The sequence below is a fragment of the Lampetra fluviatilis genome, chromosome 15 (assembly GCF_964198595.1).
Source record: "Lampetra fluviatilis chromosome 15, kcLamFluv1.1, whole genome shotgun sequence".
Classification (NCBI taxonomy): domain Eukaryota; kingdom Metazoa; phylum Chordata; class Hyperoartia; order Petromyzontiformes; family Petromyzontidae; genus Lampetra; species Lampetra fluviatilis.
The window spans coordinates 14,444,007-14,703,995 of record NC_136289.1 but is presented as its reverse complement, the minus strand read 5'-3'; the positions used below and the strand labels follow the sequence as shown (position 1 = coordinate 14,703,995).

Below are 259,989 nucleotides of genomic sequence, written 5' to 3'. Positions count from 1 at the left end.
GGTGGCGGTGCCTGGGGGGAGGGGGGGTGGTGACGTCGCGGCCTCGCTCTGCAGTGTCCTCCCCCCTCTTCCTCGCAGCTCAAACCAACCCCCAGCTCAGCCAAGCCGACGATCTCAGCACCCAACCCTAACCTCGCGCTACTAGACTACGCGCGTGCAGAGAGAGAGAGAATATCTACTCTGGCGACGACTAACGCTTAAATACTTGAGTGTATACACACACGCGCGCGTGGTCGCAACGTGCATACATTCATTCATGCATCCACCCACACGCGCGATATCTCACGAACACAAAAGGAAAATGTGAATGCGTCACGGTGGTTTTGAAGAACTTCTTGTTTCTGGCATTTGCCTCCTCTGATCTGGGCCATGCAGCCGGCCAGCTGGGTCATTATTTAAAGCCGCGGTTTGTACCCAATTCCACATCTTCCTCGCGACTTCCATCACCCCGCACCGCCGCCGCTTCTCCCACGCATCCCTCTGAGTCGTCCCGCACGACGCGTGATCACACGGAGGAGAGAATTCAACGTCGTCGCTTTCCCACTCCTCGTGCCGGTGAACCCGTCCTCGTGAACCATGTTGGGTGCACGCACGAGACCTAAACAAACGAAGTGAAAGAACCTCAAAGGCACCTCGGATTTTCATGGACAATTTGGATGTTCCAAAAAAATCTGCACGAAATCCGATCCTGCTAAACATACAATTCCAATCAACATAACAAGTCGAACTGAAATCATCTCTGCCATGTCGACATCTCCCTGCTCTTGTCTTACTACGCATCTTTCTTTTGCCGACATCTCACATTCCCCTAACACTTACTCCTCTATCGTCTGTGCACATTTTTCTCATTTCGCTTCATCTATATCCCTTACCCATATCTCCTTCATCACATTTTGGCATCTCACTATGAGTTCATTAATTGAATGCGCAGGGGGTGAGGGGTTTGTGACGGTGGGCACAACAAATTCTGAATGAAGGCGCCCCCTCAATGGGGGCCACCACCACCACCACTGCTGCTGAACGGTGCAGTGGCGACTCTTCACCTTGCGACCAGGACCCACCGTGACGCTGATCTGCCCACTGACCATCGCCGTTGCTGCGTCTCAGATGCGGCTGTCATTCTTCCACTGGGGTGGTGGTGGTGGGCGTGCACCTAGCACCCCATTCAAACACAGCTGTTGGAAGTTGCAAGCGAGAATTTATTTTAATCGCTCGAAGCCGGGGTTGGCACCATCCACACCTCCTCCTGATACCGAGGGGAAATGCGTGAGGTTCATCACTGCAGCTCGCACAGCCGCTGGGAACCCAGTCCACACATCCCCAGAAGCCCTGGCTCACTGCAGGAGATCCAGCGACATGAGACAAAGCAGCTGGCCTATTCTCACAATTCACAATTTTTCATCGAACAATTTAACCTGGAAACACCTTTGTAATAACATATTGCGAATACTATTAACAATTATTAAGTTATCCAGTAAAGCCATGCTATGTTCTCTCGGAATATTTATTCAAGAGAGCCCTACCTTGGTTTGTTTTATATTAAGACTAGTTCAGCTAATACACGATGAGTGTTTAGCATTGGGAAGAAACCCACGCCTTGTGCGAGGGGGCAACACTCCATCCCCGTACAGATTGAAACAGACGGCGATGAGTCCACTTGCTGCACCACCCTCTCCTGGGGATCCAGCAGTGTGGTACCTCCTCAACGTCCACGACGACGGAGTTTCACAACATCTGTGTGTGCCGTGACGCACCAACCGTCGCTGCGGCCCCCACGGGGCTGGGCCGCACAGGCCGCCACGAGCGTGGTCACTGCCACCCGGCCATGTGGCTGATCGTCTCCACGGCTATCCAGGGTGCCAGTTGACGCACCCATCGGCAACGCGTCGTGGCACCAATATAACACAAGCACAAATTCCGAGGTCTGAGAATGAGAACGCTAATGGCAGCCTTCGTTCAGAGGTTCGGAGAGCCGAGTGGCGCGGACAAGTGGAGATGAAAACCGCCCTCGACAGCTCGCCGCCACAAGCCACTCGTTCATCGCATCGCCACCCCAATCACCGGCTTCAAGGATCTCTGGTGTCCGCACCTCCAAGTCACAACGAACAAACACTACTGAACACATCCCTCTATAACACCGTGTGTGGCCTTAAAAGGGATCATAATAATATATTATCGACGAACGTATTTTTGGGTCACGTAGATAGGTTTCTTTGAACCTATCTACGTGACTTTACCGAACGACCCAATAATATGAATTCCTGCAGTCACGAAAGCTTTAAGTCAAGATTTCTCGACGAACGTGTTGAGTTTATTGTGTGTGATCGTGCCCCACTGCCAACTCAGTCGCAGCGCCTCCGATCAGCACAGTTGGCTACGCACGGTGCGAAAGAAGTTCAACATACACACATAACATCACCAAATCAATTGTTTCATTTTCAGAACCCCAAGATAATATCCGCAGGTTTGCGGAGCCCTTGTGTGAGGTTTGGGGGGAGGAGTGACACCTCAGTCCACACACCGCCCGTGTGTGCGTCGGGGTGAGCAGGTGAGGAGCGGTGGCGCAGTGGTTTGTGATCCCGTCTCCTGATAGAGCCCTGATCCAGTAGTGGAAATTCCACATTCACGTTCTCTCTCCAAAGCACGCCCACTGTTGACTTCCCCACAAAGTGGTGGTTAGTTTAATTGCCCGGCAGGGATGATGGGCTAATTCTCAACCCTTGCCAGCCGCTCGCTCTACCACTGAACCACCTGGGCGGAGTGCACCTAGCCTGGCACAAGCGCCGGGGTGACGTCACGGGGTTTTACGCGCGCATGGCCGATGCATAGCAGGAGAAATCAAATTTGCGAGGGCATAATCAATGCACGTTAATTATTAAGGGGGCCGCTGCTCGCAGTGGGTTGAGCGCTGCCGTGTAAGTGCAGGTACATAGGGAGAACATGCACTCTCATTACACGCAAAGACAAATACAAAGATCCCCCGTATAGCCTTAACAGATTATTGGAGCAAGTGCTGCCAGCAAACACTTATGAATGTTGGCACGGTACACGATGGGGTGTGTGGCCAACACCAACCCCAGCCGCCTTTGTCTCCCAGAATGGTGATGTTTACACACCATACACGGTACTCATTTAAGGCTGAGTCGACCTAGGGGAGGCCCAGGACCGGTTCAGATAATTGTCACCGGTGTTGTATTGTGAGCGGGAATCGATCTCGGGTCGCCGGGTTAGCTGCGCAGCGCTCCAACCACTGCACCACCGCTCCCCACACGCTCACTTACGCACTCACATGTACACACTCACACGTACATACATACAAACATACACACGTACTACCACACTCACACAATTACACATACTTACTAATCGGCAGGAATTGATGTACTTATGCAATTTGCACTTACATCATTGCTTAGCTTCCCTATACTTTGCACTTTGATCGTGTTTGATACTTTCTGTTGGTGTCACTTTGTGACCCGCCCCTACTGGACATCTGTGAAAAAGAGCTTCATAGCTCATCAGATTCTTCCGGTCTAAACAAAGATTCTGATTCACAACGCCACACTCGTACACGAAAGCAGTCATCAAGCACCCGCACTCACTCATTGATCGCGTAGACCACGCTCTGCGGGCACTGCTGAATCATAATAATAATGGTAACCATGACCATTAACATCATAACCACCGGCAAATCAAGAGCGGAAAGTGATTTTTGTTGCTATGCTCCCTGATTTTCAGTAACTTGTGGCTTGAAAAACGAGTGGGTGAGTGAGCTGATGAGTGGGTGAGTTTGTGAGTGAGTGGATGAATGAGCGGTTGAGTGGTTGTGTGGGTGAGTGGATGAATGAGTGCGAGTGGGTTGGTGGGTGAGTGGGTGAGTGTATAGGTTGTAGTCATATCAAGAATGCAGCAAGCAGAGTGGAATCTTACGAGTCAACATGTAAACAACACGTGCTCGCACCCGCTGACCCTGGAGCTGGACTGATTGGCCCAAGGGTCTCATTGTTATTATCGGAGCCTTCGTTGTGAATCGCTCTGAACAGCGAGCACCGTGTGTACAGGCAAACTGTTTCGTATGAGGCGTCAACCGCAATGCCAGTAACAACAACAATAACCACGATAACGACGACGACAACAACAATACTCGTGCAAACCTCCCCCTTTGATCGCGTTTCCCCACCTTTCCTCGTCACCTCCCCGCCCCCCACTACCCCCCACCCGCCCCTCCGATCGGTGTGCATTACGTGGTTGCTCAGCCTCTGCGACAACTGCGATCGTGCTCTTTGTTGCTGGCCGCTTGGCGTGTTGGGCCTATGGGCACTGCGCGCAGCCATCCTGCATACACTCAACGATGTCCTCCCTCCTCCTCCTCGTGTGCTGCTCGCTGCAAGCAGCACACGTGCCACCATTCCTGGGGAGGGACGGGGGAGGGGGCTTCGCAGAACTTCACGGAGGAAATAACTTGGATTGGAGCTGCCTCGCACTGCGGATGGACCCCACAAAAGCGGTCGACTTTGCAATCTCAGCAGCGGTGCAGCAATCACTATCAGCAGCGGCAGCAGCAGCAACGCCATCAGCAGCTGCAGCAGCATCAACATAAGCATCGTCGTCATCAACAACAGCAGCTGCTGCTTTATCATAACGATCTATAGAAGCGTCAAACATGCATCGTCGTCATGAAGCGACGGAAGGAACGTAGTCACCATGATCAGCAGCAGTAGCAGCAGCATCATCAGCAGCATCATCAGCAGCGGCACCAGCAGCGGCACCAGCACAAGCGGTTGCACGATCATACTCGTTGTCATCGTCAACAGCGACAACAATCAGAGCATCATCATCATCAGCAGCATCATCAGCAGCAGCAGGATCAGCAGCTTGCCCACGACGATATTTTTAGCGACAAGCGGAAACTACTCCGCTCTTCACTTAATTAAACATACGTGTTCCATATGAACATACGTGTTCCACATGAACATACGTGTTCCATATGAACATACGTGTTCCATATGAACATACGTGTTCGTTATAAAAACTAATTCGATGATGCTACTCCTGCGTTGGCAGTGGTGCTACAGCTAAGAACAGCAAACTCAAACATGCAATAGGATATATATATATAAAATAAATAAATATGTGTTTATTAAATTATCAATCTAATTTTGACATTTCCCCCCTTTTTAAGGCCACGGTGTTGTTTTTTTGACGATTGCGTCGATGTTCTAAATAAAATAAAATAAACCTTCGCGTTCCATAATTGTCCAGGAAGAGCATCAGCGATGCCCCAGAGAGGACGTGGTCCCTCCCAGACCGGAGGGGCTCTGGGCGATTCCCTCTGGCGGAGAAGGCTGATGAGGCTGATGAGGCTGATGAGGCTGATGACACCGCAGCAGGAACCAGAGCGCGCCGGGGAAACTCGCGCACTGCCATAGCCGTGAACAAATCGGCACGGATGGACCAGGGTCCAACTTGCTGTGCTGCCACCTCGTGACCACCCTCTCTAGCAGAGCGGGGAATCTCACAGCACGTGGTGGTGGTGATCTCTGCGTGATCCAACAACTCCGGCTACGGAGTGAACACGTGCGCGCACTCGATCTGTTGCTGTGTGGTTGACCCAGTGGTGAGCGAGCACATTTCACAACATCGACGCATCGTCAATCACACTGTGGCCTTAAACGATAATAAAACAATTTTGATATGATAATAAAACACATATATAATGGATGACGTTTTGGACAAGAGTCTCTTTTCATCGCATTGGTGCCAAGGGCCATTTCCCGAAAGGTCGCCTATTGTATATGTGTATGTGTGTATGTGTGTGTATATGTGTGTGTGTGTGTGTTTTATATTTTAGTTTGGGGTTCACCCCGGTAGGGAGGAAGTAGCCACCCCCTGTGATTGCGTGGCTGACGTGCCATCTGCCGAGGAGGTGTACGGAGAGCGATCCTGAGCCTGAGACCGAGTTAAAGCGCCCGGGCAGAGATGACCTCAAAAGCGAACTGCTGAGTGGAGGTGGGACAATTGTGTGTGTGTGTGCAGGCTATTTTGTATGATATCATTCAAACTGTCTGCAGGTTCCACAGGATTGGAAGGATGTCCTTCCATGGTCTCATTGATGCCAACCCCCCCTCCCACCCCTCCCCCCTCTACCCCCTTACCCCCTCGCAGTGGCATCCGTCGCTGCCACTGTATTCACACGAATTTCATGGAAGCCAAAGAGGACGTCTCGTTGGCATCAGCCAGCCAGCGGCATTTGCCGCTCAACATGATCTCACTCCACGGCCACTCGTGCAAATCGATACGTCATGGATTCACCGTCGGCGCGATCCGCTCTCACGCTGCCGACCCGCGGGGAGAAAAAAAACACGCGAGGCCACGGACTCTGAGAGGACGAGGAGAGATGGAGGGGGCCTGGCAGAGCGCCAGGGGTTAGGGGGGTGAGGGCTGAGGTTAGAGTCGTGCCAGGCCGAGTAATCGTGGCTGGTTGGCTCGAGCTAAATGCTGGTTATGATAAATAGGAGTGTGTATTATTGAACGGTTGGCTGGTTAGTTATGGTGAGTGAATCAGACTGAGTATCTTTATATATCCTGGAGAAATCCGATGAGCTCTGAAGCTCAGATGTGAAATGGTTGGTACTGGTGGCTGTTTGGCTGGTTAGTTATGGTGAGTGGGATGGTGAGTGGGGTGGTGAGGACACGTGACTGGTGAGTCATGGTGAGCGGGGTGGTGAGTGGGTTGATGAGTGCTCGTGACTGGTGGGCCATGGTGAGTGGGGTGGTGAGTGTGGTGATGAGTGGGGTGGTGAGTGGGGTGGTGAGTGCTCGTGACTGGTGAGTCATGGTGAGCGGGGTGGTGAGTGGGGTGGTGAGTGCTCGTGACTGGTGGGTCATGGTGAGTGGCGTGGTGAGTGGGGTGGTGAGTGGGGTGGTGAGTGCTCGTGACTGGTGGGTCATGGTGAGTGGGGTGGTGAGAACACGTGACTGGTCGGTAATGGTGAGTGGGGTGGTGAGTGGGGTGGTGAGAACACGTGACTGGTGGGTAATGGTGAGTGGGGTGGTGAGTGGGGTGGTGAGTGGGGTGGTGAGTGGGGTGGTGATAACACGTGACTGGTGGGTAATGGTGAGTAGGGTGGTGAGTGGGGTGGTGAGTGGGGTGGTGAGTGAGGTGGTGAGTGGGGTGGTGAGTGGGGTGGTGAGTGGGGTGGTGAGAACACGTGACTGGTGGGTCATGGTGAGTGGGGTGGTGAGTGGGGTGGTGAGTACACGTGATTGGTGGGTCGTGGTGAGTGGGGTGGTGAGTGGGGTGGTGAGTGGGGTGGTTAGTGGGGTGGTGAGAACACGTGACTGGTGGGTCATGGTGAGTAGGGTGGTGAGGGACACGTGACTGGTGGATAATGGTGAGTGGGGTGGTGAGTGGGGTGGTGAGTGGGGTGGTGAGTACACGTGACTGGTGGGTAATTGTGAGTGGGGTGGTGAGTGGGGTGGTGAGTACACGTGACTGGTGGGTAATGGTGAGTGGGGTGGTGAGTGGGGTGGTGAGAACACGTGACTGGTGGGTCATGGTGAGTGGGGTGGTGAGCAGTCGCTCGTCCCGTGTGCCGGGCGCTCCGAGAGCGGCTCAGTGTTTGTTATCATTCGCCCGCACCTCCGATGAGCGCGGTTGGCTACGTACGGTGCGAAAGAAGTTCAACATCCATAGAATGGGGAGACGACTGTGCCGGGCCCGGACACACTGAGTCAGCAGCACAGAGGGAGTCGTATCGGTCGTGGTCGCAGCTGCGAGCTTTCCTGCCCCACTGACCAGCGCTCTGTTATCAGTGCGCGCACTCCTCCCGCAGACGGGCATCTCCTAAAGACGCGCAGCGCTTGCACACACACACTCACACCGACACACACACACCGACACACACACACACACCGACACACACTCACTCACACACTCACACACTCACACACTCACACCGACACCGACACACACACACTCACTCACTCACACACTCACACCGACACACACACACACTCACACACTCACACACACCGACACACACTCACCGACACACACACACTCACACCGACACACACACTCAAACCGACACACACCCTCTCACACACTCACACACACTCACACACTCACACACTCACACACTCACCTACACACACACTCACTCACACCGACATACACACACTCACACACTCACACCGACACACACACCCTCACCTACACACACACTCACTCACTCACTCACACCGACACACACACACTCACACCGACACACACTCACTCACCCACACACCCACACACGCACACACTCACAACAACACACACTCACACACACTCACACACGCACACACACCGACACTCACACACTCACACCGACACACACACACACTCACACCGACACACAAAAGACAAAGATCCCCCGTATAGCCTTAACAGACTGTAGGGGCAAGTGCTGTTAGCGAGCACCTATGAAGGCCGGAACGGTACACGAGGGGGTGGGTGGCCAGCACCACGCCCGACCGCCTTTGTCTCCCCAGTGGCGATGTTTACACACCACACCAGGTACTCATTTCAGGCTGAGTCGACCTAGGGGAGGCCCAGGACCGGTTCAGATAATCGTCACTGGTGTTGGCCGTGAGCGGGAATCGAACCCGGGTCGCTAGGTTCATAGCTCAGCGCACTAACCGCTACACTACCGCTCCCCACACACACACTCACACACCCACACTCACACACTCACACCGACACACACGCACTCACCACACGCACTCACCACACGCACTCACCACACGCACATGCCTCTGGGCACCGGGAGAGGCGAGGCAGCGCTGCCTGTGATCAGGGTGGTAAGAGAGTTGGTGGATGACGCCGTCGAGATATCATCACGCGCCGTGACACTCTGAGCGTGGCCAGGGGATAGCAGGAGAGCCGGTGGGCTCGTCAAGTCGCGTGTGTCAACCTGTCACTCAGGGCTCGTCAAGCCGCGTGTGTCAACCTGTCACTCAGGGCTCGTCAAGTTGCGTGTGTCAACCTGTCACTCAGGGCTCGTCAAGTCGCGTGTGTCAACCTGTCACTCAGGACTCGTCAAGCCGCGTGTGTCAACCTGTCACTCAGGGCTCGTCAAGCCGCGTGTGTCAACCTGTCACTCAGGGCTCGTCAAGTCGCGTGTGTCAACCTGTCACTCAGGACTCGTCAAGTCGCGTGTGTCAACCTGTCACTCAGGGCTCGTCAAGCCGCGTGTGTCAACCTGTCACTCAGGACTCGTCAAGCCGCGTGTGTCAACCTGTCACTCAGGGCTCGTCAAGTCGCGTGTGTCAACCTGTCACTCAGGACTCGTCAAGTCGCGTGTGTCAACCTGTCACTCAGGGCTCGTCAAGTCGCGTGTGTCAACCTGTCACTCAGGACTCGTCAAGCCGCGTGTGTCAACCTGTCACTCAGGGCTCGTCAAGCCGCGTGTGTCAACCTGTCACTCAGGGCTCGTCAAGTCGCGTGTGTCAACCTGTCCCTCAGGACTCGTCAAGTCGCGTGTGTCAACCTGTCACTCAGGGCTCGTCAAGCCGCGTGTGTCAACCTGTCACTCAGGACTCGTCAAGCCGCGTGTGTCAACCTGTCACTCAGGGCTCGTCAAGCCGCGTGTGTCAACCTGTCACTCAGGACTCGTCAAGCCGCGTGTGTCAACCTGTCACTCAGGGCTCGTCAGGCCGCGTGTGTCAACCTGTCACTCAGGACTCGTCAAGCCGCGTGTGTCAACCTGTCACTCAGGGCTCGTCAAGCCGCGTGTGTCGACCTGTCACTCTGGAATCGTCAGGCCGCGTGTGTCAACCTGTCACTCTGGACTCGTCAAGCCGCGTGTGTCGACCTGTCACTCAGGACTCGTCAAGCCGCGTGTGACGACCTGTCACTCTGGGCTCGTCAAGCCGCGTGTGTCGACCTGTCACTCAGGACTCGTCAAGTCGCGTGTGTCGACCTGTCACTCTGGGCTCGTCAAGCCGCGTGTGACGACCTGTTACTCAGGACTCGTCAAGCCGTGTGTGTCGACCTGTCACTCAGGACTCGTCACGCCGCGTGTGTCGACCTGTCACTCAGGACTCGTCAAGCCGTGTGTGTCGACCTGTCACTCAGGACTCGTCACGCCGCGTGTGTCGACCTGTCACTCAGGACTCGTCAAGTCGCGTGTGTCGACCTGTCACTCAGGACTCGTCGACGCGCCGAGTTGGCGGGAGAGGAGGCGGAGAGAGGGTTGAGACTCCCGGGCGAGTGACGCAACGCGGCAGTCAGTGACCGCGTCGCGAAACGCAAAGTTCAATATCAAAAGATTTCCCAGTAGACGAAGCCGGGAGCTCCGTGCCCATATAAGGGACTCCTGTCGTTTGTGTGGCGACGCGGCGGTGACTGAAATCCCCTCGGCCGCCCCGATCTGTCCCGCGAAGTCGCGTGAGACGAAGCCGGGACACGTGCCGCATGGGTGAGCCACTCGCCAATGCGGCCAAGCAGGTCGCTCTGACGAATGACACTCAACCTGGTCTCTTGAGTTCTCGCTTGGTTAAACAAAATCGACCTGAAACTTGAAGCGAACAGAGACAACCCTGCAGCGCCCTGGCACGAGCTCGCAGTGTGACGGCGCGATGGAAGCTGGCATTGTTATTGTAGCGAGTAGGGGGCAGAGACGGACAACCCTACCGACGGAGAGCCGATGAGACGTTCGGGTATCGGTGACCACTGAGGTACACGTGGAGACCCGAGACGAGGAAGAATGGGTTAGTGCGTGGGTTCGCTAACCAGTCGACGTAGACCTACTCACCGATCCGCTAACTCACCCACCGGCTAACCCACCCACACACGAATCCATGCACCCGGGGATTCATGCATTCACGAACCAACCCACCCCCAGCTGATAATCCATCCACTCACTCACCCACTCAATAGCTTACACACCTAGCAACGCACCCATCCACCAACCTATACCCATTAACTCACTCACTCACCCACCAACTCATCCACTCACCCGCTAACCCACCCACTCGCCAAATCACTCACCCACTACCCCATCCGTTCACTCACCCATCCACTCAGGAAGTAATTTACCCACCCGGCAGCCCATCCACCCACTCGCCAACCATCCCTCGCAACTCCAGTCCACCCCCACGCCACCCACCATCACCCCGGGGACACCGCACTCTGCCAAATGTATCTTAATTGCTCCGAGTGAACGAGCACGTCTCCATAATTCTCTAATTGGCGGATGAGAGGGGCGTTTGGGATAGCAGGGACCACGGGGTGTAGACAGCGTGGGGGAGGTGGATAGGGAGGGGGAGGGAGTTGGGGGGTGGGGGAGGAATGGGCTAGGGGGTGAGAGGGATCGGAGCGAGATTCTCGGATTAATGTGAGCACTCCTCCTCCGCGGCAAGTGCCTCCTCCTCTTCCTCCTCATCAGACGATGGCTCCTCGGGGCTCAAAGGGCTGACTCGGCTCAATCGCGCAGCTCCGGGCAAATTGACTATGAAGGGAGGAGACGTAGCGAGGTGATGATGGACGGGTGGAGGGGCCACGGGGGACACGAGTGGTGATGCGTGCTGCCGCGTCAACACTCGCACTGCCGGGCTCACAGAGCACCACAGCGCTCGCCCAGCTCACCACCACAGCCACTACACACCTCAGCTACCACCACCATCCCACAGTCACCACCACCACCACCACAAACTCCACCTAAACACCCACCAACTCCCACCACTACCCCATACCCATTCCATCACAAACCCGCCTCAACAAATACCCACTCCACACCCCTTAATCACCGCACACACAATGTCATGTTACGTGTTATGAAGAACGGCAATTGTGCGAAACGTCGCCAACTACATTTGTGTTTCTTCTAAGGCGATGTTGTTGATGAGTGTGTTGAGTTGTTGTGGCTGTTGTTGTTTGTGCAGCACTACAGATGACCAGCAGCATTACATCATTTGTTTACTCGAGTCATGAATGAAGTCTGCGACTCAAAATCTCGGGCCCTGACCCCCGCCGCCCGCCCCCTGATCTCGCTTCCCTTCCCGGCAGAGAGCAGCAGCAGCAGGAGCAGCAGCAGCAGGAGCAGCAGCAGCAGGAGCAGCAGCAGCAGGAGCAGCAGCAGCAGGAGCAGCAGCAGCAGGAGCAGCAGCAGCAGGAGCAGCAGCAGCAGGAGCAGCAGCAGCAGGAGCAGCAGGAGTAGGAGGTGAGTCAGGACTGAGAACCAAATCGCAAGAAGCAGCCGGGCCGGCCAGGGCGCCCCGGGCCGCGATAGCGACACCGCAACTGGGCGCCTCGACCACCCCGCCAAAGGCGACGCTCCACGTCTCACGCGTCACGTGTCACGGCTCACGACGTGTCACGCGTCACGTGTCACGGCTCACGACGTGTCACGTGTCACGGCTCACTGCTTACGGCTCACGGCTCACGAAGTGTCACGTGTCACGCGTCACGTGTCACGGCTCACGACGTGTCACGTGTCACGGCTCACTGCTTACGGCTCACGGCTCACGAAGTGTCACGTGTCACGTCTCACGTGTCACGGCTCACGCGTCACGTGTCACGGCTCACGACGTGTCACGTGGCCGGGCGCCGCTACTGCGGGGCGCCCTGCAGAGCGGGCAGGTGGTGGGGGCTGAGGGGGGGGGCCGAGTGACCGCCGTGCCAGGTGCGGCTTTGCGGTGCGACGAGCGGAGACTGCGGCCGCGCCTGCAGAGCTGCCGTGGCGCGGGGAGACGAGGCCTCGCCATCGTGAGCCATGGTCTCTCCACTGCTGCATGAAGGCCGGCTCTCTCCATCATCGCCATCGTGAGCCATGGTCTCTCCACTGCTGGATGAAGGCCGGCTCTTTCCATCATCGCCATCGTGAGCCATGGTCTCTCCACTGCTGCATGAAGGCCGGCTCTCTCCATCATCGCCATCGTGAGCCATGGTCTCTCCACTGCTGCATGAAGGCCGGCTCTCTCCATCATCGCCATCGTGAGCCATGGTCTCTCCACTGCTGCATGAAGGCCGGCTCTCTCCATCATCGCCATCGTGAGCCATGGTCTCTCCACTGCTGCATGAAGGCCGGCTCTCTCCATCATCGCCATCGTGAGCCATGGTCTCTCCACTGCTGCATGAAGGCCGGCTCTCTCCATCATCGCCATCGTGAGCCATGGTCTCTCCACTGCTGGATGAAGGCCGGCTCTCTCCATCATCGCCATCGTGAGCCATGGTCTCTCCACTGCTGGATGAAGGCCGGCTCTTTCCATCATCGTCATCGTGAGCCGTGGTCTATGCACTGCTGCATGAAGGCCGGCTCTTTCCATCATCGTCATCGTGAGCCATGGTCTCTCCACTGCTGCATGAAGGCCGGCTCTCTCCATCATCGCTATCGTGAGACATGGTCTATGCACTGCTGCATGAAGGCCAGCTCTCTCCATCATCGTCATCGTGAGACATGGTCTATGCACTGCTGCATGAAGGCCGGCTCTTTCCATCATCGTCATCGTGAGCCATGGTCTCTCCACTGCTGCATGAAGGCCGGCTCTCTCCATCATCGCTATCGTGAGACATGGTCTATGCACTGCTGCATGAAGGCCAGCTCTCTCCATCATCATCATCGTGAGACATGGTCTATGCACTGCTGGATGAAGGCCGGCTCTTTCCATCATCGCCATCGTGAGACATGGTGTATGCACTGCTAGATGAAGGCCGGCTCTTTCCATCATCGTCATCGTGAGCCATGGTCTATGCACTGCTGCATGAAGGCCGGCTCTTTCCATCATCGTCATCGTGAGACATGGTCTCTGCACTGCTGCATGAAGGCCAGCTCTTTCCATCATCGTCATCGTGAGCCATGGTCTATGCACTGCTGGATGAAGGCCACCTTCCTCCGTCAGCATCATCAACCGTGCTTTATCCACTGTTGGATGAAGGCCTCTCTACACTGTCGACCACCCCACCCGAACCTGGCATGCCAAAAATCAATCTCGCCCCCGCACGTGAACTTATTGCTCCGTCTCCGCGGTGGTCGTCCTCGCGTGCGCGTGTCGCCCTTTGACTGCCGATCCGTGCTTAGTCTCGACCACGCCCACTCGCTTGTGGGCGTTTTCTAACCCGAGTGCTCCTCCGTCTCTCTCCATCTCTTTGCACAATACTCGTATTCAGATGTAGTTCCTTTTTCCTTATACATGGGTATGTTTCTCAAGCCATTTCGTAACAGGTCATGTACACATATCTGGTGAACGGTATTACTCAGGCGAGTTGCTGCGTGGGTGGTTAGTATACGGAGAACTGTGGCAATTGCGCCCCCCAATGGAGCTGTTGCAACAGCGGATAGGGCGACGTCTCGTGGCCGTGAGTGGTAACTGTTACACGTGAGTGAGTGGTAACTGTTACACGTGAGTGGTAACTGTTACACGTGAGTGGTAACTGTTAAACGCGCGCAGCGTGCGAGGTGGCACGCGAAGAAGGCAGCTGGCTGCCGACCGTGGTGAAGTATGATGTATGAAGTATGATGGCCAAACAAGCCCGATGGCCGACACGGTATGGGGTTACCTTCATCCAGCAGTCGATTGAAAATGTACTATAATTAATTACTGTATTACCATAAGGATGTCTATTTGGCGCCTAAAATAAAACCTTTTTCCTATTTTGTTCTGGTAAATATGATACTCATGACACAGTCCGTGAATGATAATCAATACAATAGCGACACGGCGTGATTCCAGATTCACGTGGTGGCTGAGTGGTGAGTGCAAAGGGTCACACGTTGTAGAGTTCTGAAGTTCAAATCCACCTTAAATTATTATTAAGTTCATAATAATAAATGGAGATTCGCAAACTAGGGGGGCGTTAATTTTTCGTGTGTTTTTTTACATTCAATGTACCAACGACAGATTGAATAACGAGAACATCGCTGCAGTCCGCCAGCCCCTTGTGGGGTTGTGGAAAAGACGGCTGCTTTCACAGTGAACGAGCCGAGTTTAAATTCCAGGCTAAACTTTTACAAATAGTTTAACGATGCTGCTGCTGCTGCTGCAGTGGTACACAAGCACAAATAACACATATAATTGATGTATACTCTTTGGTTCTTTCGGTAAAGTCACGTAGGTATAAAATAAAATAACATTTATACCCACGTGACTTTATCGAAATAACCAACGAGTATGGATTCCTGCAGTCACGAAAGCTTCAAATCAATAATAGATGTATCAATAACAACAGTGTCCTTAAAATGTATACAATTTAAACGTTTTTGGGCAATGGCCCCTTCTCGGAAGCGAGTGGATTCTCAGAGTTGGGGACTTCAAGTCATACAACGGGACCTGGTGATAATTACATTTTTTTACTGTTTTCTGAGTGGCGATGTGAATGTTCGTGTGTCTGTGTGAATGAGATTAATGGGGAGCGGTGGCGTAGCGGTTAGCGCGCTGCCCTACGAATCTGGCGACCCGGGTTCGATTCCCTCTCACGGCCAACACCAGTGACGATTATCTGAACCGGTCCTGGGCCTCCCCTATGTCGACTCATCCTTAAATGAGCACCTGGTGCGGTGTGTAAACATTGCTACTAGGGAGACAAAGGCGGTCTGGTGTGGTGTTGGACACCAACCCCTTCGTATGCTGTGCCGGCCTTTATAGGTGCTCGCTAACAGAACTTGACCCCTACAGTCTGTTAAGGCTATGCAGGAGATATTTCTCTTTGATGAGATTACGGTACAAGCTTACATTTGAACTTGACAAATTTGCAAGTGTGTGTGTGTGTACCAGTATATATACTGGTGCAATTTATATGTCCATGCTACATCTCTATTTATTCATCTTGATTCGTTTAACTTGTCTCTATCTTACTCTCGTATATCATTCATTGTATTGTGTGTTCATGTATCTTGCTGACCCGGCCCCTACTGGACATCTGTGAAGAAGAAGGGGCTGCATAGTTCCATAAGGTTCCTCCTCCAGGATGAGGAACGATTCCGAGGGTGCTGTAGTACCCTGTGGCGCCCTGTGGCACCCTGTGGCCCACTCGCGGGTGGCACGTGCAGGCGAGGAGGGAGGACGTCACCCTCCTCCAAGTGAAACCCAGCGACCTCCCACCCGGCAGGAAGGGCTCTGTCCCTCCCTGGGCTCAGCGGTGGTGGCCAGAAAAGTCACATCAGAGGCACTCACTCAGAGCGAGTATCGATTAATTGCATTAATGGAAACAGACAACTCTAGCCAATTACGACTTAATCAACTGATCGTTTATTGTAATTGTGTAACAACAGCAATATATTTCATCAAGCAGGTTCACTAATTCCTCATCGTGCTAATCTCCACCATTGTAAATAATTAACCCCATTAACAAATCAACGCTTAACTCGAATCACAATGCTATGAAAACGTCCGCTTCATTAGCATCACAATACGCCGTAATATAATCAAGGCCGGCCGATTCTCACCAACCACTCAATAGATTCACATTGAACCAATCTGACCCGCCAATCACAGACAATCATCAACCCGCAATGAGCGTTAATTAAATCTTGACTTAAAGCTTTCGTCACTGCAGGAATTAATATTCTTTGGGTCTTTCGGTAAAGTGAACCTATCTACGTGACTTTACCGAAATACCCTAACAATACAGCGTTAATTCGTAAATTGTTTCACGCGCATGGGTGTGGTGACGTCAGAGCATCTACTGAAGGACCCGGATGAGGAAGCGCTGGGAGCGCGGCGCTGCTGGGACCCCTGGCGGTGCCTCCTCCCCCGGAACGTCACGGACATCGCCGGTGGTGTCGCGCTACTTGTTAACGCCTCGGTTTCCTGACAAGCCAAATCAACTTCATTTCGTTGGCTCTGACGGATGGCGGTGGGTGATCGAGGAGGAACTTTGCATGGTGCCCTGCGCGATACAACCCTCAACTCATTCCAAGTGGAGCTGTGTGAGTCTGTTCCCGGGGCTGTCGTTGGCGGTGCTCGTTCTGCTCCAGCAGCGGCTGCTCTTGCTCCAGCAGCGGCTGCTTCTCCTGGAGCTGCAGATTGTGTCGATGGAACGGCTGAAGCTGCTGCCAAGCAGCTCCCCCAACGCCTGCTGTTGCCACTGCAGCAGCAGCTGCTCTTGCTGCGGACTTGCATGCTGCTGTTGCTGCTGCTGCTCCACGTGCTTCTCTTGACGCTGTAGCAGTCGCTCCCTATGAGCTGCTGCTGCTGCTGCTTCTGTGGTTTCGTGGAGCTGTTTCGCCGCCTCGGACAGATGCTGGGCCGCTTCACAGCCGCAACACCACCGCGTCCTGGAAGTGGTGATGGCCCGTGCCATGGTGGTCACCGCGCCACCTTGTTCCCATGGCTCCCTTTCTCTTGAACATCCCTTCGGCTCCTCCACCGTTAAGGTGTGCCCATAAAATGGTCGCGTCACTACCAACGTCTGAGTAAGTCTGCTTGTTGAGTGGCCCAGATGCCTTGTGACCCCCCCGCCCCCCATTTAATTCTCTAAAACAATATTTGTTTTAAAGTAACTTTTATTTAAAACAGAAATTAACGTGTAAAGGGCAAACAACTGTTAAGAGCAAATTAATCGGGGGTCACAAGACATCTGGACCGCGCTGTACAATGGACGCAACCTCCGGAGGGGCTGCTCTTGGTGCAGTCGCTTCCACTCGGGGGCACGAAGCGGCGATGGTCTCGGTGGTGTCCCCGACAGCCCCGACAGCCCCGGGCCGTGTCTGTGGGTAAACACACCCAGAGCTGTAGTTATCTGACTGCACCTCCTGGAACCGGCCCAATATGATTAGCTCGATATCACTTCTACCAAGCACGATACAGTCCCGTTAGCTGGCTGGAGGTTTGCCCTCTGGATCTCCGGCCACTGGGAGCCACTCCAATGTGCGTCTCCGTAGCCTGCCCTCGACCACCGGTGCCACCTACCGTTACCTCCTCGCCGATTACATTTACAACACCTGCTCGCTTCGATACGGCCAAATAAATAAAAGCAATTGCGCGACTTCTACATTTGAATAACAGCGCCGAAAACTTGGTTAACATGAGCCACATCACCGCTTCCGTGGCTCGTGAAATTATAAATCTGCGGGACCTCGCTCCGTCCCCGCTGCATCTCACACGGCCTCTTGCCCTGCCTCGCCCGTGCTCCAGCTGTTCGTGCTGCCGTGCATACTACGGTGCGACATGGTGCTGTGTGCTTCCTAACACGAGCGTTGGCACCGCTGCATATGCCGCACTGTAGCGACCTTGGCGGTGCAGGCTGTCACCCAGGCTGCGCGATGCATGTGGAGGGTTGGGGGGAGGGGGATGCTTCTCCATCTTTGTGGTTTGGTTGACGCTTCTCATGTTACCGTTCCTTAACTTTGATTCTCTTGCGGAATTATTGCAGTGGTTGGAACCGTCGCGCGTTTGTGGTGTTGGTTGTGCGTTTGCTCTTTAATTCGGTGCGTGGTTACGGGGCCTGCCGGATCGGGACGAGTCGCGGGGTTGTGTTTTTGTTGTTGTCGAGGGCACGGCGAGAGGTGGGCAAATTTCGCGGTTGTCAGCGGTTCCGCAGCTGCTTGATGGAGCCTTTCCAGAGGAAGAATTGGGCTGTGCCATTTCAAAGGGGGCGACAAGCGCCACCTCGTGGTCGTGACGAAGATTGCTGCATTTGCTCAGATTTTCTCGCCGTTCGTGTTACGATCCCCGCACGTGACCTTTGTTTTTGCTATCCATTGGATATTTAACTTGATGCGGTCAAAGGTGACCGGATTTGAGGGCGAAGCGTGTCGAGGCTTCCGGCCACTCGAGGAAAGTTTGTAACGATTTTCCGTGGATTGGCCGCTAAATCTGCATCATGCCCTCGCCCCGTGGTCATGATTATTGTTGTGCGTGTTCACCCGGGACCGTCCGAGTCTAAACTCTCTTCCGAAGGGCTTGATGCCAATTTTCCGCAACACGGAGCGATGTTGGTGCTGCTGCTGTGTGTGATGCCAATGCGGATATATGCAGGGATTCTGTCAGCATTGAGATGTTTGGCCAATATCGGTTACATTTTGTGATTTTGTTGCTAAAATCGAAGCACCTGGTGGAAACCCATGCAAGACAGAACATCCATACTCCACACGGAAAGGCGCCTGGGTCGGGAATCGAACGTCGACGTTTATGGCTGAGGCACGAGTGTCCCCAGCGCACCCCCCACTGCCCCTGTGTTCGTCTTCGTAAGTCACTGACAACATTGTATTGCGAGCGAAAAACAAAAATCGCGAAAATTCTTGCAAACCTAACATTTAATCTGTCAATTATGAGACGTAACAGCAACAGTGCAACCCACGACACGCACACCGTGTTAAAACACAGCACACAGCCCTATGTATCATGGAAAAAAACATCGACAGTTCCAGAATTATATTGTGGTCCCTCTTGTCTGTGGTCACCATAAACATGACTTTGAGCAAATGTGAGGCAGCAGCAGTGATGCAAAGATGGCTAACTGGAGTGGTTTCCTCAATTAGGACTCGTCAGTACAGTAACTGTTTTGACAACAGTACTACTCTGCTAATGAGTCCTAATTGATGAAATGGTCCACGGTTGTCTATCTCTTGTGTATCACATCTGCGCAGAATGTAATTGGTGATGATCTAAAAGGGCACCACAAAACAGTTTTTCATGGAACTGCTAATGGATGTTTACATACATCACGTGGCCGCGTCATGTGTACACATGTGCACGTCTCGTTTGGAAATTCTCGCAACAAACTCGCCGCGTTGACAATGCAGGGTGAGGGAGTCAACTCCAACATCAGCCGGTTTTATTGCTTAATGCTGCGGGTACCAGGAGCTCGGCCTCGCGGCGCGGGGGAGGCAGGGAGGAGGGGGAGCAGAGGGACGCTGTCATTGCACGCGCGAGAGCCATTAGAAAAATACCATTGCAGGGCCCCAAGGTCGCGCCCGGAGCGGGCTCCTGGTCTGGCCGAGCTGCTGCTGCTCCGGGGTGACGGCGTGGGGGGGTTGCCCCGTGACTCGCCCTGCGCATCGCCATTCATCCGCGTGGGGCTCTGCCCATCCAGCTCGATTAGTGGTGGGGTACATTTAAGCTTGCCGTCCAGTCACTGTTGAGAGAACGAGTACCACTGCACTCCCAAAACCAAGGGCGTCCATCGTTGTATGGAGGCGTCGCAGCCATGTGAACGTGGAACCCGACCAGGAGCTCGGGGTGGCGAGGGTCCGGTAGAGGAATGGAGGTGGCGCCTGAGCTGTAGGGAGCGTGCGGGGCCACTCTGCGTGTTTCGTCCGATTTGTGGAAAAAACTCGGTGATGTCTCCATTACCACCAATGGAGCGACTCGGCCCCCAGGGAGGGTGGGAATTCATGATGGCCACTTGGCCAGGGAGCAAACCTGGACGCTTCGGCCTCGCAACTTCACACGCGGGAGGGGGAGTGTTCACTAAACGCGCTCCGTGCTGCACGTACCAACCCAGCAACTTGCTCAAACAACCAAATGTATGAACGTAAACAGATAAACACACATAGGTAAACAAATCAGCTCATTGGATTCCCAGTAGTTCCTAGGTTTGGACGATTCACTCTGGCCCAAGATAAACACGGACACGCAACAGTTAACCACCCAGCAAAGCACTCGCCAGAGTGTGGGGCAGGGCGCAGGGCATTGGAAGGGGGTGGGGGCTTGGTTCTTTCTTTCCAAGGCAGCGGCGTCGGGTCCCCTGGTGGGCACTCAGTCAAGAGTTCATCACGGACAATGCTGCCGAGGTCGCCACAACGCGGCGCTCGCCATCGCGTCCTTCTGCAAGAGCTTGGCGACTTGGGAGTCGTGGCACGAGGCACCACCACACCAGGCACCACCACCTGGCCTCCGTGTCTGCTCGTCTCGTGGCACCAAGGGGAGTCTTAGGCTGGGGGTCTGGAAATGTGCGTTAGTGCCCCCTGTCGACTGGGTCCTTGCATCACCACGCAGAGAAGGGGAGGGAGAGATCCGGCCACGTTGCTAAGTTTTCAGTCACAGTGGACATTGTCCACACACACGCGGCAACGGCGTGCAATTGCATCTTCAATAATAGTTAAAGTCATTATCACGAACAGCAGCATCCTCAATCTCATTTCACGGCCATGGGCAAGTATTTTCACTATCACAAGCATCAACATCCTCTAAGATTCTATCACCAGTGAACAGCATTATCACACCCATCCACAATCTCCTTTCATTGCAACAATCATCAATAATTAATGTGATTTTATCAAACGCCATCAGTAACCTCGATTTGATTCAATAATCCTCAGCATCATCGTGGTACATGACCACAATGGTATTATCACATAGTCGTCACCCTCAATCGCATCATAACCAGCATGATCAACAAATACGTATCAAGAGGAATGTCAATCTCCTTGCATCCCAACCACCACTCGAACATCATCATCATCACCGGCGCTCGTCATCATCACTGGCGCTCGTCATCTGGCCGAGTTGTGTGCATCCACTTGCTCCAGGGGGTGGGGGGAGCAGCAGTTGTGGCCGCTCTTGGGCCCCCCAGAGAGGGGCGAGGAGGTGACATCTCCCCCCCCGCCTCCTCCGCCCCCACCACCTCCGCCCCCCCCTCCCATGTTCACGTTGGTGGGTCCCAGCAGGTGCGCCCCTCCGGCGCCCCCCAGGCCCCCCCCACCTCCCCCGCACGCGCCCCCCTTGGTGAACTCCTCGCTGGACTCCCTCCACAGGACGTCGACGGTGGCCTTGTGGGCGTGCACGAGGCGCCGCGGCCTCGCCACCTGGCTGGACATGGCGCTGATGCGGCGGCTGGGCGACGAGGCGATCTTGATCTTCATGGCCGCGTCCACGTTGTCCACCACCGTGTAGGCGCCCACGCTGCCGTCCTCGAAGCCGATGACGATGTTGAGGTGGCGCTTGGAGATGACGAAGCACGACGGCGCCTTGTAGAGCGTGCACGCGCCGATGCACTTGCCGTCGGCCAGGCGCACCACCTTGAGGCACGCGGTCACGGCCTGCGCATTGGCTGGGTCCTCGACGAGCAGCGCGCACAGCTCGTCGCGCCGCCGCTTGTAGCACACGTAGACGACGTAGCGGCCGTCCGTCGACAGCTTCTGCTGCCACACGGCGCCGCCCGCGTTCAGCACACGCAGCTTGCCGTTGTGCAGGTCCAGCACGTTGACGCTCTCGTCGCCCGTCGACAGCACGGCCAGCTTGCCGCTGGGCGAGATCTGGAAGTCCTCGAGGCGCTTGTGGAACTGCGCGGGCAGCTGCACGCGTCGGCGCACTGCCTCGTCCGCCAGGCTCCAGGTGAAGATGGTGCCCGCCGTGGTGACGATGGCCACGTAGTCCGGGCAGTCGGGCAGCAGGCGGTAGGCGAGGATGCGCGTGCCGTCCTCGCACGCAAACTTCTTGGAGACGCTGCCCGTCCACAGGTTGACGGCGAGCAGCGAGTTCTGGTTGAGGCCCACGAGGAAGGTGTTGGCCGCCGTGATGGCCGCGTTCTCCAGGCCAACGAGGATGTTGCACACCTTGTTGCCCGTGGCCAGGCGCCACACGCGCGACGCCTTCTTCTCGCACAGCGACACCACGAAGAGGTCGTTGTGCGTGACCAGCAGCTGCGACGCGCGCTGGCCCGTGATACGGAAGAGGCACTCGCCGCTGCCCGTGATCCACACGAACTGGTTCCCCGTCGCGTCCGCAGACACCATCACCTCGGCGGACGAGGTGAGCACGCACTGCTCCACGGCGCCCTCGTGCTTGTACAGCGACTCGATGAAGCCCGAGTGGATGTTCCACCTGTAGATGGTGTCCGTGCCGTCCGTCGTGAACACGCACTCGCCGCGTGACGGCAGCAGCACGCAGCGGATGGCCTTGCCCGTCTTGTCGACGGCCGAGATGGCGTCGATCGCCTCCATGTCCCACACGGAGAGCACGCCCTTGGAGGTGACGGCCAGCAGCGTGTCGTTCACCGCCGACTTGATGAGCTTCGTCACGATGCCCGAGTTGCCGGGCAGCGTGGCCAGGCACTGGCCCGTGTCGCGCCTCCAGATGAAGATGGACGCCATCATCTCGATGGCCGCCACGATGGACTCGCAGTTGCGCGACAGGACGGCGCACAGGAACTTCTCGTTGCGCCGAGCTTTGAACTTGTCGGTCATGGCCCAGGAGAAGGTGTCCCACACCTCCATGCTGAAGCGCTTGCAGATGAGCAGAGCGTTCTGCTGCTTGGAGAGCTCCACGCTCGCCACGTCGCCCGCTTCCCCGCCGCGACAGTCGAACTCCTCCACCAGCTGCGGGTTGGTGATCTCCTCCAGGTCCCACACGGCGAGGCTGCCACCGTTGTCCACCGCGTACAGCTCCTGCGCCTGCGCCGCTAACAGGATGGCGTGCACGTAGCCCGCCGAGCACTCGGACGTGACAGTGGCGAGGCGCTCGCCGCTCTCCAGGCGGAAGATGGAGGTGGTGTTGAGCTGCTGGCCGCAGAAGGCGTACATGCCGTCCTCCGAGCACTGCGCGCACGTCACCTCGTACCAGCAGTGGCACACGCACAGCGGCCAGCCGTAGTTGAGGTCGATCACGTGCACCTCCGTGCTCCTCTCGAGCCAGGCGAGCGCGTGGTTCGTCGACAGCCGGAAGCCGCCCATCGCCTGCTGCACCGGCTCCGGCGGTGCAGCAGGCTGCTGCTGGTGGTGCTGATGGTGGTGCTGCTGGTGGTGGTGCTGGTGGTGGTTCTGCGCGGCGAGCTTGGGCGCCTTCACCTCCACCTCGTAGAGGAGCGTTGACGAGCAGTGGTCGAACACGAGCAGCGTGTTGTTGAGTGTGGACGCGACGAGGTACTTCTCGTCGCCGTTGAGCTGCGCGCTCAGCAGCGGCACGCCGTGCGTCGTGATGTGCTTGACGGGCTGCCCGCGCGCCAGGTCCCACGTGCTCACCGTGCCGTTGTCCAGCGCCGCCACGATCACGCCGGGCTTGGACGTGGGCAGCACGTCAGTGATGCGCACCGCGTTGGTCGTGAGCGGCACGCGCTTGGGCTCGCCCAGGCGGTCCATGGGCGAGAGGAGCGTGACGATGGAGCAGTAGCGCAGGCCCTCACGGTCGCACACCTGCAGGATGTGGCGGATCTTGGGGTAGACGCGCACAAAGGGCAGCATGCGCTGCTGCAGCTCGGTGGAGAGGGAGTTGGGGTCCTCCATGAGCGCCGGGGAGACGCCGCGCAGCGTGTCCGCCAGAAAGCGCACGTCCTTGTCCTGCGTGAGCGCATGCGCTGCCTCCATCTCGAGCACGAGCGCGTGCAGGCGGCCCGACTGCACCATGGCGTGCATGTAGCCAAAGTCGAGGATCACGTTGAAGAGGAGGTCGTCCACGCGACCGCTCTTGGTCAGGTGGTACGGCAGCTCCTTGAGCTTCCGGAGGTTCACGAACAGCTGGCTGATCTCCAGCAGGCGACACTGGAAGTTCCAGGGCTGCGACACGGCCTGGCGGTCGTAGAACTCGCCGGCGCCGTGGTGGTGGTTCTTCTTGTCGTGGTTCGGGTGACGTCCCCCCACGGCCACCGCCGAGGACGACGAGGAAGACACCGCGGCGCCCCCCGCGGCGTTGCCCCTGCGCGGAGCGAGCGTCTCGCGCGGGCCCTGCAGGGGCTTGGGCCTTCCGGCCGACCACTGGCCGGAAAAGTAGTCGGCCAGCACGCCATGCATCTCCGTCACGGCGTCCGCGTCGCTCAGGTACAGCTTGTTGGCCACGAACACCAGGTGGCGGTTGGCCCAGACGAGCAGGTGGGTGGCGTGCACGTCGCGCTCCACCAGGTAGCCCTGAAGCTCCAAGCGCAGCGTGGCCACCTTGAAGTAGGGCACGCGCGCGAACGTGGCGGCCGCCGCTACGGCACCGTCGCCGCAGGCCGCGGAGGCGGCCGCGTTCCAGTGCGCCGCGGCGAGCGTCTCCTGCACGACGTAGTCGTCGAGGGAGAGGACGTCCTCCAGCTCGGCCTCGCACAGCCCGTGCTTGGCCAGGGTGACGTAGCCGAGGGCGCGTGACACGAAGCGGGGGCCGCACTTGAGCTCCAGGTTGGCGAAGAGGTTCTCGATGCTCTCGTGCACGGTGCGGCACAGCGTGGAGTCGTCCACGTCCTTGTGTGAGCGCCAGCGTGACACCTCGACCAGCAGCAGGTTCAGGTACATGGGCAGCGTGCAGCGCAGCAGCGCCTCGTTGATGTAGATCTGCTGGCCCGAGGTCACCTTGCGCTTGGCCTGCAACAGCCGCGCCTTCAGCATCTGGTTGCAGGTCTTCTTGTCGCGCGCCACCATCTCCACGTAGTTGTGCTCGTCCGGGATCTTCTTCTTCAGCGACTGCAGGACCCCGAACTTGTTGGGCAGCGTGGACACGATGACCCGCACCGATGAGGGCAACGTCGGGGGCAGCCACCACGCGGAGCGCGCGTCGTCGTCCTCCGCCAGCTGATCCAGCGCATCCAGGATGATGACGAGCGGCTGGTCGTTGCTCGACGCCGTGAGCAGCGAGAGCCACAGTGCCTGCAGCTCGCGCACCCCCTCCGGGAAGGGCCCCAGCGGCTTGCCGTAGACCCAGGCCACCTGCTGGCACAGGCTGCGCAGGAGGCCGCGGAGGGTGCTGCTGTCGTCTGTGGAGCCCAGGAAGCGCACGAGCACCGTGGGGAAATACTCGGGACCCTTCCGCTCCTTGAGCCATTGGTAGGCCTGGGGGGGGCGGAGGAGAGAAGGGGCGAATGGTTAGAGGCACGGTCTGAAACGTGCATAAAGTTGCACTCATTACACGCAAAGTGCTTGCCACAATTTAACCACAATTACTTCGTCAAGAAGCATAAACCATCACGTGAACTCCAGTCATCCTCGCAGCAGTGACTTTTGGCTGGCCATCAAAAAAAGATGGTCACCGCTTTCAGATGCGCTTCTGCGGCTGTCTGGAATGCTAGGAAACCACTGGGGCTACGCACTTTTTCATCTAGATTGATAATTAATTTATTTTGAACTTAGTTTGTCTGTCTACCACACCTCCGATTAGTATGGTTGGCTAGGTACGGTGCGAAATAAGTTCTACCTACATACGTGAAACTTCACGTGCCATGAAGAAGGGCCATTGCCCGAAACGTTGCCCATTACAGATTTTCCCTTTTAAGGGGAGCTGTGCAGCAACAAAGCAAACAAATTTGAACAAGAACCACAAACACAACACCCCACGGCGAGTTGACCGTGCGCCAGGTCTGAGCACGGATGACGCGCGTAATCAGGGGGGGTTGGGGAGGGGCGAACTCTCCGCACGACGCACGCTCCCCGCCCGCTCTCACCCGCGCGGCCGCCTCGGCCATGAGCAGTGTCTTGCCGCTGCAGGGCCCGCCGAAGACAACGAGCGGGAAGACGCGGGAGCGCCGGCCGGCTACGTACTGCCCGAGCACGGCGAGCGCGTCGCACGCGTAGGCGTACAGCGCGCGGTACGTCGTGCACAGCGACACGTGCTGCAGCACCTCCTCGTAGGCGCGCTCCGTCTCCGCGTCGCACGCGCGCGGCACCGTCGTCTCCATGATGTCTATCATGTCCTCGTAGAACTGGCGGCAGAGGCCCTCCACGTACTGGCGCTCGAACTGCTCTGTGTAGCCCAGCCGCGCGTCGCACAGCGTCACGGAGGAGTAGACGCGCAGCTTTGAGTCGCTCACGCACGCCGGCACGAAAGAGTCGCGCAGCCGCTGCAGCTTCTGCAGGGCCCTGGGGTCGCGCGCCACCTTGGCCATGCCGGCCGCGTCGGGCGACGAGAGGTCGAGGTAGCGGGCCATGCGCGGCACGCAGGCAAAGCGCTCCGCATCCTGGATGCTGCGGATGTAGCAGACGCAGCGGCGCACCTGGCTCAGCGGCTGCTTGTCCAGCGCGCACATGAACTCCTCCTCCACGCCTGCGCGGAATAGGGGAGGTGGGGGGGCGTCGCAATTGTGTCACCGGCGCCGCAGCTCATTCATTCTGCTGTACACGCGTGTTTTGGAGGCTGCATAACTGGGCGTGGTGGTGATGGCGCGATGACATCATTTGCGACTAGAGACACCTCACGTGAACCCTCTGTTCAGGGGGTGGCTCCCAGTCCCCTGCATTCATCCCCGGGGCTCACACTGCCGCTCTCCACCCCCACCGCTTCACACCCACGGCACCCCTCCGGCTCACGGCTCGTTAGAGGCGTGAAGCCGCTCAAGGCTTCCTCGCGTCAACTGCGTCCTCCATCCACTTCGAGGGCGGCCGTGTTCTTAGCGACGGCTCGCCTCTGGCTGGCTGAAGAAAGCACGGCTCTGAGACGGCTTTTCTGAGCCAGAGACAACGACGACAATGATGGCAATGATGATGAGGATGATGATGTACCTGAAGTGAAGTACTTTTGTGCCTGGCCACTGGTGATGAGGCCGCGTGACTGGCACAGCGTCACCGCCGCCTTGAGCACGGCGCGCATCTCGGCCGCGAGCGACATCCAGGCCTCCCGCTCCTCGGCACGGCTCTGCCCATCCCCCTGCTGCCGCCACGTGCACCGCCGCGGTCAGTGAACAGTTGTGCATCTTTGGGTTGCTCATAACGTCTGTTCTGACGTTTCGCTCCATGTTCCTGTGGCTTCTTCAGGAAAAAATTAACTCTTTGTATTTTACCAGTTAAGGCCCACTGAGCTATATAGCTCGTTTTCAGAAGCGACTGGCCACAAATGATAGCTCAGCGAAGTGGCTTATCATGTGGAAATTGAGAGCAAAATACTCTAAACGTATGTTTCTAAACGTGGAGGCAAAAACCAGAAGACCTGGAGAAAAATCCACACGACCACCAGAAGAACATGCAAATATACATGTGTCAGGGTGGGGATCAAACCCATGACCTCCTATATACCAGGCGAGGTAGTTAACGTCTCATCACCGAGGCGCCCCGGTGCCAAGACGACGGAGTGAAAACGTCAGACATTGTTCCAAATCTATACACGGCGCAAACAATCCGTAAACAACATCGGAGTCTTGATGATGGTAACTGGTATGGGGTGGTAGGGGCTCCTCACCGCGTCCCCCCGGGCCCCCCGGGGCAGGAGGTAGTACGCGGGCGGCACGGCGTTCTCGTCTCGCCGGTACCATTCCTCCAGGGCGCGAGTGCTCAGGCCGGCGCCGAGGGCGCTCTCCAGGATCCGCTCGAACTCCGCCGCCTCGATCTGTCCCGGGAGGCACGCGTCCCCATAGCGCTCCCCAAGCAGCCCCTGCAGGGTCGTGGCAGGTGGGGGGGGGGGGGGGGGGACATCTCAGGTTAGCACGGTTGGCTCCACACGGTGGGACTCAAGTTCATCATGGTACATGTGTAGTGACATAGAATCGGTCAGGTAGCAGCATAGCGCTGGCTGCTGGCAGGGAAGGGGATCTGCAGCGTGCAGCAGCCCTGACTGACAGCAGGCCATGTGGTAGACCAGAGAGGGATGTAGGAGAAAGGTCATGGAAGGGGCACGTCGAGAACCCGCTGGTAGGTTCCAGAAGGGGGCGTGGCTGGGGGCGGAGCCAGGCCACGCCGACAGTATAAGCGGGGCCCCGGGAGAGGAGCTCGGGGCTGTCGTGTGGAGTGGGGGGGTCCCCGTCGTGCTGCTGCTGGAGTCTTCACCATCTCGGCTAAGTGTTACTGTCAGGCCGTGTTAATAAACAGAGTGCCTCCTACTCTTAGTGTCTCTGAGTCAGTCACTCCGCATGCATAGCGGCACGGTCCAATCATGACCAAGCTCGCGCGCTGTGAAGGAGGAGGGCCATCGGGCGATCATCCCATATCACAGACGCCCCCTTCCCCGGAGAGATGGACAGCACAACCTGGGCGGTACGATGACCCTTGTAGCAGAGGGGGGTGGGGGGAGGATAGGAAGCTGGGGGGGGGCAGTTTCACTCTTGCCAAGGGGCCCCCCTCCATCCTTTCAGCCCCCCCTCCCCCTCGAATTCTACAAAGAGCACTCCCGGGCGGGTGGGGTGTTGCAGAGTGAGTTGTCCCGAGTTGAAGAGTCGAAAGTTACAGCAGCAGCAGCAACAACAGCAGCAGTAGTAGCAACAGCAGCAGCAACAACAGCAGCAACAACAGCATCAGCAACAGTAGTAACAACAACAGCATCAGCCGCATCAGCAAAAACAGCAGCAGCTGAAGCCTCATCATCAGCAATATAAAAAAAGCTGCATCAGCAACACTCAACAGCATCAGAAACAAGAGCTTCAACAGCAGACCGCATCTGTGGCATTCACCGTGGCATCAGCAACAGAGGCATCAGCTGCAGCAGTAGCATCAGCACCAACAGAAGCAGCAACAGAAGCAGCAACATCAGCAGCAGTGACGCGGGGAGTGGGAATGCGCCAGGAGCACACAGTGGGGGTTACTGGGGCCGTGTGTGCATCGGGTCTGCTGCCAGGGCTGGCGTGTTACCAGCAGGGCTAGTATTAGTATCAGGCCTATAGCATTAGTATCAGGACTAGTGTACCAGGGCTAGTGCTATCAGCAGTGCAAGCGGTATCATTAGGGCTATTTCCATGGCTCGTGCTAGCAGCTTTGCTATCAGCAGGGCTAACTCCAGGGCTAGTGGTATCGGCGGTGATATCAGCATCACTAGTGGCAGGGCTGGTGCCGGTGGGCGTGCGGCGGTGGGGGGGGTGACGCACCACGAAGCAGGGCCCCACCGAGGTGCGCATGCACTCGAGCAGCAGGCGTGTGCGCAGCTCCCGCACCTCGTGCTCGTGCCACTCGCCCGGCTCCATCCCCCAGAACACGTCCACCGCCTGGGGGGGGCGGCGGGGGGGGTAGAGGAAGGCACCACGAAACGGGGAGGGGAGGGGTTGGGGTCACGTGCGCCTGTCATACAACCCTTTATCGCACATCGGATTTCATCCAGTTTCAATAATTATTCTGATTGGTGGATCACACAGGGATTGGTCCCTGCTGTTGTCGAACAGGAATGCCCCTTCAATGTTCAAAAAGTACAATGACTAAACAGTGCCTACTAAATAAACCAATTTATGTAAGATAACTATTCAAATGACAATTTCAAAACTGGGCATCAGATAACGTTTAAAATGTACTTCTCATCAGGTCCCATTGTGTAAACAAGTGCAGTCATCGACTTGTATCATCTACGATCTCTACTGGCCTCGCCACGTGCTATGAAGAAGGTCCATTGCCCAAAACGTTGCCTATTACATATTTTTCCTTTTTAGGCCTCACACACAGCCTTCTTGACAAACGTTTACATCTGTTGATTGTGCACCACTGCCAACGCATCCACAGCAGCAGCAACATCACCGGATAATCTGCGAAACATTTCGTGGGACTGCCTGCACAGAATGCCTGGACATTCAGGCAGTAGCCGCTGTCTGGCGGTTCAAGACGTCTGCCTGGATGATCCGTCCCTGAGAGTCAATCGCTTTAGCGGGGTGCGGTTGCAGGCTACGCGTGCTGTGGTGCAGCGTGTGTGTTGTGTGTGCAATGCCAATGCCCTGGCCTCGCCTCTTCCTCTCGTGTTAACCCCATCACCTCTATACAGCGCCATCACCTCGGTAGCCCCACCACCTGTGCCACACCATCTCACAGCACTGCGATTCGCAGGGGGGAGTCTCGGTAGGACATGCGACTGAGGAGTCTCTGTGTCGATGTCATTGCCTCGAACCGAACCGGTGCTGCTCGGTTATTCAGCACATGATGGGTGTGGAGCCAACCCATGGGGTGTGATGGTGTGGTGTGATGTCTGCAGTGATGGTGTGGTGTCAGATGGTGGAGCGGTGGTTTTGATTGAGAGTGGAGAGATGGTGTGTTGGCGCTGATGTGGTATTTGTATGGTGGCGGGTGGTGTGCGTGTTATGCGTGGTGTGGGAGTAATGTATGCGGTGTGTGTGGCATAGCGGTGCGTGTTGAGTCTCCGTACTATGTATGTATGTTCGCAGTGTGTGTGTGTGTTGCGGTGTGGGCTGGATGTCTGGAGTCTGAGTGGCGTTGGTGTATTTTCAATGTGGAGTGTGGTGTTTGTGGTTTGTGTGATGGTGTAGATGTAGTGGCGTCGTTGGTATGGACTCTGCATGTGGTGTGCAGTGTGGTGCTTGGTGTGGTGTTTGGTGTGGGTGTAGCGTGGTGTGGTGTTTGGTGTGGGTGTAGCGTGGCCACCAGAGATCGATTCCCACTCACGACCAACAGCAGAGGCGGGTCTCTGGCCGGGTTCTGGGCCCTTCCGAGGTCGACGCGGTCTCCACCGAGTACCTGGCGCGGCTGTGCAAAGCGTCGCCACTATGGAGACAAAGGCGGCCGGGCGTGGTGCGCCGTGCCGGCTCGCTCACAGCACCGTCGCCCAGCGTCTGTTCGAGGCGGAGATGGGGGGCGCACACGGGGGGCGGCTTCGTCTGTCGTCGCCTCACCTGGAAGTCGAGACCATAGTTGTCTCGGCAGAACTCGCGCAGCTTGGGGAAGACGTGCTCCCGCAGCGCCTGCCTCTCCGCCTCCGTGTCTGCAAAGAACGCCTCGATGAGACCCCATCCGCCATCTCCCCCCCGGGATCCTGACCCCCCCCCCCCCCCAGGGTCCTGATCTCAGCCGCCAGGTGCCCTGGTCCCCTCCCTTATCCCTCCCCTCCTCTCCTCCATCTGCGCCCGCGTCACCCTCAATGCTGGAGGCTGCCGACTTCTCTGCAGTGCCGCGTGGGAACGGCAGGCGGCACGGCGATTGTATATGAATCCATCTGTGCGGAACTTGTGAGTGCTTACCCCCATTCGTATGAGGGGTGGGTTTCCTCTGAGTTATCGGGTTGTCGCCCACGGGGTAGCCACACTCATCATGGACCAACCATCCCAGCGTTGGTCGCGCCCTCCTGCGGAACGAGTCCTGAGACTCGCTAAAGCTTCGCGTGGAGGAATGCAGGGAGGGGGGGTGAGCGGACCGTGCTACGAATCCGGCGATTGCCACAGCCACGGCTGACATCAGTGGCTAGTGAGTGAGAGCCGAACCCTCCTCGGGTAGCCACCACAGGGTGTTGTTATGATTGTCCGCTGTTCGTGTCTCGCCGCTCTCCCCGCCTACCGCACGTGCTTCGCGCCACGCTGTGTACGCTGCGCATGGCCGTGTGCGACTCGGAGTGTACCATCGCGTGGAGGGGGTGAGTGGAGGTTCTATAACCGGTTACGGTAACCGGTATCACGGGGATGGTCGTACGATTCATCCCACTTGCTATTCATGTAACTGTCGCGATTCCAGAACATTGTGTTGAATTAATGTAACGGCCTGGAGAGGCTGGAGAGGTCACGTGAACCAACGACGTACAAAAGGTAGGCAAACAGAAAGACATCGATCCTTAATCCAAGCGCGATTCGCTGCACGTGCCGTGAACTTAAGCATCAATATGAATCGATCGCATAGCTCCATCGCTAATTGGCGAGCAGAGGAGTGAGCTGGTCACGAGACGCAACGAGCGAAGGACGCGACACAGACGCAAAGATTCCACATTTAACCTCGTGAAATGTGCGGGGCAAGTGCGCTTAGCGAGCACTGGTGAAGCCGGCACGGCGCACGTGGAGGTGGCATGGACGGGGACGACCACCGCGGAGATGGAGCGATGGGATCGGGCTGGAGTGCAAGGAGTGAGACGGATCGGAGCCAGCCCCGTGGCTCTCGAGGGATGCTGACGACGTGGCGCGAGGAAGCCTTCATCCAGCAGTGCGTAGACCACGACTACTCGTGATGATTAAGATATCCGAGTGCTATGTTTTTTTGAAGGCTGAGTCGATCTACAGGGAATCCCAGATAATGTCGAGGTTCTACTTGCCACCGATTGTTTTCCGTGGTGGTGGTGGTGGTGTACTAAACACAAGTAATGTAGCAGCGTTCGTAGCGCAGTGCCCGAATCACAGCGCCACCGCTCTCCCCGCACGCGGCAAATAGGTGTGGTCAGCACCACGCCCGGCATTCATTTAAGGCTGAGTTGACCTACGCGAGCCCCACACATCCCGATACCACTTGCCATTAATCTAATACAAGGCGATGGTGACTGATTCTAATTCTAGTTGTGCTCTAGAAGGGGAAAGAGACTGTAATTTGGCATAATAATAAAAAAGTGTGCTTATTTTAGTTGTACAGATAGCGGCGTTATTTATGCAAGTGTCGTCTCTCGCAATCGCTCACAGATGCGAGCTGGAAGGCAGCAGCAAGCAAGTGTTTACCCAATCTCTGCAGTTCGCTACATGTAAGGATGTGTCCAGCCAAAGGATGAGAGTTATACACGTGGGAGGAAAGCGGAGCACCCGGAGAATACCCACACGCGCGAGGCGTCGACACTCGATCGTCCATCTCGTGCAGGTGGAACAGATAGTGTCCACATCTATTGCTCTGCCGCCTTCTCCTGGCGAGCCAGGATCTACGGCTCCTTCTCGCGGCCCACGGGAAGGGAGGATCGCAACACCTCCGTGTGATCCGACAACCAAAACACTTTGGGATTTCCGCTCATCGCTAAAGCAATCCGACTGCCGAAATGTTCGATTTTGATAGACCAGAAATCACGGCCCAGAGGTTTAAATGTCACTGAAAGGGCATGGCCTGCCTAAAGTTCTGCGTTGCTTACAATGCCGTGCTAAACACCAACAATACCGTGCTAAACACCAACAATACCGTGCTAAACACCAACAATACCGTGCTAAACACCGTGCTAAACACCAACAATACCGTGCTAAACACCTTGCTAAACACCAAAACGTCATTAGCCCCTACGTAGACATGTGAAGACATAGCCAACAAATAGCGATAATTGAGTATATCTGTACTATGTATATACTGTACAGCACATACACGAAGATCCCTTGTATAGCCTACAGAGGCTGTTGTGGCACGTGTTGTTCGCGAGCACCTATTAATGCCAGCACCACGCCCACTCACCACCGTGCCCGAGTGGCGGCGTTCGCACGCAGCTTCACTCGTGCTCGAACTCATCAGCCCTTTACGGTCGAGTCGGCCTCGAGGAAGCCAGGACTCGGGTTGCCGGGTATCGAGCTCTCTGTGCTGCGCCACCACTCGTAGATGGCACGAGGCTATTGTGACAATCACCCGGAACGCCTCCCACCTCGGAATCTAAGCAAACTCGAGCCTGGATGGGAGACCACCATGCACAGCAGGTGTTGTATGCGGCGGGGCTACGTTGTATGGTAGTGATTCTATGCCCCCTCCCACTCGTCGATGTTAAATTTCCTCCCCAACCCGCAAATGACCTCCACGACAAGCCGCACGGCGTGGGGAGGCCCTCATCCAGCAGTGGATCAACACGTGACACACGTGACACACACGGATCGGCGTGACGTGGCGTGCGTCTCACGTGGGGCGCGCCATGCCGCCTCTTCCCGCATTATTCCGAGGTGTCTCGGCACCCTCACCAGGGGGGGGTCTCCGTGTCTCACCGGATTTGCTAATTGAGCTTAAAGACCCCACAGACGGGTAGAGGTGTAAGGGAGTCTCCCTCTCTCTGTAAGGGGGAATCGGCGGGGCTAGCGATCAGGGGTCGTCGTTCCTGCCCAGTGTCTTTAACGCGTAGCGAAGGCCGCGGTTTTACGCATTTTTTTCCTGCGCGATCCATTCCGGGATTTGCGTACTGCAGGCGGTGTTTAAACGGCTGCTGCCGATGTCAGCTCGCGTTCGCAGCGAAACCCGGCGCGGAATCCTCCCCGCCCCCTCCCGGGTGGAGCTCGGAGCGCGCGGTCGCGTGCGCTTGGCGTGGTGAGTTTCTAGCGCCGCGACAGCGCGCCCCTGTCGCGACGGAACGCGTTACATCACTTCGACATTCATCAGATCAATCGTCGTCGTGTCTTATCCACTGCTGGATCGGGGCGCTTTCACACAGCTGTCGCATACCACGCACGATTCTGCAGCGAGATCACGAACGCATCGTCCCCGCGCGTGAACCGTTCCGTGTGGTGGGTTCACGCGCGGGGAGATCTCTCAGTCGCGCGCGCGCGCTCACAGCACTCGGGCAACCAATGTCGTGGGGCGCGCGCAGAGACTGGGATGATGATGATGACAATGAGCAGCGCGCCTTCATCCATTATCGCGTGGTCCCGCGCTGGCCCAGGTGAGGGAGTGGAGTGAGGTGGGTGGGTGAGGGGCAAGGTGAGCGTAAGGTCGAGCCCCGGGGGAAGGGGGGGGATAGGAGGGGAGGGGGGCGTCACCTTCAGGATTGGCGCTGATGAAGACGCGCACGCATCGCGCCGCCGACGCGGGAGGGATGGCGGCGAGGTGGCCCCTGAGCACGGCGTGTCGAGACGCCGGGTCGCGCAGTCCCGACATGACTCCGCCTGCACGCGGGGCCCTGCCCGGGCCCTGCCCTTCGTCCCTGGCCGGGCCCTGCCCTTTGTCGCGCGCCCCCTCTCCGCTCGCCTCTGCCCCGACGTTCAGAATCCTTCAGCGCGCGCCGCCGCCGCAGCGGTTCCCATTGACCGATGACCCCACGCAGCTTCCTCCTCGTGTCTTGATAACGACACAAATACAATGATCACGATATGCCAGCAGCAGCAACGGTGGCGGTGCTAATGTCACCAACTCGGCGCTTCGTCCGCCATGCTCCTAGACTCCCCGGTGGCCGGCGCGGCTGGGAGACGCGGAGCGCCGCATTGCGTCCCCCTGGCAGAGGCGGCGGAGCGCGCGGGAGGAGCCCACGGACCTCGCGCCCGCCAGCCCGGACGGGAGTCGCCACTCGACTCCCTCGCTCCCTCGCTCGCTCGCTCCCCGCGCTCGCTCGCGGGAGCCGGGAGAGCGCTGCGCGGTTCACGCGGTTGCGTCAGGGTCCACGCTGGATGGCGAAGCGAGGCGGAGAGGTCTCGCGTCCCTTCTTCTCCAGCGGTGTCTTCAGCTCGCCATCACCCCCCCCTCCCCCGCCTGTCGCCCCCCCCTCTCCCCCCTCGCGCTCTTTAATTTCGCTAAAAGCCCACGGAGCGCGTGCTGTCAGCGAGCAGCGCCCCCCCCCCCTCGTAAAGGAGGCCACGGCGAGTCTCGATCCAGCGGAGACCACACTTTTACCACGGGGACACACACACACACAAAGACACTCGCACACGCAAGCACAACACACACGCACGCACACTCGCACGTACGCACGCACGCGCAACCGCTGCAAGCACCCCGCGACTCCCGTCTCCGAAGATTCGTCCCACAAAGATGTACCGCAAATATTGTTCGAATTACTGTTCAGATGATGACGGCGAAGTCAATGAAGGACGGTGACGGTAGCGAGGATGTCGGAGCTGAGATTCCCTCCGCGGGAGAGTCGCGGGCGCCGTGTGAACGAGAGGAGAGCTCGCGCCGCGCCTCCTCCTCCTCCTCCACTCGTCTCGCCCCGGCCCGTTCCCGTTTGGTTCCCGCGCGCCGCCCGCCGCTAGGGGGCGGCACGCGTGGGCGTCCCGCTCAGGGCGGCCCTTCGCCGCGGGGGCTGGCCCCGCCCTTAGCGCGTGCACAAAGACAAACATCCCCCGGGTAGCCTTGAGCAGACTTTTGGGGCAAGTGCTGTTAGCGCGCACCTATGAAGGAAGGCACACGGCGCACGAGGGAGTGGGTGGTCAGCGCTACGCCCGCCCGCTTTTGTCTCCCCGGTGGCGATGTTCACACATCGCACCAGGTACTCAACCGAGGCTGAACCAACCTAGGGGAGGCCCATGACCGGTTCAGATAATTATCGTCACCGGCCGGTGTTGACCATGAGCGGGACTCGAACTCGTGTCGCCGGGTTCGTAGCCAGGCTATTAGCGCACGCACACGCGTACACACACGTGTACACACACGCGTACACACACGCGCACGCGCGAATGCATAAGTGCACGCGCATGGGACAAACCTAGACACACGACAAAGAGGCATAGACACGCGAGAGAATAGACACGCACGACGGTAACCCCACGGGTGAGCAGGCGCATATACACCGACACGCACACGCACACAATGCACGTACAAACGCAATCACGCGTTCACATACGCGTGCGCACACGCACGGGAACACACGTACGCCGTCAACGTGCACACATGTACGCACGTGTGTGCACGCACACAGATACACGTGGCCATCTGTTTTATATACACATGCATATTATTTTCACGCACGTACACAGAGACACGAATACACCCACGCGTAGTGTATACACACACACACATGCAGTCCTACAGACCGAATCACGCGCACGCACGGGCACACGCACGGGCACGGGTACACACACGGACACACGTCCAGTTGCAAGCGCGCGCACACACACGTGCATGCGCAAACGTACACATTTACACTTACGTTCACATACACACGGACACGCATGCCTACGCACACAAGCAAACGCACCGTACCGATACACAAGCACACAAAGTACATGTACTGACAGGATTACGCATCTATAATATCGTTATTTTTTGGGTTAGATCGCGTAAATATAAAAAATTCTACGTGTTAAACAGAATTACGCATACGCGCGTACGGCCACACGAGATACGCGTGTCGGATGGCTGGGTCCAGAGCGCAGCGCGCTAACCGCGACACGACCGCTCCCCACTTGTGTACACATCTCTCCAGCATCGCCTTCACGGACTGCTGCGGCAAGTGCCGTTCGCGAGCACTTGTCAAGGCCGGAACGGTACACGAGGGGGTGGGGTGGCCAGCACCAGTCCCGTATCACTCGCACCGGTGTCAGCCAGCGGGTTCATAGCGCAGCGAGACAACCGTTACACGACCGCTCCCCAAACTCGGAGCAAAAAAACAAAGATCCCCCGTACAGCCTTAACAGACTGTTGGGGCAAGTGCTGTTAGCGAGCAAACTCGGAGCACACACACACGTACACAGACGTAGACCCACGAGCGCTCGCAAGAATCTCGCTCCACCACAACCGTGAACCCCTCCTCTCAAGGCGGAGGGGAAGGGGGGGGTCTTGTCGTGGGGCCCCGACCCCCGCGGGGCCGCGTTCACCTCGCAATCCAGCTCATGAATAGCGGGGCGTTAGAGCCGGGATTTCAGACCGAGAAGATCGATGGGCGGCGCGCGCTGCAGCAATCGGAGGGAGAGTGGGAGGGGGACATCCCGCGGGCGGGGGTCTGTGTGGGGGAGGGGTGTTTGGAGGGTGCGGGGGGAGGGGGGTGCGGGGGGAGTTGGGATGGAGGGGGTGGGGAGACGAGATGGGAAGAGATGAGATGTGATGGGGAGTGGGGAGATGAGATCCGGGGTGGGCGGTGATGGAACTGGGGGGCGGGGTGGTGGGGAATGGGATGGGGGGTGGGGAGGTGGGGGATGAGATGGGGCGTGGGGAGATGGGGGATGGGATGGGGGACGGGATGGGGGGTGGGGAGATGGGATGGGGGGTGGGGAGATGGGGGGTGGGGAGATGGAATTGCGGGGGGGGGGGTCTCACGCCGCCGCGGCTGCGCGCGCTGATAACGGCCGCGCCGTGCGAATCAAAAAGGAAAATTTTGAGCGACCGGGACATTGCCCCCACCCCTCCACTCCCACCCCCCAATCCGCAACCCCCCTCCCTGCAATCCACCAATCCCCTCGCCCCCCCTACGGGGTAGAACTGCACGTCCGCCCCCCCCCCCGTCTCTCACGAGCAGCTCTTATCTCGTAGCTACACGCCTGGGCTATGGGTCCCGGGCTATGCGTCCCGGGCTATGCGTCCCGGGCTATGCGTCCCGGGCTATGCGTCCCGGGCTATGCGTCCCGGGCTATGCGTCCCGGGCTATGCGTCCCGGGCTATGCGTCCCGGGCTATGCGTCCCGGGCTATGCGTCCCGGGCTATGCGTCCCGGGCTATGCGTCCCGGGCTATGCGTCCCGGGCTGCTCGACTTGGAGTGCCACCGAAATTCCAACTAACACATTAATTGGCGTTCCGGCGCCTCTTGCGGACTCCAGTGACGTCAACCGTAACGCTCCACCCATGCCCTATGACGTCGGTGCGGTGACGTCATTAACGACGCTTCGCTCAAAGAATTCACGGCTGGTGGCCGAGACTGACGACGGAGCGGCAGCCAAAGGAGGGAAACGCGCCCCTTGGGGGGACCCCGCCCCCCGCCCGCCGCGGAGATGGAGCAATGAACTGAGCGTCGTGTGCAGGTGCCTCGAGATGTGGATTCTTGCAAGACGGCGAGGAATGGCGACGGGGGAGGGGCGGCTTTTGAGAGCCTTCAGCAGAGGATAGATGGGGTGGCTTGTGACGAGCGAAGCTTGCAACTCAGCCCCGCGCGTGTGCAGCTGCAAGACGAGAGCTGCATGAGTTGTGACTGGGAGCCACATTGCTGGTGGGGGGGGGAAGTCCGGTGCGATCTGACAGCTCGCCAGCATTGATTCAAGAAGCAAGCCTGGCTCTGCTGGTGAGACACTGACGTGTCGAAACCGGTGCAGAGGCTTGCTTTGTCTTGAATCAATGCCGCCAGAAATGACGCACTTCCCACAAGGCCGTGCAGCTGCTGGTGGTCTGTGTCATCAAGGGTCGTCTGCTTCACTCGCACCGCCCCCGCGCATTTCCGCGTGACGAAAGTGAAATGTAAGCGATTTGGATGTTCGCATGAACCCCTGTAATGTCTTGACGTTATTGTCTACACGGCTGTACGATTTGAAGTAACGTATAGGCCTTTGGCTTTTGCAGGATCCGGTTTGAGCAGGGAAGTGCCAGGCGCATTCCAGTGGTCATGGACACGTGGCGGGAAATTTGGATGTTCCAGCGAGGTTGGTCGCATTTTTGGCGAGAAAATGTTGGAAATCGAGACAATTTCGCGGGAATGTCTACGGCGATAGGAACATCCTCGGTTGTATTCACGTCTTTCTCCGACGTCACGGTTTGGGAGATACAGAGCGTGACGGATGGATGGACCGACACTTGTGAATTATATATAGAGTATATATATAGATGTGGAGAGACGGGTATGAGGAGGAGACATTGCTTGCTTATTTATTTTGTATGTGCTGTGGGGTCGCGTCTCTTTGTAAGCTGCCAAGGAAACTAAAGCGAAGGTGAGATTTGTTGGAAACTTATTTATTTATTTCCCCCCAACCGCGACGGCTCCTTGTGGGCACGTGGATCAAAATGGACATCCCTATGGACGTGAAGAAGCATTCCCTCCCTGTCAGTGTGGCCGTGGAGAGTCACAGTCGCCGACATGGCAGAACAGGAGAGCACGTGCTTTTGAATCGCACTGTGTGCCACGTGTTTAATGGTTATACAGAGTAATCGATTAGGTACACAGGATCATTTTCGGCCCTTTGTCAACCCACTGCTGGTGGGTTAACAGTTCACTTGGCTGCCAAAGGGAGTGATATTTTAAAATGTACACCAACTTTCTCCCGAAGGGGTTCTTACAAATGTGAATTTTGCAATAATCGATCAACAGTTTTGCTGTAATCGATGCTCCCACCGCTTGCCATGTCATCTCTCTTCATAAACGATTCAAATAATGACGTCAGTCATCCATGTCAAAACAATCATCCAGGCCTTGACCCAGCAATGGATCGATCGCGGCTGACGATATTAGACGTGTACAGGAATTTTATTGCAATTTGGCACAATTGTAACGGGTTTTCTTTATATCATCTTCAGTCATGGTCTATCCACCGCTGGGTGAAGGCCTCCCCAAGCCGTCGCCATCTCTCAGTCTCGCAATGCAAGGGATCCATCAAGCACTCGCACGCGAGCTAATTCCATCGCTCCGTCTCATCGTTGGACCACCTCTCGGACGCGTTTCCCCCGCCGCTTTTTGCTGCCACTCTGTCGTCAGCCTCGACCATCACCCATCACCCATCACCCATCCTCCCTGCTGGCAACGACGCGCCCTGGCCAAGCCCCGTTTACTCTTCGTGACAGTTTCAATGGCGTCATTAACCTGCTGCGTCCGTTCTCCGACCCGTGTTCCCCTTCCCCACCTGGGCTCGCATCAGCACGGAGCAGCCCTTCCGTCAACGCACCACTGCTAGATGAGGGCCGCCCCCTGCTGTACCTGTCGCGGGGGCTGTTTGACCGAACTTCACCACGCTTCGGCGGTGTGGAACGGTGGAAACGGGCAGCATGGGCCGCGGATTTGCTCATCTCTCGGATCACAAGCCTCAGCCAGTGGATGAAATTCCACGTTCCTATGACGAAGGCGAGTCTCTGACTATCACAACCACTGGTGACTTCCCCACGAGGTGCTAGTCATTTGCATCACCCTCGGAGGGATGATGGGCAAATTCCCCATGAACGCGATGCGAGTGGACGCGTGTTCGACGCTGCGAAGAGAAATGTACAATTTATTTGCCTTTTAGCGCAACAACCACAACCGTCACGGAGCTTATTGAATCAGAAATCGAAAGGACGGGACTCGAACCGTTACTCGTCCTCTTGGCTGCTGGGTTAGCTTCAAATTAACGACACCCCCCCCCCCCCACCATCACCATCACCCCACAGGAGCCAGGGAGGAGGAGATGGAGCGCAGGAGCTGTGTGCGAGCACGTGTCACCAGCGGGCAGAGTTCCCGTTATTGATAACGCTTCGGTGTCCTCTCTGCTTGAACCCGCGTGTTGTCTGGTATGATTGTCCGACGTTTCGGTCCACGGCGGTGGGATTGGCAGCTTCTTCAGGAACCGGAGCGAAACGTCGGACACTGATGCCGAAGAACGCGCGAGTACAACGCACAAACGCAGCCGGAGAGCTGCTGGACAGCACAAACACGGAAACGGCGATGAACGTTGACTGCACCGAATGCCCAGTGGCAATGATCGCACACTTTGGGCAGGTCACCACCACCACTCAACATTCGTTCATAACACCACGGCATTACAAGGAACAACATCTCTAACAGGCGACGTTTCAGTTTACGACCGTTTTTTATACAACTCAGGGTCATTGCACGAAACGTCACCTATGATGATGTTTTCTTTAAAGGCCAAGCACAGCGTTAATGAGCGTGTCCATTGTTAACTTGCTGTGTTCACCACTGCCAAGACAAAAGCAGCAGCATCACCAAATGCTTTAACGCACGGATATACAAAGACCCCCCACCCCCCCATAGCCTTAACAGACTGTTGGGACAAGTGCTGTTAGCGAGCACCCATGATGGCCGGGGGGGTGGCCAGCACCACGTCCGGCCGCATTTGTCTCCCTGGTGCTGATGTTCACCTCACCAGGTACTCACTTAAAGACTGAGTCTACCTAGAGGAGACCCAGGACCGGTTCAGATCATCGTCACCGATGTTGGCCACGAACGGGAATTGAACTCGGATCGCCGGGTTCGTAGCGCAGCACGCTAACCACTGCGCCGCCACTCTACACCCAGACACACACAGACACACACACACAGACCACAGACACACACACAGACACATACACCTCGGGTCACTTGCACATCTTAAATTGTCGCTAGGTCGGGAATATTCCCCGCCCGGCACCCGATGAGTGTGGCTAGGAGACGTGCAGCGAAGGCTCAATAGTAGAATGCGGGCCGCCGTTTTGGAAGCGGTACGAGGCGGCATCGTGTGCTCGCGGCGCGTGTGAAACCAAGTCGCGGGTCGGGTTGGGTCCACGGGGTTACGGGGTCGTGGGTTTCCCCCCGCCCCCCACTTCTGCGTCACGCAGTGCGGGTGGACGGACACGCCGATTAACATCGATTAATATCGTCTACGGAGGGCACGATTCGCGCATAGAGTCGGCGGCAACAATCGATTCGCTTCAATCCACGTGGGCGTCTGTGAATCGAGTTCGTTGCAACGGCAGCACAAGTGATGGCACATCGACGACGAGGAGCTGAATCGCAGGGGGTGAAGGAGGGCTGGGGAGGCGCCGAACAGAAAGTCCTCATGGTACCGCGCTCACCACCGCGGCTTCCATCGTCATCGCGCCGCCATGGTCTCTCCACTGCTGGACAAAGGCAATGATACCCACCCGGCTCCGGAAACGCGAGCTGACCTCATCGCTCCGTCTCCACGGGGGGGGGGGGCGTCTTCTTTTGACTGCCACACTCCAGTCGCACGTATTGACCGCTGGCCATCGTCCCACACAATTAACAATATAGACGGCAGCGAAACCGACGTTTCGGACGAGGACCCTTCTCTTCATGGCCCTGAAGAAGGAACGTCACCTACATCGTCTCACTGAAGATTCCCCAGGCCGGAACGTGGCTCGCAGTCGCCACAGAGCGAGGCGCATACTCGACGTGGTGTGCCGGATGCTGGGAAATAGATTCAGGGTTGGCCGACCCCTTTCACCAAACTCGCACGGACCAGCGTGGTGAAGTATGGTAAAACAACCCCGATGATTGACCCGAACGGTGTGGGGAAGCCTCCATCCAGCAGTGGACTAACGCGAACTCGAACTCGTTGTGACTATTGTCCTATTGCTGTACTCCCTGGATTGCAAGACGCTCCAGCGAGGCGCATCCCGGACTTGTGCCGGTGTCAATAGTCACACAAATTTGGCCACGGACAAAGATTCCCCATATAGTCTCTGTCAGGCTGTTGGGGCAAGTGCTGTTAGGGAGCTCCCTTGGAGAGCCTCCAGGGTGGGGGTGGCCAGCACCACACATGCCTGGCAGCCTTTGTCTTCCCAGTGCTGATGTTTTTTTGTTTAACACCGCTCCAGGTAACATTTTTTACACGGAGTCGACCTAGGGGAGTGCCCAGGACCCTTTCGAGATATTCGTAAAAATTAAACCGTGAGGAGGAACACAACCGGTGGTGGCCGGGTTCGTAGGGCGAGTGTGCCAACCACTGCGCCACCGCTCCCCACACCCACACACAAAGACACATACTTAATAGACTTTTGGAGTAAGTGCTGTAAGCGAGCACCGCCACACACGCCCCACGCCCACCGGGTTACACGAGGGACCCCCCAACGTTTTCTTGAAAATCCAGAGACGATGGGGCGAGGTTGCGTCGCACCATGCGGAGAACGCGGCACAAGGCACGGTGAGCGACGTGGTGGGTGTCGCCGCACGGTGCCTGCTCACCACCGTCAACACTCGCTGCGTTTGGCGCAGCCATCTCGATGGTAGCGGTGGTGGTGGCTGAGGTTGTGGTTAGGGTGGGGGAGCGTGCGGTGGGGGGCTGTCGTAGGTGCCATGCGCTACGAACTTGGCAAAACCCGAGTTCGATCCCATTCCTCACGGCCAACACCAGGGATGAATATCTAAACTGGTGCAGGGCCTCCCCCAAGTCGACTCAGCCTTAAATGATTAGCTGGTGCGGTGTGTAAACATCGGCACTGGTGGACAATAAGGCAGCCGGGCGTGGTGCTGGCCACCTACCCCAAAAGCTTTCTGCGTCTCTTCGTCCTCAAAAGGTGTTCGCCAACAGCACATGCCCAGCCAGTTTGTTGAAGCCTATATAGGGGATCTTTGTCTGTTCGTTTGGGGTTGGGGTTACCCATATCCCCCCCCATGGTCCCAACTTCCTTCGGTTATGAATTGAGGTGGGAGGAAGAGGATGTGGAATTAGTAGGGGAGAGAGGATGAAGAGGGAAGCGGGGGGCTTGCTTGGGTGGGGGGGGGGCTTGCTTGGGCGGGGGGGGTAGGGGGGCTGCTCACTGGCGAGCGGCCAAGGCGGCGAGAGCCGAGTTCGAGCCACCACTCAGATCTGCCGTGCCACCTGCTCGCTCTAAATGCCACTTCCCACCGGCCTCAAATGCCACGGCATATTTTTTACGGTGGCAGAGGCTGGCTGGGGAACCGAGGGTCGGGGGGAGGTGGAGGGGGGGCGAGATGGGGGAAGCACAGCTTGGCTTCTGGCGGGGGGGGGGGGGGCTACCCCTGGGTGCCCCCCTCCCCCCCCCCCTTTGGCAGTTGGCAGAATTTTGCGGGTGGAGGGGGGGGGCTAGGTATGAGCCACCGACGCGCCGATAACAGTAATCATATAACAATAATTATTATAATAACAATATATTACACTTGCTATGAGAGCACAGACAACAAAGCCTCAGCGAGAGGGCACGCAGAGGGGCGGACAGCGACTCCGGGCCTCGCGGGCGGCTCTGGCGTCCGACCGGTGGGGAGTTCATCCACACGGCTCTGGGTGTGGGGGTCACCCCCTCCCCAACCCCCCGCACCCCACCGACCCGGGCAACCACAGGAAGATTGGGGGGCGGGGCAGGGGGGCTCTGGGGCCCCCCCAGCGAGACCCCTGCGTGGGACACTTCTCCCGGCCAGCGGGCGAGGGGGGAGAGCAGGGACGATTGACACTTTGACCCCGAAATGGGGTCGGCGAGGTCACACCAGCGTGACCTCTAAGCCTTCGTCCTGCAGGGCGGCGGCCTTCTTTGTTGGGGGCGGGGGAGCTGCCCTCACCTGCGGGACAAAATATGGTCATCAAGGTCACCACGGTCTTCATGGCCATCATCATTGTGGTCAACACCATGTGTGCATCCGTGCATGCGTACGTGTGTGTATACATCTTTGTGCGTGCGTGCGTGCAGGTTCACGCGGAGCGGCAGGTGCGTCGTACCGGCCGCAGCGAGGGTCTCTGTATGGGCGGGAGCCGGAATGCGCCTCCTATGTCTCCGTTGGCACATCCGCTAGATCCAGCTGAGATTCACACAACAAAGACAAAGATCCCCCGCGTAGCTTCAACACCTGCCCACATTTCACATCACCGTTACACACTGGCAATGTGCACACTACAACAATGGGCACACATTTAAGACTGCGTCGACCTAGGGCAGGGCCCAGGACCGGTTCAGATATTCCTCACCGATATTGGTCCCGAGCGGGAATTGAACCCAGATGTCCGAGTTCGTAGCGAGGTTAGATTTGGGGAAACCTCCTCGGAGTGGGGGGGGGGGCGCCCCCTATATGGACAACAACTGAAATGTGTTTTTCCAGTCAATATCCAGAAAATAGCAATTTGCGTGGTCATACAACGCGGAGAACACGGCACAAAGCACGGTGAGCGACGTGGTGAGTGTCGCCGCACGGTGCCTGCTCTCCACCATCAACACTCGCTGCGTTTGGCGCAGCCATCTCGATGGTAGCGGTGGTGGTGGCTGAGGTTGTGGTTAGGGTGGGGGAGCGTGCGGTGGGGCTGTCGTAGGTGCCATGCGCTACGAACTCGGAAAAACCCGAGTTCGATCCCATTCCTCACGGCCAACCCCAGGGATGAATGTCTACGCCGGTGCAGGGCCTCCCCATGATCATCTCCACGTGCGAGGGGGGGGGCGTGGAGGTGATCACCACTGAGTTTTTGATATTTCTTCAAAACTTGAACACGAACACCTCTGCTCGGCTAACCCGAGTAGCTGGGGGGGATGGTGGAGGAGGGAAACCGTGGACTGTAGGGGGGCCGCTCCATGGAGGGGTGTGGGTATGCGGGCGCGGATTCCTTGAGCCTGCTCCTGGCACGGCAGGCATGGAGGTGTTGCGTGCGGACGGGACTCGCGCTCGGAGCACGCAACGTCGGTCGCGTCTTAGACCATCCGAGGAGGGGTGGTGGATTGTGGGTGGGGGGTTGCCCAGTGGACGTGATTAATCAGCAGGCAGCATCTCGTTAATGAGCTTCCAATAGCGCCGGCCTGGCTCCAGCCCCGGCGAGATCTCATTAGAGTTGCACTCAATGACGAAGGCACCAAATAGCAATAACAATAACAACAAACAACAGGAGGGGGAGGAAGAAGGGGAGGGGGGGAACTGGAATCGATAATAAGTTTGAGTCAATTAAAAAATCTCGCGAAGCTGTGGGTGGCGAGGCAACTGCACGATGGGGCGTGTGGACATGGAGAGCCGCCCACACACGCCGGAGTCTGCCGAGTCTGCCCATCTCACGGAATATTGCGCCAGATCCTCCAAGAGTCGGCGTTCGAGCCCCGGGTCACCCCCCTGCATGTACGGCTCTGTAGTTATCCACTGCTGGATGAAGGCCTCCCCATGCTGTATCGCTCGTGGGGGTTGTTTGACTCTACTTCGTCATGCTGGACGGTGCGGGTGGGGGGGTTGTTGAAGCACGTTGTGGACATCACTTGCCACTGATGTTAGCCGTGGCCCAGAATCGAACTGGAGTTCGATGGGGCAAAAGTCGTGTCACAGTCTCCGTTGTTCTCATGAGCAGAGGGAGCGAATCACCTCCAGTCGTGGCTCAGAGCCAGTGGAGAGAAATTCCACATCCCTGTGGCAGACGTGAGGACAGGATGCTACCAAGACCGTTTGTCTCCGCGAGGCCGTCACCCGAACTGGATTGTAAGAGCGAAAGGCGAACGGAGCAGAGGCGCCCAGTAATCGTTGAACTTCAGCCAACGTTGGGCCAACGGTTCCCACCACATGGACGCTAAGTACGATGTGCCAGCAACGTCGGTGGTATAGTGGGTGGGCGCGTTTACCGGGCATCGTCTACCCTGGAGTGACCGTGACATCGACAATCGCCCGACGGGTGTCGCAGGCAGCACGCCGGAAACTTTACGAAACCAATCGCATCGCCAAACAATAAATATATTTAAGTAAAAAAACGCGTACGGTTTCACGTTAAATTTAATCCCAGCGGGAAAACTCGCGTCTGAGCGAGCGCGAAATCGCCGTCCCGTGCTTGGTTCACATTATTCAGCGACGAGCGAAGGTGTTTTTTTATATTTGCTCCGGGGCGATTCGTGGCGTTCGTGACGAAGAACGCGGCTGAAACAAATCTGAACCGGGCGGCGCGCGACTCTCCTCCAGCGCAAGCGCGGGGGGAGAGACGCCCGCTCGTACCGTCTCTCGTGCCAGGCGCGGCGCTCATCGCCACGGCGAGCAACGGGAAATGAAATCCTGACAAATGTCACCGCCTCCGCCCTCTCCCAAGCGACGCTCGCCTCGTGGGCCCCCCCCCCCGCCTCCTTAACCCTCCCACCCTTCCCCTCCTCCCTCCCTCACGCCTCTCCCCCTACCTTTCTCCATTCAACTCCTTGCCTCTCCTCCATCCGAGCCAGCTCTGTAATATCCGCTTCCGTGGGCCGTTGCGCTGCTCTACGAGAGTTGCGCGAGGGGTCTCACGACGAGCCGCCAATAGCGACGTCGGGGAAACGACAAAACGACGTTGCAGGTGACCCCCGCCCCCCCCCCACCCACTCTGCAGGGCCACCGATTAGTCTTCGTTTTCATCCCTTCCAACCCATCGCCATCACTCCCCTCTGTATGCCCATCTCCCTCTCTCCCTCCCCCATCTCTCTCTCATCTCCCTCCCCCATCTCTCTCTCTCCCCCAGTACCCTGTCCTCTCTACACATCTCAGAGGCTGGCACGGGGTGGGGTGGGGGTGGCGGTTCATGAGGAGCGGAGGGGGGGCTCTGCGGGGGCAATGAAAGCGACGATGAGGTGCCCAGAGCGCGGGAGCCTCAAGCCCCACGCACTCGGAGCTGTCGGGGCGGGGTTCGCTAACAACAGCCATCGTCGTCGTCATCGTCGTCGTCAGCTCTGCCTTCGTCACGTACAAACCCACCACCATCATCATCATCACTGTGTTCTTCAAACGTCGGGTCAAAGTCATAGCGTCTCAGTCCACAAAGATGCATTATGACTCGGAGCCAGTTTTGCAAACTCGACATTCATATGACAGAGACCAGTACATCCAGGGAATAAAATGTTTGGATCCGTGGAGACCCCAGATGGCGCATGCGGTGTGCGATTGGCCTGCTGCAAGATCAGCGTGTTGGGTGCACCGCACGATTCATGCGCTGCTGCTGCTGCAGCGGCAGGAGCACTCACCGATGATGGCGGAGGCTGGCCGCGGGGGCCGGGCCGGCCGGGGCACCTCGGGGCTCGGGGGGGCCGCTGTGCGCCAGTGAAACCGGCCTCAACAAGCGGGACAGGCCGGCGGCGGGCGACTACGGGACACGCGCACACACGCACACACGCACACACGCACATGCGCACACACGCACACACAGTGGGCGTCATTGGCAGTTCAACAATTCCCCACTGGTACCCGACCGGTACCCGACCAGTACGACGGCGCTAGTCCCGCAGTCACAGTAAGGGGGTGGGGCGGGGGGGGGGGGGGCAGCACGCACCAGCGGGGACGGCCGGCGCTCCTCGTCGGGGCTCCTGCTGCCCCCGCTGCTGCCCTCGGCGCCGGCGCCGGAGCTCATCTCCTCGACGACGAGCGAGGGGAAGAGGCCGACACGGCCGTTGAGCTCGCCCTTCCAGAAGCCGTCGTCCACGTCGCCCTCCTCCACCTCTTCATCGGCTCCGCCGCGGTGCAGGATGCGGATGATGGCGCCCTCGGGGAAAGAGAGCTCGTCCTCCGTCTGCGCCTCGTAGTCGTACAGCGCCCGTGCCAGCCACACTGCGGGAAGGGGGGTCGCGCGCAGACGGACGGGGGTCACGGCCCGGCGCTAGGGGGTTCAGCCGACGGGGCTGCGGCGGGAAGGGGAAGGGCAGGAACCTGGGAGGGGGAGCGGTGGCGCCGCCGTTGCGCTTGCGCCCGCGAGTTTAGACCGCGTTGACGCGGCAGCTGTGCTCGTCCGTCCGTGCGTAACGTGGGGGTCACGATAACCCAATACGAATTAAACTGTGCCCATGATGACAGGGTCAAAGGGCCGCCACCCTTTGAAGGCGTCAATACTCGCGACGTATTCGACTCGGGGAAAAGATACCGAAGTGTGAAGAAGCGCACACGAACAACGACCGTGGCAGTAGCTGTAAGAAAGCTACGAGGAGGTGGCTGAACGGTGACAGCGAGGGCGACTGGCGTCGAATCGCGGGATCGTCCGTCAGCGCAACAGCTCTGCGTGGAGCAGCGGTGCGGTGAGCACCGCGCCCGCCTGGCTGAGAATAAAAAATAGCCGGCGCGACGGCGGGCTCCACGCGGTGGCATCCACCGGAGCCCGGCGACGGCGTTTTCAGTTTTGACCGAAATTCAAACTCCCAACGCGGTGGGGGGGGGGACAGGCAAGGAGACCTCTTCTGTTTCCCCCCAGCCCCCACTCCTCCCCCCACCCTCCACTCCGCTCTGCACGGCCCCCACCCTCCACCCCTCCATCACCCCCGCACCGGCCCTCCCCCCCCCCCCGCGTCTCTCTGCGTCCGTAAGACTCGGAAAGTCCTCGCAACAAAGCGACGTCGTAAATATTTAAAGAGCGCTAAATACTTCATTGGGTGCAAATCCCCACGCCGCCCAGCACAATGCACGCGGCTCAGCCCGGCGGCGGATTAAACAGCGAGTCGGCAATACACGGAGAGCGCAGCCCCCCACCCCCCAAACCGCCGAGCGGAAGGGAAGGTGGGGGCGACGAGTGGAGCAGCGCCAAGGCGATCGCAGCCGAGGGGCTGTACGCGCACGTGACAATAACAAAGGTCCCCCGTGTAGCCTCGAACAGGCTTTTGGGCCAAGTGCTGCTAGCGAGCGGCTATGACGGCCGGCACGGCACTCCAGGGGGGGAAGTGTGGCCAGCACCACGCCCGGCTGCTTTTGTCTCCCGAGTAGCGGTGATTACGTATTGCTCCAGATACCGATTTGAAGCTGCGTCGGGTAAGCCCAGGACCGGTTCAGATAATTGTCACCGGTGTTGGCCGTGAGCGGGAATTGAATTCGCTGGGTTCGTAGCGCAGCGCGCTGTCCACGACACTACTGTTCCCCACACACACTCATACTCCACACACTCTCCACACACACACACCCTCCACACACACACACCCTCCACACGTACAATCCACACCCTCCACACACACTCACTCTCCACACTCCTACACGTACACGCTCGCACGCACTCTCACACACGCATCAGTGCGCACCACTGCGGAGGGAGTAAGGGCGGGGTGGCGGGGGGGAAGCGGAGAAGCGGAGAAGCGTGGTTCTCTGCGGGGAATGTGCCTCGGCGCTCGGGAGCTGCATTAGCGCAGCGACATCACGCGTCGCCACGTACACGCGCACGCATGCGCACGTAGGTACACGCGCCCCACTTAGTGCGTCAATGCCGTCTCTGGCCGTGGCTGCGATCTCCGCCACGGCTGCCCACAGATCAATAGCCGCCACTGCAGCAGCAGCAGCAGCAGGGCCTGGGCGCTCTCCGTGGTGCTGAGCACAGCCAACTGCTCGCTCCTGCAGTCCCTCTGTATGTATGTTTGTAGAACTTCTCTCCCACAGTACGTAGCCAATCTGTCCCCTCGCCGTCCAGAAATTCCTCCCTCCCCTTGGCTCCCTCTGCCAGCTACCCCTACATCTCCGTGCTCCAGGAGTGTCCACCCTCCCGCTCCAGCCAATGTCTTGCGTGTGCGCATGTCTGCGCGTGTGCGCATGTCTGCGCGTGTGTGTTGTACGCCCGGGGAAGCGGCAGGGTCGCGCTCGGCGAGCTGCGCTACCAACCCCGGCGAGCCGAGTTCGATTCCCGCTCACGGCCGACATCGGTGACGAATATCTCCGAACCTGGTCCCCGGCTTCACGCCTGACGTCCACTTAGCCTTGAAATCAGTACCTGATGCAGTGCGTAGGAGGCATCAGCCCCACTTAGTGCGTCAATGCCGTGTTGGCCTGGACAGGTGCTCGCAAACAGCACCTGCAGTGTGTTCAGGCTATCGAGGGTGGATCGCTGTCTTTCGTCTCGTCGACCTTCAGGAAAGAGTGAAGTTTTATATTTGGCAAGTTCATTTGGTTGAAGCCCGGCGACAAGTCGAGTGACGAGGACGGGTTGGACGGTGAAGAGGGTCCCAGGACGAGTGCAAGCGATCGACCTGGCTCTCTACAACGCTCAGGCTATCGAGGGGCGGGGGGGGCAGTCGGGGTGGAGGGGGTGGGGGGGGGACCGGCGTCTCCGTACGGTCGCTCACCCCCGAGCGAGGCTTCGGTGGGCAGCTCGGGCTCGATGGAGTTGCCCGACGTGTAGGAGATGACGTCCGCCGACGTGCTGCCACGCAGACCGCTGGCCCCGCCGCCACCCCCGAACCCCCCCCCGGGCCCCCCGCCCCCCCCGCCGGGCTCCAGCGGCTGGAGGTATTTCTCCGGCACGTAGCCAACTTTGCCCGCCGCGTTCCGGCCCTGCGCTCACACAGACACCACGCACCCCATATAGAGCACACATAGCACACAGAGCACACCATGCGCACCACACACACACCGCACATAACATCCACAGACAATACACACACCGCACATAGAACACCACACATAGCACACCATACGCACCACACACTGCACATAACATCCACACACACAACACACACACCGCACATAGAACTCCACACACACACCACACATAGAACACCATACGCACCACACACACACTGTACATAACATCCACAGACACACCACACATAGCACACCATACGCACCACACACGCACGGACACAGGACAAAGGGCAATGAGCTCAAGTGTGGTGGTGGCGGTGGCACCTGTGATGATGTGATGTGGGACGGTGTGATGTAAGGATGGGCGCTCATGAGACTTGTAGATCGTGTAACATGTTCAGGAAGTCTCGGTGAACCTCAAGCCTCTTTTTCAGGAGGGTCCTGTCAAGCTTTTGGCAGTCGGGGGGGGGGGGTGGTGGGGGGTGACGCTGCTGCTGCTGCTGCAGTGAAATCCTAGTGGAGTGATTTGCAGGTTGTCAGTTTGGTCAATGCCAGCTACAATGTGTGGGGGATTTGATATTCAGCTCGCACGGATGGCAGAACGTCGGGGCCACGGGACACGTGGATCGTGGGACGTCCTCACCTTGACCCAGTCCTCCATGTCCCCGTCCTCGATGATCTCCAGCATCTCATCCTTGTCAATTGTCAACTCATCCGGCATGTTCGCCTGCACAGACAAAGACAAAAGCACCCCGTGTCGCCTACCTACACGGACGCACACGTACGCGATCGCTACGCACGAAGACAGTCGCCCTGCAGCAACAACGGAGGGCAGGGGAGCGACGCTCACAACAACGAGCGGAGCGCCGGGCGGCTAAAACGCAGCGAGGAGGCACAGTGGGCAGCACAGCCGCTGTTGCATCTGCCGGTCATCTTGGCACCCGGGTCCGTTCCGTGATCTCCTGTCAGCAAGCTTTCGACACTTCAAGTGACCTCAGGGTGCACTTACCCTGGCACACGCGCCGTGGTGAAATCACGGCTACTAAGTGGCGAACGCCCGACGTTACTGCTGCGTGCGTGTGAGCGTGTACGCGTGCGGGGGCTTCTGTTCTTCATCACCGTGGGCTGCGCGCGTGCCACGATGCACGGGGATGCGCATCCCTGTTGCTCATCCCTTCTGACAACCGCCAGCTAATGAGCGACTGGCACACTCCCGCCCAGACACACTCCAGCTCTGACACACTCCTAACCCTGACACACTCCTAACCCTGACACACTCCCGCCCAGACACACTCCTAACCCTGACACACTCCTAACCCTGACACACTCCTAACCCTGACACACTCCCGCCCAGACACACTCCAGCCCTGACACACTCCTAACCCTGACACACTCCCGCCCAGACACACTCCTAACCCTGACACACTCCTAACCCTGACACCCTCCTAACCCTGACACCCTCCTAACCCTGACACCCTCCCACCTCGACAAACAACACACTCATCCACAACGTACGCTCACCATACCCACTCTATGGCCCAACAAACACTGCCAGGCACATACCACCCATAACACCCTCACCCTACACCCACACCACACACACCCCACATACTACACCTGCGCCGTGTATCCTCTCTACCCCCACGCACACCGCACCCATCGTACACCCATCACAAACAACACAGACTGCAACACACGCTGGCACCCACTCACACACACCACGCGCACACACACCACACACACACACCACACACACGCACCACACACACGCACCACACAGACACGCACCACACACACGCACCACACAGACACGCACCACACACACACGCCGCACATAACCCCACCATGTGGCATAAATAACGAGGAGCGGGGCGGCATGGCGCGGCTGCCGCTGGCGCCAGCTCCGGCCTGGCAGTGCAGCTCGCGCTGCCAGACGCCCGGGCCCGTCGGGCGCAGGCCCAGGATTTATTTCCCCACGCAGACACCGCCCTGCCGGGAACAGGCCTCGCTCTCTCTCCCTGCTTCTCTCCCTGCTTCTCTCGCTCTCTATCCCTGCTTCTCTCCCTGCTTATCTCGCTCTCTCTCCCTGCTTCTCTCCCTGCTTCTCTCTCTCCCTGCTTCTCTCTCTCCCTGCTTATCTCGCTCTCTATCCCTGCTTCTCTCCCTGCTTCTCTCGCTCTCTATCCCTGCTTCTCTCTCTCCCTGCTTCTCTCGCTCTCTATCCCTGCTTCTCTCCCTGCTTCTCTCGCTCTCTCTCCCTGCTTCTCTCTCTCCCTGCTTCTCTCGCTCTCTCTCCCTGCTTCTCTCCCTGCTTCTCTCGCTCTCTCTCCCTGCTTCTCTCTCTCCCTGCTTCTCTCGCTCTCTCTCCCTGATTCTCTCCCTGCTTCTCTCGCTCTCTATCCCTGCTTCTCTCTCTCCCTGCTTCTCTCGCTCTCTCTCCCTGCTTCTCTCTCTCCCTGCTTCTCTCGCTCTCTCTCCCTGCTTCTCTCGCTCTCTCTCCCTGCTTCTCTCTCTCCCTGCTTCTCTCGCTCTCTATCCCTGCTTCTCTCCCTGCTTCTCTCCCTGCTTCTCTCCCTGCTTCTCTCGCTCTCTCTCCCTGCTTCTCTCACTCTCTCTCCCTGCTTCTCTCGCCCTGCTTCTCTCGCTCTCTTCCTCTCTCTCGCTCTGGCTCTCTGGCTCCTTCCATCTTTCCCTCTCTGGTTTTCTCTCCCTCTCGCACCCTAATTCTCCAACTCCCTCTCTCTCCCTCCCACTCTCGCTTTCTCCTCTTTAACTCTTTCTCTCTCTCGCCCTGTGCCCTGTCGTGCTCTCTGGCTCTCCTTGTCTTTTTCTCGCCCCGTCTTGGTACATCTGTAGCTTACTTCACACCAGATGTTTCAATCGGGTTGATACAGCACCACTGCTCCTCCATTGTCAACTATCAGAGCTTGCCTTTAACTCTCCCTCCCTCTCCCCGTGTTCCTCTCTCTCATTGTTCTTGCCTCTCTATTTCCCATTGCCACTCCCATTTCTTTCATTCCAGTATATGCTCCTCCAGTCGCACGCACGCACGTACGCACGTACTTACGCACGCACGTCCTGCACACACAAATGCACACGTACGCAAACACATGTGTACACACGAGGACAAATAAACACACGAACACATACAACTCCGCAAATACACACAAAGACAAAGATTCACAGTATAACCTTTAACAGACTGTTGGGCAAGTGCTGTTAGCGAGCGCCTACGAAGGCCGGCACAGCACACACCTTTGTCTCCCCGGTGCTGATGTTTACACACCGCACCAGTTACTCATGAGGACGAGTCGACCTAGGGGAGGCCCCCCTAGGTCGAATCGAACTCGGGTCTCGGCGTCCGTTGCGCAGCGTGCTAGCGCCGCCATGCCAGCGCTCCGTAGCTCGCCAGGCCGGGTGCGGCCACTCGAGCGATGTGCGCCCAGCGGCTGTGGCACCCGGATTTACGACTCGACGCTGCCCGAGCAAGCAGAGGGTTGGCACAGAAATAAATAACACGCACACGGACACACACGCGGACACACACTCGCATACACGCGGACACACACTCGCATACACGCGCGCACACACACGCGACGGTGGCTACGCTGCTGCACGTGGCTGCCTGTAATCGTCCATCGCTGTGGAGGAAGCAGCGAGGGTTGGTGGATCACCGCACAGATGTTGCGAATCTCCCTTGCTGCTGTGGGCGTTGAGGAAGTGCCATACCCTGGGTTGCCAGGAGAAAGCGGTACAACAGAGCGTGGACTCCTCCTGTTCCATCTGCACGTGCGTGTGTGCCCGAGTGCGCGTATGTGTGTGGATGTGTAAGTGCATGCTCGTGTATGTGTGTGTGCGCTCGAGTATGTGTGTGTGCACACGTGTGCATACTTGTGTATATGTGCATGTGTGTATGTGCATAAGTGTGCATGTCTATGTGTGTACATGTCTGTGCGTGTGCGTGTCTGTGCGTGTGCGAGTCTGTGCGTGTGCGAGTCTGTGCGTGTGCGTGTCTATGAGTGTGCGTGTCTATGTGTGTACGTGTCTGTGCGTGTGCGTGTCTGTGCGTGTGCGTGTCTGTGCGTGTCTGTGCGTGTGTGTCTGTGCGTGTCTGTGCGTGTGTGTCTGTGCGTGTGTGTCTGTGCGTGTGCGTGTCTGTGCGTGTGCGTGTCCATGTGTGTTCGTGTCTATGTGTGTGTGCGTGGATGTTTGACGCACCTGATAGGAGTAGAGGACGCGGCACGTCTGTGGGTACTGCCGCCAGGTCCCCGAGGGCGAGGAGCCACTCTCATCCAGAGTGTCCGACTCAAACTCCTCGCCGTCGTAGTATCCTCCCAGCGACAGCTCCTCCTGGTGGGGGAGGGGCAGGGAGCCAGCGGGTATCAGTACCTGGGCACGGTGAAGTATGGACGTTACATATCGATGGAAACCGCGGTCTTGAGACGCTGTAGACGGGGCGAGAGGCAGGGGAGATATTCGGGATTTAGAATTCCCTCCCAATGTCGCTTTTCCCAAGCTCTTGCCCGATTCACGTAATGCGTTACACTCGAATCCATTAGAACTGTGATGAGTGCTGTTTGTTGCGAACCGTTTGTGGTTTTGGCCCTTTGGGTCCTTGTGTTTGGCACCTGTGTTAAAAAAATTGCACATTTACAGACTCAAGAGATGGACACAAGACAAAGATCCCCCCGTATAGCCTTTAACAGACTGATGGGGCAAGTGCTGTTAGCAAGCAGCACCTATGAAGACTGGCACCACGCTCGGCCACCTTTGTCTCCCGAGTGGCGATGTTTACACAGCACACCGGGTACTGAATTTGAGGTCGAGTCGACCTAGGAGAGGCCCAGGACCGGTTCAGATAATCGTCACCGGTGTTGGTGGCCGTTAGCGGGAATCAAACTTGGGTCGCCGGGTTCGTAGCGCAGCTCAATAACCGCTACGCCACCGCTCCCCACACACAGACGCACACAGACACTCCCAGACACACCCAGACGCACACAGACACATAGATGCGCACGCACACCCTTATGCACGCATCACTGCAGGAAGCGTGATTATATTCAGGTCAGCGCACAAACTGCCCGTGCCGAGGGAGTGCGGGAGGGAGGGGAGGAAGGTGGAGGGGAGGGAGGGAGGGAGGGGAGGGAGGGGAGGATCTCCTCGGGGCTGAGCCACCTCGAGCCGTCACGGCGACCAAGCGACGTCACAAACCCCAACTCGCCATCCCCCTCCTCCCACTGCTTCCCTCCCTTCCTGCCTCTTCCTCCACTGCCATCACCTCCACCCTCTCTCCCTCCCGCCTTCCAACCCAGCCAAGCGATCGATGGCTGGAAGACATCACGGCTTACATCAATGATTTACTCTCCCTCCTCCCCCCGCCCCAGGTCCTCCCAGGGCCACCAGGCAGCTGGACGGGCCGAGTGGCCTCCACCGGAGAGAAGCCTGAGCTCAGCTCAGAAAGTTCATCCAGAGAGTACTTTTGTTCCCATATGCAATCCCATTTCCGGGTAATTTCACAGCATTGGGACGTTCGGCAAATACCAGCACCACTGCATTATTATTTATAGCCGTGGAAGTAAACCGGAGAAACGGGAGAATACCGCAGGCACAGCAGGGGGAGAACACACTGAGAGACGCCCTCCCCGTCAGTAATTGGGCATAACCACTGCGCCACCCTTCCGGTATTTCAATTGCACGTAATTTAAATAAGTAATTTCATTACATTTGTAATTGCCATAAAAATTACATGGCTCAAAGTAATTGCTCATTTTGTCTCACAACAACAGCACAACACATGGGCAACACGCGCACACACACTACGCACTACCCACACCGCCGCACATCCGCCCCCCTCCGTGCCCCTACGCACATCTTCCCATCGCTCGGTTTTTCTGTTGACCCCCCCCACCCGCCGAGCCCCCTGCACCCCCCCTGCCCACCCCCTCCCCACAACGTCTGGCAGAGCAGCGGCGGCAGCAGCAGCGCTCGTCAATAATTGAGTGGCCGAGCGCGAGGGCCTGCAGTGCGGCTCCCGTTAATGGGGGAAGCGCGCAGGAAGCGGCTTCGCTCGGCACCATCCTCCCACTTTGTTATCGTCGTCGTCATGATCATCGCAATGCCTGCTTGCCCAGCAAGGCATCACCGAGTCTCGCGACTCGTCCAGCAGGAGGGTCCTGCCAAGTTTTCGCAGTTGGGGGAGGGTGGGGGTGATGATTGTTGTGTATATTTTTTTTAACCATCAGCTGTGATCAATCTACTGCTGGAAGAAGGCATCCCCCAGGCCACGAGCCGATCTTGTTGTCGGCGGTGGACGTCCGCTTGGGCGCCGGCGGTGCCCCCCCGATCGGAAACCAGGGGGGGGGGGCTTTTTTATATATATATATAAAAGCATGGGGAGGCAGGAGTTGGTGGTGCAATGGTTGGCGCACTGCCTTGTGAACTGGCCATCCGAGTTTGATTCCCAACGACGGCAAACATCAGTGGCGAGTGGCATCAGAACCCATCCTGGGTTGCCTGCTTTGTCATATGCCACTGCCACGGCGAGCCACTCCGTGCCACTCCGTGTCACACAGGAAGTTAAGCTGAGCACGAGAAGCCATTTGCTATGCCGCTCACTCGTCCATTAATTAACGTAAGCAGACAGTGGGCGAGAGCCGATGGGAGGGGTGGGGGTAGTGTGTGGGGGTGGCGAGTCAGTGTCACGCGAGTGTGGGGATGGGTGGGATGAGTGGCGGCGCGCTGAAGGGAAGGACAGGCTGCGATTGTGAAGTCGCTGCTAGGGAGGAGGAGGAGGCCTCCGACTGATTCAACGCTCTCGCGGTCCGGGCACACTCTCACCGGGCGCGCTCTCACCGGGCACGCTCTCACCGGGCACACTCTCACCGGGCGCACTCTCGCCGGGCGCGCTCTCGCCGGGCGCGCTCTCGCCGGGCGCGCTCTCGCCGGGCGCGCTCTCGCCGGGCACGCTCTCGCCGGGCACGCTCTCACCGGGCACGCTCTCACCGGGCACACTCTCACCGGGCACGCTCTCGCGGTCCGGGCACACTCTCGCCGGGCACGCTCTCGCCGGGCACGCTCTCACCGGGCACGCTCTGTCCGGGCACGCTCTCACCGGGCACGCTCTCGCCGGGCGCGCTCTCGCCGGGCGCGCTCTCGCCGGGCGCGCTCTCGCCGGGCGCGCTCTCGCCGGGCGCGCTCTCGCCGGGCGCGCTCTCGCCGGGCACGCTCTCGCCGGGCACGCTCTCACCGGGCACGCTCTCACCGGGCACACTCTCACCGGGCACGCTCTCGCGGTCCGGGCACACTCTCGCCGGGCACGCTCTCGCCGGGCACGCTCTCACCGGGCACGCTCTGTCCGGGCACACTCTCGCCGGGCACGCTCTCACCGGGCACGCTCTCGCCGGGCACGCTCTCGCCGGGCACGCTCTCGCCGGGCACACTCTCGCCGGGCACGCTCTCACCGGGCACGCTCTGTCCGGGCACACTCTCGCCGGGCACGCTCTCGCCGGGCACGCTCTCACCGGGCACACTCTCGCCGGGCACGCTCTCGCCGGGCACGCTCTCGCCGGGCACGCTCTCGCCGGGCACGCTCTCGCCGGGCACGCTCTCACCGGGCACGCTCTCCCCGGGCACGCTCTCGCCGGGCACGCTCTCGCCGGGCACGCTCTCGCGGTCCGGGCACGCTCTCGCCGGGCACGCTCTCACAGGGCACACTCTCCCCGGGCACGCTCTCGCCGGGCACGCTCTCGCCGGGCACACTCTCACCGGGCACGCACTCGCCGGGCACGCTCTCACCGGGCGCGCTCTCCCCGGGCACGCTCTCGCCGGGCACGCTCTCGCCGGGCACACTCTCACCGGGCACGCTCTCGCGGTCCGGGCACGCTCTCGCCGGGCACGCTCTCACCGGGCACACTCTCCCCGGGCACGCTCTCGCCGGGCACGCTCTCGCCGGGCACACTCTCACCGGGCACGCTCTCGCCGGGCACGCTCTCACCGGGCACGCTCTCACCGGGCACACTCTCCCCGGGCACGCTCTCGCCGGGCACGCTCTCGCCGGGCACACTCTCCCCGGGCACGCTCTCCCCGGGCACGCTCTCGCCGGGCACGCTCTCGCCGGGCACACTCTCCCCGGGCACACTCTCGCCGGGCACACTCTCGCCGGGCGCGCTCTCGCCGGGCACACTCTCGCCGGGCGCGCTCTCGCCGGGCGCGCTCTCGCCGGGCACGCTCTCACCGGGCACACTCTCACCGGGCACGCTCTCGCCGGGCACGCTCTCGCCGGGCACGCTCTCGCCGGGCACGCTCTCACCGGGCACGCTCTCACCGGGCACGCTCTCGCCGGGCACGCTCTCGCCGGGCGCGCTCTCGCCGGGCACGCTCTCGCCGGGCACGCTCTCGCCGGGCGCGCTCTCGCCGGGCGCGCTCTCGCCGGGCGCGCTCTCGCCGGGCACGGCCATTTCCCGTGGCCACACAGGGACTCGTAGACTCGCACGGGGACTCGTAGACTCGCACGGGGACTCGTAGACTCGCACGGGGACTCGCGTCCCTCCGACTCGGGGAGACCTGCGACTGCATCCCTGCTGCCGCTGGGTAAGCCCACGGTGCGCCGCGTTGAGATTCCCAGCCCTCCAGCCGCGGCACGAAGCCCAGGGCGGCCGTGGGCGGCAGCATCATCATTAGCATCATATCTGAACCGGTCTGGGGCCTCCCCCTGAGTCGACTCGGCCTTAAGTGCGCGAGAACCACCGTGCACGTGTCACGACAAGCACTCGCACAGGAGCACACCTGCAGACTTGCGTGCACGCTCACCTTCACCGCCGTGCGGTCCCCAGATCCCCCCTCCCCCCACCCACCGGCCCAGCTGTACCGGGGTCACGCGGCCCCCCACCCTCATTCATATTCCAGCCGAGATTCGGCATTTGGGCCGCATCCCCCCCCGGGCAGCAGCGAGCGGCCCCACGTAATTAGAATGGATCCAGCACCCCGCTCACTCCTCCTGCTCCTCCCCCCATGTCTCCCTCCTGCTCCTCCTCATCCCTGCGTCTCCCTCCTTCTCTCCCTCTCCCTCCTCCTCCTGCTGTGTGCCATCGCTGGTATGCGTGAACATCATGCCACATCGTCGCCACATCGTCGCCACAATCGTCATCACCACCACAATCACAATCATCTACCCACCAGAGACTAAAGCCTGGCTGACTGTGATGAGATCAGAGTCTGAAGATGCAGGCTGGGATCGTTCAGTGACGTCACCAGAGACCGTGGCGCTCCGAGCAAGACCAGGCATGGTAATTGGCTACGGACGTCAAAGAAAACGAATCGCGGAGTTCGCTAATTGGCTGACCTCTTAATGATGGTTTGGGAGAACCGAAGGCGCCCCTTTAACATTGACATTTAAAAACACAGAGTGGAGTCAAGAGTTTGACTGCTAACGTCGAGTAGACTGGCACGCAAATCCCCCTCGCAATCGCCCCTCACCACACGGGAACACAGGAAGGAGGTTACGCGGTAAGGAGGGAACGCAGGAAGGAGGGAACACAGGAACAGCGCAGTCCTCACCGTGGGCGAGAGTTCCCCGTTGTTGCGCCGCGCCTCGCTCGCGCGCCGCTCGCTCTCCAGCTCGGCTGTCGCTTTGGTCATGGCGCCGTCGAGCCAGAGGTCGGCGTCGACGCCGACGCGCCGCAGCAGCGAGAGGCACGCGGCGGCCTTGAGCCGGTCCGTCTGCGGGCGCAACCACACGCAGCGGCCACGTGGTGAACAATGGCAGTCGCAATCGCGATCGATCGCGTTCGCACGCGGCGCTGTCCTTCAGTAAAATCGCTCAACCTCACACCCGCCGGGGAACCACAGACGAGCGGGGAAGGCGGCCGCAGCAGTCGCAGCAGCCAGGCGGTGAGCCGGTACTACAAACGATTGCCCAGGCTCTGCAGTCCTCTATGTAGCAAGATTTTTTTCAGCCAATTAAATGAGTACTTATCAGTGTGGGAGTCGTACCGGCGAGCCGAGGTCTAACACCTCCTCGACGCCCACGGGAAGGGGTTTCACAACATTTGCGCGTTCCACCAACCCTCGCTGTGTCCAGAGTGCTGGATTACAGGCCACGTGCATAGCCACGACCGCCAGTCGAGCCTTTCATAGACCACTGATACAAGTGCTGTTAGCGTGCACACCTATCAAGGTCTGCTCGCACACACGCAAGCGTGAGAGCACTTGCACATGAAAAGAAGCTTTTGTGAAAGCAGGCACGTACACACACAAACACACGCAAAGCACAGATGTCCACCAAGGAATGGACACGCGACGAACACAAGTACGCACACACGAATAAACGCATGTGTGCAGCCACTACACAACACACAGACAAACACCCCCCATATGGCCTTCAACAGACTGTTGGGGCAAGTGTTGTTCGCGAGCACATATAAAGGCCGGCACGGTACACGAGGGGGTAGGTGGCCAACACCAAGCCCAACCGCCTTTGTCTCCCTGTTTACACATCGCACCAGGTACTCATTTGAGGCTCAGTCGATCTAGAGGAGGCCTAGACTGATTCAGATAATCATCACCGGTGTTGACCGCGAGAGGGAATTGAACTCGGGTCGCTGGGTTCGTAGCGCAGCGCGCTAACCGTTACACTACTGCACGCTACACGACACACACGTGCACACGCACGTGCACATGCATGCATAGGTGCTTGCACACACTGGCAGACGATGCACACACAACACGCACGCAGGAACGCTGCGGTCATTAGGCTGATTTGTTGAGCAGATGCTCGTGCTGAGTGGAGCCGAGTGAACGTCTCTCTCTCTCTGCCATCATGGGGAGTCGGCGCCACTCGCGACTCCGCAGGTGATGGCATCGGTGCGGGGAAGCGCGGTGCGGGTCGCGGCGTTGCGGGGGTCACGGGGATGCTGAGCGGGGGAGCGGAGATGACAGGGTCTCACTCCGTCAGAGACACACGGCCGACTTGGCACCGTGTCCCCATGTCCTCGTCTCCCTGGATTCCCATGATTCCGTGTTCCCTAGTTCCCTGGTTCGTGTTCTCATCTTCCTGCATTCCTATGTTCCCATATTCCCTCCTCCTATGTTCCCACGATCGCGTGTCATCACGTCCACACATCCTATCTTCCCACGTCCCCGTGTTCTCATCTTCCCGTGTCCCTGTGTCCGTGTCCCACATTGCTACGTCCCCGTGTTCCCGATAGTGCCACCTCAACCATTCCCATTCATAGTCACTCCCACTCGAAGCGTCACCACGAACACAACGCACTTCCCCCCCACTAATGGTGTGGGTTGAGTGGTGGGTGGGTGGGTGAGGGAGAGGTGGGGAGGGGGCCCCATGTCTCTCTGTCTGGCAGCTGTAATTGGCAGTGGTACGCTTGAACGGCAAGGCACGTATGCACTCACGCGCACAGATGCAAGCACGCGTGTGCTAGCGTATAAGTATGCTCATGCACGTAGGCGCACACATGCACGCACGTATGCGCACGCTCACACATGTACGCGCACACACATGCGCCGCACATGCACAAAGACATGCACTCATCTGTGCACGCTCGCATGCACATGCACGCTCGCACACCCCGCATCGCACCATGCACACAAACCAGCCGCACGCCGCATTTCTCACGAGGGTAGGAGTGGGGGGGCGGCCGTGACAGAGAGGCAATAAACACTGGAGACCTCCCTGGCTAGGTAAACCGCCAGCCACGTGCCGACTGCTCCAGTCGGACCAGCGACTCGGTGTGAACACAGCTCAGAACGCCGCAATGAAGGGGGGCGGTGGGGGGCACTGCCACCTTCTTGGCGATTGGCCGAGGAGGTCGATTAGGTTTCGCCAAACTCCGTTCCCGTGGGCATCGACGCGGTGCCCTGGCTGGCCAGGAGGTGGCGGTGCGGCAAAGTGCGGACTAATCTCCGTCGGTGCCATCTGTACGGCATCGACGTGCCGCGCCTCTCACGTGCGTGGGGTTTTCTCGGGGTGCTACGGTTTCCTCAAATATGTGTAGACACTCATTAATTGGCTGGAAACATCTTCATATGTAAAGCACTGCAGAGCTTGCACAACGGCTGGTAGCGCCAGCTCGCCGCCCGGCTCCTGACCCTCCACTCGTCTGTGGTTCCTCGGCTCCTGTGAGATGCAATTTGTGTGAACGTTGCTGGATAAAAGGAAACATTATTATTATTATTCCCAATAGGCGCAATAATATGGCCCCGCGGCATTCACAGCCTGCTGTAGAGGTCACAGGTGTAACCTGGCAGGTCGCCCGGGTTGCCACTGCTATTGGTCTTGAGTGGGACTCAAACTCGGGTCACCTGGTTCGTAGTGCAGCGTATCAACCACTGCTGCTCACAACTACGCACACACATAGCACACGTCGTGACACATATACACACACACACATTCTTCTAACTCGTATAGCAGACACTCATACAATTAATATTGTACTCATCTCTACCCACAACCCCACCGCTTCTCCCACAATCCCCTGCATTCCCCAATACCCCCCACCCCGCACGGCCAAACCACCCCTCCCCTCCGCTCACTTTATTCATTATTACTCTCAGCCAGAGCAATTTACAGCCACAATTCTGTAATTTAGGGCAAATTAAAAACGCAAATATTGCACATCCAGCGTAAATCAAATCACGTTGCCCTTCATGAATGTGCAGTGCAAGGCAAGCGTTGCTGGGAGCAGAGAGAGGGGGGAGAGAATCAAATGAGGGAGGGAGGGAAGGGACACGGTATTGGGAAAGCCGAAGGGAGCGAGGGAAGCACGAGAAATCGCAGAATGGAGCTATGCGGCAGCAAGGAAATAAATGAGCAATGAGGCGGAGTGAGGGGGAGTGAGGGGGAGTGAGGGGGAGTGAGGGGGAGTGAGGGGGAGTGAGGGGGAGTGAGGGGGAGTGAGGGAGACACGGAGAGACGGGGAGGGGAGAGATGTGGCGGCGGCAAGGAGGGGGGGAGGGGGCAGTGAATAGAGATTTCTCCGAGCCGGAAGTCACGCGTGCGTGTCGTGCATACGGGCAGTCTTGCCACACACACGCATGCACACACACGCGTGCATGTAGACACGGACGAGTGCACGCACACAACAACACCGTCACAACCAACCGCAAGAACGGGGAGACCCCAAATCAGATATTCACGATGGCGGCCATAGAAGTGCCGGTGGTGGCCGACTGCACCGCCTGACACCCCCACCACCCTCCTATGAGGGGGGCCCACACGGTCTCCCTGGGGGGGCCACTGGACAGCCCCCCCCCCCGCCGCATTGCGATGGCGACGCGTGCCTAGAAGCGATGGCGATGCGTGCGAGTGGGAGCGTGTGTACGTGCGAGTGGGAGCGGGAGCGTGTGTAAGTGCGAGTGGGAGCGTGTGTACGTGCGAGTCAGGGCGTGTGTACGTGCGAGTGGGAGTGTGTGTACGTGCGAGTGGGAGCGTGTGTACGTGCGAGTGGGAGCGGGAGCGTGTGTAAGTGCGAGTGGGAGTGTGTACGTGCGAGTCAGGGCGTGTGTACGTGCGAGTGGGAGTGTGTGTACGTGCGAGTGGGAGCGTGTGTACGTGCGAGTGGGAGCGGGAGCGTGTGTAAGTGCGAGTGGGAGTGTGTACGTGCGAGTCAGGGCGTGTGTACGTGCGAGTGGGAGTGTGTGTACGTGCGGGTGGGAGCGGGAGCGTGTGTACGTGCGGGTGGGAGCGTGTGTACGTGCGAGTCAGGGCGTGTGTACGTGCGAGTGGGAGCGTGTGTACGTGCGAGTGGGAGCGTGTGTACGTGCGAGTGGGAGCGTGTGTACGTGCGAGTGGGAGCGGGAGCGTGTGTAAGTGCGAGTGGGAGTGTGTACGTGCGAGTGGGAGCGTGTGTACGTGCGAGTGGGAGCGTGTGTACGTGCGAGTGGGAGCGGGAGCGTGTGTAAGTGCGAGTGGGAGTGTGTACGTGCGAGTCAGGGCGTGTGTACGTGCGAGTGGGAGTGTGTGTACGTGCGGGTGGGAGCGGGAGCGTGTGTACGTGCGAGTGGGAGTGTGTGTACGTGCGGGTGGGAGCGTGTGTACGTGCGAGTGGGAGCGTGTGTACGTGCGAGTCAGGGCGTGTGTACGTGCGAGTGAGAGCGTGTGTACGTGCGAGTCAGGGCGTGTGTATGTGCGAGTCAGGGCGTGTGTATGTGCGAGTCAGGGCGTGTGTACGTGCGAGTGGGAGCGTGTGTACGTGCCAGTCAGGGCGTGTGTACGAGCGAGTCGAGTGCCTGGTGCCAGCGCGGAGGCCCAGGGAGCGAGGGGATGACGACCGTACGAAGGAGCCTCATTGCACATTCGCGAGCAGCGACGCAAATGGGGAGTTGTGCGTTATCGACAAGCGGCTCTGAGAAATTAAATCGCTACGCCGAGTCGTGACCAATCACAAAATCGCTGCGAGTTGGAAGAGGGGGGGGGGGCAGATGAATCACTGGACTGGGGATCGGTGTGCATCTGAGCCCCGGGGCGAGGGGTGGACGGATGGAGGAGGGGCGGAGGTGGTGTCAGGTGGGACGGGGATGGTGATGGTCCAAGATGAGGAGGGGAGATGCGTGGTGGTGGTGGTGGTGGTGGTGTGGTTTGGGTGTCGAGGTGGAGGATTGCAGAGGAGAGGGAGGTGGTGGTGCTTGGCGAGGAAGGGAGGAGGGCGAGGAAGGGAGGAGGGCGAGGGGAGCGGTGGGCAGCAGCGACAACCCGAGCCAGAGCCAGGGGCCGCATTCCAATTCAGAACGCGGGTAGCATGGGGGGGGGGGGGTAACGTGCGGGGAGGGGCCTCCCACGTTGGTATTCCTGCCGTGTCACGCCGCCTCCGTCACGGTGGCGAGGCGGAGGTTCCCTTCCTCGCGTCGCCTCCGAGGCGAGCGAGGCGAGGCGGCGATCGTCACCGGCGCGGGGCGCCGTGTGGGTGACGAGACTCGCAGAGCGTCCCTCTCGTACGCGGCCGCAGCTCCGCGTGTCACCGCCGTCGTGATCATCGTCGTCGTCACGAGACATCGTCTGTCCACTGCTGGATACCTTCCCCTACATCATCATGTGACACGGGCTATGCACTGCGAGACAAAAAACCTCCCATGACACGTGGTCTATCCACTGCTGAGGGCCTCAGAGCGCACCTAGCCTGGCACAAGCGCTGCCGAGGTGTCCGCGGGTATACAAGAGCGGAGTCTTGTGTGAATGTCCCCCCCGTGCGTGCGTGTGGCTCCACCACCCCCTCTTGGTGCTACTCGCTAACAGCACTTGTCCCAAAAGTCTGTAAAGGCTATAGGGGGAGCTTTGTCTTTGTGTGTGGGGGGGGTCACAGGTGGCTCCAGATTACCCACAATCACTCCCCTCCCCCACGCCTCCTCACATCTCCTCCCAGCACGGCGCTTACCAATCAGTGAGTAACGATTTGAAAAGCGAGGGACCTAATTAAATGTCTTCGTTATTTATTTAAGCCAACATCCGACGATTATATATTTATATTTCACTTGGCGACATTCTCCCGATTGGGCGCTCAGAGAACACGGCGGATTCCATTGGTGGCAGCGTGAACCGGTGTTCACCTCACCACTCCACCTCATCGCTCCACCTCACCGCTCCACCTCACCGCTCCACCTCAACGCTCCACCTCACCGCTCCACCTCACCGCTCCACCTCACCGCTCCACCTCACCGCTCCACCACTCCACTCCACCTCACCGCTCCACCACTCTGCTCCACCTCACCGCTCCACCTCACCGCTCCACCTCACCGCTCCACCACTCCGCTCCACCTCACCGCTCCACCTCACCGCTCCACCACTCCGCTCCACCACTCCACTCCACCTCACCGCTCCACCTCACCGCTCCACCTCACCGCTCCACCTCACCGCTCCACCACTCCGCTCCACCTCACCGCTCCACCTCACCGCTCCACCTCACCGCTCCACCTCACCGCTCCACCTCACCGCTCCACCACTCCGCTCCACCTCACCGCTCCACCTCACCGCTCCACCTCACCGCTCCACCACTCCGCTCCACCACTCCGCTCCACCTCACCGCTCCACCTCATCGCTCCACCACTCCGCTCCACCTCACTGCTCCACCACTCCGCTCCACCACTCCGCTCCACCTCACCGCTCCACCACTCCGCTCCACCTCACTGCTCCACCACTCCACTCCACCTCACCGCTCCACCTCACCACTCCACCTCACCGCTCCACCTCACCGCTCCACCTCACCGCTCCACCACTCCGCTCCACCTCACCGCTCCACCACTCCACTCCACCTCACCGCTCCACCACACCGCTCCACCACTCCGCTCCACCTCACCGCTCCACCACTCCGCTCCACCTCACCGCTCCACCACTCCGCTCTACCACTCCACATCATCGCTTCTCCTTACGACTCAACTAAATCACTGCACCTTACCGCTCACCAGCTCGCCTCACCAACCCCCCCCCCCCCCCCACTGTCTCTCCCCTGCTCGTTAGTCGGCCATTTATTAACGGTCTTGATCTCCAAAACCGTGGAGGGGGGGGGCGGTGAGAGAGGGGGGCGGTGAGGGGGGGGGCAGAGCACCGTGTGTTTGAGCCAATGAAAGAACCCCCCTTGGCCCCCCAGAGGCCATTACCCAAAGCCGTGGGGGGGGGGGGGGCTGCGTGTGAGTGGATCGCTCCCCCCCTTCCCCCCTCCTTTCACCGTGCCACTGATTGCAGCACAACGGGAGGATAATTGGGAGGAAGGTGGAAACTTCGATTTTGTTTTAATGTTTCTCGAGTGTGCATCATCACCGTCATCGTCATCATCGTCATCAGTGTCATCAGTATCATCGTCATCAGTATCATCGTCATCATCGTCATCAGTGTCATCAGTATCATCGTCATCAGTGTCATCAGTATCATCGTCATCATCGTCATCAGTGTCATCAGTATCATCGTCATCAGTATCATCGTCATCATCGTCATCAGTGTCATCAGTATCATCGTCATCATCGATATCATCGTCGTGCAGTTGAGCTGCCGCCTCGTCTTGGGGAGTGCCTTCATCCAGCAGTGGATTTACTATGGCTGATGATGGTGAGATACCACTGGTGCACCCTACCCCACTCCGCCCTGCCAGCTTCCAAGGAAACCTGCCCCCCACTGCCCCCTTACCGTAAACCCCATCGGGACACCGATCAGAACATCTTCATCCTACTCACACTTTGGACCGAAAGACTGATGCAGATACCCATAAACTCACATAGAGACCCATAGACTTATATAGAGACTCATAGACTCACATAGAGACTCATAGACTCACATAGAGACCCATAGACCCACGTGGGTCTCTATGTGAGTGTATGGGGGGGGGGCTGAGTGCAGCGCAAGGATTAACGGAGTCAATCAATCGGCGGCGCCACTCCACACGGCCACCACTCGCTCCACTAATTAAGTGTCAAGCCTCGTCTCGTTCACAGCCTCCTACACGCCCCCCCACCACCCCTCCCCCCCACGGACACATCCCCAACCGCTGCCCGCCTCTCACGATAAGCCAATCAACACCCCCCCCACCCAGCCTGAAGAGTCACTCGTGACGCCTACATTCACCATCATCGTCACAGCAACATCGCCTACCCATACGCATCAAGTCACCGCTGCGGACTTGCCCTGCAGCAACATCGCACAATCGTCGCTCACCCACCAAAGTCAACATCCCGACGAGACCGCCCATCGCGACAACGCCGACATCACCGACGTCAACCCACCGCCCCCCGCTGGCGCTCACCACCACCCAAACCCAACCATCGTCACTCCTGACGCTGCCGATAGGCAGCGTAATCATTATAATAATAACACCAGCGGGGTTATTATAATTATTATAATAACACCAGCGGGGTTATTATGCCACAGGGAATCGCCGCGTCTCATTTGAAACCTCCGCAATGGTTTCCGCTCGCTCGCTACTCATCCCCACGGCTGTTTCGCGGCACGAGAACGATTCAGAAATCCTGCGCTTGAGAGCGGTTAGCAGAGAGACACGGGGAGAGAGACGGGGGCAGAGGAACACGAGCAGAGAGACACGGGGAGAGGGAAGGGGGCAGAGGAACACGAGGAGAGACACGGGGAGAGAGACGTGTGCAGAGAGACACGGGGAGAAAGACATGGAGAGACGAGACACGGACAGAGACAACGAGAGACACGGAGGGAGAGACACGGAGAGATGATAGGGAGACACTTTAAGAAGTAGACATCGCACGCTGATGGGGAGCACGCTCAACACACAAACAACACATTTGTCAATTATAATAATGCATAAAATAACACTGCACATAAAGGTGTTATGGAGAAGGGCCATTACCGGAAACGTTGCCTACGATATATTTTCCGTCTAAGGCCACACACGGTGTCGATGTTGTAGATGTGCGTCACTGCGTGTGTGGGTGTGCGCAAGGGGGAGCGGTCGCGCAGTGATGAGTGCACCGTGGCACCGAACCCGGCCAGCCCGAGTTTGATTCCCGCTCACGGCGGCCAACTTAGTAGCCGGTGAAATGTACAAGCCTCAACACGCGAGGGAGACAAAGAGGGTCGGGAATGGGGCTGGCCACCCCCCCACCCCTCGTGCGCCATGCCGGCCTTAACAGGTGCTCGCTAAGAGCACTTGCCCCAACAGAATGTTGAAAACTATACGGGGGATCCTTGTCTTTGTGTGTGCGTGCGTGCGAGCGAGCGAGCGAGCGAGCGAGCGTCTCACCTCCGCTTTCCGGATGCTCTCCCGTGCTTCCTCCATCTTTGCCTCCATGTCAAGGTTGGCGGCCGGATCCGGAACTCCCCCCGGGCCCCCCGCGCCCGCTATCTGCCCCTCCAGCCCCTCGAGTACCTACAGCAGCACCATCATCATCATCAGCACCATCATCATCAGCACCATCATCATCAGCACCATCATCATCAGCCGCAGTACAGACAGGGACCCACATCAGCCGGTGCGGTCGGCGAGCGCCCGTCACAGCCGACGCGGCACGGGGAGTCTTGTGTTTCATCACGCGGCTGCTTATTTTAGGTTTAGTTGACCTAAAGGGGGCCCGCAATCGAGGTGCCTCACCACGCTCCCGCACAGCCGTGTAGTGTCGGGGGGCAAGTTGGAAGGCCTAGCCCCCCTGTTAGATTGTTATCGTCGCAGCAAAAACACTGCTCGTGAAAAATGTGGCATTCAACGCAACTGATGCCACGAAGGGATGGGCGTCGCAGCCTCTCGTCCTCTACCTCGTGGTCACCGTTTACATCGCGGCTGAGAGCACAGACGAGAGCGGAGTGCACGATAGACGAGAGGAGCTCACATCGTCACTCACGCTGTTTAACAGCTGACATTCGTTTCACAGGTGTTTGAAGTTGTTGGATGAAGGACTCACCCACTGGGTGGGTGTGGGAGACTCACCCACTGGGTGGGTGGGAGACTCACCCACTGGGTGGGTGGGAGACTCACTCACTGGGTGGGTGGGTGGGAGACTCACCCACTGGGTGGGTGGGAGACTCACCCACTGGGTGGGTGGGAGACTCACCCACTGGGTGGGTGGGAGACTCACCCACTGGGTGGGTGATAGAGTCACCCACTGGGCGGGTGGGAGACTCACCCACTGGGCAGGTGGGAGACTCACCCAGTGGGCGGGTGGGAGACTCACCCACTGGGTGGGTGGGAGACTCACCCACTGGGCGGGTGGGAGACTCACCCACTGGGCGGGTGGGAGACTCACCCAGTGGGCGGGTGGGAGACTCACCCAGTGGGCGGGGTGGGAGACTCACCCACTGGGTGGGTGGGAGACTCACCCACTGGGTGGGTGGGAGACTCACCCACTGGGTGGGTGGGAGACTCACTCACTGGGTGGGTGGGAGACTCACCCACTGGGCGGGTGGGAGACTCACCCACTGGGCGGGTGGGAGACTCACCCAGTGGGCGGGTGGGAGACTCACCCACTGGGTGGGTGGGAGACTCACCCACTGGGCGGGTGGGAGACTCACCCACTGGGTGGGTGGGAGACTCACTCACTGGGTGGGTGGGAGACTCACCCACTGGGTGGGTGGGAGACTCACCCACTGGGTGGGTGGGAGACTCACCCACTGGGTGGGTGATAGAGTCACCCACTGGGCGGGTGGGAGACTCACCCACTGGGCAGGTGGGAGACTCACCCAGTGGGCGGGTGGGAGACTCACCCACTGGGTGGGTGGGAGACTCACCCACTGGGCGGGTGGGAGACTCACCCACTGGGCGGGTGGGAGACTCACCCAGTGGGCGGGTGGGAGACTCACCCACTGGGTGGGTGGGAGACTCACCCACTGGGTGGGTGGGAGACTCACCCACTGGGTGGGTGGGAGACTCACTCACTGGGTGGGTGGGAGACTCACCCACTGGGCGGGTGGGAGACTCACCCACTGGGCGGGTGGGAGACTCACCCAGTGGGCGGGTGGGAGACTCACCCACTGGGTGGATGGGAGACTCACCCACTGGGCGGGTGGGAGACTCACCCACTGGGTGGGTGGGAGACTCACTCACTGGGTGGGTGGGAGACTCACCCACTGGGTGGGTGGGAGACTCACCCACTGGGTGGGTGGGAGACTCACCCACTGGGTGGGTGGGAGACTCACCCACTGGGTGGGTGGGAGACTCACCCACTGGGCGGGTGGGAGACTCACTCACTGGGTGGGTGGGTGGGAGACTCACCCACTGGGTGGGTGGGAGACTCACCCACTGGGCGGGTGGGAGACTCACCCACTGGGTGGGTGGGTGGGAGACTCACCCACTGGGTGGGTGGGTGGGAGACTCACCCACTGGGTGGGTGGGAGACTCACCCACTGGGCGGGTGGGAGACTCACTCACTGGGTGGGTGGGTGGGAGACTCACTCACTGGGTGGGTGGGTGGGAGACTCACTCACTGGGTGGGTGGGTGGGAGACTCACCCACTGGGTGGGTGGGTGGGAGACTCACCCACTGGGCGTGCACGGAGACCTTGTGGTCTCGTGCCACCTTCGAGGCCCACTTGCGGGCCTCCTTGTCCAGGCTCTGGTCGACCTCCTCCGCTCCCTCCTCAGGGCCCAGCAGCTCGGGACCCTGGAGACAGGAGAAAGATGGAAAAGGGGATAGGGACCAGGGGACAGGGCACAAGGGTTAGGGGATAGCGGACAGGGGACAGGGGAAACGGGAGAGGAGACAGGGGGCAGGGAATAGAGGCAGGTGGACAGACCACAGAGGAGGGACAGTTCGGGCGACTGCTGGATTAGGGTTCCCCACAGAGCGCGGGTTTTGTGGGGTTTTTGTGACCATACTTCGCCACGTTGGTTGGTACAGAGTGGTGCTGGCGGGGGACACAGACGTGGGAGCACAGAAGTACAGAACAATACGAGTCTATTTTGGGATACCTGGTGATAAATGGCGGAGCTGGGAACAAAACTTGCGATGAAAATAGAACATGCAGTTGCGTACACGCCACCGGCACGTGTGACGGAGCACACGCGTGACGGAGCACACGCGTGACAGAGCACACGCGTGACGGAGCACACGCGCAGGACACACAGGGCAATACGCAATGCACACGCCCACGTACGACAACACACACGCCTACCCACGACAACACACACACCCTACGCGCATCGAACTTTGCAGTCAAAGAAACTCATTGGGTGGAGGTCACGCCCACTCGGCGGCGGAGGGGAGGGAGGGGGATGTTTGCACAGAGGAGCCGATTCAATCCGGGTCGAGCGTGCCCGCCCGCACGCCCGTGCGCCCACGCGGCTTCTCAAATTAAATCTCCGTTTGTTCATCTTTATTGAGGTCTTTCCCCCGACCTCCAAACGGCTCCCGCACCCCGCCGGGGCCAGGGAGGGGGGCCCGCGTTTGGGCGTTGGGGTGAGCGGCCAGACCGGCCGAGAGGGAGAGCGGTGCGGCCCGGCGAGCGGGTGCCGAGCGGGAAAGCTGCGCCGCCACGGAGACGGAGCGGTGGAATCGACCCGTGCACGGAGGCAACGAGGACCGCGAGAGGCGGCGACGGCCCGCGTGGGCCTTCGCGCGGCGACGGCCCGCGTGGGCCTTCGCGTGGCAGCGGATGGAGCACGGGAGAGGGACTCACGGCGTCGTCGCCGGTGTGCGCGCAGAAGGGCGGCAGCTCCATCACCACCGCGTTCTCGCGCAGGAAGAGCTGCAGGTCGTGCTCGCGAGACACCTACGGCGGCACGCACGGCACGCTCGGGACAGCGCTCCATACACAGACAGCACACCGCCTCGCGCAGAGCACGGCACGCCCAGTACGTATACGGAACTCGTGCAACACACGTACAGCACGACCGTGCGCATGCGTGTGTGCGTGTGCATACGTGACCGCACTTGCGCGTGCGTGCGTCTGTGTGCGTGCAGTGGTTAGTGCACTGCGCTATGAATCCATCGAACCAATTTTGATTCTCGCTCATGGCTAACATTAGTGGCAAATATTTGAACAGGTTTCTGGTCTTCCCCGAGGTCAGCTCAGCCTTAAAAAAGCACTGGAGAGACAAAGGTGTAGAACGGCCACCTTTGTCTCCCCAGTGGAAATGTTTACACAACGCAACAGGTCCTCATTTAAGGCTGAAATTAACTGAGGGAGGCCCCGGACCAGTTCAAATAATTGTCACCGATGGTGGCCACGAGCGGGAATCGAACGTGGGTCGCCAGGTTCGTAGCGCGGTGCACTGACCACTGCACCCCCGCTCCCCACGTGCCAGTGTGCGTACCCCGTGTGCGGCCTGCAGCAGGGCCACGAAGGGCTCCTGCGTGCTCTGGCACGACTCGAGCTCCGTCTGGCCCAGCACGCAGAAATACTCGCACAGCCGCTCGTAGACGTCGCCATCCAGAGCCTGCAGCGCGCACACGCACGCACGTGCACACACACACACGTGCACACACACGTGCACACACACACGTGCACACACACGTGCACACACACAGGCAATAATCATCGTAAAGACGTTAACTCGCGATGCTGTGCCACCGCTACCGCGCGGTATCCGCTCCTCGCACTCACAGCGAGAGGGGGGGCCGTGTCACCCCAACAGTGCTGCTGGGGCGAGTGCTGTTCTCGCACTCTTATTTATGTGCCATGACGAAAGGCCGTGGCCCAAATCGTCATCTATTATATATCTTTAAGGCCACAGGGTTGTATTATTGACAAACGTGTTATTTGTGCGCTTGCACCACAGCCATCACAACAACAGCGTCAGTGTCACCAGATAGCTCGAGTACCCAAGAAGACCGGCAAGGCGCACGAGGCCAGTGTGGTGCAAGCACCTACACCCGGCCACCTTTGTCTCCCCAGCGCTGGCGCCGCACAGAGCCACACTCGGCGGTTATGTTCATCGTCGCGTCACCTTTCTCGACCGTCCTCCCCCCGGGCCGCCATCCGGGCTGCGGCCGCGTGGGCTTGGCCGCGACGCTCACCGCCGACCGGCCACTGGGTGGCGACACCGCACCAGCGGACGCCGCCCGCAGCGGGGCACGGCCGTGGCGGGTCAACTCGACGCCGCCCGGATCGCGGCGCTGGCGGCCCGTGGCCCGTAAAGCCCGCGGGGTGGCGCGGCTCCCGAGTGCCCAGGCGGGGCGACGGCAACAGGGTGCCCCCCCGCACCAACCGGGCTACGCCGCCGAGGGTGGCGGCCGTGGAGAGTTCGTGGAGAGTTTGTGGAGAGTTTGATCGCGAGTTTAGGGAGACTGTGGAGGGTTGAGGGAGAGGTCGTGTAGAGGAGAGGGAGGGAGAATTTGTGGCGCATACCGAGAGCAGCGCGGGGATGTCGGTGCTGGCGTGGCGCTGCTGGTGAGCGTTGGCGCCCGCCACGCTTATCACGTACTCGTTCCGCGCCTGCCGCAGCTTCACGTGGCACTCCTTCCGCCTCGCCGCCATCTGGTGGGCAAGCGCGACACCGCCACGCCGCGGTCAACGTCACGACGCGGGCGACGACCAACACCACATCACAAACACCACAATCGTGGCGCTGGCGCCAGTGACGGTGCAGGCGGACTCACCCTGGCGTTGGCTTTCTGCAGGCTCGCCTTGGAGTGGAAGAGGCTGCTGAACTCGCTCCGCTTGAGCCTGGAGAACCCAGCGCACACGCGTGTCACACGCTGCTCCAGCCACCTTGTCCCCGTGTGCCCTGTGTCCCCGTGTTCGTGTGTCTCCTTGTGCCCGTGTAATCATGTTTTTGTCTCCCCGTGTCCCCATCTCCCAATCTCCACATCTCCCCGTGTCCCCATCTCCCCATCTTCCCGTGTCCTCATGTCCCCGTGTCCTCCATCTCCCCGTGTCCCCATGTCCCCATCTCCCTGTCCTACCAGCTCTCGGTGTCCCCACTCTTTCCTCGCGTCTGATTGGCCATTCGCTCCAGCTCAGAGAATCTCTTCTTGGCTTTCTCCAGCTCCTTCACCGTGTCGGCGAGCTCAGCCTGCAGAGTCACCAGACGGTCCGAGCACTGCGGGGACACACGGGGATACACACCGAGGGAGGGGACACGGGGACACAAACGGGGACACACGGACGTGAACAAACACACAGGCCACACAGGCACACACGGACACGTGGGACACACATACATTGACATGGGACACACATACATGGACACGTACAGACACACACGGACACATGGACACACACCCACGGACAATCACACATTGGTCAGGTTTGGTGACCGTGGGCGATCATCGGGCTACACAAGCAATGGGCGAGCAGTGCGGGTGCCCCGTGTGGGTGCCCGGGGAGAGGGGGAGCGGGGGAGGGGGTCCCGCGTCTCGCCGCACCTTCTTGAGCTGTGCGTCGCGCGCCGCCCGCGCCGCCTTGGCCGGCTCGGCCACGCGGCTCCGGTAGCTCTCGGCCGCCACGAGGCGGCTGTTGGCGGCCTGCAGCGTGCCGAGCAGCACGAGGCGCCACACGGCGAACGCGCTCCTGCTGCCGCTGGGGGGACACGGAGGGGGGCGATGGTCACCACGCGCCGAGTTACGGGCGGCCGCGCGTGGCGCCGCGATCCGTCGCGCGCCGCGCTGTACGCCGCCACGCGCCACCGGGTTCGGTCGCATGGCACCGCGTGAGCGCCGCTAAACAGAGAGGGGGGCGTGCGGGGACGGAAGTCCCACGCCGAGTTCCCGGCGACTCGGCACAGGGACGATGTTAACACCGCACGTCAAGGGCATACCACCCATGCGCCACCACCACCACGGGCAGGGTAACACCACGACGACACACCGCCACCATCACGGGCAATCACTCATCACCCGCACACCATCCCCACTCACCACCGTCATCACACGACACCATGCACACCTGTGTGTGTACGTGTGTGTGTGTGTGTGTGCACACGTGGCACAGTGGGAAGCACAGGTGGTGCATCTGCCACCCTTCTCAATCAGTCAACCCATGCCACCTGGGTCTGTCCCCTTCCACAAGTGCTGTGGTGACATCAGCAGCACTTAGTGGCGGCTGTTGTTATTGTAGGCGCGCGTGTGTGTGTGTAGGCACATGTACATATAGTGTGTGTGTGTAGGCACATGTACGTATAGCGTGTGTGTGTGCGAGAGCAGGGCGTACGTATGGGTGTATATGCACGCAAGTGTTTGCGAGTGTTCTTGTGCACGTGTGTGAGTGTGAGTGCGTGTGTGAGTGCGTGTGTGAGTGCGCATGTGTGAGTGTGTGTGTGAGTGCGTGTGCGTGTGTGAGTGCGTGTGTGTGTGAGTGTGCTCATGAGTGTGCGAGTGCGTGTGTGAGTCCGCGTGTGTGAGTGCGCGTACAAGTGCGTGTGCGAGTGTGCGTGTGTGTACCTATTGTTCCCTCCCTCCGGTTCTTGCACGCTCCACTCTCTCCGAAGGAACTGCGAGGACAGCTTCTGCAGGCCCTGCACACATTTGTGTACGTGTGTGTACGTGTGTGTACGTGTGTGTATGCGTGTGTGTATGCGTGTGTGTATGCGTGTGTGTATGTATGCGTGCGAGTGTGTGTGTGCGACAGATACAGACACGTCAAGAATTAGGTGCGCAACAAGTCCTCAAATACAAATCGGACCTTAAGGTGACAACACACCCGTAGGATCTTGGGTGAGCGAATCAATTATTAATGACGATGCAAAGAATATGCAAAGTATATGCTCATAACATAAAAAAATGTGTTGAGCATTGTGAACAGCCTGGAGGATGACACAATTGTTGTGAAACTCCTTCCCGGTGGGCGCCGTGGAATCTCCCCGGTCACACCGGTTCCTTCCCACACATGAATTGCCCACTAACACCTTGATACGTAGAGAACTGCAAAGCTCGGGTAATTGCTGGCTGCTGCCTTCCTGCTTCTCTGTGGTTCCTCGTCCTCATGGCACCTCTGAGTCGGCCCATCTCTCTTTCTTGCAGAGGGCGACGACCACGCGGCAGTGGAGCGGTGTCACAAGCGAACATTATTATAGGAAATATATTGAGAAACAACGCAAAGAAGAATTTTTTTTAAATAAATTCTCAAATAAAATCTAGAAACCCTTGCAAACGAGATGTGCCCAATATGTCAATTGTAAATACATAGAAACAGGATAAATGTTCAAACCACGAATTGCTGTGTGGGGGGAGGGGCATTCCAGGTTCCCCCATTAACCCCAGAGTTGAGTGACACCTGCGTGCCCTAAACAACCGGATTACAGCCATCATCATCACGGCCCGTGTGACAGCTGCACACATCACACCAAACACAAAGATCACCCCCCCACCTCCATAGCCTATGCAGGCTGGGTGGGTTCCACATCAAACACAGACACAGATCACCCGTATAGCCTTGAACAGACTCTTGGGACAAGTGTTACTCGTGAGCGAATTTGAAGGTTGACACGGAACAGGAAGAGGTGGGTGGCCAGAACCACGCCCAGCCACTTTTGTCTTCCCAGTGCTGATGTTTTACACCCACACACACGCGCCATCGGGTGTCTCATTTGAGGTGGAGTTGACCTAGAGGAGGCCCAGGAGGGGTTCAGATATTCGTCACCGATGTTGGCCATGAGCGGGAGGAGCCTACCGGCTCCTCTCGGATGGGGGGGCCAGTCGAGCTTCCGTGTGGGAGGCCTCCGTAACGACTGGCCAAGGCGCCCGCTGCCGCTGCTGCTGCTGGTGGCACAGGGCCCACGCCAGGGCTCCACGAACTGGTGGGAATCGACCTCGGGGCGTGGGGTTCATGGCGCAGTGCGCTAACCACTGTGCCACCGCTCCTCAACACACGCACACATCGCACACGCGAAACGCAACACAGAGACCCATCGGGGTTCGACGAAGGGTTCGAATCGAAAGGCCCGGTGGCAACGAGCACCACGCCTGGCTGGCCGTTGTCGAGGTCGCGATGGCCCACTGCCGGTCACGCGTGTCACGAGGAGCGGTCCTAGTGGGCAGTAGCAGCCAAGGACGAACTCGCACTCGAGCCCTCGTGAGGCCATCGGTGAGGGCTCACACGGACAGACGGAGGGACGCATGGGGGTGGAGGGGGGGGGTGGCCCCATTAACCTTTAACACTGCATTCTCCACGAGCCCCCCCCCCCCCAGTACAACTCAATTAAGGAGGTATTGAAGGAGTCCCCGATTAGCTCCGCGGGCGTGCACCGCCAAGCCCTGTAAAGTGCGCACTGTACGGCCCAAGAGACACGCGTACAATACACACACAAACACAAAGATACCCCGGGGAGCCTGCACAGGTTGTTGGGCACAGTGCCATGAGCGAGCGCCTATGAAGGCCGGAACGATCCACGGATGAGGGGGTGCAGTGGCCTGTACCACACCCCGCCGATTTCTCTTCCCGGTGCTGTGGGCTTACCACTACGCTACCGCTCCCCCACACGCACAAACGCAGCAGCCGCTGTTGTGACAAAGGCACGGTGACGCGTCGCTGGCCTGAATTGTGACCGATAACCCCAAGAAGGACAGCGAGAAGAGACTTGGAGGGGTTGGGCTCGTGTCGAGAAGAGATTAGAGGCCCACAAACTGGCATTGGGAGAGAACCACACTCCCACAGAGAGCTAGAGCATCATGTGAGTGTCTGTACGTTAATCTACGGATCATGTACGCAAATGTAAGTCTACGGGTGTCTAAGTGAGTCTCCGGGTCTCTGTGCAAGTCTGTCACTCGCTATGTAAACACCGAGCACGTGACTCCAGAAGAGACATCAAGCACATGGAGAGAATAGTTTCAAACAGCCGACGCCAACGCAAGAATGAGACTTCTGGCTCAGAAGAATCTGGCAGATGCTCGCTCGCCCGCTCACAAACACGAGCATTCCTCCGCACCATCCCCGCTTCCTGTCGGGTCTTAGTTTCTAGCGGACGGAGTCGGCGGGGGGGGGCGGGAGGATGGGGGGGGAGTCAGGAGAGTGAAACCCATCTGTGGGCAACATTCCGCCCTCTCCATCGTCCCTCGTTACCCCCCACCCCCCCAAACCCCTCTTCTCGTGGCGCGATCGTTCTCATAGTGCGGTGCGGCGACACCGCCACGGAAGGCGCTGCTGCTGCTGCAGCTGCGTCCCAGCGGGGGCGGTGGTGCCATGCGTCCTGTGCAGGAATCCCATGGAGCGACGCGCGAGTCATTTTTTCGAAATTGGAAAAAGCGGACCGTAACGGCGGCACCCAACAGCCACCAACAACCTTTGAGTTTGCCGAGCAACGATAGGAGGCTAATGTTTACCACTCAGTGAAACCCCCCCCCCCCACCATAGTAAGTGAATCTAAGGGCTAGCGATCCATGGGAATTGACGTGTGCACACACTCACACACACGGGCCAGGAGTGAAGCCCATGCTCTTCTTGCTGCTGGGTACACGCGTCCCCAACTGCGCCACCCTGCCCGTGCCCACTGTGCGGACGTGGGAGGTGGTGCGGCAGCGGCGGTGGTGGTGGTGGTGCCGGTGATGTCACCGCACCACCACCACCACCGCACCGAATCGCGATTTGGCTCTGCCGCCCGCCGGCGCGCTGTGCGCCGAGACCTCCGCAGGAGCTCCTGGCCACGCGGATTCCCGGGAGGAAGTGGAGGATGACGCCCCCCCCCCCGCCCCCACCAGGGCGGTGGCGGCGGTGGCAGCGCTCACCGCCCGGGCCTGGCGGGCACCGCCGTGCGTGACGGCGGTGCCGGCGCCTGGGAACGTGGCGCACTCTGGTCTCTCACACCTCCACCCTCACCTGGGAGACGCGTGGGGGGAGACGCGTGGGGGGGGGGGCACGTGGGGGGAGACGCGTGGGGGGAGACGCGTGGGGGGAGACGCGTGGGGGGAGACGCGTGGGGGGGGGGCGCGTGGGGGGGCACGGGAAAGATGGGATGGGAAGATGCAGGGAGAGGGGGGCATAGGGAGATGTGGGGAGAAAGGGGGGTGCTAGGGGAGATGCTAGGACACACGTGGGACTTCCCAAGGGATGAGTCGCTATGAGCCACGAGACTGTGATATGCACACTGACCACATGAACCTCACAATGACCACATGATCCTCACACTGGTCACGTGAACCTCACACTGACCACATGAGCCTCACAATGACCACATGAACCTCACAATGACCACATGAGCCTGCCAAATGAATCATATGACCGTAACACATGACAATGTTTTAAATTATATTATAATTATGTTTGTTTACCCAGGAAAGCATCACTGAGTCTCAATACTCCTTTTCAGACGGGTCCTGCCAAGGTTCCGCCATAGGGGGCGATGATTGCTGTATGGAATCTAAGCGAATCATTTGTGGCGACTTATTTTACCAAATTCCTGACACACGGGTTCAGGCACACGGCCCACACAGCATTTAAACTTCTGCCACTCTCATCACTCGATCCTCGGGCACACAACCCCCCTGGTGCATGGCACACACAACTCTGAACCACTGGTCAGATACATGGCCCACAGAGCCCGAATGGAATTGATATATAAAATTATAACAATAACAATAAACAATGCATCACGCACGCGTCATCTCGCGAATCGGACGTGATGTTCGATCGAGAACTCGGCGGTCCGAAGCCAGAGCCTGAACAGGTGAGGGCCTGAACAGGTGAGAGCCTGAACAGGTGAGAGCCTGAACAGGTGAGAGCCTGAACAGGTGAGAGACTGAACAGGTGAGAGACTGAACCAGGTGAGAGACTGAGCCAGGTGAGAGACTGAGCCAGGTGAGAGACTGAACCAGGTGAGAGACTGAACCAGGTGAGAGACTGAACAGGTGAGGGCCTGAACAGGTGAGAGCCTGAACAGGTGAGAGCCTGAACAGGTGAGAGACTGAACAGGTGAGAGACTGAACCAGGTGAGAGACTGAGCCAGGTGAGAGACTGAGCCAGGTGAGAGACTGAACCAGGTGAAAGACTGAACCAGGTGAGAGACTGAACAGGTGAGAGCCTGAACAGGTGAGGGCCTGAACAGGTGAGGGCCTGAACAGGTGAGAGACTGAGCCAGGTGAGAGACTGAACAGGTGAGAGACTGAACAGGTGAGGGCCTGAACAGATGAGGGCCTGAACAGGTGAGAGCCTGAACAGGTGAGAGCCTGAACAGGTGAGAGACTGAACAGGTGAGGGCCTGAACAGGTGAGAGACTGAACCAGGTGAGAGACTGAGCCAGGTGAGAGACTGAGCCAGGTGAGAGACTGAACCAGGTGAGAGACTGGACAGGTGAGAGACTGAACCAGGTGAGAGACTGAACCAGGTGAGAGTCTGGACGGGTGAAAGTCTTGAGCTGTCCCTTAAAGGTGGACGGTGCTTGGATGCTGCGTGTGTGCAGTGGGAGAGCGTTCCAGGTGGCTGGTCCAGTAACCGAGATGAATATTACAGAGATGGATAGGAATCCACTTGCTGTACCGCCTTCTCTTGGAGAGCCAGGGTTCAGCACCTCGACGCCCACGGGGGAGGGAGTTCCAACACTTATGTGATCCACCAACCGCCTCGCTGCCCTCCGGTTGGTGCATTCGCCAGTGTGCACATTCGCCACCACCACCACCACCGACAGGGGGGAAGGGGGCCAGGGGGAGGCACCCACGTGGCATTTTACCCCAGGCCTCCAGGAACCTTTGGGGGGGGGGGGGGCGGGGGGGCGGCTGCCTGCTCCTCCCATCTGTACTCTATCACGAGTCCGACTCAAAACCGCACGCTCACGTGCACGGAACGTGTACTCACTAGCGGCGACTCCGGAGGGGGGCCACGTGGTCGGTGGGGGGGTCAACTGAGGACCGAGTCCTCAACACGGGTGGAAGAATCAATGAGTGAAATTCACGGAAACAGGAACCATTGGAGTGACAAGGAGGGATGCATGATACATCACAGGGAATTCTCCCTGGCATCAGGGAGTGGGCGAGTGAGCAAATGATCAAGTGTTTGTCCCGGAGCAAGGAGGAGTGTTTGGCCCGGAGCGGGGAGGAGTGTTTGTCCCGGAGCAAGGAGGAGTGTTTGGCCCGGAGCGGGGAGGAGTGTTTGTCCCGGAGCAGGGAGGAGTGTTTGGCCCGGAGTGGGGAGGAGTGCTTGGCCCGGAGCAGGGAGGAGTGTTTGGCCCGGAGCAGGGAGGAGTGTTTGGCCCGGAGCGGGGAGGAGTGTTTGTCCCGGAGCAGGGAGGAGTGTTTGGCCCGGAGTGGGGAGGAGTGTTTGGCCTGCAGCAGGGAGGAGTGTTTGGCCTGGAGCAGGGAGGAGTGTTTGGCCCGGAGTGGGGAGGAGTGTTTGGCCTGGAGCAGGGAGGAGTGTTTGGTCCACAGTAAGGAGGAGTGTTTGGCCCCAAGTGGGGCGAGTGGAGCCCTCACGAGCCGAGTGGCCTCTAATTCCTCCCATCTGGCGCCGCGCGCCGCAAGAACCGAAACCACAGAGAACTTTTTCTTTCTTCCTCCCCTAATTAAAACCACAACCACCACCACCGCCGTCGCCACCGCCGCCGCCACCACCGCAGTGGTGGTGGTGGCGCTGTTGACCTGCAACGTTCCGGCGGTGAACCTAGAAGACATCCAACGGAGAAGGCGGAGCCAGGAGGGGGGCGGGACAGAGGGCCGGAACAAACTACCCCTCAACCCCCACTGCCCCCCGTCATCACTAACAGAGTGAGTGTGTGAATTATTATAATCATCAGCAGAAGCCACGGGCAATCCACTGCTGGATGAAGGCCTCCCCAAGACGCCACCACCTCGCAACGTACTCATCCACGGAGCACACGCACGCGGTTCCGTTCCTCGGATATCTCTCCACTGTCGTTCCTGACGGTCGCCCGCTGTGCCTCCCCGACCGTGCCGTGTCCTGCCTGGACCCCACTCACAGCCGAGGGCGTGTGGCAGGTGAAAAAGATCTTCGTGTTTGCGCGCAACAGCAAAATCTCACGCCCCCCACCCCCCACACGAAGCCTCACCCCTTACTTGGCGCAGCCCAATCGCCACAGTAACCGCTGCCATATCACTTGCAGGCCGAGGCGAGGCGGAGGGAGGTAATGCACGGGGAAATGAAACCGGGGCTGGGTTGGAGCTGCCAGTGCGTGGGGCCCTGCGGTGGCGCCGAGAGCCCGCCCGGCTCCACCACGCGTGGCCGGGGCATTGTCACCCACGGTGCTGCCTGGGGACGGCGGGGCAAGGCCAAGCCACTTGAGGGACTGCGTCGCAGGCATTGTCACTCGCGTTGCTTCACCAACGAGGGTCCTGCCAGGTTTTCGCAGGAAAGGGGCCGATGTTGCGTTTAAGAGTGTTTGGCGGCTATACATTTCCAAATCATCAGCCACTTTGTTTGAGCTATCATTTGTGGCCAGGTCGCTGCTGAATTAGAGGAACATATCTCAGTGGGCCTTAGCTGGTAAAATAAAAAATAGTTGCGGTGTCATTTTTCAGCAGCGGGATGTTTTGACCAATGCCAAGTTACAGAGTTTATCACTAGCTATGGGTGGATGGTAGCGCCTCGAGTGGCTGGAAGGGTCACCTGAACCAAATATTAACGGCACACACGCGCACACGCACGCACGCACGCGGACGCACGCGCACGCCCACACACACAAGCACGCGCGCACACGTGCGATAGAACGGCACGCTCAGATCTCGCCCGCCGTCAACACGAGACGTCACCCAACCGGTTCCCGGAGACTCGGCGCTGGCGCCACACACTCCTGGGGGACCCCCCCCCACAATCGCCACTTGGATTCGTCTGCAGCCCCCCCCCCGGCCCCGAAACAACGAATTCTCTCTCCCCGTGCCTGTGTCTCGCCGTGAGTCATCAAGGTCGCTCTGAGGGAGATCACTCAGCCCCTGCCGTACAGAAATAGCAGAGGACTGTGTATCCACCACGTGGCCTCCTGCCTCTGTGATGCGGGCAGCGCACCGGAGGCGAGGGCACGGGGTTTCAGGAATCCCTTTACCCAGCTGAGCACCCAGAACGGAACTTAATTGGGCACCCAGCTTGGCACCTGGGTCATGTGCTCGGTGCCAAGCGAGATTCCCAACTGAGTAACCTCGCACAATGCACCCATTGGGCACCAAGTCTAGCACCCAGAATGACAAGCAGATGGGCACCTAGCCTGGCACCCGGACATTGACACTGAACCAGTCGTGGGCCTCACCAGAGGTCGACGCAGTCTTAAAAGGAGTACCTGGTGCGCTGTGGAAACAGCACTGGGGTCAGAGGCAGCCCGGCGTGGTTGCTACCCGGCCACCCACCCCCTTGCTAGCAACACTTGTCCCAAGAGTCTGTTGAGGCTATACGGGGGAGCTTTGTGTTTGGTGTGGCACCCACCCCGGGGCCCAGGGCTTGGCTTCATTACCTTCACGAGAAGCTTTCCTCCGCGGCTGCTCCGCGTTTGTTTGTTTTAATTTCTCAGAAAAAATTCTCCAGAGTTCAGCTCTTGCCCCTTTTACAGTGCACAAGTGTCACCCACACACCCAGCAATCTGAAGACGCGAGTGCGGTGTCTGTACATGTGCGTGTGTGCGTGTGGAGTGTTGTGCTGGAGTGTGCGTGTGCGTGCGGTGTCTGTATGTGTGTGCGTATGTGCGTGAGGAGTGTGTGTGTGCGTGTGTGCGCGTGTGTGCGTGCGGTGTCTGTATGTGTGTGCGTGTGTGCGTGCGGAGTGTGTGTGTGTACGTGTGTGCGCGTGTGTGCGTTTGTGCGTGCGGTGTCTGTATGTGTGTGCGTGTGTGCGTACGGAGTGTGTGTGTGCGTGTGCGCTGGAGTGGGAGTGCAATGGTTCGCGCATTGATCCACGCACCCGGCGACTCGAATTTGATTCCCGTTCACGACCACAAACAGCAGTGACAAATGTGTCAACCGGTCATGGCCTTCCTATAGGTCGACTGAACCTTACACGAGTACCTGGTGCGGTGTGTAAACATCAGCACGGCGGCCAGGCACGGTTCTGGCCATCCACACCCTCGTGTACCGCGCCGGCCTTCATAGTTGCCCGACAACAGCACTTGCTCTTCAAAGCCTGTTGAAGGCAATACGTGGGATCTTTGTCTGTCTGTGGTGTTGTGGTCGGTATGTCCGTGCGAGTGTATTGCAGGAAGCACTGTAGGGTCAGGTGTCATGCCGTGCACAAACCAAAACAAACTCTTCCACCCGGCAGCTGGGCTCACGTCACCCTCGTAGCTACTGGAGGCCAACCCAGGCCGACTCTCCGCCCGCCCGCCCTGCTGGTAAACAGCCTCGCACAATGACGGGCGACTGTCGCGATTGACGCCACGGGATCTTTAACGTCCACTGCGAGTGAAGCCGGCGGCTAGCGATATTATTACGGCGTTCACGCCGGCAGTATTAATTGGGGCGGCCGCTGGAATTCGAACCGTGACCTTCTGCAACAAACAGCGAACGCGCCGCCGCGTCGCCTGCGCGTGAATACTTCTGCAGCTCGCCCGGTTTGTGTCTCTGTGAAGCACTCTTCTCTGCGAGCGGCGTGGTCTCTTGTTGCGGACCCAGGCCTCGCCTCGCGGCCCTCGCCGGGCTGGCCGCTTCACGTAAAGTTTCACTGTTACCGGGGCCAGCGGCGAACCTGAACCGGTCATGGGGTTTGTTTGACCATACTTCACCACGCTGGTCAGTGTGGGTTAGAGAAAGTGGTTGACTCGTGGTGGGACCGGTTCAGATATCGCTCGGCACTGATGTCAGCCGTGACCGGAATTCAACTCAGGATTTTCAGGTTCATAGCGCGGTGCGCGAACTTTGTATGTCTCTATAGGACTGTAATTATGCGTGCGTCAATGTCTGTGTATCAGTGTAAGTCCTAGGTGCGTGCAGCATTGTGCGAGTGCAGACCTGCATGTCTGTGAAGCACGCGGTCGGTGATACGGGTCAGTGAATGGGGCGGGGGAGGCACGGAGGGAGTTGTGGGGACTGAACCAATTCAGGTCTCACTGATGTTAGCCGTGGCTGGGAATTGAACTCAGGTCGCCGTGGTTCATGAAGCAGCGGGTGATTCACTGCGCCACCGCTCCACCCCAAACAAGGAGATTCCCCCCCACCAAGCCCCCCCCCCCACCACATCACAACCCCCCGTCCCCCAGGGAAGGGAGGGCCACCTTGTGTTTAACATTAACAAAGGAAAGGTGAAGTATGGACAGGTTGCTAGGTGTGTGCACCCCGATGGTGTTACTCAGACCGACCTCGCACATTCCAATCATTCACAGCTCCTGACCCCCCCCCACCCCGATGGAATGCTGCCTTGCCACTCTTGCTGCTGTCACTGCAACGTTGCCTGTGACAATGCCTCTTGTGACAATGCCTCCCGTGACAATGCCTCCAGTGACAATGCCTCCCGTGACAATGCCTCCCGTGACAATGCCTCCCGTGACAATGCCTCCCGTGACAATGCCTCCCGTGACAATGCCTCCCGTGACAATGCCTCCCGTGACAATGCCTCCCGTGACAATGCCTCCCGTGACAATGCCTCCCGTGACAATGCCTCCCGTGACAATGCCTCCCGTGACAACGTTGCCCGTGACAATGCCTCCAGTAACAATGCCTCCCGTGACAATGCCTCCCGTGACAATGCCTCCCGTGACAATGCCTCCCGTGACAACGTTGCCCGTGACAATGCCTCCAGTAACAATGCCTCCCGTGACAATGCCTCCCGTGACAATGCCTCCAGTGACAACGTTGCCCGTGACAATCCGCAACAACAAAATGACCGAGCAGACAAAGATACGCCTTCCCTCGAGCTTCTGTCCCTGAACTGCAATTTTTTTCCCCTCAAACAAATCCCATCAGCCACGCGGCCTTCCTTCTGGCAGCGACGACTTTCAGCAGCACTGCGTGGACACAAGCAAATCGTCGAGAATGGGTCTCGACATTCAGAGTTGGATGCAGCCGTCCAAACTCCAGCGAGGCACAATCGCCAAGCCTGGCTGCTAAACGCTCCGTCTCACGGACATCTACCGAGCGGTTGGGCCAGCGTTGGCATTTTGGTTTAAACCGCTGGGCCAATCGTTGGGCCCAAGGTTGGCCCAACGATTAGCACGGTTGGCTACGTACGGTGAAAAAGAAGTTTAACATACATACATAGAGACATACATCAAAACCGTTCCGAACAAACGAGAAGATATGAACTCAACAAAGGACGGCAGCAAAGCGTGGCTAAAAATAAGCACGAGCAAAAAACACAGACAAGTCACGGCCGAGGGTTCCGCTAAACAAAAGAAAGCAATTGTTGGAGGGGCACAAATGGAAAACACAGCAGAATATTTATACCCAGGGACATTCTATTGTACAATTACTTCTCGGCTTGCGAACACAGGAAAGCCACAGCAAGTCTAAGGGCTCTTCTACAGGAGGGGGCTGCCCAAGTGTTTTTTTTCCAGTAGGGTGACGATGTCACTCCTGCTGCTGCCGTGACCCCAACTGAGTTATTTGCAGGTGAATGTTTCTCTATAGAGATGTTTTGGCCACCGTCAGACTGTATAATGTACGGTGTTTTTTAATAGCTATGGAAGAACCCCAGAAGAAACACATGCAGAACAGGGGGAGAACACACCAACTCCACAACACACTCACTCAATCTCACTGCAGAACAGGGAGAAAACACACGACCTCCACAACACACTCACTCAATCTCACTCTGCAGAACAGGCGGAAAACACACGACCTCCACAACAGAACACACCAGAAATGCGCCTATGGCGGGAATCGAACCCAGGCGCTTCTTGCTGCACGGCGTGAGTGTTACTGCTGGGCCACCAGGCCGCCCAGATCGGGATAAAAACGATGATGTGGTGAGGCAATGATGACGACCGTGGGAACCTTGAGCATCAACATCGATTGCAGCATCTTGCACCCCTAACACACACACGCCACAAACACTGAGAGACAGCCGCCTCCTTCCCACATCTCGTCCCCCACGTTAGTAAGTGTAACAGTATTCCTGTCACATCCCATCAGCCGTACGGCCTTCTGAGAGTGCATTTCAGCCACATTGGTTCAATGAAAGCAAAGCACAGGGACCAGTTTCGACATTCAGCGTCTCATCGGCAGAAAGATCGCTTGTAGCGATGCCGCTGAACTGGCTGACGTATATCGATCAGCAGGCCCCTGTTGGTCAGATCACCCACCCCACAAGGGGGGGCGCAGACTTTGGAGATCCGGGGGTCAAAGGGCAAAGAGGAAGGCAAGGATTAAGGGCTCACGGTGTAACGAGCAAGCGGTGCCGTCAGAGCCCCTCTGCGCATCACCTCGTCGCCACGAGGCTTCACGCCCCCATGACCAATCATGGGCCCAATCGTAGCTCCAGCGGTTGGCCCATCCAAGTTCCGATGCGGCCACCGCCGCGGATTCGGAGGAGGAGGCACGCTCGCTCCGGCAAGGCGCATCTCCCCTGCTCCCACCCCTCCCCCCACGCACTCCACTTTCAATCTGCCGCTCGCGCCAGACAAAAGCGCGGAGCGGAGCGATTATCATAATCGTGCTCCCCAGCAACCTCTCTCCTCCTCCTCCTGTCCCCTCCCATCACATCTTCCTCTCCCCTCACGCTCTCTTCCCGTCTCTGCTGCCACTGCATCTTCCTCTCCTTCCCAGCGCTCCCGTCCAGACCAGTACGCGCACGTCCCCCCTTGACCCCCGACCTCCCCCCGCCTGCCCCCACGGGAGATCTGTGGGGTGGGGGGGGTTCATCACGTGACCCGCGCCTGTGTTGTGGCGCGTGGGAACCGCACCCCCTCCCACCTGTTCGTCCGTCTCCTCTGTACCCCCCCTCCACTCCAGTCTGCCTCTGTCTGCCACCACGAACCCTCCCCACCAACATGCATCGCCTGTGCGACAACATGCACCGCCTAGAGGCCATGAACTTAGAGGGGACACGTGGTCTAGTCCCTGCACTCCAGTCCGTGCACTCCAGTCCGTGCACTCCAGTCCGTGCACTCCAGTCCGTGCACTCCAGTCCCTGCACTCCAGTCCGTGCACTCCAGTCCGTGCACTCCAGGTTGTGTGCTCCAGGCTGTGTGCTCCAGGCTGTGTGCTCCAGGTGTTATGGAGCCCACAACCCCTTCTTCGTATACATGCTATCTTCTTCCTCACGTGGGTGACGTTGATGCAGAGCAGCAGCTGTGATTGTACATCGGGGTGGCTGATGAGCCAGACGATTGGGTCGGGAGGAGTAGCGAAGCGGTAAATCATCTTTTCCATTCATGCTATAGAGAAGGATCATTGCCCTGAAACGTCGTCTTAAAATTATGTTTTCCTTTTAAGGTCACACACACCGCGCGCACGCGCTGAAGTCACCATGCTTCAGCATCGTCGCACGGCCGTGGCGGTGCGGTGGCCCTATCGGCCCTCGTCATCAACTGTACCCCCCCCTTCCCCACCCATCTCCCCAACGCTCCGTTAACAAATCGTCTCGCACGAGGGCGCGACTTCCCCAGCTGGGCCAGGTAGGCTTAGAGTCACCTCCTCCTCGACAAACTCTCTCTCTCTCTCTCACTTCTTTCCGCTTCCCCCTCCTATCTCTTGCTTCCCCCTCTCGCCCCTGCCTTAGCTCGCAGCAAGGTTCTTCTCTCGGTCCGTCCAGTCTCGACCACAGAGGCGACCCCCCCCGCCTCCACCCACTCTGTATCCTGGTGAAGATCCCCTTTCTGCGTTAGCTTCGTGGAAAAAAAAAACATCAATGAAATCAAAATAATAAGATATTAATACTCCTACAAACGCGGGACCCCCGAAGGCAAGGGGGTCCCGCCTCCCTGTCGAGGAGCCAAGGGGGCCCATTCGGAGTAGCCGAGATGGTCCCCGTGTAGGTGGCGGAGCCAAGGGGACGTGTGTTAGGTAGCCAAGACGACACATCATACTACTATAATTATACACAAGAATGGGGGGGGGGGGGCAATTGCCTTGCCTCCTGGGAGGAGAGCGGACCCGTTGAACGTCTCCACACCGACACCCCCACCCCCCACCAATACTCACCACTGCTTACCACCCCACCCCCCTCCCCACACGTCTCTTACCGGGCACGCGATCTGCCGCCCTTCCTGTCATCAAATATTTAACGCGGAGGGACAAAGCGGTGCACGGTACGACGCGTCGCGACAGCCACAACAATCGGCACGGCGTGCGATGTCCGCTCGCACCGCTCGCTCCGCCGGTGTCTCCACTTTCACCAGGGGGCGGGGGCCCGGCGGGGCTTTGAACCACTCCGCCAGGGCCCCCAACGGATTTTCCGACTGCAGCGCCGGGCAGGTCGACCCAAGGGCGATCGTGAATCAGCGCGGAGCGCGCACGTCCGGGCGGCCCAGCGGAGCGCGGTCCCATCGGCCGGGCGGCCCCCGCTTGATTTTGCGTGCCGCTCTGGAGCTGGAGGTGGCGGCGGTGGGAGCGGCGGGGTCGTTTGTTTACTTATTTACGAGCGGCTTTGTGAGCGAGCGAGCCCGTTGTGGCCGCACCGCACGTTTGCTTGCCGAGCCTCCGCACGCCGCCCTTCCCGAACAGGCCGAGCGTGGCCGCAGAGACGCCCCGGCACATCAATCTTCCACGCGGGGCATTGTGGCCTGGCACCGATGGACCGCGCGCCGCCGCCACGCCGCAACCGCACGCACCGCCGCGGGCGGCGGCTTGCCAACATTGCCACCCTTGCCGCCCGCCGCCCCCAAAGCGCCGACATGTCGCCTCGCCGAGGCGCTGCCGTCCCTGCTGCGTCGGTTCGCAAATCTCACCAAGTCGCCACCGCACCTCGCCAGCACCGTAACTCGCCGCTGTGCCCGCCCACGCCAACTCACCACGTCGCTACCACCCCAAACGCCACTGCACCACCTCACCATCTCTTACCAACAGATCACAAAGTCACCGCCAAACCTCACCACACGGTCACCTCACCACCCCAACACAACCTCGCCATGCCATAATCCTACCTCAACGCATCATTTCTAAGTTAGCTCTCCATCTCACCGTGCCACCACACCGCCTGGCAACGCCGTCGCTAATTGCAATCACGAACGCCAATTACGACGCTCATCGTAGAGCTGCGAACCACACCGTGGCTCATCGCACCGCAGCGTGTGAAGGTCGGAGTGCATGCCAGGTGGCTGTGTTTACCAGTGCGCCCCTCCCGTGGAGTGGCCAATGCAGTAGCAGCAGTAGCAGCAATAGCAGCAGCAGCAAAAGCAACAGTAACAATAGCATCAGCAGCAACAATAGCAGAAGTAACAATAGCAGCAGTAACAATAGCAGCAGCAACAATAGGAGCAGAAAGTAACAATAGCAGCAGCAGCAAGAGTGGCAGCATTAGGAGTGATATGAGCGGCTGTAGCAGCATTAGTAAAATGAGCATCATGAACAGCAGGAGTAGCGGTAGTCTCTCTCTCTCTTGTTCGTCCATCATAGTTGATGATGACCACGGCACATTTGTCATTTTGTTGGGTTTTGATGAGTGCGCAGATGGCTGAACAGGCCAATCAGAGCCCGGCATTCTCTGTGGCACACTGGACAGGTCAGGGAGGTAGCAGTCGTGCTAGGTATGTATTGTAAACTTCTTTCGCACCGTACATAGCCAACCGTACTAAAAGGAGGTATGGGATATCAGCAGCAGCAGCAGCGTCAGCAGCTTTCACCATCGAGCTGACTGGTGGTGCAACAACACGTCCAGCACGGGAAGTCCCACTCCACGCCGCACTGGAGAACAATCGTTTCGACGCCCCCCATCCCAAAACCTTCCCCACCCCCTCTCTAGTAATCAGAGGTCGCAAACGGGTTTTCATTCCTTACCCATACCCGGCCGCACCAGGGTTGCAAACGGGTACCCGTACCTGTACCCGGCCGTACCCGTACCCTACCCGTACCCGGCCGGGTATCGGGTAGGGTACGGGTATCGGGTACCTGATTGCGACCTCTGGGATGAAGCCATGTTGCAGGCGCGAGTGGGTTGATTTTAGGAACTTGAATTGTGAGAAGAGACAAGACGTTGGGAAATGAGTGACAAACAGTTACTCACCGGTGACTCACGGCCTACCCGTACCCGGCCGCACCAGGGTCGCAAACGGGTACCCGTACCCGTACCCAGCCGGGTACGGGTAGCCGGGTATCGGGTAGGGTACGGGTATCGGGTACCCAGTTGCGACCTCTGCTAGTAATGCAACTCTCAGCACGCGGGGTGAAACGTCGGACATCGAACCGGACAATACAGGGCATGACTGGCAAATCCATCGATCGGACAGCTGTAGCAAAGAGTTCTGCTGGGAAGGCTCCACGTGTGTGGGTAATGATGCCATGCCTGATGATGATGATGACAACCGCAGTAATAACCGGGTCGGCCTGCCGGATTCAAATTGCGAACCTCTGCAACAACAAACGGAAAAGTCCCAGCGCTCGGCGATGCCACTGTCCCAGTGTCACTCATGATGATTCTGCTGCTGATGATGATACTGCTGCTGATGATGATTCTGCTGCTGATGAGGATAAATACTACTGCTGATGCTGCTGCTGATGTATGACGCTGACGCTGCTGCTGATGATGTTGTTCCTTTTTGCCGCTCGCTGACTCGGGGGTAATAGCGGCGAGCCCCGCGGTAAACACCGATCGGCGCACGCAGCGCTTCCCGCGCTGTCAACGCCTCTCAACTAGGACAACAACAACATCCCGCGTGGCATCCACGTCTGCCACACAGGCTTCTAACGTGGCCGGCGGTGGCCGAGACGGAGCGGCGACATCGTCGTCAGCGTTTAGGCGGTGGTCCAAGCGACTTCCTGCGGCTCGAATGGGCGCTGCAGGAATTGGCGCTCGGCCTCCGTTTACAGCCGCCGTGCAGAGCCAAGAGCAAAAATTCCACGTTACTATGGCAGGGACGAGTCTACCCAGAGTTATCGTACAAAATCGACGGCTTGGCATAAAATTTGAAATTGGATGGAAGGGTGAACCCAGGTGAAATGTTTATTATTATTATAATTCCACTTGTTCCCCCTGGAAAGTCTCGCTGACTCTCAAGACTCATTTTCAGGATGGTCCTGCCAAGTTTCCGCAGTAGGGAGGCGATGTTGCGTGTGATCACAATTGACTAATTTGTGAGTAATATTTCAGCATTGTAATATTTTGGCCAATACCAGTTATATCTTTTTAATAGCTGTGAGGAAATTGTAGAACCCGGAGGAAACCCATGTAGAGAGAGCTAAAAGAACCCACACGAGTCGAGAATCAAACCCAGGGCCATCTGGCTGCGAGACGCAGGCGTGAGTCCCGCGCTGCCCCACCGTGCCACCCGCGAGACGCTCTGCACCCGCGAGACGCTCTGCAAGTGCGAACTGCCACCAGCCCCGCTGGCAGAGCCTGGGCCGAGGGAGCGGGAGAGAGCAGGGCTGTGCCAACCTCGGCACAGCGACTCTACTGTTACAAAGGGGGCGGTGAGCGTGATGCGATGGAGGACTTCGCTTCAAGACAAAAGTTTGGCGAGACGGGGAGGGAAGCGGGGAGGTGGAGGGCGGTGATGGTGAGCTGCTGCTGCTGCCGGTGAGCCGAGGGTGAGAGGCACAGGGCAGCGCTCCCCACCCTGCCCCTGGCCCAGAGGTCACAGGATGTCAGGAGGGGTAACACGTCACACAGCGTGACCAGGGGGGTACACCACCGCCGCCACCACCCGGTCGTCTGCTAAAAGCACCCCTCCGCCTCTTGCCTTACACCGCCCGACCACCGCCACCTCGCAGTGGCAGCAGGATGTGAACGCTCCGGAGAGGAAACCGCAAGTAGGCGGGCGACGACGCTCGCCCCGACTCTAAACAAACACCAGCAGCGGCAGCGGTGACGTTGATCGCCAGCAACCCGCGACCCACGGCCTGCCAACCGACGGCCCGCGATGCCGCGGAGCTGGGCCCAAGCGGGGCCTGTTCAGCCAGGATGCCTCACCAAGTCTCAGGAGGCTCCGTTTCACGGTTGGGGGTGACGGTCGCGACGTTAAGTAACTTGCGGCGTTATTTTACTAATTTGGCAAACGTGGACCGTGACGCCGGCGCACACAATGGCCCTACTCTCTTGTGAGTGACGTCACAGGATCTTTAACGCCCGCTGCGAGTGAAGGGGACGGCACGTAGTGTTACTGCAGTAATCACACACCATAGTATTAACCAGGGCGGCCGCTGGATTCGAACCCTGAACCTCTACAGCAAGCGGTAAACGCGCTACTGCTCGGCCACTGCAGGTGCAAGATAGCACAGTTTACGTACAAGATAGCACAGTTTACGTACAAGATGTTCACCCGGGGGTCAAAGTTCTATAGTGGAAGCAGGTCTCCCTCACTTTATACGGTAAATACATTCCAAACAAGAAGGCATGCAAAGCAAAACCGCGTAACATGGAACGCACGGTCATCAAACCCACAATGCACTGCACAAGGAGAAAGCTGCCAAGCAGCGCGTACACTACAGACGGTACACACACAGCACACATACAGTGCACACAGTACACACACACAGTACACATACACAATGCACACAGTACACACACAGTACACATACACAATGCACACAGTACACACACAGTACACATACACAATGCACACAGTACACACACACAGTACACACACACAGTACACACACACAGTACACACAGTGCACACACACAGTACACACACACAGTGCACACACACAGTGCACACACACACAGTACACACAGTACACACACGGTACACACACAGTACACACACAGTACACACACACGGTACACACACACGGTACACACACACAGTACACACACAGTACACAGAGTACACACACACGGTACACACACACAGTACACACACAGTACACACACACAGTACACACACACGGTACACACACACAGTACACACACAGTACACACACAGTACACACACACGGTACACACACACAGTACACACACACAGTACACACACAGTACACAGAGTACACACACACGGTACACACACACAGTACACACAATGTTGTCCCACGTCCGACCGCATGCCTGGTGAATTCAAACCGCACGGCCGAGCCAACATGTTGGGTAGAGACAGAGAGAGAGAGACCGGTGGAGGTAGAGAGACAGGTGTAGGTGTCCTTGTGTGACCCCCCCCCTCTGTGTGGTAGTGTGACTCCCCCCCCCCTCTGTGTGGTAGCGTGACCCCCCCCCCCCCTCTGTGTGGTAGCGTGACCCCCCCCCCGCCCAAACCAGTCTGGGCCATGGCTGTGACTGTGGTGGGGTTGGCCTATTGGCATTTGCACATTTAGTTATACGGCGATTGGAACAAAGTTGTGATTAGCCTTGGGTAGACATCCGTTCACTGGAGAGGAATCTGCCCAAGGGGGGCAAGGAGGTGGGAGGGTGGGGGGTGGTGGGGGATAGGTGGAGGGCGGGGGGTGGTGGGGGGTGGTGGTGGGGGTCATATTGCTGCCATCGAGTTTGCACCCCGGCCCTTCTTTCTGACCCCACTAAGGGGACAGAAATATTTCCACGGGGTGAGTCATTGATGCAATAGTATTTTGACCGCAGAAAAATAAAAATATCTCCACATTAAAGCAGTAGATGGCATGTTGACGTGATTCTGGGGGGCGGTTGAAGAGCATCTCACGCCCGAGTTGCGGGGCCCTCGCTCCTTGGCAGCCACGGCGCATTGCTCAGTTCCTGGCCCCGCGGGGGGGGGGGAGACTGTGGCACGCAGAGTACAGTGTGTGTGTGTGCTGCAGTGTGTGTGTGTGTGCTGCAGTGTGTGTGTGCTGCAGTGTGTGTGTGTGCTGCAGTGTGTGTGTGTGCTGCAGTGTGTGTGTGTGCTGCAGTGTGTGTGTGCTGCAGTGTGTGTGTGTGTGTGCTGCAGTGTGTGTGGTGCAGTGTGTGTGTGTGCTGCAGTGTGTGTGTCCTGCAGTGTGTGTGGTGCAGTGTGTGTGTGTGCTGCAGTGTGTGTGTGTGTGTGCTGCAATGTGTGTGGTGCAGTGTGTGTGTGTGCTGCAGTGTGTGCGTGTGTGTCCTGCAGTGTGTGTGCTGCAGTGTGTGTGGTGCAGTGTGTGTGTGTGCTGCAGTGTGTGTGTGTACTGCAGTGTGTGTGTGTGTGCTGCAGTGTGTGTGGTGTAGTGTGTGTGTGTGCTGCAGTGTGTGTGTGTGCTGCAGTGTGTGTGTGGTGCAGTGTGTGTGTGTGCTGCAGTGTGTGTGTGTGCTGCAGTGTGTGTGTGTGCTGCAGTGTGTGTGTGCTGCAGTGTGTGTGTGCTGCAGTGTGTGTGGTGCAGTGTGTGTGTGTGCTGCAGTGTGTGTGGTGCAGTGTGTGTGGTGCAGTGTGTGTGGTGCAGTGTGTGTGTGTGCTGCAGTGTGTGTGTGTGCTGCAGTGTGTGTGTGCTGCAGTGTGTGTGGTGCAGTGTGTGTGTTGCATTGTGTGTGTGTGTGCTACAGTGTGTGTGTGTGTGCTGCAGTGTGTGTGGTGCAGTGTGTGTGTGTGCTGCAGTGTGTGTGTGCTGCAGTGTGTGTGTGTGTGCTGCAGTGTGTGTGTGCTACAGTGTGTGTGCTGCAGTGTGTGTGTGCTGCAGTGTGTGTGTGCTGCAGTGTGTGTGTGGTGCAGTGTGTGTGTGGTGCAGTGTGTGTGTGTGTGTGTTGCAGTGTGTGTGTGTGCTGCAGTGTGTGTGTGTGTGGTGCAGTGTGTGTGTGTGTGCTGCAGTGTGTGTGCTGCAGTGTGTGTGCTGCAGTGTGTGTGCTGCAGTGTGTGTGTGTGTGTGCTGCAGTGTGTGTGTGTGTGCTGCATTGTGTGTGTGTGCTGCAGTGTGTGTGTGTGCTGCAGTGTGTGTGTGTGCTGCAGTGTGTGTGTGTGTGCTGCAGTGTGTGTGTGTGCTGCAGTGTGTGTGTGTGCTGCAGTGTGTGTGTGTGTGCTGCAGTGTGTGTGTCCTGCAGTGTGTGTGCGTTGCAGTGTGTGTGACCAGAGGTCTCACTCCGAATCAGTCGAGCGGCATTTTCTTTTCATCGGTTGCGTAACGCTGTGTGGAAGCTACCTGGTCTGTCACTTCGCACGAAACTCCAGGTCTTCTCGGCCAGTCATTCCCTCCCTTCTCCATGCTTGCGAAACGTGGACCCCCTAATGGAACATCTTCGCCGGTTAGAAACATTTAGCCTGGCCTGCCTACGATCCATCCTGGGTTTAACCAGGCTGGATTGTGTGAGCTCCTCCGGCAGGCAAGGCTGCGTTGGCTGGGTAATGTAGTCTGCATGCCCAGCCACTGCATGCCTAAACAGCTTTTGTTCAGCCGGATAGAGGAGGCTGAACGAGCACGGCACGGGCTCGAGAAGAGATGGAGTGATGTGGTACAGGAGGATGGGGAGCTGAGTGGACTGGCCGATGACTGGTACCAGCAGTGTCAAGATCGGCCTCTGGAGGAGGCTCGTAAAGGACGCTACTGGGTGGTTGGAGGCAGTCGCCCTCCAACAACGGAGGGGGGAGGAGCGACGCTCACAACAATGAGCGGAGCACCGGGTGGCTAAAGCACAGCAAGTTGGCACAGTATGGGTACAGGTGGTGCATCGGCCAGTCATCTCAGTCAGTCGACCCGTGGCACCTGGGTCTGTCCCGTGACCTGCCAACGGGCGTTCGACACTTCATGTGCCTCAAGGTGCACATAGCCTGGCACAAGCGTCGTGGTGACGTCACCGCCACTTATTGGCGAACGGTGGTTGTTGTTGTCTGTGGTTTACGTGTGTGTCTGTGTGTGTCTGTGTCTGTATGTGTGTGTCTGTATGTGTGTGTTTATGTGTGTGTGGTTTACGTGTGTGTCTGTGTGTGTCTGTGTCTGTATGTGTGTGTCTGTATGTGTGTGTTTATGTGTGTGTGTTCTGGTGTGTTTACGTGTGTGTGGTTTACGTGTGTGGAATTTTAGCGATTGTATCTACGCAATCGCACTTTAGTACACCCTTTGTGTACACACACCACACATTTACACCAAAACCTCAGCTTCGGCAAATAAACGACTGTGCTCAACTGTTTGGCCACTTCTCATTACACATAACACGCAGCATTGTCACAAAACATAAACATCTCACACGAGTGATGACCATGACGATGATGATGATGAGACACTAAGACCCCTTCTTCTTAGTCACGGCTCAGCTCAAAACTTGAGCCGGTGGATTTTTCCAGGAACCGAGCCTGACCCGAGCCTGACCTGAGTCAGAGCCGAGCCTGACCCGAGCCAGGGCCCAGCTAGAGCCGAGAAGACGGCCATCAGAGGCTGTGCCAAGTCAGTGTGACGTCCGAGTTTAAACTCGCAACCACGGTGTCAACAAAACCTAAGACAGACAAGCTAAGACACGAACACGTGTGAGCAGGGCCACCCAGAGGTGGGGGTCGGGGCAATTTGACCCCCGTGTCTCACACCACAGAGGGCCCCACAACAAAGGCGGCCCTCTTGGGCCTCCCGGTCCCGGGCCTCGCCGAACCTCGGCGGGTCTGCCAGAGGGGAGGAGCTTCTGTGCGTAGAGCGGGAATGGAACTCGGGTCACTGGGTTCGGAGTGCGGTGAGCTGGCCGCTACGCTGACCCGCCCCCAGCTTTGACGGGCAGACACAAATTGACACACGCACACAGCTCACGTCGACCGTGTCATTGCAAGGGGCCCCCGTTCTGGCCGTCCTTGTAGCGCACATTTGGGAACAAAATAAGAAAAAGAAAGAGGCCTCGATCCAGCGGTAGAAATTCCACGTTACTATGACGCAAGCCACCATCGTGCGTGCAACAAGTGGTCGGTGCGGTCAGCAAGCGGTGCACGGATCCACATTGGAGGGAGTGGGGAGGGAGGGTGTTGGGCAGGAGTGCGTACATGCAGGCGTGTGTTCATACAGGCGTGCGTACACGCAGGTGTGCACACACCTGTGTGTGGACATTAGGGTGCCATTTAAAAGTCAAGTTTGTTATTTTCAAGGTCCATGCCTCCCGGTTGTATTTGTTTGCCGGTTAAACCGAGACGATCCCTCAATGTTGACGGGGCGCCCAATGGAGCGGAGATCAAAGTCGATAGACAGCACAGACGCAGAGGAGCAACAGGCGGCCCTCTCAGGTGACCTGCCGCCCACACTGGGCGTCTGTGGAAAAGAGCTTCATAGCTCATCGGATTCCTCCCGTCTAAACAAAGATTCTGATTCTGGGTAGGTGAGTGGGCGAGTGAGTAGGTGAGCAAGTAGGTGAGCGAGTAGGTGAGTGAGTAGGCGAGTAGTAGGGTTCCACTCAATATACGTACAGTCACAGTGTAGAGGCACAGACGCAGAGAAGAGGAGGAGATGGGGGGACTCTGAGGGCTCTTTGACTACGAAGAGAGTCGAATGAGATTCTCAGGTGTAACAAACTGGGAGGAGGGAGACATCCTACAACACTGAGACTTCTTTTCATATGCAGTGAGTGGCACACCCTGGTTGTGCGTAGAGGTGTGTGTCTGTGTGTGTGTGGGGAGCGGTAGTGTAGCGGTTAGCGCGTTGCGCTACGGGTTTGATTCCCGCTCACGGCCAACACCGGTGACGATTATCTGAACCGGTCCTGGGCCTCCCCTAGGTCGACTCGGCCTCAAATGAGTACCTGGTGCGATGTGTGCCGTCCCTCGTGTGCCATCCCGGCCTTCATAGGTGCTCGCTAACAGCATTTGCCCCAAAAGTCTGTAACAGATGTGTGTGTGTGCATACAGATATGTGTGTGTGTGTGCATACAGGTGGCCTTACCTGTCCATAATCCTTCTCGATGGCTGCCCGCTGCTTGCAGAACGACCTGCGGACCGACAGAAACAAATTGAACTCCACAAACTGCCACCGCACCGCACACGCACCGCCCACCTACACACGCACAACCTACCCACCCACGCACCACCCACACACGCACCACCCACACACGCACCACCCACCCACCACCTACCCACTGCTGGGACCCCCACCCCTGCTGGGACCCCCACGAGATGAAGCTCTGGGGGTTCCCACCTGATGGTGTTGGGCCCTACTCTGCCACGTTCTGGACGAGGTGGGAGTCACCCACACTTTGCCCCACCACACACAACCCGTCCATCACACAACAACTGTGCTGTCACCCATCCGTGCTGCTGGGGGGGGGGGGGAGAGGTGGGGGGGGGGGTGGGAGGGCGGCATTGAAGAAACTTGCCCCCTTAGTTTGCCTAAAAACTAATTTAATTCGTCATGCACGCTAAAGAAAGCTGCTGTAATATTCGAAAAAAATATTAAATTAATTTCAAAAGATAAATCGTACGTACATGCATGTATTAATGCCAATCGAAGTTAGTTTGACCATTTGTTAAAATGAATATAAAAACCCTGTGTGCCATGACTTTTGGGCCATCCTTGATATCAGCTCATCTGGCAGGATGGAGGACTCGGGGGCAGCCGGGCTGAAGCGGTGTGGGGCCCTGCAGACCACCTAAAACATCGCCATGGGGACAACAAATCTCTCTCTCTCTCGCTCGGCAGTGAGCTCACTGTGGGGCGACGCACATGCTCGTGGAGCCAAGGGGCTCCTTTTCAACGGTGGCCCAGACGAAGTGGGGAGATTTGACGAGATAGCGAGATTCAAAAGGGCAGCGACCGCAAGTGTAAAAGGCACGAGTAGGCCGAGACGTCAAAGACACCCTGGGAACCCTCCAGCATCTCCCCGTGTGGCCAGCCCTCGGCTGCCACTCCATCACTGGTCCCACCCTGGGCTCCCCCTCCCCAACCATCCGGTGAGAATCCATGCGTGTCGATTTAATCCGCCGTGTAGTAGCGGGGGTGGTGCGGTTCCATAAAACTTTTACCGAGAAATCGACACCAACGCAGACACCGGGAGCCCCGAACACTGCGGTGAGGGTGGACAGCTCCTGGCCGTGACATCACCACCGCGAGCCCAGCACTCGGAACGCGGGCGGTGGTCGCACGTGGCCACCGCCTTAACCGTCCCAAAATAAACACAATCGTCACGGCGGGGCCAGCGGCAACCCCGCCGAGGAATGCGAATGGGGGCGGGGGGGGGAGTGCGGAAAAAAGGAGAGGGGGGCGGGAGGGGGGTGGGGGCAGAGACGTGGACGGGGGTCCCTTATCGTGGGAGAGAGTTCACGATCGACGTTCAAGGTCCACGCGGTGGCGCCGTATCGCCAAGGCTGGTGACGCAAGTCCACCCGCAACACCTGCAGGTGCAGCCTGTACTGGCAAGAGCTGCGAGCGAGCGCCTCTTAAGGCTGCCATGGATTTGGCGAACTCTATGCACTCAGACAAAGGGAGGAGTAGGCCTCGGGGTGTAGCGTGGTTGGCATGGGCCCCGGTGCAATTGCACCAACTTCACACTCGAGAGTTGCGCCACTACCCAGGACAGGGACAGCGACCAGCGCCAGCTCGTGGTCGCCGTGGCCTAGAGTCCAACCCAGGCTATCGGGACCGTGCCACCTTTGCTCGGCACTGCGTGAACAGATTCGGGGCCGCTCCTGCGCAGGTTTTCTCGCGGGATGAGCTGCCGCTGTTCGACGCGACGTCCAAAGCTTCGCTCCACATGCCAGAAGCTTCCTCGACCACGACGAAGCTGCCGACGCCAAACGTCGGACCTTGCGCCGGATGACATGCGCGGCACGACCCTTAACCCTGGGACGCATCACCAGGACTCACGACCACACACACGCAGACGCTCTCTGTCTCACTCTCCTCCTGCACCTCGTCTCCTCCTGGCCCTGGGCCAAAGTCCAGCGCGACACTCGGCACGAACAGAGGCCCGCGCTGTCCGCCCTCGGGGTCAGGCCGCCCGCACCTCTCCTCCCCCCCCCGACCCCTCTCCCCCACCACCCTACCATCATAAACCACCACGCGGAAGTTTTATTATTTATTTAAAGGAAATATTTCACCTTGAAAGCCCCTTGCAAACAGGTCACCTTGCACACGGATCGTTTGTAAGGTGTTGAAGGTGTCAAGTAACGTTGATATATCGTACACACACACACGTACACACACACACGTACACACAAACGCATACACACACGCACGTCCACGTAAATGTGTACACACGTATACACTCACGTACACCTACACCGTGGAACGTGTAAACACGCACAGTGTCTCGAGGCCTTATTCACAGCACGCCGACTGCGTGACCATCGCGCCCAGTCACACGCGTCGACGCGCAGGCGAAGCGCGCGGGCGAGCGCTCAGGTGTGCGCTCAGGTGTCCGCTCACCGCCACCAGCTCACGGCGGCGGCCGTGCCAAGTGGAGTGCGACGGAGTTAACGCTCCGTGCCCTCATCAAGCACCGCGGTGGACGTTGAAGTGTTTCGATTGTGGTTGGTGAGCGTTTTATTGGTGGTTATTAGTGTTTGGGTAGTGATTGGTTGGTGTTTGGTTGGTGCTTGAATTGTGTTTGGTTGGTGGTTATTGGTGGTTGATGAGTGATTGGTTGGTTGGTGGTTGGTGGGTGGTTGGTGGACGGAGTCACACTGCACTGCAGAGTAAACACGCGGCGATGGTTCACGCATCCTCCAGCTGGTGGCTTCCTGCCAGGAATTTTTCAGATTCTTTAAAAAACGAGAACATGCTGTTGAGTCAGCTCTGCTGCCCATCCGTCCAGTCGCCCGCCCGCCAAGTCGCTCACCGGGTCACTCACTCGGTCATTAGGTCGTAGTGACAGTGGGTCGTTTGACGACTCCCAGCAGCAGCGATCGCGAGGCTGTTTAGAGACGGATGCCGCAACTACTGCCGCTGCTGCTGGTGGCACGTAGCACAATCAAGCCCCGTCACCCAGCACAACGCCTCTTGTTAATCCACTGCTGGATGACGGCGACCCCACACCGCGTGGGCCGTGGCGGCACAGGTCACAGATCCAAAACGCCAACGTTGGTTTGACGTTGGGACCAACATTCTCAGGTTTACTGGCTACAAATCCCAATTGTGTGATTTGAGAAAGAGATCGGAAATGATTTAATCCCAGATGAGATCAGCCCCTGACTGTTTGTCATGAAGGCACATTCCATGCACCGTCCCGGTGGGAGCCGCCACCCACCCAGCCCTCCGAGCCCCCCGGCCCCCAGCCCACGGCTGGAATCCGCACGGATTCGTGGCGCAAGGATGACCTCACTTTCGTCTACGCGGTCGCAATTTCCCAAACCCGGAGTTCGCGTGACGCAAGCCTCGGGGTCTACGACATCGCCGGTAAACACGAGGCGAGCTCCAAGCAGAGCGTGACCCCCCTCCCCGTCCGGCGCAGCGGCGTCCAAAGAGCCAGCGACCCGCGCGCTCCACCAAGTCGAGCGCAGCAGCGCACACCGGCTGGTGACGGCCATCGAGCCAGCGCTTGTCTCCCGTTCGCGGCGCTGAGCTGGCGGTGGAAATTCCCCGTTCCTTTGATGGGGGGGGGGCCTCTTCAAAAGACAACCCACTGTTGACCTCCCCACAAAGTGGTAGTGATTTTATCGGCTGTGTGTCAGGTGATGTGTAGTGGCTGTGTGTAGTGGCTGTGTGTGTAGTGGCTGTGTGTGTAGTGGCTGTGTGTGTAGTGGCTGTATGTGTAGTGGCTGTGTGTGTAGGCTGTGTGTGTAGTGGCTGTGTGTGTAGTGGCTGTGTGTAGTGGCTGTGTGTGTAGTGGCTGTGTGTGTAGGCTGTGTGTGTTGTGGCTGTGTGTGTTGTGGCTGTGTGTGTAGTGGCTGTGTGTAGTGGCTGTGTGTGTAGTGGCTGTGTGTGTAGTGGCTGTGTGTGTAGTGGCTGTGTGTGTAGGCTGTGTGTGTAGTGGCTGTGTGTGTAGGCTGTGTGTGTAGTGGCTGTGTGTGTAGTGGCTGTGTGTGTAGTGGCTGTGTGTGTAGGCTGTGTGTGTAGTGGCTGTGTGTGTAGGCTGTGTGTGTAGTGGCTGTGTGTGTATAGGCTGTGTGTGTAGTGGCTGTGTGTGTAGAGGCTGTGTGTGTAGGCTGTGTGTGTAGGCTGTGTGTGTCAGGCTGTGTGTGTAGGCTGTGTGTAGGCTGTGTGTGTGTAGAGGCTGTGTGTGTATAGGCTGTGTGTCAGGCTGTGTGTGTAGGCTGTGTGTGTAGGCTGTGTGTGTAGGCTGTGTGTGTAGGCTGTGTGTGTAGAGGCTGTGTGTGTAGAGGCTGTGTGTGTCAGGCTGTGTGTGTCAGGCTGTGTGTGTAGGCAGTGTGTGTAGGCTGTGTGTGTGTATAGGCTGTGTGTGTATAGGCTGTGTGTGTAGGCTGTGTGTGTCAGGCTGTGTGTGTAGGCTGTGTGTATAGGCTGTGTGTGTAGGCTGTGTGTGTAGGCTGTGTGTGTGTAGAGACTGTGTGTGTAGAGGCAGTGTGTGTCAGGCTGTGTGTGTAGGCTGTGTGTGTCAGGCTGTGTGTGTCAGGCTGTGTGTGTAGGCTGTGTGTGTGTAGAGGCTGTGTGTGTAGGCTGTGTGTGTCAGGCTGTGTGTGTAGGCTGTGTGTGCAGGCTGTGTGTGTAGGCTGTGTGTGTAGAGGCTGTCTGTGTATAGGCTGTGTGTGTAGGCTGTGTGTGTAGAGGCTGTGTGTGTAGGCTGTGTGTGTAGGCTGTGTGTGTGTCGGGCTGTGTGTGTCAGGCTGTGTGTGTCAGGCTGTGTGTGTAGGCTGTGTGTGTGTAGAGGCTGTGTGTGTATAGGCTGTGTGTGTATAGGCTGTGTGTGTGCAGAGGCTGTGTGTGTCAGGCTGTGTGTGTAGGCTGTGTGTCAGGCCGTGCTGCGCCGTGGTTCCACTTCGTGTTGCGTTGTGTCAACCGAATACGCACGGGCACATAGAGCAGCGCTCTCACAGGAATTAAATATCGCTCGACGCCAACACAGAGCCAGCCTTGTGACCAGCTGGCACGCCCGAATGCGCACGCACACGCACGACAACAATAACACACATCATCGCCGCCCCGATCCACTTGCGAGACTTTTGGGACAAGTGCCATGAGTGAGTAGCACCTCCGAAGGCCGGCACGGTGCACGGCACGGCGGCCTGCTATGCACCACACCCGCCTGCCTTTGTATCCCCAGTGCTGGTGTTTGAGACACACCGCAATCAGGTGCGAATGTCATTAAGGTTGGGTCGACCAAGCGGAGGCCCAGGACCCGTTCAGATAATCAGATCATCTTCACCGACGCTGCGAGCGGGAATTGAACTCGGGTCACCGGGTTCATAGAGCAGTGTGCTCACGACCGCACCAGCGCTCCCCACACACATGTACACACACACGCACACACACTCGTACACACACACGTACACATCCATACACACACGTACGAACAGGCACGTGTGCACGTCTCACCGGATGTCCTCCAGGAGGTCGCTCTCCTGCTGGTGTTTGGCCGTGAGCCGCGCAAGCTGCTCTGTCTGCGCGCACCGCACCTCCTGCGTCACCTTCGCCTGCACCACAACACCAGAGCGCGTCACAAACACAACCATCAGCACCATCATCACCACCGCCACTCAACGCCACCACCATCAGCGCCACCACCACCATCGCCACCACCATCAACGCCACGAGCGAGCGGCACTACCAACACCACCACCATCACTGCTGCCACCAATACAAGATGAATATCCCCTGTGTAGCCAGCCTCCACACGGTGAATATAAAACCCATGTTAAACCGATGGCATCGGCCCTATCCCAAACGCAGCGCACGAGCGCACGCGTGTTCCTCTATTTGTTTTAGGAATGTAAACAATGGATGAGACAAAGCCAAAGATTCCCCGCATAGCCGTCAACAGGCTGTTGGGGCAAGTGCTGTTAGCGAACACCTATTGAAGCCGGCACGGCACACGAGCAGGTGGCGTGGCCAGCACTACGCCCGGCCGCCTTTGTCTCCCCAGTGCAGATGTTTACACACCGCACAGCGTTAATCACCAATGTTGTGAGTTGTATTTACATTCTAATTCTAAAGGAATGAAGCGGGATCCCTCGTGGTCAGGAGTTCGCAGACGCCACGAAGCTTTCCTGGACAACTGCTGGACGTCACCACGCTTAGCTTCATGACTGTGTGAGGACCACTGCTGTCATTACGACACCTCACGATGTATTATTATTACTCAAAACGTGGTCTCTGTAGCAGTGCTGCCACCAGCATCATCATCATCACTGCCGAGTGTGTGCGACGTCAACACAATGTGCTTGTCACTACTCCCACGTGTCGATATTGTAAACATCAACACAACAACCATCAGCTGCAGCGGCAGCACCATCTTCAGCACCAACAGCATCATCAGCACCAACAGCATCATCAGCACCACCACCACCAGCATCATCATCAGCACCACCACCACCAGCAGCATCAGCAGCAGCACCACCACCAGCAGCATCAGCAGCAGCACCACCACCACCAGCATCATCATCAGCACCACAACCACCAGCATCAGCAGCAGCACCACCACCACCACCAGCATCATCATCAGCAGCACCACCACCAGCATAATCATCATCAGCAGCAGCACCACCAGCATAATCATCATCAGCAGCAGCATCATCATCATTATCAGCACCACCACCAACATCATCATCAGCACCACCACCAACATCATCAACAGCACCACCAACATCATCATGAGCACCACCACCACCAGCAGCATCATCATCAGCACCACCACCAGCATCATCATCATCAGCACCACCACCAGCATCATCATCAGCACCACCACCACCACCAACATCATCATCATCAGCACCACCACCAACATCATCATCATCAGCACCACCACCAGCATCATCAGTAGCACCACCACCACCAGCAGCATCATCAGTAGCACCACCACCGCCACCACCAACACCACCACCAGCATAATCATCATCATCAACACCACCAGCATCATCATCATCAGCACCACCACCACAACCACCAGCACCACCACCAACATCATCATCAGGAGAACCACCACCAGCACTACTTCCTGTCTGCCATGCATTTTCACACCTCGACAGGACCCAGAAGCAGATCACCTGCTGAGTATAATTATTACGGGATCGTAGATGAAGGGGCAGCGCTAGTGCAGTGGTTAGCACCCGGAGACCTGAGTTAGATTCCCGGACACGGCTAACATCAGTAGCGAGCGATAACGTCAGAAGCTAAGCATAGATGAGCCTGGATAGCGCTTGGAATGCAACCACCACGCAGAGGCTGTCACAGGCGCTTGCGTGGCTACCACGTGGGCAGCAGAGGGTAGCGTGTCAAAAGAAAACCCGCTACTGTACTGAACTCCTATGCTCGACCAGCGTGGTGAAGTATGGTCAATTAACCCCAACGCAACCCACGCGGCGTGGAGTTGGCCCGCACATCAGCAGCAGTGGATGGAAAATTACGATTAATAACAATCCGACGTTTGGGACCCATCAATCATCTCTGCATCTGTGTCCTCACATTGCCCCCCCCCCATCCCAGTCACCCACCACTTCACTCTCCCCATCAACCCCCGTGACTCCAACAAAAACAACACCACCACCAACAACAACAACCTCCACAAAATGTCCACAACTTCACCACCACTCCCACAACAACAACAACAGCTGCTGCTCCCCTAACCACGCCGTCAGAGTGAGACGCCAACTCTCCCCCCCCCACCAGCAGCAGCACCTCATCATCATCATCATCCCGGCTCCACCACACTCGCATCGATGGTGATTCTACGAGCGGCTAAAGGGCACGGTTCTGCATAATCACGGCATGACCAGCGTGGTGAAGTATGGTCAAACCGCCCCCATACAAACACGGCTCAGTCCATCAGCCCGTGTTGGCCTTCCAGACCACGAGCATCCAGCCGCAGGAGCAGCAGGCAAGCTGTGGCCTGGTTTCGACCTTTCTGGGCCTCATCCCAAACAAGTGACAGCGGCCACCAGCGAGCATTGTGTAATGTAGTAGAGTAGCAGTGGAGCGAGGGGGGCCCCCTATCTTAAAGAGAGGGCGGGAGGGGGGGCTCCTTGCCCATGAACATCGCCTCGTTCGCCAGCTCGAGCAAGCCTGGCGCTGCTGATGAGACACCGAGTGTCGAAACCGGCCCACAATGTGCGCCTGTCAAGTTGATACGTCCCACATTGGCTCCATCAAGGCCGGTCCTGACGACTTCCCCCCCGGGTTTAACCAACGTTGATGATGACGAAGATGACCTCCCAAAAGGGCCGTGTGGCTGACGGGATGTAGATGTGTATCCTTGTTGTTGTTTGTTGTTTAAATAAACGCGAAAGACAAACGTGGTCTCGTGCACTGCGGGACCACACCAGGGGTGATGCTGCTGCTGCCGCCTCTTACTCCATGCACCCCCCCCCAACAACAACCATCATCATCATCATCCCCGGGACCCCCGGCTGGGCTCATCTTACCTTCCGTGGGGGGGGCTGCATGATGACGCTGATGCTGAATCGTGGGGGGCCCCAGACTCGGGCTCAACTCGGCTCAGCTCAGAGAGCATCACACTGGCGAGCCTCCATCGGGGGCGATCACCTTTGTTGTTCCTTCTGCTGCTGCTTCTGGTGATGTTGCTGATGATGTTGCTGCTGCTGATGATGATGATGATGCTGCTGATGATGCTGCTGATGGCGATGTTGAATCGCCTTGTGCTGCTGCTGCGAGAGACAGAGGAGTGAGAGGAGGAGGAGGAGACGGAGGAGGAGGAGGGCGCTGAGCGCGAGACGGACCCGCGAAGCGAACGCCGCTGCGCGCTTCCCGGGCGGGGACGGGGGAGGGGGCGGGGTGGAGAGGGGGAGGGGGGCGGGGCGGAGAGGGGGAGGGGGGCGGGGCGGAGAGGGGGAGGGGGGCAGGGCGGAGAGGGGGCGGGGCGGAGAGGGGGAGGGGTGGAAAGAGGGAGGGAGGGGCTCGGGTGGAGCACGTGGTGCCAAGCCACCGCCCTGAGCTCGCGGAGCTGCAAAGACAAAGGTGCCCCGTGTAGCCTTCAACAGAGCGCTGGGGCAAGTGCTGCGAGTGAGCGGCACCTACGAAGAGGGCTGGCGGCGGCATATCGAGGAGGTGGCTCACACCACTTCCCGGCCGCCTTTGTCTCCCCGCATCAGGCACTCATTTGAGGCCGAGTCCTCCAGGACGCCCCTGACCGATTCAGATGTCCGCCTCTGTCGTGAGCGGGGATCGAACTCGGGCGGCCGGGTTCGTAGCGCAGCGCGCTAACCACTGCGCCACCGCTCCTCACAACTACACACGCGCGCGAGTAACAGGGCGCAGCGGGACACCGGTGTGATGCGTCAGCGTGGTGGTGGTGATGGTGGTGGTGATGGTGGTGATGGTGGTGGTGTTTACATGCAGTGAAAGCCTCAGCTGTTTTATTGCAGTCGTTAGGATGTGGCCACTAACTCCACACACGTCGATTACGGCCGTGACGCCGATTACCACAGCCTTACACAGAGACCCGTAGACGTATTGTCTTACATAAAGACCACATAGAATTACATAATGACCCCATGACATTTCGCAATAACCCAAACACTTACGTCAACATTTACTGTACTTACATAGAGACCCCATGACTCAGAGACGTACAAAGATACACAAACTTACAAAATTACAGAGAGATCCAGACTCAGACAAAGAGACCCATAGACTGGCATAGAGACTCATAGAATGACACAGACACCCATAGACTCACACAGAGACCCATAGACTCACACAGAGACCCATAGACTCACACAGACCCACAGACTCACACAGAGACCCATAGACTCACACAGAGATCCACAGACTGACACAGAGACACATAGACTCACACAGAGACCCACAGACTGACACACACACCCATAGACTCACACAGAGACCCACAGACTGACACAGAGACCCATAGCCTGACACAGAGACCCATAGACTGGCATAGAGACCCATAGACTGACACATACACCCATATACTGACAAAGAGACCCATAGACTCACACAGAGACCCATAGACTCATACAGACCCATAGACTGACACAGAGACCCACAGACTGACACAGAGACCCACAGACTCACACAGACACCCATAGACTGACACAGAGACCCACAGACTCACACAGACACCCATAGACTGACACTGAGACCCATAGACAGACACATAGAGACATAGACTACCTCAGAAACCCAGAGACTCACACGGAGACCCATAGACTCACCACACAAAGACCAATAGACTCACACAGACACCCATAGACTGACACAGAGACCCACAGACTCACACAGACACCCATAGACTGACACAGAGACCCACAGACTCACACAGACACCCATAGACTGACACAGAGACCCACAGACTCACACAGACACCCATAGACTGATACAGAGACCCACAGACTCACACAGACACCCACAGACTGACACAGAGACTGACATGGAGACCCACAGACTGACACAGAGACCCACAGACTGACACAGACACCCATAGACTAACACAGAGACACAGACTCACACAGAGACCCACAGACTGACACAGACACTCATAGACTCACACAGAGACCCACAGACTCACACAGACACCCATAGACTCACACAGACACCCATAGACTGACACAGAGACGCACAGACTCACACAGACACCCATATACTGACACAGAGACCCACAGACTCACACAGAGACCCACAGACTGACACACACACCCATAGACTCACACAGAGACCCACAGACTGACACAGAGACCCATAGCCTGACACAGAGACCCATGACACAGACACCCACAGACTCACACAGAGACCCACAGACTCACACAGACACCCATAGACTCACACAGACACCCATAGACTGACACAGAGATGCACAGACTCACACAGACACCCATAGACTGACACAGAGACCCACAGACTCACACAGAGACCCACAGACTCACACAGACACCCATAGACTGACACAGAGACCCACAGACTCACACAGAGACCCATAGACTGACACAGACACCCATAGACTGACACAGAGATCCACAGACTCACACAGACACCCATAGACTGACACAGAGACCCACAGACTTACACAGAGACCCATAGACTGACACAGACACCCATAGACTGACACAGAGACCCACAGACTCACGCAGACACCCATAGACTGACACAGAGACCCACAGACTCACACAGACACCCATAGACTGACACAGACCCACAGACTCACACGGAGACCCATAGACTGACACAGACACCCATAGACTGACACAGACACCCATAGACTGACACAGAGACCCATAGACTGACACAGACACCCATAGCTGCAGCGCCCCCACGCGCACCACGTGGGTCTGTCTCCATTCTTCACAACTGGGGAGCGGTGGTGAAGTGGTTCAGAATGAGGACAGGGTGAATGATAGGGATTAGACTTTGAGTTAGCGATATGGTTGGCGTGCGGGATAGGGTTAGTGTTAGGAGTATAGGGAAGGTATGTGATTAGGGTTAGGGCGTATGGTTCGTGTTTGGGATGAGGGATCGGCTGAGTGCGAGTTGATATGGTTCGGTAGAGGATGGAGCTGGGGTTAGGGATTGGTTTGGGTTACCGTCATGGCGCGTATTGGGGATAGGGTTGGTATTGGTGGTACGTATACTGATTATGGTGTTCGGGGCTCGGTTGGGGTGAGGGATAAGGTTTCAGTAACGCGAGGGGATATGGGAAAATGAACCCACGCAAGGGCAACACGCAGAATGCGCGCTCGCGTAATATGCGACGTTTCGAGCAATGCCTCTTATTCATAGTGCATCAACAGAGGTAGAGCTGACGCAAGGACACGCTGACACCCCGCGTGGGGTTCAGAGGACCTCGGCGGCACTTTCTCAAAGTGCACCCCAAGTGACGTGAGCACCCCTTGTCACTTCACAAAGTGCACCCCAAGTGACGTGAGCACCCCTTGTCACTTCTCAAAGTGCACCCCAAGTGACGTGAGCACCCCTTGTCACTTCACAAAGTGCACCCCAAGTGACGTGAGCACCCCTTGTCACTTCTCAAAGTGCACCTCAAGTGACGTGAGCACCCCTTGTCACTTCACAAAGTGCACCCCAAGTGACGTGGCACCCCTTGTCACTTCACAAAGTGCACCCCACGTGACGTGGCACCCCTTGTCACTTCACAAAGTGCACCCCAAGTGACGTGAGCACCCCTTGTCACTTCTCAAAGTGCACCCCAAGTGACGTGAGCACCCCTTGTCACTTCTCAAAGTGCACCCCACGTGACGTGGCACCCCTTGTCACTTCACAAAGTGCACCCCAAGTGACGTGAGCACCCCTTGTCACTTCTCAAAGTGCACCCCACGTGACGTGGCACCCCTTGTCACTTCACAAAGTGCACCCCAAGTGACGTGAGCACCCCTTGTCACTTCTTAAAGTGCACCCCACGTGACGTGGCACCCCTTGTCACTTCACAAAGTGACGATCCCTACATCGGTGACTTCACAACGATCTGCCGTTCGACTTGTACCTTACATTCTTGCTCAGTTGAATGCGCGTATTTACTCGTATCGACTCTGTATATCTTAGTGAGCGCCGTTTGTGCCGGCCTGTCTATTTGTATCTGATTAAGACGAGCCATTACCCGAAACGTCACCTATATTGTTGATGACGAATGTGCTGCGATGCGGTCGCGTTCATGAACTCGGCAGAGGGCAGAGCACCGAAGTGATTTTTCAGATTGTTCTGATCTCGGCTCTTCCGCCCTCTGCTTTCGTGGCTCGGTAGTGCACTGGCAACCGCGAATTGTGCTCACCACAACAACCACAACCAACACAACCACCACCGTCCTTACCACTACCACCACGACCAGAACAATAATGCCACCGCCATCCTCCGCACCATGACCATTACTACAACCACGACTACAACCACAACTACAACCACAACTACGACTGCGACTGCGACTGCCATCACAGCGACGAAAGACGAAGACCTCGCGTGTTGCCTCGAACGGACTGTTCGGGCGAGCGCTGTTCGCGAGGAGCACCGAGGAAGGGCGGCACGCGAGGGGGTGGGTGGCCACCACCACACCGGGCCGCCTTTGTCTCCCCAGTGGCGATGTTTACACATTACGCCAGGTGCTCATTTGAGGCCTGAGTCGACCTAGGGGAGGCCCAGGACCGTTTCGGACAATCGTCACCGGTGCTGGTGGCCGTGAGCGGGAATCGAACTCAGTGGCCGGGTTCGTAGCTTCGTGCGCTGAATCACGGCGCCGCCGCTCCCCTCCACCCGTGGCTGTGCCCAGAGCTCTGAGCTGCTGCTGGGGGCCACCACATAGCTACCGCATAGCCAGCGCATAGCCAGCACATAGCAAGCGCATAGCCAGCACATAGCCAACACATAGCGAGCGCATAGCCAGCGCATAGCCAGCGCATAGCCAGCACATAGCCAGCGCATAGCCAGCACATAGCCAACACATAGCGAGCGCATAGCCAGCACATAGCTAGCGCATAGCTAGCACATAGCCAGCACATAGCCAGCACATAGCGAGTGCATAGCCAGCGCATAGCCAGCACATAGCCAGCACATAGCTACCGCATAGCCAGCGCATAGCCAGCGCATAGCGAGCGCATAGCCAGCGCATAGCCAGCGCGTAGCCAGCACATAGCCAACACATAGCGAGCGCATAGCCAGCGCATAGCCAGCACATAGCCAACACATAGCTACCGCATAGCCAGCGCATAGCCAGCACATAGCCAGCGCATAGCCACCACATAGCGAGCGCATAGCCACAACATAGCCACCGCATAGCCAGCGCATAGCCACACACATAGCCAGTGCATAGCCAGCACATAGCCAGCGCATAGCCACCACATAGCCACTGCATAGCCAGCACATAGCCACCGCGGCCCGGCTGCTGTTAGGGTCGAGAGCAGGGGTCGGTGGACCGTGTTTCGAGGTTCAGGGTTCGAGTCGAGGTGGGTCTCGGTCAGGGGTCGGCAGCTTGCGGCTCTTGAAGACTGTCACGTGATGGTGTTTCTATTCAGGACCGGCTCACATTCACAACGCATTACGGCTCTTGAAATATTCATGGTTGTTCTACAGAATTACAAATACAATTTTTCTTGCTGTTTTGGTTGCTGACCCTTGGTCTAGAGTTAGTTACGTTAAAGGTTAGGGGTGAAGGGTTACTTTACTTTCCGGATTATAAGATGCACTTGTTCATGTGATCGGGGGAGCGTCTGATAATATGGGGTGTCCGTGCGTTGCGAATGATACCAAATTAGTCAAATGTTTACTTTGTATAGCAACTCTGGGGTGGTGGGGGAGGGTGCGGCTTCCTTTACGGAGCGTCTGATAATCGTGATAATCTTGTGAATGTGGGCAGTCGGGCAGTCGTGGTGTGCGGACGCGCGTGTACTCGCGCTCCAGAGAGACAGGACACGGGAGGCTCGAAAGAGAAACACAGAACTGTATTTATTACTCTGCACTTCAGCGATCTCACACCGCCTGTCCGCTCACTCTCCACTCCACGGGTTTAAATTAGGGGGTCCCGCCCCCCTTTAGCCCCCCTGCGCGGGGGAAGGGGGGGGGTGACGTAACATTTTCAAGTAACAGTTTCGCTATACGTATTGCTATACACACGTGACATACACGCGCACACACGCGCGGCTGTACGTACACGCAGAGAGACATGGGTGCATACAGACATGGGTGCATACAGACATGGGTGCATACAGACATGGGTACATACAGACATGGGTACATACAGACATGGGTGCATACAGACATGGGTGCATACAGACATGGGTGCATACAGACATGGGTGCATACAGACATGGGTGCATACAGACATCAACATGGGAATAGACACAGACTTGGCGCGCGCACTGCATTACTAGATGCACACAAACACCAGTACCAATACCCGAGTCATTCGCCACTTAGTGACAGTGACGTCACCGCGGCGCTTGTGCCAGGCTAGGTGCCCCTTAGAGGACACGTGAAGTGTCGAAGGCTCGCTGGCAGGTCGTCTCGGGACAGACCCAGGTGCCATAGGTTGGCTGTCTGAGATGACTGGTAGATTGCACCAGCTTTACCCCTACTGTGCCAACTTGCTATATTTTAGCCGCATGGCGCTCCGCTCGTTGTTGTGAGCGTCGCTCCTCCGCCCTCCGTTGTTGCTGGAGGGCGACTGCCTCCAACTGACCAGTAGCGTCCTTCACGAGCCTCGTCCATCGAGGCCGATATTGACACCGCTGGTACCAGTCATCGACAAGTCCACTCAGCTCCACATCCTCCCGTACCGCATCACTCAATCTCTGCTCCAGCCCGTTTAGCCCCCTCTATGCGGCCAAACTTAAGCTGCTTGGGCATGCGGTGGCTGGGTTATGCGGGCTACGTGACCCAGCACAGGGGTACATACACACACATTGGTGCACAATAGGTGTCAGCACGCAGATATAATACTTACAGACAGGTACTAACAACGTATGCAGGTCAACACACCATTACATCGGTAAAGAGGCACACACACTTGGCGCGCTGCATTACTAATCCGGCCACCTGAGTTCGAATCCCGACCACGGCTGACATGAGTGGCGAGTCATAATCCGAACCGGTGGTGCCCCGCTCCGCTCCCCGCTTCACCAACCCGCATCTCCCAGCGTGGTGAGGTATGATCACACAACCCATGTGACCAACATGGCGTGGGGAGGCCTTCAACCAGCAGTGGATTCTTAAAGTACTATAGTCGTACATTGATACACTCACACACACACACATCGGTACATCCTCCGACTGTTACACACACACACGTTGGTTGACACACACGCACACCGACACACACACACACAGACCAAAAAGACAGACACACATAGACACACATAGACAGACACATACAGACTTAAGCATGGGCACATGCATACACAGAACCCCATGCGCATAAATAAATAGATGGAGATTGAGGCAATTAAATTCTAGCGACTCCATCTAAGTGCAGTACGAATGAAGCAATGGGGGGTGGGGGGTGTAAGGGATGAAGGGAGGAGGGAGGGGCATGACCCCCATCACCTAGATAACAATATCACACCGCTCCCCCGCCCCCACCTCTTCATCATACTGCTCCTCTTACATTCGCAGTATTCTCTGCATCCTGTCCGGACACACGGTTGACATTTCCGTTGATCAGCTATCGGGAGAGACGAGTCCCCGCGCCGTCCCTGTGTGCCCAGGAGCGCGCGCGTGACCTCCTCTTATGCCGAGATGGATGTCTCGACATTCCGCTGCACCGCCGAGATGAAAGGTCAAGCAGGCACTGAAGCCGACGGGGAAATCAAATTACGGGAGGGGGGCAGGGAGCCGGGAGATGATGGAGAGGAGAGTGGGGGTGGGGGGCAGGAGTTAGTGAGCCCCCCGCCCCGCCTCGACTCCCCTTCACACCAGCCACCAGGGCCGGCCCGAGGCATAAGCGAACTAAGCGGCTGCTTGGGGCCCCCTGGCCACCAGGGGGCCCCCGAATCGTTTTTTTTTACAATTAAATAACTTAAACAAGTGATATAAATGAATTAATGAATGAATGAATAAATGATTCAAGACAAGAAAATTCTGTCGACAACTGCTGCTTTGTCACGGCTCACGGATGTCACGGCTCATTGACAATTCGCGTGGGCGCGGGCGCGGGCGCGGGCAGGTGCGCGCAATTGTACGTCACGATAATAAATACGCCTAAGCCATGTCACAAAAAAGGACGTATCCCTCTGGTGCCGAAAAAAGAAAAAAGAAAAGGACCGAGGAGGAGAAAAAAGAGCGAGTAATCTTCTAGCACAGATGAGTCTGCGTGGTGGGAGGGGGGCCCCCAAATCAAATTCTGCTTAGGGCCCCCAAGAGGCTCGGGCCGGCACTGCCAGCCACCCAACAATTTTCGTCGCTTTGCGGATCGGTATTGTGCCCAGTCAAAACCAAAACATGTTTGTGTTATATCTCCTGAACTATAATGCCCTTTATTTACCCACGAGAGTCCCGTGACTCTGTTGTTTTCAAGAGGGTCCTGCTTTGTCGGGATGTTTGGCCATTCGGTTATTGACGAGAGTTTGAGTTCTCAGTGTGGGAGATGAAACGGAGAGAACCCGGAGACTGCCCGCCCACGCGCGTAGCGACTATGCGACAGCCAAAACACTCCACACAGATGGGTTCATGAACCCACGTGGTGTGGCTGCCACCTTGTGGTCAACAATCTCGCAGCCCAGCGTAGTATGGTAGCTTCACAAATCTCCGTGTGATCCACCAACCCTTGCCATCCAAAGCGCCACCACAGCACAGCTCGGCGTTGATTGAACGTCATGGCCCACCTTCTGGTGCCGGGTGCGGATACAACTCGGGAAACGTTTGCATCTGTGCCGTCGATTGTGGCAGTTCCTCGGACGACGAGCGACTTGCTTGGCGAGGCACTCGTCTAGCAGTGGATCACGGCTGACGGTGATGGCGGCGCTGAAGTGGCGCTGCTGAAGTGGCACCGCTTTGCTTTGGAGTCTCGCTCGACCCGTTGCGCCCAGGGCGCTCGAATGATCTCCCCCCCAACGCGTCTGCATTGATCTCCGCAGCACAAATCCGCTCGTATATTCAATAACCAAATTGTATACGCCGAGAGCAGTGGCGCGGCGGTTAGCACACTGCACTTCGCATCCAGCCGCAGCACGGGTTCGACTCCGGACCGCGGCCAACATTGACGAGTGGCGAACAGGTGAGATCTGACGCTGTCTTGCGCTCCGCTTCTCCAACCTTAACCCAAAACACGCACCGCTGCTGTCCAATGCGGTGAAGGATGGCCATCCAGCAGTGGATTAACAAAGGGCCCGCCTGTGAATGGTCCTCAATTGGCCACGGTTCCTGAGTTTCGTCGCCCACCCCCCACCCCGTGTGGACGTGAGTCGTGTGGACGTGAGTCGTGTACCGCCAGAGGGGGTGGATTGAGTCGCCCACTGGCCATGCTCACGCCAGAACCCGGGGCGGGGAAGTGGCTCCAACCAACCAGGAACGTCACGAGCGGCCAAGACGGCAATAAATATAACATCAACACACAGCCATAGTGATAATAAAACTATTAAATAAACATTGTAGTAGGAGGAATAATGCTAGTTTATAAATACTACGCATCAGGCTGTCTTACCTACACTAGATTCACATGCAGAGAGATTAATCTCAGTCGGAGCTGTCCAGGGCTGAAGTTCAGAAGATATTAATTGTCGAGGGGGGGCGGGGGGGGGGGTTGGGTTGGCGGGGTGGGATCCGGGAGTTGGGGGGCCCTGGCTGTATTCCATGAGATTAAGCCCTGCGTGCGTGTAAACCAGTCAGCTTAAGTGGGGGGCGGAGGAGGATCGCTCCCTCGGGATGGCTCCACGATTTGTGGACCAAGGAGAGTCCATCTGCATCGGCTGCCCCTCTCTGCGTGTGGTGGTCAGCTGCACAAAGACAACTCAAGGGAAGATCAACCCCAACTTTCTGGAGTGAGTTCCCCACCAAATCAATATTTTCACTTCAGCTGTCTGATGCGGCCGACCACAACCGCAGCTTAAAGCAATGGGTAGCTTCATTGTGCCGAGCGCCATCGCGAAGAGAGAAATGTTCATTTGGACCTCTAGCTGTGAGCTGTGTGACGGTCGGAGAGCGGCCCGTGGTAGGTGATATCACGGAACCGCTTCCGAGGCCCGTTCGGCTGCCTCTGATCCACAAACTCGGCGGCGGTGCCCCCCTGTCACTGACGACAGTGGCGCCAGTGACCATCGCACGGAGACCCAAACTGAAATGCGAATTTCTCAGAGCTGGAGAAGTGTGCTCCGAATGTTCACGCGGTGGCTTTTCGGGAAAAGTATCCCCGTGAAATCCTGTCTGTCCTGCAGCCCACGCTCACTCGCACACACGCGCACACACTCGTACACTCACGCAAAAATCAAGATCCCCCGTATAGCCTTTAACAGACCGTTGGGGGCAAACGCTGTTAGCCAGCACCTATCAAGTCCGACACTGCACACGAGGTCGAGTGGGTGGCCAGCACCACACCCGGCCGTCTTTGTCTCCCCAGTACTAAGGTTTACACACTGCACCAGGTTACTCAGGTTAAAAAATATCTGCCACCATTATTGGCCGCGAGTGGGAATTGAACTCGGGCCGCCGGGGTTCATTGCGCAGTGCGCCAACCACCGAGCACGCTCTCACGCTCTCACGCTCTCACGCTCTCACGCTCTCACGCTCTCACGCTCTCACGCTCTCACGCTCCCACGCTCTCACGCTCCCACGCTCCCACTCGCTCGCTCGCGCACAGACTCACGCTCGCTGCTGTGCGGCCGTGGGCCATCGACTCGGCGCACCGCAGGAGCCGGCTCAACCGCGGGGGCACCGCCAACCACTCGTCCCCGAGTCTGAAATGTGCCCTCTGTTATTAAAGCCGATGCGGATGAACAAGAGGTCTAACGCACACGCTCGCCCACTCTTATACTAGGGCAGTGGGGGGGAGGCTGGTGTAGCGACGGACGCAGTAGCAGCAGCGATTCCCTCCTGCAACACGATAATACTTCATGCGGCTAGGAATTGGCTGTTGTTATAGTTAGCTGAGTTGCGTGGGTTGTGGTTGGTTGGGGGAGGGGGGGGGCTCTAGCCCCCCACAACTCACGCTAACAAACAAAGCTTAGTGTCGGTCTGCGCCCGGGGGAGCGGGTGGTGGGATTGGGGGGCCCCGGGCCCCCCGGGATTGTCGAGAGCCATGTGGCCGCTCGCCGAGTCGTCCCCGTCGCTGTCGCTCATCTCCAGGAGTTTCTTCTCCTCGGCCGCGCTCCCCCACTCCCTCTGCTCGGGGATCTGGCTCACGCGGAACCTGCGGCGGGAGCGGGGGCAGCGTGGAGTGGTGAGCGCGTGGCATGCACACTGTCTACGTGCAAACACGCAGTCACACTGCACCACACACTGCAACACACACACACGCTACGCACACAAAGATTCACCAGTCAAAGTGAACGCGCTGTTGGGGCGAGTGCTGTTGGCAAGCCGCTATCGAGGCCGGCACAGCTGATGTTGATTACACATCACACCAGATACTCATTTGAGGCCAAGCCGACCTAGGGGAGGCTCAGAACCGGTTCAGATATCCGTCACTGTCGTTGGCCGTAGAGCAGTGCGCTGACCACTACACTGCCGCTCCCCACTCGCACACACAATTATACAGGACCGCACAGACACTTGAAGCGGCCTCAATCACATTGATTAGCCACACACACACATGCTCTGATAACGCAGCAGCAGACATACTACCCCATACAATGACACGCACACTCTCTGTATATTCAAACACACGACCCCTAGTATTACACGTCATCGCATACACTACACTAAAAACCCCACCACCTGAGTTCGATTCGGCTCCTGGCAAATGATACCTGAACAAGTCCCTACACACGGAGCCCCCCCTCCCCCCTCCTGCTCCCCCTCTCCCCCCTCCTGCCCCCCCTCTCCCTCCTGCCCCCCCCTCCTGCCCCCCCTCCTGCCCCCCCCTCCCCCCTCCTGCCCCCCTTCCCCCCTCCTGCCCCCCCACCTCCCTCCGTCCCCCCATTCCCCTCACTCTTTCTCTGCCGCGACCCCCCCGCCCACCACCCCCCGTCCCCCCGAACCCCCCCACCCCCGTCCCCCGTCCCCGTCCCCACCTGCCGATGGCCTGACTCGCGGCGTCCGCAGGGCGCCCCTGGCGGCTGGGCGTCGTCCTCGCGCCCATCGGGGGGCAGGGGGTCCAGGGCAGCTGTGCCCAGAGCGCGTGGCGGCAGCGCGTGCAGGCGCAGCGCGAGTGCGAGGCGTGCACCGTGTGCGCGTGCAGCCAGCCCGGGGGGGGCGCCTGCTGCTGCTGCTGCTGCTGGTGGTGATGCGGAGGGGGAGAGTGCAGGGGGGACAGCTGGCAGTGCTGCGGAGTCTCGGCCGGTGAGCAGAAGCTGCGTGGTTGGGGGGGGGGGGGCACGATGTTATTAGCCAATCAAATAACCAGGTGGAGGTTCTAACAACGGGTTAACGATGCGGTGGCTGTGTCGATCAATCAGGGCGCGGAGACGTTTATCGCTTAACAAGCGGCGCACAGAGAGGTGGGTTTGCCAGGACAAAGTCACGGCTTCGACGATTAGTGTGTGAGTGCGTGCGCACAATCAATTTAGTGGGGTGCAACACGCACGCGTGAGACGAGGGAGACACGTGGGTGAGACGAGAGAGACACGTGGGTGAGACGAGAGAGACACGTGGGTGAGATGATTGACAGGTGAATGTGAGATGATTGACAGGTGAATGTGAGATGATTGACAGTTGCAGGTCCCTACCCGCTCGCCATGCTGTCCGTAGTCTCCAGTCGCCCACATTCCATGGCCAAGGCTTGCAGAGCCTCCACGTTTCCTAAACAATAACAGTAACAATAATAATCTAAATAATAACAATTCTAACAATACTGTACAATCATAGCAATGCAATACAAATTGTTAATATTAATCCGTGCCAGCCCCTGCTGTACTGACACGTGACTTAACGTGTTCTTTATTATTGCGATTGTTCACCCAGGAAAGCCTCGCCGAGTCTCAAGACTATTTTTCAAGAGGGTCCTGCCAAGTTTGTTTTGCAGTCGACGGTCGCAATGTTGTGAAGGTGCAATGCGTCGTTAGCAGCTGAAGTTCACCACTGGCCAATGCCAGGTTTGGCCAATGCCAGCTAGACTCTCGCCACGCGGTGTCGCATCAGCAGAGTCGGGCTTGCTTATGAGACACCGAACGTCAACGCCGGTGCGGAGAGTTTGCTCGTATTAAACCGATGCTGCCGAGACAAAAGTGCACTTCCAGGAGGCAGCGTGAGCTGATGGGATGTGTCAAACAAATGCACACACCACGTCGCTGCGTTCGAACTCCGTCTCTCACCGTTCTTGTGCAGAAAGTATTTCACCAGCTGCCCAATCGTGTCCTCGTTACCCGCGTAGTACTGGGCAGTCGGCAGCAGCAAGCTCGCACCTGGGAAAGCATCATCAGCACCATCAGTGTCAGCATCATCAGCAGTAGCGTAGTAACGACATCAGCCGTGACGTAGTAACGACATCATCAGTGACGTAGTAACGACATCAACCGTGACGTAGTAACGACATCATCAGTGACGTAGTAACGACATCAGCCGTGACGTAGTAACGACATCATCAGTGACGTAGTAACGACATCAACCGTGACATAGTAACGACATCAGCAGTAGTGTAGTAACGACATCAACCGTGATGTAGTAACGACATCATCAGTGACGTAGTAACGACATCAGCAGTAGCGTAGTAACGACATCAACCGTGACGTAGTAACGACATCAGCAGTGACGTAGTAACGACATCAGCAGTAGCGTAGTAACGACATCATCAGTGACATAGTAACGACATCAGTGACGTAGTAACGACATCAGCAGTGACATAGTAACGACATCAACCGTGGCATAGTAACGACATCAGCAGTAGCGTAGTAACGACATCAGCAGTGACGTAGTAACGACATCAACCATGACGTAGTAACGACGTCATCAGCTCAGGGGGTGCAGCAATCGGGCGGGTGGGGCCCCAATGTTTGATTCGTCTCGCACCGTCGCGCTGTGATGTATCACGGCTGCTCTTGCCTCATCACATCGTTACATAAGTGTTGTTGTTGTTCTCTTACACTGTTGTTGTTGTTCTCTTACACTGTTGTTGCTGTTGTTGTTCTCTTACACTGTTGTTGTAAACAAATCTCATGGTGGTTATCAAGGGGGGCCCAACTAGTAGCTTTGGCCACCAGGGAGGGCCAAGGCACCCCCTGCCCCCAAGCTCGTTACGCTACTGATCGTCAGTATCAGCAGCAACAGTGGCATCATCATATGATTATTATCAGCAGCAGCAGCAGCCGCAACACCATCAGCAGCATCAATCTCATCATCAATAGCAGCAGCAGAACCAACATGATCAAGGTGCAACCCAGGAGAGGTGATAGCCACCAGCCCCTCATGATCTGTGGCAGCCTGCATCATAGGTGCTGGCCAACAGCGCTTACCGCTACAGTCTTTGTAGCATCTGGACATGTTTTGGGCCTCCCCTAGGTCAGATCAAAATTAGTACCGTATTTTACGTGCGGGGCGTGAACCACTCCAAGGTGTGTTACACATTGTGACCGCGAGGGGTCGCGCGACACACGAGTGATGAGCGATGCGAGCAGAGCCACTGGGAAGGTCGCCTTGGTGGAGAGGGACCCCCAGTGGCCTCATCCCATTCGGGGTCTTTGAGCCAACAAAGAACTTTGATAAATCCGCTGACATCCCACATCCCACCAGCAGTTCCCCCGTGTAGCCTTCACAGACTGTTGGGGCAAGTGCTGCGAGCGAGCAGCGCCTGTGATGACCAGAAAGTCAGTCGTACGAGGGGGCGGAGTGGCCAGGGCCTCGCCCGACCCCCTTTGTCTCCCTCGTGCTCAAGTTGGATACACAGCGCACCAGGCACTCGTTTAAGGTGCATTCGACGTAGAGGAGGCGCAGCATGACCGGTCCATGTGTGTTCACCCTCGCCGGGAATCGAACCCAGAGGAATCTCTATGGCTGATGCTGCTGCTGTTGTTCCTACGTCGGCCGATCAGCAGCGTCCCTCTTTCTGTGACTGCACACAAAGCGGACGCGCGAGGGCCGCCCACGTGGGGAGGCTGTGGATGCCGCGCGATGCTGCGTGGGCAGGAAGGAAGCTGCGGGGTCAGGGTCCGGTCGTCTCAAACACCCGGAGCGGAATCGTGTCCCCTCGCGACGCGCAGCGGCGGATTTCATTAAAGGTGGTGGGGGGTAGGGGGGGGCTGCGGGGGGGGGGGTCTATCATCCGCCACCTCCCCCCCCACTTCTTGAGACCTCGCAAAATGTATAACTATTGATCGTTCCTGTATTCCGAATAGATGTTGATCAGTAATTAAGCGGTGTTGCTGCTTCTGCTGCTGCGTTGCAGTGGTGCCAATTGAACAATTCGACACGTTCGTCATCACGGAGTGTGCCGGATGCACTCACGCACTCACCTACTACACTTCAATGAACGTGTGAACACATATTTACTCCACCTCTGAGAGTGCTGTTTGTTGCCAGCCGCTCAGCGTTTAGTTCCTTTGAACCTTTGCTCAAAGAACCCCCAAAGTTCCCACTGCCCTCCCACAGCTGTCCACAGAACGGGGCCCCCCCACCCACCCACCAACCCCCCTCTCCCGCCGGTCCCCATCGCTGCCCTTCCCACACAACACATACTCCCCTCCCCCGCCCCCACCCACTCATCTTCACTGCATTACATTGCACATTCCCGTGCCGAGGACGAGTCTCTCCAGAAGCTCGGCTAGTTCCTCCGTGGTGGCGGCCCCCACTGCGCTCTCCCCCACGCGGGGGCCTCTCACCTTCCTTGCAGTCGGCGCCCGCGAGCCCCGAGCCCCCTCCGCCCCCTCCCCCTCCTCCGCCGCCGACGCTCTCCGTGGCGCCGCGGGCCCGGCGCGCCTTGAGCGTGTGGCAGACGAGGACCCCGAGCAGCCCCGTGAGCCCAAACACCGGCACCAGCACGAAGAAGCCGAAGTCGGGCAGGGGTCGCGGGCTCCCCTCCACCACCGCGGCGCTCTCCGACGTCGGGAAGGCCCGCGGGGTCGCCGTGGCCGCGCGGACGTCGGAGCCCGGGGCCCGTGGGGCCGGGGATTCGGTGCCCGCTGTGCTGGCTGACCCGCCGCTCGTGTCGTCTTCCTCTTGCTGCTGCTGCTGCTGCTGATGATGATGATGATCGCCATGGGTCTGCTGTTGCCGTTCCCCACTGGCCCCGCGTGGTGCTTCCTCGGGGTCGTCTTGGAGCCCTGGCGGCATCCCCCCGCGAGTCCCCGTCCGTGCGACCGTCTCTGTCGACGGGGCAGTGATTATTGTTGGTGATGTCGTGGTCCCTCCTGCGTGGCAGGGAAGGGCAGGGCAAGGCAGTCGGATGAGGGCAGTGCAACAAACCATAAAAATACCATAAACTCGCACGTGAGAACCCCGTTGAATGGCAGGCAGAGGCTGGAACCCAGATTCGATCTCAGAACCCAGATTCGATCTCAGTATCTCAGCAGTGCCGGTTCAGCATCTCAGCAATGCACCACTCCACTACTCCTCCTGACGCAGTCGTCTGGGTCAACCAACTCGATGTGAAATGGCAGCTGTGGTTCTCCATCAACACCTCTTGGCCTTCCTGATCCCTCTGGCCCACGGGACACCCTGTCACGAGCTGTACTTCCCCCAGCACCTGTGCGTGTCACAGTCCCCATTGTGTGTGGGTGAAGCCCTTTCTCTCTGTGGACCGCAATTAACTCCGGCTCACGCCACGTGGCTCTCAGGGTAGTAATTACCCCCCGCCCCGCCCCTCATCTCCCGTGCGTGTCAAGCGGCGGCGCTCCCCGTGGGGCGCGCCACGACCCTCGTGCTGAGCGCTCGCACGACAGCCGGAGCCGACGAGGAAATAATAGCAACAAAAACAACAACAGTGGCCACAAGAACAACAACAGTGGCGACAACAATACTCGTACTCCTAATAATGATGACGATGACCAATCCGCGGACGTTCGCGCTGACAGCAGCAGCAGCAGCAAGCCCCATTCAGGCCGTCGCGGGCACGTCGATGGCATTAAGTGATGACGCAGCTCCCAGCAGCCGGCACATTGCACCGCACCCTGCACGGCGCCCAGCACCGCACCCTGCACGGCGCCCAGCACCGCACCCTGCACGGCGCCCAGCACCGCACCCTGCGCTGGGTTTGGCACGCGGAGTTCTCGCACGCTCGGCGGCTCACCGGCACTGCTTTAAGCGTTGCCTGACTCTGCTGATGGGACACTGGGTGTCGAGGCCGGTCCACACTTTTGCCTGTGCTGAATCAACGCAGCTGAAAGTGCGCACTCCCAGAAGGCCGTGGGGCTGATGGTTTGCGTAAGAAAGACTATTATTTAGTTCATGCGGAGAGACCGGGCTTACATGTGTACGCGACGTGATGCTTCTTTTGATTGACGAGTGAATCATTGTCACATTCCAGTTCCTACGCTTGCGGCATTTGGAGGTGCCGTATATTGTGTCCAGGATGTGGAATGAGACATCGCAGGACCTTGGTGGTGGGGAGGGAAGGAGGTGGAGGGGGGAGGGGCAGTTGGCCTTCATGCAGCAGTGGATGTGCGATGGATGATTATGATTGCGGTGGTCTTGATGATGATGACGACCACGACGTATTAAACATCCTGAAGCCTGACTAACTGATGATGATGATGATGTGACGATGAAGTCACGATGGTGGTGATGATGTAATTATGAAGGTGATGTGACGGCGGCGTGATGACGAGGTGACGATGAGATGATGAAGCGACCACGACGACGATGATGGCTGTGTGATAAGGGGGCGTTCTCGAGGTGGTTGTGCTCTGCTCGTGACGCATTCGCCTGGCACGACGGGGAGGGGCGGGCAGGGGGGGTGTGAATTATTGAGCGGCGCGGACTCGGAGCGGGCGGCTTGACTCTGCCTGTTCACCTGACTTAGCGAGCCATCATCATCGTCGTCGTCGTCGTTTTAGGAACTCATCGTCAACATTATCCCCGCACCTCCGATTGGCTACGTACTGTGCGAAAGAAGTGCAACGTGCATACATCCGAGGAGCCCAAAACCACTATCATCATGAGCCATCATCATTAGCATTATCAATTAGTCTATCATCATCATGAATCTTCGGTCATCATTATAATCAGCGTGTGCGGCTATTTGTCAATCCCAATCCACTGCTGGATGAGGATGTCCCCGCACCGCGCGAGTGGGTGCGGGTTTATTTGCGAAATCTCCGACCTCAATAGGTGCTCGCTCACGGCACTTGCCCCGGCACCCTGCCGCGTCCCTTCATCCACCTCCCCCACGATGGATCTCGACTCATCCTCCATCGCGACCGCACAGGCACACACACTGTGTGTCGTGGGCACGATGCGATGACAATGTGTGTGTGTGTGTTTTTGTGGAACGCAGCAAAACGTTGAAGGTCGCGGCTCGTCTCGTTCACAAGCGGCACGGCCGCCCTCCCCCTTTCCCCAACTTGGCAGAGCCCCCCCCCACTCACAATGAACGTGGTCACCGGTCGGGGCAGGGAGGTGGGAGGGAGCGGGTGGAGTTGCTTGGCCCAGAGATATTGTTTGTGGTCCCCTCCCCATTCGGTGAATAAACTCTCCGTGAGATGGCAAGAGATGTATAGACGGGGGATCGATACGTAGCGAGACGGGGGAGATCCGGGCAAGAGAAATGGCGATGTAGCGAGGTGAGGGACAAGGGAAGCGGACGTTGTGATGTTTGTTCAGATTCGAATTCGAGCTGATATATTTGCTTCGCCCGTATGTTTGTGTCACGAAGCCGGAGCCCCTTGTCCACGCGTGGGCCCTGCGTGGCCTTGGACCTGGTAACTACCGCGCTCGCGTCAACTTGAATCTGAGGAGCAGGAGGACGAGGAGGAGGGAGTTGACAAAGTCGGGCCGGACTGAGCGAGTTTGGGGCGGAGAGGGTTTGATTGAGAAGGGACCTGGGGGGGGGAGCGGTCATGTGGAAACGACGAGGCGAGCGCCGTGCAGATGGAACCAGCTCGGGGGGGGGGGTGGGCACAGGACGTCCGTGTGGCCCGTAAACACACAGACACACGCACGGGGTAAACAAACACACGCGGGGCACAACAAAGACAAAGATCCCCCGCATAGCCTTCAACAGGCGTTTGGGGCAAGTGCTGTTCGCGAGCACCTATGAAGGTTGGGACAGCGCACGAGGCGGTGGTGTGGACAGCACCATTCCCGGTCGCGTTTTTGTCTTCTTGCCGGCCGATGTTTGCCCATCGCACGAGGTGCTCATTTAAGGCTGTCTCGACCTCGGAGGAGGCCCTGGACCTGTTCAGAGATTCGCCACCGATCTTGACCATGAGGGGGAATCAAACTGGGGAGAGGGAAGAGAGGAGGACAAGAATGGGAGGGGAGAGGGGAAGGGACGGGGAAGGAGCGGAGAAACTGGAGCCAAGGGTCAGGAGAGACGAGGAGAGGGGGAGGGAAGAGGCTGCGTCAGGGTCTCGGCGCTGCTGCTGCTGCAAAAATGAGCAGCGTCTGTTTTCACAGGGGGCGGGGCGGGGGGAGATGGGAGGGGTTTAGAGTGGGGGTGGCCACGCAGAAGCCACGTGATTCACGGGAGTCTCCAGCTGAGGCAGAGAGATACGTTTTCTTATTTTTGGCTTAATTTTGTGAGACCTTGGATGACCACATCAACTTTCCACCGAGGCCTTGTGGACAATACACGCACACGTGTGGACATGTAAACACGCACGCAGAACGGCCACAGCCCGCACGACAGACGCATCCCCCAGTGTCCTCAACTCCACGAGGTGACGACTCACTCGGAATGATGATTATGATGATCATCATTATGATTGTTTAAAGATATTTAATCTCCGTCCACAATTGTATCACTCCGTGTCACATGTCACAGGGCAACGCAACACTGCAACACGTGTTTGAGAAGGGCCGTGTAAGCGGATATCCTAGAACTGCCTCTGGGATTTTTCCTTTAAGTCGCCCGCGTTCCGCACAGCACGGGAGCAGCTCCCCCCCCCTCCCCACGTTTCACGACACTTTAATGGTCGTTGTGTGACACGAATCAAGGCGATATTTCGAGGCCTCGGAGATGAGTTTCCGTGGAAATGTAAGTGCAGAACGAAACGATGATATGGTGGGGGGTTTCTTGTCAGGGCTGAGACCATCAAGACGCAACGCTCGAGAACCCGGCTCCACCACAGCTCGGTAGACACGTGTCCATGTGTCCCTACACGTGTCCATGTGTCCCTACACGTGTCCGTGGGTCACTGCGCGTGTCTATGCAAGTCTGAGGAGGATCTGTATGGAACGTGCGTGCCGTCTCCATGCGAGCCCACGGGTCTCTCTCTACGCGTGTCCGTGCCCCTCCATGGTAGCCACTCCTCACAGGACTGAGACCATCAGCTCACTCTGCTTGACAAGGCGGCTTACCCACGGGCAGTGGCTGACACCTGGATTCGAACCCAGGCTCTGAGTGGGGCCGGCTCAGGGTCTGTGACTTCTCTGACGACTCTGTTCACCATACTTCACCATGCTGGTCAAGGGCACAGAAGTAGCGCACTACCCTCTGCTGACCACAGCCGTAGCCCCGCAGCAGCCTATAGCACCTGTTATGCACTGTGGTCGAAGCAGACGAGCGACCATACAGGCTTCAACCTGCTTAGCTTGCACGTTCCACGACGACTTGGTCCACACAGCCGGGCTGTGTCGGAAGCGACTGCTCACTGGTTGGGTGCAATCTGGGATTGAACCCAAGAATTCAAACTCAGTAGTAGCCAATAGGCACTTGTGTGTGTGTGTGGGACGAACGGCTTCTGGCTGCCAACACGTGACACGTTCAGCCACAAACCACGGGCAGCGATATCAGCTCCAGACACACATCCCCACACTCACCACACTCACCTGTACACTCACCACACTACCGCTCACACCGTATAGGCATCTATTCACACTCAGCAGTCAAACTCACTCACCCACTCACACCACGTACACACCACACTGACCATTCAAACAGTGTATGCAGTACAGTACACACATGACCACACTCACCACTCAACCACAGCCCCACACACTCACCACCTACTCACCATTCACACAGGCTATACCACGCACCAACAGACTCACACTCCCTGTACTCGACAGTTCCCACCCCCACTTCCCGTGTGGTCCCATACCTCCTCCCCCCACCTCCTCCCCTTCCCCACCTCCTCCCACCCCATCTCCTCCCCTCCCCCCACCTCCACCCCCTGCCCCCTCCCCTCTCCCCACTAAACCTTAAATCCCCCAGGGCAGCAGAGGGCATCGCCCTCTCCCCCTGCCCCTCCCTCCCCCCTCCACATTCACAGCTGCGCTCCCCTCCCCGCACCAACACACACGTCCGTGTGTGAGATAGAATTGTGGGGAGCGGTGGCGCCACAGTTAGCGCACTGCACTACGAGCCCGGCCAAACAAGTTCCATTCTCGGCCAGGGCTAACTTGAGTTGCACGTAAGTGATATTAGAACCTGTCCTGAGCCACCGTGAAGTCGACTCAGCCTCAAGTAGCTGGTGCGGTATGTAAACATCGGCACTGGGGAGACAAAGGCGACCGGGTGTGGTACAGTACTGGCCACACCACCCATTCGTGTGCCGTGCCGATTTTCATCGGTGCTCGCCAACAACACTTGCCCCAACAGCCTCGTGTGGGCTACACGGGGGATCTTTGCTGGGGTGCGGGGTGGTGCGGAGGGGGGGGGGTTCAGGGGTCACGGGACTGACCGTCACACGCGGCCGTTCCGGCGGGGGCGGCGCTGCAGGGCGAGCACGGGACTGGGGGGCTCGCGTCTCCTGCCTCCCCAGGACTGAAGAACCTGCACCACGTGAATTGGGGGGGGAGGGGTCATCAGCTGAACTCTCAGGCCCCATGAACTGGGCGCCAGCCTCACGCTCCGTGCCACGTGCGCGCTACTCGACGCTTTAATAGAAAAAAATTCTGCTTCGCACGGCTGATGTGGAGCAACAACTGTGACTTTACATCGCGGTGGTCGATGAGCCAGACAATTGTGGTGACTCATCGCTGTCGTGATGATGCCTCCTCGTCCGTATTTGCGAAACGCGCACCAGAACAGAACCCCGTGGTTCTGTTCCCGTGGCGAGTAACATCGCTTACACGTGGGACTCAAAAGGGGCCATTTCCCTCCTCACGTGGCCACGTTCTCGCCCTGACCCTACCCTCACCCCGACTCCACCCTCACCCAGACTCCACCCTCACCCCGACTCCACCCTCACCCCGACCCAGACACCGTGATAATCGTGCACACGTGACACGTCTGGGCTGTGTGGAGGCGTCACTGATGACGCTCATTCCACGTGGATGAGCCCAGCTCCTAGCCACGAGACGTGCACGGGCACAGCGACTTCAGCTTGAACGCACACGGCACTCAACCAAGACTAAGACCTCCCGTGGAGCCTTAACAGGCTATTGAGGCAAGTGCTGTAAGCGAGCGCCTATGAAGGCCGACACGGCACATGAGCGGGCGAGTGGCGAGCACCACGTCTGTACGCCTTTGTCTCCCCAGGGGCGATGTTTACACAAAACGCCAGGTACTCATTTGAGGCTGAGTCGACCTAGTGAAGGCTCAGGAACGATTCATATAATCGTCACTCGTGTTGGTGGCGCAGACACGCAGACACGCACACGTGTATCCCCGGCCAGGTAAGATATGCACCACAGTCAGTAGCGTAACGACCAGTGCCTGGTGCCAGGCTAGGTGCACGCACAAACACACACGCGCGCGTACCCGGGTAGGCACGGGCCGCACTCGCTGTCGGCCGCCGCGGACCCGCGCTTGCGCTCGCTCCGCGAGAGACGTCCCGTGCAGGCCGCGTGGGGCACGCACGGTGCCGTGCCCGCCGCTGAGAAAGTGCCCTGGGGGCATGGCCGGCAACCGAGGGCCAGTCCTCCACGTCCCGCGCCGCACTCCTACACGGGCAACGAGGGGCAGCCGTGGCGGGGGCAAGGGGCAGAGGGCAGCATGTCCGTGAGTGTGGAAGCCATCAATAAGGATGGGCTCACAGGGTTCGTTCGGCCTTCGAGTCTTGAGACTCTGCGAGAGGTTTCCCCACGAGTAAATGCGCACGCGTCTATATTGTCACTCCACTGCTGGATGAGGTCCTCCCCCCCTGCCACCCCGTATGGGTCGTGGAGGCTGATTGAGCATACTTCACCACGGATAAATAATAATTCAAATTCTTAATGCGGCATTCCATCCTAGGATCCCCATGCGCAATGCATGAAGAGCAGGAAGCAAACACAGAACCAGGAGCAACCGACCAAGCGAGAGAGAGGGAAGGCCACTTGAAAGCGATGGGGTTTCAAAGCAGACTTCAATCGATCTACCGACTGTGATTCCCCGAATTCAAGTGACGAGGCGTTCCACAGCTTATGGGTCCCACGCTACAAAAGCCCCATCACGAAAAGAGCACAACCTCGACCTGGGAGTGCTGAGCAGTTGGAGATCAGAATATCTTAAGCACCTTGATGGAAGATATAAATGTGTTAGTTCCTGCAAGTAATGTGGGGTGAGCCCTTTTAAAGCCTTATAGGTTCATAGCAGTATCCTAAAATTCACTCGAAATTTGACTGGCAGCCAATGAAGAGATAAGAGTACCGGCGTAATGTGCTCACGTTCAGGGTGTACGCGGTGCACGCACTCTCGCAGCTGCATTCTGAACAAGCTGGAGTCTGCCCACGACTTTGCTCGGAATCCCCAAACAGTGAGGCGTTGCAGTAGTCGAGTCGGGACAACACAAAAGCATGGACCTGTCTCTCCAAGTCAGCAGGTGACAGGAAGCGATGCATTCTGGCGATATTTCTTAGGTGTAAAAAGGACATTTTAACCACCTTAGATAGATGTGCCTCAATGGACATTGACTGGTCAAACTGAACTCCAAGGTTTTCTTTGGGACTGACAAAGTGACCATCAATCAACAAACGAGGCCAACAAATTTTAGAAAGATGCAAAGGGGAGTCGATGAATATGGCTTCAGTCTTGTCGGCATTGAGTCGCTAAAGGTGTTCGCGCAAGTATGAATTCACTGCTGTTAGTGATGCAGATAGCGCAGAAGCCGTTGCATAGTCCGGTCCTAACTGGATATGAATCTGAGTATCATCTGCAAAGCAATGGTAGGATAAGCCAAGGTGTCGGAGCAGAATACCCAATGGTGCCATGTAGAAGCTAAAAGGTTAAGCGCCTAGCACAGATCCCTGCGAAACACCACAGAGAACAGGTCTAATGGGGGCACGATTGTGAATGATCGTTTTATGGTGATGTCTGTAACGATCCAGCAGTGGTGCCACCCGGTATGTGACATCGGCAGGAGGATCCACATGACACCTGCCCATGCCACGCCATGGCTGGCTTGGTCTGGCTCATCCCCATCATCAGCAACAGCAGCTACGATGTATCTGCTGCTGGATGAAGTCCCATCCCCAACCACCCCCCCCCCCCCCCCCCCAAAATGTTGCCATCTTTCAGGGTCCTGCGACATCGCGATCCATCTGGAAAGTGCACGCAAGCTAATTTGATCGTTCCATCTCCACACCCGACATCCTCCGTCGCATGTGGAATGCGTTTTATTGGCCATGCGTGTGCCGTACCACTGACGATGTCACGTGCTCGTTAACCCAGAAGAGCATCACCGAGTCCCAAGACTCTTTTGGCAAGAGGGTCCTGCTACATTTGGATGTTCGGCCAATTCCTTATATTATTTTAAAATAAGCATTGTCCAAGGTTCTCGTTTGTTTTGATGAATTGGGTGAAGATGCAAGGGACCAGGATGGGGTCTCATTGTCAACAGTGAGTGAGTGAATGAGTGTGTGGGAGAACGAGTGAGTGGGTGAATCAATGGGGCGAGTAAGACGGTGGGTGAGCGGGTAAGTAATAGAGTTGGATGGCGTGAGAGCGAGTTCAGATGCCAAGTTGATTTTGTTGTAGACCAGGTGAGAACTCGAGAGACGGGGACGGATCCTCGTTTGTGAGAGTGACGCGACTTCCACTTCGAGTGGTAGGAAACCCCAGAGCCAGAATTACCCCCCAGCCACGCACACAAAGACACTCATTGGTGGAGTTGACCAAACGTCCCAATACAGGACCACACAGCTTGGGACATTTTGCTAGCGCCGGCTGCGGCTGCCATCCCGAGCGCCCATCTGCGCCGCGTCACGGATTCTACCGCGGGGTTCTGATCGGCCGCAAGTTGAACGAACGGCACCGATTAACAATGAAATATCGTTACAACTTCGTTATTGTTACGCAAGGTGACAGCGCTCAGAGGGTCACACAGATGGGTTAGCAAAACCCACTTTCTGTACTGCCACTCACCTGGTCAAGCTCCTGCCCGGGGGGGCAGCGTGGGCAGGGGGCGCAGGTCCCATGGGGGTCCCGGTACTCGTGCTTGGCACAAGGGGCAGGGAGGGGCAGTGCCGGGGGCAGCCCCATCACCTTAGGGGGGGGGGGGGTGCAGGGGATCTCATTAATCAGCCACCAGCCCGGGGGCCACGGCTCACCCCACTCACTCGCTCACCGGCGGTCAATCGCCCCCGTGTCACTCTTCTCTCGCTACCAATGTAGTTACCGCTCCTGTCGACATCACTCACTGATGCCTTACTGCGGGTGAATGGAGCGCACACGTGGCGGCTGAACAGTAAGATTCCGAGAGTGTGTCCAAGGGACATGCTTCATCTGATGGGACCACTGCCCTGGAGGAAGAGACACCCTGCACGAGAGGACGGTCTGGCCTTTGTCGGAAACAGCGCAGTGAGCCCTGCAGCACCACACCAATGCTGAACTCGAGGTTGTGGTTGTTGTGGTGGTTGTGGTGGTGGTGGTGGTGGTGGCGATACGTACCACGAGTAGACACGACACCGCGGGCAGGTAGAGGTAAAGGTGGCTCGGCTTCGTCCGCATCCTCACGACCCTCGCCTGACATCCGACCTACGTGGGCAGCACGGCCAGATAAGGGCAGCGGGGGTAGATAAGGGCAGCGGGGGCAGGGCTTGTTTACGGATGCGTTGACAGCGATGACGACAGCGATGGTGGCGATATCCCGCGATGGAGGAGCGAGCGCTATGGGAGCGCGGGTTTGCGACACCACTCAGATGCCATCTCCGTTGCTCAACGGGGACCTCCCCCCAGGCCACGCTGCGTGGACTCGACACGACGCGGGGTGGTAAACAAAGGGGGCAAATCCAATTCGCGTGGTTCCATCTCTCCTTGGGACGTCCTGGCTGCTGCCGCACGCCACCGCTCAGCCTGACGCATATTGAACGGTCCGAGTCAAGGTTCGGGGTAGAGTGATGCTGAGGGTCTGGGGTTATGGCGAGGGATAGGTCTCGCGTTGGGTCTCGTGCGAGGCATATGTCTAGGTTGTGACTACGGGTAGAGTCGGTTAGGGCAAGGGTAGAAGTTTATGGAATAAAGTTTGGTCTAGATCTGGCTGTATGTATGTTGAACCTCTTTCGCACCATACGTAGCCAACCGTGGTAATCGGAGGTGCGGGGTAGGGCTAAGGTTCAGGCTAGGTTTGTGGTTCGAACGAGTGTTGTGGTAGGGATAGAGATGGGGCTAAGGTTAGGGCTAGCATTCGGTTTAAGGGATTGGCTTATGGCTAGGGGTTGGGTCGGCATTTAACACTCGAGTTAGGGAAAGAGCTCGGGTCAGTGTTAAGACTGAGTTAGGTCTCGCGGTGGCGTTAGGGTCAGGGTTAGATTTGGGTTCGGGCTCTACTCTCCGGTTCGTGGTAATTATTTTGGAGAGGTCAGGGGGCTCGGACCACCATTCTAGTTAGGGGCACGGTCAGGGCTCGCGTGAGGGCAACGGCGAGCTCGGGTTATGGTGACGACTCGCTCGGGTCAGGGGCTAGGGTTAGGGGCTAGGGTCAAGGGTCAGAGGCTAGGGGCTAGGGTTAGGGGGCTAGGGTCAAGGGTCAGAGGCTAGGGTCAGGGGCTAGGGTCAAGGTTCAAGGGCTAGGGTCAATGGTCAGGTGCTAGGGTTAGGGGCTAGGGTTAGGGACTAGGGTCAAGGGCTAGGGTCAAGGGTCAGGGGCTAGGGTCAGGGGCTAGGGTCAGGGGCTAGGGTTCGGGGCTAGGGTCAATGGTTAGGGTCAGGGGCTAGGGGCAAGGCTCAGAGGCAAAGGTCGGAGCTGTGAGCCCCGCGAGTTGGTGATCGCGATGTCCCCATCACCAATGAGCGACGGGAGTCACGTGGGACGATATCGCACTGCTGGCGACAGCGCGGAGCTCCGTGATGGCAGAGCGGGGTGTCACGCGGGGAAGGCATGGCAAAGCGATGATGGGGGGGAGGTGGAGATGGGATTGGGTGGAGGAGCGAGTTGGAAGCGTGGGGGGAGGGTATGACAGATGGGGAGAGAGAGGGGGGGGAGAGTGGACAGAGAGAGAGAGAAAGCGATGAGAGCTCAGGGAGAGAGGGAGAGAAGAGGGGTGGCCACCCACGTGGGTGTGTGTGGGTGCATTTGCCCCAACGGTCTGTTAGGGCTGTACGGGGAACTTTGTTTGTTTTGTTGTGCACGTGGTCCGCGTCTGATCGGAACCTGAAGCAGACTCTACTCACAGAGGTCCAGACTCATAAAGAGACCCATAGACTCACACAGAGACCCACAGTATCACACAGAGACCCATAGACTCACACAGAGACCCACAGTCTCGCATAGAGACCCACAGACTCACAATTGGACCCACAGACCCCATGCCCCTGCTCAACTCCATGCAAAATACACAACATTGTATCCTGATGCATAGGCTCGCGCAGAGACCCAGACCCTTAGAGTCACACAGAGGCGCAGACTCGCACAGAGACCCGAAGTTTTGCATAGAGACCCATGACCGTGTGTCTTTCCCGATAAAAGAAACATGCCAAGCGGCTGAGTGCCGCGTCTGGAGACGACGTTGCGTAAATCCGCCGGGCTGAATTACCGAGGCTCACGGTGCCAGACTCAGGCTCACCGAGAGGGGCTCGTACATCCAGAGGGAGGTGATGCCTGAGCCAATGGTGGAAATTCCACATTAACATGGCCAGTGGGAGTGTGTCCGCAATCATCCCACAAAGCCAGCCACTGAGCCCTGACGCTCTCCGGTGCCAGACTCCCGGAAACTTGACACCACTCATGCAAATTAAACTGCTCTCTGTCTCAGTCGGGGGGAGCATGGGGTGGGGGTTGCGGGCAGATGGCTCCGGGATCGAACCGCTGTCCTTTGGATTCGGAGGCGATCGCAGAGCCGCGCTGTTGCATCGCAAGCACTGATCTGGAACAAGGGCGATGTTGGTGGCAATGGGTTCAAGCCGTGGCGCAGTGGTTCGCGCTGCAGCACTGCGCTATGAACCCGGTGAACCGAGAACAATTCCCGCTCGCGACCAACAACACTGACGAATAGTTGAAGCGGTCCTGGGCTTCCCCTAGGTCGGCTCAACCTCAAACTGACGTTGACACACCGCACGTCGGGGAGACAAAGACGGCTGGGCGTAGCCTTGAATACACACCCCAGCGTGTGCCGTGCCGCCCATCATAGGGGCTCGCTAACAGCACTTGCCCCAACAGTCTGTTCAAGGCTACACGGGGGATCTTCGTCTTTGTATGTGGGTAATGAGAATCCATGGCGCAGTGGTGAGCGCATTGCGCCACGAACCCATCAACCTCGACTCAAGTCTCAACCACGGGTGACGGTTATGCGCCTCCCCTAGGTCAACTCAGCCTTAAACGAATACCAGTGTGGTGTTGGTTCAATGTGTAAACATCACGCTGGCGATCGCTAGCGGTGCTGGTCACACCGTCCCGACCGAAACAGGTGCTCGCTAACAGCACATGCCCCAACAGTCTGTTTAGGCTATACGGGGTATCTTTGCCTTTGTATGTACGTTTACATGTATTATGTGTGTCCTGTGTATGTGCACTATACATGTACACGTGTGTAACTGTGCATGTACGCGTGCCTTTGTGTATGCGTTCATCTCCACCGCGGTCTTTCAAATCACAGCGCTTGGCTGAATACCGCATCGTGCCGGGCCGCGGCTCGGACTGACGCCTCGAGCCAGAACCACTGCCGGGCACCGCGTGACTCACCCGGCTGCATCAGCCGGTGGCGGCACGCCGAGTCCGTCCAGCCAGAGACGTGTGCCGTGCCTCTGTCTACCCATGGCCCCGTTGCCGTGTCTCTCTGTGTCTCTGTGTGTCTCACAGTGTCTCAGTGTGTTTCTGTGTCTCACAGTATCTCACTGTGTCTCTGTGTGTCTTTGTGTGTCTCTGTGTGTCTCTGTGTGTCTTTGTGTGTCTCACTGTGTCTCACTGTGTCTCTGTGTGTCTTTGTGTCTCTGTGTGTCTCTGTGTGTCTTTGTGCGTCTTTGTGTGTCTCAGTGTGTCTCTGAGTCTCAGTGTGTCTCAGTGTGTCTCAGTGTGTCTCTGTCTCTCAGTGTGTCTCTGAGTCTCAGTGTGTCTCAGTGTGTCTCTGTCTCTCAGTGTGTCTCTGTGTCTCACTGTGTCTCACTGTGTCTCTGTGTCTCACTGTGTCTCTGTGTCTCAGTGTGTTTCTGTGTCTCAGTGTGTCTCACTGTGTCACTGTGTCTCTCTGTATCTCTGTGTCTCAGTGTCTCAGTGTCACTGTGTCACTGTGTCTCTGTGTGTCTCTGTGTCTGTGTGTCTCTGTGTCTCAGTGTGTCTCTGTGTGTGTCACTGTGTCTCACTGTGTCTCACTGTCTCTGTGTGTCTCTCTGTGTCTCACTGTGTTTGTGTTTCTGTGTCTCACTGTGTCTCAGTGTGTCTCTGTCTCTCACTGTGTCTCAGTGTGTCTCTATGTCTCAGTGTGTATCTGTGTCTCACTGTGTCACTGTGTCTCAGTGTGTCTCTGTGTCTCAGTGTCCGTGTGTCTCAGTGTCTCGCTGTGTCTCTCTGTGCCCGTGTCCCCATGCGTCTGCGTCCCAGTGTGTCTCTGTCCGTCTCTCCGTGTCTATGTGTCGCTGTATCTCTCTATCTTAGTGTCTGCGTGTCCCTAGTTCTTCGTGTCTCCCTCGCCTCCCCTTGTATCCGCGTAGCGTGCCAGCGTATCCGTGTCTCTCCTCGCGTCCCCGTGTCTCTGTATCCGCGTAGCATGCCAGTGTCTCCGTGTCTCTCCTCGCGTCCCCGTGTCTCTGCATCCGCGTAGCGTGCCAGTGTCTCCGTGTCTCACTCCCAGCTCTGAACCTCATCCGCGACCACTGCGCCACGTGCACAGGGGTCCTCAATCACCGCCATTCATCATCAACACAAACTCATCACCATCACCATCATTACCATCATCACCATCAACACTATCATCACCATCACCACGTCTCTCCTCCTCCTCGTCACTCACCCTGCTCCGCGGACTCCGCAGAGCCTCGCTCCGCGGCGCGACTCCTCCGACTCTCCCGACTCCCCGGCCCCGTCTCTCCGTCTCTTCCACCGTCTCTCCCTCGCTCCCCGCCTCTCGCGGTCACTCCGCGGGTCTCTCTCTCTCTCTGCGCGTCTCTCCCCGCGTGTCTCGCTCCCCGCCTCTCTCGGTCACTCCGCGGGTCTCTCTCTCTGCGCGTCTCTCCCCGCGTGTCTCTCTCTCTCTGCGCGTCTCTCCCCGCGTGTCTCTCTCTCTCTCTGCTCGTCTCCCTCTCTGTTTCTCCCTGCGTGTCTCCTCGCTTCTATCTCTACGTTCAGATCTCTCCCCTGCTCTCTCCCCGGGTCTCTTTCGTCTGCCTGCTCTCTTCTCTCTCTCTCGCTCTGTCTATCGCTTTGTGCCGGGTGCCGGGTGTTGGATGAAGCGTGGTGGAGGGGAGGGGAGAGCGGACGTGAGGGGGAGGGGGAAAGGGGGGAAAGGGGGGGGGAGGGGGGGAAAGGGGGGGAGGGGGGAAAGGGGGAAAGGGGGGGGAGGGGGGGAAAGGGGGGGAAATGGGGGGGAGGGGGAAAGGGGAGTGACGTGTTTTTTTTGTGGCGTGGTGACGTAACGCGTCGGGCGTGCGTGACTGGCCGGAGCGCGCGCGCCTGCACAGTGACGTGCAAAAGACAAAGACTACCCGTACAGGCTACACAGGCTTACGGGGCAAGTGCTACTATGCGAGCACTTATCTGGGCCGATACAGCACAGGAGGGGGTGAGTGGCACACTCTGCACGAGGTCGTCATTTGAGGCTGAGTTGACCTACGGGAGGCCCAGGACCGGTTCAGATAATCGTCACCGGTGATGGCCGTGAGCGGAATGGACCTCGGTTTGCCGAGTTCGAAGCACAGCGTGCTAACCACCGCGCCACCGCTCCCCACCCACAGTACCGACATTGTACACACTGGCGCATGATGACGTCTCTCGGGGGTAGGGGGGGATTCCACCACAACCGCGCGCCTTTTATTCCTGTCCCAGGGTGAGGCTGGCGCCACTTGCCTGCGTGTCGCCCTCGTGGCTCAACGCCCCAAGCTTCTCTCTCCTCCCTCTCACCTCTCGCAACCACGAGAGGTCCCCAGCGCAACCATCAACTCCCCGATACAATAACAATAATAATACAATAATCCCGCTCCCCTGGATCTCCTGGCAGCCCGCGCTCTCACGAATTGCGCTGAGGAATTCGCAATAGAGTAAGTCCTCGTTTAACGCGGTAGATGCGTTCCTGAAAAGTGCCGCGTTCAGCGAAAAACGCTTTAAGCGAAAAAAATTCCCCAAAAATAATGTAGCGGTGAAGTTTGGCGCGATGCGATCTACGACAACTACGACGCACACACGGCGAGACGGCGGGACAAGTAACTGAGGGAACGCGGATTGTATCGCACCGCTCAGCCGCGCTGCTCCAGAAAGTACTTAATCGTCAGCCGCTCACAAACCGCGTTATAACGGAGCACGTTCCGTATTGTGCGGCAAATGTTCCTGAATGGAAGAACCACGTTATAGGGGCGTCCATAAATTACGTCACGCGATTTTGGAGGATTTTTGACCCCCCACCCTAGTCACACGGCGTCACAAAAAGTCAGACCCCCCCCCCTCAAATATGACGTCACATACCTCTGCCCCCCCCCCAAAATAAAACATGCTTCAAATCGCTTTAAACTATTGTAATTGTAGTGCGTATATAATGTAGCGCTGCACTCTGATGTTATAGGAGAAAACATTGATTAAAAGTCTATTCAATTAAGTAGAACGTGTTGTCTATATTCATTTAAAGTTGCGCATTTTGATGTGACGTCACATTTCTCAACCCCCCCCCCCTCGTCACACATCGTCACAAATGTCTGACCCCACCCCCCTTAGGTGCGTGACGTCATTTATGGACGGCCCCATAGCGAAAATGCGAAATCGCGTGGACACCGCTTGTTGAACGAGGACTCGCCGTCATGTATCCTCACCTCGTCCTTTGCCTCCTTCCAGTCCGTTCCCGTCCCTCAGTCGCTGAAATTTTGAGTGAGTGCGCTACTAAAAACATCCGTCACTCCGATCGCCCCGAAAACTTCCGCCCCACCACCACTCCATCAACCATCTCCAGACTTCTCGAGTGACTCGCCCATCATCTCTCCCTCCGGGGGGTCAACACAATTGGCACCACTTTGGTGGTTTGACCCGGTGGGATATGCTTGGGATGTCCACCTGTCCCGGGACAGTTCGGGAATTGTCATCCGTGTTCGGGTGGCAGCAGCGAGAGATTTGGTCCCGAGACCTGGCACGCGGTGCCCTTGCTGTGTTGAACTCTGTCAGCAGCCACCGCGGTCTCGACACGACACCCAGAGCCGACCGCGAACATCGTCTCGCTTGTGTCGGCAGCGGAGAAGGTGGCCACCCAAATTGGCTCCCCTCCAGTGGGGGATCCAGGGGGGTGGGGGCTGGAGGCGATCGCCTCCTAACCCCCCCCCCCGACCACAGGGAAGCCTCTGCGGCAATTTTCTTGACACATTTTCAGGGGGGGAGTGGGGGGGCACTTTCGCCGATGATGCATCAGCAGCTGGGAAAGGCAACAGCGGCTATTCCTATGAATACTCACCCCCGCCACAGGAATGTGTCATTTCCACCCACCGACTCTGCAGGGCCGTACATGTCGGAGGAGCACCGAAGCCCCATTGCTGATTTAAGCAGCAGGAGATAATTGACGCAACGACGACACCAACAAACCACGCACACTCTCACGACGATTACCATCCTTTAATTCGTCACTTCTCATCCGATATTCCGTCTCGTTGAGTGCAATACGTGGGGAGCTGCGCGCAGGCAACTCGGAAGAAAGGGGGGGGGGGGAGCCGGTGAGCTTAAAGGCCCTCTCCTGCGCTCGCTCTCCCTTGTACACACACACGCGTACACAGTACATACCACTTACACATACACGTGTACTTGGTGCGTTCGGTGCTGGCCACCCACCCCCTCGTGTGCCGTACCGGCCTTCATAGGTGCTCGCTAACGGCACTTGCCCCAAAAATATGTTAAGGCTATACGGGGGATCTTTGTCTTAGTGTGTCAAGCATTGCGACGTACTATGGCGTCCGCGTGACAGTCACGTGCGTCGGAGGTGCTAATTGGATGATAATTGGTTCGGCGTCATCATCGACTCGACGATTCGTCCGGGTCGTCGTGAGCAGCCTCGATATTATAGTGAAGAGGGTTCGCACTGGAGCGTGTGTACTACAACAGTGTGTGTGTGTCTGCGTGTGTGTCTGTGCGTGTATACTGCAACGGTGTGTGTGTGTCTGCGTGTGTACTACAACGGTGTGTGTGTCTGTGTGAGAATCCGGCGACCCGAGTTCGATTTACACACACGACTAACATCAGTGACGATTATCCGAACCGGTCACGGGCCTCCCCTAGGTTGACTCAGCCTCAAATCAGTCACCTGGTGCGGTGTAAATATCATCACAAGGGAGACAAAGGCGGCCGAGCGTGGTGCTGGCCACCCACACCATCGTGTGCCGTCCCGGCCTTCATTGGTGCTCGCTAACAGCACTTGCCCCGACAGTCTGTTACAGGTTATGCGAGCGGGGGGTCTGTATCTTTGTTGGATATGTGCGAATATGTACGTGTGTGCGATTGAGTGTGTCCGTGTGGGTGTGCGTATCCGTTTGTGCAACGCAATGACGCAGTTTTTCGCTCACTGCGCATACGAACCCAGCGAGCTGGTTTCACTTCCCGGGTAACATCAGCGGTACGTACAATCCGTGTCTGTTATAACAGGCCTCCCCCTAGGTCCACTCAGCCTTAATCGAGTGCCTGATGCAGTGTGTAAACATCATCACTGGGGAGACAAATGCGGCCGGGCGCGTTATTGTAGCTACACCGTTCCGTCGTGTACCGTGCCGGCTTCCATCGGTGCTTCGCTAACAACACTTGCCCCAATAGCGTGTAAGGCTATACGGGGGGGGGGTCTTTGTCTTTAGCTATGTGCGTTCTATGTACAAATGTCAGTGCATCCTCTCCCCGTGAATCCTGTCCTCACCCCCACCCCCCTCGGCGTGGGAGGGTAGCGGAGTCGGGAACGGTGGCATTTACACGTCTCGCTAATTGTCGAATGTACAAAATGTACAGGCGCGTATTTACACAAAGCTGCAGGCGACGTGGCGATGGTGCAGCCGTTGGCAGAGGTGATGGGGGATGATGGTGATGATGGTGGTTGGTGGTGATGGGGGATGATGGTGATGATGGTGGTTGGTGGTGATGGGGGGTAATGGCGATGGTGGTGGTTGGTGGTGATGGGGGATAATGGTGATGATGTTGGATGGTGGTGATGGGGGATGATGGTGATGACGGTGGTTGGTGGTGGTGGGGGATGATGGTGATGATGGTGGTTGGTGGTGGTGATGACGTGTCGATGATGACGGTTGCCATTATAGTTGCGGTGCAGTCGGTGGTGATGATAACTGTGACGATGGCTGCGGTGCTGGTGACGATTTGTTGGTGGCAAAAATTAGGAAAGTGTCAAGGGTTGTGGTAGTGATGGCGGTAGTGATGGAGACGGTGGTAGTTGTGGAGATGGTGGTAGTGATGGCGGTAGTGATGGAGGTGGTGGTATTGATGGTGGTAGTGATGGTGATAGTGCTTGTGATGGTGGTAGTGATAGTGATGGTGCTAGTGATGGTGCTAGTGATGGTGGTAGTGATGGTGATAGTGATGGAGATGGTGGTCGGGGTTCGATAACTCATGGACAACCACGAGCCTCTGCCCAGGGCGTCTCTAAAAAGGGAGATCTGATGAGAATGACGTCTATTCTGATGATGACGATGTTCATACTGCTGATGATGACCGTGATTATTGACGTTGAAAATGATGGTGCTGTTGATGATGACGATGATGACACTGATAAGATAAAGACGATTACGTTCACGATGATGGCGCTTTCGCTGATCGTGATATTGGTAATGACGCTGCGATTGATGAAATTATTGTTGATTATGAAATTGTTGATGAAGTTGTTGATGGTGAAGCTGTTGATGATGACCGTGAGAAGAGGGGGATGATGATCGTGGAGACCGTGGGGGGTGAACCGAGGTGGGGGGGGCGGGGCGGGGGGGCTGTTATGGGTGTGAGGGATGAGGGGAGGGGCCGATCGCGCTCGCAGTTCAACGATGACAGCGCCAATCACGATCACAACAAACGAACCACGTGACCATCACGCACTCCCAACCCGTCCCAAAGGGCTGTCAACATCACAGCCGATAACATCACCGCAGCACGACCCACATCACCCCACGTCACCTCGCCCCCACCGCCCATCCTTTTCCCCACACCCCCCTCCCTCTCTCCAAGCCCGCGCCTCTGCTCGCCTCGGGCCCCGTCGCGGTGTCCAACCGAGACCCTGGGCGCTCCTGAGCGCGGGCGCGTTGTGCAAAGCCTCTGCGGGTGGCGCAATGTGTCCTCTATTGACAATACAGCAGCAGCAGCGGTGGCGTTACCACACCGCGGCCCATCACCCCCCCCCCCCACTCTCCCTCCATCTCTCCAAGGGGGAGACGTGACCCCGCGCACGGGGTCCGCCTCGAGCCAACGGGGGTCCCTTCACCCTTCAGCACAAGGTACCCCCCCCCCTACACTCCTCCTCCTACCCCCTTCAGCGCACGGGATCTCTCGTACCGAGGGGCCCTCCTCCATTCGACACGTGTCACCCAGCCCACGGGGGCCCAAACTCCAAGGGGTCTCCCACCCACAGGGTCTCGAGTCTATGGGTCTCCGTGCGAGTCTATGGGTCTCTATGTAAGTCTATGGGTCTCTATGTAAGCCTATGGGTCTCTATGCAAGTCTATGGATCTCTATGTGAGTCGATGTGCGTTTCAGCATGACTGTGGTGGAACACAATCCATCACTGATGTCACCGATCGTTGCCCAACACCGCGCACTTTCGCGGGAGGCACAAACGGACTCCATCGGATGGTTTCTCCAAACCCTCTAAACTCGCAGCTGTATCCTAGCTCCGTTGTTTTTCAACCGTGAAGTCATCCACCAGGATATATGGACTTCTCCTACCGAGGGGAAGTCCTCAGGGAAGATGGAGGGACACTGACAGGGCAGACCCTAGGGGTCGCGTGTCTACTGTGTGACAGCAGCAGCAGGAGCAGCAGCAGCAGCAGCAGCAGGAGCTGCGGAGATCTGCTGGAGGAGGCTCGGGTCACACACCCATCCGGGACTCGGAGTCCGTGCTCGCGAGGCAGTGGGGATCGCTTTGTACCAAAATCCGGTTCCGGTGTCACTGCGTTGAACTGAGCCGTCCGTACACCGCACCGTCTCGCATCCTTCAGGGTTGGGTCTGCAGGGGACAGTGTGGCGGCTCTACCTGCGGAGGCCGTGAAGCCCTGGCGAGCTGCGGTGGCATCACTGGCCGCGATCTCGCGTAGCTGTGGCTGCGACCGGACACTCCTCGCTCCCAACAGCCCCGCGTCTATCTTTAGGGGGTGACCCCTTCCCCTCCGCCCTAAATTTAGACGAAGAGAAGCGATGCCTCCAGACGCCAAACGTGAACCTCGCTCGGGGTGGAAGCCGCTGCTTTAAGGCGCCCTCAGATTTGGCATCGTCACGCAGCACATTCGCGACGTGGGGCCGTGAGAGGCGTGACGGCGGCGTGCAGAGGCCTTCATCCAGCAGTGGATTGACCGTGGCTGACGGCGATGACGGTGACCCGCGGCTTCGTCTAGCCCAGAGCGGTACCCATCGTGTCGACTCGGATGGCTTGGGGGGGCAGGCAGGATATATCGTCGCAAGAAGAATGGAAAACCACAACCGAAGACGAACGGTGATGAGCGTGGAAACCTCGGGGAGGATAGAGACTGGGGTGGCCACCTGTCTGGGAATCGGCCTCGGTTTTCGGGTGGCAGGAATTTATTTGTCCCAAGGTGCGGTGCTAATTGTGCGGAACTTTAATGGACCAAGTGCCGACTGAGAACTAAATGCGGGTTTGGTCTACAGTGGAAATGGAGGTGGACCCCAGTGGAGGCCGAGGAGCAGGGCCTAGAAAGCAGTGGACAGCAGTGAGGGTCAGCAGTGAGTGGAGGGGTAGGAAGGCAGCAGACCCAGAGAGCCGCTGAGCTTGTGGGTGGGTGTTCCCTATGGCTCCCAGGTCTCCCTGACAATTGACAGATGGCAGACCTCACTGGCCTCTCACCTGGGTCAAACACCGGCATCAGGCACAAAAGGAGCATCGCCATCAAGTTCGCCAAATCAGCGGACCACGTGGGAGGTTGCCTGCAATCTGGAGTCGCTTGCCTGTGATCCAAACCTACCCGGAGGCCCACCCTGCATTAGACCACGCGTTCAGGGGCCCACCTGTGCAGTGGAGGCCACATTAAGGGGCCCCACCACATGTCCACGAGCCACACTGCGTAGACGCTACTCACCCAAGCAGCCCTCCCTGCATGGAGGCCACATGTCCAGGGCCTGTCAAATGGCCCAGGAGCCCACCCTGTGTCCTGGAGGCCCCACCACGTGCTCAGGGTCCACCGAGCCCGGGGGCCCACGATGTGTGGTGGAAGTCACGTGGCTGGGGCCCACCCTGTACGAAGGCCACCCGCCCCAGAAGCAAACTCAATACGAGGACGCGTACCCCGGACCCACTGCGTACAAAGGGCCCCACCCTGTTCAGTAAACACGTGTCCGAGGGCCCACACTGTATGCTCGAGGCTCACTCAATGCAAAGGCCACTTGCCTAAGGCCCGCCACTTGCATGGAGATCTCTTGTCCGAGCACCCACCCTGTGCTTAGGCCACGTGTCCCAGGGGCGCCACCACCACGTGTCGCATGGGCCCACTCAGTGTGGCGGCCACGTGCGCAGGACCCACCACACGTCCAAGGGCCCACCCTGCACACTGGAGGCCACGTGTCCCAGGGGCCCACCCGGTGTCGTCCCAGGGCCTGGCTCAGACCCTCCACAGCAGCAGGTGGTTGGTGCTGTCGTCCCTCCCCGCGGCATCGTCTCCGCCGGGGCTCGGTGACCCCGTGAACTCCTCGTAGCCGTCCCCGCCGCTGATGACCAGCAGTGCCCCGGGGCCCCCCGCATGGCCCCCCGCGGGCCCCGCGCCCCCCAGGACCCCCGGCAAGCCGCTCGCGCGCAACCGCTTCCCCGAGTCGCGACGCGGCGCCTTTGGGGTTTGGTCGGGGGCCCCCATGGCGCCTCCTGCACAGGGGGGAGGGGGGAGCAGAGGAGGGGAGGGGAAAGGGAGGGAGGAGCATTACAGCCACTGATGTTAGCCGTGAGTGGGAATCGAACCCGGCTCGTTTGTCGCGCAGTGGGCCAACCACTTAGACGTATATGCATCTTCTTCTATCGCACGGCTGATGTAGATGAAAAGTAACAACTACAATTTCGGATTCAGGTGGTCAAGCCAGACAACCGCCATAGGAACAGCGGAGTGCAGTATGCATATTCAGAAACACGAATGCGTTATGGACAGCAGCAGGGTGCACAACAAGAACAGAATAATTATTAGAGAAGGGCAGGGTGAGATTTCTTGGACCTGCGATGAGAAAACAAGAGGCCGAGTATGAAAGTGGTTCTGAGTGGGTACCACAAGTAACCGGGGAAGACAGCGAATTGAGTTCCACGAGCAATGAGAACGATTGGATGCCACTGGGAGGAGAATCCGATGCAGAGTCGTTGAGTACATCTCATGGACAGAGCTCAGTGGAAAGACGGCCACGATCGCCCACGTCTTTGAGAGAGGACGTGGCTCACAGACAGAGACATTGACATGCGTTTGTGGAAACATAGACAATTACACAATTTCGCATATATATTCACCACCACCAGCATCCTGTAAACAGACAGAGCCATAAGCTCTCTCCATTGTTAGAAGGCCCTTCCTTTACAAGTATGCATCTCTTGGTGACAGACTTGGGTCTCCTCCAGTTTCCACTGTGACGTCATCAGACATCAGCTCCGCACCACAAACATCAACCCAGTTTCAATATCTGATTTACTCATCATCGTGGGCATCACCACCATCATCATCCATCATCACCACCACCACCATCACCACCATCACCACCATCATCATCCATCATCACCACCACCATCACCACCACCATCACCACCATCACCACCATCATCATCCATCATCACCACCACCATCACCACCATCATCACCACCACCACCACCATCACCACCATCACCATCACCACCATCATCATCATCATCCATCATCACCACCACCATCATCACCACCATTACCACCATCATCATCACCACCACCATCACCACCATCATCATCCATCATCACCACCACCATCACCACCATCATCATCCATCATCAAATGATTGCTGGAGGGGGAAGGATTCAGCGTCCACGTCATGGCCCCTCCCCCCTCCAAGTCCAATAATCTACTGCTGGATGAAGGCCACCCTATGACGATAACCATGATCATCACCATCATGCTCATCATCAGCCGTGATCAACAAACATCATCAGCAGCAGCAGCCATGATCCGTCCACTGCTGGATGAAGCCCCCCCCCCCCCCCTCGAACGCTGCCTTCCTCTTACCCGGGCTGACTCCTGGCCGCGCGCTGTCACGGCGGTGATTGTGACGACATTTCCTTCCCAGCAGGCCGAGACAGAAATACGCAAATTTCCCCAAATTGACGGCAGCAACAGCCGTGGGCGCTATTAATGTGATTCGGCCGAAACCCGTAACGCAGCAAACAAAGACCTGCCTCCGAGTGAGTCACGCGTTCGCCAAATTACCCTCGGGCGCGCGGCGGCAGTGAACGACTGAGATTAATCGGAGCTCGCTCACAATGAAGGTGACCCCCCCCCCCACTTCCTCACCCCCCCCACCCAGCTACCGACACGTCACGAGCTGCCGCCTTCGTGTGAGGTTGCCCAACCAAGAAGCCTCCTCCTCTGTGATACAATTTTACAAATTCACCAGCAGTAAAGACACGAATGAGAGTGATGTTATTACTTCAGACAATAACCAGGAGCTATTAGAGAAGAAGGCGAGTTAGATTTCTTGGACCCGTGATGAGAAAACACCGATTGGTCGCCACTAGCAGGGGGACCCGATGCGGAGTCGTTGAGTCCACGTCAATACGGACAGAGCTCAGTGGAAGGGAGGCCGTGGTGGCCGCCGTCTACGAGAGAGGAGGTGGCACAGAGGGAGAGAGAGGGGAGTCTTGCGCAAGTGGTGCTCCTCTCCTGTCTACAGGCCGACAGAGCCAGGAGTGGAAATTCCACATTCCACGTCTCGATGGGAGGGGGTGGGGAAGGGGGCGAGTCCACCTAGAGCACAACCCCCCTGTGGACTTCCTCCACAGCACAGAACCTATTTTGTCGTTCCCGAATAGAAGGGATGGGATGGGTCAACCTCCCATGATGGACGTTACACGTGGTGGACACTGCCCATGGTGGACACTGGTATCATGTCACCTCCGGTGGTACCAACGCCGCCGGTTCGCGATCTCAGATCTCAGAACTCGCAGGGCCTACAATGACCCCAGCTCCAAGGACTCCACCCACCTCTCCCCAGCGTCGAGTCAGCACTTCTCATTAATACTTGAGGGGGCCGCAGTGGGAGCTGGAACCCGAGATCCAGATTCGGGGGGGGCGTGGGGGGCAGCTCGTGTGTCTCTTTCCGAGACGCAGAGATTCCTGCAGAGTGCGTGGGCGAGGGGGTGAGCGGTGGCGCAGTGGTTAGCGCGCTGCGCTACAAGCTCGGCGACCCAAGTTCAATTCCGGCTCGCGGCCAAAAGCAGGGAGCGGATATTTGAACCAGTCCCGGGCCTCCCGCTAGGTCGAGTAACTGGTGCGCTGCGTAAACATCACCACTAGGGAGACAAAGGCGGCTGGGCGTGTTGCTGGCCACCCTCTCATTGGTGTGCTGTGCCGCTCTTCATAGAAGCTCGCGAATAGCACTCGCCTGATCATAGCCTGTTAAGGCTATAAGGGGGAGAGGTCTCTTCGTGTGGATGTGTGAGTGGGTGCGTGAGTGGGTGCGTGAGTGTGTGTGTGAGTGTGTGTGAGTGGTGCGTGAGTGGGTGCGTAAGTGTGTGTGAGTGTGTGTGTGTGCGTGAGTGTGTGAGTGTGCGTGAGTGTGTGAGTGTGTGCGTGAGTGTGCGTGAGTGGTGCGTGAGTGGGTGTGAGTGGGTGCGTGAATGTGTGTACGTGAGTGTGTGTGAGTGTGCGTGAGTGGGTGCGTGAGTGGGTGCGTGAGTGTGCGTGAGTGGGTGCGTGAGTGGGTGCGTGAGTGTGCGTGAGTGGGTGCGTGAGTGTGTGTGTGAGTGTGTGAGTGAGTGTGTGCGTGAGTGGGTGCGTGAGTGTGTGTGAGGGTGCGTGAGTGGGTGCGTGAGTGGGGGCGTGAGTGGGTGCGTGAGTGTGTGTGTGAGTGTGTGTGAGTGTGTGATTTAGTATGGGGCCACACCACCCCGTCGAGTGGCATTTCGGTCTTCTTTGGTGCTCGTTAACAGCACTTGAGTGGAGGCTACACAAAGCTTAAACTCACTCCTTAAGGAGTTATCCAAACATCCCAATGCAGGACCCTCTTGAATACTCGTATTGAGACTCAGTTGAGGCTTTCTTGTACCCATTATCCTTAGGATTAACCGCGCCGGTTCAATTACGAGCTGCTCCTCACTCATCGTGGGTCAGTGGCTCAGTGCCCACATGAACACAAAACACATGGACAAGTAATCCGATGACTTTCGGGAAGATGGGAAGTAAAGGCGCAGCCCTGAAATGTCTCGTTTGCTGGCAGAAGGACCTCGAGCGAACTCTATATAGAGTTGGCCTTTGGTCGACTCTTGCACGTCGGTGCGATGTGCTGGGAGAGCTGGGCGTACCCGCACTTTATCCCACCGCACGCCACCTGCCGCTCGACCGACTGGGGTGCAGCCCGTTCACACCGCTGGGTGGACAGGGGGCGTTTGAGAAACCTGGCCCACTTTGTTCCGCCTGCCACGCCGGGAGATGGAACAGGACCGAGCGACCTCGGCTTGGTGAGTCCAGCGCGCCGCTGACCATCGTGGAGGGGGCTGCCCTGCGACGCAGGTCGCAGTGAATCCGGCTGGACCATCACCTGCACGCGTTTTGCATCACGTGTCTCTGTGTTTCTATCTCTGCGATCGTTTCCCCTATGTGCACAGAGGGGGGTGGGTGATCATCGGCGTGAGCCGGATGCGACGGAGATGACCTGAGACTTGTCTCCAGTCCACAAAAACCCCACGGGGCGACTCGGTGAGCGAGCGAGCGGGCCGAGTTTTGTTTGCGCCGCGCTCAGCCTCCCCCTCCCCGGCACACGCGGGCGCAACGCGGCGCTTGCGAGCGCCACTTGAGGAGGCGGCGGCGGTGGCGGCGGCAGCGGCGTTCCGCCCGAGCGCATTTGTCTCTGGGCGTCATGGGGAAACTTGCCCCAGGTGATCTCTACCCCCCTCCTCTCCTCCACCGCCTGCAACGCCTCACACGGCGGCGGCGGCGGCGTTCCGCATCGTCTCACGCCACCCTCCATTAGCCTTATTACTCACAAAGCCGCCAACGCCTCGACATCATTCAATGTTGCCTGGTCTCGCCAACCGCTAAGTAAGTCCACCTTATTACACGAACATAACCTGCCAATCACAGCCAATCATCAGCGGCAATCAACCGCGATTATTAAACTGGATCTTGTGCACAATTGTACCGGCATGGCAAGGACTCAAGGACACGGATGAGGAAGCCCGTCCACGCCAGGAGAGGTGAGTTGCTGTGCACGCCTGATGATGAAGATGATGATGATGGTGCGCCTGATCTCCAGCCAGACGTCCAGACGTCGTATGAGTTTCTGTATGAGTCTATGGGTCTATATGTGAGTCTATGGGTCTCAGTGTGAGTCTCTGGGTCTCTGTGTGAGTCTCTGGGTCTCTGTGTGAGTCTATGGGTCTCTATGCGAGTACGCAGGAAGCCACCAACAGCACAACCCAGACTCTCACTGAATCCGCCTGCACGCATCATCACCCGAGACTGGAAAAACCCGAACCGCACTCTGCACGGCTCCACCCTGCGATTTCGGGCTAAGTGGACCTAGTGCGAGGCCGCTGGGCTGACGTACCTTGCTGGGCCCAGACGCAGCCCTCGGGCAGCCGCACGCTGGTGATGAACCTCACGTGGCCCGTGTGGCCGTGCAGGCAACCCACGGGGGCCGCGGCAGGCCAGCGCTGCGGCGGCGACGGGGCCCCCGGCCCAGGGCTCCCCGCAGGGTCGTGCTGCCCCCACTCGGGGTCCGGCTGCTGGACGTCGGCCCCCCATTCGGCGCTCTGGGGGGGGCCCCCCCGCGCCGGCGCCGCCGGGGTGGCGGCGGGGCGGGGGGCTGCGGTCGTGCCGCCGGGGGGCGGGGCGGGCGAGGCGGTGGTGCGGCAGGGTGACGAGGACCCCCGCGCTGGTGCCCACCCACAGCAGCTCGGCGCCCGGGGTGAGCGAGGTGACGCGCAGGCACGCCGACTTGTGCTGCCGGATGATGGCGTCGCAGCCTGCGGGCGGGTGGGCGGGCGGGACGGCGTCGTCGTCATCTTTGTCAGAACCGTCGTCGTCGTCATCGTCGTCGGTCATGTACGCGTGTTGAGTTCCCCCGTGTAGCCTTCACACACTGCTCAGGCAAGTGCTGCTAGCGAGCACATACGAAGACTGGGAAGTCAATCGTACGAGGGGGCGGTGTGGCGAGCACCACGCCCGACCGCCTTTGTCTCCCTCGTGCTGAAGTTGGATACACACCGCACCAGGTACCCATTTAAGGCTGAGTCGACCTGTATGTATGTTACACTCTTTTCACACCGCACGTAGCCAACCGTGCTAATCAAAGGTAAGAGTCATAATCGTCCCGTACTAACCGATAAACTGACGCGTCGTCAATTTCCTAACGCGTCCCCCTTCCCCCCACCGTCTCTTCGTGGGGGTCCCCAAGGGCTCCCCTCCGAAGGGCCCCCACCCACCCCCGCACTCACCGGCCAGCATCCTGGAGACGGCCGCGGTGACGTCCACCTCGGCGAGGCACTCGTAGGTGGCGGGGTGGTAGAGTCGCACCTGGGTGCTGGCGGTGAGAGCCACCCACACCCCGGAGCCCTCACTGGCCATGCACGCCACGCCGCGGCCCCCCTCCCCGTCCACCACGAAGCTCGCCTGGGGGGGGGGAGAGAGATCGCAGCAGGGGGCACGGGGGGGGGGGGGGTCGCACCGGGGAAGCGGACGCAGGGGTCGTGTTGGTGGCACGGGGGCCATGCCAGAACGTGGGGAGGGAAGTCGTCGATCCACTGGCTGTTTGACTCAATCATCCATTTTAATAATTGGCTGATTGATTGACCGGATGATCGATTGACCGGCTGATTGGCGGAGAGACCGTTCTGTCCATTGCGTCACTGCGTGACCTCGGTGCCTCTACGAGCGGTCAGTCGGTGCAGCTTAACGACCTATCTATCCATTAACTGTTGTATGAACTGACCGACTGATTGACTGATTGACCGATCGATTCACTTCCTTATTGGTACATTAACTGAGCGGTCGGCCGGCTGACCGACCGTACGCTCAATCACTGGAGTTAGAGGAATGTCCGGCGGGGGGGGGGTACCTCGACGAGGAGGGAGTCGGGGTGCAGCACCACGATGCTGCTCTGGCAGCCGCACCACAGGCGGCCGCTCACGGCCAGCATGCGGCACACGGGGGCAGCCGCCGTGGACAGGGGCAGCACGCGCGCCTCCCCCACGGCCCAGAAGCAGCCTGGGGGGCACAGGAGGGGGGGGCACAAGGGGGGCACAGGAGGGGACGGGGGGGGGGGCGAGGTGTCAGCAACAGATACAATAGTTGCAATCACCAAAGCGCTTCGTAAACAACAATAACAACTCTGATATCGGCAATGACAACAACAATGCCAACGTTAATCACAGAAACATCCACCAACAACCGCAGCCACAACAACAAAATCAGAGCGACCACAGAAACGACCACGACAGAAACTCGAGGCAACAACCAAAATAACATCGCGATCACTACAGCACCAACCACCGTCTCCGCGCTGGGTCGCGAGAGACGCCGCTGGACTTTCTCGTTCAGGGGATCGCTCGAATGCAAATTCGTCTCCTCGGGTATGCAAATTTGAGATGGCAGTGACGTGATGTTCATAGTACGATAAACTTTACGCGGTTAAGCAATGGAATTAAGAATGAGTCACGATTATTGTTTGCCTGTCCTTTTTGTCAATCCGCTACTGGATTAATGCCTCCCCACGCCGTGTCGATCGTGGGTGTTGTTTGACCATACTTCACCACGCTGGTCAGTTGATACTTGGTGGTGGTGAGGGGTGGTAGGCAGGGCCGCTTTCAGATGTTCACTCTGAGCCACTCATTTTAGCCGTGGCCGGGAATCGAACGCAGCTCCAGCGGGCTTCGTAGTGCAGTGCGTTCCACGGTACGCCCGCAGCTCACGCTGAGACCCGGGGGGGTCTCGCTTAGCGGCCCTACCCGGGAGGATGCGCCTCGACAGGCAGGGCTGGCAGGCCGAGAGGGGGGTCTATCAGCGCTGGTTTCAATGTGGGTTGAATCTCAACGTGCCCACATTTCACTTGGGCGAGTCGCTATTGGCAACACGACCTGATGCAGCACGCATCGTTCAATATGTCGGATCATCTTTACAATAATTACCCTGCACCCCCCCCCCCCCGTTACAGACGAACACAGCCAATACGTGAAGATTAAAACTTGAGTTGGAAAGGTTTGACGAGCAGCAGCAGAGGGGATCCACCACCTTACCCTCGTCGCGGTGGTAAACCACAAGGTCCCCGTTGGCCAGAGACACAAACACCTTGTTCTCCAGGAACCTACACAGACGTCAACACAACCACACACACACACGTGCACACGCGCATACACACACGCGCGCGGCTTAGTCCATGAAGACAAACAGACCCGGTGTAGTCCTGAACAGATTGTCGGGGGCAAGTGCTGTTAGCGAGTAGCACCTATGAAGGCCGGCACGGCACACGAGGGGGTGGGTGGCCAACACCACGCCCTGCCACCTTTGTCTCCCCAGTACTGATGCTTTACACAATGCAGTAGGTACTCATTTAAGTCTTGAGGCCAGTTCAAATATCCGTGCCACCGGTGTTGGTCGTGAACGGGAATCGAACTCGAGTCGCAGGGTTCGTTGCGCAGTGTGCTGACCGTTGTGCCACCGCTCCCCCCTCCGACTCACACGATGCAGGTGACCGCGGCCGAGTGTTGCAGCTTGAGGCTCTTCTTGCGGTGGCGGATCGTGTCGGACGACTGGTAGATGTGGATGCTGCGGGCAGGGCGCACAGAGGATGGAGTCACTAATTGATTGCTCTCAGCAGCTCGCAGCCCGGTATCACGAGTGGGGCGTGGACTGAATGAGTACTTCCATGACCAAAAGTGCCCCTCTCCGCTGCGGGAGATGCAGCTTTGCGGCTATGGCCTCCACCTTTGACCTCTTAACATTGACCTTTGACCTCTTAACATTGACCTCTTAAAATGTACCTATTAACAATGACATCTTTACTCTTTGGTTCTTTCGGTAAATGACATCTTAACAACGACCTATTCACATTGACCTCTTAATATTGAACGAAGGTCACGGAAGTAAACCCCACGCTCGACTCAAATCGCTAACACGCGATCTGGTGGTGGTGGTGGTGATGCTGCTGCGACTGCGTTAGCAGTGGTGGTGCACAGCAACCAACAACAACAATCGAACTCGTTCGTCAATAGCGCTTCTCCACACCACGTAGGCCATCGGGGCAGGATATTCACGGACCCGGGTGGCAGTGCCCCCCATGACCTGGCCACTCTTGACAAATCTGTTCCCAACTTAAAACATTTAAGTAAAACAGGTAAAACAGGTATAATCCTTAGTCATGCTTTACTTGACTTAGGTCAAAAGTCACCGGTCGCACATATGGCATCATCAGCACTGTATGCGTACTCTGGTGGCCTCGTCGCTTTCATCTTGCAGTATCACTCGCGTCTCATAACGATCCACTTAAACGAAACTTTAAAGTATTTTTATGGCGAACAAAGCCACGATCTATTGTATCGGGGCTCCCAGGACCCAGCCCAGGAGGTGATTGACAAGATAAGCGCTGTGTGTTTTGGGGCCTTGTAAATTGCCCTATAAAGAGCTGCTACTGGGAGCCATCGGTTCAGAATATTCCTTCGTCGATGAACGTGATGATTCTTAACAAAAGTTATTGCCAGTTAGTTTGTTCGTGTATTTGATGATGGCAATATGAATTGTGAAGCAGTTGTCTTTGTCTGTGCGGGAAAGCTCCACCGAGTCTCAGGACATCCCGGGCTTCCCTGCCAATTCCTCGGTGTTTTTTGCGCCCCTTGCCCTGCTGCCACCTGCTGGCCACTGCGAAGCCCAAGTCACACACTGGATGATCTCGACGTGATCCACCAACCCAATCTCAACAAGCTCCAGATTACAGGGATGCTGCCACCGCCGCCACCACCAGCTGATGATATTGACAATAATATGGATGGTCGCGATGGTTGATCGTCACAATAATGATGATCATAATGACGTGGATAGCGGTCCTTTGATAATGATATGAAGGTAATATTAATAGTTGTGATTGTGATGATAATTATGACAATGATGATGGTGAAGAAATTATGGTATACTGGAAATTGCACTGATAATGGGTATAATGGTGATGTCAATAATGATTAAAACAAATACCATGCTGAATGTATTATTGTAATGATGATGACAAAGATAATTCTGGTGGCAATAATTAAGATAACAACGATGAAGATAATGACGACAATGCTGATGACACCGATGATGGGCGAACTCCGCGCCACGCACCAGCCGTCCTCCGTGCCCAGCCACACAGAGCCCTGGAACGGTTCGGGCTTCGGGCACGATGCCTCGTCAGGGCCGGGCCGCGTGAAGCCCCCCAGCGGGGGGCTCCTGGCGCTGCCCGGCGGGTCGACCGTGAAGGGGTTGGGGGGCGGCGTGGGGGGGAAGGGGTTTCCTGCCCCCCCCTCCTCCTCCTCCTCTTCCTCCTCCTCGTCGTCGTCCGAGCTGCTGCTCTCCTCGGGGGTCACGTGCCCCCCCCCACTCAGCTCCTCTACTGCACGTGTGGCATGTGTGGCGGGAGACATATACGGACATACACATAGATATAAGGACAAAGATCCCCCATATAACCTCAACAGATTGCTGGCCGAGACGGCACACGACGGAGTGGTGTGGCCAGCACCTCTCCCTGTTGCTGAGGTCTACACACCACAGCAGGGACTCATTTGATACCGAGTCACCCTAGGGGAGGCCCAGGACTGACTCGCACGCACGCACAGGCACACAGCCGCACCCCTCAGTGCCGCGAGCGACGGCTCGATGTGCGGACCCCAGGACCCGGCTTCGTCCTCCTCCAGCTCCTCCAGCTCCTCCTCTTCTTCATCCTCGTCTTCCTCCTCCTCCTCCTCTTCTCCCGAGTCCTCGCTCTCGAAGGGGTTGCAGGCGACGCCGCCGCTGGCGCCGCCGCAGCCGGCGTGTCGTCGGTGGCGCGCCCTGCCGGCGCCCGGCGCGCTCGTGTGGCGCTCGCGCCGCACCGCAATGGGCAACGGCTCGGCCGGTGCCGCGTCGCCGATGCAGATGTGGAGAGCGGAGCTGCTCTCCTCGTCGCGGCGCTCGTCGCCGTGCTCGTCGCGGTGCCGGTGGCGGTGAGAGACGAGGTCCTCCTCGGAGGCGATTGTCGGCAGATGGCGCAGCGGGGAGTCGGGGAGTGGCGCTCCCTCCCGTGACCCCCCACTATCAACGCTGCTTGGGGGGGGCGGGGGGCGAGGTAGAGAGAGAGGAGCAAGGAGGAAGCACAAGGGAGTGAGCGTACATCGTCATGGGTCAAATTAGAAGAATAATTATCGTGCTCCCAGTTGCCATGTAACAAGAGCACCATTCACATCTTCACCACAACTATTATCATCATCATCCTGACTATCAAAACCACCGTCATCAATCTCATCAAATGCAATCATCATCAAATACCCCATCATCACCACTGCCACCATCATCAGTTCTCCATACTTGTGTATGGTGGAGAGGTGCCACGGGCGGGATGGGGGGGGGGGGTAAATGGGTGACGAGCGACTGTGGAGGTCTCTGCGTGGGGTGGCAGGGGACGGTGAAGGGGGTTGCGGAGGAAGGGGTGGATGTGGGAAAGGTGAGAGGGGAGGGAAGGAGAGAGGAGGAGGGATGGATGTGGGGGGGGGGGGTCCTGGTACACGAGTGGGTGGAGGGTGTTAGGGGGGGGTACCCGGTGGGGGGCTGCTGCAGTGCGGGCACGGGCGCGATGCAGAGGATGCGTGCGGAGCACACGGCGATGCAGGCCTCGACGATGGGCTCCGGGGTGAGGCTCAGCAGGCACACCTGGCCCACGTAGCCGTCGCTGTTGCACACCCACACCTCGCAGCCGCCCAGCGGCACACACACGCTCGGGGAGGCGCACGAGAACTGTGCACGCCGGGCAGCACGCCACACACCACGCACCACGCACCACACCACGCACCACACCACGCACCACACCACACCACGCACCACGCACCACACACCACACCACGCACCACACACCACACCACACCACGCACCACGCACCACACACCACACCACGCACCACACCACGCACCACGCACCACACACCACACCACACCACGCACCACGCACCACACACCACACACCACACACCACACCCACGCACCACACCCCACGCACCACACCACACCACGCACCACACACCACACACCACGCACCACACACCACACACCACACCCCACGCACCACACCCCACGCACCACACCCCACGCACCACACCCCACGCACCACACACCACACACCACGCACCACGCACCACACACCACACACCACGCACCACGCACCACACACCACGCACCACACACCACACACCACGCACCACGCACCACACACCACACACCACACCCCACGCACCACACCCCACGCACCACACCCCACGCACCACACCCCACGCACCACGCACCACACACCACACACCACGCACCACACCCCACGCACCACACACCACGCACCACACCCCACGCACCACGCACCACACCCACGCACCACACCCCACGCACCACACCCCACGCACCACACACCACACACCACACCCACGCACCACACACCACACACCACACCCCACGCACCACACACCACACACCACACCCACGCACCACACCCCACACACCACACCCACGCACCACACCCCACGCACCACACCCCACGCACCACACACCACACACCACACACCACGCACCACACCCCACGCACCACGCACCACGCACCACGCACCACACACCACGATGCATTACAAACCGCTGAGCATGCGCGTCACGGCACGCACCGGTACACCGCTCCCCCCTAACCACGCCACACCACGCCACACCCCACGGGGCCTGGAGGGGCAACTCCCCACCCCAACTTTAATCCCGTGAGACCTCGCCCCCTCCCTACACTGCTCGTGGGACACCGAATCCCGTTGAAAGGGGACCCCAAGCGACCACTCCTGCAATTGTGCGGTTCCTGTTCCCGTCACGCACAAACCCGCGGAGAATCACTGCACGGGGGTGGGGTCAGAGGGGGGTGGGCGGAGGGGGGGGGGTTGGAGGGGGTGGGATGGGGGGGAGGGGGGCCCGCACCTGCATGCCGCTGCGTGTCTTCATGATGGAGATGGCCTTCAGGAACTCGGGTTCTCTCCGGGGCTGAGTCTCCGCTGGCACGAACACACGCACACACACACACGAACATCATCGTGAATACGATCATCACAGTACCATCACCATAAAACTATTACCACCATCATCAATATACCATCACGATGATATCATGATCATCAAACTACCATCACTGCCATCATGAATATTGTCAACATTCCATCATTTTCTAAATTTTAGCAATATTCCACCACCATCATTAAAATGGCACCAGTAAATATAACCATCAAGATAAATCCATCGCCATCGCTACACCACCATCATCCATCAACACAACACGCTCGTCAATCACACTGCATGAGTGACCTCAAAAGATGAAAATATAGACTAGGCAACGTTTCGGGCAATGGCCCTTCGTCATGGCATATAACTCACACCGTCAACACGGCACCGTCAAATCATTCCGGCAGGAATACAAAATTTGTGGCCGGACAAACAGCAGTGAAGGGATAATGATTCAAGATCGCGCAGTGACGCGACGGCGAACGCAACGGAGGCCCCACCGATGCGGGAGCAGGCCCCCTCCAGCGTCTGCTGGAACGCGGCACGGCCCTCGGGGCTCCCAAACTCGAACACCAGCGAGCGGCGGGGGGCCGCCCCCCCCGACGCCCCGGCCCCCCCCCGCCCCCCCCGCCCCTCCCGCTGCCGACTGGGGGGCTCCAGGGGCCAAGAGGAGCAGCTCCAGCCGGGCCGGGGGGGGCGCGGGGGGCCCCGCGGTGGCGGCGGCGTGCCGCTCGGAGAGGTCGCGCTGCACGGACAGCAGCAGGTCCCGCAGGGCGTCGTCCAGGGCCTGCGGGGTGGGGGCACGGGCGGGAGGGGGGCACGGGCGGGAGGGGGGCACGGGCGGGGTGGGGGCACGGGCGGGGTGGGGGCACGGGCGGGAGGGGTGCACGGGTGGGAGGGGGGCACGGGCGGGAGGGGGGCACGGGCGGGAGGGGGGCACGGGTGGGAGGGGGGCACGGGCGGGAGGGGGGCACGGGCGGGAGGGGGGGCACGGGTGGGAGGGGGGCACGGGCGGGAGGGGGGCACGGGTGGGAGGGGGGCACGGGTGGGAGGGGGGCACGGGCGGGAGGGGGGGCACGGGCGGGAGGGGGGCACGGGCGGGAGGGGGGCACGGGTGGGAGGGGGGCACGGGTGGGAGGGGGGCACGGGCGGGAGGGGGGCACGGGTGGGATGGGGGGCATTAAGGAAAATATGAGCTCACTGGCAAGGCACGGTGAGCTCACCTGGTGAGGCACGGTGAGCGAGTCGACGAGGCACGGTGAGCTCACCTGGTGAGGCACGGTGAGCGAGTCGACGAGGCCGCGGATGTCTGCGAGCCGCGCCGTGTCCTCCTCCAGCCCCGTGACGCTCCTCTGCAGCGCCTCCCTCGCCGCCGGCACCAGCAGCTCGCACGAGCCTGGGGTCATCGCGGGGTTACCACGGGGTCACGGTCAAGGGGTTACGGTCGTGAGTCAGGAGACGGTTTGTGGAGCCGTGGTGGTGCTGTTGATGGTGGTATTGCTGATGGTAGTTATGATAGTAGTGGTGATTGCGATGGTGGTGGTAGTGGTAGTGATGGTAGTGGTGATGGGTACAGCTGTCCTAGTGGTGGTTGATGAGATTATGACTCATGGTGTGGCAAGAGGTGGATGAGACATAGTGGTGGTGGGTGGTGGATTGAACTTGACGGTGGTGGTGATGGTTATGATGGTGGTGACTGTGATGAACAGTGTAGCTGCCCTGGTGGTGGTGGTGTTGTGGTACAGTGTGGCGAGAGGCAGGATGTGGTGGTAGAGTCAGGGGTGGTGGAATGTGGATGAGAAAAAGTGGTGATGGTGGAAGACTTGTCCGTGGTGGTGGTGGTGGTGGTGACCATGGTTGGTGGTGGTGACGGTGGCGGTGATTCCATCTCACCTTTCACCACCTCCAGTTCGTGGAGTGGAGAGCGCCACAGCAGCTTGTACTTACTGCTCAGGTCAATGTAGCTGCCAGCAGTTGTCCTGCACACACACAGGCAAAGATCTCCCATGTAGCCTCCACAGTCTATTGGGGCAAGCGCTGATCGTGAACACCCTAAGAAGGTCGACATCGCGCAAAGGGCTGGGTGTGGCCGGATACACGCCCGGCCGCCTTTGTCTCCCCAGCGCCTGAAGTCAACACTGCACCACGTACTCGATTAAGGCGACACGGGAGAGGTCGGAGGAGCAATTCTGTATTGCGCGAGGTGGTGCACTGCTCACTGTGAGCGCTCTCTCCCCGTGCAGGCACTCACAGGCTGAAGGAGCTGCGACGCAGCGAGCCCGACTTGCGCTTGAGTGTCGTGCAGAGCAGGAGGTCGGAGAAGAGAAAGAGGCATCGCTCCTTCTTGCTCCCCACGGCCTTCTGCTCCTCACAGAGACACATAGAACGAGCCCCGTGTGGCCTTCCACACAGTGGCGGCTCCTGCAAAATCTCTCAGGGGGGGCCAATGTCTGGATGATTGATAAGGATAAGGTCCACCCATGCAATGGATAAATTACCAGCTTAAGCATGTAAAGGCAACTTCACTTCTTTAATATTAATGAAAAATAAAGTGACTCTTACAATACATCTTGTTTGTTTCTATACTCACTATTAATGCAATCCACTCAAGTTTCTTTTATTAAAGATTCCACTAGGTGGCGACAAATTATATTGTTGGATGAAACGTGCTTACGTATGATGACGTTAGCACGTATGATGACGTAAGCACGTTAGTGCATGCCCTCCCGGAAGCCATAGAGAATGCATTGCAGCGCCCCCGTTCGAAAAAAAACATCTTTGAATGTAAGTCTATGGGAACACACGGGGCGATTCTCAGCCGGAGTGAAATCGCCCAACAAGAGGCGGTACTCCACAGAACGTGACATGACGCTGATTGGACTATATCCAGAGGCACAGTGACGGCTAGCGTGACTCTGTGGTTGAATGACATTGGTGGTGCGTCGCCCAATCGCCCTAATGAAGAAACCGCCCCTGCTTTCACAGCCTGTTGGGACGAGTGCTGTTAGCGAGTGCCTATGATGCCCGTCACGACGCACAAGTGAGTAGTGTGGTCAGTGTCTCCCAAGTGCTGATGTTTACCCATCGCACCGGGTACTTATTTGAGGCCGAGTCGACCTATGGGAGCCCAGGACTGATTCCGATAATCACCACTGGTGTTGGTCGTGAGCGGGAATCGAACTCGGTGGCCAGGTTCGTAGCGCAGCGCGCTAACCGCTACAACTACCGCTCCCCATGGTTGTTCGTCCAGAATTTGAACCCGGGACCTCTCGCACACAGGCACACACAGACAATCGCACAGACATACAGACGGACAGCCATGCTGGGCCATTTGTAGTGGAGTATGTCATGACCATGCGATAAGCTTGCGAGCCCCGATTGGCCATTACGATCCTGTTATGCGCAAATAGTCGCTCAGACATGGACAACGCGGCTGGCGGAGAGATGGACTGGTTCGGGGCTGCGCTGCCCAGCGCGGGGACGATCGGTGCAAATTCGCTCATCAGCGGAATCTCACCACCTCCACCACGAGCTCCTGGCGGATGAACCTCCTCCCCGGAACAGCCAACTGCAACACAGCGACAAGACAAAGGCAATGATCACCCGTACAGCCTTAACAGACTGGAGGAGCAAGTGCTGCTAGCGAGCAACTGTGAAGCAAGGAACGGCACACGAGGGGGTGGGTGTCCAGAACCACGCCCGGCCGCCTTTGTCTCCCATATGTATGTTGAACTTCTTTCGCACCGTACGTAGCCAACCGTGCTAATTGGAGGTGCGAGTTGACCTAGGCGAGGCCCAGGAGCGGTTCAGAAAATTGTGGCCGGTGTGGGAGGGAAGCCCCACCTCACTGAGGCCCTCGATGGCCGCCTCGACCCTCTGCAGGGCGCACGCGTGACGCGTGGCCTCCTCGGCCTCGCGGCGGCCCTGGTTGATGCGGCTGGCCAGGGCGTGGAGGCCTCTCTGGGCCTCCACGAGGCACGGCCGGTCAGGGTGCTCCTCCGGGGTGTGCTTAAGCAGGTCCTGCCGTGGGGGGCCGACACAAGCGCACGCACACACACGCACGCACACACACGCACGCACACACACGCGTCACTCCACCACCCTCTCTCCTCCTGCTCATCATCATAACCATGGAGTGGAAGATGGCAGCAGCCTTCACGTGGCCCACTCTGTGAAGTGGGAGATCACGGCGAATCGAAGCAACGCGGCGACCGAACATCGACCATCGACCTCCTGGTCTCCAGAGCAAGAACACAAGCCAATCACCATCATCATCCTCCTTCGTGGACTGGAAACCCCAAGGTGGACTTGCAGCTCGTCAACCTGGAGCCACGATGAACCCCACACTCGTGACTCAGACAGGCCTGGTACAGAGCACCTCGAGACAATGCCAACCACGCTACGTCAATGTCCCCACCCACCCCCGCCCCTCGACCCCCCCGCCAACCCCCCCCAGACCTTGATGAGGAGCTCGTATCGTGGGATCCTCTGCACCGGTTTGATCATGAGGTCAGCCAGGGCTTGCTTCTCCCGGTTCTCCCGCATGCATTGCTGGGAAGGGGACAGGGCAAGGCATCAGCGGTGCTGCGTACGAGCAAAGGCAATACAAAGATCCCCCGTGTAGCCTTTAACAGACTGTTGGGGCAAGTGCTGTGTGCGAGTAGCACCTATGAAAGTTACGAACACAGTCTCACTCGTATCACTCTTCTATCGCTACCACCACGGTCACTGTTGCCCCTGGACTCCACTCGTCGATTCCTCCTCCGCCCGTGTTGAGGACTCGCTCTCTGTGCCGTCTCACCCACCACCACCCCTCTGTGTTCAATCACTACCACCACCAGCAATGCAGGGCACAACAACAAGCACGAAGACCATCCATACAGCATTAACACCACCGATGACGGCTGGTAGGGCAGACGAGGCGTCGGTGTGGTCAGCACCGCGCCCGGCAGCCTTTGTCTCCCCAGTGCCGATGTCCATGACGAGCCACGTGCTGGGTGCAGGCCACGGTCACGCACTGACCGTGGCCACGAGAGGGCGACGCAGCACTGCGAGCCGGGTTCACCAAACGGCGTTGGGGTCGACTGTGCTGTGGCGAAGGGCCATTGTTCGAAACGTCGTCTATTTTATTTTATACCATTAAGGCCTCGCCTTCAATCCCCTCTCCTCCCACCCGTACCTCTCTCCTGCCCCTGCCCATATTCCTCCTCCACGCTTCTCATGCTTTGTACTCCACCTTCTCCCCTGACCTCTCGTCTCCTCTCTACCCCCATTCCATCCTTCCCCCCTCCTCTCGCAGTCCCTTCTGCACCTCGCTCGCCTTGCTCCTCTCTCCCCTCCTGCCGTCTCTTCATCCCTCTAACCTCCACTCCACCTCCACTCCACCTCCCTCCCCTATCTCTCTCTCTCTACATCTCTCTTCCATCGCACCTCTCCTAACGAATCTCCTCTTCTCGCATCCTCTCTCACCCCCCTCTCTCACCCCCCAGCCCCTCTCTCACCCCCCACCCCCTCTCCCCCCCCCAGCCCCTCTCTCTCCCCCCCAGCCCCTCTCTCTCCCCCCCAGCCCCTCTCTCACCCCCCCAGCCCCTCTCTCACCCCCCCAGCCCCCGCCCCTCACCTCGAGGAAGCGACTGAACGAGGCCCTGGCCTTGTTGGCCACCTTCACGGCCTCCTGGGCGTGCGGGAAGTTGTCGATGTAGGCCGAGTAGGAGTCGGCCAGCAGCTCCTTGGAGAACTGCGGGGACGCAGAGGGGCCGAGGGACCGGAGAGCGGAGATAGGGAGAGGGAGGGACGGGGAGATGGTTTGGGAGATAAAGAGAGATCGGTATGGAGGGAGATGAAGAGGGAGATGCAGAAATGAGGAGAGAGGAAGATAAGAAGAGGGGGGGGAGTTGGAGAGAGAGATAATGAGAGAGGGGAGAGATAATACGAGTTGGTGAATAAAGCAAAGAGAGAGAGAGCGGAAGATCAGCCCATGGAGGAAGATGGATAGAGGGAGAGAGTGAGAAAAGAACAGGAATAGATGACCATTATATTTTATTACCATTGTTTATGTTACCAGGAAAGGCCCACAGCTATATAGCTGATTTTCAGAACCGACCTGGCCACAACTGATAGCTCAACGAAGTCGCTTTGCATGTGGGCATTCATAGCAGCCAGAATACTTTAAACGCGTGACGTTGATACTCGGAGCGGGGAGAACATGCAACCTCCAAATACGCAGGCGTCAGGGTCGGGGTCGTACCCAAGACCTCGTGTATCCCAGGCGAGGTAGTGAACAGGGAGAGAGGTGATGGGCGGGAGCGATGGAGAGGGGCGGGAGCGAGCGCGGGGCGACTCGAGTGTGCCGTGCCACGCGTGTCGGAGCGTCTCCCCTGAGTCGCGTGTCGGAATGCCGCTGTTTACATCGGGCGGTGTGCGTGTGTGTGAGTGTGCGTGTGTGTGAGTGTGCGTGTGTGCGTGTGTGTGCGTGTGTGTGAGTGTGCGTGTGTGCGTGCGTGTGTGTGAGTGTGCGTGTGTGTGAGTGTGCGTGTGTGTGAGTGTGCGTGTGTGCGTGTGTGCGTGTGTGTGAGTGTGCGTGTGTGCGTGTGTGAGTGTGCGTGTGTGCGTGTGTGAGTGTGTGCGTGTGTGTACGTGTGTGCGTGTGTGTGAGTGTGTGCGTATGTGTGAGTGTGCGTGTGTGCGTGCGTGTGTGTGTGCGTGTGTGAGTGTGTGCGTGTGTGTACGTGTGTGCGTGTGTGTGAGTGTGTGCGTATGTGTGAGTGTGCGTGTGTGCGTGCGTGTGTGTGTGCGTGTGTGTGTTTGTGTGTGTGTGCGTGCGTGTGTGTGAGTGTGTGCGTGTGTGTGTGTGTGAGTGTGTGTGTGTTTGTGTGTGTGCGTGTGTGTGAGTGTGTGTGTGTGAGTGTGTGTGTGTGAGTGTGTGTGTGTTTGTGTGTGTGCGTGTGTGTGTGTGTGAGTGTGTGAGTGTGCGTGTATGTGTTCGTGTGTGTGTTTGTGTGTGTGCGTGTGTGAGTGTGCGTGAGTGTGCGTGAGTGCGTGAGTGGTACGTGAGTGGGTGCGTGAGTGTGTGTGCGCGTGTGCGTGAGTGTGTGTCAGTGTGCGTGAGTGGGTGCGTGAGTGGGTGCGTGAGTGTGTGTGCGTGAGTGTGTGTGTGTGCGTGTGTGTACGTGTGTGTGTGCGTGCGTGCGTGTGTGCGTGGGGAGCGGCGGTGCAGTGGCTAGCGCACTGCGCTACAAAACCGGCAACCTTCCTATCCATCGACTCCGCCGATTTATTTGCCCATCCATCCGACCATCCGTCCCTCTCCCTGTACAGTATCCATCCGCCCATCTGTCCATCTATCCAAATGTCTACTACTCCATCCAATTGTCTACCTATCCATTTATCGACCTGTTAATTTATATATCCATCGGTCTGCGAGTGCATTGCGTTTGAATTCACTCCAGATTGTGGGAGCCCCCCTCCGTCTGGTGCCTCGTGGAACAAAAACAGAAAACTTGTCGTGCCGCGGGGCGCGGTCCTGGCAGGGCCCTCGACTCCAAGCCCGAGATCCGCGCCCTCGCAGGGAGACAAAGACGGACGGGCGAAACCCGATTTCGCACCCCTTGCAAGTCGCGCCAAGACACATACACGCGGCGCGCGGTGAGTTACGAGTTTACAAGGGGAGGGAGATGATACCACTGGGAGGGAGATACCACTAACTCCCACCCCCAGGGTCTCTCTCCCCCACCCCCAGGGTCTCTCTCCCCCACCCCCAGGGTCTCTCTCCCCCACCCCCAGGGTCTCTCTCCCCCACCCCCAGGGTCTCTCTCTCCCACCCCCAGGGTCTCTCTCTCCCACCCCCAGGGTCTCTCCCCCCCACCCCCAGGGTCTCTCTCCCCCACCCCCAGGGTCTCTCTCTCCCACCCCCAGGGTCTCTCTCTCCCACCCCCAGGGTCTCTCTCCCCCACCCCCAGGGTCTCTCTCCCCCACCCCCAGGGTCTCTCTCCCCCACCCCCAGGGTCTCTCTCCCCCACCCCCAGGGTCTCTCTCCCCCACCCCCAGGGTCTCTCTCTCCCACCCCCAGGGTCTCTCTCTCCCACCCCCAGGGTCTCTCTCCCCCACCCCCAGGGTCTCTCTCTCCCACCCCCAGGGTCTCTCTCTCCCACCCCCAGGGTCTCTCTCCCCCACCCCCAGGGTCTCTCTCTCCCACCCCCAGGGTCTCTCTCTCCCACCCCCAGGGTCTCTCTCCCCCACCCCCAGGGTCTCTCTCTCCCACCCCCAGGGTCTCTCTCCCCCACCCCCAGGGTCTCTCTCTCCCACCCCCAGGGCCTCCCTCTTCCACCACCCGTGGCCTCGTAACCCCTGACCGCGTGTACCACGCGCCTTGCGTCTGACATTTGACCCCGCCATACCCCCCCGCCTCCCTCCCGTTCATCCTCCCCGCTGATAGGGATTTAAAATTAGTGCGTGCGATAACGAGACACAGAGCAGCAGCCAATGGGTGCCCACGGTTCACACGTGGGCCCCCCTCCCCTATCCCCCACAGTCCCCCTCCCTGCCCACCCATCACAGTCCCCCTCCCTGCTCACCCAATCGCGTCGCTTATTTGACTGAACAAGGACAAAGGTTCCCCGTGTAGTCTTTACCAGACTGTTAGGGCAAGTGATGTTAACGAGCACCTATGAAGGGTGGCAAGGCACACGAGGGGGTGGGTGGCCAGTACCAGGCCCGGCCGCCTTTGTCTCCCCAGTGCTGATGTTTACACAACGCAACGAATACTCATTTAAGGCCGAGTCGACTTAGGAGGTAGCCCGGGACCGGTTCAATTACTCGCCACTAAAATTGGCCGTGAGCCGAAATCCAACTCTGGTCGCCGAGTTCGTTGTGCTGCGCTCCCTCTCTTGGACTGAACGACCCCCCCCCAACTCCCCCCCCACTGCCCCTCTCTTTGTCACGACACAAGCGGCAGAGCCTCTCAGTTGGCGAGTGCTAAGCGTGACCCATGGCGACTGCTAAGCGTGACCCATGCCGCAGGCTGCAATGACCCAGGCGGACAAAGCGAGGGGACTTGGCGTTCCGCTCGGCACGGCGGGGGGAGGGCGCGGGGGGGTTTAGACGCCAGGAATAACCCAGAGCGGGGCTCCCCCCCCCTCCACCCCCTCATGCCCTCCGCCTCCTCTCGCTCCTACGACGGACTCCGCGTCCCCTCTCCTCCACCTCATCCGCATCATCCCCTTCTCTATCCATCCTACTCCTTATCCAACTCCTCTCTCCTCCTCGCCCTCCCTCCTCCTCCTCACCCCCTGCTCAAACTCGACTGCTCCTTTTCGCCTCTTCCTCCCTCCTGCACACCTCCTCGACAGCTCCTCATCCCCGTCTCTAACGTCTCCCCCCCCTCCTCCCCCTTCCCCTCTCCTCCACCTCCTCATGCCCCCCCCTCTCTCTCTGTCACGCCGAGGGGAGTCGCCGTCCCCAGACTCGAGAGACGCAAAGGGCGGCGCGAGAGGAGAAAGGAGATGGAGGGGAAATAAACAGGTTCGGTGCGAGATGAAAGAGAGAGGGAGGAGAGAGAGGGAGGGGGAGATGACAGAGGAATGGGAGAGAGAGGTGAAAGGGATGGAGGAGGGGGGTAAAGAGGGGGAGAGAGTGAGAGCGAAGGTGGGAGGGAGGAGAGAGGAGAGGAAATGGAGAGAGGAGTGGGGTGGGGTGGGGGAGAAGTGGGAGGTAAGAGATGAGAGGGAGAGGGATGCGAGAGAGATGAAAATGGAAATATTGAGAGGTGAGAGAGAGAGAGAGGAATGGGAGGGAGAGGGGAGAGCGGTCCAAGTGTCGTTCCTTTCGACTCAGCCATTCGGGAACCCCTGAGTCACCTCCCTCCCTGTAGTGGCGTGAGGAGGAGGAGGAGTTGCAGAGCTCCACTCTTGCTTTGGCTTGACGCATTCTCGTTATTATCAGGCCATGGGCGTTCTGATCTCAATCAGCCGGTGCTGCTTTGCTGACGCATGCCGCCCGACACATTATTTCATGTCGAGCTGACCTAGGCGTGGACCACGCCAGCTACAGATGCCACGCATCGCCAAGGAGTGATGCCACACTGCCTGGGCTCCAGCAGCGTGTTCACACACAAAGACAAAGATCCCCCGTATAGCCTTAACAGACTGTCGGGGCAAGTGTTGTTGGCGAACACCTATGAAGGCCAGAACGGCACACGAGGGGGTGGGTGGCCAGCACCACGCCCGGCCGCCTTTGTCTCCCTAGTGTTGACGTTTTTTACGCACCGTACCAGGTACTCATTTGAGGTTGAGTCGACCTAGGGGAGGCCAAGGACTGGTTCAGATAATCGTCACTGATGTCAGCCGTGAGCGGGAATCGAACTCGGGTCGCCAGGTTCGTAGCGCAGCGCACTGACCGCTACACCACCGCTCCCACTGTTCACACACGCACACGCGCGCGCTCGTGCGTACAACCTCACGTACACAAAGGCACAAACAACAACAACAACAGCCGCTGTCCGCCACTCAGTAGCGGTGACGTCACCACGGCGCCCGTGCCAGGCTAGGTGTGCTTTGAGGTCGTCACGCGAAATGAGGCAGGCTCTCTGTTGGCAGGGGGTCACGGGACAGACCCAGGTGTTGTGGGTTAACTCGCAGATGCACCACGTGGGCTCCCCACTGCGCCAACACAGCACGTGCACACACGTCCAAGGGGAATGCACACGGGGGAGGGGGGGGCAATGGGGGAATTGCCCCCCCCCCTCCTCCTTGAGACCCCCAATATATTTTTAATATCGACCAAATAAAATGTGTTATGAAAGTTAAAAAAAATCTTGCCATGTCGGGACTGCCCCCCTCACCGGTAGGTTTGTTGCAGCTCTCGGGGTCTGTGGAAGGGGGTTGGGGGGTGGGTCTAGGGGGGGGGGGGGGGGCTCGCACCGACTCGACGAGGAGGTCCCCCACGGTCTGGCGCTCGTGCCACGACTCGACGCAGGCGGTGACGCGCGCCAGGAAGCACTCGTGGTGACCCAGGATCTCGGGCACCTGGTAGAACATGTCGTCCACCAGCGCAGGGTCGCACAGCCCCGCGTTCTCCGCCTGCTTCAGCGGCCGCATGTAGCCCTGCACACGCGACGGCGTTAGTCGTGGAGATGGTGCGCCGGCTTTACGTGGCATGCATGTTGTACGCATGTTGTATGCATGTTGTATGCATGTTGGACTTATTTTGCACCGTGCGTAGCCAACCGCGCTAATCGGAGGTGCGGGGGATGGGCAGCAAACTAAACATCTAAAGGGTGGTGGTGAAGATGGTGGTGGTGTTGATGGTGTTAGTGGTGCTGGTGTTGGTGAGAACAATGGTATGGGTGGTGATGTTGGTGGTGTTGACGTTGGTGGTGATGATGGTGAAGATGATAAGGATGGTAGTGGTGTTATTGGTGACGATGGCGGTGCTGTTGATGTCTACGTGATTTCCTACATCAAATGAGCATTGAGGCATTGTTATTCACATCCGGTTTACAGCCACAAGCCAGTGGTGGAAACTCCACATTATTATGGCGGGGGCGAGTTCATCCATAAGAAATATGGCAATTGACTTCCCCACAAAGCGATACCAATTGTTACCCACCCCGTGGGGATGATGGGCCAAGTCACGTGGACACGTGGCCTATTCTCAATCTGCTGCTGGATGAATAGAATCGCTGGTGCGGGTGGAGATTGGATAGAATAGGTGATTCATTTAGGAATGAATCCACTGCTGGATGAAGCCCTCCCGTGCCGGCGAGTGCTGTCCACAGGGGGGGGGGGGGGGGGGGTTGGGAAGGAGAAAGGGGCTGCCCAGGACCAGCTCCGACATCGCTCGCTCGCTCCTGATGTTGACCATGGCTGGGAATCGCAGTCAGGTCGCCAGCTTCATAGCACAGTGCCCTAACCACTGCGTCACCCCCCCCCCCACCAGAATCGTCAAAAGGCTTGGAAATTAGGAAGTGCAGAAATAACCACTCCACCCCCCACTCGCGCTCCAGGCCCGCGAATTTAATCCTCCACTCATCTCCTCCTCCACCCCTCCTCCCCTCCACCTCCCAACTGCCCCCCCCGCCAAGTCCCCCTCCCCCACCCCCCTCGCAAACCCTGCCCCCTAGGCCAGGACGCACCTGAGAGCGCGGGACACGTGACTCACGGGCGCGCGCACAATGCCCGCCCTTGTTCTCGCCGAACGGAGACTGCCCTGCCCCTGGCACTGACACTGCCCTTCCCCTGGTGCTGAGACTGCCCTTCCCCTGGTGCTGAGACTGCCCTTCTCCTGCTACATTACCAGCCACCACCACTGTCACCTCTCTCTTGAGCTCGCCGACAGTTGGGGGGGGGGGCATTTTTAGGGAGTGGGGGCGAGGGGGGTTCTGGGCGGGGGGGGGGCAGGGGGGTCTAACACAAACGAATGATTGTTCGCACTTAAAATAAACCACAACTCAAGGGCATTGTCCTTGAGGAACAATACAAGGCATCGGCTGGCTGCTAAGAAAGACAAATATGTCCCGTATAGCCTTTTACAGCATGTTGGGGCAAGTGCTGTTAGGGGGCCCCTATGAAGGCCAGAATGGCACACAATAGGGTGGGTGGTCAACACCACGCCCGACCGCCTTTGTCTCCCTAGTGGTCATGTTGTTTACACATCGCACCAGATACTCATGTGATGCTGAGTCGACCTAGGGGAGGCCTGGGACTGGTTCAGATAATCGTAACTGTTGTTTGGTCGTGAGCGGGAATCGAACTCGGGTCACCAGGTTCGCAGGGCAACGCGCAAACCACTACACCACCTCTCCCCACAACCTGCCCACACACTCACTCTGCAGAACAGGGGGAGAGCATGCAAACTCGACATTTAAAGACGCCCGAGTCGGGAGTCGAACCCAGGCTCTCCGTGCTGAGTGCTACCACTGCACTGTGCAGCCGTCCGTCCCTCGCTGGGCTCTGTGCCCCCCGAAGCCATTGGCGGGGGTCAGGGGACGTGGTCAGACTGACGATGCCTATGACCTCTCAGCGGAAGTAGAATACTTCAGCAGCATGGTCATCATCATCAGCAGCAGCATGATCATCAGCAGCAGCATCATCATCAGCAGCAGCATCAGCAGCAGCATCAGCAGCATCATCATCAGCAGCATCATCAGCAGCTTCATCAGCAGCAGCATCATCAGTCAACTATCCCAGCCAGGTGGCTCAGCGTCGGAGCGAGCGGCTCGCAATCGGAAGGGTGGGGTTGACCCAGCCCATCATCCCGCCCTCCGGGGTCGTTAAAACTAGTACCACTTGACCAGACTCGTCCCCGTCATAGGAATGCGGAATATCCACCACTGGCTCAGAGTTGTAAACGGGAGACGAACACCAATGGCTCACGAGGGCACGGCGCGAGGAGGAGGCGCGTGGAGCGTTCTGAGCGCCGTGTGAATACGGGAAGGGAAAACCACAACAACAACAACTCCTACAACTACTAAAATAACAACAACTAAACAACTACTACAACTACAAACTACTAATACAACAATTACTACAACAACAATAACTACAACAACAACAACAACAATAACTACAACAACAACAACTACTACAACAACTACTACAACAACAACATCAACTCGGTATTGGTCTCAAGACATCGGGTCTGGCGGCCTCAACGCTACCACGGCGAGAGAGCGAGAGGAGAGCGAGACGAGAGGGAGAGGCGAGAGGGAGGAGTGGAGAGAGGGAGGGGAGAGAGGGAGGGGAGAGAGACGAGAGCGAGAGACGAGAGAGACGAGAGGGAGGAGAGGGAGGAGGGGAGAGAGACGCGCGGACATTCTTTGATGCCAATTAAAATGCCGCATTAATTCGCAGGATCGCGCCCCCCCCGCCCCGCCCCCTTGGCCCAGGCGTTTTCTCTTCTTCCATAAGAGGCAACATTCCTGAGCGCGGCCGAGCCGGACACTTCCTGTTAGCGGGAATACAAAGGCGCGCGTGGAATGCCGCGGCGCGGGCGCGCGGAGCATCGCCACCTACGACGGCTCGGAACGCGGCCCCGTTGCTCCGTTCCGAGCGCCGCTCCTCTGGCCCGGAAACCCAAAACACCTCCCTCATCGGAACGCCGCCACAGGAATGCTTTGTTCGCGCACGTGGGTTCAGAACTATTTCGCGCGCGAGAGAGAGAGAGACTCTCGCTCTCTCCTGCTCTGTCTCTCATCTCCGTCTGTCCCCGCGACACTCGGTGATGTGGGAGGGGAGAGAGGGCAGGAGGTTGAAGGAAGGACGATTAGATAGAGGGATAGAGAGGGGAAGTAGGGACGGAGCGAGATGGAAGGAAGAAGAGGATGGATGGAAGGAGGGAGGGTGAAGAGGGTGTTGGGAGGTATGGAAATGAGAAAGATGGGAACTATTGTAGAGAGCGAGGGAGGGCAGGGAGGGAGAGGAGGGACAGTGTCAGGAAACATAGAGAGAGAGAGGGAGCAATTGGAGGAAGGGGAAGAGAGAGGGAGGAAGGGAAGGAAGTAGCGTGTGGGAGAGATGCCAGGGAGAGAGAGAGAAGGGGGAGGGAATGCAAGAGTTGAGGAGGGAGGAGAGAGAGAGGGAGGGAGAGCGTGAGTGGGTGAGTGAGTGAAGTGGATGAGTGAGTGAAGTGGGTGAGTGGGTGAGTGAAGTGGGTGAGTGAAGTGGGTGAGTGAAGTGGGTGAGTGAAGTGGGTGAGTGAAGGGGGTGAGTGAGTGAAGTGGGTGAGTGGGTGGGTGAGTGAAGGGGGTGAGTGAGTGAGTGAGTGAAGTGGGTGAGTGGGTGAGTGAAGTGGGTGAGTGAAGTGGGTGAGTGAAGTGGGTGAGTGAAGGGGGTGAGTGAGTGAAGTGGGTGAGTGAGCGAAGGGGGTGAGTGAGTGAAGTGGGTGGGTGAGTGAGTGAAGTGGGTGAGTGAGTGAAGTGGGTGAGTGGGTGAGTGAAGTGGGTGAGTGAAGTGGGTGAGTGAGTGAAGTGGGTGAGTGAGTGAAGTGGGTGAGTGAAGTGGGTGAGTAAAGGGGGTGAGTGGGTGAAGTGGGTGAGTGAGTGAGTGAAGGGGGTGAGTGAGTGAAGTGGGTGAGTGAAGTGGGTGAGTGAAGTGGGTGAGTGAAGGGGGTGAGTGAGTGAGTGAGTGAGTGAGCGAAGGGGGTGAGTGAGTGAATTGGGTGAGTGAGTGAAGTGGGTGAGTGAGTGAGTGAAGTGGGTGAGTGAAGTGGGTGAGTGAGTGAAGTGGGTGAGTGAGTGAAGTGGGTGAGTGGGTGAGTGAAGTGGGTGAGTAAAGGGGGTGAGTGGGTGGGTGAGTGAAGGGGGTGAGTGAGTGAAGTGGGTGAGTGAGTGAGTGAAGTGGGTGAGTGAGTGAGTGAGTGAAGGGGGTGAGTGAGTGAAGTGGGTGAGTGAAGTGGGTGAGTGAAGTGGGTGAGTGAGTGAAGTGGGTGAGTGAGTGAAGTGGGTGAGTAGGTGAGTGAAGTGGGTGAGTGAAGGGGGTGAGTGAGTGAGTGAGTGAGTGAAGTGGGTGAGTGGGTGAGTGAAGTGGGTGAGTGAAGTGGGTGAGTGAAGTGAGTGAGTGAAGGGGGTGAGTGAGTGAGTGAAGTAGGTGAGTGAGCGAAGGGGGTGAGTGAGCGAGTGAGTGAGTGAGTGAGTGAAGGGGGTGAGTGAGTGAAGTGGGTGAGTGAGTGAGTGAGTGAAGGGGGTGAGTGAGTGAATTGGGTGAGTGAGTGGGTGAGTGAGTGAAGGGGGTGAGTGAGTGTCTCCACGCCGTCCACAACCACGTGTGGTGTCAAAGGTCACCGCCCCCTTGGCCTTGCACCCCAAGACTATGCAGCGGCGTCTTGTTTAAGCAAATAAAGGCTCTGACCCGGTTTCGACCTTCTTCGTGCTCATCAGCAGAGTCGGGCAAAAGCCACTCCCGTGTAACCGACGGGGGCCCCCTCCTGTGGCACGCGAAGGTGGAATGGCGGGTGCAGGGTACGAACCTCCACGAGCTGCTGGAGGGACTCCACGTAGGATCGCTCCGTGTCCAGCAGGTTGAGAATGACGTGCTTGCGCATGTCCTGCAGGAAGACAAAGACAAGAGATCCCCCGTTAAGCCTCGAAGCGGAGTAGCGCTTGTGAGGGCCGGCACGGCGCACGAGGGGATGGGTGGCTGTACCACGCCCGGCCGCCTTTATCTCCCCAGTGCTGATGTTTTACACACCGCACGCATATCGACGTGCACACACACCGCAATTTCCCCGTGACCTGCGTTGGGCCAGCTCGTTCTGTGACACCACCACCTTCATCTACACAAAGCAGCCACCACCATCACCCATCACCATCATCACGCACCACCACCATCACCCACCACCACCATCAGCCACTCTCACCATCACCCCCATCACGCATCACCACCATCAACCACTCTCACCATCACCACCATCACCCACCATCATCAGCCACTCTCACCATCACCAACATCACCCACCACCACCAGCTACTCTCACCATCACCCCCATCACCCACCACCATCAGCCACTCTCACCATCACCACCATCACGTACCACCATCAGCCACTCTCACCATCACCCACCATCATCAGCATCATGACCGTCGTCACGAACATCGTGTGAACGCGCGCTGCGCTCTCCGTGGCGACCAGGGTTGACCGTGATTTATAACCGCTGCTCGCCCGACAGCGGAATCTCAACCCCCCCCCCCCCTTAAAGCAAAAGGAGAGGAAATTACCCGACCCTGGAGAACCCCCCCCCAACTCCGGCCGTCCTTCTCCACGCAAACATCAACAAACAGTGGGGGGGGGGGCTCAGTCACTCGCTCGTGTCGCCGGCCCGGCCCGGCCCGGCTCTCACGCGCAGGGAGGGGCCCGGGGCGACCCGCGCGGCGGAGCTGAGCGGCACGAGATGGCACGCGTGATAGTGACCCCGTGTGTGTGTGTCCGTGTGTGTGTGTCCGTGTGTGTGGGGGGAGTGGCACGCGTGATAGTGACCCCGTGTGTGTGTGTCCGTGTGTGTGTGTGTCCGTGTGTGTGTCCGTGTGTGTGTGGGGGGAGTGGCACGCGTGATAGTGACCCCGTGTGTGTGTGTCCGTGTGTGTGTGTGTCCGTGTGTGTGTGTCCGTGTGTGTCCGTGTGTGTGTGGGGGGAGTGGCACGCGTGATAGTGACCCCGTGTGTGTGTGTCCGTGTGTGTGTGTCCGTGTGTGTCCGTGTGTGTGTGTGTCCGTGTGTGTGTGTCCGTGTGTGTGTGTGTCCGTGTGTGTCCGTGTGTGTGTGGGGGGAGTGGCACGCGTGATAGTGACCCCGTGTGTGTGTGTCCGTGTGTGTGTCCGTGTGTGTCCGTGTGTGTGTGTGGGGAGTGGCACGCGTGATAGTGACCCCGTGTGTGTGTGTCCGTGTGTGTGTGTGTCCGTGTGTGTCCGTGTGTGTGTGGGGGGAGTGGCACGCGTGATAGTGACCCCGTGTGTGTGTGTCCGTGTGTGTGTGTGTCCGTGTGTGTCCGTGTGTGTGTGGGGGGAGTGGCACGCGTGATAGTGACCCCGTGTGTGTGTGTCCGTGTGTGTTCGTGTGTGGGGGAGTGGCACACGTGATAGTGACCCCGTGTGTGTGTGTGTCCGTGTGTGTGTCCATGTAACCAGCTTCGGTTTGACAGCAAAGGTCTCACTCCGAATCAGTCGGGCGGCGTTATCTATGCGGAAGCTACTTGGTCTGTCGCTCCGCACGAAGCTTCGGGTCTTCTCGGCCAAAGTCATGCCCTCACTTCTCTATGCTTGTGAAACGTGGACTCCTCTAATGAAACATCTGCTCCGGTTAGAAACATTCAGGCTGGCATGCCTACGATCCATCCTGGGTTTAACCAGGCTGGATTGTGTGAAGGAGTTCACAAATCCTTGAAAGATCTGGACACATTCCCATCAGTGACCTCCTCCGGCAGGCAAGGCTGCGTTGGCTGGGTCATGTAGCCCGCATGCCCAGCCACCGCATGCCCAATCAGCTTCTGTTTGGCCGCATAGAGGGGCTAAACGGGCTGGAGCTGAGATGGACTGATGCGGTACTGGAGAATGTGGAGCTGAGTGGACTTGCCGATGACTGGTACCAGCACTGTCAAGATCAGCCTCTATGCAGGAGGCTCGTGAAGGACGCTGCTACTGGGCAGTTGGAGGCTGTCGCCCTCCAGAAACAACAGAGGGCAGAGGAGCGACGCTCACAACAACGAGCGCAGCGCCGAGCGGATAAAATGAAGCAAGTTGGCACAGTAGGGTGTAAAGCTGGTGCATCTACCAGTCATCTCAGTCAGCCAACCCATGGCACATGGGTCTGTCCCGAGACCTCCTGCCAGCAGCGAGCCTTTCACATTTCACGTGACGGGCTGAACATGCACCTAGCTTGGCACAAGCGCCGTGGTGACGTCACAGCCACTTAGTGGCCAGTGGCGTGCGCTGTGTTGTTCTTGTCAGTGTGCACGTCTTTTTACCTCTGTATATGTACGTCTGCCTACGTGTTTATATTTGTATGTGTGCACATGTCTGGTGCGTGTGGGGTGATCTGTGTACAGACATTCATATCCGCGTGCGTGTGTGTGTTTGCCAGTATGTGTCTGTGCGTGCTTGTATTGAATTGCGTGTGTGCAGGATTTCGTGATTGTGTGGCGTGTGTCGCGTCGCTGCCTATTGAGGGCGAGCAGCGCGTGGCGCGTGGAGAATGAGGCCGCAAGTTGCGCCCGCGTGAGGCCAATCTACCCAGTGGGACACAGCGGTGGGAAACGAGCGACCAATGTCAAACGACGATTGCCCTCACCGTCACGTGCGAGTCGTTGCTTCGATTAGTCAGCAGTCCTGTGCCTCGAGCCCACGCTCGAGCCCACGCTCGAGCCCACGCTCGAGCCCACGCTCGAGCCCACGCTCGAGCCCACGCTCGAGCCCACGCTCGAGCCCACGCTCGAGCCCACGCTCGAGCCCACGCTCGAGCCGGTGCTCAAAGCCGAAGTAATACGCAGGAGCACAAATCCCACAACCGTGGTATTTACTGCACCGCCATCGTGCTGTGCACGCCGCGCCGCAGCCGATACCACCTGTGGCGCGTGGCAGACACCTATCCAAGCACTATCCAGGCTCAACCCGGCTTGGCTTCCGAGATGCAGCGAGCGAGACGTTGGCGCGTTTCGGGTAATTTTGGTCATTAAAAGGAGGCAACACTATGTTTATGTTGCCAGGTACGGCCCACTGAGCGATGCAGCTCTTCCTCAGAAGCGACCTGGCTATCACAAACGATCGCTCAACGAAGTGGCTCATCACGCGGACATTTATAATAGCCAAATACTCTGAGCGCGTGATGTTGTTTCTAAATGTGGAGGGAGAAACCGGAGGGCCCGGAGAAAATTTCACACGACCACGGGGAGAGAGGCACGCAAACTCCAAATATACAGCAGCAGCAGCAGGCGTCTGGCTCGGGATGGAACCCACGACCTTCTGTATACAAGGCGAGGTAGTTAACATCTCCTAGCCACCGATGATGATGATGATGATGAGAGAGAGTGAGAGAGACACGCAAACTCCAAATATACAGCAGCAGCAGGCGTCTGGGTCGGGATGGAACCCACGGCCTCCTGTATACCAGGCGAGGTAGTTAACATCTCCTAGCCACCGTGGCGCCCGACGTGCAATAAAGCACTGCATAATAATAAAACATCGTAAGTAATAATAACTTATACTTATCCAGAAAAGTCGCACTGAGTCTCAACACTCCCCCCGGCCCTCCCACCGTTCGCCCCCCCCCCCATCCACCACCACCACGAACACCACTGGTGTAGAGCCCCCATCCACCACCACCACCACCACTAACACCACTGGTGTAGAGCCCCCATCCACCACCACCACCACCACTAACACCACTGGTGTAGAGCCCCCATCCACCACCACCACTAACACCACTGGTGTAGAGCCCCCATCCACCACCACCACCACCACCACTAACACCACTGGTGTAGAGCCCCCATCCACCACCACCACCACTAACACCACTGGTGTAGAGCCCCCATCCACCACCACCACCACCACGAACAACACTGGTGTAGAGCCCCCATCCACCACCACCACTAACAACACTGGTGTAGAGCCCCCATCCACCACCACCACCACTAACACCACTGGTGTAGAGCCCCCATCCACCACCACCACCACGAACAACACTGGTGTAGAGCCCCCATCCACCACCACCACTAACAACACTGGTGTAGAGCCCCCATCCACCACCACCACTAACAACACTGGTGTAGAGCCCCCATCCACCACCACCACTAACAACACTGGTGTAGAGCCCCCATCCACCACCACCACTAACAACACTGGTGTAGAGCCCCCATCCACCACCACCACTAACAACACTGGTGTAGAGCCCCCATCCACCACCACCACTAACAACACTGGTGTAGAGCCCCCATCCACCACCACCACTAACAACACTGGTGTAGAGCCCCCATCCACCACCACCACTAACAACACTGGTGTAGAGCCCCCATCCACCACCACCACCCCGAACAACATTGGTGGAGAGCTCCCATCCTCGGAGTGGATGCGCGCCTTGGGGTCGCGTTTGGGGGCCCCGAGGGTTTATTTAGGGCCCCCGGAGGGCATCACTCAGCCCCTGGCGCCGCGACGCCCCGGGTGGGGCGGGGTGGAGGGTGGGGGGGAGTCCCTCCCGACAGCGAGAGACGTAGAGAGAGAGAGCGAGAGAGTTCAAGTCGGTGCGTCGTGGGTGGTAGAATCCATCTTCAGCTCGGTCATCGTCAAAAACAACCTCGTCGTTGTGATCCTCACGACCATTACCCACATCATCATCATAATAAACGACATCATTATCAAGAACATTATCATCATCATTATAAACTACATGACGATAATGAATATCATCATCGCAGCAGAGTCAGAGGAGTGGTGCTTCTCGCCGTACCGCGGGGCTTCTAGACGCCTCGCTCTAAAATAAACGCGAGTCGATGTTTGCCCGAGCACCGAGAGGGAGACGTCTCGTGAAGTGCTCTACCCTTCCTGCCCCATTCCCCCCCCACCACCATCTCCTTCTCACCAGAGTCATCGCCGTCCCTTCGAGCAGCAACAACAACAGCCACGTGGGGGTGGAGTTGTAGCCGTCTCGGGGGGTGTTTAGCGGACCCGTGCCTCCATCAATCCCACCCCGATCATCGTCATCAGCCTTGCTCCACACACATGCAGAGGGAGCCGCAGACGAGTGAGAAGGCAGCAGCAGCAGCAGCCAGGCGGCGAAGCGCCGGCGCTACCAACAATTGCCCAAGCTCTGCAGTCCACTACAAATTAAGATGCGTTTAGCCAACTGCGTTTGTATTTATATATAGAAGCGGTAGGAAACCGGAACACCCGGAGAAAACTCACACGTGAAAGGGGGCAACGCTCAATCCACATAATACAAGAGGCGTAATATCAGTCCGCACTTTGCGATACCGGCTTTTCCTGGCGGGCCAGAGTACGGCTCCGCCTGGAGGCCCGCGGGAAGGGAACTTTGTTGAATGCCTCCGTCGTTGCCTTGAGTACGGGGACTCCGAGCTGTTTGGCGCATTCCCGACACGAGTGTTGTTAGCGAGCACCTATTGAAGCCGATACAACAGCCGCGGGCGTGGTGTGGCATGAACCACACCCGGCGTCCTTCCACTGTCAAGTTGATTTTGTTTAACCAGGTGAGCACTCAAGAGGCCAGGATGAGTTGTAATTTGCAAGAGTGATCTGGGGGTCACCAGAATGTTTACACGCTGTTCAAGACACGTCTTATTATTTAAGGCTGAGTCGATCCAGGGGAGGCCCAGGACGGCTTCGGATAGCACTCGCCTCTGATATTATCTGTGGCCGGGAATCGAACGAACTTTGGTCCCTTGAAGCGTTTGGAGCACAGAGAACAGAGGACCAGTGGCTGGGGCTGGGTGCAGGGGACCAGGGGCTGGGTGCAGGGGACCAGTCTGAACAGGTCGTAGCATTCCCCCCAGGGTGCTGTCACTCCCCGGCGCTGCCACTGCCACTGATTGCGCAGCTACTGCAGCAGAAGCAGCCCCGAGGCCCAGGCAGTGTCAGGTTACGAGCACTGTAGTCAGCTGTGATGACTGCGCGTCTTTGCGTGGCGTGCGGGGAGCGGCAGCGTAGCGGTTAGCGCGTTGCGCCACGAACCCGGCTGCCCGAGTTCTACCTGGGTCTCCCCTATGTCGACTCAGCCTCAAATAATTGCCTGGTCCGGTGTGTAAACATCGCCGCTTGGGAGACAGAGGCGACCGGGCGTGGCACTGGCCACCCACCCCCTCGTGCGCCTTCATAGGTGCTCGCTGACGGCACTTGCCCCAGCGTTCTGTCGAAGCGTCACACGTGACATCAGTGTCTTCGTATCGCCGTGCATCCATCGTGCCCGCGCGCGTGACTAGGCACGCGCGCGAGACCGAGGAGAGCTCCCCGCGACGACTGCGGCGGTGACGCGTGGCTGTGCTGGGTGGAACGAGCCCCCGGACCAACCCCAACCCCCTCCAGAACCCCCCCACCCCACCGCGCTCAGCCCCCCACCGTGAACCCGTGCGTACCCCCCCGCCCCAGCCTACAACATCGACCCAGATTTCGGAGCGCGTTAACCAATGGGGAGACGGCACTCCATCAGCTGTTGCTGCCACACGAGGCTCAAGCGAAGCTCCACTCGTCCCTGTTGGTGGCGGGGGGCACGGTCTCAGCTCGCCGATGTCGCACCCCGGTGACGCCACTCGTAGGCGACTGGTCGCCTTTTGGCGTCGTCCTCTGGTCTGACGCTGCCGAGACGAAGCCCGGCAGAGGCTGTCTCTGGTGCAGACCAATCGGCTTCAAAGACAATGCATCATATTGAATTATCATCAGAGCAGGCTTTGTTTGCGTGTTCACCACAAGTGGACGTGGTTCATGCAGACTCGATTCCTTGCAAAGGGATATTCTGTTTGGTGTTTGAACGTCTTAATACCTCCTATTTTGATATTGCCGGAAAAGGTAAAACCTACTCTTATTTTTTCATACGTTGATACTGTCAAAAAAGGTCCCATTTTGACATACTTCACCACGCTGGCGGTGGGAAGTGGGAGTATAAACGTCGGAGCATAGACAGTGCAGTACAACAAACGCATTGCACTGCCTTCTGCCGCGAACTGGAGCCCCACGTTAGCACATAGAGCAGCAGTTCTATGCACGATGGTCGGCAACATTGGTACACACAGGTAAAAGATTCGCAGATACAATTGTAGAAATAAGCAACGGGAGGCCGGGTAGCTCAGTAGAGCGAGCGTCCCGCAATCGGAAGAATGCGAGTTCAAATCCTGGGGTCGATACAATCAGTACCACTTTGTGTGGGGGGGAGTCCAACAATGGCTCTGCTATGGATAGACTCGCCCTGGCATCGGAATGTGGAATATCCACGAGCTCCAGCATGATGACGCCAAAATCGTCAACGACGACAACAGCGGCGGCAGCGGCAGTAGACGGCGGGCATGTCACGTGACAAGCGAGCAGCGGGCTGCCCGCGTGGCCCGGCTGGGAGCGAGGGCCCCGCGCGCGCCCCACCGCGACTGCTCCTCGTCCCGTGCCAAGGGGAGGCCCTCACCCTCATCATCCACGACACACAATCACCAGAGAGCGCATGAGAGCCACCACTCTCTGCTCATAAGACAACGCATGGGAAGTTTCATCTTCTTGGTTCTTTCGGTAAAGTCACGTAGAAGGGAAATAATAAAATAATAAATAATAAAACATAATAAAATGCAATTCTCACGACGTTTCGGCCACAACGCAAGCAGCCGTCCTCAGGTGAAGAACAGGTATGTTCTTCACCTGAGGAGGGCTGCTTGCACCTGAGGACGGCTGCTTGCGTTGTGGCCGAAACGTCGTGAGAATTGTATTTTATTATGTTTTCTTTTATTATTTTATTATTATTTCCCTTCTACGTAACTTTACCGAAAGAACCAAGAAGATGAATCCCTGCAGTCACGAAAGCTTTAAATCGAAAAATCATGGGAAGTTTGCTTGTACACTGTCCGGACAATGCGCCCGTCTGCCACCTTTGTCTCCCCACTGACGTGTACACGTGCACTGTGTGTTCGATTAAGGTTGAGTTCACTTCGGGGAATGGCTGAGTTTGCTGTGGTCTGCACATTGCGCTAACCACAGCGCCATCGCTCTGTATATACGAAGACACGGAGATGATTACGTAATAGTTACATTAGGTAACACACAAATACAGTGTACACAAACACACTGACTCAAACACACACACGTATATTCACACAAATACACAAAGATCCCCCGTATATCTCCTTTTAACAGGCTGTGCTGTTAGCGAGCACCTATGAGGGCCAGCACGGCACACGAGGGGGTGGGTGGCCAGCACCACGCCCGGCCGCTTTTGTCTCCCCAGCGCTGATACCTCCAAATAGCACCAGGTACTCATTTGAGGCTGAGTCGACACTAGGAGAGGCCCAGGACCGGTTCAGATAATCGCCACTGGTGTTGGCCGTGAACCGGAATCGAACCTCGGGTAACCGGCTTCATAGCGCAGCGCGCTAACCGCTACACTACCGCTCCCCACACAGAGACAAAGATCCCCCAGTATAGCCTTCAAATATCGTTGGGGCAAGTGCTGATATACTGTACACACATACACAGGCAGACACGTGCACTGCAGCTCGCACCACGACGCACGCGCACGGGTTGGACTGTGCAGTGTTGGCGTGAAGTCCCAGTGGCGACGAGACGCAGCAGACTGAGTTCGCGTGCCATCTCTCTGCCTCGATCTCCCGGTCCCCATTCTTCCCGAAAGCCCCGAGGCTCATCGAGTCAGAGGGAGGCATGCGACGTTGACGCGGTCACAATGGGCGGGTGGGGTCCATGGAGGGGGCTGAGGAAGGTGGCGGGGGGGGGTCTAGAGCGGGTAGAAAACAGCGGAATACCCTAAGAGAAAACCAATATTTAATAGGCGACGTTTCGGCAAACAGTCTTCTTCATAGCAGAGATGTTCTCTTCGCTATGACGCATTAAAGAAGACGTGTTCCTCTTTTACAACGAGATAGAGGCGCAGCCCTGCAACTGCTCGCTGACGCCCCCGCCGGTGAAAGGGCATCCACGACAGCAAACTGTCGAGTGGTCTTTGGTCTACACTTCCACGCTGACCAGACGTGTTGTAAGAGTCGAGGGTGCCCACACTTTACCCCACCATAAGCGACCTTGCCGATCGACCGAACTGTGGTCGACCCATTCACACCTCAGGGTGGACAAAGGCGGTGGAGGGGAGGAGGGCATTTGAGAAGCCTGCTCCATTGTTTCAATTGGAATTGAACCGGCGAGTTAATGCCTTGCAAGTTCAGTGCGCTGCTGAACATTTAGATGTGAATGTAAATGAGCGCATTGAGTAGGAGTAATAGGTTTGTGATTAGTGAAGGGTTTCTTATGAAACGCATACGGTGAGCGTAATTATTCACGTGCCAGTTTAAAAACTGGTTAAATTAGAAAGCATTGTTTAAAATGTTATAATTTTCACCCCCAGGCCCCACGGTGTAAACACGCGCAGTCTCCAACTCTTATCGTCCACTCTGCCCCTCCATTGGCCTATGTGCGATGAAGGCAAAGGGCCATTGCCCGAAACGTCGCCTACGATACGTTTTTTTTCACTCTGAAGCCACTGAATGGACGAAAGCGTTGCGCTGTTGTTCTGTGCGCTCGGGCGTCGATGCCAACAACGCAGCGGAGTCGCGGTGCGCGCCCCGAGGAGGAGGAGGGAAGAGGCACTCCACCTCGCGACTCGGAGCCACGCGGCACCGAGCCCCTGTGAGCCGCGCGTGCGCGCGAGACGAATGCGGCCGGGCGTGCTCCTGCCCACCGCCTCGCGTGCCGTGCCGGCCTTCGTAGATGCGCGCACGGCACTTGCCCCAGCTGTCTGTTAAGGCTACACGGGGAATCTTTGTCTTTGGTGTCTATATGGTGGAGAGCGGTAGCGTAGCGGTTCGCGCTCTGCGCTACAGTCCTGGGCCTAAGTCGACCGAACCTCGAATGAGTGCCCGGTGCTGTTATCTGTAAACATCGCCACTGGGGAGACAATGGCGGTCGGGCGTGTCGCTGGCCACCCACCCCGACCTTCACAGGTGCTACTCGCGAACGGCACTTGCCCCAAACAACATGTTAAGCCTATACGGAGGATGATAATTGGTGTTTTACCCTTTTATCTGGCAACAAAACTGACACCTTTTTTACAAGGAGTCATGCTTGCATAGACCACAATACCTGCAGTCGTAATGCAAACAAAAAACATAACTCTGATAATGTGTGCACTGTCCTTGAAGTTGATTGGTCCACACACGAGACAGAATTCCTTAGAGCCTAGTCTCACATGGTATTGGACCAGATGACGCCAAAAGGCGCACAACTCAAAGACAATGCACCATCAGAGTATGAGAGCTCGGGGTAAGCATTTACACCATTGGAACCTAAGGAAAGCTGTCTCGGGTGTGGACCAATCAACTTCAAGGACAGTGCATACATTATCAGAGTTGTGTTTTTTGTTTGCATTACGACTGCAGGTATTGTGGTCTATGCAAACATGACTCCTTGTAAAAAGGTGTCAGTTTTGTTGCCAGATTAAAGGTTAAAAAAACAATTATCATATTTTTCTACTGGCAAATGAGATTCCAATGGTATACGGGGGATCTTTGTCAATACGTAAATCTTCGCATTACAATCTGAGATCACACAGCAGGGACTCGGAGTGGCGTCTCATCCGACAACCGGGGCTGTCACGTGGCTTCGTGGCAGCGCGTTCGCCGCTTGTCGCACGGGTCACGGTTCGCACCCGGCGGCCACCCTGATCAGTCTTCGATCGCTACGGCCATAGCTACTGTTGCCGTGAACTTGGTTCAACCACCACACTGCAGGTCACAAGAACAATCATTGACCCAGCCACTCTACTCATTCATCCACTCACTAAGTCACCCACCCACTCAACCACTCACCACACTGCAGGTCACAAGAACAATCACTGACCCAGCCACTCACTCATTCATCCACTCACTAAGTCACCCACCCACTCAACCACTCACCACACTGCAGGTCACAAGAACATTCACTGACCCAGCCACTCACTCAGTCACCCACCCACTCACCATCACCCACCCACTCACCCAGCACTCACTCACCACACTGCAGGTCAACTCACTTCTCTCTCTGCTTCTTCCCCCGCACTGCTCCACTTCGGAATTCCCTCTCCCACCATCATCACCGTCGTCTCTTCCCCAAGGTCTTATAACAACCTCGCTCAATTCAAGAAACGCGTTACGCTCGTATCTAGCGCTGTAACATCGATGGTACCGTTTGTTGCTGGCCGTCTGACGTTGTGTACCCAGCCAAGCGTGTAAACAAAAAAAGGTTGTGGAAACCGGTCCGGTCCGGTCGAGGCCGGTATGGGCCGACGCGGAAGCTTAATCGGCAACGCAGGAGCCTCGGTGAGAGCCACGACACGACGGCCCTGCCTGCCTTGCCACGGCGCGGCGGGCCTCCAGGAAGGGCAGAACAATGAGAGAGGAAGGGGAGGGGGAGGGCAGGGGGAGGGGGGCGCTGCTCCCCCCCCCCGACCTCGGTGCTGCTCGGTCACGCGGACCCCGCGTCCGCGCCGCCACGTGCTGGCACACCAACTACGTGACAGGCGGAGGAGGACTCCTATCCGACCTCTTTATGTGCTGTGAAGAAGGGCCATGACCCGAACCGTCGTCTATTGTATATGTTCCTTTGAAGGCCACACACACTGCGGTGTAGTTATTGACACGGGACGTGTTGAGTTGTTGCTGTTGTTGGTTGTGCACCACTGCCGACGCAGCACCACCAGATAATAATTACCAGTCAATCACTCACCACTGAACTTAACCGTCACCAATTAGCCAATCAGCCACTCGTACCAGCCGTACCCGAGCCCTAACCCGCTCACTCCAGTGTGGGGTCGCCTTCATCAAGCAGTGGATAGACAATGGCTCCTTCTGATGCTGCTGCTGATGATTCTGATGATGACGATGCTGTTGTCTTTGCTGTTGGTGATGTGTGTATGTTGAACTTCTTTCGCACCGTACGTAGCCAACCGTGCTAATCGCTGATGACGATGACGACGACGCTGCTGATGATGCTCCTGCTGCTCATGAATGACATTGTTGTTGTTGATGCTGCCTTGCCAGTGGTGCACGAACACAATGAACAACAACCTTCAAGACATTCGTCAATACCAACACTGTGTGTGTGGCCTTGAGAAAAATATATAATGGACGACGTTTCTGGCAATGACCCTTCATAGCTATGGCAGTGTTATTGACGGATGTGTTGAGGTATTTGTGCTGCTTATGATGCTGCTGCTGAATGCTGTTTATAGCCTCGTGCGGCTAGTGCATTCCCGTTGCCACCATCACCGTCATCATCGTCACTATTTTTATTATTATCACTACGATCGTGTCCGTTGAGCTAAACGTGCACTTTTGTTTTCAAATCTCGGCACCAGCCTCCGACTGCCTCGCCCCCCCCCCGTGATGAACCCGGGGGGAGGGGGCGCCTCACCGACGACTCGGGAGCGCGTCGAGAATCTCACCCCGCGATGTTTAGAGAGATTCCACTCCTCCATGTAATCCGGGAATATCTCTCTCTCGCCCCCCCCTCTCTCCATCTCCCTCCGCACTGGCTCGCACTCTCCCTTCCCATCCCCCCTCTCTCCCCTCTCCTCGCTCTCTCCCCACCGCCGACCCCCCACCCATCCACCCGCCACCTCGCCGCGGCACCGACTCCACACGTGGCCGTGCCACCGCGTCCCACGCGCGCCTCCTCCGCCGCGCACCCGACCGCATTCCCGACCAAATTTAGGCAGCCGGAGGTCCTCAAAGGAGCTCATTCATTCATTCGCGGGAGGCAGGAGGCGGGCGAGGAAGCTGAATGTTTGTGCCCGGCACGCGAGGCGCCGCCGTGTTTTGATCTCGTGTACGGGTGCCCGGTTCGGTTCGGGTTCGGGTTCGGTTCGGGTTCGGTTCGGTTCGGGTTCGGTTCGGGTGGTCTCGGGTTCCCCCCCCTCACCACCACCACCCCCCTCCCCGCCGGCATCAATCCGTCTGCCGTGTCCCCACTGCTGCCAGCCTCGTCTCTTGCCACTCCGCGTCCGTTATTCCGATTCATTCCAAATTCACCGTCTTGCCATCGTCTCATTGGGCTATCATCCCATCGCTGCTACAGCATTCCATTGTGCCCATCGCTCCGTAATCTAACCGACCTATCCATACATCATCACATAAGCTCATCGATCTATCGCGAAATAGTCTCATCGACCAATGATCCCAAATCCATACCCGTCGGCCCGCGCTTCACGGCTCACGCTGAACACGGGGCCACGTGCTGTGAACTCAGAGAATCCCGATCCCATGAGATTTCAGCTATTTCAAAATTCACGTGCAGAGTGACACAACCACTGACTACATATATAGAGCTCGTGACGCGCAAAACCCCTGCGCGTAGAGCCACGTGGAGACACACGGAACCACGTGGAGTGACACGGTACCACGTGGAGCCACACGGAACCACGTGGAGTGACACGGAACCACGTGGAGACACACGGAACCACGTGGAGTGACACGGTACCACGTGGAGCCACACGGAACCACGTGGAGAGACATGGAGCCGCTGTATCCACATGCACGACGCGCCTGGAGTGGAGGCCGCACGTGGGTGAATAATTAGCGCGCTAATTAAGCGGCAGTACAATCTCGGTACGTCGACAATGAAACCCGTCACGAGTCCACGCAACGCGCATCACCAGCAAGTTCCGCTCAGCAGCGCAGTCGGCCCGTCATTGATCGGCCCAGGGTTCGTTTCAACAGGGCCTGGCCCTGCCGATGAGTCCCAGTGAAATCGAATCCGCTCGAGGGTTTTGCCGCTCAGCAGCGCAGTCGGCCCGTCATTGATCGGCCCAGGGTTCGTTTCAACAGGGCCTGGCCCTGCCGATGAGTCCCAGTGAAATCGAATCCGCTCGAGGGTTTTGCCGCTCAGCAGCGCAGTCGGCCCGTCATTGATCGGCCCAGGGTTCGTTTCAACAGGGCCTGGCCCTGCCGATGAGTCCCAGTGAAATCGAATCCGCTCGAGGGTTTTGCCGCTCAGCAGCGCAGTCGGCCCGTCATTGATCGGCCCAGGGTTCGTTTCAACAGGGCCTGGCCCTGCCGATGAGTCCCAGTGAAATCGAATCCGCTCGAGGGTTTTGCCGCTTAAATAAAGCGCCGTTGTTAACGTCTGATGATGCTGGATGTAATCTCCAGCGAAACGTCGGACAAAGTTGTCAAACACATTTTTCTCGCTTTTCAGCATCCCCCCCGCCCTCCTCCGGTGTTGCTGAAGAAACCAAATCGATGGGGACATTTGTCCACGTGACGACTTGAATCGATTGGCTCGGTCGGGTCGTGGAGGCTTCTGCTCGTTGAACAATCGACATTGTACACTCCACGACGCGATCTCACCCGACATAGACACGAGGTAAGAACCAGACTAACGGCTGTGAAGAGTTTTGTGCAAAACAACAAAAGAGGAGAAATGTCACTGGAACGCATCGGAGCGCTAGGCCGACGGGCTGAATGTCACCGCCCGTCACTTGATAGACTCGTGCGGCGGGGCCGTTCCGTCTCTGCTCACACTGGGCAGGCACAGAACGCACCATGACAGCAGCGCAGAATGAGTTGCGCAAAGACAAATATGCCCCGTGTAGCCTTTAACAGGCTGTCGGGGCAAGTGCTGTTAACGCTCATTCAAATGCGCTTCTGCAGCCCGTCTGGAAAGCGCTTGCTTCCGATATTAGAAGCCACTAGAGCTTATGCACTTTAAAATCATCGATATTAATTTCTTTAGAACTGATCTTTATGTTCAGTTTATTGTCCTTCCCCCGAACCTCCAATTATCACGGTTGGCTACGTACGGTGCAAAAGAAGTTCTGCATATATTCAGCGAGTAGCACAAATAAAGGCCAGAACTGCGCACGAGGGGGTGGTGTGGCCAGAACCACGCCCGGGTTCTCATTAAAGGCTGAGTAGACCTAGGGGGAAACCTAGGATCGTTTCAGATATTCGTCACTGATATTGGCCGTGTTCTCGAATCGCTCTCGGATCGCCGGGTTCGTAGCGCAATGAGCCAACCACTGCGCTAATGCTCGCTACACGCTACACTCACACACACTCACACACAGGGACACACAGAGACACACAGAGACACACTCACACACACAGAGACACACTCACACACACGGAGACACAGAGAGACAGAGACACACACAGGGACACACACACAGAGACACACAGAGACACACAGAGACACACACAGAGACACACACACACACACAGAGACACACACAGGGACACACACACACACACAGAGACACACACAGAGACACACACGGAGACACACACAGAGACACACACAGAGACACACACACACACAGACACACACATGGACACACACGGAGACACACACAGAGACACACACAGAGACACACTCACACACACAGAGACACACAGAGACACACAGAGACACACACAGAGACACACTCACGCACAGACACAGAGAGAGAGAGACGAGCCCGCTTGCTCTACTGCACCGTTACCGTGATGCGCGGAGCCACGGTGAAGGAGCGGCTGCGCTGGCGGTGACCACAGGTCCCGATGGGCCCCTCCCGGGGCAGGGGGACCCCGCCTTGGGGTCCAGAATCGCTCATCCCCCTCGCTGGTCCCCGGCTCGCTCCTCCTCACCCCCCCCCTCCTCACCCACCCCCCCCCCAAAAAAAAAACCCCAGGAACCCCCCCCCCCCTAAACCCGTCCCGGATAAATCCGCGAGAGCTTTAATCGTCTCAGCACGGCGAGACGATGACAGCGGAGGAGCGAAGAGGCGACGCCGAGGAGTGTCGAGAGAGTCGGTGTTAGTCAGTGTCGATAAGATGTGTAAGCGGGTAAGAGTCGAGCTCTGTGGAACAGCATGCACGAGTCCAAGTGGGTTGAGGAGAGGTGAGTGTCGGGAGAGTCGCTGAGCTCGACAGAGTCGAGGGATGGTGGAGTCGAGGGCAGTCTGCGATTGTGTGAATGTCGAGGTGGGTGAAGCAGCGAGCGTCGGTGGAAGAGTCGAGAAGTGTCGACTGTACGACGTGAGCCGGTCAGAGTCTGGGAGTCGATGAGAGCACGAGAGTGCAAGAGTCGAGGGGGTCTGCGGGGGGTGATGTCCTCCCTCCGCCCCCACGGGAACCACGAGAACCACGGGAACCCGTCCTTACACCGGACCGACTCACAAGCAGAACTGATGGTAGCACTACTACTGGTACCACTACTACTGCTGCTATCACTACTACTGCTGCTATCACTACTACTGCTGCTATCACTATTACTACTGTTATCACTACTACTGCTGCTATCACTACTACTACTGTTATCACTACTACTGCTGCTATCACTACTACTGCTGCTATCACTACTACTACTGTTATCACTACTACTGCTGCTATCACTACTACTGCTGCTATCACTACTACTACTGTTATCACTACTACTGCTGCTATCACTACTACTGCTGCTATCACTACTACTGCTGCTATCACTACTACTGCTGCTATCACTACTACTGCTGTTATCACTACTACTGCTGCTATCACTACTACTGCTGTTATCACTACTACTGCTGCTATCACTACTACTACTGTTATCACTACTACTGCTGCTATCACTACTACTACTGTTATCACTACTACTACTGTTATCACTACTACTGCTGCTATCACTACTACTGCTGCTATCACTACTACTGCTGCTATCACTACTACTGCTGCTATCACTACTACTGCTGCTATCACTATTACTACTGTTATCACTACTACTACTGGTACCACTACTACTGCTGCTATCACTACTACTGCTGCTATCACTACTACTGCTGCTATCACTACTACTGCTGCTATCACTACTACTGCTGTTATCACTACTACTGCTGCTATCACTACTACTACTGGTACCACTACTACTGCTGCTATCACGACTACTGCTGCTATCACTACTACTGCTGTTATCACTACTACTGTTACCACTACTACTGCTGCTATCACTACTACTGCTGTTATCACTACTACTGCTGCTATCACTACTACTGCTGCTATCACTACTACTGCTGCTATCACTACTACTGCTGTTATCACTACTGCTGCTGTTATCACTACTACTGCTGTTATCACTACTACTGCTGCTATCACTACTACTGCTGCTATCACTACTACTGCTGCTATCACTACTACTGCTGCTATCACTACTACTGCTGCTATCACTACTACTGCTGTTATCACTACTACTGCTGCTATCACTACTACTGCTGTTATCACTACTACTGCTGCTATCACTACTACTGCTGTTATCACTACTACTGCTGCTATCACTACTACTGCTGCTATCACTACTACTGCTGCTATCACTACTACTGCTGCTATCACTACTGCTGCTGTTATCACTACTGCTGCTGTTATCACTACTACTGCTGCTATCACTACTGCTGCTGTTATCACTACTACTGCTGCTATCACTACTACTGCTGCTATCACTACTGCTGCTGTTATCACTACTACTGCTGTTATCACTACTACTGCTGCTATCACTACTGCTGCTGCTATCACTACTGCTGCTGTTATCACTACTACTGCTGTTATCACTACTGCTGCTATCACTACTGCTGCTATCACTACTGCTGCTGTTATCACTACTACTGCTGTTATCACTACTGCTGCTATCACTACTACTGCTGTTATCACTACTACTGCTGTTATCACTACTGCTGCTATCACTACTACTGCTGTTATCACTACTGCTGCTGTTATCACTACTACTGCTGTTATCACTACTGCTGCTATCACTACTACTGCTGTTATCACTACTACTGCTGTTATCACTATTGCTGCTGTTATCACTACTGCTGCTGCTATCACTACTACTGCTGTTATCACTACTACTGCTGTTATCACTACTGCTGCTATCACTACTGCTGCTGTTATCACTACTACTGCTGTTATCACTACTGCTGCTATCACTACTGCTGCTGTTATCACTACTGCTGTTATCACTACTGCTGCTATCACTACTACTGCTGTTATCACTACTGCTGCTGCTATCACTACTACTGCTGCTATCACTACTACTGCTGTTATCACTATTGCTGCTGTTATCACTACTGCTGCTGTTATCACTACTGCTGCTGCTATCACTACTACTGCTGCTATCACTACTACTGCTGTTATCACTACTACTGCTGCTATCACTACTACTGCTGCTATCACTACTGCTGCTGCTATCACTACTGCTGCTGCTATCACTACTACTGCTGCTATCACTACTACTGCTGCTATCACTACTACTGCTGCTATCACTACTACTGCTGTTATCACTACTGCTGCTGCTATCACTACTACTGCTGCTATCACTACTACTGCTGCTATCACTACTACTGCTGCTATCACTACTACTGCTGTTATCACTACTACTGCTGTTATCACTACTGCTGCTGCTATCACTACTGCTGCTGTTATCACTACTGCTGCTGCTATCACTACTACTGCTGCTATCACTACTACTGCTGTTATCACTACTACTGCTGTTATCACTACTACTGCTGTTATCACTACTGCTGCTGCTATCACTACTACTGCTGTTATCACTACTGCTGCTGCTATCACTACTACTGCTGCTATCACTACTACTGCTGCTATCACTACTACTGCTGTATCACTACTACTGCTGCTATCACTACTACTGCTGCTATCACTACTGCTGCTGTTATCACTACTACTGCTGTTATCACTACTACTGCTGCTATCACTACTACTGCTGTTATCACTACTGCTGCTGCTATCACTACTACTGCTGCTATCACTACTACTGCTGCTATCACTACTACTGCTGTTATCACTACTGCTGCTGCTATCACTACTACTGCTGCTATCACTACTACTGCTGCTATCACTACTACTGCTGTTATCACTACTACTGCTGCTATCACTACTACTGCTGCTATCACTACTGCTGCTGCTATCACTACTGCTGCTGTTATCACTACTACTGCTGCTATCACTACTACTGCTGCTATCACTACTACTGCTGCTATCACTACTACTGCTGTTATCACTACTACTGCTGCTATCACTACTACTGCTGCTATCACTACTGCTGCTGTTATCACTACTACTGCTGTTATCACTACTACTGCTGCTATCACTACTACTGCTGCTATCACTACTACTGCTGCTATCACTACTACTGCTGTTATCACTACTACTGCTGCTATCACTACTACTGCTGCTATCACTACTGCTGCTGCTATCACTACTACTGCTGTTATCACTACTACTGCTGTTACCACTACTACTGCTGCTATCACTACTACTGCTGCTATCACTACTACTGCTGCTATCACTACTACTGCTGTTATCACTACTGCTGCTGCTATCACTACTACTGCTGCTATCACTACTGCTGCTGCTATCACTACTACTGCTGCTATCACTACTGCTGCTGCTATCACTACTACTGCTGCTATCACTACTACTGCTGTTATCACTACTACTGCTGTTATCACTACTGCTGCTGCTATCACTACTACTGCTGCTATCACTACTGCTGCTGCTATCACTACTACTGCTGCTATCACTACTACTGCTGCTTATCACTACTACTGCTGCTATCACTACTACTGCTGCTATCACTACTACTGCTGCTATCACTACTACTGCTGCTATCACTACTGCTGCTGTTATCACTACTACTGCTGCTATCACTACTACTGCTGCTATCACTACTACTGCTGCTATCACTACTACTGCTGTTATCACTACTACTGCTGTTATCACTACTGCTGCTATCACTACTACTGCTGCTATCACTACTACTGCTGCTATCACTACTACTGCTGCTATCACTACTACTGCTGCTATCACTACTACTGCTGTTATCACTACTACTGCTGCTATCACTACTACTGCTGCTATCACTACTACTGCTGTTATCACTACTACTGCTGCTATCACTACTACTGCTGCTATCACTACTACTGCTGCTATCACTACTACTGCTGCTATCACTACTACTGCTGCTATCACTACTACTGCTGTTATCACTACTACTGCTGCTATCACTACTACTGCTGCTATCACTACTGCTGCTGTTATCACTACTACTGCTGCTATCACTACTACTGCTGTTATCACTACTGCTGCTGCTATCACTACTACTGCTGCTATCACTACTACTGCTGCTATCACTACTACTGCTGTTATCACTACTACTGCTGTTATCACTACTGCTGCTGTTATCACTACTGCTGCTGCTATCACTATTACTGCTGTTATCACTACTGCTGCTGTTATCACTACTGCTGCTGTTATCACTACTGCTGCTGCTATCACTACTACTGCTGCTATCACTACTACTGCTGTTATCACTACTGCTGCTGCTATCACTACTGCTGCTGCTATCACTACTGCTGCTGTTACCACTACTACTGCTGCTATCACTATTACTGCTGTTATCACTACTGCTGATACTGCTACTGCTGATACTACTGCTGATACTACTGCTGATTCATACTGCGGCTGATACTGCTGCTGCTCAAGACTGCTGATTCTGACACTACTGACGCTGCTGAGACTGCTGCTGCTGATGATGATGCTACTGGTGCTCTTGCTGCTGCTAATGCTGATACTGCCACCACTGCTAATGCTATTGCCGCTGATATTGTTGCTGTTGCTATAAATTATTGCTGGTAATACTGATAGTATTGCAACTGCTGATACTACTCCTGTTGCTCATACTTGTGCTGACACAACTGTGACTCCTACTGCTGATACGACTGATGCCTATTGCTACTGTTGCTGCAGAGGAGTTGAGCGGTAGAAGAGGGGGTCACAAGGAACCGCTGGTGGTGGTCACTGTGACGAGGTGAGCTTGATGAAGAGGCGTGAGAGAGAGGTCTATGGGTGAGCTCCGTGGAGATATCTGAAGGCAAAACGACAACTCAACCCGCGCCAGGACGTGAGCGAGAAGACTCTGCCGTGTCAAGAGCGGCGGCGAGAGGCAGGCGAGGACTGGCACGAGACTCTAGGGAACGGACAGAAGCAGCAGCAGGAGCAGCAGTAGCAGAAGCAGCAGCAGCAGAAGCAGCAGCAGGAGCAGCAGCAGAAGAAGGAAGCCGTCCCGGTTCGCGCTCCGGCCCGGGTTGTCCCCTTTGAGGTTCAGGGAAGATTGGCGAGGAGCGATTCTCGCAGAAGCCTCCTCTTCCTCCTCCACCCCCCCCCTCCTCCTCGCACTGGGGCGGAGAAAACGGTTGTGGTGGTGGCTGTAGTAGTGGTTGTGGTGGTTGTGGTGGTGGTGGTTGTGGTGGTGGTGGTTGTGGTGGTGGTGGCTGAGGGAGTGTTGCCCGTGTCCCGGGCTGACAGGAAACAGGCCACTTCCAAGTGACAGGACGCGGGGTGGGGGTGGGGGGGCACAAAAAAGGGGGGAGGGGGCAGCGTAGGGGCAGTGGAGGAGGAGGAGGGGAGGGTGAGGGGGGTGAGGGGGTGAGGGGGTGTGAGGAGGGGTGAGAGGGGTAAGAGGAGTGAGGAGGGGTGAGGGGGTGTGAGGGGGTGAGGGGGTGAGGGGGGTGAGGAGGGGTGAGAGGGGTGAGAGGGGTGAGGGGGGGTGAGGGGGGGTGAGGGGGTGAGGGGGTGAGGGGGGTGAGGAGGGGTGAGAGGGGTGAGAGGGGTGAGGGGGGGTGAGGGGGGGTGAGGGGGGTGAGGGGGTGAGAGGGGGTGAGAAGGAGTGAGGAGGGGTGAGGGGGTGTGAGGGGGTGTGAGGGGGGGTGAGGGGGGTGAGGGGGGGTGAGGGGGTGAGCCACCGCCACCGAGGGACGACAACTTGAACCCAAACAGCGACAGCAGAAGCCGCGGGTTGTGGCTGTGTAAGGGTTGTGGCTGTGTAAGGGTTGTGGTTGTGTGGGGGTTTGGTTGTGTGAGGGTTGTGGTTGTGTGGGGGTTGTGGTTGTGTGGGGGTTGTGGTTGTGTGGGGGTTGTGGCTGTGTAAGGGTTGTGGCTGTGTAAGGGTTGTGGCTGAGTGAGGGTTGTGGTTGTGTGGGGGTTGTGGTTGTGTGGGGGTTGTGGTTGTGTGGGGGTTGTGGCTGTGTGGGGGTTGTGGCTGTGTGGGGGTTGTGGTTGTGTGGGGGTTGTGGTTGTGTGGGGGTTGTGGCTGAGTGAGGGTTGTGGTTGTGTGGGGGTTGTGGTTGTGTGGGGGTTGTGGTTGTGTGGGGGTTGTGGTTGTGTGGGGGTTGTGGCTGTGTGGGGGTTGTGGCTGTGTGGGGGTTGTGGTTGTGTGGGGGTTGTGGTTATATTCTTAGTTTTTTTCGGTAAAGTCATGGAGGTAAAAAATAAAAATTAATAAAAGTAAAATTAAAATAAAATAAAAATCACGATGTTTCGGAGGCAACACAAGCTTCCGTCTTCAGGTGGAACCGTCACAGCACGATAGCTGTATCAAGTAAGAGTGTGGTTGTGTGAGGGTTGTGGTTGAGTGAGGGTTGTGGTTGTGTGAGGGTTGTGGTTGTGAGGGTTGTGGTTGTGTGAGGGTTGTGGTTGTGTGAGTGTTGTGGCTGTGTGAGTGTTGTGGCTGTGTGAGGGTTGTGGTTGTGTGAGGGTTGTGCTGTGTGAGGGTTGTGGTTGTGTGAGGGTTGTGGTTGTGTGAGGGTTGTGGCTGTGTGAGGGTTGTGGCTGTGTGAGGGTTGTGGTTGTGTGAGGGTTGTGGCTGAGTGAGGGTTGTGGTTGTGTGAGGGTTGTGGTTGTGTGAGTGTTGTGGCTGTGTGAGTGTTGTGGCTGTGTGAGGGTTGTGGTTGTGTGAGGGTTGTGGCTGAGTGAGGGTTGTGGTTGTGTGATTGTTGTGGCTGTGTGAGGGTTGTGTGAGTGTTGTGGCTGTGTGAGGTTTGTGGTTGTGTAGGGGTTGTGGCTGTGTGAGGGTTGTGGCTGTGTGAGGGTTGTGGCTGTGTGAGGGTTGTGGTTGTGTGAGGGTTGTGGCTGTGTGAGGGTTGTGGTTGTGTGAGGGTTGTGGCTGTGTGAGGGTTGTGGCTGTGTGAGGGTTGTGGCTGTGTGAGTGTTGTGGCTGTGTGAGGGTTGTGGCTGTGTGAGTGTTGTGGCTGTGTGAGGGTTGTGGCTGTGTGAGTGTTGTGGCTGTGTGAGTGTTGTGGTTGTGTGAGGGTTGTGGTTGTGTGGGGTTTGTGGTTGTGTGGAGGTTGTGGCTGTGTGAGGGTTGTGGCTGAGTGAGGGTTGTGGTTGTGTGAGGGTTGTGGCTGAGTGAGGGTTGTGGTTGTGTGATTGTTGTGGCTGTGTGAGGGTTGTGTGAGTGTTGTGGCTGTGTGAGGTTTGTGGTTGTGTAGGGGTTGTGGCTGTGTGAGGGTTGTGGCTGTGTGAGGGTTGTGGCTGTGTGAGGGTTGTGGTTGTGTGAGGGTTGTGGCTGTGTGAGGGTTGTGGTTGTGTGAGGGTTGTGGCTGTGTGAGGGTTGTGGCTGTGTGAGGGTTGTGGCTGTGTGAGTGTTGTGGCTGTGTGAGGGTTGTGGCTGTGTGAGTGTTGTGGCTGTGTGAGGGTTGTGGCTGTGTGAGTGTTGTGGCTGTGTGAGTGTTGTGGTTGTGTGAGGGTTGTGGTTGTGTGGGGTTTGTGGTTGTGTGGAGGTTGTGGCTGTGTGAGGGTTGTGGCTGAGTGAGGGTTGTGGCTGTGTGAGTGTTGTGGTTGTGTGACGGTTGTGGCTGAGTGAGGGTTGTGGTTGTGTGATTGTTGTGGCTGTGTGAGGGTTGTGTGAGTGTTGTGGCTGTGTGAGGTTTGTGGTTGTGTAGGGGTTGTGGCTGTGTGAGGGTTGTGGCTGTGTGAGGGTTGTGGCTGTGTGAGGGTTGTGGTTGTGTGAGGGTTGTGGCTGTGTGAGGGTTGTGGTTGTGTGAGGGTTGTGGCTGTGTGAGGGTTGTGGCTGTGTGAGGGTTGTGGCTGTGTGAGTGTTGTGGCTGTGTGAGGGTTGTGGCTGTGTGAGTGTTGTGGCTGTGTGAGGGTTGTGGCTGTGTGAGTGTTGTGGCTGTGTGAGTGTTGTGGTTGTGTGAGGGTTGTGGTTGTGTGGGGTTTGTGGTTGTGTGGAGGTTGTGGCTGTGTGAGGGTTGTGGCTGAGTGAGGGTTGTGGCTGTGTGAGTGTTGTGGTTGTGTGACGGTTGTGGCTGAGTGAGTGTTGTGATTGTGTGAGGGTTGTGGCTGTGTGAGGGTTGTGGCTGTGTGAGGGTTGTGGCAGTGTGAGTGTTGTGGCTGTGTGAGTGTTGTGGCTGTGTGAGGGTTGTGGTTGTGTGAGGGTTGTGGTTGTGTGGGGTTTGTGGTTGTGTGGAGGTTGTGGCTGTGTGAGGGTTGTGGCTGAGTGAGGGTTGTGGCTGTGTGAGGGTTGTGGTTGTGTGAGGGTTGTGGCTGTATGAGGGTTGTGGCTGTGTGAGGGTTGTGGCTGTGTGAGTGTTGTGGCTGTGTGAGGGTTGTGGTTGTGTGAGGGTTGTGGTTGTGTGGGGTTTGTGATTGGGTGGAGGTTGTGGCTGTGTGAGGGTTGTGGCTGAGTGAGGGTTGTGGCTGTGTGAGTGTTGTGGTTGTGTGACGGTTGTGGCTGAGTGAGTGTTGTGATTGTGACTACGACATTGGAGTTAGTTGTGAACCCACGCGGTGGTGGCGGAGCGAGCGAGGAGGTCACCCAGCTGACTCAGGCGACTCGCCGTGCGTGACAGAGAGGGGGGGGTGAGAGGGGGGAGAGGAGGGGGAGAGGAGGGGGAGATGGGGGGGGAGAAAGGAGGGGGAGAGGGGGGAGAGAGGAGGGTGAGGGGGGGGGAAGGGGGTGAGAGGGGGGAGAGGAGGGGGGAGAGGAGGGGGAGAGGGGGGGAGAGGAGGGTGAGAGGGGGGGGGAGAGGAGGGAGAGAGGGGGGAGAGGAGGGGGGAGAGGAGGGGGAGAGGGGGGGGAGAGAGGAGGGTGAGAGGGGGGGGAGAGGAGGATGAGAGGGGGGGGGGAGAGGAGGGTGAGAGGGGGGGTGAGAGGGGGGGGAGAGGGGGGAGAGAGGAGGGTGAGAGGGGGGGAGAGGAGGGTGAGAGGGGGGGGAGAGGGGGGGGAGAGGAGGGTGAGAGGAGGGTGAGAGAGGGGGGGGAGAGGAAGGTGAGAGGGGGGGGTGAGAGGAGGGTGAGAGGGGGGGGAGAGGGGGGGAGAGGGGGGAGAGAGAGGAGGGTGAGAGGGGGGGGGGAAAGGAGGGGGGAGAGGAGGGGGAGAGGGGGGGGGGAGAAGAGGGTGAGAGGGGGGGAGAGGGGGGTGAGAGGGGTGGGAGGAGGGTGAGAGGGGGGGGAGAGGAGGGTGAGAGGGGGGGGAAAGGAGGGGGAGAGGAGGGTGAGAGGGGGGGGAGGGTGAGAGAGGGGGATAGAGGAGGGTGAGAGGGGGGAGAGGGGGGTGAGAGGGGGGAGGGTGAGAGGGGGGAGGGTGAGAGGGGGGGGAGAGGAGGGTGAGAGGGGGGGTGAGAGGAGGGTGAGAGGGGGGAGAGGGGGGAGAGGGGGGGGAGAGGAGGGTGAGAGGGGGGGTGAGAGGGGGGTGAGAGGGGGGGGGTGAGAGGAGGGTGAGAGGGGGGGGAGAGGGGGGGAGAGGGGGGGGGAGAGGAGGGGGAGAGGGGGGGGAGAGGAGGGTGAGAGGGGGGGGGTGAGAGGGGGGGGAGAGGGGGGGGAGAGGGGGGGGGGAGAGGAGGGGGAGAGGGGGGGGAGAGGAGGGTGAGAGGGGGGGGGGGTGAGAGGGGGGGGGAGAGGAGGGTGAGAGGGGGGGGTGAGAGGAGGGTGAGAGGGGGGGGAGAGGGGGGGAGAGGGGGGAGAGAGAGGAGGGTGAGAGGGGGGGGGGGAAAGGAGGGGGGAGAGGAGGGGGAGAGGGGGGGGGAGAAGAGGGTGAGAGGGGGGGAGAGGGGGGTGAGAGTGGGAGGAGGGTGAGGGGGGGGGAGAGGAGGGTGAGAGGGGGGGGAAGGAGGGGGAGAGGAGGGTGAGAGGGGGGGGAGGGTGAGAGAGGGGGATAGAGGAGGGTGAGAGGGGGGGGAGAGGGGGGGTGAGAGGGGGTGGGAGGAGGGTGAGAGGGGGGAGGGTGAGAGGGGGGAGGGTGTGAGGGGGGGGTGAGGAGGGTGAGAGGGGGGGTGTGAGGAGGGTGAGAGGGGGGAGAGGGGGAGAGGGGGGGGAGAGGAGGGTGAGAGGGGGGGTGAGAGGGGGGTGAGAGGGGGGGGGTGAGAGGAGGGTGAGGGGGGGGGAGAGGGGGGGAGAGGGGGGGGGAGAGGAGGGGGAGAGGGGGGGGAGAGGAGGGTGAGAGGGGGGGGGTGAGAGGGGGGGGAGAGGGGGGGAGAGGGGGGGGGAGAGGAGGGGGAGAGGGGGGGGAGAGGAGGGTGAGAGGGGGGGGGGGGTGAGAGGGGGGGGGAGAGGAGGGTGAGAGGGGGGGAGAGGAGGGTGGTGTACACGTGTGTGAGTGGTGTGTGTGTGTCGTAGGGTGAGTGGTGTGTGTGTGTGGTCGAGTGGAGAATGTGTTGGCTATACTTCATGGTGCAGCAGTTCGCGAGCTGTGCTATGAACCGGCAACCGGAGTTCGATTCCCGCTCACGGCAAACACCAGTGACGATTATCTGAACCGGTTCTGGGTCTCCTCTAAGTCGACTCAGCCTCAAATGAGTACCTCGTGCGGAGTCTAAACATGCCCACTAGGGAGACAAAGGCGGCTGGGCGTGGTGCTGGCCACCCACCCCCTCGTGTGCCGTTCTGGCACACGAGCGGGTGGGTGGCACTTGCCCTCACAGTCTAATAAGGCTACACAGGGGACTTTTGCTTTTTTGTTTTCAGAGGTGTGGAGGTTGTGATTTTGGGTGTACGTGGAGTCTGCCTTTGTGTAGTAACGGCTGCGTGTATGGTATTGATGCATCTGGTTGTGTGTGTGTGTTCAATGCTGTGTGTCGTATTGGTGCTTCTGGTTGTGTGTGTGTGTGTTCAATGCTGTGTGTGTGGTATTGGTGCATCTGGTTGTGTGTGTGTGTGTTCAATGCTGTGTGTGTGGTATTGATGCATCTGGTTGTGTGTGTGTGATCAATGCTGTGTGTCGTATTGGTGCATCTGGTTGTGTGTGTGTGTGTTCAATGCTGTGTGTGTGGTATTGATGCATCTGGTTGTGTGTGTGTGATCAATGCTGTGTGTGTGGTATTGGTGCATCTGGTTGTGTGTGTATGTTCAATGCTGTGTGTGTGGTATTGGTGCATCTGGTTGTGTGTGTGTGTGTTCAATGCTGTGTGTGTGGTATTGGTGCATCTGGTTGTGTGTGTGTGATCAATGCTGTGTGTGTGGTATTGGTGCATCTGGTTGTGTGTGTGTGTGTTCAATGCTGTGTGTGTGGTATTGATGCATCTGGTTGTGTGTGTGTGATCAATGCTGTGTGTGTGGTATTGGTGCATCTGGTTGTGTGTGTGTGATCAATGCTGTGTGTGTGGTATTGGTGCATCTGGTTGTGTGTGTTCAATGCTGTGTGTGTGGTATTGATGCATCTGGTTGTGTGTGTGTGTGTTCAATGCTGTGTGTGTGGTATTGGTGCATCTGGTTGTGTGTGTGTGATCAATGCTGTGTGTGTGGTATTGGTGCATCTGGTTGTGTGTGTGTGATCAATGCTGTGTGTGTGGTATTGGTGCATCTGGTTGCGTGTGTGTGTTCAATGCTGTGTGTGTGGTATTGGTGCATCTGGTTGTGTGTGTGTGATCAATGCTGTGTGTGTGGTATTGGTGCATCTGGTTGTGTGTGTGTGTGTTCAATGCTGTGTGTGTGGTATTGATGCATCTGGTTGTGTTTGTGTGTTCAATGCTGTGTGTCGTATTGGTGCTTCTGGTTGTGTGTGTGTGTGTTCAATGCTGTGTGTGTGGTATTGGTGCATCTGGTTGTGTGTGTGTGTTCAATGCTGTGTGTCGTATTGGTGCTTCTGGTTGTGTGTGTGTGTGTTCAATGCTGTGTGTGTGGTATTGGTGCATCTGGTTGTGTGTGTGTGATCAATGCTGTGTGTGTGGTATTGGTGCATCTGGTTGTGTGTGTGTGTTCAATGCTGTGTGTCGTATTGGTGCTTCTGGTTGTGTGTGTGTGTGTTCAATGCTGTGTGTGTGGTATTGATGCATCTGGTTGTGTGTGTGCTCAATGCTGTGTGTGTGGTATTGATGCATCTGGTTGTGTGTGTGCTGAATGCTGTGTGTGGTATTGGTGCATCTGGTTGTGTGTGTGTGTGTTGAATGCTGTGTGTGGTATTGATGCATCTGGTTGTGTGTGTGTGATCAATGCTGTGTGTGTGGTATTGGTGCATCTGGTTGTGTGTGTGTGTGCTGAATGCTGTGTGTGGTATTGGTGCATCTGGATGTGTGTGTGTGTGCTGAATGCTGTGTGTGGTATTGGTGCATCTGGTTGTGTGTGTGTGATCAATGCTGTGTGTGTGGTATTGGTGCATCTGGTTGTGTGTGTGTGTGCTGAATGCTGTGTGTGGTATTGGTGCATCTGGTTGTGTGTGTGTGTGTTGAATGCTGTGTGTGGTATTGGTGCATCTGGTTGTGTGTGTGTGATCAATGCTGTGTGTGTGGTATTGGTGCATCTGGTTGTATGTGTGTGTGCTGAATGCTGTGTGTGGTTTTGATGCATCTGGTTGTGTGTGTGCTCAATGCTGTGTGTGTGGTATTGATGCATCTGGTTGTGTGTGTGTTCAATGCTGTGTGTGTGGTATTGATGCATCTGGTTGTGTGTGTGCTGAATGCTGTGTGTGGTATTGGTGCATCTGGTTGTGTGTGTGCTGAATGCTGTGTGTGGTATTGGTGCATCTGGTTGTGTGTGTGCTCAATGCTGTGTGTGTGGTATTGATGCATCTGGTTGTGTCTGTGCTCAATGCTGTGTGTGGTATTGGTGCATCTGGTTGTGTGTGTGCTGAATGCTGTGTGTGGTATTGGTGCATCTGGTTGTGTGTGTGCTCAATGCTGTGTGTGGTATTGGTTCTGTATCTGTGGGTGGCAATGGGTAACTGGAGAGGATGTGTAGTGGTTAGCTAACAAAAAAAACAGGCGACTCGAGTTAAAATCCCTCCCACGGCCAACATCATTGACGATTATCTGAATCGGTCGTGGGCCTCTCCTAAGTCGACTCAGCCTTAAATGAGTACAGTACCTGGTACATTTACATTATTTAGATTATTTTGCTGCTATACATTTAAGCACAATACGCCACGTTGTCGCTTCTGAAAAATACGTTAATAGTTCAGTGGGCTTTACCTGGTAAAGATAACAAAAAATAATTTAGTTTTATCGTATATTTGTAAGTGATTTGTTTACCATTTGATACGTTGCATTCCTATCGTGTTTTGGTACTGTGGTTGTAACGTTCTGACCCGCCCCGACTGGAGATCTGTGCAAACGAGCTTCGTAGCTCATCGGATTTCTCCAGCACACACAAATATTCAGATTCTGAAACCTCCACAAATGGAAAGACAAATGCGGTGGAGCGCAGCGCTGGCCAGCCACCCTCGCGCGCCGTGCCGGCCTTCATAGGTGCTGCTACTCGCTAACAGCACTTGCCCCAACAATCTGTTGAGGCTGTACGGGGGATCTTTGTCTTTGTGCGCGTGTGTGGTAATGTCCACACACGCGCAGCTGGGTGTGTCGGTGGTGTTGTGCGGCATACTTGCGGTGTGCTGCTACTCGTCTGCAAGCACGCGAATGGAGAGGGTTCTCTGGGTATGTGTGCGTGTCTGTGTGGCCCTCGCTAACAGCACTTGCCCCAACAGTCTCTTCAGGCTATACGGGGGATTTTTGCTTTTGTTTATCTCTGTGTGTAAAAGTGTGTGCCTATGTGTCGCCAGTCATCTCAGTCGGTCAACCCATGGCACCGGGGTCTGTCCCGTGACTTCCTGCCAGCGAGCCTTTGACACTTCATGCGGCCTCAAAGTGCACCCAGCCTGGCACAGGCGCCGTTGTGACGTCACCACCACTTAGCATATCTATGTCTCGGCGACCCAAGTTCGATTCCCACTCAGGCCAACACCAGTGACGATTATCTAAACCGGTCCCAGGCCTCCCCTAGGTCGATTCAGCCTTAAATAAATAACTGGTGCGGTGTGTAAACATCGCCACTGGGGAGACAAAGGCGGTCGGGCGTGGTGTTGGCCACTCACGCCCTCGTGTTCCGTGCTGGTCTTCATAGCTGGTCGCTAACAGCACTTGCCCCAAACGTGTTTTGAGGCTAGAAGAGGAATATTTGTCTGTGTGCAGATCGCTGTGGTGGAGGAGGCTCGTGAAGGACGCTGCCACTGGGCAGTTGGAGGCAGTCTCCCTCCAACAACAGCGGAGGACAGAGGAGCGACGCTCACAACAACGAGCGGAGCACCGGGAGGATAAAACGCAGCGAGTTGTCACAGTGCGGAATACAGCTGGTGGTGCATCTGCCAGTCATCTCAGTCGGTCAACCCACGGCACTTGGGTCTGTCCCGTGACCTCCTAGAAGCGAGCCTTCCACACTTCACGCGATAGCTTCAAAGTGCACCTAGCCTGGCACAGGCGCCGTGGTGACGTCACCTCCACATAGTGGTGAACGGCCGATGTCTGTTTGCGTGTCTCTTCGTGTGTCTTCGTGTCTCTGCTCATGTCTCGACGTGTGTTCGTGCAGATGTGTATATATGTGTGTGCTTGTGCTAATGTGTGCACGCTATTTGTACGTACCGTACTGAATATGCCTGCGTCTTTGTCTATGTCCACGTGTGTTTACTTGGCTATACGCGAGTCTTATGTGCGTGCGACTGTGCGTGGTTCTGTGTGTTTATGTGTACGTGTTTATAAAGGCTATAGATGGATCTTTGTATGTATATGTGTGCCCGTGCGTGTGTGTCTTTGTTTTTTTAGGGGGGGGGGCGGTGGCGCAGTGGTTAGCGCACTTTTGGCTGCACCCCATCGCCCCCCCCCCCCGCCTCGTGAACCCTGCCAGCCTTCATAGGTGCTCGCTAACAGCACTTGCCCCAATCGTCTGTAAAGGCTATACGGGGGGCCTTTGTCATAGACTGTGTATAAGTGTTTATGGATATTCATCATAGGTCCTCGGTAAAAGCACTTTCCCCCAACAGCCGGTGGAGGCTATACTGGTGATCTCGTTCTTTGTGTAAGTGTGCGAACCCAAATCCCAAATCCCCGTGTGTGTTTTTCATCTCAGTCGGTCAACCCATCGCACCTGGGTCTGTCCCGTGTCCTCCTGCCAGCGAGCCTTCGATACTGCACGTGCCCTCAACACGCACCTAGCCTGGCACAACCGCCGTGGCGACGTCACCGCCACTTAGTGGCGAACGGCGGTTGTTGTTGTGTCTGTATGTGTCAGTGTGTGCGTGAGTGCGCGTGTGTATGTCTTTGCATTCGCCCCCCCCCCCATCAGCGTGTGGAGGCTATACGGGGGATCTTTGTCTTTGTGTATGTGTCTGTGTGTGTCTGTTTGGGTTCGTCACAACAAGCCCTCGTGCCCATAGCCCCACCCCCCTCCCTCCTCCCTCTTCCTCGCTGCCCACTCTCCCCGGGCAGCGGCAATCCTAGCAAAGGCGACTTCGCTAATGACTTCCAGATGCTGACTTACAGTGCGCGCAGACCGGCTCGTGGTGGGGGCCGGGGTGAGGTGGTGGGGGGGGGTCGAGGACGTGGCCGGGGTGGCGAGGAATGGCTGCTGGAGGTAGTGGAGTGGAGGAGGAGGAGAGGGCAGGATCTTGAGATGGGCATACAGTCGTGAACAAGGCAACCTCGACACCACGGGAACGCACGAATCGCCGAGACTGAAACCCCCAGAGCTCCGTCATTTGTTAAACGCAGTCGCTGAGCACGGGCCAGCAACAATCCGCACTGCCAAAGTTGTAATATAGAAAGGTTGTAATATATAGAGGTTGTAATATATAGAGGTTGTAATATATAGAGGTTGTAATATCTAGAGGTGTCTTGACTTGAGCAATGTTATTATTGTTGCTAGAGGTTGTGGGGGGAATATCCGATGATGATGATGATGGCGGGAGGAGGCAATTCCAACGTGGAGCAGTGCGAGGGGGATAAGCGAGACAGAGAAATGTTGTGACGTACAGTGTGGGTGGGTGAGTGCGTGGGTGAGTTGGTGAGTGGGTTGGTGAGTGCGTGGGTGAGTAGGTGAGTGAGTTGGTGAGTGGGTGAGCAGGTGAGTGGGCGGTTAAGCGAGTGGATGAGTGGGTGAGTGAGCGGTTGAGTGACTTGAGTGGATGTGAGTGTGTTGTTGTGGCGAGACTTGCGGTGTGGATGAGATGAAACGGTCAGACTCGTTGACCGAGAACCCGTGAACAACACTGCGTGGCCTTCGGAAGAACACACGAAAGAAGGTGGAAGGGTTGGGCAAAATATCCGTGCTTGCTGCTCGACACGGCTCCACCGTAAATAAATACCGCCAAGGAATAACAACCATACACACGCATCGCCGATTCTCTTTTCCAACCACGCGATTTGTCCTCGCAAAGGGGAACCCCTCTGATCAATTTCCCCGGTTTCCACAACGGGGTTTTCGGCTCCGTAACAGCAACGCGACTTTATTCTGAGTCCCCTCTGCGATTGCTTCACCCGTGGTGAGAGTGTGTGCCCTGACTGCCGCGTTGTCCCAGGCCGACGCGCCACAGCCACAGCCCAGAACGCTCACATTCCACCAAGCCGGAGACGTTTCCACGGCTTTCGTCGCTCGTCTCTCGCACCTGCGGTGGCGTCTTGGCGTAGCGCTTCCACAGTCGGCGATGTGGCCAATCGCAGTGACCGATGCTGTGCCCCGTTTGAAACGAGAGGCAGATGCGGATACCCGATGCACAAACGGAATTAAAAAAAAATTCCAGTGATGTACGATCGTGGTCGTCCAGAACAGACCGTACAATGTGCAACGACCCAATTCCGAAGAGACATCATGACAGCGACACACCGCGCTGCTCCTGACGCGGTTGTCTGGCTTGACCACCTGGGTGTGACATCGTCGCTGCTGCTCTGCGCCTACATCAGCAGCCGTACGAATGAGGTGGCGTTATCACTTCACACCTCGTGGGCCGTATCGATCGATCGATCGGTCGATCGATCGATCGATGCGCGTGCGGCTCGCGAGAGTTTGGCGACCTGAGGTGGGTGGCGCCGATCTCTGCTGTGGCCCGTGGACGATTTGAACCCGAGGAGGTGAATGAACAAGCGACGTTCGACTGGGAACGTGGCGATTGGAAAGCAAAAGACGAGGTGGTGCCGCTACAGTGGAAGAGTGCGTGTTTACTGGGGGGCGGATTGCGAGGCGCCGCTAATGACCAACGCGGCCGTCTTGTTGACGTTTGTGAGTCGCCGCCAACCGCAGTCCGTTAATTTGTATTCTTTAATTGCACAGATTACGAACGGGTTTGCGTTTCTCTCTCTCGCTCGTTTTTTTTGTTTTGCACTGGAAACGTCCGGGCTCACGTGAGGAGGCACGCGTGGCTGCGTTTTAGGAATCGTCGCCAAAATAACGAGCGAGCGAGAGAGTCGTCCTGGCAGGAGCAGCAACAGCAGCAGCAGCGACTTACAACCTCTTCATCATCCTCATCCTCGTCGTCGTCTCCCCACCGAGGAGCGGGCGCGTGGCCACTCGTGGCAGCCCCCGCCTCTGTCTGGAACGCGGTCACCGCGACCACCATCGCGATCGCCCCGCTGCTTCGTTCGCTCTACGCCGACTTTGCAGAGACACCGAACGCCTCGTCGCGTTCTTTAAGGCCCCGCCGCTGTCGTCGGATTTTCGAGCGACACTGCGAGCTCCGCACGGCCACTCACAAGCCGTGGGTGACCGTGCGCCTCATGACATCATCATCATCATCACGATTGTTGTTGTTGTTGTTTAGAGGTAAAAGGTTCCCTTTGCTTAAACGAGCATTGCGCGGTGCTCACTTTTGTTTGCAGTCCTGAGGCAGTGCTGGGTATCCCACATTTCCATGGCAGGGACATTGCACAACAAAGTGGTACTCGTTCTAAGATGCGTACGCGGCGGAGCGGTGGCGCAGTGGTTAGCGCACGGCGGCTATCAACCCCGCGGATCTGACTTCGACTCCGATAGTAGACAAGAGAGAGGCGGGTCGAGAGCTAGAGCCGCAGAGTGGGAGACGGAGTGACTTGTCGTGACGCGCTGTGCGAGTCGGATTCGGCGCAGAGTCTAGCCATCATGATCAGCAGTATCGCCATCGTCGTTATCATCACCAGAAGCAGCAGGATTATCGTCATCATTACTAAGATCATCATCAGAGTCGTGTACAGGGTGGTGGTGGTGGACGGGAGGTTACCGAGTCAGACATAAGCGTGCCACCCAGAGGCCGGCGACCCAAGGGGAAGAGATGGCCTAAAGCCACGTGGTGGTGGTGGTGGTGATGACGGCTGCGTAAAAGTAGAAACTCTCGGATGATTTCTAAATAAAGTTGCCTGTTGTGCGAGTTAAACACGACGGCGAGTACGCCGCGAGTCACACGCCCGCACTCACGGGACTGGGCCAAACATCCCGACGTAGCAACAGGACCCTCTTGAGAATAAGTCACGAGACTCTGTGTGAGACTTTCCTGGGATAAACAAAGATGATTAATAATAATATTATGATGATTCCAGAACGCTGCGATCTCTCCCCGCATAAACGGCTCTCCGTGGATACTTCATCTAAACACTCGCCGCCACCCTGCAGAGAGCGTGCGCACACTCGCCCTCGCGTTCACCCCATCGCTCACCTCACAGCTCCTTCTCACCCCACACTCACCACCCCTCTCTCGGGGGCCCGCACACACGAGGGACGACATCGAGGGCGAATGGGCGGGTTAGAGGAGCGGTGGCGCAGTGGTTAGCACGCTGCGCTACAAACGGGGGCGAGCGGAGTTCGATAGCCGCTCACGGCTAACATCAGTGACGAATATCTGAACCTGCCTTGCGTCTCCGCCTGGTGCAGCGTGTAAACATAATTATTGGGGAGACAAAGGCGGCCGGGCGTGATCCTAGGCACACGTAGCCTCTTCTTCGTACGCCGTGCCGGCCTTCATAAAAGTCTTCTCTAACAACTCTTGCCATAATTGCCTGAACAGGCTATACGGGGGATCTTTGTCTGTGTACAGTGTGTGTGTGTATGTAAGAGGGTGTGGTAGTTGCAGTGATTCACAGAAGCGAGAAGTAATGACCCAGTGAGCTGGGCTCACTTCTCTGCCACGGCTAACATCAGTGGCACTTGGTATGTGAACCAGTTAGGGCCTCCCCCTAGGTCGACTCAGCCTTAACTACGTGCCTATTGTGGTGTGTAAACAATCAGCACTGGGGAGACGAAGGCGGCCTTGCGTGGTTCTGGCCACACCATCCCCTCGTGCTTGGTAACACCACATGCCCACATAGTCTGTTAAAGAGCAGACAATGGATCTTTGTTTGTGCCTCATGTGTGTACACTTTCTGTGTCCGTGTGTGTGCCTGTGTGTGTCTGAGTCTGTGCGGGGAGCGGTGGCGCAGCGGTTAGCTCATTGTGCTACGAACCACCGGTGACCAGGGTTCAATTCCCCGACACTGCTAACATCTGTGGCACGTTGGTATCCAAACCTCTCCTGGCCCTCACCTAGATCGAGCCATCCTAAAACGAGCACCTTGAAAAAGTCCCGACACATCAGCAGCGTGGAGACAAAGGCAAGCCCGGCTTGTTGATGATCACACCGACCGCTTGTGCGGGGTGACGGCCTACAATGACACGGGGGACCTTTGTCATCGTATGTAAATATGTTTAAAGAGCCGTGAGATTGTGTGCCCAGTGTATCTATCTGCGTGTGTCTATATGCTCTATGCACACCGAGGCCTCAAAGTGCACCGAGCCTGGCACAATCTCCGTTTCTATGGATGCTCGCTTTAAAAGCACCTTGCCCCGACAGCCTGTGCATGCTATCCGGGGGATCATTGTCTCTGTAAGGGGTTTATTGTCCGACGTTGACGCTGATGCAAAGAGGAATCATCTCCGAAAATGCGCAGATGGCACGTGACGTGCCCTGGTACAAATGTAAACGATAGGCCACAGTTCAGCGTGCTCGCTCAGGTCAACGTGAAAACTTCGATCGGTCACTCGAGTGTCGAGGACAATTCAGCTCGCACCCTGCGTGCTCACCCCATACAAGAGTTTACCACTCACACCACATCTTCATAACGCACACACCGTGTCCTGACCACGTGCTCACCACATACAACAGTTTACCACTCACACCACATCTTCATAACGCACACACCGTGTCCTGACCACGTGCTCACCCCATACAAGAGTTTACCACTCACACCACATCTTCATAACGCACACAGCGTGCTGATCTCCGACACGTCCTCACCCCGTACACTACGCGTCTCTCCACGCACACCACGTGCTCACCACGCTCACCTCGTATACCACGTGCTCACCTCGTATACCGCGTGCTCACCTCGTATACCACGTGCTCGCGCCCGGGACTGGCGCACGCGTCCCCCGCCGCCTCCACCCGGCGCGGCTCGGGCAACGCCACGGGCAGGGACCTCACGGTCCTGGGGGGTGCCCCGTGCGGCGCGGAGGGCCCAGCGATGTGCGCCTCGGGCACCAAGGTGGTGAGAGCGGTTGCTGCTTGGCTGCTGCTGCTGGTGCCGGTGGTGGTGGTGCTGCTGGTGCTGCTGGTGCTGCTGCTGGTGGTGGTGGTGTTGCTGCTGCTGCCGCGCCCGACTTTGAGACGGAATTGCTTGCGCACATCCTCCAGAGATGGGACCTGCGACAGGAACCCGTGCGCTCTGCGCGCCTCCACGCTCGGTTTGTTCCTCCCGGGCAACGACGCCGACTTGGCCTCGTGAAGGGCCTTGGCGCTCGGCGTGAGGGCCGCGGAGGAGGCCGCCGCCGCGGCTTCGCTTGGGGCGCGCGCCGCCGGCCTGAAGGGCGACCTGGAGACCGCCTTGCATTGTCCGAGAGGCACCCCGACTCCCACGCCGACCCCGACGGACGCGGCCACCGCGGAACCCTCGCTCGCCTTGCCCTGATCCCTGGCCTTCCTGCCAAAGCCCCTGGCGAGGTGCGGGGTGGTGGGGGGCGCGCAGATGAGCTCCCCCGGGGACAGCGGCGCCTGGGCCCGGCGTGCGGCGCGAGGTGGCACCGTCTCGGACTGGGACCGCGCGCGGAACGGATGCGTCTCATCTCCAACTCGTTCACCTCGTTGTTCTCCTCGCTGCTGAAGAGCGCTCGAGAGGCCGCCACCACCACTCCCACCTCCTCCTCCTCCTCCTCCACCACCGCCGCCGCTCTGCTCCAACTCGCTGATGGAGTCCACCAGACTGCGGAATCCCACCGTGCGCATCTCGCCGTAGGGGCTCGGGTCGCTCAGAGATTTCTTCTTTGGCGCCCTGGTGCCATCCTCGGGCCCCGCGGTCCCATCGCGAGGACGCTGTTGGTGGTGCGGCTGCGGCCCCGGCTCGCTGGCTGCTCGCTCCTCGGGGCTGGGCCCGCGAGGGGTGGGCCCCACCTCGCTGCATATGGAGGAAGCGTCGCTGTTGGTGCTGAAGCTGCACTCGCTGAGCGCGCGGGGCACGGGGGATTCCGACATGGACCCAGGGAGACTGCCCCGTCCCTGATGCTGCCCTTGCTGCTGCTGCAGCTGGAGCTGGAGCTGGGCGAACTCTGCCTCCTCGGTGACCGAACTCAACCGGCGGAGAAGCGCGGGGTCACTGTGGAAGCGCGCGCGGTCGCGGTCTCCATCGTCCGCGCCGCGACCGTTCGTCGCTGTCGCCGCTGTGGCCGCCGCGTCGGGGAGAGGCTGCCCCTTGGCCGCCCCTCTCCTCCTCGCCCGGCCGCTCCCTTGGCCGCCTTCGGCCCCGTCACGGGACCCGGGCGCCGCCGCCGCCGCCGCCTCGGCCGCCGCTGTCCCCGCTCTCCGCACGAGCTTGAAGGCGGACGCGCGAGCGTGCGACTCGGCGGGCCCGTCGCACGACTCGGAGAGGCGGCCTCCTCCTCCTGCTCCTCCTGGCGCTGGTCGCGTGCACGCGCCCTCGTCCAGCGCGGGCGAGGTGGCACCACCGCCACCACCACCACCGCCACCGCTCTGGATGACGGCGCCCACCGCTTGCGGTGGCCCAAGAGGGGCCCAACCGCAGCCCCCACCTCGGCGTGCCCTGTCCTCACCTCCCCTCGCGCAGTCCGAGCCCGCGTAGTCTCTGCTGGATCCCTGTCCGAGCGGCTCCCTCAACTGTTGGTGCTGCTGATGATGCTGCTGCTGCTGATGTTGATGTTGCTGCTGCTGATGATGATGATGCTGCTGATGATGATACTGCTGCTGCTGCTGTTGGGCACCGTTGCGTTCCCGGTCGCGGGGAATGGGCGCGTCAGCACAGCCCCCGGGGAATGCCCCTTCCTGCTGGTCGACCCCGTCGCCCGCTGCCCTCGCCGCCCGGCGGAAGGAGTGCGCCGCGAGGAGGTGGTGATGGTGGTGATGGTGGTGGGGGGGGGCATCGTCCCCGGGCCCCGCCGCACGGCCCACGGTGAAGGACTGACTCCTCCGCAGCGCGGCCGTCAGGTCCTTGAGCCGGTGTCTCCGCGGGGTGCGCGGGGCCCCTTCGCTCACGACGCCGCCGCCGCCGCAAGGGGGGCCCGACCTCGACCCCTCTGATCGGTCCTCGAGACCCGGGGAGAGCCCGGCCTGGGCCCCGTGCCCTGCGTCCCTCAACTCCCCGCGCTTGATGCGAAGGCTGGAGAAGTCGGTCTTGAGGAGGTTGAGCAGGGTCATGGTCTCGGACGTGAGGTCGGGGTTGGACGTGGACTTCTTCTCCTTGGCGACGTCGCCCTGAGCGTTCGAGTTGGACTCCGGGTAAGGGAGCGGCGGGACGGCACCCGCCGACTCGGACGTCGCCGTCCACGGCGGGGCGCCGGGAATGATGGAGGCGGGGATCTCGGGTCGCCTCCGCACGAGGATCTCCCGTGGCGGCAACGCCTCTCCCAGCCGCGCTTCCAGCGGCCGCGTCCCCCGAGACTTCATCATCAGCAGCATCTCCTCCGCGTCTCCGTGCGCGCCGCGCTCGGCCCAGTCGCCCCGCGTTCGCCTTTTATGGTGCTGCTGCTGCTGCTGATGGTCCCGTTCTGATGGTGGTGGTGGCTCTGCTTGAGAATCGTGTTGTCGCTCGCTCGCCACGGGACCATCACCACCACCGCCATCACCGCCATCACCACCATCACCAGCAACAATCGAAGTTGACGCATTCGCCGCAGTAGCAGCGGCGGCGGCGGCAGCGGCTGCAGCTGCCGCTGCCGCCGCTCTCTCTCGCCTCCCTCTCCACGGCAGCAGCGTGAATCCAGACACGGCCGAGTGCTCGAACATCGCCCCGCCGGGGCCCCCCACAACGGCGAGACGCACCCCCCCCCCCCCCCCGATAAACCTCCTCGGCCCCCCCCCACCACCCAACGACGTAACTCCGCTCAACTCAAACCACCTCGCACCCCTCCACGACGGAACGGAACGGCCCCAGTTATCGATCCACGGGGGAGGTTCCTTTTGGCCATGCGGGACCAGAACTCGTCAGATGTCTCCTCCGATCTCCCCCCACCCCACGGCTGCTCCCAGCGAGGCGAGGGGGTAGCCTGGCTCCCGGCGAGGGGATAGCCCCGGGGCCCGGGCACGGGCGCCGCAGTGCGGGTCGCGCGTCTCGGCGGCTGTCGCCTCCACGGCGCGTGAGGAATGCGCGGCGAGCGGAGAGGGCTCCGGGATTTTGGCTCCACGCGGCGATGACGCGGCCGAGGTGGGGGCGACGTGGCCCCCAGCTCATAGCGCGAGCCGCGCTGTGTGAGCCACGCTGCGAGCCACGCTGTGTGGCTGCAAGCCACGCTCTGCGCGTGTGAGCCGCGCTGGGTTCGTGAACCACGCTGCGTGGTTGATTCACGCTGTGTGCCACACTGTGAGCCACGCTCTGGCTGAGCCACGCTACGTACTGAGCCACGCTCTATGGCGACGCCGTGCACGAGCCACCGCGTGAGCCACGCAGTACGAAGCATCCCAAGAGCCACGCTGTATTGCGCAACACGCCACGCTGTGTACCGAGCCACGCTCGATGGTGAGCAAGTGACGCGCCGCGTGAGCCGCCGACTGTGATGAGCCACAGATGTGCGAGCCATTCTCTGGCGAGTCACGCCCGTACGGCTCACCCACCGAGCCCCGCCCCCCAGGACCCTTCAGCCCCACCACCTGGAGACCCTCGTTACGATCGCCCCCCCCCCGCCCCCCTTTTTCAGGAGCGCGCGCGCTGAACGGAAACACGTGTCCACGTGTCTTCACGAAACCCTCGCACGCACCGCCTCGCCCAGCCACGGACTCCGCACCCACCTCCCAACCACAGCAGCCGGCTGATTCTCCAGCACACCTCTCAACTCCCGCACTCAAACCCGTACGAATAAAACATTTGTTATTTTATCAGCTCAGGCCCACCGAGATATGCAGCTTTTTTAAGAAGCGAAATGGCCACAAATGATAGCTCAACGAAGTGGATTATCGCGTGGAAATTATAGCAGCCGAATACTCTTTGCGCATGTTTATTGTCCAAAAAACGGAGGGTCCGGAGAAAAATCCACCCGACCACGGGGAGAACATGCAAACTAAATACACAGGTGCCAGGGTAGGGATCGAACCCACACGCTCCTGTACACCAGGCAAGGTAGTTAACATCCCACCACCATTCCTCCATCCCTGCCCTCAATCTCAGACAATACATCCACCACCCAGCCCATATCCCCCTGCAGCTCCATGCACAACAGACCTCAGAGACAACAGTGGATTTAACTCGACGGTTTTTATTTTTTACACGGATGACTGTGTGCGCTGTTCCCAGGTCACTGTCGTCCTCCAGCACCTGAAACGAGAGCCACGGCATTGAATAAAAATCACATTTCTTGTAAGACAGCGCTGACAGCAGTTTGTCAGCACAAGTAACAAAACGCGCGTCAACACTGTGGCCTCAATAGGGCCAAAACAAGATATAATAGGCGCCGTTTCATGCGAAGGCCTTTTCTTCAGAGCAGGACGATGCTCCTCATTGCCCTGACCCGGGTTTGGAAATGCAGCCGATTCTCTCCCGAGCAGAGCGAGTCAGCCCGCATGATCAAGTGGCACCAAGGGGAACGAGCGCGCTGCTGCCACCGTGCCAGCCGGCGGCAATGAGAGACGCTGCCGTGCTAGTCCACACTGCTGCTGCTGTAGATAACCCATTTACACCATGCTCACGCCGCACACACCCAATGGCACGTGTTGCACCAAGTGTGTACAGACGGGCTTGGAGTTGGTGGGGTTGTAATGGTATATAACTAAACATACACCAGTCACAATTCAAACTAAAATAGGGTCAATCATCAGCATCCCGATTTGGAATGCAACAATGAACCCAAGCTGAAAGTAACGAGACATACCATCAATTGAATCGTACGAAAATTGCGACTTACGCAAATTATACATGAACGTATGAGCCTCATGACACAAACACTGGCCGAGATTCAAAACGAACGTGACGTCAAACTACCGTTCGGCGAATCGCGACAAAACTGTGCAGTGGCCAAATCCGAACCGCGGTGGCACGACTCGAGGTCGGTACCGGCACCTCGGGTCGCTGGAAGCGGCACCGCATGCCACCAATCCAGAGGGGGCACCACGAGAGCGCCAGGAAGCTCAGCCCCCCCCCCCTGCCCACACTTCGTAAGCACGCGTCCTCGCTTACGAACATTTTCCATCAGACTACTGAAAGGCGCGAGGGCCTTCGAATGTTTGGCTGTAACGATTTTATGGAAACGCAGCTGTGTCAACGCCGCTACGAGTCACGATTAGTACGTTTTTAGACCTGGGCAAACACCTGCCTCTCGGCCCACACCGGCCAGCAGCGCGTGGAGGGCGGCTGCTGGAACCCAGTTTCCCCAATAGTAGAGGCCACACGCAGGGAAGCGCTCCGAGGGGGCGTGATGAGGGCATAGCGCCCCCTGGTGCCCGGTGGGAGTTGCATAAACTAAGGCCCCAATTCTACTCTCGCGTATGCCAATACGTTCAGAAACTAGATGTCAATATCGAGATGCAAGCCACGAGGGGCCCATCAGGAGATAATTCGTGCAGATTTGCGATTTCTCCTGAAGAGCCGACAAGTGTGCTTTACTACATGGTCCATCTCGTGTGGGTCGAGAGGCTACACTTTTTGTCAGAGATGGGGCACGAGCGGTCGGCTTTGAAAGCAACCGCGCCTCTCATCCCGAACTGAACCGTGTTGGAGGCCAAATCAGAGCAGAGCGCGAACAATACGGCCTCACTTGCTGCAGTGTCAGTCGGAGCGCAGGGAATATTGTACTCGAGTTGCTGTAATGCAACAGCCAACTGGGACCAAGAGGCGAAGGCTCTTCGCTACAGATGATACGCGTTACAGGCTCTCGCATGACCTTGCACAAGACCATTAATGTTTCATTAAAAGCAAGTCACGTTTTTTAAGCCAACGCACAACACTGGCTGCGTGGGACTCCCAGACGCGAATTACTCCAAGTCTGGAGGACTGCTGAGAAGCGCCTCTCAACACGTGGTAGGCGTGACAACACTGGGTAACAAAAACATTGTTTTTTTGGTCCTGGATAGTGTTATTATCAAATTGCTAATGCCTCTAAAGTACAGAGAATGGCTATTATTCCCCACACACTTTGCTTTTGTGACCAGGACACAAAAGCAAAGTTAATAATCCACTCCATTAATAACACTAAGAAATTCATATTTTTTTGTTCCTGGGTAGTGTTATTTCCTAATTGCTTTTGCCTCAAAAATACAGGATACGGCTATTATTCCCCACAAACTTTGCTTTGGTGACCAGGACAGCGATATTTAGAAATGTACATATTTTAATGAGAAAACGTGCATTTGTGTCATTCCTTCACATAAAGTCCTGGTCACAAAATCAACGTTTGTGGGGAATAGCCATTTGCTATACTTTTGAGGGCTACGCAATTAGAAAAAGACACTTCCTACCCAGGAACAAAAATCGTGTTTCATAGTGCAGTCACTCAATACCGCAGCAACTCGATAAGATTATCACGATTCTGAGTTTACATTTGATTCCATGTTGGGATGAATCTTGCCATTGTTCCATAGCGTTTGAGATGTTCATAGCCCGTCTCATTTGTTGTTTGATCCATAGGAGTTAGTCTAATACCACGATCTATTTGCGTGTTATATTGTGCACAATTTTCTGGTTAATTTTAACTAATGCTTTATTGAATTCCTGCCTATACGTGAAACAGGTTGTGATTTATATTGAAACCCGTTTAAAATGTATTTTGGCCCTTCCCCACCAACTTAATCAGCACAATAAAGTACGTCAAATAACACTCATGAGTCCCGGCACGAGGATAACTTCATCCTGCATTCCCCCTTATTTTCGCCGCACAGAACTCGATGAGCATTTAATCTCCCACTGCATATTTTCCACAATACTCCATTTGGTCACGTGACTAGCAGCCCAGAGCCATACCCAGAGGTTTTGCCGAATGTTGTGGTGCAGGAAAATACATTCTGGATTGCCGACCCAGCCGGACGCGGCTAAAGCCGAGCTCGAAACCAGTCTCCGTAGTTGGGCGTACAGATCGCTGGCTCGGCGCACCGTGGTTTCTCAGACAAATGCCTCGTTACTTTGGCATCAGAGCACGGGGCAGGGCGACCCCACGCACCGTGACCACACGCTCGCAAAACGCGAGCAGGGGCCGGGCAGCACGGGGCAGCCACTGCTCCTTCAGCCTCGTCATCAAAATCATCACCAAAACCACGGGCGCAGCACCGGTCCAATCGATCATGCCGCGAGCGCCGGGTGGCTCGCCCACGAAGTTCACCAACTGTGAGCAAGGCCGCCACATTCATATCGACTGGCGATGACGCAGACAAGATTACCTCCGATGGCTTTACATATAGGGCTGACATTGGGTTAGAGTTGGGGTTGTGATGTAACTGGATTCGGAGACCTGTAACGATCATCAGCAGCCATCTAGCCACTGCTTCAGGTCTCCACCCACCGCGCTATGTCATGGTCTGGCAATGCATTTTTGTTCTCTTGTGGATTTCTACCTCCATACAGCGGTGTACTGTATAGTGAAAAATGTACACATGCACCCTTGCGTGTAATGTTGTCGTTTTGCATGTGGCCAGGAGACCTGCTCTAATGCAAGTTCACACACGTGTGGAGGTTATCGGGGGTCATGTCCTGATGCATTTCATCCAAGGCCCCAGTTAAACTCGTCATTAACCTCGTTGCAATTGTGAACACCCTGATGATAGTGGCAAACTTTCTTCTCGGACCGTAATGGATTCGTTTGAGCGATCAACAACACCTGTATTTGATAAGAGGCTCCAACTCCACAAAGTAGAAACGTGAAGAAGGATCTCTTATATGATTCTTCCGTCATTGAGGTCACCAACGATTTCTCTATGCCCTCGTGTTGCACGTAGTGCCATAGCATACACGACAATAACAAGCTACACAATCAATGCAGAGAAGTAATGAGAGAGCAGCAATCTATATCAATCTAGCGACTGCCATCCAGATTTTCTTTTGTGGGGTTGCAGTGGAGTAGTGGTTAGCATCCCCTACACTCAGTAATTACGCTCTGAAGGAGATGGTTCTCTTAATAGAAAGCAATCGACTTGCATAGACCGGTGGTGTAGCATCATTGGCATCCCCCCCATCACCCCACGCTTGTCCAATTCTCAGTTTAACCCTGGGCTGGGAATCAAGGCGTGCATCTTCTCCACACAGACGTACCATTGTCAGCAACCTTCCACCATATCTTCCCCTGAAAAGAGATAGAAAAAATTAGACATGCGGCTTGGGCGAACATGCAAATTATGTCAACGACATTACTCTCAACGGCCAGGGGGTGAAAATTAAAACCACAGGCCATGATACACTGGGGAAAAGTTTAGTCCATCATGAAACTAAGACGGTAACACATCGTGGTTTCTCAGACAAATGCCTCGTTACTTTGGCATCAGAGCACGGGACAGGGCAACCCCGTGCGCCGTGACCCACGCTCGCAAAACGCGAGCAGGGGCCGGGCAGCACGGGGCAGCCGCTGCCCCTTCAGCCTCGTCATCAAAATCATCACCAAAACCACCGCTACCACCGCTCCAAATTACCCATGGTTAATGTTCAATTTCACGCTATTAAAATGTTTTACGCGCATAGTATGGAAACTTGAGCAAACTACCAAACTGAACAACCAAAACCCATTTGTGGAGCGCTGGGTATGACCCAACCTCAATACTACACCGTGCGTATCTTTGTGGCTGCAGTGCCTTGGGTGTGTGCGCGCGCGCGCGCTCTTACCGGACTTAGGCGGTGGGCACGGCTGGCGCGGGAGGCGGCTGTGCCACGGGCATGGTGGGCTCGGGCTTGCTGCCCTTCTGCTCAGAGACGGGGCCCGTGGGCAGCACCTCATCCTTGGGCTCCACGATGCTCACGTTGTCCGGGAGCGGCTTCTTGGGGCCCATCTTGCCCGTCGTGTCCCAGGGCAGCATGATCTTCACCTTGATGCCCAGCACCCCTGCAGGGCGAGAGGTAGGTAGGGGGTCGTGGTGGTTCCCCGGCATTAAGGAGTCGTTAATTACCTCAAAAGACAATCAACACTGATGAGTGCTTCGCGGCCTGCTAACTGCCAAATAGGCGAGAGCCCGTAGAGATTCGCCAGGATGCAATGTAATGATGCAGATTAAAACCAATTCTTATAACCGTGATACGCACACAGCATCCCATTGTGCGTAGTCAGTTGGTATTTTTGGTATCTAGGCAGTATGCTTTAGACGGTACCATTTATGAAGTAGATTAAATAAACCAATTGAGATACAGTAAAACCTTGGATTGCGAGCATAAATCGTTCTGGAAACGTGTTGGCAATCCATAGCACTTGTATATCAGTTGTGATCACGTGACGCTCGGCAGACAAAGCGTATGCACGTACTACTCGTATTGCAAGACCTCGCTCGTTTATCAAATTAATATGTATTTAAACATTTTGCTCGTCTTGCAAAACACTCGCAGACCAAGTTACTCGCAATCCAAGGTTTTACTGGACATGATTCATCATTGCATCGTTAAGCAAGACATCTTTCTGTTTCTACCTCTTGGCATTTTTGCCAACGTTTTTCCTCCTATAAATTCCTTCAAGCTTTCACCTCTGGGAATGTGCCCCTGAGTCCACATCTTGTGCCTTTATTTTAATCCAGCGGTGGCTAATACACCAAGTACTGTGACACGGACTGGTGAACCTCCCCGGGTTCCTCAATGATCCACCAGATGGCGATGAACAATTACCCAGATTTAAGCCTGTAATGTACGAAAAACATAAAGTCCAAGAGCCATCTATTGGTAAAGTTATTTTTCTAATTCTTAGTGGGGGTTTTTATTTCACAGCCATAAACAAATTATTGTATCCTTGTATCAATTCTTCCAATTTGTTCGGAGATCCACGGATTGGCCACCACGGTTCTCTTTGAATTTTTTTCCCCCAGAGCTGGTGGTTTCTCAGACAAATGCCTCGTTACTTTGGCATCAGAGCACGGGGCAGGGTGACCCCGCGCACCGTGACCCCACGCTCGCAAAACGCGAGCAAGGGGCCGGGAACACGGGGCAGGCGCTGCCCCTTCAGCCTCGTCATCAAAATCATCACCAAAACCACACAAACGCTGCCGGGGGAACGTCGTCACCTTAGGGGGAGGTGCGCTCCGCCGAATGGGTTGCAACCACAAACTGTAACGGGGCGAGGCTGAGAAATGGACCCCCCCCCACTGGTGCCATTGTGGCCTTATCAGGGTGGGCTACACATTTCTTGCCACCAGTGAACTATTACTCAGTAATAGTTACTCAGAAAAAGTTCAGTTAAGATTAGAGTTGAGTGTCAGGTTATGTTTTGGTCCAATAAGGTGCTGTAATGTTGAGCAACTTTCAACAAAATAAGTTGGGAACCGTCCTAAAATGTAATGTTAGTTGCACGTGCACGTAAAGATGACTTGGTTATAAACAAAATAAGGCAGAATTATTGCAAAGGTGCAGCAATAGAGACCAACAGCTTCACACAAAGCAACCCATTACACCAGTAGGAAGGAAAAGGGTCGCTTCTGATATAAGCACTGATGAAGTTATATTCAGTTTCTGCTGTCATCCCAAACAGATACCGAATAAAATGTTTCCATGGGGAAAAGCCCATTCGACGAGCACCAATATATTCTCAAATTATGGTTGCTCAGCAGAACGAATACTAATTCCTGGAGACATTTTTTTTCGTAAAAACTATTCCAGAGGCGAGTCAATACTCCTGAATATTCGTTCCTCGAGGAATACTAATTCGGGAGGAAAGTATATTCCCCTGATGGAGGCGGAATGTCAGTTTGGAAATCTCACCCTGGCGCAGGAGCACGTGGCGGATGGCGGTGTCCACGTAGTGGTTGACGGGGTCACCGCTGTGGATCATGAGGCCATCCACAAACTTCATGGACTTGGCGCGCTGGCCGCGCAGCTTCCCCGACACCACCACCTCGCAGCCCTTGGCACCGCTCTCCATGATGAAGCGCAGCACACCGTAGCACGCCCTGCGGCACAAAGCGCGAGCCACGTTGTGAGCACAAGTCGCGTACACCGTTGCAGGAAACATCACTTTTTAGATATTTTATTTTAAAGGCCGCAGTCTTATCGATGAACGTGTGGAGCATTTTATTTGTGCTCGTGCACCACTGCCAAAGCAGTGTCACCAATTTATTTAAATAGATAAACATAATGGTGACACAGGGATAACATTTACATTCTGAGCGCAATGTGCCCAATGCATGAACCAGCGACGCTCACTACAGAGGTACTGGGATGAAAAAGGGCTTTTTGATCTCCCCTCCAGAGATTAAGGGTGCTGAGCCACAGAGAAGGCCGCCCCTTTGCCCAGATCAAGAGGGGGTTACAAGTGTTCACTGCTAGTCAAGCCGTTGCGTATTAACCAGTCCTTCTGTCAATCCACTGGTGGATGAGGGCATGTCCTCATGAAGCAGTGCAACTCCAATTAGCACGGTTGGCTACATACATACACAGTCCACGCAGGCCATGTGCATTGCGAGGGGGGGGTCAAATAACCATATTGGTGTATGCTGGTCAGTGTAGGTTGATGGAGGAAGCACAGCACAGTATAACCATGGATTTTGCTGCACTGCGCGGCACTGCCCGTTTGTGCATGGCGGTCGCCCATCCAAGCATTATCCAGGCTCTAACCTGCTTAGTTTTCGGAGAGCTAATGAGATCGGGGACAAAGTGATTGTTTTCATGGGACAAGTCAATAGAGACCGTTTATTTTACTATCATAATTTATTAATCGTGGTTTACCCAGGAAAACCTCACCCGGTCTCATTTCTTTTTTATGGGGGGAGGGGGGGTGGAGTTAAGGCTGCGGGGTTGTTGGCGCTCTGTGAATTCCAATGGAGTAAACCGCTGGCAGCCATCAACCCAGCCCTAGTGGCGAGAAGTAGAGACTGGGCAAAGGGATTCCCAACCTGCGGACGGCGAGCCCTCCCAGCAGCTTGTAGCGCAGCGACTCGCACTGGGCGATGGCGCACAGGCCACGGTTCGCCACCTTCTCCGCGTACAGCTGCAGACAGGACAACAACAACACGCGCTTACAGGCACCGTGAAAAAACCACATGGATTATCTGGTTAAATGTTTCAATCATTTAGTCCTCTCCCCACCACCCCTGGTTTTATCCCGAGTTGTGCTATCGGTGGTCGAATCGTGCGACTCCACTCTCGCGCAGGCAGTGCATCGCCCTCTATTATAGAAGATAGCCCATAGAAGAGGCCATCACAGAGCTACCTCTTAAATCCATTTTAATGTATTGATCTACACAGTAGGGGGGCATTGCAGCTGCAGGGTTTTCAAGGGTGAAAAAGTTTTAGTTTATGGCTTAAAAAATGGTAACGTCGTGGTTTTTCAGACAAATGCCTCGTTACTTTAGCATCAGAGCACGGGGCAGGGCGACCCCGCGCGCCGTGACCACACGCTCGCAAAACGCGAGCAGAGGGCCGGGCAGCGCGGGGCAGCGACTGCCCCTTCAGCCTCGTCATCAAAATCATCACCAAAACCACACAAACGCTGCCGTTGCGACGCTCATCACCTTAGGGGGAGGGTTACGCACAAAAGTCTAAACATTTTTTTACTAATTAATCACAAAAATATATTCTATTTGTACCCCCCCCCTATCCGGGAGCATAATTATACTGGGATCAAATTACTATCGCATGAAAGCAATAAAGTGCCGCTAGTGTCCACACCTCAACGCTGCCCTCAGGGAAGTTGAATCGCTTCTGGATGACGGACGTGAGCTCGCGGATGCGACGTCCCTTCTCTCCCAGCACGTTCTGGGTCCTTCACGGTGACGGTCACAACCACCAACACAATCGCACAAACACACTATGGTCACACACGGCACAGGGTAAGGTTCGTACGTGTGCAGTGCAAGGGGGGAGGGGGCTGGTTGGTGAAGAATGCATGAGAGTATAGTTCAGTTCAATAATGTATTCTGCTGCACTGCTCAGGATATAGCCCAGTCCTATTTTAATCATGGTGGTCACCTATTCCAGCACTATCCGAGTGCCGAGCTTCCATAATCTCGACAAGGTCGCATGCATTCCAGGCGATTTTATTCAAGTCATTTATACATACACGTGCTTAATATCTCAATTCCCATTCTTGCGGATGACGTTGAGTTCAGGAATTAAATACCACTTTCAAGGTCTGCTTGCCACGAGGGGACGGCTTCAGGACAGAGTTTGTGTCATTTAAAAATCTTTACCAGAGCCATACGTGAACGCACGAACAGGGGCAAGGTCGATGGGAGGGAGATTTAAGTCCCGCCGGGAGGGAATTTTGTGAACTGCGGAATTCAAGATTGGGGGTGAGGGAGATGTGGGCATCACCTGGTGGCGAGGATGATGATCTCCGTGCGGGTCGGCGTGACGCGCACCTCCACGCCGCTGTAGCCATCTTCGGCGAGTTCCCGAGTCAGGAACTCGTTCATCTCGGCCTTGAAGACTCCATCGGCCACAAACTACAAACGACCACACAAAGCACGAGGGATACAATGTAAATAACCATGTAGCCAAGTCGGAACAAGTGTTGCTAGTCAACACCTATTACTCATAACAGCAACAGCCACCATTAGGCAATAAGTGACGTTGACGTGAGCGCAGCGGTGGTGCCAGGCTAGGTGCACTTAGAATTCATATCAAGCCAACACATCCACGTGGATAGTGGTTAGCGAGCACCTATTAAGATGGGTGCGGAATAGACACGTGTGAATGGGGGATGGTGTTCGCTGGACCAATAACGCCCGGCCACCTTTGTATCTCAAAGTCTGCTATGTCCACGACACGCGCCATTTTACTTAACCACATGAAAGACTATTTTTGGCCCAGTCAACCTGTGTAACACGAGGGGGGGGTTACACACCTCTCTAAAGACCTACATGCACACTCCCTTCTCATCTCACCCACAAACTATTAGCACGGTTGGATACGTACGGTACGAAACAAGTTCAACGTACATACAAATCAAAGATGGTCCAACGTTTTGCACCACGTGCCAACGGAGCTTCAGTCGGGCATGCCGAGGAAGCTCCCGCTCTGAGCACGTGGCGAACACGTGGCAACAGCAGCCGAAGACATATCGGCGATATTACAGCCCAACCACGAACCCCTACCTAGAACGCACGTGTATACTCCCTACACTCGCACGCACACCCATTCTCACTTAAAACCTCTACATCCACTCTCACCAAAATAAAAACTCCATGCGTCCATACAACCCCGACATGCATTCCAACACGCACTGCATTGCAGTCCCAAACCTCCCCGGCACACAAAAGATGCTCCGTGTCGTCAACAGCATTTGTCGCACGTGCTGTTAGCGAGTAGCACCCAATGAAGGCCTGCACGGCACACGAGGGAGTCCGGTGGCCAGCACAACGCCCGGCCGCCTTTGTCTCCCAAGCGGCGATGTTTACGCACCGCACCAGCTACTTATGATGCCGAGCAGACCTACGAGCGGAGTTCTAGAACCGGTTAAAATATTCGCCAATGGGCGAACATTTCAGCAGGAATTGAACTCGGGGCGCCGGCTCCATAGAGCGGCGTGCTAAGCACTGCGCCACCGCTCCCCATACTCGCCACCATCAGAGGGAAGCTGCAGCATCGTCACCCGGGAGAGAACCTCGCCCGAACAATCACCGCCATAGGAGCTGGAGCGGTCGGTGGTGTAGCGGGTGGCGCACCGCGCTCTAAAGTTTTAAGTTCTGTATTTGGCGATTCTGTACTGCTGCGTGAACAGCGGTACATGAACAAACTCCATCACGATGGAATAACACAGCATAACACTTAATAGCGCCGAATTCGAGCCGTGTACTATTAAACTCGCTCCGGCTAACATCAGAGGCTCAGTGTAAGCTCAACTTGGCCTGGGACTTGGCCTGGGCCCTCCACTAGAAAGCCGCACCAACCAAGTACGGCCGAATAAAATGAATGCCCGACGAGGTGTGGAGAGGCCTCGATCCAGCAGTGGACTGAACAAGTGTTGCATAAGCAGCACGATGACTCCCAAATACCCTGCAAATGCCTCACGGCCAACACAACCCTCCCCGTCTCTCCACAATCCAACCCGAGCCTTCAAGCACCGCGACCCCGGCTACACGGGGCGAGCGCGCAATCCACCCTCAATCGCACCTAGCGCAGCGCCATCCACGCAAAAGCCCGACGCCAATCGCTGCCCGAGACGACGCCGATGCCGCCGCGTCGCTTTTCGTAGAGGCAGCGGCACGCGATGGCGCGAGGAAGGGCGAAGAAGGCCCGCCTCACCTTCTTCTTCTTGGACATCTGCGTTGCCATGATGGCGGCTGGAGCGGGAAAGGAAGTGACGCGCGCGGGGGTCGCGTGAAGAGGGCTCGAGAGGGACGTCCCACGTGACGCGGAAGTGCCCCGCCCCCCCGGGTGGAAGGGGGCGGGGCCTCATCGTGTCGGCGGACCACGTGGAGTGGACACCGCAGCCCGGGTGGGAGCCGAACCCGTCCAGGTTAGCTCTTAACGCTACCCCCCCCCCCAACCACTAATCTCAGCTTTACTGCTAACTCACACTAACTCACTTGTGTTCAACATCACCGTAATTCACAACTTGACTCTACCCCGAACCTAACTCTAACCCTAGGCTAACTAGAACAGTATCTTTAACGGCCTATCCGTAATCACTCATCCTAACCTAAAGCGGCCGCCCGTACGCTAACCCTCCCTACCTTACATAACCCTAACTTAACACTAGCCTACCTTCAATCGAACTGAACACTAACCCCTAAGATAACATTAATATAACCTATCTACAACATTTTGACCATAACCTCGAATGCAGTATTTAACACTAACCCTTAGCTTTACACCAATCCTGACTTAACTGACCGTATCCTGACTCTAACTTGTATCTCCCCTGACCTGGCCCACGTGTTGCTCTTAAACTCGGGCAGCGTTGCTCCGGCACCTCGCGTTGCGCATCGCCACGTGGAGCCGGCTTCGCTCAAGACGTCTTCTACCGCGCCGGCGTTCGTCACCCCGCCTCACCCCTGTGAGGTCATGCCGCACCTCTCCTCCCTGAGCCTGGATGTCACCCCGACTACTGCTGCCTCGTGCCCCGGGGTCACCATGGTAAGGCTGGCGCGCGGTGTCTCTTATCTAGGGGGTTGCGGGAAGGGGGGGGGCAGTGCCCCCCTGCTCCTCCAGGTGCGGGGACCGAGCAGAGCTGATGTCATCGTGGTGGTCTCACGTCTTCGTTCCTATATGCAAAACATTCTTCATTCATTCCTTTCGTGTCCATCGCACCCGACGTGCTCAGACCAGCGATGGCCATTGTACAGGCACAGGCCCCAGGCTGTGATGATGTTGAGTAGTGTAATCACCTAACCACATGTCTTATGGATACAATAGACGCGCGTCTCAACCCGTGAGTAACATCAGCAGCCAACGTGTTGGTTCGTACAATCGGACTCGTGGGTCAGTGTGCGTTTTACTACAGCATTTGTTTAAGCTTGGAGCGGTGGCGCAGTGGTTAGCGCACTGCGCCATGAACTACAGTGATTACATTATTTGGCGTTGCTGGTGCTGCTTTGGCAGTGGCGCACAACCACAATTAACAAACACTCAGCACATTCGTCAATAACACCGTGGCCTTAATATCAACTATATAATCGGCGACGTTTTGGGCAATGACCCTTGGCACATCCTGTGTGCTGTGGAGAAGCGCTAATGTAAAGGCCAGTGTTATTGGCCAATGTGTTGAACTATTTTTATGTATGTAGAACTTATTTCGCACCGTACGTAGCCAACCGCGCTGAGCCGTGGCTCGCCTCAGTGACGAGTGATAGCTTAACCGTTCCTTGATTGCACCCCTTCACCGCGAGCTGACTAGTGTGGTGAAGTATGGACATTGGAACAACGACCTATTTCAACAGGCGTGGTATGCAAGATATGACTGGATCCCCCTCCTTTCTCCAGACTCACTTTTACTGAAATTGCATACCTGTTAACCCCTTATCAGTGCCTGCCTTATTACAGACCAATTCAGACCTTATTGGTCACCCCGTGCCCTTATAAATCTATCTACGTGACTTTACCGAAAGACCCAAAGAATAAGATTAGAGATTAACTTGTGAGTGATTACGCCGCTCATTTGCTTGACCCTAGAGCTGGTGAACTGCAGATACGATTAACATCTGCAATATTTACAGGAACTGATCCATCTTTATCGACCAAAGAGGTCCCTGATATCTTCAGATGGCCTTCTCAGTACTCCAAGGTCAATTATTATTTGCTGGGCTGATCGAGGGGTTGCCAGTGCATCTCCCAAGCTATGGAATGCTTTGCCTTGGCTAATAATTAAAATCGTGAGCTATATTTAAGTCTGGTTTGAAATCTAATATCTTTAAACTGGCCTAGTTCTGGCCGTTTAGTCTGGTTCTGTTTATTTCCTGCTGTCCATACATGGTGTCCCAACAGGACGAAGTCACATGTCTCTCATCCCACTCAAGGAACCCGCTGAGGAGAAGGGCGACCCGGAGCCGAGCGAGACGCTGGGGGCTGTGAATGAACAGCAGCAGCAGCACGTGACTGATGCCTCCAGCTCCGAAGCCGATCTTACGACTCATGGCGGTGATCACAGAGAGGAGCATGAGAAGCCGGATAAAGATACAGACGATAGTGATGAGGAAGAGGAAGATGAAGAGGAGGAGGAGGAAGAGGAGCCTCCCAAAGAGCCACGTGTGAGAGAGGCGCCAGAGGACATCAAACTGGAGGCAATCCCGACCACCATGTGCATGCACCCGTCACGCGACGTGATGGCCGTGGGCGACCTCGACGGAGATATCTTCCTGTGAGTGAGGCTGCTGCTGACTCTTCCTCTGACCTGTGACCCCCCCCCCCCTACCCCACTCCCTGCCTACACCCTCCATGCACCAGACTTTAAAGCAATTTTACATGGTCTTTTGGCATCTGCGCCCTTGTGAGCCGATGTATTTCCATGAGCGTGTGGTCGTGCATGTTTGCGTGTGGTCGTGCATGTTTGCGTGCGTAGGTACTCGTACTCATGCACGGAGGGAGAGACGCGCGAGCTGTGGTCCTCGGGACATCACCGCAAGGCGTGCCGTGGCCTCGCCTTCTCCGACGACGGCGCCCGTATGCCATGCACACACAAGCGCACACACGCACACACGTGCAGAGACAAATGTCTCCCGCGTAGCCCACGTAAGCGAGGTGGGGCAGGTGCTGATAGCGAGTGGCACCTTTGAAGGTTGGCCACGGCGTACTTACGAGGGGGTGGTGTGGCTCGCACCACGCCGGCCGGCCGCCTTTGTCTCCCCACCAGTGCTGATGTTAAATTACGCACGGCACCGGTGATTCGTGTAAGACCGAGTTGACCTCGGGAGGCTCTGAACCGGTTCAGATATTCCCCACTGATGTTGGCACATGCATGGGGAATCGAATGTGGGTCGCCGGGTTCATAGCGCATTGCGCTAACCACTGCGCCACCGCTCCGTGAACGCGCAGAGTATGTGTGCGTGCGGCAAGCAGTGCGGGCGGGAAGTGTTACGCGCGCGAATGTGTTGGTTGCGTGACGCGCACCCAGGGCGTTTATCGACGGGCGCCACGCCTTCCTGGCCCTCGTGAGCCGTGCGTCACATCTGCCGCCTTTCCCCGCAGAGCTCTACTCCGTGTCCAAGGACAAGTCTGTGCTGCTGTTCGACGTGGAGCAGGGCAAGCTGGTGAAGAGGATTCAGAAGGCTCACGAGTGAGTGGCCCTTCAATCATTGGCTGAAACCATTCATACATATGTAGGACCACAGAGCTTTGAAAAATGTTGGTAGCACCGGCTCACCGCCTGGCTGCTGCCTACCAGCTCCTGTCTGCGGTTTCTCAGTGATCGTGAGAGATAGGATTTCCACAAACGATGACACATAATAGAGGTGTTTTGGGTTAAACAAACGATGACGCTTTATATAAAACTAAATAAACATTATTTCGCACTGTGTTGGAGTTAAGACTGCGTTATGGTAAGAAATGTTGAAGTTAGTGCTTGGTTATGGATAGGGCTTGCGTAGAGGATTCAGGAATTTGTTTCATGGCAGAACTGTGCTTGATGGTATTTAGTGAATACTTTTACACAGAGCAGCAGATACACAAAATAATTAAACATACATATATGCGTGAATGTTATGTATGAGTGGACGTCAGCTCACGTAGCCACAGAGCCACGTAACGGCGTTCTCCTCCAGCATGTGCAAGGCAAACCAGTCCGCCCGGCACGCCCTGACAGACTTCACAGCAGGAGACGATGTGCGCAATGGTAGGTTCGGCATCGTTCAGCAGGTCGCGCTCCGGCGTCGCTAATCTCGCTCTCCCCTCGTGCCTCTGTCTCTCACCTTTGCGGCTGCACGCAGCTCGGCCATCTACAGCCTTGCGGTGATCGACGAGAACCTGATGGCGACGGGCGGCGACGACGGCGTCGTGCGCGTGTGGGATTTCCGCCAGGGGACGTATGTCATGGAGCAGCTGGAGCACACCGACTTCGTCAGCAGCATGGTCGTGGGAGATGACAAGAGGACGTTGCTCACCACTAGGTGAGCGGGGACGGCCACCGCCCGCAGCCTTAGCGCTTCCGCTTCAGTCAAGCAGAGCATATAGCTTATCTGTGCCAAAATAATGTTAAATATGCGACCTCACGGACCAGGATCAACACAGTGGAAAAAACCCCCACGCCTGGCCAGTACCACACGTCCACTTAGACACACAAACACTGACAAGACACGTGCATTGATAACTGTAAATGGGGAAAAACGACCCGAACTACACATATTTGAGTAAACAAGCACCAAACTGCTCGCACGATGTCATTTCAGTTTTAATTCATCACTGCGATGATGTCACTTCTGTTCTTTGGGTCTTTCGGTAAAGTCACTTAGGTTCAAAAATAAAATTAAGTCAAGATGTCGCTTCTGTTTTATGCAGAACTGTGCGCTATGGTGGAACTGTGCTTCTTAAAATCACTTGAAAGTGTTGAAGTGTCGCTGGCGAGGCCGTGTTGTGAGGCTTTGCGTGACGGCCGCTGTCACGATCGCCGTGTGCGAGCAGCGGCGACGGGACGCTGTGCGCCTTCAACGTGCGGCGCCGGAGGTTCGACGTCAAGTCCGAGGTGCAGGACTGTGACCTCACCTCCATCGCCATTGTCAAGGTGAGTGCGCCGTGACACTGCATTGTTGGGGTTTTGCTTTTCGTCCGGGTGAGGACTCGAGAGGCCGGGTTGAATGGCGCTGTGTGAAATCAGATTTTAGTTTGAATTAAATCTTTACAAAATGAAACGGACAAAGCTGTAGGGAGACGGGGCGACACGGAGCGACACGCGATGGCTACATTGCAGACCGACGTCCAATGATTCCAGTGGTGTCTTGCCTGATGGTGGTGGCGGTTGTGACAGTTGTGGTTTTGATCGCGTGGCGGCGGTGGTGGCACGTGTGAGCAGGAGGGGACCAAGGTGGTGTGTGGCTCGAGTGAGGGCTGGCTGCTGCTCTTCAACTGGGGCGGCTTCGGCGCAGTCAGCGACCGGTTCTCCACGCGCACCGAATCGGTCGACTGCCTGGCACGCGTTTCAGACAACCTAGTGTGCACGGCCAGCATGGACGGCATCATCAGGTTCCTGCCCCACCACCGCCATCGTCATCATCATTTATACCGTACCTCACATATGTTCCACTTTGTCCCATGTGTTCCGTGTCTCTTGGCCCGTGTCCCACATCACCAATCTCGTCTCCTATCATATTCCGTGTTCCACTTGTGATTTGCAGGTCAATCTAATCATGGGCGCCTTGCCGCTGGTTTCGGTTTCAGTTTCATTTATTTGGTATAGCCCTGTGAGCCATTCGGCTCTTGAATGGTGTGCGCTTGTGTGCTGCCCCCCCTCACCCCACCCTGCCCGCTTTGTTTCACCACCATGTGCAGGGCGGTGAGCCTGCTGCCAAACCGCGTGCTCGGCGTGGTGGGGCAGCACGGGAATGACCCCATAGAGGCGCTGGAGCTCACGGGGGATGGACGCTTCCTGACGAGCTGCGGGCACGACCAGCTCGTCAAGTTCTGGCCGGCAGATGAGCTGCGCCGGCGCAAGGTCAATGACTACCGGCGCCGCGTGCAGAAGAACCGCCCGCTCCTCGGACTCAATGCCAAGGCCGACACGGCCGAAGATTTCTTCGCGGGGCTCCTGGAAGGGGCGCCGGATCCGACCGCGCCACCGCAAAGTTCACAGGGCGGCAAGCGTCGGCACGAGTCTGACAGCGATGACTCGGATGACTCGGATGACTCGGACTGAAGGTGGGGGTGGAGGGAGATCGGGACTGCGAGCTCCAGACACACATTTGTGATGTCACGCACACACTGTGAGCGCGTCGAGATGCGTGAAGATGATGCGAGGGTTGGCCGTAGAGGCCCGCTTTTGTTTGGTACCGTTTGCCTCTTTTTCAACTGTACAACCGAGCCGCGCCAGGGCCATGCCGAGCCAGCGCTGCGCACCTCGAGAGGCGCCGGTATTGTTTTTCCACTGCACGAGACGTGCCGTGCCGCGGACATCGCGAACAAGGCGATCGGCGTGTAGGCAGTTGTGTACTAGCGTCACGCAGCGAACGGGTCGGCACGCGTGTTATTTCTATTATGTGATTATTTACGTTTATTTACCCAGGAAAGCCTCATTGAGGCTCGTGACTTTATTTTTGTCAGGAGGGTCTTGTGAAATATTTGCGTTGAGTGCTTTGTATAGTGCCAATTGAGTGATTGTGCTGCACACTTAACATTTGGCAAATTTAGACCACGACGCTGACACAGTGGCCGACCCTTGCAAATAACATCACGGGATTCTTCACGTCGACAGTGAAGCAGACGGCGCGTAGTGTTTTGTATAATTGATACAACCCGCAGTATTAATCAGGGTGGCCGCTGAATTCCATTCGTGAACCTCTGCAACACGAGGCAAACCGATTGAGGCAGGGTGTGTCATCGCCCCATGATCCCAATATCCCAGGGGAGATGGGCACTTGAGTCGGTGGCGAGGTAGACTGTTGAGGTCTTGTTTGATGATGAGCAGGTGGTTGTCGTTGGCAAGAAAACGTGTCAACTCCCTTTGAGCTTTGTATGTTCCTGCGAATATTTGGTGGCGGAACGTTTGCTGGAACAGTGGGGCCCGGGAGGTCGGCGTCGGTTTCAGCGTCGCGGTTACGATGCGCGTCGTGTTCTTCAGTTGTGCATCGAGCAGTTTCGTGGACGAGCTCCCTGACTTCAACGACATCACCGAACGCGAGCGATGTCGCAGACGTCTTCCGTTTAATAAAACATCCGTGTCCCATCGTCTTATGAATCTTGACAGTTGACTGGTTGAATCCACTTGATAATCCACTTGAAAATTGGTCAGTCGTTGACCCACCCCCTCCACCAATTTAGAAATTGTGCCTGGGCCCCCCTCCGACCCAGCACCCCTACACAGTAGAGTTGCGTCGTCAAGGATGATGATTCACTCGCCATCAATCTTCTTTAATTTTAGAACTTTCGTGACTGCAGGAATTATTATTTGGTTCTTTCGGTTAAGTCACGTCTAAAGATAAAATAATAAATTAAATTAAATAATAGAATACGACGTTTTTTTGTGTTGCAATCGAAACGTCGTATTCTATTATTTAATTTAATTTATTATTTTATCTTTAGACGTGACTTAACCGAAAGAACCAAATAATCAATCTTCTTCCCGCACCGCGCACTCATGCCCAGCGCGCTCGCCCCCGAATCTCCGAACCTCGCTCCGCATTCTAAAGTAAAGCTTGGGTTGAAATGAAACTCAAGTGACGTGTCATCACACAGGGTCACTTGCCCGAAACGTCGCCTGGTTAGATATTTTATTTGAGGCGACAGTTCTGTTGACGAGTGTGCTGAATAGTTGTTAATTGTGCCTGTGTATCACTGCCAACGCAGCAGCAGCAGCGGCATCACCACCAGATAATCGGGGGGTGGTGAGCGTTGTCTCTGAACCCCGCCATCAAACTCCTCGTAAGGCGCGGGGCCGTCACCCCCCCCCCCGTGACGTCACCCCCCCCCGCCGTGACGTCACCCCCCCCCCCGCCGTGACGCCTCTTGTTGTGGTCTCCCTGGCTGCGTGCGATTCAGACGCCATTCCCCCCTTCATAGCTCGACGTAAAAGCGACCACAAATCACAAACTCCCTCCGTCTCATTGGAAAATAATAATTTCTATATAATAATTATTATAATGAGCCCTGACTGCGGGAAGCGCCGTGCGCGACAACGCCTTCTAAATGACAAATGTCAACGACCGTGCTGCGTCACGTGCCGCGTCACGTGTGATGAAGCGCGGCGACGTCACGACCCCCTGGCGGGCTCGGTCAGGAGGCCGCCGAGAGGGGGTGGTGTGGGAGGGGGCACAGGGGGCGGGGTTTGTAGGAAAAGGGGTGGGGTTTTGGGGGGTAAGGGCTGGGGTTTTGGGGGAAAGGGGTGGAGTTTTAATGAAAGGGGTGGGGTTCTAATGAAAGGGGTGGGGTTTTGGGGGGTAAGGGGGCGGGGCTTGGTGAGGTCACGTGGCGCGTCTGTGGCGCTGTGGGTCTGGAGGCGCCCAGTGACAACAACAACAACGCCGACGACGAAAAGAAGCTAACAGCGGTCGGGTCTCTCCTCGCTCGCTCCTGCTCACCGTTAAGAGACGAACAAAGCATCTTGAGGAGGTGAAGCTGCCCCCCCCCCGAGTCGTCGCAAGCACGCGAGAAGGTGAGCGTCGAGTCGCCAAGTCAAGTTTCGTGTTTACATGGCGTGGCGCGTGTGGGGCGGTCGGGGTTACTGCGCAGGTTGGTTGAGGTTGTCAGGTGTAAATAATACGAACTTTACACGTTCGTTCTCCTTCATATTCGTTCCTGAAGAGGAGATGGTGTGTAATATGCGACGTCTCGGGCAGTGGCCCTTATCACGACGAGAGATTATGACGAGAGATTATGACGAGAGGATGTGTCGCTGTGAAGGGCCGTTAAAGCGTCACGCCGCCTGTTGTGTGTTTGTATAACGAGGGCAGTGTTCATGACGAATGTCGAGTGTTTGTTTTATTCGTATTAATAGCGAATGCGCTGCCAATATTTTACAATTCTTAGCATTGATAAGCACAGATCGCGATCGATTGGTCTAGCCCGTTACCGCCGGCCAATGGTGGCTCGCAATGCTGCGTCACGTGAGCGCGTGTTGCCTATCCGCTGTATTTAATGTAACGCGTGCTGCAATGCGGGACCCGGGTGACCTGACCTCACTTGACCTGACCCGTTGACCTTGACCCGAGCTGACTCCGGGTCCCTGTTGCCCATGGCAATGGCCAATGGAGGTCGAGGCTGAGTTTTGCGTCATTAATCTGCGGCGTTGCGCAATCTGCCGCAGGCGGGGTCTAGACCGGTCGCGACAGGATAGAACCAGTATGGACTGGTTCGGGGGCATTGGATCGGGAGAGGGGGGGGATTCAAGACTGACTGGATCAGTGGGAACTGGATCGGGGAGATTGGATCAGTCGGTGACTAGATCAGGGAGACTGGATCAGGCAGATTGAATCAGTTGGTGACTAGATCAGGGAGATTGGATCATCAGTGGGAACTAGTCAACTAGAACAGGGAGTGTATCAGAGGGACTGGATTATTGGGGAACTGAATCAGTGGGAGCTAGATTAGGAGTGACTTGGTCAGGGAGATTGTACTCGTGGGGACTGGACTAGGGGCATTGGATCAGGGGGGACTGAATCATGGGGGACTGGATCAGGGAGAACTACATTATGGAAATCCTTGGAGATTGGATCAGGGAAACGCATACCGACTGGCTTGGGGGGACTAGATCAGGGGAGACATGACTCAGGGCTCGGCTGTGTAATGCAGCACTGTAGAGGCGAAGTTTGGTGGATGGCACACACGTGAAATTCCCTTCCCATGGGCGTTGAGTTGCCATACCCTGGCTCACCAGGAGAAGTCAATATAGCAAATGGATTAATACCCATCTGTTTTCATCTGTACGGAGGTGGTCTTGCCCCCTTGCGTGCATTGGTTTTCTCTGGGTGTTCCGTTTTCCTTTCAAATATATAAACACTCATTAACTGGCTAAAATAATCTTAAAACAAAACCCCAAAACAGGACCCCCTGAACAAGCAGAGGATCAAGAACTCTAGTATTTTGTACATTTGTCCCATTGTTGTTTGCTTTATTGAAAGGGAATTATAATATCTCTTGGGGAACCTTTCAGTAGACCTGATTCTCGCTGAACATTTTCCTGGTTGCAGGTGGCGTAGATACGTGACTAGTCTGCACAAACAAAGCGAGTGATATACTGAAGGTGGATCGTTTATCCTAACAGTATGTGTGTTTTATGCATGTGAATCTTTCAGTGCTCGCAGGCAAACGACCCCTTCGCTGAGCGACCATGTTTGCACAAAAACCCTTTGGAAGTGGATTCGGCACCAGCGCAGGCAGTGGCGTCTTAGCCGCTCCCTCGGGGCCCTTCGGCACAAGTAAGTGACATAGCGACCATTTCCTGAGTCACCAATGTTTCTTTCTTTTCCATGACTACATCTCTTGTGTCCCTTTCCTTCCTTGGTCCCTGAGTCTTCTCTGTCCCTTGTCCCCGGTAGGGTAGTTATGTGGCATCCATTATTATTGTGCCACTTTTCACAGCCAAACTTCATCCCTCATTTTGTCTCAGTCCAGACATTTAGTTAAACTGTTCAGTCTGAACACATAATGTACATCTGGCGATCGACACATTATGTGAATGCAGTGGGCTGGTAAATATAAAAATCTGGACGAATGGATATTGCGTTTGAGATTTAGAAGTAGCCTCTAAAATGTCATGCCATAACCAGTTTATGCTGATCAAAAAGCAATTGGACAGTGTTCATTATTTAAAACTTCACGATTACATTACGAAGGTTAATTAATTATGCATTTCATTCAGTAGCCATTCAGCCGAAGTAAACTCGGGCTTTTAATTCATATCTTAATTATAATTTCACGTGCTGCCAACAATTCAGCAGTGGTGACTGGAGCACAACCCCGGGGATGGTGAGCTGTAAATGCGTGTGTGGGATCCCACAGACACATACGACAAAAAAAGGGGGGGGGGGTGGAGGGCTTGCATAGCTGCGTAGCGCAGCACTAGCTAGTAGTGATGTCCAGGCAGTGTCTGTGTGCTTCCTAATATTATATCACCACTGCATATGTGATATACGGCAGACACTGGGTTCGGTGGTGGCTTGTTCGGTAGCACAGGCTTTGGGTCGTCCTCATCTGGGGGTTTGTTTGGCAACAACGACCAGTCTAAGCCAGGTACGGCCATGGAGGTATAATAAACGTACTTCAAGATGGGATGCTAAGGTATTCCCCCATATCTGTAGGCTCGTGGAAGGGAAGCCTCATATTACTCTGGGTGTTGGTGCAGAAGCAGCAGCATTTAAGTCGTTAGTTCAGGCATGGGGAAGCTGTGGATTGTGTGCCAGATATAACCCACTACTTTATTTCATCCAACCCATAGCCATAGGAGGCCTACCACTTAAGAATGACCCACAAACAATATACATTTATTGATATTTTATTTCATTGCTATATTTTATTTTATTTTGGTGGCCCAGGTCACTCGGGATCTCATCTGGTCAAACAAAATACAATTTAATTTGAAATGTATCCATCACTGCAAGCATCACTGCCACACTAACCAGCTAAATGAAGGGAATACTTTTGACTGGGCAAGACTATAATTTTAGCGTGCTCTGTCACTCAAGTGTCCTTTGAGGTTAGAGGAGTGTCTCGATGTATATTAATGTGTGACTGCACGCCAAAGGAATTTAAACGTCGTATTCGGTCCTCAGAAAAAGGTTCCTCACCCTAGCTTTAGTTTTTAATTTGTCTCAAGCAGTATATTATTCTGCACTGCACCGTTGCATGTGTATACATCTTTGCGTCTGTTTTCGTGCCCAGGTGGGATGTTTGGAACAGGTGGTGCTTTCGGACAGCCCGCCAATTCGACGGGTGGCACAACAGGAGGGTTCGGCTTTGGCGCAGCTCCGAATGGGGGGCTGTTTGGCAACGTCCCCAGTGGAGGAGGGGGACTCTTCTCAAACGCCCAGCAGAACACGGGTGGTGTGTTTGGGCAGAACAAGCCAAACACATTCACAGGTGTGTGTGCAGCAGCATACGTCATTGTCACAGATGTAAAATAAAGTAAATTGTGCAGCCTTGTACTGATCCGCTGCTGGATGTAGGCCTCCCCACACCATCTCAGTGATTTGGGTTGTTTGACTATACTTTACCATGCTGAGCAGCAACACTGCTGTTAGCATGGCTGGAAAAAAAGCTTTTCAATTCCCTGATGGCCAATATTTATAGCTACAAGATAGAAACGTGCTGCTTCCTATTAACTTCTACCCTGTTTAAAATGTGTTGATTAATCGCAATTTTTTTAAATGAAAAATATCCAGTTTTTAGTCTCAAAGAAGAAAGAAGATCTCAGAAATGTTTAATAACGAGTGCTTCATTATTTAATATTAGGCGAGGTATTGTGCTGTACATATAGTAAATACGTTCACATTTTTGTGTTATGTATATGCAGGAAAACCTTTGGTTGCACAAACACGTGACTCGGTGCGTCGTGCACATTCATTGCAATCACAATAACTTCGAAAACATGGACAATTGTATGCTTAACTGGCTCAGGGATGTTGTCGATTGTTCATGGTGGTGACACCGGTAGTGATGTTATTAACTAGCGAACACTATTTGCATTGCACCCTCATAACAAAACGCTACCTCGGACGTGTGGTCGGGGACTCAGGGTTTGGCGGAAACACAGGGAGCCTTTTTGGTGGCACGGGCACCAGCGGGAACCTGTTTGGGGGTGGCGTGGCAACGGCGAATGCGGGCAGCGTGTTCGGGGCACCGTTCGGTGCGGCGACGCCAACTGGCACCACCATCAAGTTCACCGTAAGTCGTTGACAACAGCAGTGGGTGTGAGGGTGTACTTTGTTACGGTGTTTGTGTGTGTGTAGTGGCTCTAACCGGGGCTTATATTATCTTCGAATATTTTCCGAGTCGCTGGAAGACTTGAGTAAGTTCGTGACTAGTAGTCGCAGGCATATAGAGGTGCGTGGTTTCTAGGTGCATAAATATTTTCCAGGTGGCCAAGCTAGACGGACGCGGCTAATTATTAAGACCTGGATATAAGAATTCAACCCTTTGGAAATGGTTGCCAGGTGGCTCAAGAGGTCAGAGCACCGTGCTGGTACTGCTGAGATCCTGGGTTTGAAACCAGATTTCCTGTGATTAAACCAGGTTCTCACATGTGCCGAGTTAATGGTGTTGGCCAGATCACTAGCGGCTGCCCAAAAAACCCCATTAAATTTGGTTCCGCACATCCCTCGAAAATATTTTTCTCTTGAGACGTAAAAATATCGATTTCAATGTCTCGCAACAAACAGGATGAGCTGGAACATGCTACCTCCTGTGATGTGCATCAGACATCACTTGAAGGCATGTCCGAGGTAGCTTTGATATCCGCTTCCTTGGGTCGTTCTCTGACATGAAGAGTTTAATTGCTGTGAGAGAGATCTAAACGGATACTTTGTGTCATGATGCCGATGGCACAACAGGAAGAAATATGGAGGGGGTGAAGGCAAGACAGCTTTTTAATTGTAACATTCTTTATATTTGCGTGTCGTTCACAGGAAGTTATTTTAAGGAAGAAAGCAAAGTAAAAAAACTAAATGTAACTTGTATTGGCTAAACATCCCAATACAAAAACGTTACCTGCAAATCACTCAATTTGGGATTATACCTAGCAACGTCACCCCCGACTGTGAAAACTTGCCAGGACACTCTTTAAAAATAGTCTCGAGACTTAGGCTTCCCTGGGTTAACAAGCGTAATAACAGTTATAATTTGAAACGGGATAAATCATGAAGGCATGTTCTATAAAGGTTGAGTGGAGGTGGCCCTGTGCAGCTCGTGCTAACGGTGTGTGTCCGCGCGTGTGTGCGTGCGTAGCCCGTTAGTGGCACTGACAGCATGATCAAGAACGGGCTCAACACGCAGATCTCCACCCAGCACCAGTGCATCACTGCCATCAAGGAGTACGAGGCCAAGTCGCTTGAGGTGATGCATCATGTTTTTTGTCATACTTGATATAAAAAAAATACTTTTTCTGGCTGGTACGTGTGGTACGTGTCAGGCAGGTGCTCAGTGATGACCTCACCGGCATCCAACAGCGTTGGGCTAGGTTTGTACGTCCCGCTGACGTGACACCTCCACCCACCCTCCACCCCGGCCGTGTATCCCACGCAAATAGATGGGCAGTGCTGGTTAATACCATATTTTTCACCTGGATAATCTCTTGCTGTGAATCGTCTAATTTGCAAGCGTGTCTAGGGGATCAGTTGGCACAAAATAAAAATCTAATGACACTTATACAAACATTAAAATCTATTCCCGGTGCTGTATACGTTTCTATAATGAATATGACACCGTAGTCCAAATGTCTAAATCAATATATACGTAATTAAATATCGCACAGCCAGTAGCATCCTCCACGAGATTCCTACATAGAGGCAAATATAGATTCTAGATTTGAAGCTTTCGTGACTGCAAGGATTCATATTCTTAGGTTTTTTTTTCGGTAAAGTCACGTAGGTAAAACATCAACATTAATAAAAATAAAATAAAACAAAAATCACGACGTTTCGGAGGCAACACAAGTCTCCGGTCCCACCTGATGACGGAGACTTGTGTTGCCTCCGAAACGTCGTGATTTTTGTTTTATTTTATTTTTATTAATTTTGATGTTTTACCTACGTGACTTTACCGAAAAAAAAACCTAACAATAGGCAAATATAGACCCCGCTTGTACCAGTCATCAGCCAGCGTAAAGACATTTCAATCTGAATGAATCTTGTTAAATGTTTGTATGCGATTATCGATGATAACAAAAACAAAATTATCAGCCCTAGTTGTAATCCATTATGATTGGTGATGAGAGCATTTAACCATTGGTATCATGGCATTTCCAGAGTTTCTCTTGGGATTTGCCAAAGCACTCCATCTACTAACGAGCCTTGGAATTCATACCAAAATACCATTGATTTGAATGGAGACCCAGGAATCGACATTCATTATTTCAATTATTTCTGGGTTTTCGTTTAATTGAATTGGATTCTTGGGACAACATAAGAATAATCCAATGGAATCCTATTAGAATTGTGACCACGAATTATGACAATCTATTAACTCGTAATTTTTCATAAATGCAAACCTAATTTCTGTTACTAATAATACACATAATTTATCATAAACCTGAAATAACAAATACTTTACCCCCACAATTCGACACGCGTATCTCAAGCATAATAGTCAACTTTTTATTGACGAATCGTCTGCGATTCCCCGGACCTAATTGGACCGTGTCAACCTTGCACCTTTGCAGGAGTTGCGGTTGGAGGACTATGCTGCCAACCGCAAGGGCCCACAAGCCGGCTGTCTCTTCATGTCGCCCGCCAACAACGCCACCACGGCCTCAGGGCTCTTTGGCACTGGCAACACGGGCACCAACAACAACAACATCGCTGGCAGCACAGGCCTAACCTTTGGACAAAAAGCTGGGTTTGGCACCGGTAAGAGAACGTGACTCCGCACACACGGCGTTTGGGTAGAAATGTTTCCCAACCTCCTGCTGTCGGGCCACAATGTGGTGAAGGAGAAGAGGATGTTCCGAGTGATAAAATGGCTCGTTAAGATCGAAGAAGATTGCATGGAACTGGGAATTGCACCCCGTTTGTTTCAATTGAGATGCTTCCATAGTGTGATCATTAGCACATTGGAATGCAGAGGTCATCGGTTCAATTTCATTTCCTTATGTGCCAGTTGAAGCGATGGTGCAAGTTTATGAAATCTCCCATCCGACTGTCCTCAGCATTCTGAATGGGTACACTCTTATTCGATTGCCAGGTCACGTTTGGTGGGGTAAAGTGTGGGTGCTCTGAACTCTTCCTCCAAAACTTTTGGCCAGCATAGAGGAATATGCCAAAATATTATACAGAGGGCCTCTTTAGACCTCCCTCTAGTGGAGACTCTTCCGCCAGCAGTTTCGTGAGTAAGCAGTTATGGGCTGCAGCTTTACCTATGCCATATATTTTTTTAATCTGAATTAAGCTTTAAACATCTACCAGTCACCTCATGCCTGAAGCAGTAACGCCGCTTAACTCTTCAATGCAAGAATTCGTGTGAATTCTATTAAGTTGCAAGTTTATTAGATTGACAAAGGTCTGACGAGGCGGGTGGTGTCATTAACGGTGTGTGTGTGTGTGCACGGTTGACGCAGGTTTCACGACTGGTGGCACAGGCATGTTTGGGCAACCTCAGCATCAGCAGCAGCAGGCACCCAGCGTGTTTGGCCCCAAGCCGTTTGGCCTCGTGGCGCCCATGAACGGTGGCGGCATCACGCAGGGCGGGACGGCACAAGGCTTCTCCTTCCAGGCCTCGGGATTCGGGCCGGGCGCCACCAACACTACGGTACTCACCACACTGGCACTCACAACCGTGCCGGCCATGCCACGCTCGTGATTCAGTGATTGTCATGTGCAGCTAATGTGTATATATTTAACCGTCAAACAAAATTCCATCCTTGTCCATAAAAACCTCGTTCTGTAATGGGGGTGAATTAGTCATCATTTTCAGTCAGTGCTTCCAGACTCAGCCACTTGGAACAGTGTAGAGTGGCTGGGGGCTGCATATTTGTGTTTATAATGAGTGATAAGGTTTTGTTTTTTGATCTGTACTTGCACAACCCTGCCCCAATGCTTTTGCTGAATGTTTCTGTTGAGTGACAGAATGTTGCCTTTGTGTGTATTCTTTGCGCAGGGTGTATTTGGAAACAGCGTGCCGGTGCAGCAAGGCTGCATTTTCGGTGCTGGCAGCAATACTGCCACAGCCTTCGGATCCAACGGAGGGCTCTTCCCAAGCAACAATACTCTGTTTAACAACTCTTCTTCGGTGAGCATCAGCAAGACTGCCAGATCCTCATGCCCACCTCCCCCACCTGCCAGCTGTGGGATGAGGACAAAAGGTGTAGCTGTTCGGTTAGCTCCCCCACTAGCATTGGTTCAAGCAAGCCTGACTGCCGATGAGACACTGCATGTCAAAACTATGTTGCTAAAACTATGGACTTTCAGTTGGCCGTGTGGCCCATGTTGATGTAAAACATTTCTCCTGACATTGTATGTGTAGGGACAGTAATGTGAATGGAACATTGCATACTATTTTGTTACGTATATCCTCCACAATGACGCCAATGGTTATTTTGCATCCCCTACTTACGTGTGATGCAGGGTTTGTTTCACAACAAACCTACGGCGGGCTTCTCCATGCCCACGGCAAACGTGCCGACTTTCGGACCGCTCGGCACGGGATCGTTTTGCGCCAAGCCCGGCGGCCTGACCCTCGGCAACACTGCGTCCGGCCAGCTTTTCGGTGAGTAGCATGTAACCAGGCTCGAGCGTGTTTCCACACCACGCTGCGGCGTAAGAGCGTCGCACGATAGGCGGGTACTAACGAGCTCGCTACGGGACTGCTTTGATTTTGCAGGGTTTCCCAGCAACAACGGCGGATCTGGAATTTTGCAGAACAAACCGAACGCAGGGGTGCAGCCTGGCACCCTTGCCGGCATGTTCGGTGAGTCGCGTCGGCGTACCGCACGTTCGCGTTAGTGATTTTGCACTGCGCAGGCATGAGAATCTATCGATATCTGATTATTGAAGTAATTGAGTATCAGTTCGGTTACTCGATTAATCAGATAACACAAAATTTGTTGAACAAAAATGGTCTCAAATCCTTTCTTCTCACGTGTGCTGCCGGACGGGAGGTGATGGGCGGGCGGCGCTTGGTGACATCGCCAGCATCCTTGGTCGTGCCCCGCTTGGTCTTGGCTTGGAGGGGGTTTCCTGCTTTCAGGAGGCAGGATGTCTGGCCGGTCGCCACTTTTAAAGGGGGCCCGATTCGTCCACCGCAAGAGTGGTAGTCGGTTACAATTTTGGTCAACTTAGTTGACCAATCTTGCCAGCTCTCATCCTAACGTGCCACGCGTGTGTGTGTGTGCGCATGTCTGGCGGCAGGTATGAACTCGGGACAGAACATGCTGTTTGGCGTTCCTCAGCCCAAACTGGCGGGCCTCTTCAGCAGCAACCCTTTCAGTACCTCCAACCCCACTCTTGTGCTTGGGAACAGTTCTGTTCCCCTTGGTGAGCAACGCAACACGATGTGGAGTTACATAGCACTGTAATTGCGACCGCACCTCCACCGTGCTATGCACAAACAGTGGACATATTTATTTTATATATCGAGGGGCAGTCAGCCATAGTGTAAAAAATTGAAATTCTCGAGCCGGCACTTGAACAGGTGCAGGGAATCGACAGCAAAGATGGCATGGGGGAAGGGAGTTCCATTCTGAGTTGCCGGAGCGGAGAGTGCATGGAAGAAGGGAATATCGTGAGGTGAGAGGGGAAAGGTAGCAGAGTGCGTTCAAGGGAATAGAGTAAGGAACGAGAGGCAGGAGAGTGCGTGGAGGGGATATAGTAAGAGTGGAGAGGCAGATACTGGCAAGTCTAAAGAGGACCTTGTGATCATGACATTGGTCCGGACTCCGATTGGGAGCCGGTGAAGGGATTTGAGATCGGAGTATCGGGCCGATGTGGCTTCGTTTTTGAGTGCCGGTGAGGATACTAGCAGTGGCATTTTGGGTCAGGTCCTCTGGAGCAATGAGAGGGAAACAACTGGGCTGGCAGCACATATTGCAGATGGGATTGTGTTACGTGAGATTAATTTATTTGATATGGCCAAAGACGCAATTAATCTAAACAAGTCATCAGCACTCGCGGGAGCTGACCGCTCTGATATTCTGTGTTAACGTTCCAGCAGTCCTGATTGAATTTAACAGAGCACACACAGCAGCTATGCAACGGTAATGTCGTGTAAAACTCACCTTCCAGAACTGCTGTTATGACAACGGGCTATTGAACAGGCATTCCGGTTGAGAGGGGCTGGAGTAATGATCAGATATTTGTGTGTGGACTGATTAACTCACTGCGTTGCATCGCCCGGCGATCCAAGTTCAATTCCCACTCGCGATCAATAACAGTGGCGAATTATTGAACCTATCCTGGGCCTCCCTTAGGTTGTCTTAGCCTGCAATGAATACCTGTATCATGTGTTAACATCAGTTTTGGGGAGACAAAGGTGGCCGGGCGTGGTGCTGGCCAACCCTTCCCTTCGTGTACTGTGCTGGCCGTAATAGGTTCTCGCAAACAGCACTTGCCAAACAGTATCTTGAAGGCTATACGAGGGATCTTCACCTTTGTTTGTGTCAATGCGTGCAGACATTAATGCACAGCAGCTGCAGGTGCAACAGCAGGTGCAGGCGTTGGCGCTGTCGCCCTTCGGAGACTCTCCACTCTTCAGCAACCCCACTTCTGACCTCGCCAAGAAGCAGCAGGTCAGAGTCGGCACTCGCGACACCCCAGGGCAGGGGCTATTGGTGTTGGCTGAGGGTTGGTGCCTGTGTGTGGCACCCGTGATGATATTTGCTCGGTGCCACCACCACCTTACCCCCACGGGATTCGATACGTTATTACAGTTTGTGATCGGGATTCAGATTTTGCTCTTTGTGTTGTTTTAACCGTCTCGTTTGTACTGGTTTTCGTTGAGTTTATCCCGTTTGCACGATTGGCCTTAGTTGTATTGCGATCGTAACATAGGCATATACTGTGTCAACAATGATTAATGTACCATTACTTGCTTCACATCTGCCCAGTCACATGCAATTTCATGAAACCCCCATTACTGTGTTCCACTCAAAGCATTTCAATATAACACTGGGGCAACCTCCCATATTTTGGAGGTTCAGATATGCAATCAAGATTTGTTTCATTTGATATTATGATCTGCACCTTACCTGGGATATATGTAAAGAGTTGGGTCATGTCAAAAACCAACATGGGCAGTGCTTATCTCCTGTTTACAGCCCTGAGCCAGGGGTAGAAATTCCACATTCCTTTGGCAGGCATGGGTCTATTCAAAGAACAAGCACTGCTGACGTTCCACAAGGTGGTACGGCTGGTGTGACCCTCGCGCGTTGTTCCCTCTCGCCGTCCCGTGTCTCGGCAGCTGCTGAAGCCGACGAGTTCCACGACGCAGAAGTCACTGGTCACTCCGAGCCACTACCGCCTGTCCCCCCGCGCCACTGCGCGCGTGCGGCCCAAGGCACTGGTGCCAGGAGGGGCCCCGAGGGCGACCCCCGGGCCCCCACGCACGCAGATGGCACCCCTCCACCTGCAGGGCCTGAACGGGGATGATGGGCAGGAGGAGGACGAGGCCAGGGCGGCTCAGCAGACATTCACCCCACGGTGAGCCAGCGCAGACACAAAAGACAAAGATCCCCCGTATAGCCTTAACAGGTTGTAGGAGCAAGTACTGTTGAAGGCCGGTACGGCACATAGAGGCGGTGGGTGGCCAGCGCTACACCCGGCTGCCTTTGTCTCCCTGGTGGTGATGTTTACACACCGCACCAGGTACTCATTTTCAGGCTGAGTTGACCCAGGGGAGGCCCAGGACCAGTTAAAATTATCGTCAGTGGGGTTGGCCGTGAATGGGATTCAAACTCGGGTCGCCAGGTTAGTAGCGGAGCGTGCTAACCGTTACACCACCGCTCCCTGCTACAACACACAGGAAGACACAACCACACCCTTGGTTATTTGCGTTGATGAGTATGCTGTGTGTTTCGCTCGCAGGAAGAGTGTGAAGAAGCTGGTGATTGTGGCGGCCAAGACGCCTCCTCCTCCCTCTCCACCAACTCCGTCCTCCCCGCTGGCCACCTCGCCAACGCAGCGCCATCAAGAAGCCGATGACCTGGCCCCACAGTCCGTTTACCCCGAGCCGGCAGAGCGGTAAACAGCTCCACCACTGCCAAATTCAATGTCATGCGTTGGTCGCCCAGATGGACGTTGCAGAGTACATCGCATAAAAAATATTAATCCAGGTCGCCCTTTTAAACAGTGCATTATTTCACGTGTCTCCATATGTTTATTTAATATCTTGCTTAAATAATGTATACAGACCGATTGCTGAATAGCTTTCGTCTTGTTTTTGGAATTTCCGTGGTTGGATTTTGGAGATCAACATGCCACGCTGTTTCCGCTCTTGTGTTCACGAGCAGCCCCTCGCAGGAGAGACACCAGGAGGGAGACCACCACGATGAGGTGGATGGCATGCTGGGTGGTCGTTGCGATGGTGGTGGGACAAATTTCCGTGAGGCACGGACGGGCCCCCAGCGCTCGCCCCCGCACTCTCCCGGTCCGACCAACGGTCCCGCTGTCTGCCACAGCAACGGTCTGAGCTCCCCCGATGGATCGGTGGGAGAGTTTAGCTCGAAGGACGCGTGGGGCAGCGAGCAAGAGAGCAGAGAGCGGGACACCCAGAAGCAGCCTCACCCCGCAGGTACGAGATAATGCTGCAAGTCCTCTTTCGAATGGGTGAGAGAGATTGCAAAAGTCGTGTGTGAAGTTGCCCGTTGGATTGGATTTGTGATTTAATGTTGACCAAGACCCGGTCGAGACTAATTTGACCACTTTCATTATCATGAGCGGTCATGGTCTATTCAATGTCAGATGTAGGCTTCCCCAAGCCATCACCACCTCTAGTGGTCTTGTAATGCAACGGTTCATCTTTGTCCTGCACATGAGCTGATTTCATCGTTCCATTACCACACTGGATGTCCACTGGCTTGCTACTGCTTCGGCTGCCGTTTGCATCGCGTGGTTTTTCTCTGGGCGCTCCGATTTTCTCCCATGTGTAAACACTCATGAATTGGCCGATAGCATCTTAATATATAGCGGATCTCAGAGCTTAGGGGGAGGGGGAATGTGGCACCACCTCACTGCCTGGCTGCTGCTGCCCTTCCGCTCGACTATGATTCGTCTTCGCGCCTCAGAGTCGGTCTTTCTCTGCGAGAGCGAGCAAACGCCATGCGACGGCGTGTTACAAGTTGACTCTTATCGATATGATGATGAGGATGACCGCAAGACTGGCGCAGTGCAGTCCGGCTTGTGCCGTAAAGCGTGTGTTCGTGTGTCGTGCCGGGCAGGCATGGTGCTGACTCGGGCCGGGTACTTCACCATCCCCTCACTGGAGGAGCTGGGGAGGATGGTGGACGAGGATGGGGTCTGCACCGTCACTAACTTCGTCATCGGACGCGTTGGTAAGGAACTAAAGAAAATGTTAAATCTTTCGTTGCATCGTCCGTGAGAATAGGCAGGCTGCTTCGGGGTGCTGTATTAAGGTAAAATTGCAAACATTAAAATTAATATGTGTACATCGGTGGGTCAGTGAGTGAATAAGAGAGGGAGTGGGTGAGAAGGTGAGTATATGAGAGAGTGAGTATATGAGCAGGTCGCTGGGTGTGTGAGTGGTTGAGTGAGCGTGTTGTTTTTGACTTGAGTTACGGTGGTTCAACACTTTGGATGACACGAAACAGTTCGGTAGACCGAATCCTCACAATGGTTGGAGGAATCCGTGAGGGGAGTTCAGTGTGGGGAGGTGATCTTGCGGAAGCAGGTCGTGCACTCACGTGGAGCGGTGCTTGTGCCAGGCTACGGCTCGATCCTCTTCCCCGGCCGTATGGACGTGAGCGGGCTCGACCTGGACGCCATCGTGCACATCCGCCGCAAGGAGGTCATTGTTTACCCGGACGACGGCAGCAAACCCCGCGTGGGCCAGGGCCTCAACAGGTGGGTGGGCATCGTCGGCACTCGCGTTGCCGGCACGGCACAACCGGGCGACCCACACGATCAGTCTTGCTGAACGCATTCACACGGTCAACTCGTTGACAACACTGTGGCCTTTATGAAGCAAATTCAATAAATCCGATGTTCTACTGCGGTTCTGCGCTCTCGCTTTCATGCTCCCCGCCTTCAACCTGCGCGGGTGAACATATTTGGCACGTTCACGACTAACTTGCAGTGCACGAATTGTTTCAGTAAGACGTGTGTGTGTGTATGTGTACACGTTAAGGCTTACACAGCCTGGCACAAGCGCCGTGGTGACGTCATCCACCGCTTAGTTGCGAATGGCCGTTGGTGTTGTTATAATGCTTCTGCCAATCGCATTGACCGGGCCTCACTCTTGTGCCCTGCCTCCTCTCCATCTGTCCACCCCGTCCCCCCCTACTGTGCACGGTTCTGCCCGCGCGGTGCACAGGCGAGCGGAGGTGACGCTGGACGGGGTGTGGCCCACGGACAAGACAAGCCGCACGCCGATCCGCAGCCCTGAGCGGCTGCAGCGCATGGAGTACGGCGCGCGGCTGGAGAAGGCGGCGCTACGCCAGGGCGCGCGCTTCCTCGAGTACCGGCCCGAGAGCGGCTCCTGGGTCTTCGAGGTATCGGCACGATCGCCGTCGCCACCCGCGCAGATGGGCAGCATCTAAATTGCGCGCAGATTCCAATTAAGGGACGTTATTGAACATCTTGGGGCTCCGACGCTCAGGGTTCCCTGGCTGTCTGTTTGAAGGCATGGGGGGGTCCCCCTTTTTGTTGACCTGCTGCTTCCTTAATCGGCTTACCCCGTCAATCTCTCTATTCTTGTTTCTTTTAATCTCTCTCCTCTGCTTCATGAGACCACTCCAATGTTGTTCTCTTGATCCCTTGCCAAGCACAGCGAATTTACGTATCCTCGTTCGGTTTTTCTGCGTTTGCTTTGTTGAAAATAGAAATGAAACTAACAAATAATTAGTTTCATTCCTATTGTGGTTTGTAATTGATATCTGAATTAAACACCTCAACGTAATTGCTCACGTGTGTCTGCATCGCATGATCCCCCTACGACCTGCACGAACTAGGAAGGTCCGCATCCAGCAGTGGATTGACGGGAGCGCTTCTGTGTGTGTGCGCGTTCAGGTGAACCACTTTTCTGCTTACGGTCTCGCCATAGAAGACGAGATTGAGCAGCAGAAGGAAGAGGAGAGACGGCTGGTGGTGGGAGTGGCGGAGGGGTTGACGAGGGCTTGGCACGCTGGGCAGACATAGCAACAGTCTCCCGCATAGGCCATTAGTCGCAGCCCTTAGGGGATAAGCAATCTTAGCTTCGGCAGGTAAAGATCCCTTCGGAAAACTTAACTGGAACAAACTGTAGAGGTAGCTTTTGACGCCACCTCTGTTAAGATAACAGTACACCTAAGTGTTTAAGCTAAACAAATTCACTGAATGTTCGAGTGAGGGGGGGTTGGTCCATGGTAAGTGGCCCCCGCTGAGGGAGATGCTAGTGATTATTAGGAGTAAACGAACATAGACTTAATAAATAAGTTAAAATCTGTTTCACTCGGACGCGAGGTCGTGACTGCTTGTGGTCGGCAGCGAGTGGCACCCGCAGAGCTGCCTGACCTGGCTTGAGGGCGGCTGTGTGGGTGCCGGTTGTGCCAGCGTGTCACCGGGTAATTTCAGCTGAATCCGTCTGGATCGGCAAACCGTAAAAGATGTCCACACCGACCTGGAACGCCACATCCAGTGTCCCTCTCGCTATTGCTGTGGATACCTGTCGCACGCCTACTGCGGTTATATTAGCGACCCAGAAAATATTCAGTGGGGAATAATTCCCTGCATGGCGCATGGTAGTGTTGATGCACCATCACGCTCGATCGTCAACAACTGCGCTTAGATCAGCCCTTGCTCAATGACTGATGTGCACAGACAGGCACAGGTCCATACACTCACGTGTTCAGATCTCCCTGTAATGCCACGGGGGAGCATGGGAAAACGTCATAACATTATCACGTCACACTACTCGCGTCACACCGTCTCGCACCTCTCACACCACACCACTCATCTTACGCCACTCCTATCGCACAATTCTAAATTCGCATCTCTCATCTCACAGCTTGTGCTTCGCACCACTTGCTGCTCACTTTTCTTCAGCACTCTTCACCAAACCGCAGCCCACCAGCACTATAATCGTACTCCACGCTCATCTCACTCCAGTAATCCTTTACAACTTTTCTTAAACCACTCCCCTAACACTACTCATTTCACAACACGCTAACCTCGCATTGCTACTGAGCTCACACTACTCTGTAAGTATTGTTGAAGGCGTCTAACTTGGGTACGTTAAAGTTTACGGTCGTACGCGAGGAGCGAATGTTGCCGTTTGCGCGAATGTTTTCTAAGACCACGTAATGGAATTGCGTTCACGGCGGTTGGCGGTGCCACCGGTGTCACGAATCACAGCTATCCGGGCCGGAGTTTGTAAATTGCCCTCGCCAGGTATGACCGGAGCAAGTGATGTGTAGCATGCATCCAGCCTGTATTGTGAAACCCAAGGTTTCGCAGACATCACTCCTCACGACCCACTTCGGTCTGCTTTTACACGCTTTATCGGCTCCGTTCGAACATACAAGTTGAAGCCGTTGATGCGCTGCACGTGCCCGATGATGAATAGACAAGCCCCAAGCGACGTTGCAAGAATCGAGTGTCTAAATCGCTTGGGCAAGACGTGGACGCGAACGTGTTCATTGCTACCGTCGGCACGTGTGCAGCGTGGAGTCGGTCGATTGGTAATCGTAGCAAGGCGGAACGGCGTGTGTCGTGAGAACCGGACTGTGGATGAACCTGGCACGTGCTCCATGCATGCAGTTGCTCCTGGGCTGTGTGGTTGTGCCTCTGGCCCCCTCCCACCCCTCCAGCTGCTGCACTTGCATCCGTGAACTTTAGGGTTGCCACCTTTAGTACAAACCAAACCCGCTGATATATTTAAAGGTTAAACAATACCGGTACAAGAGCTGCGTGCAAATCAGTTCCTGCTGCCACCCGGACACAGATGCCAACTCTCAGACTTGTACCGCGGGGAACAAACCCGTAGAGGTGGCAACTCTGTCAGCTGTTTATGCGCGATACATCGGCCATCGTGTTGCTGAACAATGCGCGCGCATGGTGTTTAAGTATTTTTATGCTCTCCGCCTATCGGGGAGTGAGGTATAAATCGAGGATTTTGGAAGGGGGGGGGGTCCCGTATAAATGTGAAGTGTCTTACACATCAATAAAGTGGCGAGGAGATGCGGCAATGGTGGTGGTAGTTTTTCATGGAAGTGCTGTGGGGTGGTGGTGCAACATGTGTGGTGCGAGAGATGGTGTCTATTGATGGTGGTGGCGGTGCGATGGTGGGGGTACATGTGGATGTTGTGGTCATAGCGGGAGAGCAGGCCGCATAGAAAAGCATTCGGGAGCGACTGATGTTCAGTTGTGTTGCCCCCTTCCGTATCTCACGGCTGGTGGAGATGGTTGAACAGCACGAAGCGGGAACACTTTATCAAAAGCACTCCTCTGGGTTTGCATTCGTGTCTCTGCAACAGTGACGAAGAGACGCATCAGCCCACACGCCACACAGACAAGCTTGGGAGGCAGCCAAGCGCAGAACGGGCGTCAATTTCTCAAGCTCTGCAGTCCTCTATTCAGATATGTTCAGCCATTCAATGAGTATCCGTGTGTGAAGAAGCCGCAGTACCGGTAAAAAAAGCCCACTCGTGGGATGTGGGGCTACACTCTCCCCGTGGTCTTCATTGCAAGGCCCGAGGGCCACTGGCGGCCCCTGGTAGCCTTTAGTGCGGCCACTTGACGCTCGGCCCGCGACAATACACAGCATGTGAAGACGCCCCATCAGCGTGCTGTCAAATCCAATGCTTTACAATGTGTGGCGGCCCTCGCGCTGGTGACAGTGGCTCTCCCCTCTGGAAATGAGTGAGAAACACTGCTCTGTCCCGTTCACAAGGGACGTGTGATGTTAGTCCGCACTTTGTTGCACCGCCTTCTCCTGGCAAGCCAGCGGCACGTCCTCGACTTCCACAGAAAGGGAGTTGCGCAATGTGTGCGCGTGAACCACCAACCCTCACCGCTTTACGGGGCCTGCGCGGCCACCGGCCGGCTCCGTAAGGACGTCTCGTGCGTGCCGAGTCGCTGAGCAGAGCACGAAGAGGGAGACGGGGAAGTGGGTTACTCGGGGCCACGGCTTCGCTTGGCGCATTGGAGACACTTACGAACTACGAACTATGCTTATTTCAGCGGGTAATGCCCACCGAGCTATGTCGCTCTTTTTCAGAAGCGACCTGGCCATCACATGATGCCTCGACGAGGTGACTGATCACTTGGAAATCTATAACAGCCAAATACTCTAAACGCGTGTTCAGAAATGTGGAGGGGGAAACCGAGGGATCCGGAGAAAAATCCACAAGGGAGGAGAGACACGCAAACTGCACACATACAGGCGTCAGGGTCCGTATCGAACCCACGACCTCCTGTATACTGGGCGATGCAGTAAACATCTCGGGTGGAACCAACTCCAAGCGGTGACGCTGGCTCTGGTGGGTCCCATCGTCCATTGCTCAGCGAGAGATGAGCGGGGGGCATCTCCAAGCCCCCCCTCCACCCTCTCCACGTGATGAAGAACGACCCATGGCAAGAGACGTCACAGTGATCGCTGCAAGCGGTGTAGTGTATTTTATACGCTAGGGGGCAGCTCTCTCCCGTGCTTTGTCCGTCGAGCGTCCTGAGAGAGACACCCACGTGATGTGTCAATCACGGTGAGGCGTTGGATCGCTGGGAGACCGGGCAGAGACCACCAATTCACTACACTTGAGAACTCGGTTTCATCGCAACGCCGTCTATGCGAGTCTATTGGTCTCTGCGAGTCTATGGGTCTCTTTGCGAGTTTGAAGGTCTCTTATGCGAATCTGGATCTCTATGCGTGTCTGTGGGTCTCTGCGAGTCTATGGGTCTCTGCGAGTCTATGGGCCTCTTTGCGAGTATGAAGGTCTCTACGTGAGTCTGTGGGTCTCTGTGCGAGTCTATGGGTCTCTGTCGGTCTATGATCGGATCTCCCAAACGCCAGTCCTCGCGACCTCCAACCACACTACAGATTTCCGCATTTACCAATTTACCCTCCATTCACATTACTTCGTTACGCACTGCACGCGCCCGATGATTGTTAAACACGTCCCACGTGACGCGCTAAGAAAGTTACGTCGTCTGCGTCGCGTGGAACACGTGTACACACACATACACACTGAGATCTCGGTGTTCATTTTAATCGGCTCTATTAACACAGACGGCGGTGTCAAAATCTACTTCTATGGAGGAGGCTCATGAAGGACGCGCCGCTACTGGGCAGTGGGAGGCAGTCGCTCTCCAACAACAACGGAGGGCGGAGGTGAAACGCTCACAACAACGAGCGGAGCCACCTGGCGGACAAACCCAAGCGAGATGGCAGAGTGGGGAGCACAACCCATGGCACCTGCGTCTGTCCCGTGACCTGTCAGCGAGCCTTCAAGACCTCAAAGTACACCTAACCTGGCACAAGCGCTGTGGTGACGTCACTGCCGCTCAGTGTCGAACGGCGGCTTGCATATTGGTGCGCACGTGTGTATGTGAGTGTGTGTGAGCTCCTCCGGCAGTCAAGGCTGCGGTGGCTGGGTCATGTAGCCCGCATGCCCAGCCACCACATGCCAAAACAGCTTTTGTTCGACGGGATCGAGGGGGCTAAACGGGCGCGGCACGGGCTAGAGAAGAGATGGAGTGATGTGGTACAGGAGGACGTGGAGCTGAGTGGACTTGCCGATGACTGGTACCAGCGGTGTCAAGATCGGCCTCTGTGGAGGAGGCTCGTGAAGTACGCTACTGGGCAGTTGGAGGCAGTCGCCCTCCAACAACAACGGAGGGCGGAGGAGCGACGCTCACAACAACGAGCGGAGAGCCGGGTGGCTAAAGCACAGCAGGTTGGCACAGTAATGGGCACGGGTAGTGCATCAGCCAGTCATCTCGGTCATCTCAGTCAGTCGACCCGTGGCACCTGGGTCTGCCCCGTGACCTCCTGTAAGCGGGCGTTCGACACTCCACGTGGCCTCAAGGTGCACATGGCCTGGCACAAGCGTCGTGGTGACGTTACCGCCACTTAGTGGCGAATGGCGGTTGTTGTTGTTGTATGTGTGGGTGCGTGTGTGGCTGTGTGTGTGTGTCGATGCGCGAGCGTGTGCGCACGTGTGTGGGTGTGTATGTGTGTGTGCCACTGAGCCTCCCCCCTATATAAAACACGCGAGTCGCTATCGTCGCTCGCCACTTGACACCTGCTCCGCCAGCACAAGCCCAGAGCGGGGGAGCGAGGCAGGAGAGGAGGGAGCGAGCGAGCGAGGAGCAGAGAAAAGGAGGAGGAGGAGGGAGAGGCTCCCGTTCCGATATGGAGCGGGAGTTGCGGCTGGGTCGCTTCGGTAGAGAACTCGGAACGCAACAGCGGTAACTACGATGCAATCACTCATCATCATGAATCATCATCTTAAATAACCATCATGATCATCAATAATGATCATCAATCATCTACAATTATCAAAATCATAATCATCATCGAAAATCAATTATCATCATAATCGTGATCATCAATCATTATTATCATCAGTAACGATAATTAATTATTAACTGCAAATCATGTCATTATTAAAATCGTTATAAGCAGCAATATTACTACTACTACCATCATCACCATCAGCAGCATCGTTATCACCGTCAGCAAAATAATCATCATAAGCATCATCATCATCATCCCTCCTCCATCAGTTGCCTAGCCTGCATCCATATAATAATATTGAACATCTCGATCAACCCCATCATCATCATCACCATCATCGTCGTCCTCTGTAACATCCTGGGAAAGAGTGGAATGTGATGTGATGAGATTTGTGATGTGATGTAATGGGATGGTATTGGATGGAGTCCGATGGGATTGGAATTAACGTGACGTATAGGAAGGATTGATTGATGGTATGGGTAGGGATGCGTTGGTATGATGAGGTGAGAGATGTGATGCATGGATGGTAAGGAATGATTGGTGGAGGATGCATGTGATAGCATGATGTGGTTGAGAGATGTGATGAGATGCGTTGCGATGATCGGCAGTGGACATCTGGGATGTAATGTCGTTATGGGATGATGCCTGCAAGGAGCTGCAGGGCTACGCATTTCGTCAGACGGGGAGAACGAGTTCATGGGCTTGTGTTTGATTGTCTTTCTCTTCGTGTGTTCGTCTATATGTGTGCCACTTGCACGTGGTCAGGTGACCTCTGTCCCCGGGATTGACCCCCCGGTGACCTCTATCACCATGAGGCTCGCGCTCCTGGAGATCGCGTTGCTCCAGGTGCCCTGCCTCTTCTCTCACCCAGGTGCGCTCCTCCTCCTCCTCTTCACCTCGGTCTCACCACCTCCTTACCTCCCCACTCCTTCTCACCCTCCACCTCTTTACCTGCGCATCTCCTCTTCATCACCTCGACCTCACCACCTCCTCACAGCTTCCGAACCTCACCTGCCCTTCCCCCCAGCCTTCCTCGCCCTTCTGAGCCTCGCCTGTCATTCACCTCACCCGTCCATCTCCTGAGAGTCGCCTCGCCCCACTCCGCCCTCTCCCCGCGTCGCTCCTCACCCAGGGCTGTCCCCCTGCTAGGTTTGTGCACGGGTATAGTTACCCCCCCCCCCCCCCACGTTAATCCGAGATAATCGTGCAAGAAAAATCACTCGTCACACTCGGCGCGACTCCTTACCATGTTTGTCGCTGGACGTATTTTTTTTTACACATCCCATCAGCTCCACGGCCTTCTGGGAGCGAGTGCAGACGCGCTCGCTGACAGCGCTCGCCCTGATCGGCCGCGAGAGGCGACGCGGGCGAATCTTCGTCTTTGTTTGCGAGGCGGTCACGGCGAAGACGCGACATGTTTATATATGGATCCACGTTGTGCTGTAATTGTATCACCGGCGTGCCCCCTACCCAAATCACCCCACGCGTGCCCCCACGTCGGTTGGGGATGGGTGGCAGTGAGCGGGAGGAGAGAGCGAAGTTGGGGGGGGGTAGTTTGATGAGGGCTCTTCCGAAGCAATTACCGTCAAATCCCTCTTCATGAGGCTCTCCTTTACAGCCTCTCCGCCTCCCGGGACACCCCCCCCCCCCCCGCCTCTTGCCCCCCCCCCCCCCACGGCCCTCTCGGGCCCCCGACCCCACAGGGTGCCTGGCGGCCCAGGGCTGGGTCGCGAGGAAACTCCTCAAGGACCTGCTGCGTAATTACACGACCTCCCTGCGCCCCGTGGAGAACACGGAGCGAGTGATGAACATCACCCTGCGCATCACCCTCTCCCAGATCATCGACATGGTGAGGACACTGGCACGGTGATGACATGTGCAGGGTCACGACGTGTGCAGGGCAAGGAGACTGTGGTAGGGCGTCACGACCTTCGCTCTGGATATCGACACGGGTTGAGGTCAC

At 56.7% G+C, this 259,989-nt stretch overlaps 9 protein-coding genes and 1 long non-coding RNA gene across 14 annotated transcripts in view; 3 read left to right on the top strand and 7 right to left on the bottom strand.

Annotated features, from left to right (window-relative positions):
• Positions 1-19,729: 19,729 nt before the first annotated feature.
• LOC144936283 (uncharacterized) lies at positions 19,730-21,554 on the bottom strand. Its single transcript, XR_013637414.1, has 2 exons — positions 21,392-21,554; positions 19,730-20,905 (listed from the first exon to the last, which is right to left on the bottom strand). It is a non-coding gene; the product is annotated as an uncharacterized LOC144936283 (long non-coding RNA).
• A 33-nt stretch (positions 21,555-21,587) lies between these two features.
• On the bottom strand, positions 21,588-38,006 carry NWD2 (NACHT and WD repeat domain containing 2; the record flags this gene model as incomplete). The annotated part of the gene is made up of 8 exons (XM_078863421.1): positions 36,150-38,006; positions 35,138-35,435; positions 31,355-31,443; positions 29,615-29,731; positions 28,000-28,191; positions 27,327-27,474; positions 26,273-26,871; positions 21,588-25,664 (listed from the first exon to the last, which is right to left on the bottom strand). Coding segments are annotated over exons 2-8 (5,340 nt in total), but the record flags the coding sequence as incomplete, so codon positions are not given.
• Positions 38,007-41,191: 3,185 nt separating this feature from the next.
• LOC144936282 (F-BAR and double SH3 domains protein 2-like) lies at positions 41,192-109,874 on the bottom strand. The gene is given in 21 exon segments (XM_078863353.1): positions 41,192-45,234; positions 45,392-45,471; positions 48,612-48,672; positions 48,674-48,730; positions 48,917-49,191; positions 51,672-51,879; positions 52,553-52,636; positions 56,128-56,259; positions 61,465-61,626; positions 70,614-70,739; positions 72,840-72,962; positions 73,978-74,070; positions 74,615-74,737; positions 75,649-75,777; positions 75,900-75,966; positions 76,206-76,342; positions 76,668-76,821; positions 77,682-77,755; positions 100,941-100,986; positions 106,485-106,582; positions 109,526-109,874. Coding segments are annotated over 21 exon segments (2,328 nt in total). The 5' UTR covers positions 109,547-109,874; the 3' UTR covers positions 41,192-45,156.
• Positions 109,875-115,495: 5,621 nt separating this feature from the next.
• LOC144936323 (tumor necrosis factor receptor superfamily member 19L-like) lies at positions 115,496-140,506 on the bottom strand. The gene is made up of 10 exons (XM_078863420.1): positions 140,058-140,506; positions 135,565-135,651; positions 135,040-135,159; positions 132,457-132,638; positions 131,435-131,526; positions 125,474-126,001; positions 122,975-123,064; positions 122,390-122,462; positions 121,736-122,014; positions 115,496-120,912 (listed from the first exon to the last, which is right to left on the bottom strand). Exons 2-10 carry the CDS (start codon positions 135,622-135,624, stop codon positions 120,708-120,710), a joined length of 1,629 nt encoding a protein of 542 aa, XP_078719546.1. The 5' UTR covers positions 135,625-135,651; positions 140,058-140,506; the 3' UTR covers positions 115,496-120,707.
• A 4,923-nt stretch (positions 140,507-145,429) lies between these two features.
• On the bottom strand, positions 145,430-184,717 carry LOC144936281 (uncharacterized). Its single transcript, XM_078863352.1, has 7 exons — positions 184,714-184,717; positions 156,324-156,343; positions 155,882-155,949; positions 154,705-154,853; positions 154,085-154,259; positions 153,196-153,613; positions 145,430-148,292 (listed from the first exon to the last, which is right to left on the bottom strand). The coding sequence occupies exons 4-7, from the start codon at positions 154,783-154,785 to the stop codon at positions 147,758-147,760; spliced, it is 1,209 nt and encodes a 402-aa protein (XP_078719478.1). The 5' UTR covers positions 154,786-154,853; positions 155,882-155,949; positions 156,324-156,343; positions 184,714-184,717; the 3' UTR covers positions 145,430-147,757.
• On the bottom strand, positions 158,786-216,346 carry LOC144936280 (uncharacterized). 2 transcript variants are annotated; one of them, XM_078863350.1, is made up of 15 exons: positions 213,428-216,346; positions 181,938-182,063; positions 176,843-176,920; positions 171,799-171,981; positions 166,503-166,619; positions 165,341-165,433; positions 164,726-164,902; positions 164,400-164,450; positions 163,134-163,243; positions 162,776-162,861; positions 162,151-162,278; positions 161,383-161,669; positions 160,805-160,878; positions 159,409-159,605; positions 158,786-158,915 (listed from the first exon to the last, which is right to left on the bottom strand). In XM_078863350.1, the coding sequence occupies exons 1-15, from the start codon at positions 216,329-216,331 to the stop codon at positions 158,910-158,912; spliced, it is 4,617 nt and encodes a 1,538-aa protein (XP_078719476.1). In that variant the 5' UTR covers positions 216,332-216,346; the 3' UTR covers positions 158,786-158,909. The 2 variants fall into 2 exon arrangements, with proteins under 2 accessions (XP_078719476.1, XP_078719477.1); XM_078863351.1 differs by lacking the exon at positions 181,938-182,063.
• A 1,428-nt stretch (positions 216,347-217,774) lies between these two features.
• Positions 217,775-228,974, bottom strand: RPS3 (ribosomal protein S3). Its single transcript, XM_078863349.1, has 8 exons — positions 228,888-228,974; positions 226,956-227,086; positions 226,311-226,404; positions 225,536-225,630; positions 224,406-224,593; positions 222,336-222,552; positions 221,772-221,802; positions 217,775-217,853 (listed from the first exon to the last, which is right to left on the bottom strand). The coding sequence occupies exons 1-6, from the start codon at positions 228,915-228,917 to the stop codon at positions 222,341-222,343; spliced, it is 750 nt and encodes a 249-aa protein (XP_078719475.1). The 5' UTR covers positions 228,918-228,974; the 3' UTR covers positions 217,775-217,853; positions 221,772-221,802; positions 222,336-222,340.
• A 51-nt stretch (positions 228,975-229,025) lies between these two features.
• WDR55 (WD repeat domain 55) lies at positions 229,026-235,943 on the top strand. 3 transcript variants are annotated; one of them, XM_078863347.1, is made up of 9 exons: positions 229,026-229,101; positions 229,584-229,721; positions 231,101-231,441; positions 231,643-231,743; positions 232,269-232,356; positions 233,006-233,185; positions 233,697-233,796; positions 234,085-234,254; positions 234,561-235,943. In XM_078863347.1, exons 2-9 carry the CDS (start codon positions 229,650-229,652, stop codon positions 234,922-234,924), a joined length of 1,416 nt encoding a protein of 471 aa, XP_078719473.1. In that variant the 5' UTR covers positions 229,026-229,101; positions 229,584-229,649; the 3' UTR covers positions 234,925-235,943. The 3 variants fall into 3 exon arrangements, with proteins under 3 accessions (XP_078719473.1, XP_078719471.1, XP_078719474.1); XM_078863345.1 differs by having other exon boundaries at positions 229,544-229,721; XM_078863348.1 differs by lacking the exon at positions 229,026-229,101 and having other exon boundaries at positions 229,653-229,721; positions 231,069-231,441.
• A 1,232-nt stretch (positions 235,944-237,175) lies between these two features.
• Positions 237,176-254,751, top strand: LOC144936277 (nuclear pore complex protein Nup98-Nup96-like). 2 transcript variants are annotated; one of them, XM_078863343.1, is made up of 19 exons: positions 237,176-237,375; positions 239,015-239,137; positions 240,600-240,797; positions 241,453-241,601; positions 242,661-242,768; positions 244,093-244,279; positions 244,987-245,177; positions 245,526-245,657; positions 245,993-246,134; positions 246,249-246,335; positions 246,776-246,901; positions 248,036-248,151; positions 248,823-249,061; positions 249,446-249,601; positions 249,871-250,151; positions 250,798-250,911; positions 251,302-251,440; positions 251,910-252,087; positions 252,605-254,751. In XM_078863343.1, the coding sequence occupies exons 2-19, from the start codon at positions 239,050-239,052 to the stop codon at positions 252,731-252,733; spliced, it is 2,760 nt and encodes a 919-aa protein (XP_078719469.1). In that variant the 5' UTR covers positions 237,176-237,375; positions 239,015-239,049; the 3' UTR covers positions 252,734-254,751. The 2 variants fall into 2 exon arrangements, with proteins under 2 accessions (XP_078719469.1, XP_078719470.1); XM_078863344.1 differs by lacking the exon at positions 246,249-246,335.
• A 4,085-nt stretch (positions 254,752-258,836) lies between these two features.
• Positions 258,837-259,989, top strand: part of LOC144936074 (neuronal acetylcholine receptor subunit alpha-10-like) — a 5,019-nt gene continuing 3,866 nt past the window's right edge. Inside the window, exons 1-2 of the mRNA XM_078862889.1 lie at positions 258,837-258,897; positions 259,730-259,875. Coding sequence (XP_078719015.1) covers positions 258,837-258,897; positions 259,730-259,875 — 207 coding nt within the window. The remainder of the gene's footprint in view (positions 258,898-259,729; positions 259,876-259,989) is intronic.

What these genes read in the sequence shown, in the direction of transcription:
- LOC144936323 (XM_078863420.1), bottom strand. Translation starts at nt 135,624, where the DNA reads ATGCGGACGAAGCCGAGCCACCTTTACCTCTACCTGCCCGCGGTGTCG. An exon ending in GGGCGCCGACTGCAAGGAAG is followed by an intron (nt 123,065 to 125,473) that starts GTGAGAGGCCCC and finishes ATGCTTTCCCAG; the next exon opens with GTGCGAGCTTGCTGCTGCCG. An exon ending in ACGGACAGCATGGCGAGCGG is followed by an intron (nt 122,015 to 122,389) that starts GTAGGGACCTGC and finishes CCAACCACGCAG; the next exon opens with CTTCTGCTCACCGGCCGAGA.
- LOC144936281 (XM_078863352.1), bottom strand. Translation starts at nt 154,785, where the DNA reads ATGCTGGCCGTGAGCGGCCGCCTGTGGTGCGGCTGCCAGAGCAGCATC. An exon ending in CCGACTCCCTCCTCGTCGAG is followed by an intron (nt 154,260 to 154,704) that starts GTACCCCCCCCC and finishes CCCCCCCCCCAG; the next exon opens with GCGAGCTTCGTGGTGGACGG. An exon ending in CGTCTCCAGGATGCTGGCCG is followed by an intron (nt 153,614 to 154,084) that starts GTGAGTGCGGGG and finishes ACCCGCCCGCAG; the next exon opens with GCTGCGACGCCATCATCCGG.
- LOC144936280 (XM_078863350.1), bottom strand. Translation starts at nt 216,331, where the DNA reads ATGTTCGAGCACTCGGCCGTGTCTGGATTCACGCTGCTGCCGTGGAGA. An exon ending in GATACGAGCTCCTCATCAAG is followed by an intron (nt 164,903 to 165,340) that starts GTCTGGGGGGGG and finishes CCCCCACGGCAG; the next exon opens with GACCTGCTTAAGCACACCCC. An exon ending in CGAACTGGAGGTGGTGAAAG is followed by an intron (nt 162,279 to 162,775) that starts GTGAGATGGAAT and finishes CGATGACCCCAG; the next exon opens with GCTCGTGCGAGCTGCTGGTG.
- RPS3 (XM_078863349.1), bottom strand. Translation starts at nt 228,917, where the DNA reads ATGGCAACGCAGATGTCCAAGAAGAAGAAG. An exon ending in ATCATCATCCTCGCCACCAG is followed by an intron (nt 226,405 to 226,955) that starts GTGATGCCCACA and finishes GTCACCGTGAAG; the next exon opens with GACCCAGAACGTGCTGGGAG. An exon ending in TCCCTGAGGGCAGCGTTGAG is followed by an intron (nt 225,631 to 226,310) that starts GTGTGGACACTA and finishes TCCTGTCTGCAG; the next exon opens with CTGTACGCGGAGAAGGTGGC.
- WDR55 (XM_078863347.1), top strand. Translation starts at nt 229,650, where the DNA reads ATGCCGCACCTCTCCTCCCTGAGCCTGGATGTCACCCCGACTACTGCT. An exon ending in CTCGACGGAGATATCTTCCT is followed by an intron (nt 231,442 to 231,642) that starts GTGAGTGAGGCT and finishes TTGCGTGCGTAG; the next exon opens with GTACTCGTACTCATGCACGG. An exon ending in CTTCTCCGACGACGGCGCCC is followed by an intron (nt 231,744 to 232,268) that starts GTATGCCATGCA and finishes CTTTCCCCGCAG; the next exon opens with AGCTCTACTCCGTGTCCAAG.
- LOC144936277 (XM_078863343.1), top strand. Translation starts at nt 239,050, where the DNA reads ATGTTTGCACAAAAACCCTTTGGAAGTGGATTCGGCACCAGCGCAGGC. An exon ending in ACGAGGCCAAGTCGCTTGAG is followed by an intron (nt 242,769 to 244,092) that starts GTGATGCATCAT and finishes GCACCTTTGCAG; the next exon opens with GAGTTGCGGTTGGAGGACTA. An exon ending in GTGGGCCAGGGCCTCAACAG is followed by an intron (nt 251,441 to 251,909) that starts GTGGGTGGGCAT and finishes CGCGGTGCACAG; the next exon opens with GCGAGCGGAGGTGACGCTGG.